This window comes from Equus caballus, chromosome 5 (genome assembly GCF_041296265.1).
Source record: "Equus caballus isolate H_3958 breed thoroughbred chromosome 5, TB-T2T, whole genome shotgun sequence".
In the NCBI taxonomy this organism is placed as follows: Eukaryota; Metazoa; Chordata; class Mammalia; order Perissodactyla; family Equidae; genus Equus; species Equus caballus.
The window spans coordinates 36,845,449-37,112,559 of record NC_091688.1 but is presented as its reverse complement, the minus strand read 5'-3'; the positions used below and the strand labels follow the sequence as shown (position 1 = coordinate 37,112,559).

General features: G+C 38.0%; 6 protein-coding genes and 1 long non-coding RNA gene across 43 annotated transcripts; 5 read left to right on the top strand and 2 right to left on the bottom strand.

Moving 5' to 3' along the window:
* Positions 1-26,725: 26,725 nt before the first annotated feature.
* Positions 26,726-33,423, bottom strand: LOC138924068 (uncharacterized). The gene is made up of 3 exons (XR_011438662.1): positions 33,123-33,423; positions 29,097-29,222; positions 26,726-28,034 (listed from the first exon to the last, which is right to left on the bottom strand). It is a non-coding gene; the product is annotated as an uncharacterized lncRNA (long non-coding RNA).
* A 5,108-nt stretch (positions 33,424-38,531) lies between these two features.
* Positions 38,532-50,368, top strand: MNDA (myeloid cell nuclear differentiation antigen). 2 transcript variants are annotated; one of them, XM_070266958.1, is made up of 8 exons: positions 38,535-39,098; positions 39,428-39,511; positions 43,525-43,808; positions 45,018-45,154; positions 45,694-45,861; positions 46,976-47,398; positions 48,830-49,018; positions 50,068-50,368. In XM_070266958.1, exons 3-8 carry the CDS (start codon positions 43,544-43,546, stop codon positions 50,173-50,175), a joined length of 1,290 nt encoding a protein of 429 aa, XP_070123059.1. In that variant the 5' UTR covers positions 38,535-39,098; positions 39,428-39,511; positions 43,525-43,543; the 3' UTR covers positions 50,176-50,368. The 2 variants fall into 2 exon arrangements, with proteins under 2 accessions (XP_014595284.3, XP_070123059.1); XM_014739798.3 differs by lacking the exon at positions 39,428-39,511 and having other exon boundaries at positions 38,532-39,098.
* Positions 50,369-56,219: 5,851 nt separating this feature from the next.
* Positions 56,220-87,919, top strand: LOC111773501 (myeloid cell nuclear differentiation antigen-like). 16 transcript variants are annotated; one of them, XM_070266972.1, is made up of 8 exons: positions 56,257-56,387; positions 56,890-56,961; positions 60,061-60,158; positions 61,661-61,771; positions 67,931-68,215; positions 69,227-69,372; positions 70,108-70,275; positions 72,957-73,095. In XM_070266972.1, the coding sequence occupies exons 5-7, from the start codon at positions 67,951-67,953 to the stop codon at positions 70,273-70,275; spliced, it is 579 nt and encodes a 192-aa protein (XP_070123073.1). In that variant the 5' UTR covers positions 56,257-56,387; positions 56,890-56,961; positions 60,061-60,158; positions 61,661-61,771; positions 67,931-67,950; the 3' UTR covers positions 72,957-73,095. The 16 variants fall into 16 exon arrangements, with proteins under 16 accessions (XP_070123070.1, XP_070123079.1, XP_070123067.1 ...); XM_070266973.1 differs by having other exon boundaries at positions 56,890-56,970; XM_070266974.1 differs by lacking the exons at positions 56,257-56,387; positions 72,957-73,095 and adding exons at positions 56,646-56,770; positions 87,783-87,919.
* LOC138924070 (gamma-interferon-inducible protein 16-like) lies at positions 87,790-93,907 on the top strand. 2 transcript variants are annotated; one of them, XM_070266965.1, is made up of 4 exons: positions 87,790-87,926; positions 89,369-89,788; positions 91,208-91,396; positions 92,513-93,907. In XM_070266965.1, exons 2-4 carry the CDS (start codon positions 89,441-89,443, stop codon positions 92,588-92,590), a joined length of 615 nt encoding a protein of 204 aa, XP_070123066.1. In that variant the 5' UTR covers positions 87,790-87,926; positions 89,369-89,440; the 3' UTR covers positions 92,591-93,907. The 2 variants fall into 2 exon arrangements, 1 of the variants encoding a protein (XP_070123066.1); XR_011438671.1 differs by lacking the exons at positions 87,790-87,926; positions 89,369-89,788 and having other exon boundaries at positions 91,345-91,483; positions 92,513-92,650.
* Positions 93,908-97,346: 3,439 nt separating this feature from the next.
* Positions 97,347-116,172, top strand: LOC100056988 (gamma-interferon-inducible protein 16). Of its 9 annotated transcripts, none has more exons than XM_014739794.3 (9): positions 97,347-97,813; positions 102,398-102,681; positions 103,855-103,976; positions 104,610-104,774; positions 106,225-106,389; positions 110,409-110,576; positions 112,551-112,970; positions 114,553-114,741; positions 115,862-116,172. In XM_014739794.3, exons 2-9 carry the CDS (start codon positions 102,417-102,419, stop codon positions 115,937-115,939), a joined length of 1,572 nt encoding a protein of 523 aa, XP_014595280.1. In that variant the 5' UTR covers positions 97,347-97,813; positions 102,398-102,416; the 3' UTR covers positions 115,940-116,172. The 9 variants fall into 9 exon arrangements, 6 of the variants coding, with proteins under 6 accessions (XP_014595280.1, XP_014595282.1, XP_014595283.1 ...); XR_002807996.2 differs by having other exon boundaries at positions 97,547-97,813; positions 114,553-114,828; XR_011438666.1 differs by having other exon boundaries at positions 97,559-97,813; positions 102,398-102,488; positions 114,553-114,828.
* Positions 116,173-138,763: 22,591 nt separating this feature from the next.
* On the top strand, positions 138,764-205,120 carry LOC100057107 (gamma-interferon-inducible protein 16). The gene is made up of 18 exons (XM_014739714.3): positions 138,764-139,264; positions 143,114-143,397; positions 144,595-144,719; positions 145,349-145,513; positions 147,018-147,185; positions 151,087-151,254; positions 153,234-153,656; positions 155,037-155,225; positions 156,356-156,369; positions 188,634-188,917; positions 189,835-189,971; positions 190,604-190,768; positions 192,252-192,419; positions 192,835-192,912; positions 196,286-196,453; positions 199,143-199,565; positions 201,210-201,395; positions 202,522-205,120. Coding segments are annotated over exons 1-18 (3,225 nt in total). The 5' UTR covers positions 138,764-139,262; the 3' UTR covers positions 202,600-205,120.
* Positions 203,524-261,426, bottom strand: AIM2 (absent in melanoma 2). Of its 12 annotated transcripts, none has more exons than XM_070266963.1 (8): positions 260,989-261,400; positions 258,274-258,375; positions 257,078-257,181; positions 220,472-220,753; positions 214,937-215,079; positions 212,412-212,834; positions 209,748-209,936; positions 203,524-204,165 (listed from the first exon to the last, which is right to left on the bottom strand). In XM_070266963.1, the coding sequence occupies exons 4-8, from the start codon at positions 220,731-220,733 to the stop codon at positions 204,142-204,144; spliced, it is 1,041 nt and encodes a 346-aa protein (XP_070123064.1). In that variant the 5' UTR covers positions 220,734-220,753; positions 257,078-257,181; positions 258,274-258,375; positions 260,989-261,400; the 3' UTR covers positions 203,524-204,141. The 12 variants fall into 12 exon arrangements, 8 of the variants coding, with proteins under 8 accessions (XP_070123064.1, XP_023496689.2, XP_070123065.1 ...); XM_070266961.1 differs by lacking the exon at positions 203,524-204,165 and adding an exon at positions 206,366-209,004 and having other exon boundaries at positions 257,078-257,267; positions 260,989-261,245; XR_011438667.1 differs by lacking the exon at positions 203,524-204,165 and adding an exon at positions 208,660-209,004 and having other exon boundaries at positions 209,748-209,956.
* Positions 261,427-267,111: the final 5,685 nt, after the last annotated feature.

The window sequence follows — 267,111 nt, the reverse complement described above, 5'->3', positions numbered from 1 at the left end:
ACGAGAAGAGTTAACACAATATTGATGTAGAAGAACAAAGTCAAAGGACTGGTGCTACCTGACTTCAAAACTTACTATAAAGCTTCAGTAATCAAAACAGTGTGGTGCTGGTGAAAGAATATGCAAGTAGATCAATGGAACAGAATAAAGAGCCCAGAAATAGACTCACACTACAGTCAACTAACCTTGACAAAAGAACAAAGGCAATTTAATGGTGAAAGGACCTTCCTTTCAACAAATGGGGCTGGAAACAACTAGACATCCGCATGCAAAGGAATAAATTTAGAAAGTAGATCTTAAACCTTTCACAAAATTAACTCAAAATGCATCATAGACTCAAATGTAAAATACAAAAGTATAAAAGCTTCTAGAACATAACACAGGAGAAAATCTAGATGATCTTGGGTATGGTGATGATTTTTTTGATATAACATGCAAAATATAATCCATAACAGAAAACTTTGATAAGCAGGACTCATTAAAATTAAAAACTTCTGAGAAAAATATTTTTCAGAGAATGAAATAATAACACACAGGCTGAGAGAAAATAGTTGCAAAAGATGTTTCTGATAAAGGACTGTTACCTGAAGATAAAAACTCTTAAAACTCCAGGAACTCTTAAAACTCAACAAGAAAACAGACAATCCAATTTGAAAATGGTCGAAAGATCTGAATACACACCTTACCAAGGAAGATAGACAGATGTAAAACATGCAAAAGGATACTCAACATAATATGCCATTATGATGGAATAGCAAACTAAAGAAGATATCACTACACATCTATAAGAATGGCTAAAATCCAAAAACTGATAACAAACACCAAAAATTGATAAAGATATGGAGCAATAAGAACTCTCAGTCTGTGCTGGTGAGAATGCAAAACGAGACAGTTATTTGGGATTTGGGGATTTGGGAGTTTGATTGTTTCTTACAAAACTAAGCAAACTCTTACTATAGGGTCCAAGGATCACTCATGCTCTTTGGTTTCCCCAGAGTTGAAAGCTTATGTCCAGCAGTGGACGGATTAGTAAAGTCCATGCAAACAGAGGAGCTGACAGCAGGGAGGGTCTGCTCAGGAGGGAACAGAGATAAATTCTCCATAGAAAGAGAGTGTGATAAACTCAGAGCAGGCCAGAGACTGGGTGACTACAGCTCTGGATGCTTGGGAACAGAAAGGAAGGGGTTCGACAGTGAGAGGACCAGAGGTGACAATCTTGGGGAAGCACATCTGCCAGGCCAGGGGGAGACCCTGATGAAGGTAGCTTCCTTTGAAGGCTTCTATTGAAGAGCAAGAATGAAGCAACAGCTAGAAATTAAAGGTCCTGCTGAAAGAAAATGGAATCCCAGAATCAGAAGACACACCACACGTATCCCCCAAACCTTACATCTATTAGAGCAATTGCGTCAAAGAGAGAGATCCAGACCTAGAAATCCACTAAGCTACTCAAAGCACTTATCCATTCCCACATAAAACTTTTATTTCTCATTCAGGTAAACCTAGGCATGCTAACATGAAATCTCCTAGCAGACATGTATTCCAAGGTGACAGAAGAGAACAACAGAAATAGAGAGTCAAAGATTTCAGCTCATGAAACGACACCCCTCAAAATCAATCACAAAACATGGGAAAACTGTAAAATGACATCCCTATCTGAAGTAAATGTTCTTAACAAATCATTTGTAGATGTGACGAAAACAAAACTTCGTGTAAGAAATACACAATTCAAAAGAGAAGTGGACAGGAAACAGAAAGTGAGAGAATTGGCAGAAATTAGGAAAAAAATTGAAGAAAAAGAAAACTCTCTGAAAAAGAGGCTAAATGACAATATTCATAAGGCTAACATATTTGTCTAAAAATACTATAAGGGATATTGAATAAAGAAATGAAAGCATCAAAAAGAACAAAAATGAAGAAAAGATGCTGAGAAAGGATCACAGAGAAAGTCTAGATCCCGGGGAGAAATATAACTGGAATGGTCAACTCTAAGACTATCCTCTTAGAACTGATAGATTTTAAAGAAAAAGAAAAAAGGTTCCTCTGAAGTTCCAGACCTCCCTCTTGCCTCAAAGAAGCCTATTTGCATACAATGGAGAGAAAATTAATTTACCTTGTACAACTCAACAGAACATATAAAGCAGGACAATATTTTATAAAAACTCAATAAAAGTCATTGTGGGCAAGTACTTTATAGTCACCAAGCTGTCCCTGTGTCAAGGAGTCCTGCTTCCATCTTGAGGAGTCTTTTAAGGATGAACTCCACCCAATGAGAGAGGACTGAGGAAATTTGGACTTTTGAACAGCTGGTCATCATTGAATATATAATTGTAGATCTAAAACAAACACCTGGGGAGAGACAAATTGGAAAAAAATAGTATGTAAATGGTATATGTTTGACCAGGTTGAAATAATACTATGCGAAATGGCAGTTACATAAGGAAGAAAAAGAAAAAGAATAAATGTCTTTGATTGTCATAGTTGCAAAACTTTGCAGTTAAAAGATGTCATTTAAAACTTATAAACCAAATATTAGAAATTTGACAAGTTAATAAGGGACTAAGACATCAAAAAATTTTAGTGCGATGTAGAACACTAGCTATACAACTCTCCCTAAATACAAAGAGCACACACATGCATACATAACCACATATATACACAAAGAAACATGGAGAAGGAGACATAGTAAACAAAATCTACTATGTTTAATATAGCCTAAAAGGTATTGGAGAGTGGTGGATATAAATATGAATAAGAGAAAAAAACGATGATTTATAATATTGAATTTAAAAAGTTCACGAGTCCACAGTGACAGTCAAAACAAAAATTTCAATGGTATAGAAGAGGGAGGGAATCTTCTTTTTCATGGCACAATGCCAGCAAATACAAGCATATAGGAATAAATGAATTAGAGAAGTTCCAATGTACAAATACAAATATGATAATTGACACACAGCAAGGATCATTAAGAGATGGTAATACTTTTAGAGGAAGATCCGTAAAGAGGATATTCACACACTCTCAAAGTACCACTCACCAAATTACTTACTAATGATAGAAAAAAAAAACTGTGTCTTTACAATGAACAGATCTCGTAGGCCCCTCCATAACAAAGTGACCCATGCTAGTACGGCAGTCACAGTGATGGACAAACTGGGCATTCTTGGTCTCCAGGTGGGCTGCACTAGGAAGCACCCAGTATAAACTCTGTAGTGTTCTTGGCAAGAGGGTCAGCCTGTGCTTAGTCATGAGGAAGTGGTCAGACAACCACATAAGGCAGACCATTGAGCCTGATAACTGCCCTGACCTCTACAAACAAGGCAACGTCACCATCACCAAAAACAACCACAAGACGTGAGAAGAGATATAGGGACTAATGAGATATAGTATCACAATCTTTTCAGCGCTTTGGAAACCCAAATATCTCTTCTTTTTGTCATCTTATTTGTGGTGAAAAATCCCTTCACTGTTCTGTTTGGGCTTTAAATTGATTTGCTGTTTTAGATTTTTTTCATCAAGTAGAAAAGCTACTTTTTATGATACAGTTTCTTTCAAATCAGTATATCCAGAGTACTTGGTATCTGAGAGAGAGAGAGAAAAAAAATCAAATGTTAGTCTTTGTCAGGCCCTGCTGATAGCTGAGCCTGGAAGGATGGCTATGTGGTGACAGAGGCCAGCAGGAAGCTGAGCTCCTGTTGAGGGGAGGAGCTGAAGGAGAAGCACAGGCCGCTGAAGGGGAAAGTGAGAGCCACGAGGTAGAAGAAACACCTCCCTGCACTTCCATCCAGCTGTGGTGCGGCATCAAGGGACTCCTGTCCTCGCTCCACCAGGGGCCTGGTGACATCCCAGCTCAGAGCGGCTGCAGAGCCTTAGCCAGAGCCCTACCAGCCTTTCCTCAGCAGCCACTTCACTCCTGAAGCCCCTTAGTCTGCAGCAAAGTGATGGCTTTCCCACACCTCCCAGGGAGGGATGTGCCCTAGCATCCATCCCCCACATTCAGAAACAGACTGCTGTCGGAAAGAGAGGACCCTTGGTGGAGAAGCACACCCTGTTTAACTCTACGTCCCAGTCCTCTGAGGAGGAGGGGCAGCCATGGGAGAGCCCTAGAATGTGAGAGCCAACTGGGACCTCAGAATATATCGAAATCCAGTTCTACCTTTTACAGATGAAGAGGTGTGGTACCAAAGGGTTAAGGACTAACTGAAGCCACAAGACCTGTTACTGACAACCCTTGAACTAGAACCCAGGCCTCAGGCCTTTTTATAATTTTGGGGAAGGTGAGAGGAAAGGTTCCAATCTGGAGGTGTCAACAGGCCATAGACACTGTTGGCTCAACAGGAAAAAAGATTTTACAGAGAAATTCTTCTCCAAAGAGACTGAGGAAAGAACCAAAAAAGGAGAAACTCAAAATGGAATTAACAAAAAGAAAGCAAGGACGGTAACCATGGCCCCATGCATTTTCCTTCATTCTTTAGCGTTGATTCCACACCAGGATACACCTTAGGTCATTTCTAGAAATATTCTCAGCATCTAAACCACAAACTCTGAAGGGGAAGCATGAAGCACCTGGTTTGACTATGTTCTCTCCCACTCACCCTTTATTCCCCACAAAGCACTGCATAGGGAAAGATTCTTTTTTAGTCTTTTGTGCCAGTGCAAAGAGTGGCATAAAGAAGCATAAACAAACAATCTTTTTCCTGTTTCAGTTTTTATTTACTATTATATTCTCTTTAGGGGAAGGAACATAATGATTCTCTTTGAGGATTTTACTTAATGACAAAAATTGATCAATACTAAAATTGTCAATCTGTAATGCTGAACCCAGTGGGCTTGAAATCAATTTGACGGAATTTAAACTTCCAGTTTTATATAAAAAATATTAAAGAAAACACTAAATTTTATTATGTGTAATAAGGGAGGTATTGTTTTATGTACAGTGAGTTTCAAAGAAATGCAAATTTCTTATTTTATCTTGTATTCAGAAAAGTTTGAGAAACTTTCCTCCAGCAGAGAATTTAGAAATCTAATCTATTCATCGATCTCTTTTTATTCTCGCCTTTTTTCCATGTTGTACAAATAGTACTGTTGAGAGAGGCATACAAATTCCATCAATGGCTGATGGATATTCAGGCTTTTTGATGAAGTAGCCACACATTTAGCGCATTTCTATGTTGAACCTGAGATCATCATAGACGAATGGTCCTTGTCATGTCTAGCTGCATGTTAGAATCCCTGGGAAGCTTTTTAAATCTACTGAAGCCCAAACCCCACTCCTGACAATTTAAATCAGAATCTCCAGGTGGGAGGTCAAGGCATTGATCTTAATTAAAATTTAACCAGGTGCTTATTACATGGCAGTGTTAATGCCAGCTCCAATGAGGCCGTGAGGTGAGGATGCTGAGTCCCTGGAAGCCCCATGCAAATTAGGACAGGCCTGCACATCTGGGGCCAAGGAGAACCCTCACTCCAGGCCAGTCCAGTACGCCCATCTGTGACCCATGTTCTCATTTAGTTTTTGTAATCAGGGATGTTTCTCCTCAGCTTTGACATTTCTTATTCACATGGAGAAGTCCAAGGTTAAGAGTTGTCCTAGGTCGGGTTCCCTAAAAGATCCAGGAGGAGGATCCATGTGCAAGTGATCCATTAGGACAACAGTCCCAGAAGAAAGAGGCAGTGGAGTTGGAGAAGCTGGGAAGGGAAGGCAAAGAAGCCAAGAAATTGTGTGATTTCAGACAAGTTGCCATGTATTCAGTGGCTTCAATGATGATCTTGTGATGAGAAGGACCTTGTGGCCAGGCTTCCCCGTGGCTAAGATGAAAGTAGAGAGGGAATATCAGCAGCAGGAACACAGCAGAGTTCAGAGAGCAAATGAGATGGAGCTGTAATGGCCTGGCAGGGTGGCAGGCCCCATGGAAAACAGAGGGAAGGCCAGACAGAGGTCGCATCAGCTGTTGGACTGAAAAAATGAGGAAGAGACAAAAACAGCGGTAGATTGAGCTAAAATCTTGGCTAGAGAGCCATAAGGAATAAGTGCATCTAAGAGTCACCAATGTGATTGCCTTTGTACCCTAAGCTGAAGGCCAGGGAAACTGCATGTTAGTCTCCACTTGCTGAACAGCAGCTTTCCTTTGATAATCTTCTGATCTAGGGCACTTGAGGCATTAATGTAGCCAATGACTTGACACCCATGCTTGCTGACAGCCAAGCCCTCAAGAGCATCACCCTCCAGGTTAGGAGGGTTCTTCATTCTGAGGGAAGCATCAAAACCCAGCTCTGAAAATAAAACCACAGCCAACAGGATCCATTGTTATTCATGATCTTACTGTGACTTACTCCTCCACTCAGGAGGGACACTGAATAAGGAAAGTGGCCAGAACGAGAAAGGCCACTGAAAGTCAATGAGTTGAAGTCAATGGAGACACTTTGATATTTTCTTTTTTGTCGATCTTTCTTACACTACCCAATAATGATAAGATTGCCAGGAGGCAAACGTGCTCCCAATTGACAAAAAACATTCAAGAAAAATAGAATTGATAAAAACAAATAGTGCCTTGGTAGAGAAGACAAAGGCAAGGAAATCATGTGGACAGAAGTTGTCCCATTTGGAAGGAAGATGTTGTAGAGATCATGCAAAATCAGAGTTGAAGCAAAACCTTATGAGAGAAAAGCACTGGCAAAAATTAAGCCTGGGGAATTTACAAAAGTTGCATAAATACATATTTCATATATGTACACTATATATAAAGTGTACACCAAATATACATGGTGTATATTACATGTGATATAAATACATATATGTACATGTTTATCTAATTGAACAAATGATTAAACAGGGATTTTGGAGACATTGAAGATATCATTCTAAACACTATTCTGCTCTGTTAAAGTTGGAAAAAATTTAGAAATACAAGGAGAATCAGAAAAGCTGTGGTGAGAAGCAGATGACCTGTTAAATGCTAGGGAAGAATTACAGGAAGAGAAGAATGAGGACAAAACAAAGAGCATTAAACTATTTACCACAGAATGATAGTTCCCCCCCCCCCCAAATTCATATGTGGAAGCTGAATCCCCAGTATGATGGTGTTTGGATGTGGGGCTTTTGGGAGGCAGATCCCTTATGAATGGGATTAGTGCCTTTATAAAAGAGACCCAACAGAGCTCCCTTGCCCTTTCCACCACATAAGGACAGAGCAAGAAGATAGCCATCTCTGAACCAGGAAGGGGCCCTCAGCAGGCATCGAATGTGCCAGCACCTTGATTTTGGTCTTCTCAGCCTCTAGAACTATGAGAAACAAATTTATATTGTGTATAGGCCACCTAGTCTATGGTATTTTTGTTATAGCAGCCAGAATTGACTAGAAACTATCCTGGCTTAAAAATCTAGCATGTAGCCTGATTTCATGCTCAGGCCTTCATGGAAAGTGAGCAAGAGAGAGAGAAACTGAGCCAGTGGGGCTGAGTCTTGGATGGGATTGGGGGAAGGCAAGGAGAAGTAAAAGAGAGGCTAGAGGGAAGAGAAGACAACAAAATACCCCAAGATCTGATGGCACTTGTCAGGGCTACACCTCCCCTGACACTTGCTGAGACCTTTCTGTAAGACTTCTCCATGTGGGAAAGGTGTGCTCCTTGTCATCTTACCTCCACTTGAGAACACAGGTCTTTCCTAGTTTGTCAGCTGAGGTAGTAGCCTGACAGATAAGCACCAGGCAGCCTCAGGCTCCAGGAGGAGATACTGATGGTGATGTAGGGTGAGGATGACCACCACACAGATGGAGTGATCTCAGCGTTTGAAAGTTCAGTTTTAAGAAAATTTGAGCAGAAGTGGATCCTGATGAGACAAAAACTGAGGACATGGCCATGGAGATGAATGGAGATGGTGAATTAAATGGAGTATCATAACAGAGACTGATGTGTGCACTTTATGCATGAAGGTGGCCCTTTATTTTTAAAAAGAGGGGAAAAAACAAAAAATAAGCAGGAAATGGAGTTGTGGTTCATTATTTTTATTGTGACTGAATGTACCTAATACATGGTTACTGTGGGCAGCTAACAGAGGAAAATTAACTTGGTGATGGATGTTGAAAGGAGAGGGAAAAAATTGGCAAATGTGCCTTTCTGAGAAATCAAGGGAAAATGGGGTCCAGAGGAAGTGGAGACCATAAGCCTGCTCTACCTCAGATGAAACAATGCATGTGAAACACCTTTGTAAGTGTTAAAGCACCAGAAAGATACAAGGGTTAAATACGCCATATTCATAGCTGTTATCAGGCAATTTTTATTAAAGCATGTGCTCTGGATATTATGTTGCTTAATACACCCAACAGTCATGGAATGTAGACATAATTTTCAATGGTTTCAAATGGGTGAATTGAGATGTAAATACCTAAGAAGATAAATAACTTGGCAAAGTTAAGCAAGCAGTGAGTCGCAAATACAGGACCTGGGGCAGAGCTGATCCTAAGTCCCAGGCTCTCGCTCACCTCACTCTACTAGAGCATCACGGTTTCAACCTAACCTGAAGTGGGCATGGGAGAGACCCCATTGCCTCCCCCACCCACCATCCTGTGATGACTAACAATGGACCAGAGCTATCCCCTTTTCACTCTTACCTTAGAAGAGTGGCCACTGGTTTCCAGAATCACTGTTGGCTGCAAAGCTCCAGATGGTGGAGGAAAGGCCAAGCCTGGCTTTACTGTCACCACAATCAAACTGGTCCAGCTGCAGTGGCAGATAACTGGTCACCTGAGTGCTTGGCTGCAGCTGTGTTTGTAAAACTTGCAGCTCTGACCTTTGGAAACTCAAGTTTCCTCTCAAAGGCCCTGGGTGACAGGCCTCCAGGGTGGGAGCTGAAAGAAGAAGAGGGCTCAGTGGGACCAATCCGAGTTTTTCATTACTAAGCCCTCTCAGACCACCCATTTCTGATGTCCTGCTTATCAGTGAAATCACCCAGGTATCTAGACAACAAAGGCAGACATTATGTACATGAAGGAGATGTCACCTTTTCACATGTGCCTGGGGATGCTGAGATGGCAGGTTCCAGGCGGCAGTATCCCTGAAATCAAAAATCACCCACTGAGTCCAGAGGACTTTGGATGGGCAGATGAAGTCATGCTTATTAATCTGTTTTTATTAACTTAGTCCTGCAGCCTAGAGAGAAGGTTCTAGAGAGGCCTCAGTAGATGGGGAGAAAGAGTTGTTAATGTGTACCCACAGAATAAGAGAACAAGGAAAGAAGGATGGCCTCAAGGCTTCAGATCCAGTAGAAAAGGGAGTTGGGAAACTGTAGAACAGGGACCAAGTTATGAGAAACTTTGCAAAGTTCTGCAGTCTTTTGACTGTGCTTATCTGTAATTTTTGCCTGGCTTCCACCCACCCACACATGAAAATATCTATTACCACACAGGGTACCAGCAGCTATAGGAAATTTAGTAGATGTCTGAACCCCTTATTGGAAACTTAGGGGCCAGAAGTGCTACAGAGTCAGACTTTGTGTTTCTTCAGGGTGGTAACAGAGAGCACAATCCCGTGTCCCACACTCCTCTGTGGGGGCTGGGCAGTTCTCCCTAAAAAACCCATATATTTCTACTGTGAAATGAACACATACTCTCAGAAAGTGGGCAAAGACTTCAAATAGCCTCAGGCCAGTCCAGGTCAGGCTCAGGCAGGCTCCTGGCCCACAGGGTCTGCTCCATAATGCAGTGCATACTCCATACTCCTGTCTCCTGCCCTCTATACATCTTTATTCAGACCAAGGTTTGCTTAACTGTTTCTTAAAAGTGCCTTTTAGATGTGTGTTGCCATTTAGATTCCTGGTAGCACACTATATGACACTCTCATCATTGATGTCTGGAATCATCAATCTCCTTCTGCTTCTCTGATTCTGTCTTCTCCACACTGTCAAATGACTCTATGAGTACCACAAAGACAATAGACAACCTTGTTCAAAGCGCTATGCCATCACTGCTTGAGTGAATGAAATCAGCACCATCAGCAGTTTTGGTTCACCTTTGCATGTGAAATCTGGGCTTACTTGAACCTCATGGTGTCTCCTTTCAGTTATTCTCGTCCATATTTTACCCTTGCTTATTAGCCCCTGAGCATTCGTTGTTACCTGGGGATCAGTGATTCTTGTCCTTCTTCATTTTCATCATCTTCATGGTTTTCTGAAAATGAATTCAGAAATGTCCAGACAGAAGTTAAATAGTGCCCCTTCACCCATTACAACACAAAGGCCGACCTGGGCATGGAGACATCAATTATCTTTGTGTGAGGTCAGGATACACTGAAAGAATTATATTGAAAGTCCCATGTTTGGCTTTAAAAACTGTCTCGGGGTGGTAAACTGATCCATCAGGCAAAATATCCCTGATTTACTGGATCACCATCATGGCATGCTCTGAGTTTAATTGGGCAAATATCAAATATCTTTTGTGTCCATATCACTGGATACTTGTCCAGTTTCCCTCTGGACTTCTCTAGTTGTATCCTCACTCCTTCCACAAAGTTGCTTCCCCGACTCAGTGGCTCTATGTCTCCTCACAACTCTCACATAGACTCTACTCCATTCTCTAAAGGTGGATTAAAAAACCCTATGCTGTACCCCTTTAAACATCACAGCATTTCACGGGGACCTCCAAGATGGCTTTTACAGTATAAGAGAGGAAAATTTCCTTACGGAAAGTGTTCTAGTATAAATGAACATATCTACCACCAGATTCTACTCTTTTAACTAAATAAACCCCAGAGAGTGAGGAGTTTCATCCTTTTCTGAAGTGCTTTGATGAGTATTCCCTTATTTAATAGCTACAGCTACCACGCAGCACATTTTTTGGACTCATTTTATAGTTGAGGAAACAGAAATCCAAGAAGGATAAATCAATCACTAGCCTTTAGTTATAAAAGTCAATAATCAGGCAAGAAACTGAGAAACTCAGGCTTAGTCCAGGGCTCTTTTCACTCTAACAAGCTGTCTCCTGTCATGGCCTCCTTTCTGTGCTCTAACACTGGGTGGATGCTGAGTCCTGCCCCAAAAGCCACTGTTCATCAGGGAGGAAGAAGATACTTGGAACACCATGACCTCCACCCAGTGCATTTCTCCTCTCTGCTCCTACCCAGCCAATCCTGGTGGCTCCAAGTGCCACATGGAAACCAGGACAGCTGGGAAAAACATTATGCATAGAGGTGTGGAATCTCTTGTGAGCCAGGGACCTTGGAGCAGCTCAGTGAAGTTAGGGCCTGTGGCCACCTTACCTGGGCTGAGCTTGCAGGCAAGGAACTCTGCCAGCCTCTGTCCCTCAGCCAGTTGCTCTTGGAAGCCCTGTCCCCAATAGTTGTTAAGGTCACTGTGGGTGATGAGGTCTCTAAGGTGCTGATTGAGTAGGAAAAACTCATTTCTCCCTTCTTGTAACTTCTAGCACAACCAGGTCAGCTCTTGTGCATAATTGTGAATTAGGAAATCATAATTCCTTAGGTTGGGTAGAAGAAAATATGTCAGAATGGAAAGGGGATAAAGATGAGTGATAGGTACTTCAACAGAGATTTCTTTAAATATATCCCCGAGGAACCCTCCAAGCAGAATTCTGGCACATGTTCAGTGACTGTTCATAATTTTTTAGAATATTTACATACAGAAGCAACTGAATTTCTGAAGCACTGTAAATTTAGATCCTATGCCTTCTTCATATGAAGGTTCTCTTCTTTTTGTCTAGGTACTTTTCTTGCTATGAAATGCCTGCCAATGAACTAAGACCAACAGTGGAGAAAACAGATATGTATCCCTTCCTGATTGTAATGATGTAGAGGAGAATAGATGGTGTGTGTGAGCACAGAAATCCATGAGCACTGGATTAATTTAACAAATTAATAACAAGTCCAACCAATACAGTGACAGCAAAGAAAGCAAGCAACATTAGCAAAAGAAATACTTTGTGGTTGGCTGATTCAATGAAATAGGTATATTCAGTAGTTTCTATTTTTCCCTAGGATGTCCAGATGAAATCTTCAAATATAACCTAAGCATTAACAGTCCATGATTATCAGAGTTACCTGGGGGCCTTCCTTAGTCTTATGATCATTTTGATTTTGTGTAAGTAAATTCAGACAGAGCCAGTCACATTACACAGTTCCTGCTTCACATGTTGCAAACACATGGAGTTGATATAAGCACAGGGATATAAATAATTTCTGGGCAAACCAAGACATTCTGAGAGGAACACTGCAGGAGGCCTCAAGTTGCATCTTGTGAGAAGTAGCTGAGCTTGCTTTCCTGAGTCATCAAGTATAGTTCCTGATCTGGTAGGTCATCAACACATGTCCACTGCTTCAACATTGGACAAACAGTTAAACATTTTTTTTCCCCTAGAGATCATGAAGAACTTGCCACGCTGTTTTCTAGACATGTTGCTGCAACTTGCCCCATCAGGTACCCTAGATTTTGTCTGTTTAGATGAGAATAGACTTTACAACTAGACTGATGGATGCAATCTATAAATTCTCATAAAGGAAAGAATCTTTGGTTCTTCAGAGAGCAGAGATTCTGATTCAAACCAAGATGGTCTCTAAGACATTTCTCTACCTATACAGAGCACAAAGAATGTGGAGGCTACTGGGGAGAGCATTTGGAGATTTATTCTCTTTACAATGAAGTACTCACTGGCTACATCCAGAGCTGAGCAGACTCCATGCTCATCAGATGGGACAGTGGTACTTTTGGGAGGCTAGTGGGAGTCAGACAAATCACGGTGACTGGAAAGAGTCAAACACTGTCCATTTAGTAAGTCCTGATGCACATCATTTATTTCCTTCTTTTCATGCAGCTCTCCACTGAGCCCAGAGGCACAAACAGAACAGAATATTAAACAAGGAAGGATTGGACACCACAACTTCTCAACTAGTCCTGACTGGAAGCCTAAGTGAGAGGTCACAGAAGGCAAAGGTGCTATCCCTTGAAAGAGGAGAAAGAAAACACTCCTCCTCTGACTAGGGCAGAGTTTGGCTGCCATGAGGGCTGGAGGCAAGGAGAGCAGAGGGTGCTCAGTGCACTGCCCAGATAACATGCTGATGAGGAAGGGGGTTCACCTGTCTCTGCATGGAACAGTCATGACACACAACACACAATGAAAACCACAACAATGGCTCAATCCTGTGCATAATTTTGGTGAATTTCATATATACCATCCGAATGAATACAAGTTCCTGAGTTATTGTCAACTCCCAAATATTTTGCTCCTTCCAGGCCCTTTTCTTTCAGTATTCTGACATAATATGATTTTTTTTTTTTTTTTTTGTCTAGTTACATTTCTTGCTGTGAAGTCCCTGCCAAACTTGTGGAAAGAAGATATATACCTCCTCCTGGTTTTCCTCCTACAGGAGAGGACAGATGGTCTCCCTCAATGAGGGATTCCTGAAGTTAGTTCACTATGCACCAGACTGACGCTAGGTTACTCAACTTGAGAAATTAATGAGAAGTAGAAACAGATATATGAACTGCCAAGAAAACAAAAAATCTTCTCAAAAGAGATACTCATATTTTACTGAATGAATAAAATAGGTATGTTCAGCATTTTCTATTTTTCCTTGATCTGACCTATCCAGATGTCACTATTACATTGACAGCCCGTGATTAGGAGTTACCTGGAGACCACTGGGTCATGTCCTTCCTCCTCCTCATGATCCTTTTGATTTCCTACAAATAAATTTAGACAAGGCCAGTCATATCACACAGGTCCAACTTCACACATTATACATACCTATGCAAGCACAAGGATATCAATATTCTCTGGGGGAAAAAGTATCTTCTGGGAGGAACACTGCAAGAGGCCTCAAGTTGGGCCTTGTGAGAAGTGGCTGGGCTTGCCTTCCTGAGCCATCATGCACAAGGAATTTCTCCATGAGGTCTCAGACAACATGCTTGCATTTTGCCAGTTGGGAGCACAATTCCTGGTTGATTTCCTGGGTTCTAATTTCTGCCCTCGGATCAGACAAAGCACTAAGACACACCGTCATGAAGACGTGTGGCAGAAGAGATAGAGCCAGAGACTGGGTAGAGAAATCAAAACATGTAATGGGGTAAAAACAAGTGAAATCAGGGGGCTGGTCCCATGGTTAAGTGGTTAAGGTTCCACACACACTGCTTCGGCAGCCCAGGTTCTTGGGTTTGAATCATGGGCATGGACCTACTCCACTTGTCAGCCATGCCATGGAGGCGTCTCACATACAAAGTAGAAAAAGACTGGCACAAATACTAGATCAGGGCTAATCTTCCTCAAGTAAAAAAAAGAAGAAGAAGAAGAAGAAGAAGAAGGAGAAGAGGGGCCAGCCTGGTGGCGTAGCACTTCATTTTACAAGCTTTGCTTCAGTAGCCTGGGTTTGTGGCTTGTGATCCCAGGTGTGGACCTATGCACCAGTTATCAAGCCATGCTGTGGCATGCATCCCACATATAAAATAGAGGAAGATGGGCATAGATGTTAGCTCAGGCCCAATCTTCCTCAGCAAAAAAAGGGGAGAATTGGCACCAGATGTTATTTCAGGGCTAATCATCCTCACCAAAATAAAAAGAAAATTCAAGTAGGTTCAGGACTGAGAGACGATGGTATAGGTGTTCTTAACTTACTGTTGGGAGCAACTTCATCAACACTCCACAACACTTGAGAGTCTATAACCATAAAAACAACATTCAGGATGCCAGAACTCAGAGCAGAAGGGACTGCCTGTAGCTCAGAGTCAGACAGGAGTGATGGAGAGAGGACCCTGCACGCCGGGTAACGGTCTGGAGTTGCAATAACAGAATTGGAAGGTGGGGGTGTCATGGAATCTTAGGAGCCCCTGCCTTCCAGTTGCCTAGGCCGTGCTCCTACCCCAGGCTGCCTGGTCTCTTCTGAAGGCCACTGCTGATGGGGACCACCCCTCAGCAGCCACTCTCAATAGCTCTCTACTCTTGTGCTGATACCACTGATTTATCTCTTTCCAAAAAATATATAAACATAATTCTCACTGTTCATTCTTATGTGTATGTAAAAACAAGGCAGAAAGTTTCCCAACAAATTTTATTTTCTTAAGCACTGTCACTAAGTCATCTCACCTTCTCTCTAAATTGAAACAGATCTTAAGGCTTTTCCATATGTGAAAGATGTCAAACTTCTAGACTCTCATGATGTTCTTCTCTGGGTCCTCTCCAGTTTTTTCTTCATCCATTAAAAATGTAGGACAAAAAGCACAGTATATTACTAGCTGAATGAACAATTAATTTTTAAAATGCTTTCTGTCTTCACTCTCTCAATACACTTCTTGCTACATCCCTGTGTGATGTCAGCTTCTTACCTCTCACTGGGGCAGCATGTTGGCTTATCATTAAACTTAAGTCAGTGTGACATCCCTACTTCCTAAAATCCTTCTCTGTGTGTGGGCTGCTTTTTTTTGTTTCTTTTCTTGTTTTTTTAATGTCATTAAACACTACATTTCATACTTGTCAGATGGATTTCATTCTCATCCCACAAGAGCTCTTTCTGAGCTGTCAACACTTTATGTATACATCCTTGAATACATGTAGAGAACCTCTATTTTGGAAAGACTTGTAAACTTGATGCTGTCTTTTTATGTTCATTCAATTTGCTCACATATTGAACAGAGCACGATCAAGAACAGGTTTTATGGAACATTGTCTGATAGATTTCTTTGAGTTTTCCTCATGCCGTTGACCTGTGCTTGTAGTCCACTAACAGAACGTGGTAAGTTAAAGGTCATGGGTCAGGGATGCTTGATGATCCACAGTGTACATGTGTAATGAGCTTCAGTGACACAGATGCTGAGGTTTATAAGAGATAGAGAGGCAGGTTGGGAAAGTGATGCCCTGAACACCTTTACTTCTTCAGCATCCATTCCCACCTGGGTCTTGCAGCCTCACAGCTGGCAGACTCCCTGTAGCATTGGTCCCTTCAGTTTAGCTGCTGGACTTCCCTGCATTGAGAGTGCAGTGGATATGAGAGTGCAATGGATATGACCATGAACCACAGAGCATTCACATCAAGGTGAAGGATGGATGACTGCATCAACCACTTTTGAAACTTCTCTTCTCCCCGCCCCAGGCCATCCTCTAACTACACTGCCTAGTGATATTGGTGTGTGAGACCCATCAAAATCTTTAAAGAAATCTATTTTCTGGTATCTGTGGGACCTGAGATTCTGTAGGAGAAAGAAAAATTTGTCAAATTCCTTCACTTTGAAAAATGATGAAACCAAAGTTTCACAAAAGTTACATGACTTACTTGAAGTCATACAGGGATGTGTTTTTTGCAGTGCTAATTAAAATAATCATAATAACAGTAATAGTTCATTGAGTGACATTGTGCCAGGTAGTTTGCTAAGCATTGTACACATATTATGGCATTTTATCTTCATCACAATCATTTGAGGTGATATGATTGTTCATAAAAAAAGTAAAGAAACCTGAGGAAGAGAGACATTAAACAATTTATTTGGTCAACTTAAAATAGAAAACAGTTCTTTTTATTTATAAGAGCAAGTAAGTGATTGCTTTGCATTTTGGAACAATAAGAGAAACTTGTTTTCTTTATCCTGCATTTCTCACATTTAGCGCTTTTTTTTTTTTTCTATGTGACTTGGCTTTGTTTCTAGAGCCCTACTTTGTTCTACTAAACCATCTCCATGCACTGTCCAATAGCAGAAATGATGGCTGGGCTCTTCAAGAGGGTTGCTGAAATGGTGATGGGTGTCAGGACGTCCATTATTGTTTGAAGGCAAGTGAAACTTGTACTTTAGACTGGGTAGTTACTTTTCCGCCTCACTGAAGTTGGCAAGACGTCAAATGATGGAAGGGATAATGTCCCTTTAACTGGGGAATCTTATGTTTCAGTGACTGTGATCTATTGGACTGATCTTGAATGGACTGGCTAGCTTTCTGATTTCTTGTTAAGTGGCTAGAATATTTGTAAGACTTTCTTACTTAAAAATCTCTATCAAAATGTGAATTAATAGAAATAGGATTTGTTTTGTGTAAGGTAAGAAGGTTAGAGAAGACTGGTCCCTCGATGGGCTAAAAAGGGTAAATTTAACTTCCATCCAAAGCAAGCTTGAATTTGAAAGTAGAGCTTTCACAATTTTCAAGGTTGACTGTCAGATGCCTCAGGCGTATGTCCCCAAGGGTTTGTGTCTCTGCTCTAAACTGGATGAAGTTAAAATGGAATTAGATGGGCCAGGTCTCCTTCAATTCTAGAGTCCTCTAACAGTTTCTCCTCTTCTTAAAGACTGGATTGAAATATTTTTGTTGTTCTGCTCTGTCCTACTTTTGTGTTTTTGGAAAAAGTTATACAACTCAGTGTTTCCTACCCCAAGTGGACTATTTTAAGAATCATCTGGGAGAGTTAGTGCAAATCAAGTTCATGGTCCTCATTTGTAGCAATTCTGACTAAGTGGACTTAGGTGGGTCTCGAATCTATTTGTTAAAGTTACTCAGATGCGCAGTCAGCTTCCCCAAGCTTCCCCACTGATATCATCGACTTCCCTCACACTTTTGGGGATGATTATTTCATACATAGTATTACCTCTAATCTTCACAATTGACTTGTGAGGAAAGCGCTACATTTCGCTGGTTTGCAGATGAAGAAACCAAGGCACAGACAGGTTCTGTAACTGATCCAAGGTCCCCTTGCTGTAAGTGCTGGAGCCAGGTTTAAGGTAGAGTCCCCCTCCACCCTAAACCCCCTCCCACATTTTCCAATTCACTCCTATGTTGGGTATTTCCAAGTAGGTGCTCCCTGCACCTATACTTCAATGCTATCAAAATCTTCTGGAATTTAATATTTTCGTCTGGTAAATTTCTTCACAACAGGCTAACAACATCGTATTCTGGCCACTGGCTGTTAATTTGAGACATATTCCTCAATGAAAATACAGGGCATAGAAATATGCAAAGAATCATTTCTTAATTATTATTGTTATTATTGTTATTCTGGCATAATTTCTATGCCATAAGGTTCAACATTTTGTATACAATTCAGTGATTTTTAGTTTATATACAAGATTGTGAAGTCATCACCACTATCTAATTCCCCAATATTTTCATTACCTTGAAAAGAAAATCCTGTCCCTGTTAGCAGTCACTCCATATTCCTTACCTTCTCCTAGCCCTTGGTGATATCCAATCTACTTTCTCTCTGTATGGTATGGCCTATTCTGGACATTTCTCCTAAATGGAATCATACAACACATTGCCTTTGGTATCTGGCTTCTTCACTAAGCATAGTGTTTTCAAGGTTCATCCATATTTTGGCATGTATCAGTATTTTATTCCTTTTAGGTTTGAATAATATTTCATTTTATGACTATATTACATTTTGTTCCTAAGTCAATGGACATTTGCATTGTTTCTACTTTGGGCTACTATGAATAATGCTGCTATGAATATTCTGATACAAGTTTGTTCATGACCATATGTTTTCACTTCTCTTGAGTATATACCTAGGAGTAGAATTGCTATGTCTACATCAACTCTATATATAACTTTGAGGAATTGACAAGCTATTTTCAGAAACAGTTGCACCATTTTACATTCTCAATGTATGAGGATTCCAATTTCTCCACATCCTCCTCAACACTGTTATTGCCTATCTTTTTATTACAGCCTTACCAGTGGGTGTGAAGGGGTATCTCATTGTGGATTTGATTTCCCTTTTCTTGATGACTAATCATGTTGAGCATCTTTTTATGAGTTTCTTGGCAGTTTGTACATCTTCCATGGAGAAATGTCCATTTAAATCCTTTTTCCATTAATATATTAGATCGTCTCTTCACTGTTGACTTGTGAGAGTTCTTCATATATTCTGGATACTAAACCTTTGTCAGCTATGAGTTTCACAAGTATTTTCTTTGATTCTGTGGGTTGTCTTTCCACTTCTTTTTTAGCATCCTTTGAAACACAAAATATTTTGATGAAGTGCAATTATCTATCTATTCATGATTGTTCTTGCTTTAGCTATCATGTCGAATCATTACCTAATCAAAGATGACAAAAATTTACACCTATGTTTTCTTCAACACATTGCTTCAAATAACTTTCCTAGGTTAGGGTAGGGAGACGTTTTTGAATTTTGCTTCCTGAAAATTGATATAAATTGCTCTTGACTGATATTCACAGGTATGCCACCTACTCCAGTGACGCATCCATGTGCTGTTATGGAGATCTCAAAAATGGTATTTATTACTATCCTGACTTTGATTCAGATGAGAGTTCTGATCATGTGGTTTAGCTTCTCATTGACTTCTCCTGGTTTCAAAAGTTGCTGAATATCTTTAGAGTTGAGCAACTGATTAAGTGTCTTTCTGAGCAACACTTGGGGATCCAGGTTGTTCTAAAGTTATGGTGGACTTCATCATTTCATTTCAGACAGGGAAGACTGCAGGGGTTGGATCTAGTCAAGACTTTCATCTCTGGTCTTAGGTGGAAACTAGCCTGCTTCAGGATTGGGGATGGCTGTTCAAAAGACTCTGTTCCTCTCCGATTCTTTTTACATATACAAGACTTCTTTCTAGAAAAAATAGAAAAATATTTATTTTAGAACATCTTACCTGTTCTCTGCCAATTGTTTTCTGTTTACAAGTTTAAAGTGGATAATGGAGGACTCAGAGTCAGATATGTTCTTAGTGTCTATTATTGCTCAGGTGATGATAGTTTATCCTATGAACTATCTTATTAGTCAGGTTTTATCCTTTTCATTATGAGAAAAAAAATTCAGGAAGATCCCAAATTTCCAAAGATCACAATCTAATGAGGAGAGGATTGAACATTAGAGACTATTTCTTGTCTGGCCTTCAAAGTCAAACTAGTACTATTATATCAAATTGAATGATAGTGCTTTTGCTGGAATAAGTCTCAGTATTTGTTGTTCTAGAGTGTCTTTCCCAAGGTAGCAGAGTGTCATTTTAATATTACTTGAACTTTTAAATTTCATTATCTTTTTTTGTTAAATTTTACCTTTTAGTGTCTGTTCTGTTCCATTGCTTTGGATTTCTTCTCAAGGAATTCTTTACTATCTCAAGGGATGCTTTATTATTTACATGTTGAATATTTGTTACCTATTTTCTGTTATTTGTCACTGTTTTTAGTCTTTGCCATCTTTCTGTTTTTTAATGATAACGGTTCTTTATGGAAGTATAATTTACTTAGAGCAAAACACATAAAACTTAAGAGTACCACTCAATGAATTTAATATGTGCATGCATCACCACCTAGATCAAGATATAGAACATTTTCCATCATCCTCAAAAGTTCTGTTGTGCTGCTTGCAGTCAATCCCCATCCCCCAAAGATAAACATATTCCGAATTCTCTCATAATAGATTAATTTTGCTTATTTTTGCACTTCATATAAATAGAATGATGGACTATGTCCTCTTTGTTCTGTCTTCTTTCACTCAACATCTGGTTTTGAGATTCAATATTAATAGGCTGTGTGTTAGTAATTTATTTTTGTTATGGCCAAGAAATATTCTGTTTTATGATTACAGCACAATTAGATTATCCATTTTTCTGATGGACAGAGTTATTTTTGCACAAGATAGCTATGAGTGTTCATGTCCAAATTTTTTGCAGCGATACCACTTGTTTCTCCTGGGTACTTATACTTAGGAACACAATTGCTTAGTGGAAGGCTAGAAACTGACAGACTTCTGAAAAGTAGTTGTAACAGTTTATATTTCCCTCCAAATATAAGCCAGTTCCAATTTTGCTACATTCTCACACACTTATTATTTTCAGCCTTTATAAGTTTGGCCTTTCTGCTAGCTATGTAGTGGTTTCCCATTTTGGTTTTCAAAGCTTACTGATCATATGGATATCTTTTGTGAAGTGCCTTTTCTAATCTGCTGCTCATTTATAAACTAGTTGACTTGCAATTTTCTTTGTGATTTGTCTAAATTCTTTATATATCTTCGATAAGTCCCTTGTCAGATATATATATTGCAAGTAATTATTCCTGATCTATGAATTGCCTTTTCACTTTTTAAATAGTAATTTATGATAAGCTAAAGATTCAATATTTTATAAAATTCAGTTTAATCAATTTTTTATCTATGGTAAGTTCCTTGGTGTTATGAGTAAGAAATCTTTGCCTACGCCTTGGTCATGAAAATATTTCTATTTTTCTTTCAAAAGCTTTGTAATTTTTATTTTCACATCTCCAATTAACTTTAATGTATTGTGGGAATGGTTTTTAATATTAACTTATTTTTAAATAAATATCCACTCATTCCAGCACCTCTTACAGAAAAGTCTTTCATCACCCCAGTTAAGCATATTGGTGACTTTTTATTTTTTTTAAAAATCAAATAATTGTATATGTGTGTGGGTAAATTTTTTACTCTCTTCCACATTGATATATTTATGTTATGTTTACTTCCACCAATACTATAGTATCTTGATTACTGTAACTGTAAAGTGAGTTTTGAAATCTCATAGAGTGTGTCCTCCAACTTAATTCTTCCTCAAAATTGTCTTGGCTATTCTAGGTATTTTAATTTACATATACATTTTAGAATTAGCTTGTAAGTTTCCCCTCAAAAATACTGCTTCAATATTAATTGGAAGAATGTTGATTTGACATTCTCACAATATTGAATCTTTCAATCTATGAATTTGATATATATTTTTCCGTTTGTCTAGGTCTTTACTCTCAGCAATAGTTTTCAGGAGTCTTCATTGTATGCATTCTTAAGCATTTAATGATTGTGGATGTTAATCTCCATTGTGTTTTACTGAATTCCATTTTTTAAATACTCAGCGCTAGTAAGGAGAAATACAATATATAATTATATGAATGCTATTGAGGTATAAATTTGGTACTGTAGACTGCACTTCTTTAAAGTACACAATTAAATGCAGTTTGACAGATGTATACACTAATGAAACTACTGCTACAATCAAGGTACAGAGCATTTTCATTATCTCACGATTTTCCTTGCGCCCCTTTGCAGTGCATCACTCCCTCAATCCTCAGCCCCAGACAACAACTGTCATACAGATGGCTTGCATTTTTAATAACTTTGTATAAATGGAACCATACATGTACTCTTTCGTGTCTGCATTCCGTCCTGCAGCACAATGATTTTAAAACGCACCCACGTTACTACACGCATCAACAGTTCATGCCTTTTTATTGCTAAGTGGTGTGATTTTGTATGCTTGTATTGTGTCTATTTATACATTTCCTGGACATTAATAGATATCTATGAAGTTTCCAGGTTTTGGCTATTATGATTAAAGATATTATGATATTCATGTGCATATTGTTGTGTGGATATAGTATGTGAATACCTGAGAGTGGAATGTCTGTTGATACGACTGGTATATGTTTAACTGTGATTCCACTTTTCAAAGCAGTTGTACCATTTTTCATTTCCACAAGTGTGAGAGACTTTTCGTTGTTTTGCACCCTCACCACATATGGTATTTTCAGTCTTTTTAAGTTTAATCATAGCAATGTATGTGTAATGGTAACTCATTTCAGTATTAGTTAATTTCCCTGACGACTGAGTTGAACATATTTTCATGTGCTTTTTAGCCTTTTATACATCTTCTTTTGTGAAGTATTTCCTCAAGTGTTTTGCCTAATCCTTTCATTGCATTGTCTTATAAGACTTCATGATATATTCTAGAGACAACCTTTTGTTGGAGGTAAATATAATTTCTCCTATTCTGTGACTTCCCTTTATGTTCTCTTAATAGTATCTTTTTTGGATATATATATGTATATAGGTATATAAATATATATGATCATTATTTATAAAAACATTTCATTATTATATATTTATTTACATGTATAAATACATTTGATATCTTCTCTAAAAAATCATTGCCTAACTTAAGTTTGCAAAAATTATTTTCTTCTATTTTCTTTTAAGCAGTTTTATAGTTGTAGCTTTTACATTTATGTGTGTTATCTATTTTTAGCTATATTGGAGTATGATTTGAGATAAGGGTTGATATTTTCTCATATGGATGTACAGTTTTTCTATTACCATTTCTATCAGAAAATTCTGAGGCATTTTCTACACTGTCTCCAAGAGTTCACCAGTTGCCTACAGTGATGTCTGCATGCTAACCAATCCCTTGTAAGCATCCCTTACTTCCCTGTTTCCCATCTCTACTCCCTATCAGCACTTCCTGAAATCAACTCCCAAAAAAACACTTATTCTCAAATTCTTTTCTCAAGATCTGTTCCCTGGGGAACCCAATGTAGAATAATTTCAAGAAACAAATTCAACTGTATATTTGAAATTCTGCTGATTTCACTCATGAAAGTAGAAACTCAGCCTCTCTGCAATTAAATACATAAGATTAGGCCTCAAAGTTTTACTAGGCCCTCAAATTACTGTGTTAGGGGTTTCAGTGATATTCTTGAAGAGAAGACATGGGCCGTTCGGGCTCCTACAGAATTTATATGTCTTCTGCAATGATTTAAGTCCACCACCCAGTTCTCCTTAGCCGTGAGCAATACAGAGGGGTGGAATATCATGAAACCTCATCTTAGGGTTAGTATAATTTGGACAAAAGTATGAACCAGATAATCTACCTATGTCATGCCCAGCTACGTAAATGTTACATAAAAACACGTTGTTCCTGGAATGCATAGCATAAGAATAAATTTATAATAGATCTACTCTTCTACAAGAGGAAATTTTCATTATTATAGTAACAATCCCTATCTCTAAAAATATTTTTTACTTCTTAAAGTCATTTTGTCTGGTATTCTTTGGTTATTACTTGCACACTGTAACTTTTTCTATTTTTTTAACTTTTGTTTTCCCCCTGCTTCAGCTAGATCTCTGCATACAGTATTACAAAGAACATATAGCTGGATTATTTTAGAAAGTCATACAATCTCTGTTTTTTTACTGGAGAGTTTACTTATATATAGCGCACTATTTAATAAATAGGAATGTGTTCTAACATTTCATTTTTTTATTTGAACAAATTTTCTATATTTTCATTTGCACTTATTTTTGCTTTTTAAAAAATGATTTCTATAGCTTTCTTTTAATGAATCAGGAACTTCAACTGCCTCTCATTTCCCTTAGTCTTGCTCTGTTCCTCACCCACTGTGTTAAGATAATCTAAAATTTTGCTTTTGTGGTATTGTCGTTTTCCTTCTCTATTTTCTTTCTTTGGTCTTAATCTTATCTATTATTTTTAACTTTACTAAGTTATTTGATCATGCTTAGCCCTCACAGGACTGTGATTTTGCCTGGATTTGCTTCTCTTCTTACTTGGGTGCTTTCTCTAACAGAAAGTATATTTCAAACCTTCAGAAGCCTTGAATGCTTGAGAATAAATGAACTATACCCTGCAGATGAATGACAATTTATCCTTACACAAAATTTTAGGTTCAAAATTATTTTCCTTCAGTATGCAATACTTTAATTAAAATGCTTGGGACCTAATAGATTCTGAAAATCAGAAATATTCTGATTTTAGAAAGGCAAAATGTGTATATACCTTGCTTATGTAACACTCAGCTAGACCTGCATGAATACTTGGCAATTTAAACACAAAATTGCTGCAACATATAATTTCACACTGAACAGGAAAAATAGTGGCTATAAATAAGCTGATATCAGTTCAGTTGAGGCCTGGCAGCCAAATGAGTTTTGACTGAAGATATTCTTAAAAAGAATAAGTTTTTACAACTTTGGGGATTTTGGAATTACAAGTAATTATTTGCATTCCTATACCTTAAGATATTATTCCACTGTCCAAAATTCTGCTGTCCGTCTGAGTCTGAGTTCTTTCGTATGCGATCTATTCTTTCTCTTTGGAAGCTTTTAGAAAGTTCCCTGGTTTTTGTTATCCCTTTAATTGTATCATAAGGTGTGTAGATGGGGGAGTTTTTTTCTTCACCTCATTTGGCACATTTCCTGACTTTTGATCTGAGGTAATTCTTCTCTCTTTAATTCAGAAAGATTTATTTATATCTTTTATTAAAATATACTTTCCCTACCCCCTTCTATATTTTTCTTTTCTACTAAGATTACCGTTATTTGGATGATGGCAATTTTATACTTATCTCATAAGTTTTCTTTTATATTTCCTTTTTTCTGTTTTGCTGCTTCATTCTGAGAGTTAATCTGATCTTCTTATTAAGTAAGAAATGCATGAATCTTGTGTATTCCATTATTTATCCCATGTCTTGGTTTCTTTATTTTAACTAACATTTTAATTACTGACTATTTCCACTTGATTACATTATGATTTCTTGTCCTTGTTTCAGTTGCTAATTAAGTATATTTGGCTAGCTTATTTTAAAATCATGGTTCATCTATTATAATATTCTAGTTTAAATGGTATATACTGTTGGGTCTGCTGCTATACTTTTGAAGCAGTTTTTGAGGCACTTTTTTGAAAGAGCTTTACTCATCAGATATCTGATTAGTTTTTCTTGTGTCCCACTCACCCTTGGAGGAATCTACTACGTATTGGTAGTCTTATAGCGAGAAAGGCCAAAGTCAATGTTCAAAATTAGGTCAATGCTATACGTTAAAGAAGAGGAGCCCAAGAGTAGAGAGTCTAAAACTCTCAAAACTACACAATACCATAAAACTACAGTTAATCCCTCTGCATCAGACAAATCAATGGTCACAGTTTAAATTTTAAATTCTTTAAGAGAATTATCTTTAGGAGGGGTCAGCCTCCTTTGGAAGTAATGCACCAGCATCAGAATAAGTCACACCTATTCTATCTGCTGCTTCTCCCAACCTGTCCTCTGCTCTGTCCTGATTTGATCCTTGTGGACACCAGCATCTGGCCCTCTGAAGCCTTTATCTGTATATACAGGAAACGGAGAAGCAAGGATTTCCCCAAGGTGACTTGAGGGTAGGCAAGAGCAGAATTTAAATCACTTTTCTTTATTTTCTAAATGAAGCCCCCAGATGTCTTCTGCCTCAGACTGCAGCCTCTACCACCACCCCACACAAAAGAGACCAAACTAAGCTTTGCTGTAGATAGGGGTTTCCCAAATGTTTTTGCCTGTTTGTTAGATCTAAAAATCTAAAATTTCCTCTACAGTTTCTCCAGGATTTATTTGGGGAGCCTGAGGGGCAGAGTTATCAGCCTGTGCTCATTTGCCGTCTTGGTCCAGGTGACCATGGATGGAACCCTTGTGTAGTCATTGGCACCTCAAGCTCATTGTGACTTTGCTACTTCAATGACATATGTTGAATGACATATGTTTGCTACTTCATTGACATATCTCAAGACAGCTCTACTTTTCCAATGCATATGAGCTTGGAAAGACCTATGCAACACCTCCTAAGGCCCTGCCTGCCTAAACATATCACAAGACAATTTTAGGGATATTTATAGTAATGGTATTTTTAACTATTATTTTATTGGTCATTTAAATGGGTAGAGAATGTATTTAAAATTATAATTCTAATCTTTCTTTAAAGTGACTTTATGTGAATACTAGCATCCTCAGGCTTTATGTTGAGCAATGAACCCAGTTTCCCTGAGAAGGCAAACTGAGGAGGCTTCCTGTTTGCCTTATTGTTGAAGAGGAGGTGGGTGATGACTAGATGAGTGCAAAAATAAATTTGGCCAACTGAGGCTCCCACACTGAAAGGTTTTGTGCTGCCCTCTGGGGATAAGGAGATGGAGAAAGTGTTACCAAACCAGGGTCATTTTTGCCCGACGCCAAGAAAGCCAAACACCGACATGATGAGATTGCAGCAAAGAAAGAGTTTACTCACAAGGCAGCCATGTGAGGAAGTGAGAGCGTGAGTCGCAAATTCACTTCCCCCAAAATAGGGACTCAGGGATATTTATGGAATAGGGGGCAAGGTGGTCTGAAATGTGGAGAGAGGTGATTGGAGATGAGGAGAGGTGAGGTAACTGATGATCTGTGCAAGTGTAGTCAGACTTCATGCCTCTTCATAGGACCCATATTCACAAAATGGCAGCATTAGCATCATCTGAGGGTGGAGTTTTTAGCCTCTTGAAGTCAAAAGGTTGCCTCTCGGACATCTGTGCAGGCCCAGTTGATGAGTTGGTGGGCTCAACTGGCCTGAAGTGGACAAGGAATTCTAATTCCTGAAAAACAGCTCACATACCCATTACCATAGTGATCCAGGCTCTGGTGAGTTGTTATCTATAGGAGACCAGCGGGAGTCAGATAGCATATTGCTTAAGCAGCACCATTAACAGTGGGTGGGTTAAATGGCTAAAAGCTGTAATCAGTAATTATAAAAAGGAAAAAACTTTAGTACCTAGATACTTAATCATCAATGGCTGTTTGCCAGGTTCAATCCCCCCTACTCTTTGGTCATTCCTCATTCTTGAGGGATTTGGGGCGACAACCAATCTAGCTACTTCCTGCTGAATTGGGGTGTAGATCAGGGTTAAAGGAATGAAACTGTCTAGCACTCATTTGGAAATATTCTCATGTCCCCAGCTTACCAGAAGGGTAAGAAGTATAAATAACCCAAATTTTAATAGTCCCTGAAAAATAGACCTAATCACAATGGGGCCTCCATCTGATCTCCAGCTGGAGCAGACAACTGGTCTCAGTTCCTGATAGTCTTTTGTTTTACTGGATATGAATCAGAGACCAGAGTAATGGCCTATACCCTGATCTTTCAGATGTCATTGATGATGGCCATCAACACAGACTCTCTGCCTGGGGGTCATCACATTCCTAAGGAACTCAAAAGAACAAAGTTATCAACTTATAGCAGCTGAGAGGGTCCATAAAATCTACAGAGCATGTCTGGGTTAGTTAATCAGAGGTCATTCAAAGTTACAATATGGTTTCTTTTTCACAATATCACTTCCCTTTTGTCAACCTTGTTTTGACCAGGATCAATCCTCCCTTTTGTGTTCATCTTCAATCTTGAGGGATTATCTTGTTGATGAGGGGCATAGGTTGTTCCATCTCATTGAACCAGTCTCTTAGTAAGACGGTGATGCAGGTGGGCTCCCAAAGTTCAGCCTATATTGTGTTAGCAAGTAACCAGGTATTTAATAAGAAATACTTCTAGAGAGACAAAAAGAAAAACAAGATTAATGGTAGAAGGAAATTATAAACCAGCAAATTATAAACCTTTCTGAGCCCAGGCAGCAGCCAGTCAAAAAATTTCTAGGTGTCAGAGTCGAAGCATCCTTTGCAGTTTGAAATGTCTCTCATAACGTCATCATGTGTTCAGGTTACTGAGTGTCTTACACAGCAACAGACATGAATCTTTCTTAAGTTTATATCAAGTTGTTCAGCTTCAGTTTACAAGGCTTCAGGATCAAGGGTAGGTTCAGTTCTCAATGATTCCAAATGAAAATGATGGAAAAAACTTTGAAACATTGATTTGAAGATTTGTAGCCAGATATTTCAAGAGACTAGAAAAATTCAGCATCCAGTCCAGTTAACAGACAGGAAAAAACCTCAAAGATAATTAACAGAACTAGGATCTAATATGTATGAATGTATACTATAGTTTTTATTGAAACATAATTTTTCTCTCTAAAATCACCCTCGTTTTTACCAAAGATAGCCAAATTAAGACTAATCAGTTTGCAAAATGTTTCATTTCAATAAACTTGGCCCAATTATTTACATAGGTAGAGCAAGATTGGCAATTGATTATATAGGTTCTTTCCAATATGCTTTGTTGGAACACTTTCTGAGGAATCTCAGATTGAACTTTAAAGGCCTCTTGAGGCCAGGAAAGCCAAGCCAAAAATTTGTCATCAGATTTTGCCTTTGCATATTTCGGTGGATTCCTCTCTTCTTGAGGTCCCTCAAAATATTTTGAGGTTCCAGACACCTGCCAGATAAGTATCTTCCATACTTACCCAGGATGCAGGAATCCTTGTGACCAAGGTACCAGGCAAATATTTCCAAGTGGCTTTATTCCACAAAGTCCAATCCTTGCCTCTCAAAAGCTGTCTGGTCATATCTGAGTCTATGCCTTTTTCTCTCAAATATGACATTCCAGTCAAAGCTTTAGTAATATAACCAATGTTTACAATTGTGTTCTCTTATAAGGAGAACAGATTCTTACTGAGCTTATGCAAATAACTACATTACCATGAAAACAATACTCACTCATTAAAAGTTTCCAAATCCTGGAGTGATCAGGTGGGGAGAAAAGTCAATGTTTCAAGTCTTCTTACAAAGGTATAATTTATCAAATTGATATAAGTCATAGTTAGCATGAGAGAAAAAGACTTCCTTAAATTTGGAAACAAAAGAGAACCAAAAAATCAGCAATATCACAAATGAAAAGTCACATAAATCATAATCATCATCATCAGTTCATTCAGGCCTGTGTAATTGATTCTTGATCTTATTGTTCGATTGGCAGTTTTATGAGGTCATCACTTTCTCTATTAGAGTTCTGTAACTTCTTACCCAGTTCAGTTTTATGATCTGAAAGTTTATCAGAAACCTGTATTCCAGAGTAAGTGTCAGAGTCCTTTCCATGAATCTCTCTGAAGCTAAGACAAATTTTCAAAAGCAAAAAGCATCAGAGTAAAATAATAACTGTCTGTAAACAACAAAAGACTTGAAAATGGAAATTGACAAAGAAATTTGGTTAATTTTCTGACATAAAATTCTGGTTATTATTTTAAGGTGTTGTATGTCAGAAAATAACACCTTAAAATAATAACCAGAATTTTATTCCTGATAACTAGCACAGATCAGAATTTTAGGAATGTTATATAGTTTCAAAACATTTATATTAATAACATTTATCCACATAATATCACCTAAGAAAGCTTATCATCACTTATTTGACAATGCTTCCCATGTAATTTAATATACCAAATAAGCCTAATTAGCTTTGTGTCTTCCTCCTTATAGGAAGAGAGAGCAAATCTCTTTGAGGAGCCTCAGGGGCCCTCTGAAAATCCTCAGAGAAATTCTCTCCTTTCTTCCAGGCCAAAAGAAAGCCTCTATTCAGCATTTGAATATTTTGGTGTTGTGGGGCGGGGGGGAGCTTGTCAAAAACATAAAAAGGGTTTAAAACACTTTTTCAGGTAGGAAACAACACTCAGTTATCTATTGAAAGTGACAACAGAAACTGTCAAGGTCAAACTGTTAAAAACAGTCAAAAAATCTTAATAGAAAGACCTTAGTATTTCTGAACATAGGAAATTATTTTAACAAAACAGATTTTCTGTATGTTAGGTAGACTTTCTCGAAAATAAAGAAAATATCCTTTTATAACCTCTTTATCAAGAGCAGACCAGAAGTTCAAGAAAATTATACTTTTGAGAGAGAAAATCACATTTTAACTTTTGTACCACCTCATTTTTGTTTTTTTACACTAAAACTCATTTACTTAATTGGACTTACTTCGATCTTAGCCAACTTGACCAGGAATAAAACTCCTTTCAGAATTTCTCAATAACACAGCTTATATAACTTTCTTTTTACATTCAGAATTTCTCCCATGCTTTCCTTCTTCCCTTCTAGTACTTGAAGACAAATTTATCTTCCTTAACCCAACAAGCAAAAATATTTCCATTCTTTATACCTTCTTTACTGAAAACACAAATTTTAATTTCCTTTTATACAGAGCTGTTTGCCTTACTAATTTTTGGTAGCTTTAATTGCATATATTAATGAGAATTTTTAACCCTTATAGGCCTTAGTAAAAGCTGAAAACTAAGAAATTATGAACTGTCCTTTACATTAGCATCCTGTAGCTTGGAAAATTTATAAATGTGTTTTATAATTTCAAGAAATGTACTACTTCATGGTGCAATCTTAATAAAATACAAGACATCTTCACTAATAGACCCAAACACCTTTTAGTTTCTTTGTAATAAGAAGCCAAAAGTAGATAAATCTAGACACATCTAACAATAATGTTTCAGTATTTTATCTTATTTGAAAAATGACCCAGATATTCAGTGAGTTTTTTACCATATAATTTTACCTAGCAACACTTCAAAGTTTCAAGTTACCAGAAAGATTTTGGAAGTTATTTTAAATATGAATGTCATAAGACATAATTATTTTAAAAAGTTCACCCAACACTTTTATCTTTTTCACATCTATTTAGTTTACTCATTCCCAATAATTATTTAGGTTGCCTATAAAAATTCATGAGATGTTAGATAAAATTAGCCATTATTTTAAATTATTTTTGCTTAACAGTTTTGTAATAGAGATAACATCAGCTTATTTGACCAATAAATGTAACATAAAGGCTGCATGTCTGCATCATATCCAGTGCTAACTCTGGAGGACATGCCCATTTTAATTGAACCAACAAATTTAAATAAGTTTTCATTTACCAAAGATTAATTTCATATCATGTTAACCTAAAAGACATTTGGGTTAATTTCTTTTCCTTTTAGAAATATTTTAGGTAAGTGCTTACTTTAAGTCAATTAAACAGAGGTCTTAGTTTTTGGCCACACCATCCCAAGGTAAAAATATCATACACATATAACATACATATAGACACACATACACAGGGACTGCACAGCTATTGTTTTAAAATTACTGCCATGAATCAGGTACAAGGCTTTTTGGTGCGGGCACTCTTCTGGCTATTTTTTGGCTTTTTCCCTTTTTTTTCTTCAGTCTTAGGAATTAGTGATGGACAAGATAATCCCCAGAGGATTTGCAAGCTCTCTGAGACAAAGGAAACAGGTGGAACTGCCTCTAAAGCTGCATTTCCAGTCTTACAAGGATTTTCCTAGGACGCTTGCTCTTGATTTCTCAGAAACTGCATTGTAAATCAAATGACATTATGGGTTGATCAACCTCTCCAACTACATCATAAAGGCACAGACAAACCACTCAAGTTTTCTCCAAGTTGGAGTTTCTGGGGCATAACCCATCCAAAGTTGAAGTGTTTCCAATTAATTAAAATGCACCCAATGGGTGAGTCTCAGGAGAAGCTTGGGGTGTTCCCCATGGTGGTAAAGCACTGTCAGTGTCTGACTGACAGTGGACTGGAGAAGGGTGCAGAGACCGACTGCAGGTGTCAACATAGTTAAAAGATTTAGTCAAGTCCCATTCAGCCCAGGCACTTAGTCCCTGAGCCAGCATAAGGCAAGCCAGGGAGGCAAGGGGCAAAGGCCTGGAGCTGGCCGGAGCGGGATCCCAATGCCAGGGTTGAGAGTTAAGTCCCTAGCAGAAAGTTTTTCAAGTTTTGATTTTACAGAAGGTCTAGGTTCTGCTCACATCCAGCCTGATCTGAACCCAGACTTGATGACAACAGAGGAGGTGATGAATGAGACAGAAAAAGAAAGGAAAGAGGTGATCAGGCCTCTCCCTCTCAGCTTCTTCCCAAGAGTTATCAAGATAAAGGTCACACAACAGTTCCTGGACAAGACAGTTTACGGAATAAATTACTGGTCTCCTGTCCCCACAACTGACTTAGTTGGCACCTAAAATCCTCAACAAGCTCTTGACAGGAGACAAAACAGAGTTCCAGATTGTCAGTCAAAGGATTGACCAAGGGACCAACCTGGAATCACTCCAGGTGCCCAAAAACCAGAGGAGAGCTCCTGGGAGTGGAATGAGGACTTTCTGAAACCAGGCAGAGGATAGCTCCCAGGTTGGAACATGGACTCTTCAAAACCAGGCAGAGGCAGGCTGGGGGTGGGGTGTGGAGCTTTCATTAGCATCTTTAAGATCATGAGTGGAAGCTGAGATTCCAAATTTAATTTCTTAAGACTAGTCATTGTAAGAGCTCTCTGACTATGGCCACGTGGTGCTACAGAAAAATGCCATTTTTTTCTTTTTCATGGACTTGTAACTGAAAGTTGTCTAATTTTGAAGAATGAAGCCTAGGGAGCTGCTGGTGGGAGCCAAATTAGAGTAATTTAGACATGGCCAGTAAAAGTATACTTATGCTACAGCTAGAACCAGATCTCAAAAACAAACCAAGCCAAGACAAGCCAAGAGCATTTCTGTGAGGGGATCCCCTAATTCTTCCTTATTATTAAGCATCCTGGAAACCAAGATGCTCACAATGAAGGCCAGACGAAGGCTTCCTTTGTCAGAAGTCCCAGAGGGCGTCCCCTGCCAAACCAAGGCTTCATTTCAGAAGTCAGACTTAAAGGAAGAAGAAATAAGAATGAGGTCACTTGTACCAAAGTTACTCACCAAAAAGACGTCTTCCAAACCAAGAAACCATCTCTCTACTGCAAAGTGAAAATATGCTCCCAGCAGCTGCTGGACTCATTCACAGGTTCTCCACATTGGCAAGGAGCTGACAAATTTCAGGCAAAAATGTCCATCTGGACTTAGCTCCTGCCTGGCTCATCATTTGTTACCAAACCAGGTTCATTTTTGCCTGCTGCCAAGAAAACCAAACACCAAGACAATGAGATTGCAGCAGAGAGAGAGTTTAATCACAAGGCAGCCATGTGAGGAAGTGAGAGCATGAGCCTCAAATTTGCTTCCCCAAAAAGATGGACTCCGGGATATTTATGGGATAGGGAGCACAATGGTCTGAAATGTGGAGAGAGGTGATTGGAGATGAGGAGAGGTGAGGTAACTGATGATCTGAGCAAGTGTAGTCAGACTTCATGCCTCTTCATAGAAACCATATTCACAAAATGGTGGCGTTAGCGTTATCTGAGGGTGGAATTTTCAGCCTCTTGAAGTCAAAAGGTTGCCTCTCGGACATCTGTGCAGGCCCAGTTGATGAGTTGGTGGGCTCAACTGGCCTGGAGTGGACAAGGAATTCTAATTCCTGAAAAACAGCTCACACACCTATTACCATGCTGACCCAGGCTCCAGGAAGATGTTATCTATAGGAGCTTAGTGGGAGTCAGATATCATATTGCCTAAGCAACACAGTTAACAATGGATGGGTTAAACAACTAAAAGCTATTATCAGTAATTGCGAAAAGGAAAAACCTTTAGTACTTAGATACTTAATCATCAATGGCTGTTTGCCGGTTTCAAAAGGTTTTTAATTTGAGTATACCCCACACACTCCTCCCTTCCATTTTCTTCTCTGATTCTCAGATCTCATCCATATACCTTTATTCCTGGGTCTAACATGGACTTCAAAGGGCCTGACTGTTGTTTCTTGTAATTGCTCTCCTACTTGCTCTTGCCCTTCTTCACAGGAGACTCCTGGCATCCTCTAGACTGATTTGTTAGGGCGTCAACTTGGTGGAGACTCTTCACTGAGGAAGTTCAATGACTTTGTGAATTTGTACTGAGAAGATTGGAGATCATGCAAGTTTATGAACTCTGTTCCCTTTGTTAAGAGTTGTCTCATTTCCCGCTTGAGCTTTCTGTGTAATGGTTCAAATCATCAATTGTTTAGCCACTGCCTAAGGTCAGGAAGAATGCAAATTTTTTTTGTATTTCTTTGGTCCATTTATTAAAATTCTATCTGTACAGTACTTTGAATTATTGAGCACTGTTCTGAACTACCTTTTTTGCTGATAGTAATTTGTGTGTTATCTGCTGGAGTACCAACAAAGGTTATCCCTCCACACAAACGGATTACAAGAAAAGGGCGAAAAATGTCCTGAATCGTGCTCATTCCTGCCCTTTATCTTCTACTGCTTTATCTCTAGATTGGGCCCTCTCTGATCTGCCCTAATGTCCCACTCTCTCCATTAGTTTAATACCAGCCCTATGAGTCCACAGAAGCAGCAACCTAAACCCATGAACACTCATATCCTCCTTGCTTTTTTTTTTTTTTTTTGAGGAAGATTAGCCCTGAGATAACATCTGCCACCAATCCCCCTCTTTTTTTGCTGAAGAAGACTGGCCCTGAGCTAACGTCCATGCCCATCTTCCATATATCAAGTAGAGATCTGCAAGCAAGACCAGCTAGGGGTTACCACTGTAATGTCTGCTGGTTGGTGCCATTTATTTGACATCTCAGCCCTTGTGGCACTCTGGAGTGCATCCACTTTCTTTCACAGAAATGACACTGCAGGGTAAAAGGTTTATCAGTTCTTCTTCGTGATCAGAAGTTCATTGATCTTGCAGAATTTGCTAAGTTTAGATGCTGTCGTGATATAAGCTCACACCCAACTTGTGTTTACCCATGAACAATGCAAAAAATTGTGAGTAATCTTGAATTTAATCATCAAGGTAATATAGCCTAGTCAAGAGGGCAACTAATGCCAAACTTTTTCAATGTATTTGAGGAAGGAGTTACTTATTCATAATGACTTTCTACCTCTGTCAGGCCCCAAGTTTGTCAGTGATTAATAGCTAGGTGAGTGTTTCAGGTATGATTTAAACCAAAAGTGATTTCATAGAAGTAGCTAGATGACTCACCCCTCCCTTTGAACATTTTAGCCTCATTCAAGGGGCATTTAAGTCCCCTGGATGAGTTAAGCTCAGACATTGGCACTCCTTTCAATTACAGACATGTTACAAAAGAACAAGAGAACAACTCGGCTATGTTTTGTTCATTGTGACTAAGATATTTACAGGAGATAAACAGTTCAGTTCCCTGGCTAAGAATATCAAAACCACTGAACGTTGATGGGCAGAGTCTCAGAATTCTTTCATAACTTCTCTCTCCCTGGGGCATAGCACAGTATGGGGAAGTTTTTAAGTAACCCAAACCAGTGTCATTTTTCCTTGTTACTTTTCAAAATACTTCATTTCCTTAGTCTTTAACAAGATTATAACATCCTATGTTCAGTCTCTGGGTAGTTTCACTAATTTATCTTTCCATTAGTACAAAACAAATTGTTATTCCTGCATTTCTGAAAAAAAATCTCAAGGCCTAGACTACCGTGGAAAATATTTCCAGTAGGGTGAGACCTGTGGGGATTTCTATAAGAAAGATTTGGGTACTTGATGGGTAACTGCAAGATCACAGGGGAATTTTCTCTTAACTGGGGCACTTTCTTCCTGTTCCTTTTTTCACCCACTTTCTTTAACATAGGGCCCAAACTTCAAAAGAGCATTTCATCTGATCTATCTAAAAATAACTGCCATAATTACTTACTCAAATGAACATACTGAGAATTTGCTACAAGTAATCTTTTGCTTCCAAAAGGGATACTTTATAAACTTAGCATTATCTCTGACCACTAAAAGTTTTCTGCCTTGTGTCATTCTGGAAGAGGGAGGAAGATATGCAGAAATAAATTTAAGAAGACACAAACAAATGGAAAATTATTCTGTGCTTATGGATCAGAAGAATAAATATGGTTAATATGTCCATACTACCTCAAGTTATCAACAGATTCGATACAATCTCTACCAAAATTCCTATGGTATTTTTCACAGATATAGAAAAACAATCCTAAAATTTACATGGAAGCACAAATGACCCCAAATAGCCAAAGTAATCCTGAGGAAGAAGGACAAAACTGGAGGCATCACATTGCTTGATATCAAACTATACTACAAAGCTATAGTAATCAAAACAGTATTATATTGACATAAAAATAGACATATAGACCAGTGGAACAGAATCAAGAGCCCAGAAATAAACCCCTGCATATAGGGATAACTAGTATTTGACAAGGGAGTCAAGAGTACTCAATGAGGAAAAAGTAGTTTCTTCAATGAACTGTGTTGAGGAAACTGGATCACCACACATAGAAGAATGAAACTGAGCTCCTACATTATACTATTTACAAAAATGAACTTTAAATGAATTGAAGATTTAAACTTAAGACCGAAAAGCACAAATCTCTGAAACACAGGGAAAACTCCTTGACACTGGTCTTGGCAAGCATTGTTTGGATAAGACACCTAAAGCGCAAGCAACAAAAGCAAAAATCAACAAGTAGAACTATATCAAACTAAAGAGCTTCTGCACAACAAAGGAAATAAACTAAACAAACAGTAATCAGTAAGCAAACAGTAAAACCACCAAAAAGCAAAGAAATGAACATGGCCGAATGTTGATTCTTGTAAGAGACTAACTCAGGTCACTGATAGCTTGATAAATGCATGAATCCACTTGGCCAGCTCTGGCTCAAGTTCTAATAGGTTTGCTGGCCCTTAGACATGAGAGGTGGAGAAGAGTTTTGATTTGACGATACCCAAAACATTTGTCCCTTCTATTTTCTTCTCTGCAACTACACATCTTGTACCTTTAGTCTGAGGTCTGATGTGGAATTTTAAGGACCTGACTTATTTATTGATGAAACTTCTCTTCTACTTGCTAACTCCTCTCCTTAGGAGACTGCTGGGGTCAGATGCACATAGGAGACCAACCTGGTGTGGACTCCTCGCTGAGGATTTTGAGTGATCTTCTGGAATAGTACTTGAGATGATAAGAGATCATGTAGATTTTTCCAGACGTTTTTCCCCACATTAAGAGCTCTCTCATTTCCCACCTGACTCATTTCCCAATCGGCTCGTTTCATAATAACTATGAAGCCTTACAAATTCTAGAAGAACACTGTTCCTCAACACTCTTGAGGGCCTCATAAATCCCTCTGTATCTCTGCGATGGCCCAAATCACCAATTGTTTGGCCACTAAGAGTCAGGAAAATCTTCATTTTTTTCTAAGACTTTGCTCTATCTTTTAAAATTCAAACTGCACAATATGGATTTGGGAGCATTGTTCCAACTTCCCTTCATTTGAGCAAGAAATGTATGTGTTTTCTGCTATAGAAACAACAGAGGGTGTCACTCCACATAAGTTAGTTTCTGGTAAAAGGAGAGGAAAATGTCCTGATTCGCAGACATTTCTGTTGTGTGTCTGCTGCCTCCTGGTCTCTGGATTCGGACCCTCTGATCTCCCTAATGTCCCTCTGTACCCTTTACATTAAGACAGCTGAGTGAATCCACATAGCAGCTCTAAAGTCTATAATAAAGAATTTTGAAAATTCCTCAGTTTTTGTGGCACTAATGCTAGATCCTCCTTGCTTTTCCCTGACTTACTCCTGCACATTGAGACATTTTTCAAATCCAGACTTCAACTGTCTCCCCTCCACAAACCTAGTTTGAATTAACTCTATAAGTTTTCTTCTCCCTTCAGATGACCTCAAATCATCTACTAAACGTAACAGGTCTTTGGATCCCTTCTTCATTTCATGGCCTCATCCTTCAGATCAGATAGTGGATTACCACAATACTATATGCTGATAGGTTCCCTTATTTGACTTCTCAGGGTTGCAATTCTTCAAATTGTATCCATTGTACTATATAGAAAAAAAATTTTTAGAAAAAAATATTTATTAGGTCCTCATCCCTTCTAGAAGCTCAATGTTCTTCCAGAATTTGATGGATTCATTGATGTAATTGATGATATGAACTCATTACATACTTGTGTTTATCTGTGAATAATTCTGAGAGTCAAGAGTAAGCATAAAATTGAATCATAGAATCAATAGACCTTAGTCATTGGGCAAAAGGTTAACTAGTGCAAAATTCATTTCCAAATACTCTAGGCAGAACTTACATGTAAATAGCGATTTTATGCCTGTGGTATGTCAACTATTAATAGCTATGTAAATGTATCACATACTATTGAAAACACAAGCAACTTCACAGACAATGTTTCTTCATCCAGGAGGTGTGGTCAGGACTGGTAGCTATATATGTCTCTTCCAAGACCTCTTCCTGCCGCTGCCACTGTGTGAGCAGAAAAGGAGGAAGAAGAGACTGGGTGTCTTGCCTTTCCACTTTGAAATTTGAGCCTCTTTTAAGGGGTTTTGGTGTCTACTTAAGTCTATTGGAAAAGAAAGTTCTAATGGCTCAACTCCTCTCAGACATTTGTAAATAAGTAAATAAATAAGTGCTAACTTGGCTCTGGCTTTTCATTATGACTCAGAGGTTTACATCAAGAAAACTATTCTGTTTCTATGACTAAGGAAATAGAAACCTAAGACCATTTATGGGAGGAGTCTCAAAATTGTTTCATAACTTCTGTGTCTCTCGGGATATAGCTCAGTATGAGACAGTTAGCAGTACCAATCAAGTTATTAAGTGACTCTAACCAGTGCCACTTTTCTCTGTTATCTTTGAAAAATCTTTGCTTTTTTAGCATTTCAGAAGATTGTAACATCCTGCAGTTCTGTTTCTGAGAGGTTTACTGATTTATCTTCCTACTCAAACAAAACAAGTACTGATTGCCACATTTCTGAAGAAGATCTCCGGATCTGGACTACTGTGGAAGAACTCTCAGTGAGGTGAGTCCTGTTAGGATTTTTGTCGAGGAGATCTGGGTACCTCATTGATCTCCGCAATATCACAGGAGGAAAATTAGTTTTTGAGTCTTTTGAGTAGGGGTGAGAGGAGTAAGGCTGCTATTAACATGTTCAGAAAAGTGAAAAATATGGTAGCTTGATTCTAAATCCTCACTCTTCTACGAAGATAATAGGTATCTTTCATCCCATCACAACAGAGGTCTGAACAAAGCCAAATGCATTGTGACTACTGCAGATTTGAAAATTCATTCTCCAGGTGTTTATAGCATGAATTAATATTTAGAAGAGGTCTTTGGTTTTCTTCCCTCTAGGATGTGAAGAAAACTTAGTAGTTGTGGTAGAGGCCTGGGTAAAAGACAAGACAATGACATGAAAAAAAGTATTATACAATAATAGTAAGTAAAAAACACCTCTAGACATAAAACTATATTATATGATGTTATTCCAGTTTTGTAAAACATGAGAACAAGAACACGCAAGAAATAAAAAATTTCTGTTTAACAAATGTGTTTACTCAAATACGTGGCATCTTGATATATTCATAAGTACTTTAGCTTCATTCTACACCGAGGACGAGAGGCAGTATTTCAGTTTTTTGGGGACTAATTCCCTGCTTTCCTCAAAGCCAGAGGTAGACTTTGACAGTGAGAGTTTGTAGGAAGGAGGCAGTTGGACACCATTAAATCTATATCTACCTTTTTGAATGCTTTTGTCTTTCTGTAGAGCCTGGTACATAAACATTTCATGTTTCTAAGAGGAATGTAAAGTTTGAAATATTGGTTTCAGAGTTATCTAAATGTTAGATGAAGCGTTTTATTGAAGCTTAACTGTGTTGGTCAGTTTTTCTAAATAGTCTTCTGATTTTTTTCTTTGCTTCATTCAGCAATAATGCTAAAGTCTCAAGCTATAATGATTCTGTCAACTTTTCCTTATACTTCTTTCAATTTCTAGTATAAATATTACATATGTCTGTAAACATAGTGAGAGAAATATACTGCATAATACTAACTATAATAATATAATGAAATATGAATTAGTTATAATATGTACTTATTACTCTTAGATAAATGCATAATCAAAACTGTTACAGTTGAATTCTTTCTGGAACTTAAATCTTTTGTTATTGTGTAGTGAAATTCCAGTTCTGATGAAAGTCTTTGTCTTAAGGTCTATTTAAAGCTAGGCTAATAAAGATATACTGCTTTCTTTAAATTAATGTTTGCATGATAAAACTTTTTTGCAACTGTTTTTTAAACCTTTAAAAAATCTTTTGTCAACAACATATAGGTAGATTTTTTTAAATCCAGTTTGAAAACTTTTTCTTTTAATGGCTTCAGCATTATGTACATTAGTTGAAATGTTGTATTTTGACTAGTTTGTAAGTACCATTTGTAATACTTATTCTATGTTTTCTTCTTCTTCTTGTCAATAGTTTTAAATTTATATCTCTAACTTCTCTTTAAGAACAAGTAACTTAATGAACACTCATATCCTCTTTTCTCCCTACATTCACCCCATCACGTTGATCAACTTCTTGTTTCGTTTCTCTTCAGTTATTGTTATCTGTGTGTGTATGTGTGAGGAATATTTTCCCTGAGTTAATACCTGTTGCCAATCCTCCTTTTCTTTTTTGCTTGGGGAAGATTGTCCCTGAACTAACATCTGTGCCAGTCTTCCTCCACTTTGTATATGGGATGCCTCCACAGCATGGCTGGAGAGTGGAGGAGGTCTCCAGCCGGGGTCCAAACCCAGCGCACCCAGCCATCGAAGCAGAGTGCGTGGAACTTTAACCACTCGGCCACGGGGCTAGCCCCATCTCTTCAGTTATTCATTTTTAAAACACTAAAAGACTTACATCAAGGTCTTGTTCACTCTTACTTTTTTTGCCTGCAACATTTTATTTACCTGATTTCTTTATTTTCTTGTTGAATACTATTTCCAAAAGAATGCTTGATAGGTCTTTGTGTTGCAAATCTTCTGATTGTTAATTGTGTTGAGAAACATGAGAGATTCATATCTAAGCCATCACATTTAAATGTCATTTTGGTTAGATATAAAATTCCTGTTTCAAAATTATTTTTTCTTCAAATTAGGTTGGCAACATCTCTCTGAAACCCTTGGGATCACATAGGGTTTGGAATTCAGAATTTGAGTGACTTCAGAAAGACTATTTAAGGCACTCGCTGTGTATAGTTTAGCAGCCCATAGATGGCCCATTTGGGTCTAGGTCCTGACTCTCATGTTAAATGTGCTAATATTTCAGGAATAAGACAATATGAGCATTCACACTAAAGTGGAATTTTTAAAAAATTATACATAGACTCCTGCTGCCTCACATCAAGTATTTTTTTCTAATAAATTTTGTTACCAAATTCGTGCACACACACAACTTTTGGTTTCACAATTTTGGGAGGTTTCAAAAGTGCTGGTGTGGATTTGAGGCAAACATTATACAAAATTACTCCAGGGACTGGCCCAGTGGCGCAGCGGTTAAATGTGCACGTTCTGCTTCTCAGCGGTCTGGGGTTCGCCCATTCAGATCTCCGGTGCGGACATGGAACTGCTTGGCATGCCATGCTGTGATAGGCGTCCCTAATATAAAAAAAAAAGTAGAGGAAGATGGGCATGGTTGTTAGCTCAGGGCCAGTCTTCCTCAGCAAAAAGAAGAGGACTGGCAGTAGTTAGCTCAGGCTAATCTTCCTCAAAAAAAAAAAAATTACTCTATGTATTTTCGCTCTTGAGAATCTGATTTTGAACCTTTGTAAGTGAGTTATTCTTTTTCTCTGAAAGTGTCAATTTTTTCTTGTTTTTGCATATTCTTCAGTTTCTCTACATTATGTCTTCATGTGGGTTTTTCCTTCACTGTCTGATCTAGCATTCTATTGGCCTGATGGATCTAAAGATGTTCATGTTACTTTAATTGCAAGAAGTTTATCTCATTGTTTCTTCAAGTATTTTCTCCTTTTCACTTTAGTTTTCACTCCTTTTGCAACTAATAACACGTGTATGCTGATACTTTTTCCTGTATTTTGACATGTCTTACATTTTGTTTTCTGTTTTCTACTTCTTAGTTTAAAGTTGTCTCCTTGTGGGATGTATTTCAACCTAAACTTACAAATCAATAATTTATATTCTAATTATATACATTGAACTCTATAGCCGAATTATTATGTTCCAAGAGCCAAATCTCCTGAACTCAAAGTTGAAGCTTTTAATACTCATATTCTGCTTCCTGAGTCAATGTGTTGATGAAAGACATTGGAGAAACAATGATAGAAGTGTCATTTTCACAAATAGTGATTCTCATAAGCTATATTATATTCAGAACTTAGGACATTATATATAAAAACATGCTATGTAAGAGTTTCCGTATTATTAGATACATGCTGAGTACAACTGCATATTTACATAATTTGGCAGACTTCTAAATTAAATTTGATTAATTTCATGAAGACTGTGTATTCTCTAGATCTACTTTTCAAGAAGAAAGGTAGGAAGTATACTCTATAAAAGAGGCTAACAGGACAAGATTTGCCTAGTTCTGGAACTTAAATATGAAATACAGAAAGTGAGAGAAGAAAGAAAGAGAGATTATTCAAGGCCTTCCAAGTCAGGCTAAAGATCAAGGAATTTTTCCTAAAGAAAATGGGAAACTATTGAATACTTTCGAGCAGTGTAGAAATGTGGTTTATAGGAAGATAACTGGATCTATGAAAATAACTAATTAGAGAAAGTAAGCCTGGAAGGAGGAAATTCAAGCAACTGTTAAGTAATCCCAGACAATGTGATGTGATCCTACACTAGGCAGCAGGTAGAAGGCCAGCAAAGTGATAGTGATATACGCACATAGGACACAAAGAACATGGTCCAACCCCAGGGAGAGATGATGCTAATTAGAGCTGACTAGGGAAGGGCCAAGTGGACTAGGGGAGGTACCCAGCATGAAACTGTAGTGCTGTGGCAGCAGGATATTCACACAAGGTGAGAGGCTGCAGCCCATTTTGCACATAGGCCCCTTCAGGCATATTGGGTGTGGGAAGAGTCAGGAACCACCAACAGACATTCATGGCCAGATTCTAGCCCTAATCAAGGATAGGAGGAGGAACCAGGGAGTTTGACACTATAGAGTCCATATTCTAAGCACTGCAACAATGACTTATATCCAGGCCTTCTTCCACCACACCTACCCCTGAATCAACTCAACTATCACCATTAATGATGTTTTAGATCTTCCTAACGCAGTTTCTCAAAAAATTTTCTAAATGATATTTCTGGTAATTAAGTTCCTTTTTGTCACACGCACCTATGGATAAAATTTTGACATGAACCACTCATTCACATAAACATTGACAGTCTTTGAAATTGTCTACGTAAATGTGTAACACTGTGTGTTATTTTTCTCTTATAGGTCATCCGTAACTTGAGAGATGGTGAATGAATACCAGAAAATTGTTCTTCTGAAAGGATTAGAGCCCATCAGTGCATATCATTTTAGCATGGTTAAATCTCTATTGGCCCATGGTTTACAACTGACTGCCAAACCTCAAGATGAATATAGTAAAATTGAGATTGCTAAGTTAATGGCAGAAAAGTATCGAGGAGCCACCTGTGTTGACAAACTAATAGACTTGTACAAAGATATACCAGAACTTAAAAGCCTTGTTAAAAATCTGAGAAGTGAAAAGTTAAAAGGTAATGAGGAAGAACTCCTCACTCTCGCTCTGTCTGCACTATCCTCGACCTTGACTAGAACCCTCACTTATTCAGTTGAAACATCCCTTTCCCAGTTTAAGATTCAGTAGCCATGACTGTGTTAGTACTGTAGAGGCCAACAAGTTGACAACTTATGATATCCCCTTTCCTATGAAGGGGATTGATGTGTGTTGGAGGGTGTATTTGGGGTGAGGATAAAGAACAAAAGACAGAAGGAGTTGATGAGAGGCTGAGGTTTCCAGTACGTTAGAAATGCTAGAAAATAACAAAATAATAATTTAAGAATTGTAGCTTATGTGGCCGGCCCGGTGGCACAGCTGTTAAGTTTGCACGTTCCGCTTCTCGGCAGCCTGGCATCCGCCGGTTTGGATCCTGGGTGCGGACATGGAACCGCTTGGCAAAAGCCATGCTGTGGTAGGTGTCCCACGTATAAAGTAGAGGAAGATGGACATGGATGTTAGCTCAGGGCCAGTCTTTCTCAGCAAAAAGAGGAAGATGGTTAGTAGTTAGCTCAGGGCTAAACTTCCTCGAAAACGATAAATAAATAAGAATTGTAGCTTATTTAAAAACATTTATATTTAACCAATTAATGTGCCTGTTCTATTAAGACCATTTGCTGCATAATCATTATCCCTTCTAGTAACAAATATGCAGCTGTACTTAACATAAAAACCTACCTCTCACAGATGTGAAGAACTTACCCTCTTGTAAAATCACCGGGTAAAAACAAAATTTTAAAAATTCAAAGGCCAATATCACCATTTTATCACCTTACAAATCCACATCATCAATTGCTTTCTGTAGTTTCTATAATTTTAATAGATCTTTTATAGAACATGATCAACCAGTCAGCATCATGAAAACCTTTTAAAGGTTTTTTAAAGGGCCATGATAAGGAAACAGAGTTGAGAGAGAGTTTGACTGAGGTACATGGGATCCAGAGGACAAGAAAGAGAGCCTTACTGCATAGGGAGTGAGTACGAAAACTACTGAGGAAGCACGAGACAGTCTTCCTGCCTGTGTTGCTGCTTTTGGTCCCCTTGTGCCAGGCTGGCTAATGCAGAAGAGGTGGACAAAAGCATACTTAGACCTACAAGCGGGAGCCGTGAGTAAATAACATTGAAACTGCTTCAGCTGTCGTAGACCAGCTGCTCTGGGTTTATTGTGTCCTCTTTGTTTGTGCATCAGTCGCAGTGAAAAAGAGGAAAAAAGGAGCAACTCAATTGAAAAAGAGAGATCAAAGAGAAGCAGGTCCTGCTGCACCTGCACCCACCACAAGTAGTAATGTGACATCTGAAAGAGCAGAGAAGACTCCTGTGGCTCAGGTAAGCTTGAGGAAGAAGAACAGGATGGAAGTCCCACAGGAAGAACTCTGCTATGGCACTTGGTTCTTTATTAATATTCCAGCAGTTCAAATTTACCTAATTGAGGAATATGGACCATCTACTTTGTGCCAGGCAAAGAACAAGTCACTATAAAGCTGTAGTAAAAATTTCTGTGACATAAATAGAATGACATCATCCTCAATCTAAAGATGAGTTAACAATCTGATTGTAAATTCATTTTGCCTTAGCTTATACAAACCAAGATTTTCTACTTCCAAGTCCAGTGCTCTTCCCATCCCAACACAGAGGTGATTAGACAAGGAATGTGTTTGTTTAAATTAACCGTCGCTTTTTTAAAACGCTACCATCTATGCCCACTCTTACCTACTGGCCACCTCTTTAGGTCACGGGTTGGAACTCCCTGGAATTTCCAAGGACATCACATTCCATATAAATAGAACATAGTACAAAGTAATGAAAATATGTTCTGCTTCTTTTAATACTGAAAACCATTAACAGAAAAATTAAACTACTTTCAGAAAAGAAGAAACACAACCAAAGAAAACACTGGAACTAAAAAGAAAAAGGTGACCCAGGAGCACATTCAGCCTGTCTATCCTTCAGTAGCCAGCACATCTGCGATCATGGGCAATCCTCCACCTCCTCAGATCTCATCATTCGCTCCATCCTCCACTTTCTTGGCTGAGGTACACACCTCCTGTTTCTCTTTTCCAAGTCTTCTTCAACCCAGTAACAGTGCATTCCACAGTTACTATAGTTATTCTCATGTATAACTCTTGTTACTGATTAACTAGCTTTGGCAAAGGCATCTCCCTTGTTATGGTAAATTGGTCACATTGATGATAAACCACATCCAGGTAAAGTCCCATCACTCACAGGTGATCACCATGTGTAACATCTCAGGTCTGAGTCCTCTAAGTATATATGGTCTGTTGAGGTAAATAGCTTGCCTCCATGTTCTCCAGACCCATGACCCATCTTAGCCTTTCATACTTCCTATTACAAATCAGGCAACTTTCTCTTCATGACAGTATTCTACTGCAACTCAAATAAACCAGGCCACTGTGGAGAAAGGAAATTAGAGGTAAGCAAACCTGTCCTCTGTTTTTCTGTTAGCATCCCAGCTATTGGGAAATGTTGTGGATACACAGAGGAGGACATGGTTCTAATCAGATCTCCTTTACCTAAGCCAATTGAGAATAGGGGATTTTGAGCCACAACATGTCTTTCTCACTACTGTTAATAACAGAGCACTAATTGCGGAAGAGGCAATATGAGTCAGACCTTCAAAATGGCCCTGGGTACACCAGCAATAACTGAAAACCTTTAATGTCTGTGGCTTGTGGTGGGCTCCATTCTCCATTTGCAGTGCTATCCAAGTTGCTTTTACACTCTTTTTATTTTCTTTGGTTATTTAAGTGGGTAGAGGATAAATTTGAATTTATTATTATATTTTAATCTATCCTTTAGGTACTTCATAACAATCCCCTCATCATCCACGATTCTATGTTGCTCTTGCTGAGGATCATGCTTTAATTCAGAAAGATTATTCTGTTTAAATGAGTGTGTTCTAACTTCCATGCCATTATCTGCTACCTTATACTTCTGCTGGTTAAGCTATACTGATTTATTAGCCTTTCCTTTCTGCTAAGCAATTCCTTTCTAGCCAGGTCCCAGCTCCAAATAGCTGTGAAGTTTGTTCTGGCCAAAAGTTGAGATTGAGTTTTCACTCATGAGAAAGTACCTTTATATTCCCTGCTCAAACTTGTAAGTTTATTTTCCTATTTCTGTCCAATACAGAACCAGATAATGCAAGTCCAACACCAGAGAGCTGCCGGAAGAGGTTTTCTTCAAAAGGGCCCAATGATAGTGATGGTACTGAAAGCAACAAAGCCATTCGAATATGAGTCCCCAGAAACGGGGAAAAAGAAAATGTTTCATGCTACTGTGGCTACTACAAGTCAATATTTCCAAGTGAAGGTTTTAAACATCAACCTCAAAGAGAAATTTACGAAAAAGAAAATCATTACTATATCAGATTACTTTGAATGTAAAGGAATCCTGGAGGTAAATGAAGCATCATCTGTATCTGAAGCTGGTATTGATCAAAAGATTGAGGTCCCTACCAGAATTATCAAAGGAGCAAATCAAACTCCCAAGATTGATAATCTTCACAAACAAGCATCGGGAACATTTGTTTATGGGTTGTTTGTGTTACATCAGGTAATCCCTTAAAATTATTTTCTTTTTCTCCACAAACATCTGAAAGAAGTAAACCTCTTCCCTTGCCAAGCTCTGCTTACTGACTGAATATTGGAACCCAGGACTTTCTCTTGACTAGAGATATGTGGTCATGTCTCCAAATTACAGGAAATGGGACTAGGTGACCTATTATCATTCTTCTACCCAAGATATCCCCATACAAGTTCTTTGAAAAAGATTCACTAAGAAATCTTGTCATTGTCATGATTATCTATTCTCAGCTATCAGGAACAAGGACAATGCAAGTTATAGATCTATATGCGCGTGCTAATAATTTTATTTCTGATCTCCACCACAACGGTATAAATCATTATTTTCTTTTTACCTTGAAGAATAGATTGCCCTCCCAAGATTGAATTCTGGTTGTGCCATGTATTCAGAGTAATAACAGATTGGCTTGTATTCTCCTGAATGCAAATACATTCAAAAATTAGGCAAATGACATAAACAGTCATTGCTGTCTCCTCTATCTTATTCATTTAATCAATTATTTGTGAACAATTTATTGAAGACTGGGAAATATTGTACTGCCTGATATTTGGAAGACATGGTAATCTAATGCCCCTATTTACCAAAAAAAAGGCATATAAAGTTTTACTGATATATCAATTTTCAAATTCAGGGTACTGGTTAGCATGATGCGTTGATGAATTCAATAGATTCAATTTTACAGCTTTTACAATTTTGTAAAAATTTCAAAATTTACGAACTGCTATAAACTCACCTAATATTTTATATGATTGACTATTTCATAACCCTATGCACCTGTCTTCTAGGATAATCACTTAATTTACCTCTATTACTTTTGTACACTGTCTTTAAGAGATTGTGCTTATAAATGCAATTATAGAATTGATGAGTCTAGCTTAAATGAGTGAAACACTGTAAAGTATGAGCTATAGGATTTGGGTCAGTGGGGTTAAGATATTGGACAGGAGTAATGGGAGAAGGTTGAAAAAGAGAATTAGTGAGTTTCTAGAACCTTACTTGTTATATAGAGTCTTGATAACCTACTGAATGAATAGTGGTAGGCAACATCCATTCCTTTCTGCATAAGGACAGGAGCCCAGGAAGTCTACTCAGGTTTCTGATTCCTCTGATTCCAGTTGTTTTAAGGAATTAAAGCTGCCCTTGAGTTGTGAGCCATTGAAAACAGGAAGAAAACTCATTGTTCTAGAATTGTCAGCTAGAAAACATCTAGAACAAGAAAGGAAAAAATTAAAAAGCAGAATAATAAAAACAAAGTTCCCTGAGAAAATCTTGCCAAAGCTATATGTATATGTATCTGTAATTACTTTTATATATCTTGTATTTACTGTGTCACAAGAGTCTTTCTCATACATCTGGAAGTTACTATGTTTTCAGAAACTGAATATTAAATTTCTGTTGCAGAAAAAAGTGAATAACAAGAACACGATCTATGAAATAGAGGATAAAACAGGAAAGATGGATGTAGTGGGGAATGGAAAATGGCACAATATCAAGTGTGAGGAAGGAGATAAACTTCGACTCTTCTGCTTTCAATTGAGAACACTTGACAAGAGGCTGAAACTGACATGTGGAAATCACAGTTTCATTCAGGTGGGAACTGGGTAGAGTAACATTAGTTTTCCAAAATGGCAAATAATTTTGTTTAGGTTTTGAGAACACCAGATTCCTGGTTTTTTTACACATAGAGTCCAGCAGGGGGGAGGAGAACACAAACAGTTCTCTTGCATTCATTTGCAAGAGAAGGATTTTTAAAAGATACGAGAAAATTGCATTCATATAGACTTCAAAAGGATATGATACTTGTGCTAAACCATAAAATATTTGAAGAGATTAGAAGGAAAGGGAAATAATTTCACACAGTGGTCAAGAGCAGGGCTTTGAATAGGACACATGTGATTTGAATCCTGGGTTCAGAACTCACTAGTTGTCTGCGATTGGGGAAATAGTTCAATTGATCCTCTAAAATGGTCAGTCTCTTTCTCACAGGGTTGATTTTCTTTCTTTACTTTTCTTTTCTTTGATTTTCTTTCTGTCTCATATACATAGGAACACACACACACAAACACAGAGGTCTACTGTGGGATTCTTGACATACAAATCAAAGTTAAATTAAATGCACATACTTAAATTAGAAAGACTGATATGTTCACGCATACAGACACATACATGCACATCAGTTGTTCCACTTCTCAGATCCCCTAACGGAGGAATCTCTGTCTTCGACCTATAATCCAGAGTAATTGCACTGAGAAAAATATTTATCTTCTGCTCCTTCCTTCATTTTTCTGCCCCAATGAGGACGTCCCTCAATGCTTAGCACTGGGTGAACCAGCACTTTCCTTCCTGTTGTGCTTCCTCCTTACCACCCATGTGGAACTCCTACCCTTTTCAAATGTACCCATGCTGAACATCAGGAAATACACATTTTCAGGCTCCAGATGATGGGGAGACAGAAGACTTAAAAGAGAATAATTCCTGAGAGCAGATGGGAGAGAGAGAATAAACAGCTTTCAAGAGCGGACAAGGAGACGTGATTGACTCATGAGTAGGAGATTCAGTGTAGCTGAAGGGAGAAAAATAAGTAGAACTAACTTCATGTCCACTGCTAGGATCTCATTGTGTCTTGTCTCTCCTTCAAGGTCATCAAGGCTAAGAAAGGCAACAAAGAACCATCTGAAGTGAAGAACCCTCCTCCAAATCAATTGGGTGGCTTTAATTGTGATATTAAAGTTGAGACATTCTTTTAAACAATACATTCAGCAGAAACAGCTCAGCACATTAAGAGATTTTTATATGTGAGTTGTGGGTTAGGTAACTTTCTTTTATAAAATTTGCTTATTATATTTCTCTGTATTTTCTAAGAATATCACATTTTGCATCTAAAATGCTCATAATTAAAAAAATAAAATTTCCTTTTTTAAAGCACATCGCTCTCCAAAAGTGCTGGTCATGGTCTCTTTAATCAAGAAATGAGTTTGAGGGTGGTTGAGTTGTGCACAGGAGGCACACAGGGTGGAGCACACAGGCCTTCACCAACATTGGGATCTACATTCTGATTGTGATTTCCAGAAAACAAGGCCCTAACCATGGCCATGTCTAGGGTTATCCAGGTTGGTCCCACAGCCCATGTTCAAATCAAAAAGCACTGTGCCCCAGGGAAAGGTTGGTCCAGAAAAAAATCACTTTCTGTAATTATATCCCCCAGAAGGGAATATGGATAGCTGGTTTCTCTTCAGGAAGCGCCTTTGGTGATTTACACAAATGCACCAATATACGCAAGAAGCTCCCCCATCCCTAGCTAGTTTGGAATATCTAGTCCCATTTATCTGATTTGTAGATACATCTGACTATTAGTTTTCCAACTATATCTTCTTATTCTCATATTTTAAATGTGTGGATTCCAGACAAAGGTTACCCAAGACGGGACATGCAAAGAGCAAAAAGCATTGAATAGTGAATTAAATCTACTCTAATTGACAGTAAATATCACCTAAAGAAATTAAATATCTAAAATCAATATTTAAAATATAACTGTTGACTTCTGTTTCTGGTGATTACAGAGTAGCCTGCCTTTATAAGCAACAACAAAACTCAATAAAATAACATGAGGTGACAGTTTCCAGGCTTTGGACGATAGGCATCATCAGGATATATCCATGATAGAAGACAACTCAGAAGGTGGGCTTCATAATTGCCCCAGATCTCTACCTAGGAGGATTTCCTGACTGCAGGCTAGTAAGCAGGTGTCAAAGCATAGCATGGCAGTCGCACTGGGCCAAGGGGGTAAGCATCAGTTTTCATGGCACTGAATCTAAAGAGAAGGGAGAATACTGAGGGGGCCCCATTCGTTGGTGAGTCCTGGGTTGCAAATATAGGAGGTGAGATAAAATGAGGCCTGCCACAGAGCAGTTGCTATGGGGTTGAGAACAGAACAGAGGTGCAAGAGAACAAACAGCATTGGCAACGTTGAATGTTGCTGGAATAGAGACACATCTCTAGCACCTGGGCATCAAACTAACAAAGTAGAGAGATTGCACATGAGGAGTAAACATCGTACAATAGACTAATGACAGCTCTAGACCCATCCTAACACAGCCTGGAACTAAGCTTCAACCTGATTCAGGAAAAAGATGTAAGTCTGAGAGGTTTTTTCTAGCTTTATTTAGATATAACTGACATATAACATTGTGTAAGTTTAGGTGTACAATGGGATTTGATACAATTGTATATTGGAAAATGATTATCACAATAAGATTAGTTAGCACTTGTATAAGCTCACCTAATCACATCTTTTTCTATGTGGCGAGAACATTTAAGATCCACTCTCTTAACAACTTACGAGTGTATAATACAGTACTGTTAACTATTGTCACCATGCAGTGCATTAGATCCTCAGAATTTATGCATCTTATACCTGGAAGTTGGTACCCTATGACCAACATCTATTTCCTCCAACCCCCAACCCCTGGCAACCACCGGTCTACTCTTCATTTCTGTGAGTTTGTCCTTTTTAGATTCCACGTATAAATGAGGGTATGCAATATTTGTCTTTCTCTGTCTGACTTATTTTACTTAGCATAATCCCCTCAAAGTCGAACTATGTTGTTGCAAATAGCTCTATTTCCTTCTTCCTCATGCCTGAGTAATATTACTTATATATATATATATATATACATATATACACCACATTGTCTTTATCCATTCATCCATGCATGGACACTTACATTTCTTTAACCTTTGGCTACTGTGAATAATACTGCGATGAACACGAGGGAACAGATATCTCTTTGAGATACTGACTTCATTTCCTTCCAAATATACTCATAACTGGGGCTGTTGGATCAAGTTCTATTTTTAAATTTTTGAGGAATCTCCATACTTTTTTTCCACAGTGGCTACACCCATTTAAATTCCCACACACGGTGCCCTTTTCTCCAAATCCTCCCCAGCACTAGTTCTCTCTTATCTTTTTGGCAATGGCCATTCTGACAGGTGTGAGATGATATCTCACTTGGTTTTGATTACATTTCCTAATGATTAGTGATATTGTGTACAGATGTTTCACCTCCTTGGTTAAATTTATTTGTAAGTATTTTATTCTGTTATGATGGTTTTTTAAGTGGAATTGTTTTCTTTATGTCTTTTTCAGACAGTTTGTTGTTAGTGTGTAGAAATGCAACTGATTTTTGTATATTGATTTTTGTGTCCTGCAACTTTACTGAATGTCTTACTAGTTCTAACAGTTTTTTGGTGAAGTCTTTAGGATTTTCTATATGTAAGACCATATCATCTGCAAATAGAGACAATTTTGCTTCTTCCTTTCTAATTAGTATGTGTTTCATTCTTTTTCTTGCCTAATTGCTCTGGTGGGGAATTCCAATACTATATCAAACAGGATTGGTAAGTGCGGACACCCATGTCTTGTTTCTGATCTTAGAGGAAAAACTTTCAAACTTTCACCATTGAGTATGATGCTAGCTGTGAGTTTGTCATATATGACCTTTATTATGTTGAGCTATGTTTCTTCTACATCCAATTTATTGAGTTTTTATCATGTAAAGATGTTAAATTATGTCAAATGCCTTTTCTGCATCTGTAGACATGATCACATGATTTTTATCTTTCATTCTATTAATGTGATGTATAACATTGATACACCTTGCATCCTAGGGACAAGTCCCATTTGATCATGATTTAAGATTCTGTTAATGTGCTGTTGAATTCATTTTGTTAGTATTTTTTTGAGAATTTTTGCATTTATATTTATGTAACTTTCTTTTCTTTCAATGTCCTTCCTTATCTAGCTTTGATATCAGAGCAATATTGACCTTGTAAAATGAGTTTGGGAGTGTTTCTTCCTTTTTAAAAGTTTTGGAAGAGTTCTAGAAGGAGTGGTGTTAATTTTTCTTTAAATATTTTGTAGAACTCACCAGTGAAACCATCTGGTCCTGGGCTTTTTTCTTGTTGTTGGGAAGAAACAAAAATTGATTGGTTACTGATTCTACCTCCTTACTATTTATTGATCTGTTCCTATTTTCTTTTTTCTTCATGATTCAGTCTTGATAAGTGTATGTTTCTAGGAATTTATCTATGTCTCCTGGGTTATCCAATTTGTTGGCATATAATTTCTCATAGTAGTCTCAAGAGCCTTTGTATTTCTGCAGTATAAGTTGCAATGTCTCCTTTTCCATTTATAATTTTATTTGAGTCTTCTCCCTTTTTTTCTAAGTTAGTATAGCTAAAGTTAGTCAATTGCATCTTTTCAAAGAAATCAACTCAATATTTTTTATCTTTTTTATTATTTTTCTATTCACTATTTCATTTATTTCTGCTCTAATCTTTGTTATTTCCTTCCTTCTGCTAACTTTAGGTTTGATTTGTTCTTCTTTTTCTAGTTCATTGAAGTGTAAACGTAGGTTGTTTATTTGAGATCTTTCTTTTTTCTTCATGTAGTCATTTATTGCTGTAAACTTCCCTCTTAGAACCACTTTTGTCATATCACATCAGTTCTGGAATGTTGTGTTTCCCCTTTCATTTGTGTCAAGATATTTTGTGATTTCTTCTTTGAATCCTTGGTTGCTCAGGAATGTGTTTAATTTCCACATATTTGTGAATTTTTCAGTTTTCCTCTTCTTATTGATTTCTATTTTCATACTACTGTGGGTGGAAAAGATGGTTGGTATGATTTCAATCTCCTTATATTTGCTAAGACTTGCTTTGTGACCCATCATATGATCTAGCTTGGAGAAATTTTCATGTGCACTTGAGAAAAATATGTATTCTTCTGCTGTTAGATGGAACGATCTATATATGTCTATTAGGTTCATTTGGTCTAAAGTATAGTTCAAGTCCAATATTTCCTTATTGATTTTATGTCAAAATGATCTATCCGTTGTTTAAAGTCAGATATTGAAGTGCCCTACTATTATTGTTTGTTGTCTATTTCTCCCTTCAGATCTGTAAATATTTGCTTAATATATTTAAGTGCTCTGATTGTGGGTACGTATATACTTACAATCATTGTTTCCTCTTAAAAAATTGACCCCTCTATCATCACACAAAGACCTTTGTCTCTTATAATTTTTTGACTTGAAGTCTATTTTGTCTGATATAAATATAGCTAACTCTGCTCTCTTTTGGTTTCCATTTACATGGAATAACTTTTTCCATTCCTTCAATTTGAACCAGTGTGTATCCTTAAAGCTGAAATGAGTCTGTTTTAGGAAGAGTATAGTTGGGTCTTACTTTCTTTATCCATTCAGCCACTTTATGCTTTTTCATAGAACTTAATCCACTTATTTTTAAAGTAATTATTGAGAGGTAAGGATTTACTAATGCCATCTTATTGTTTTCTGGCAGTTTTGTAGTTCCTTCATTCCTTTCTTCCTCTCTTGCTGTCTTCCTTTGTGAATTCATGATTTTCCATAGCGGTGTGCTTTCATTCTCTTCCCTTAATATTTTGTGTATCTACTGTAGGTTTTAGTTTTGTGGTTACTATGAGGTTTACATAACACTTTCTTATAGTATAACAGTCTATTTTAAGCTGATAACAAGTTAACTTTGCATACAAAAACTCTATCCTTTTACTCTCCCACCTTTTATGTTTTTGATTTCCCAACTTACCACTTTTTATACTGTGCATCTAGTAATAAATCATTGTAACTATAGTTTTTAACTTTTTTCCTTTAACCTTTATACTAGAGTTAAGTGACTAGCACACCATTATATTACAGTATTAGAGTATTAACACACCACTATATAATAGTATTAGAGTATTTTGAAATCGACTATACGATTACCTTTACCAGTGTGTTTGGTTTTCATGTTATTAATTTAGCATCTATTTATTTCACTTGAAGAACTCTTCAGCATTTCCATAATGCAGGTCTGGTGGAGATGAACTCTCTCAGCTTTTTGTTTGTGAAAGTCTTTATCACTCCTTCATTTCTGAAAGACAACTTTGCCAAGTAAAGTATTCTTGGTTCATGGTTTTTTCCTTTAAGCACTTTAAATATATCATCTCACTCTTCCAGCCTGTAAAGTCACTGCTAAGAAATCCACTGGTAGCTTTCTGGGGTTCCCTTGCATGTGACTCTCTCTGACCTCCCCGAAGTCCCTTTCTACCCTTTACCATAAGACCAGCCCAATGCATCCACATAAGCAGTACTAAAGTATGTCACAAAGAATCAGGAAAACCCACAGGTTTTTGTAGCATTCATGTCAGATTCTCCCTGGTTTTCACTCACTCATTCATTCTTTGGTGGAGGTAAACAATTTCCAAATTGATACTTGAAATTCTCCTCTATGTCACTAGTTTGAATTAACCCAATCAGTTTCTTTGTCCCTTCAGATAACCGCTGATCATCCACATATTTAGGAGTTATTTGGGGATCATATTTCCAATCATGGCCTCATCATTCTTGTAGATCAGATAATAGGCTGCCAAATATCTACTCCTGATGGATTCCATTTATTTGACATCTTGGCAGTACTATTCACCAGGCTGTGTTCATTATTTATAACAGAAAAAAATGCAAGGAAAAGTATTTATCAGGCCCTCAACTCTTCTAGAAGCTCAGTTCTTTTTCAGAATTTGAAGGCATCATTGTTGTAGTCAGATGGGCCCATTTATATTTTCTGTGTACAAGTGAGAAAGGCAAGGATAATAACATAATTCAATCATTGAAATAATGGATCTTAGTCATAGGCAAGAAGATAACCAGTGAAAAATTTATTTATAAATACTCTAGGAAGGAGCTAAGCTTTTACTATGATTCTATGCCTCTATTAGATTCCAGGAATGTCAACGAACAATAACTATGTCAATGTGTCACATGTTATTGAAACTACAGGCAACTTCATAGCAGATCTCCCTCCACCCAGAAAGTACACTCGAGTACTGGCAGGGACAGATGCTTCTTCCACGATATCGTCCTGCCACTGCCATTCTGAGAACAAGGTAGAAGGGAGAAGTGGCTGGGTGACTCACCTTTCCATTTGGGTCTCATTGATGGGGCTTTGGTTTCTATTGACTCACATTTAATTTCACTGGATAAGAAACTTCTAATGTTGGAACTTCTTTCAACTATGTATGTGTTACAAAACACCAAAAGAGGGTATCTCTGCTACTATTCTTCATTTTGAATAAAATATTTACAGGAAGGAAACTATGCAGTTCCCCTAACAGTATGAAAATCTATGAACATTGATGGGTGGAGTCTCAAAATCCCCTCATAACTTCACAGCCTCTCTCCCCCTGGGAAGAAAGCAAGTGGGGGAGAAAACTATCTCATAGCACATAACAGAGCCAGCACTTGTCAACTTTTTGGATGATCCAAACTAGTACTGTTCTTCATTGTAATCTTTCAAAATATTTCATTTTCTTAGCTTTTCACAAGATTGCAACATTTTGCAGTTCAGTCTCCGGAGAATTTTGCTAATTTATCTTTCTACTCTTACAGCATAAATACTGATTCCTGCATTTCTGAAGACTATCTCAAGATCTAGACTACTATGGAAGAAGTTCTAGTGAGGTGAGACTTGTGAGTATTTCTGTTGTGAAAGATCTGGATACCTAGTTAGTAATCATATGTTTACAAGGGCATTCTCTCTTAAATAAGATATTTTCTTCTTGTTTCTCTTTTGCTCCATTTTATTTAATACATATCATTGTGCTTAAACCTCAAAATAACATCTCATTTAATCTTCCATAAAAACAACTCCAATTATTATTCAGTCAAATGCATATATTGAAAATTAACTCCCTTTTAATCTTCTGTTTCTACAAAGGATATTTAGTGAATTTGACATTATTTCTGGCCTCAAGAGTCTTCTGTCTTTTGTTTGCCTGGAGGAGGGAGAGAAATATGTAGCATCTGTAAGAATATAAGTGAATATAGTAATGGGTTCATTGTCTACTGGTCGAGTCTTTCACACTTCTTTCCTTTGCTTACCACTCAAAGTTTCTTCAATACACTGTGCTTCTTTCTACTTCAGGATGTTCAGAAACCAAACCTGGTCAAATTTTTTCATCCTCTCAGTCTCAATTTATGTCTCCTTCTCAGGAAATCCTCCCTTATGTTTCCTCAGGCTAGGAGAAGTCTCCTGGTGTTTAATTGTATAGGATCTTTGTTTTTGCTTGAGGAAGATTATCCCCGAGCTAACATCTGTACTAATTTTCCTCTATTTTGTATGTGGAACACCAACACAGGGTGGCTTGATGAGCAGTGTGTAAGTCCACACCTGGGATCCAATGCCACGATCCCTGGGCCGCTGAAGTGGAGCACGGGAACCTAATCACTACACCACAGTGCCAGCCCCTAGATCTTGTTTTTTCTTTTCTACCACTTACAACAACTGTAATTAACATTTGTCATTTTACCCAGACTACAAGTTTCAAGAGTAGGAGTATCCTGTCTGCCTTTTAAACCACTTTATCCAAGTTACTAGTGCAGGATCGGCCTCACGATATACTCTAAACAAATACAATCGCCCAATAAAATAATAAACACCAAATACCAAGAAAAGAATTTCACAGAGTCCGATGAAGCTTAAATAAGGGTAATCTAATCCAGGCAAGAATGCAATATATAAATAAAAATAGAATGTTCAACCACACACACACACACACACATGAAAGTGGTGGAAAAAGGAAGAGAGTTTAAAGGTTTGGGGAAACCCACATAGGAAAACCACACACTAACACCTGGAAATGAAATAGGGGAAGCCATGTTTTATAATTGCATGTTTTCATTAGGTCTGATTGTACTGTTCTGAAATGTGGATTTGCTAGACTTTTATTATATCTCACAAACATAAGAGCCAGTCTAATAACTCATTGAAATATCTACCAATGACCCCTACTGTTAAAAAGGAGAGTATTTTTTTCTTCATACACAATGAAGGGGAAAAGATTATGGTGGGTCAGAGTGGCAACAAACTACATCATTTACAATTTTTTACCTTTCCTTCTCTCACTTTTTCTTTCTTTCCTGATTATTTTAGGAAAAACATGATTCAATACAGGCAACCAATCACTGAAACAAAATACAACTTTAAATTACCTGAAATTCCAGCATCCAGATTATACCACATGTATATCCTTTCAGATTTTCACTGCTTAGGTATATACATAATTTTTCTGAAAATAGTGTCCAACGTTATTTAATATTCCATAATCGATTTTATTTTTTAATGTATTATAACCATCCTACACATCCATAAATAGAGAAAGAAATAATGACTTAAAAATTAAAATGCTCAAATGCATGGATGTCCTTAAATGTATTAAAAAAAATCCCATGTAGTATAAAATTTCTATATCCTCTATTATAATTATCTCTGTAATGAATATACTTCTATTCTCTATTGTCCTAGTATGTCACTCCAAGTAGTTGTATAATTTTTTTCATTTGGGTCCTGTACCTCTCTTGTCAGGTTGCATTCTATGCTACTATTGTTGCTTTCATATATAATTATATTATCACTGATTAACGTGCTTGGGGAAAGTGCTTTCCTGTGTTATGTTAAATTGGTCACATTGATGAGAAGTCAGATACAAGCAAAGATTGCTGTGTGTACTATTCCAGCTCACACCATTCTAAGTATTTTTGGTCTGAGGCAGTAGCCAATGTGGCTCCATGGTCTTGTTTTTATGAAGCCCATGGCCTAACCTTGCCTCTCACACTTCCTCCTATAGATTAGACAACTTTCTCTCCATAAAGTATCCTGAATCAACTCATATGATCTCAAGCCACTGTGGATAGAAGGGAATGGAGACAAACTAATCCATTCCCAGGTTTTCTGTTAGCATGCTGATTCCTAAAGACCTGACATTGAGAAGTGCAGTGTATTCATGTTGAGGGCCATGTTTCCAACAATAGTGCCCTGAGATTCTTTGCATTAAATGACTTAAGGAGGTCGACCAGCACATGTGTTTCTCACTTCTCATAACACAGCATTATTTCTTGGGAATGGGCACTATGAGTTGGGCTCTCAAAATGACCCAGTGTACATCAGTTACAACTGAAAATTGATATCTGTGGCTTATGGTGGACATCAGTCTCCATTTTTAGTGCTATTCAAGATGAGGTTTGGGTTCTTTTTTACTATTTTTATTTTATTTTGTCATTTAAGTGGTTAAAGATATATTTGAATTTACTATTTTATTACATAAAGAGCAAACAAAATTTCCAGGATCAATATTCTTTACAAATACGCTTCAGGAACAGCTGTGAAAGGGTTCTTCAAGTTGCATAAGGCAAGCCTTCAAATTTTTGTTCAACTTTCTCTTCCAATACATAGGATTAAAAGTATTGACTTGACAAAGTGAGCTTTGCGTGGTGATTGAATATGAAAAATCAGGACTATCTTGACTATTGATGGTTAGGTGAAATTTTCCCATAGGATATGGGATTAGGCACCCTATTAATACACATTCTTTCAAGATATCTCCGTGGAAGGGCTGTAGAAAAAGATTCATTAGGCAAGCTTGACATTTAATCATAGGATTATCTATTTTTTGCCACGAGGATCAATGACAAGAGGAAAACAGTCGATATTCATATATATGAGATACAATCTTTTTAAGCCCCAACTGAACTACATCAATAATCATTTTATTTTCATTTGAGTAATGCATTCTCAATCAAGCTTGGATTCTGGTTGTGACATGTCATCAGAGTAAGAATGGATTGGCTACTATTCCCTGGGGTATAAATACATTCAACAGGTAAGCATATGATTTAAACATTCAGGGCTGTCTTCTCTGTCTAACCATAGTTAGAGGGAGCACTTCAATTACATAAAACTATTTATATGCTGCTATCATCTCAGCTAATTCTTATATCACCGACAGCTTCATAACCCCATTATATATGTCTCCTAGGATAGTCCCTTAATTTTACCCTCATTACTTTGCATGCACTCTCTTAAAGAGATCATTCTTATAAACATAATTATTTAATTGACAAGTAATAGCCTCCCTAATGTCCATCTCTACCCTTAACTTAAGACAAGCTCAATGCATCCACACAGACAGTACTAAAGTCTGTGAAAAAGAACTGTGAAAGTCCACAGGTATGTACAGCACATGTGGCAGATACTCCTTGGTTTTCTCTGACTTATTCCTGCTTTTGTGGAATTATACAGATGGTTTCCCAATTCAGACTTCAACTTCTCCTCCATCACCCTAGTTTATATTTACCCAATGAACTTTCTTTTCCCTTGGGGTGACCTCACAGCATGCACAAATTTAGCTGGTCTTTGAGACCCTTCTTCCAGTCATGGCTTCATTCTTCGTGAAGATCAGATAGTGGGTTATAACAATACCGTCTGCTGATTGGTTCTATTTATCTGACATCTGCAGATTCTCCAGATTGTATCCAGTGTCATTAACGGGGGAAAACAAAACACAATGCAGAAGAAAGTATTTATCAGGCCCTCCACCCTTTTAAAGGCTTAGTGTTTTTCAGAATTTGAAGGCTTCAATATTGTAATTATATAAGCCAGTTACACACTTGTGTTTTCTGTGTACAGTTGAGAATGACAAAGGTAATAATGAAATTCAGTCATTGAAGTAATGGATCCTAGGCACAATTCATTTACGAATACTCTACGAAGGATTCACATACTGAGAATGATTTTTCCAAATATGCGTATGTGTTATATACTACTGAAAGCACAAGCATCTTCACAGCAGAACTTTTTCCATGCAGGAAGTATGCTCAAGTACTGGTAATGATAGACGTCTCTACTAAGATCTCCTCCTACTGCCACTCTGAACAGGAAAGGAGAGAGAAGTGGCTGGCTGACTCATCTCTCCTCTTTTGAAATTAGAGCCTCATTTAAGGGGAGTTGGTGTCTACTGATTCACTTTTAAGCCTGCTGGATAAGAAAGTTCTAATGTTTTAACTCCTTTCAGCTATAAACAATTTTTAACAAAAAATTTTAAGAGAAAAAGTTAGCTCTAATTTTTCATTGTGACTGAGATGTTTACAGAAAGGAACTGTTCAGTTTCTGTGGCCAAGGAAATCAAAAGCTATGAACACTAATGGGAGGAGTCTCAAAACTATTTTATAAATACTTAACTTCTTTCCTGAAGGATAGCAAAGTTTGAGAAGCCAGCACTAACCAAGTTAAGTGACTCTAGCCAATACCTTTTTTTCTTGTTATGTTTCAAAATACTTCATTTTCCTCTTCTCTTCATGAGATTTTCAACATCCTCCATTTCAGAGTCTGAGATCTTTAGTGACTTCTCTTCTTACTGGTGTGAACAAACAGTGATTCTTGCATTTCTGGTGAAGATCTCAAGATCTACAGACCAGAGTAGAAGTTTCACATTAGGTGAGTCCTATGAGGTTTTCTGAACAGACAGATCCCAGTACTTATTTTCTAACCACAAGATCATAAGAGGAGAATTAGTCTTGGTTCTTCCAGGTGGGGATGTGGGAAGTGAGTGAAGGGCAGTAGGGCTATATTCAGAAAAGTGAAAACCAAAGTAGCTTGATTCTAATCCTTCATCTACCTAGGAAGATACTATGCATCTGTTATTCTACTACAACTGAACCCTGAACAAAGAGAAATGCATTTTGACGATTGCAGATTCATACTACAGCTGTTTACAACATGAGTTAATATTTAGAAGTAGGCTTTGGTTTTCTTTTTTTTTTTTTTTAAAGATTGGCACCTAGGCTAACAACTGTTGCCAATCTTCTTTTTTTTTTTTTTTTTTAAGGATTGGCACCCGGGCTAACAACTGTTGCCAATCTTTTTTTTTTTTTTTCTGCTTTATTTCCCAAAACCCCCGATCCCCCCGTACATAGTTGTATATCTTAGTTGCAGATCCTTCCAGTTGTGGGATGCGGGACGCCCCCTCAACGTGGCCCGAAGAGCGGTGCCATGTCTGCGCCCAGGATCCGAACCCTTGGGGGCCGCAGGGGAGCGCGCAAACTTAACCACTCGGCCACGGAGCCGGTCCTGGCTTTGGTTTTCTTGCCTGAGGGTGAACAGAAAACTTGGTGGCTGTGGTGAGAGGTTGGGTAAAAGACAAGATGGTGGTTTGAAAAAAAGTATCATGAAATAGTATTAAATAAAAACATGCATCTGGATATAAAGTTGTATTATATGGTGTTATCACAGTTTTACAAAATGAGAACAAACACATACACGTAGCATAAAATTTCTACGTTTCACACAGTCACTTATACATGGTGTCTTAATATTTTTATAAGGATGCTTAGTTTTTACTCCATTCCACACCATGTGTTAGAGGTAGTATTTCAGCTACTTGGGGAATCTCTCTGCTTTCCTCAAAGTTAGAGATAAACACCAGTGGTGAGAATTTGTAGGAAAAGAGTAACTGGAGTCAAATCTATACTTATCTTTTGGAATGCTTTACTCTTTCTGTAAAGCCTAGTCCACAAACCTTTCACACGTGCTTGAGAGGAATGTAAAGATTAAATGTAGGTTTTGGACTTTTCTCAATATTAGATAAAGTTTTTCATTTAACCTTGTTAGCTGTGACGGTCAGTTTTTCTAAATATTTTCTAAATTTTTTCTATATTTTGTGTGTTTGGTTAAGTGAGAAATCCTAAAATCTTGAACCATAAGGATGAATTTGTCAAATTTTCCATCCAGTTTTCCCAATTTCTAATATAAATATTGGAAGGATATATATGTATATGTATGGATTACACACATATACATATGTACTATATATACACGCATATATATAAACACACATATGTATATACAGTCACGTGTCACTTAACAACAAGGATATGTTCTGAGAAATGCATCGTTAGGTGATTCATCATGGTGCAAACATCATAGAGTGTACTTACCCAAACCTAGGTGGTGTAGCTTACTACACACCTAGGCTCTACGGTACTAACCTCATGGGATAAGCCTCATATATGCAGTATGTTGTTGACCAAAATGTCATTATGCAGCACATGACTGTATGTATAAAGGGAAATAGAGAAATATACTACATAATACACAATATTATTTTTAGTAACATGAAGGAATATAAACTACTAACAAATAATATATATTTATTACTATTAGGAAATACATAATTAGAACTGTTGTATATTCTTGGATCTTAGCCTTTTATCATTGTGTAAATGGAGGGGAGGAAAAATAATTTTCCCTTTCTCCGAGGTTCTTGGCTGAGCCCTTCCTGTAATAAAAAGACAGATTAACAGGAAAAAAAAAAGTATAATTTTGTAGTATGGGAGACCCACAAAGAGATGAGACACAAAGGCAGTCAGGCAATTGAGGCATAAATACCATCCTGAGCTAAGGGAAGGGACATGGGTCTGGGCTTCAAAGGAAAGGAAGGCAATTCACAGGAAGATGGGAAGAGCAGACGTTTGGTAAACAAGTGATTGGCCTGCCGTGCAGATAAGTCTCTCAGATGAAAACGTCTCTGGTAATAGCTTTCTTTATGGTATAGATCCCATTTCTAAATTCTTTTAGGCAGTTAAGGGGGTGGTAAAGAGCTTTCTCTGAGTTGACTGGGTCTTGATTGCCTTCAGTTCCTCACGCCAATGTGGCATATTCGGAGTGGTACATTCTGTTACCCTTCAATAAAGAAACTCCAGTTCTTTGTCTTATGGTCTATTTAAAGCTAACTAATTAGGATAAAAGTTCATCATTAAATTACAGTTTGCATGATAAAATTTTTACAACTTGTTTTTTCAACATTTAAATGAACTTTTGTCAGCAAGATATAGGTAGATTAAAAAATAATGTCACTTAAGGGTTTCACCCTTTATGATATTCTGTTGAATACTATATTTTAGCTGATTTCCTCCATCTCTTTTTCAGTTTGTAGCACTTATTCTATGCTTCCTTCTTCTTTGTTGTCAATATTTTTAAATGTGCATTTCTATTGTCCCTTTAAGGGCAAGTACTTAGCAAACTCATATCCTCTTTCTCTCTACATTTCACACATAGCGTTAATCTACTTCCTGTTTTGTTTCTCTTTGGTTGGGGCTTGATTTATTTTTAAAACATTGACAGACCGAATTTAGTTGTTCACTCACCCTTTTTCATGAAGTATTTCTTGACTTTATGTATTGTTTTCTTATTGAACACTATGTCTAAAGAGTGTTTTGGTGGGTGTCTGTGTTTTGCAAGTCTCCTGATTGTTAATCATGTCAGTTAACATCAGAGAATTGTTTTTTAGGTCCTACATTAAAATGCAATCTTGGCTAGATATAGCATTCTAGTTTCAAAATGATTTTTCCTTTTAGATCAGTTGGCAACACCTTTCTGAAACTCTTGAAGTCACATAGGATTCAGAATTTAGAATTTAAGTGACTTAAGAAAGCCTGTGTAATGCACTCACCATATATGACATATTACATAGATGGCCCAGTAGGGTCTAGGTAGTGACTTCCAAATCAAATGTACTGATACTTCTGCAGCAAAGCATACAGCATTCACACTATAGTGAGATTTAAAGATTATACATGAACTCCTCAGATCAGTTTTTATTTTGCTAATAAATTTTGTTACTAAATTCACACACTCACATGCAAACACACACAACCCTTTTGGTTTCAAAAGGATTTTTTGTTTCAAAAGTGCAGATAGGGTATTGAGGGCAAATAATATTGAAAATTACTCCATTGTCCTTCTAGATGCAGTTTTGCTGTTGAGAATCTAATTCTTCAGCCTTTGTAGTTCAGGAAGCTTTCAGAATTTTTGCTTTGTTGCTGTTGTAATATAGAGACACACCCTTCACTGTCTCTGTATTAGGTCTTGGTGTGAGTTTTGTTTTGCTCTCCTATTTGGCACTCTGTTGGCTTTATCAATTTGAGGACATTCGTGTTATTTGAATTCCAAGAAGTTTATCCCGTTATTTCTTCAAGTATGTTTTTTTAAGATTTTATTTTTTTCCTTTTTCCCCTCAAAGCCCCCCAGTACATAGTTGTATTTTCTTTGTTGTGGGTCCTTCTAGTTGTGGCATGTGGGATGCTTCTTCAGCGTGGCTTGATGAGCACTGCCATGTCCGCTCCCAGGATTCAAACCAAGGAAACACTGGGCCGCCTGCAGCGGAGCACGCGAGCTTAACCACTCGGCCACAGGGCCAGCCCTTTCTTCAAGTATTTTTTCCTTTCCGTTCTAGTTTTCTCTCCTTTTGCAACAAATAATACGTGGACATTGATTGGAAATTTAACCAGTACTCTGACATCTCTTACATATTCTTTTATATTTTCTATTTCTGAATTCCAACCTATCTCCTTGTGCGAGAGATAGCAATCTGATTTTACCAACCACTTGTAGGGGAGGAGGAAATATTCATCTACCTTTTAGGTTCTTATGGCTGGTCTAAGAATTAAATTGTCATGAGACAGAATAACAAGAGAAAATCAAACAAGTTTAATAACATGTGCACTGGGAGAAACACAGGAAAACTAAGTAACTCATCAAAATGGCCAAAGCCACCTCCTTAAATATCATCTTCAGCTAAAGACAAAAGAGGATGTTAGGGGTAGTGGTTTGGGACTTCAAAGGAGAGAAAGGCAAGTCACATGGAAATGGAAAAGCAAATGTTTGGTAAACAAATGTTTACCATGCCTTTCAGAGACAATGGGACATGAGAGGACTTTGATCAAATGGACCTTATTGGATTCCTCCCTGTCTACCACACTCATTTGATATTATACTATAATTATCTATGGTGATAGCTCCTTCCTGAAACAAGCTTTCTATATTAAATTCTTTTAGGCAGTTAAGGGGAAGGTCAAAGTTTCTTCCTGAGTCTTTTGTTCTTAAAAGTAATTAAGCCACAGAAACACATTTGAGGTGGCAAATTCTGCTCCCCTACACGCTCGTTTACCTCCTAGGTATATCCATTGCAGCCAAAATATTAAGTTCCAGAACCAGGTCTTCTGAACTCCAAAGCCTAAACTCTTAGGACTCATATTCTGCTTCCTCAGTCAGTGTGTTGGGGGAAGATATTGGGAAGAAAAATGTCATATTGATAAAAAGTCGTTTTTCACAAATAGTGATTCATAATTACCTTTAGTGTTCAGGACACTATGTATAAAAGTATTCAGTGCAAGGCTTTCCCTTTGACTCATATCAGGCTGAATATATCTCCATTATTTGTATAATTTGGCAGAATTTTAAATTAAATTTGATAGGTTTAATGTAGACCATGTATTCACTAATTCTACCTTTCAAGAAAAAAGCTAGGAGGTTCTTTTCAGACAAAGGGCCTGAAAAAGCAAGATATGCTATATATTTCTGGAGCTTAAATATGAGAAATGGAAAGTAATGGAAAGAAGTAAAAAAAAGATAAAATACAAATTATTCAAGGTCTCCAAGACAGTCTAGGAGAAAGGAAATTTTCCTAAATAAAATGGGGAACTATTAAAGGAAAAAGATAACTGACTCTTAAAAAAGAACTGATTAGAGACATTAAGACTAAAAGTGGAAAATCAAGCAATTGTTAAAGTAATTCTCACCAATAAATGCCACGATCTTGCACTAGGGAGCAGCAAAAGGACAAGGGTATGGGGACCTCAGACACAGAGAATGTGGTCAAGCACAAAGTTTATTCATTTGGTAAGGCTGCCATAACAAAGTTCCACAGACTGAGTGACTTAAATATCGGAATATCATCTCACCGTTCTGGAGGCTGGAAATCTAATATCAAGGTGTCAGCAGGATTGGTATCTTTTAAAGCCTCTCCCCTTGGCTTGCAGATGACTGCCATCATTCTACCTCTTCACATTGTCCTTCCTCTGTGTGTGTCTGTGTCCTAATCTCCTCTTTTTTATAAAGACACTAGTCATATTGGATTAGAGTCCACCCTAGTGACCTCATTTAACTTAGTTACTTCTTTAAAGATCCTGTCTCTAAATACAGTCAGTCTGAAGTAGCAGGAGTCAGGACTTCTACATGTGGATTTTGAAGGTACACAATTCAGCCAATAACACCAAGGGAGAGAGGATGCTAGTAAGAGCAAATTAGGAAAGAGGCAAATGGACAAGGGTCAATATCCCAGCATGGATCTGTAGGGCTGTGGCTGAAGATTATTCATATAAGGTGAGAAGCTGCAGCTCATTTTGCACATAGTCTACTTTAGTCATAGTGAGTGGGAAGAGTCACGAACCCACAGGCAGACATTCAGGGATAAACTGTAGCCCCAAGAAGGATGGGAGGAGGAAGCAGGGACTCTGATACTGTATGGCCCATACTCTAAATAGTGCAGTAATTGTCTATTTCCAGACCTCCTTCCATGATATCCAACCCTGACAACTCAAATATCATCATTAATAAGGAAGAATTTCTTAGAAGTTCCTGATGCAGTAGTTTTCAACACATTCTACACAGTGACATATCTAGTGATTATAGTCCCTCTTTGGCACACACACCCATGGACAGCTCTTTCATCTGGAGCACTCACTCACATAGACACAACCAGCATTTTAAATTGTCTATATAAGTGTATAACACTACATGTCATTTTTTTTCTTGTAGGCTCATCCATAACTTGAGACATGGTGAATGAATACATGAAAATTGTTCTGCTGAAAGGATTAGAGCACATCAATGATTATTATTTTAATGTAGTCAAGTCCCTACTGGCCCATGATTTGGGATTGACTACAAAAATGCAAGATGAATATAACAGAATTAAGATTGCTCATCTAATAGAAGAAAAGTTCCAAGGTGCTGCCTGTGTGAACAAACTAATAGAATTGTTAAAAGACATACCAGAATTTAAAGGCCTTTTTAAAAAACCTAGAAAGGAGAAGCAAAAAGGTAATACAGAAGATCCCAAGCATGACTGCCCTGCCCTGACCCTCCCCAATCTTGATTAGAACAAAGTGAGAAGTTAAAAGGAAATAGGGAATCCCCTCTCACTGTCGCTATTCCCATACACTTCCCAACCTTGACTAGAACCCTTCTTGGTCATAGTTGGTGCATCTCTTTCCCTATTTATGACTCAGTAGCCATGATAATGGTAGTACTTCACATGTCAACAAATTGACCGCTTAGCACATCTACTTTCTAATGGGGATTTTTCTATGTTGGAAGGCATATTTGGGATGCAGTGGAAAAAACAAAAGCAAGAGGGAGTTGAGGAGATGCTGAGACTCCCAGTACATTAAAAAGATGAGAAAATGACAAAACAAAAATACAAAAATTGTTTTTTATATTTAAAATATTTATATTTAACCAATAAATGAATTTAGTCTATTTAGACTATTTTCTCCATCATTACTCTTCATAGCAAAAAAGATGAGGCAGTACTTAAATGAAATCCTACCCCTCAGAGATGTGAAGAAGTTCTTTCTCTTATAAAGTCACTGGGTTAAGAAAAAACATTTTGTAAATGCAAAAGCAAATAATATTACTTTGTTACGTAACAAATCCAGATCACATTTCCTTTTACTGGTTTCTCCACTTTGGACAGATCTTTTACAGATGGTGACCCACCAGGCAGCATTAAAAAATCTTGAATTTTTAAAAGGAAATGATAGAACAGGTTAGGAAAAGAGTTTGACTGAGGTACATGGGAATCTAGATGACGAAAGGATGTGTTCACTGTGCACGCAACCAGTATGCAAACCACTGAAGAACGTGAGACAGTGTCCCTGCCTATATTGTTGCCATTGGTCCCCTTGCAGACTGGCTGGCCAATGCAGTCAAGGTAGACAAAAGCATACCTAGACCTACAAGCAGGAGCTGAGTGGAAATAATAGTGAAACTGCTTCAGCTGTCTTAGACCGGCTGCTCTGGGTTTACATGTCCTCCTTTTTTCTGCATCAGTTGAAAAGAATATTAAATCCATTCCAGCAAAAGGAACAACTCCAGTGAAAAAGAGAAAGCAGGAAGCAGTGGGTCTTGCTACACTTACACCCACCACAAGTGGTACTCTGACATCTGAAGGAGCAGAGGAGACTCCTGTGGCTCGGGTATGCTTGAGAGAGAGATGCAGGCTTGAAGCCCCACAGAAGGAACTCTGCTAAGGCATTTCCACTCATTCTCCCCATTAGGCACTTGGTTCTTCATTAAGTTTCCCATCAAGGTCAGATATACCAAATAAATAATAATTGATCATTTTCGTGAAAGGCAATGAGCTTTAATAGACCAATGTGAATATATATGACATAATTCTAATATCTTCATATCTTCTTTAGGGATGTGTTAACTGGAGAAACAGATGATAAAATGTTCTTTCCATGTCAAAACTCAATTTTTCTAATTCTAAGTTAGCCACATCCTACCACAGAGGTTATTAGACGAGTGATGTGTGTAAACACCTCTTTTTTTTCCAAAGATTAAGCCCTGGACTAACATCTGTTGCCAATCTTCCTGTTGTTTTTTTTTTTTTCTTCTTCTCCCCAAAGCTCCCCAGTACCTAGTTGTGTATTCTAGTTGTAGGTCCTTCTAGTTCTATATGTGGGACACCACCTCAGCATGGCTTGATGAGTGGTGCTAGGTCCACGCCCAGGATCCAAACTGGCAAAACCCTGGGCTGCCAATGTGGAGCATGCGAACTTCACCACTTAGCCACAGGGTTAGCCTTTCTCTTTTCTCCTACACCTAAAAACACTTTTAGCTATAAGTAAATCAACCACTCAGCAATGAAAATATGCCCTGCTTCATTTGATACAAAAACATTAACAAGAAAATTAAACTATTTTCAGAAAAAGAAAAAGACAGCCAAAGAAAATACTGCAACCAAAAGGATTAAGGTGTTCCAGGAGCATGTTCATCCTTCCTGTCCTGCAGGAGCCAGCACATCTGAAACCACTGGCTGTCCCTTGCTTCCTCAGATCTCATCATCAGCTCCATCCTCCACTTCCATAACTTAGGTACTTTATTCCTGTTTCCCTTTTCCTTCATTTTATTCAACCGAAAAATATAGTAATCAGACCTTGAAATTGAAATTCTGATCTCATCCTCTACTTAAAACTAACTCCCATGATTAATTAGTTGATAAAATATGTAAATTGAGAATTCACTACATTTTAACCTTTTGCTTCCACAAGGGATACTTGATGACCTTGACATTATCTCTGACCACGGTTAGTTACCTCTCTTGTGTTGTTCTGGGAGACAGAGAAAGAGGTGTAGAGTCCAGAACAGTACAGGTGAATGCAGCAGTGTGTTCACTGTCTACTGCTCAAGTCTCTTTCACAATTCTCCCCTTGGCTCACTAATCTGTGAAAGTTTCTTCAATACACCATGCTCCTTTCTTCTTCATGATTTTCACAAGCCATTTTTCCTCTACCTGGACATCTCCCAACTGACCAAACCTATCTACCCTTTGGATCTCAATATTGCTACCCTATCCTCAGAGAGTCCTCCTTTACACCCCTGCAGCCTATGTGAAATCATCATGAAGTTCTCTTTGGTAGGACCTTATTTCTTCCTTTATACATCACTTAACGACAACTGTACTTAATATGTTTGTCTTCCCCACCTTACTCTGCGTTCCAAAATGACAGCTACTTTGTCAGCTGTGTGGAACTCCTGTAACCCAGAGCCTAGTTCTGTACCTGCCACACAGAAGACTCTCAATAAATACATTTACTCAACGGAAAAGTGAACACTGAGTACTAAGATATGAATCAGCTTAGCAAGTGAAAGACAAATGACGGTCATCTAATCCAGTCAAGGAAGTGATACCTATTGTGAATCTTAAAAGGTATAAAAACAAACAGAAGAAGTAGTGGAATAGGGAGGGGAGTTGAGAAGTTTGGGAAAATCTAGACAGAAGGAAGAATATACACCAAGAGTTGCAGATGAAAGGAAGCGGGCTGCACCTTATAATCAGAACTTTCTTATAATAATTACTAAGTTGTACTCTTCTCAAAATTGGACTGGCTAGGCTTTTGCTATGTCCCTCATTCATTGCAGACAGTCTAATAAACGATTGAAACCACAGCGAGTTTTATTCCAAAAATGAGGGGTTTATATTTCCTTGATAGACAATAAAGAAGATTAAACCATGATGGGACACAAGTGGTGAAATCACAACATCAGCGGTAATTTGGTCATACTTTGTTATTTTTTTCTTATACAAAAATTTTTCTTAATACAAGATTATTTCAGAAAACAAAATGGGAAATGCAGACAACCAGCCAGTCAAACTAAAAATAATTAAATTTGAGTTCCCTGAAATTCCAAATTCCAGATTATACCACATTCTTCTCTCTATTCTTTCACATTTTCTCCTATGTAAGTATATACATAACTTTCTGATAATGGTATCATATAATGATTAATATGTTGTAACCCATTTTTTATTTTGAGTATTATGACCCTTCTTTCAAGCCCATAGAGATAAAAATAATTATTTAATGAGTAAAAAATCTAGTATATCAATTGGATTGATATACTAAAGTTTATTTTAAAAAATAGTTCTGTATATTGACTTTCCAATATCCCCTATCACAAATGTATTTGCAATGAACATATTTGTACTTGTCTCTAATTGTCCTATCATATCTCTCTGAGTAGTTGTATAATTTCTTTCATGGGGGCCTGTATTTGTGTGGTTCCTTGTCAGGGTTCATATCACTGTTACTACTGTTATTCTCATGTATGAGTCTTTTGTTACTGATTAACTTCATTGAGGAAAGGACTTTCTGATATCAGGCTGAATTAGTCACTTTGATGAAAAGTAAGATCCAGGTAAAGTTCAATCACCCACAGATGATCACTGTGTAATATCTTGTGTCAGACTACTCCAGGGTCTGCTGGTTTGTGGATGAGGCTAGTATGGCTCCACCAAATGGTTCCTCTGAAGCCCGTGGCCCACTCATGCCTCTAGCTCTTCTTTTCATTGATTAGGCAGCCTCCACTTCATTTACAGTGTTCTGCTGCAATTCAAGGAAACCAGGACACTACAGAGAAAGAATATTAAAGATAAACCACTCTGATCTCTGGTTTTCTATTAGCATGCAAAGCATAACAGCAACACAAGAGCAATGGATGCTGAAAACATTGTCATGAAGTAAATTTAAGAAAACTTTAGAATAAAATAATAATGAATTTCTAGTCTTTCTCTTATCAAATTAAAGGACCAGCGAGTGTAAACATAGAGAAAGTAAAGTTGACTAGCACTGATATGGAAAATAGAGCCTACCACAAAGTACAGGATATCAAGAGTTTTCAATTATCACAGTGCAGACAGAGCCATTTTGAGGGTACAGCTCAAAATGCCTCTATCTAAGATACAATACTGCCACAACAGGTGAGAAAACACAGAGGTGGAGCCGCTAAAAATCCCCTAATCTAAATAGGTTCAGGCTAGAGACACTCTGGTGAATGCCATTTCCACTACCACAGCACTTCTCAATGTCAAGGCTCTAGGAGACAGCATTTTCCCTTGACTTTAATCACAGAGCATGAGACATCTTAAGGGATCTCCTGTATTCCAGACCTACTCTTCCTTACCTCCATCATGGACTAGTAATTTCCCCTTGGTAGTCAGGATCAATCATCCCATCCAACAATGTAACTCCCTTCTTTGCCTTTTTATTCAAAGGCACGGACAGCCCAAAGTGGCCAGGTGGCTGCCTTAACTTCCAGTTCAATGGAATCATTGTTGTGTCTCCTGGTGAAAGCATTCCTCCTTGTGGAATTAAGACCTCTATGCCAGCAGAGCATCAGTTCATGGGGACAGAAAGCAAAAATTTTGCTAGCAGATCACTAACAGTAATAGTAAATGATACTCCCATTTCCACTCCTTGATTCCTGGACCTGTGATCCTGGCTTCTAAAGAACCTGTAAAGTAAGTTCGTTGATCAGAAGCAATGCTGTTTGGAATACATGATGGTGGTTAAGACATTCTGTAAATCCATAGTTGGTAGTCTAGGCAGAAGCACTGCATGCAGAGAATGCGAATTCATATCCAGAATAAGTGGCTCTTATGGTAAGAACATAATGCTGCCCCTTCCATGATAAAAGTGGCCCAATGTAATCAACCTGCCATCAGGTAGCTGATTGATCACCTTGGGGAATGGTGCCAATACTGAAATCACTCAGTGTTGGTCTCTGCTTCTTGCAGTTTGGGCTGTCAGCAGTGGCCCTACCAAGTCACCTTTAGTGGAAGTCCATGTTGCTGAGCCTATGCATAACCTCCCTCCCTGCCACCATCACCACCTTGTTCCTGAGCCCATTGGGCAATGGCAGAGGTGACTGGGGAAAGAGGCTGGCTGATATCTGCAGAACAGGTCATCCTATCCACTTGATTATGCAAATCCTCCTATGCTAGGGTCATCCTTTGGTAATCATTCACATGGGACACAAGCATTTTTTCCCCCATTTAGAGAGATCTATCCACATACCTCTTCCCCAGATGTCTTTGTCACCAATTTTTCAATCATATTCCTTCCAAGTCCCTGGTAATCAACCAAACCGTTGGTCACAGTCCATGAATCTCTATATAATAATGTTTGACTCACTTCTCCTTCCAAGAAAAGTAAGCAACCAGGTGAACTGCTCAAAGTTCTGCCTACAAGGAGGATTTCCCCTCACCACCATCCTTCAGGGATGTCCCAGAGAGGGCTTGTAGTGCTACAGTGATCCACTTCTAGGTGGTTACTGAATATCATGCAGAACCATCTGTAAACCTGGTCTGAGTTTTCCCTTCTTCTGTCAACCGACCATAAGGAACTTCCCATGAGACCACAGGTGCAGGCAGGGTGAGAGAAGGTAGCGTAGCAGGAGAGGAGACCATGGACATTTAGGCCATTTAATCAGGTAACTTACTTGTATATTCAGGGCTTATTGGAACTTGGGTCTAGTTATAAGTCTAGAAGCAAAGAAGGATGGTGGGGTGAGTCCTAAGGAGAATCAGTACTGTCTTGCAAGGCAACTTTTTTCCAGCAAAGCAGGACTAACTTCCTCAGATGGGGAGGAGTGGCTGTTTTTACTGATAAAGAAGACTCATCAGAATTTAGGGGCTTAGTGTCTCCAGCTTCATCAGGATCTTCCCATATGTCCCCATTCCAATTCTCAGAATCTCATTCTTTACCAATCAATAGCCTCACTAGATATCCTGTAAGGTTGGGAATTCAATTTGCATTGCAATTCAGTCACTCACTGGACGAGATTCTACATTTGCTTATCCGCAGTCTCAGCTCTGCAGCTACAGGAGGTAAGGGTCTATTTCAAGACAGACATAGAAGCTTTCAGGTCATTTATGCAGCACTTGAGCTGGGAATTTAAATTCTTGAGCTCATCATTTTCTTTCCCTACTTTTTCAGGTGAAATCAGGAGCAAGAAGCCAGTCTCACTATACTTGTTAGTTTGACAAAAATGTTCAAAGGTATCATATAAACGATCATCCAGAAATTTGTCTCAGAAGTATTTGATCATGAGTATTCAATGATGATATTTTTCATATTTCTGTTGCCACATCATGCCATGGAATATTCACACTCTTTACTATTGGAAATAGAATTATTAACGCCTTTATTTTTTTTTTTTTTTTTTTTTTTTTTTTTTTTTTTTTTTTTTTTTATTTATTTATTTTTTTTTTATTAATGTTATGATAGATTACAACCTTGTGAGATTTCAGTTGTACATTTTTGTTAGTCATGTTGTGGGTACACCACTTCCCCCTCCGTACCCTCCCCCCACCCCCCCTTTTCCCTGGTAACCACCAATCAGATCTCCTTCTCAATATACTAATTTCCACCTATGAGTGGAGTCATATAGAGTTCGTCTTTCTCTGACTGACTTATTTCGCTTAACATAATACCCTCGAGGTCCATCCACATTGTTGTGAATGGGCCAATTTCGTCTTTTTTTATGGCTGAGTAGTATTCCATTGTGTATATATACCACATCTTCTTTATCCAATCATTAGTTTCTGGGCATGTAGGCTGGTTCCACGTCTTGGCTATTGTAAATAATGCTGCAATGAACATAGGGGTGCAACGGACTCTTGAGATATCTGATATCAGGTTCTTAGGATAGATACCCAGTAATGGGATGGCTGGGTCATAGGGTATTTCTATTTTTAACTTTTTGAGAAATCTCCATACTGTTTTCCATAGTGGCTGTACCAGTTTGCATTCCCACCAACAGTGTATGAGGGTTCCTCTTTCTCCACAACCTCTCCAACATTTGTCATTCTTGGTTTTGGATGTTTTTGCCAATCTAACGGGGGTAAGGTGATATCTTAGTGTAGTTTTGATTTGCATTTCCCTGATGATTAGCGATGATGAACATCTTTTCATGTGTCTATTGGCCATATTCATATCTTCTTTTGAGAAATGTCTGTTCATGTCCTCTGCCCATTTTTTGATCGGGTTGTTTGTTTTTTTGTTGTTAAGTAGTGTGAGTTCTTTGTATATTATGGAGATTAACCCTTTGTCGGATAAGTGGCTTGTAAATATTTTTTCCCAATTAGTGAGCTGTTTTTTTGTTTCAATCCTGTTTTCCCTTGCCTTGAAGAAGCTCTTTAGTCTGATGAAGTCCCATTTGTTTATTCTTTCTATTGTTTCCCTCAACTGAGGAGTTACAGTGTCCGAAAAGATTCTTTTGAAACTGATGTCAAAGAGTGTACTGCCTATATTCTCTTCCAAAAGACTTATTGTCTCAGGCCTAATCTTTAGGTCTTTGATCCATTTTGAGTTTATTTTGGTGTGTGGTGAAAAAGAATGGTCAATTTTCAATCTTTTGCATGTGGCTGTCCAGTTTTCCCAGCACCATTTGTTGAAGAGACTTTCTTTTCTCCATTGTAGGCCCTCTGCTCCTTTGTCGAAGATTAGCTGTCCATAGATGTGTGGTTTTATCTCTGGGCTTTCAATTCTGTTCCATTGATCTGTGGACCTGTTTTTGTACCAGTACCATGCTGTTTTGATCACTGTAGCTTTGTAGTATGTTTTGAAATCGGGGATTGTGATTCCGCCGGCTTTGTTTTTCTTGCTCAGGATTGCTTTAGCAATTCGCGGTCTTTTGTTGCCCCATATGAATTTTAGGATTGTTTGTTCAATTTCTGTGAAGAATGTTCTTGGGATTCTGATTGGGATAGCATTGAATCTGTATATTGCTTTAGGTAGTATGGACATTTTAACTATGTTTATTCTTCCAATCCATGTGCAAGGGATGTCTTTCCATCTCTTTATGTCATCGCCTATTTCTTTCAAGAGAGTCTTGTAGTTTTCATTGTATAGATCCTTCACTTCCTTGGTTAAGTTTATCCCAAGGTATTTTATTCTTTTCGTTGCGATTGTGAATGGGATAGAGTGCTTGAGTTCTTTTTCTGTTAGTTTATTGTTAGTGTATAGAAATGCTACTGATTTATGCACGTTAATTTTATACCCTGCTACTTTGCTGTAGTTGTTGATTATTTCTAATAGTTTTTCTGTGGATTCTTTGGGGTTTTCTATGTATAAGATCATGTCGTCTGCAAACAACGAGAGTTTTACTTCTTCGTTACCTATTTGGATTCCTTTTATTTCTTTTTCCTGCCGAATTGCTCTGGCCAGCACCTCCAGAACTATGTTGAATAGGAGTGGTGAAAGTGGGCACCCTTGTCTTGTTCCTGTCCTCAGAGGGATGGCTTTCAGCTTTTGTCCATTGAGTATGATGTTGGCTGTGGGTCTATCATATATGGCCTTTATTATGTTGAGGTACTTTCCATCTATACCCATTTTACTGAGGGTTTTTATCATAAATGGGTGTTGGATCTTGTCGAATGCTTTCTCTGCATCTATTGAGATGATCATGTGGTTTTTGGTTTTCATTTTGTTAATGTAGTGTATCACGTTGATTGACTTGCGGATGTTGAACCATCCCTGTGTCCCTGGTATAAATCCCACTTGATCATGGTGTATAATCTTTTTGATGTATTGCTGTAATCGGTTTGCCAAAATTTTGTTGAGGATTTTTGCATCTATGTTCATCAGTGATATCGGCCTGTAGTTCTCCTTCTTTGTGTTGTCCTTGTCAGGTTTGGGGATCAGAGTGATGTTGGCTTCATAGAATGTGTTAGGGAGTTCTCCATCTTTCTCAATTTTCTGGAACAGTTTGAGGAGAATAGGTATTAAGTCTTCTTTGAATGTTTGGTAGAATTCTCCAGAGAAGCCGTCTGGTCCTGGACTCTTGTTTTTGGGGAGGTTTTTGATTACCGTTTCTATTTCCTTACTTGTGATTGGTCTATTCAGATTCTCCATTTCTTCCTGATTCAGTTTGGGGAGATTGTAGGAGTCTAGGAATTTGTCCATTTCTTCCAGGTTGTTCAATTTGTTGGCATATAGTTTTTCATAGTATTCTCTTATGATCTCTTGTATTTCATTGGTATCTGTTGTGATTTCTCCTCTGTCATTCCTGATTTTATTAATTTGCGATTTCTCTCTTCTTTTCTTGGTGAGTCTGGCTAGGGGTTTGTCAATTTTGTTAATTCTTTCGAAGAACCAACTCTTTGTTTCATTGATCCTTTCTATTGTCTTTTTTGTTTCAATATCGTTTATTTCTGCTCTTATTTTTATTATTTCCCTCCTTCTACTGACTCTGGGCCTTGTTTGTTCTTCTTTTTCTAGTTCTGTTAGGTGTCGTTTGAGGTTGCTTACGTGAGCTTTTTCTTGTTTAGTGAGGTGAGCCTGTATTGCGATGAATTTCCCTCTTAGGACTGCTTTTGCTGCATCCCAAATGATTTGGTATGTCGTGTTCTCATTTTCATTTGTCTCCAGATAATATTTGATTTCTTCTTTAATTTCTTCAATGATCCATTGTTTGTTGAGAAGCGTGTTGTTTAGTCTCCACATTTTTGCACCTTTCTCTGCTTTTTTCTTGTAGTTGATTTCTAGTTTAATAGCGTTATGATCAGAAAAGATGCTTGATATTATTTCAACTCTCTTGTATTTATTGATGTTTGCTTTGGTTCCCAAAATATGGTCAATCCTTGAGAATGTTCCATGTGCACTTGAGAAGAATGTGTAACCTGCTGTTTTTGGATGAAGTGTTCTATATATATCTATTAAGTCCATCTGGTCTAATTTTTCATTTAATTCTATTATTTCCTTGTTGATTTTCTGTCTGGATGTTCTGTCCATTGGTGTTAACGGTGTGTTGAGGTCCCCTACTATTATTGTATTGTTGTTGATGTCTTCTTTTAGTTCTATTAAGAGTTGCTTTACAAATTTTGGTGCTCCTGTGTTGGGTGCGTATATATTTATAAGTGTTATGTCTTCTTGGTGGAGAGTCCCTTTTATCATTATATACTGTCCCTCTTTGTCTTTCTTTATCTGTTTTGCTTTGAAATCTACCTTGTCTGATATTAGTATAGCGACACCTGCTTTCTTTTGTTCATTATTAGCTTGGAGTATTGTTCTCCATCCCTTCACTCTGAGTCTGTGTTTGTCTTTAGGGCTGAGGTGTGTTTCCTGGAGGCAGCATATTGTTGGATCTTGTTCTTTGATCCATCCTGCCACTCTGTGTCTTTTGATTGGGGAGTTCAATCCGTTTACATTTAGAGTGATTATTGAGACGTGGGGGCCTACCACTACCATTTTGTGTCTTGTTTTCCGGTTTTCTTCAGTTTCCTTTGTTTCTCGTCCCATGGTTTAATCTGTTCTGATGTAGAGCTGCTACTCTCTGTTGTTGTCCTTCTACTTATCTCCTCTGCTCTTGGTTTTGTAGCCCCTTTCCTTTTTTGGATTTTTCAGGAATGAGGGTTTTCCTGAGGATTTCCTGAAGAGGAGGTTTTGTGGCAATGAACTCCCTTAATTTTTGTTTATCTGGGAAAGTTTTTATTTCTCCATCGTATTTGAAGGATATTTTCGCTGGGTAGAGAATTCTCGGCTGTAGGTTTTTGTCCTTCAGATTTTTGAATATATCATTCCACTCTCTTCTAGCCTGTAAAGTTTCTGCTGAGAAATCTGCTGATAGCCTGATGGGGGTTCCTTTGTAGGTTAGTTTCTTTTGCCTGGCTGTCCTTAATATTTTCTCCTTGTCGTTGACTTTTGCTAGCTTCACTACTATATGCCGTGGAGTTGGTCTTCTTGCATTGATAAAGTTTGGAGATCTATTGGCTTCTGTCACCTGAAGATCCATCTCCCTCACCAGATTTGGGAAGTTCTCAGCCATTATTTCTTTGAATAGGTTTTCTGCCCCTTTCTCCTTCTCTTCTCCCTCTGGTATACCTATAATCCTTACGTTGCATCTCCTAATTGTGTCTGATAATTCTCGGAGAGTTTCTTCATTTCTTTTAAGTCTTGCTTCTCTCTCCTCCTCTGCCTGCAACAATTCTATATTGCCATCTTCCAAATTGCTAATTCTTTCCTCCATATTATCGGCCCTACTGTTCAGAGCATCTAGATTTTTCTTAATCTCCTCTATTGTGTTCTTCATTTCCAGTATTTCTGTTTGGTTCTTCTTTATCGTATCAAACTCTTTTGTGACATAGCTCCTGAACTCGTTGAGTTGTCGGTCAGAATTCTCTCTTAACTCAGTGAGTATTTTAATGATGGCTGTTTTGAAGTCATCATCATTTAGGTTATATATCTCATTTTCTTTGGGATTGTTTTCTGTGTATTTGTTACTTTCTTTCTGTTCTGGAGATTTAATGTATTTTTTCATATTGCTTGATGATGTTGATTTGTGCCTCCGCATGGAGATAGAGTTTAGTTGCTCCTTTCACTTGTTTCAGCTGCTGCGGTGGGGGGAGCAGCTGTTTATACTTCACCAACCAGGAACCCTGTCCGTAGTTGCTAACTGGGCCTGGGCCCCTCTTCGTAGCCACAGTGGCCCTTTGGATTCCCTCCTCTGCCGTGGGGGCCGTCACGGGGGGCTTCAGGCTGCAGGTGCCTACTGTTGTTGCCCACCTAGATGCGCTCTCTCCTTGGGGTCTGCAACGGTGTTATGGGCTTTTCCAGCGGCCAGGGGTGGGATCACTTTTATTTGTCGCTCGGTTGCTGTCGGCACCCACCAAATCTCACTTGTCCTCTATGGGTCGCAGGAGAGCTATTGGCATCTTCTACAGTCTGTGGTTAGTACACCTAGCTATGCTGCTTTTGCCCTGGGGTCTTCCAGCCTTGTGGCTGGCGGCTGGGTGCCTTCTACTGGTGCTGTGCAGAGGCTTTCCCTAAGGCTTCTGTGAGCCTGTAGGGTTTCCCCCTAGGCTACTAAGCTGGGTCTCTGGAACTCTCTCCAGCCCCAGTCCTCTCCGAGATCTCCGGCAATCCCTAGCCTCACCGGGTGGGCAACGGCAGCTGGGGGTCGCCCCGCCCTCTGGGCTTCTCTCCGGGCCTCTGCGGGGAGCTCTGAATGCTCAGCGTGGCCCCTCTGCTACCGGCAGACAGAGAGTTTTGTCTGCTGCCTGGCGGAGCTCTGGCGCTTCCCCTCCGGGTCGCCGGATCCGCCTTTGAAAGTTCCCCCGCCCCGGTCCTCTCCGAGATCTCCGGCAATCCCTAGTCCCACGGGGCGGGCAACGGCAGCTGGGGGTCGCCCCGCCCTCTGGGCTTCTGTCCGAGCCTCTGCCGGGAGCCCTGAATGCTGGGCGTGGCCCCTCTGCTACCGGCAGACAGAGAGTTTTGTCTGCTGCCTGGCGGAGCTCCGGCGCTTCCCCTCCAGGTCGCCGGACCCGCCTTTGAAAGTTCCCCCGCCCCGGTCCTCTCCGAGATCTCCGGCAATCCCTAGTCCCACGGGGCGGGCAACGGCAGCTGGGGGACGCCCCGCCCTCTGGGCTTCTGTCCGAGCCTCTGCCGGGAGCCCTGAATGCTGGGCGTGGCCCCTCTGCTAATGGCAGACAGAGAGTTTTGTCTGCTGCCCGGGCGGAGCTCCGGCGCTTCTCCACCGGGTCGCCAGACCCGCCTTTGAAAGTTCCCCGGCCCCGGTCCTCTCCGAGATCTCCGGCAATCCCTAGTCCCACGGGGCGGGCAACGGCAGCTGGGGGTCGCCCCGCCCTCTGGGCTTCTCTCCGGGCCTCTGCCGGGAGCCCTGAGTGCTCAGCGTGGCCCCTCTGCTACCGGCAGACAGAGAGTTTTGTCTGCTGCCTGGCGGAGCTCCGGCGCTTCCCCACCGGGTCGCCGGACCCGCCTTTGAAAGTTCCCCCGCCCCGGTCCTCTCCGAGATCTCCGGCAATCCCTAGTCCCACGGGGCGGGCAACGGCAGCTGGGAGACCTCCGTGCCCTCCGTGTCTCTCTCTGGGACCCTCCGGGCGCCCCGAGCACCAGGCCGGGTCTCCCCGCCAATGGCGGGGAGAGACTCTCCCCGCGGGCTCAGGTGTGCAACTCCAAAGTTTCCCTCTGCGTTTAGGAGTAATTGCGGGGGGTTTAAGTAGGGTTCTGGTCACCTGTTTCCACCGTCGCTCCTCTGTTGTGTTCTCGCTCCTGCCCTAGATGTGTGTGGATCCTCTGGGGGCGTCCGTTGGAAGAAAGCCGCTTGCGGGTACTAGGCTGCCCGTCGGGGTCGGAGAGTTTTCACCTATTTCCACATCCTCCCGGAGGAAAGTCCGTCCGCCTTCCGATGTATAGTCGCGTGGGTGTCTCAGACGTCCTGAGATGCTGTCTGGATATCCTTTGTCAAGCGATAAGTGTCCAAATAATTGTAGACTCGAAGGGGGAGAGACAAAGAGGACTACTCATGGCGCCATCTTGGAATTCCTCCAACATATCTGGAAACTGTGCTTCTAATATACGTGTTTAGTCATGTTGATGTGGGAACCTTGTAAATGTTTTTACCGGCCCTCCGGGCCCGCGCCGTCGCCCGCAGCGGCCTCCGAGTCCCACCTATTAACGCCTTTAAATCAAACCAAATTGAAGAACCAATTTCAGAAACCTCATCTAAAAATAATTCAGAAATCTCATCCTTAGGTATCTGTTCCTCTAGAGTCATTTTGTAGAAAAAAAAAAAAAAAGGTCTGCTTTCCTTCAAACAATGGAAGACACAATCACACAAGCTTGTGACTACAGAAGAATGGAATTCCTCCCAGGAGCAGAGCCAGCCTCCACTAAATGCAGCAATCAATGCATTTTCAATTCAGTCACCATCAACAAACCCCTTTTAGTAGTTCCTTCAACAAAGTACCATGCTTCTGTCCCTATTCCTTCAGCTCCCTAAAATCTAATTATAGGTGCGATTGAATCTTGAAAGAGCTTCTCATCTAATCTCTGACTAAATACAATTTCTTTGGCACATCTCTCATTAATTTATCAAGTACATAATTGGAAATACCACCAGATTCTGTCTTTTGCTATTTCCAAGGTATGCATTCATTAAATTATTCCTGATCTGAAGAGAATTCTTGACTTTTATTGGTCCAAGTACAGAGAGAGAGTGCGGGAAAATAGCCAGACTAGTAGAGAGGGCTACAAACAGGCTATATCTGTTCATCCCTTATATTCCAGTTTCCAGTCACACCTTTGACTTTTCCTCACTAACCATACTTCACCATTTATTGTCAACATTCCATGCTCCTTCCAATATCATGTGTTTTAACATATGCTACTTTCCTTTTGTTTGAAAAACAAGTCTCCTGTCTCTATTGCTCCAATCTTTTCTGATGCTAACCTAATCCTGTCTTTAGGCAAATGCTCCTCCTAGAATAGATAAAATCCTCCTATTGTTTCCTTTCACCAGTCCCTGTATTTTCCTTTACAGAATTTATCACTATAATAAATCTATGTTTTTCTTTCCTACTAGAAATAAATTCAGATTATAGGCACCCTGCTCAAGGGGAACAGAAGACAGGTTGGAATAATGAGTTCATATCTGTGTGCATTAAATTCTGTCCTAGCCTGCCTTCTACTTGGCCTTGATATCACCAGTGCAGTTAGCTCCACCCAGGGCACAGAAGCCTATATCTGCAGTGAATGAGCAAGCAACTTGAAAGAAAGGCAAGAGGATCATTAGGTCACTATTCTCTAATCTAGTTTCTCACCCAAGCCCCAAGCCCCAAGCCACAAGCCACAAGCCACACTCTGACCCAAAATGCAGCCTCTGCCACCACCCCATACATACCAGTTGAACATAGGCTTCCCATATACTCAATGTTTTAGTTTTTATTGTTGATTTTGTTGTTAGTTCCAAGAGTCCATATTTCTTTAGGTAGTTTTAAAGGTTGTATTTGTGGGATAGAGCAAGCATCCGATATCTTTTTGCCATCTTCTCACAAGTGGCCATTGATGGAGCCCATGTCTAGTCATTACCAGTTCAGATGGCACTTCACTGATTTTTGTGAGTATCTTAGGACAACTCAACTTTTCTTATGCATACTGGCTTGGAAGGGTCTATGTGACCCTTGCTAAGATCCCACTGCCTAAATGGGTGACACAGCCGTTTCTTCATCCACAGTAATATTTCTGTTTTACCTGTACCTGTTGAGCACAGGAATCCTAAGAAGAATCATATGCTTCCATGGCCACCTACATGTAAACACACCATATCATCATTTCTTCTTTGATGTCCATCCACCTTCATAAGAGCCCTGCAAAATGATTCTAGCATACTCTTTGTATGATCTACCAGACGAATAGGATATTCTTGCTCTTATTCTTCATGAGTTCTGCCAAACATTTTGTCTATGATATGGACGCTTTAAGCTTTTGGATTCAAAGCCAGAAGGAGACCATTAAAATCTTTTGTTTCTTCTGTCATGTCACCCTTCAAACACAAAGTGTAGAAGTGCATGAATAAACACAGAATGAACAATGGTAGTCTAGAAAGAATTACAGTGATGGGAAAAAAAATCAGTGGCCATTTAAAAATATTATCCAACCAAACATTAGCTTTTAGATATCTAAATTCTACTGTTGTGATGGAAGCATTATTTAATTGACTTTTAAAGGATGATAGTCAAGATGCTTCTGTCAGTGGGATTACATTACTACATGTGGAAGACCTAAGTAGAGAAGCTTCTTTTATAAGCTGCTTCCCATAACTCCTCAGTCTGGGGCTTCCAACAACAGGGTCATCATAAAGCACAAAACATCTGTATGTAGGAGAAGACACACAAACTCAGACTGTGGAATAACATTGACAATAATGTACATTTATTGAGCATTTGCTGGGGGGAAGGACTCTAAAACTTGTGTTCTTCATGTAAATTATCTCATTTCCTCTTTATTACATCTCCCCATGAGCACGCTATTGTTACTGCCATTTCACAGATGAGAATAATGAAGCTCATAAAATTTGAAAGTCTTCCTCAAGACAACAAATCTAGTGAATGTTAGAGCCAGGGTTCAAATCCAGCTTTGGTAAACTCTAAGACGTGAGCATTTAATGGGCATATAATGCTTCCAGCATCAGAGTACGCTTGTTACAATGACTATGATTCATTTTGAGGAATTTAACAATACAGTGATCCTTTTTTGTTTGTCTGTTTTCATTAGCTCAGCTTTTGTAAGTCTTCTAACGAGGAATGAGGTGCTTAGTGTGGTAAAAAGATATTTTAATCACTCCCTAGGCAGGAACTTCAAGGCGCTCTCTTCTCTACCTCTCTATCAACAGGTGACAGTATACAAATTAGATTACTGAATGCTAGAAATGGTAAACTCAGTGGCAAATTAACATCAAAATATGAACGTTAAGAAAGAGTTTTTATTAGTGATATTGAAGGTAGTCAAGACATATGATTTTCCTTACACATGGTATAAAAATTAAGGTATTCATAATGCTTAGGTGTGTTGGGGCCCAGGGCAGGCCACTCCAAAATATCCCAATATCCAAATATCCAAAATATCCCACAATAGCATATTGACCATTTTGAATTAAAATTCCTTGAGAAGTAATAAGGGCATTCTGACCCTCCTGTCTCTGTTCCCCTTGAAAGCAGGAAATCAATCTCCCCTGTGAAACAGGCTCTGCCTGCATCCAGATCACCAGGGAGAGGGGATTCCGGGCTGAGAAGCCTGTGTAAACAAACCTTGCAAATGTACTACCTCAAGCCTAAACTCTGCCCAAATTCCTCACTAATTACATACCCCCAACCTAAGTTTCTTTGTCCTGTCAATTCTTCACAAATTTCTTAGGTTTTTTGTGTAAAAGAACATACATACACTGCCTGCTTTGTTCACTCTCAAACATTGTTTCTCTATGATCTCCAATACATACGTATTCAGCTGGGCTTTTCTCCTATTGATCTGGTTTTGTTTTAATTTTATTATTAGTCCAACGATAAGAACTCAAGAAGGGAAGAAAGGGAATTTTCCCTCGCCCCGACAGGTGAAATTTTGAATTGTTCTCAAACATTGCTGAAGGATTTTGGCTCTCTGATGTACACTACAAGGAGAGCAGAATCCTGCCTCTGGAACTGTGGCTTTAGGAGAATACATCTGACAAGGAGATGATCAGAGCACCCCAAAAAGTGAAGAGCTGTATTTCCTGAAGGCTGAAGAGCAGAGGATAGAACCTAATTTGAGTATTTGGCTGATGTGAAAGGCTTAGTTAATAAACGTCTGGAAGTATAGAAGTTTATGTTCTAACACTTATTTCTTTACTAAAGAATAGCCCCAGGAGCTGTGTTTGACCCTTTGGCTCAGGCTGGATTTCAGCTTAGGTAGAATCAGGATGCCATCAGAGAACAATGAAATTTCAAGCATCCAAGCTTTTAACATCTTAGTAAAGTGTTTAATACTGGTTGGGTTGCGAGCAGTAGAGATGATGAGGGCATCTCAACATATGCTATTATTCCCGGGAAAATCAGTAGAATAAAGATGCTGTTTTTAAAAGTAAGAATGAAATGAAAATATATTGTTTCACCTGATTTTGAAAACAATTAACCAGAAAAAAAGAATAAACATCAATCTTTTCTTCAGAAAAGGAATGATACAACTACCAAAACTGATGACACCATGAGAATGCAGTTATCCCACGAACACAGTCAGCTTTCAGAACCTTTGGGGACCAGCACGTACCCAACTGAGTGTTGTCCCCAGACTCCTCAGATGCCTCCACCAATCCCATCTAGCATTTCCTTAACAAAAGTACGAGGTTCCTATTTCCAATGTTTCCCTCCCTATGATGTAATAACAGGGATCAACAGAACCTTGAAAGAGCTATTCACTAATTCCCAACTACATGCAATTCGATATTTATTTAAATAACTCATTTATTTATCAAGTGTATATTTTGAGATGCAAATTCCAACTCTTCTTATGCCATCGTCTGCATTAGGATATTCTATGACCTAGTGGGCAGCTAATCATCCCTATTCTGTACTGCATATTAGTAATTTGCTTGTTTAATTTGATTTTTGTGTTTCCCTCAATAGGTAGTGAAAGACACAGCTTACAGTGGAACAGGTGGAGAAATACAGAGCCAACCAAAACACTATCACCAATTCTTTCTCTTTTGTTTTTTATTGTGTAAATAATAACATTTTAGAAAATTCAGGAAATGTAGGTGCGTAGACAAAAAATAATTAAATTTTAACTATTTGAAATCTATCCTCTATCAAATGCCACATTTCAGTAAAGTCTTTCTGATTTTACCGTTTTGTTATATGTATACAAAGAATATCGTTTTTTCCAGATTGGATCACATTACACATTTTTTTCTATAACCCAGAGTTTTATTTTCACTTACTAGATTTTGAAGTGCTATTTCACTCAACCAATACACATTTAAATTATCATTTTAATATATAAGAACAATTGCATGGGTGTTTAATACCCCTATAGGTAAATAATCCTGCATTATTTGACTTTAGGTTATTTCCAGTATTCCCGATACCCACACTGAACATGATAAGAACATGAGTCCATCAGGTCTTCTTTCATGACCCTCAGAGTAATACATAATTTCCTCCTTACGTCCTGTGCACTTCTTATGAGGGTGCTGCTATCGCTCCTATTAAGAAATTTCTTGTTACTGACTAACATGCACTGGGAATGAGCTTCCTGATGTTAGGGTGACTTGACTACATTGATGAGGAGTCAATCAGAATTAAGCCTCATGACCCAATGAACTGTAATTTTCCAGGTGAGATCACAAGGAGCACTGCCAGTCTGTGGAGGCAGCCAGTCTGTCTCCATGTACTGGTCTCTAGGAATCCCACGGCCCACCGTTGCCCAAGTAGTTCCTCTTACAGATGAGTAGTCCCCCCTCCAATTCAAAGTGCTCTCCTAAAATTCAGAAATGGTGCCGATCACTGAGTACACAGGAGGTTAGAGGAAAATCCCCTGGCCCCTGGCTTCTCCACTGGCATGCTTCTCCTAAGGGATCACATTCTTGTAAGGGGCTTCTCCTAAGCCTCTATCCAGAACACCTGCCATTATTCCAACAGGAGAAGGTGGAGAAGGAAAAATAATTTCCCCTCTACCCTCTGAGTTCTTGACTGAGACCCCTGTAATAAAAGACAGATTAACAAGGGAAAAACGAGCAGAAGTTTATTAACATGTATACCATGTATACATAGGAAATACCCTGGATAAATGAGTAACTCCCTGAAGTAGCCTAAGCCATCAGCTCAAACATCATCTCCAGCTAAAGTCAAAAAAAAGGAAAGGTGGGAGGAGGCCAGTTATGAAGAGGTTTCCAGTGAAAAGCAAGATAAACAAAGGTAATGTTTGTTGTGCCAATTTCACCCAGTTCCTCTTCCATTGATAAGATTCTCTTGCCATTTATTTAGAGCTATCCTTCTCCTCCTGGTACTCAGGGAGGGAGACACCCTTACAAATGGAGATTGCCTTTATGAGTAAATTTCACTTACAAGGGACAAATTCAGTGCTGTTTTTAGAGCTTCTCTTGTGTCTGCTGCTTTTCAAAATAATCCTATGCTGAGGAAGCATATTTTGGTGTAGCTGATTCTGCTACTCTTCAAAAGCATCCATCCAGGACATCTCTAAATAAGAGAAGTTCCTGGGATCCTTGCAGTGACTTTCTTCCTAACCCCTTTCAACACAGTACTGCTTTCTTGGAAAAGGGCTTTGTGATTTGGGTCATTAAATTGCCACATCTTCCAGGATTAGTTCCAGATGAAATCAATTGTTCCTCACTGGAGCCATTCCCCACTCTCAGTGATATTAAAGGTGACTTATTTTCTTCCATATTTATATCTTACTTTGCTCACTAAAATGAGTTGATGGGATAAATTAATATTATTTTTTCATCTTTACCTCTATTAGAAATCACTACACAATAGCATCACTATTGCCCACTGCCCCTACACTGTACATAGCTCTCCCTAGGAGAAATACTTTTTCTCTTGAGTTAATCCTTCTTAAAGAAAAATATACTTTTTTCAAAACTCATAAAACAGTGAAAAGAAGAAATAATATTGCTGTTTAAATCTTCTCCATTTTTTCCGTTGGCTAAATAATACCATGTCAGCCATATTTGTCTAGTTTTTTTCCAAGTTCACCTGATTATGGTGTTGATAGCGGCTCAACAAAAGGTTGACATAAGGGAAGCCATATTGTAGAAAAGAGACCATATTATAACATTGAATGACCTCTGCCTAGCTAACCCAGCTGGATAAGCACCCACCAGGAGATTTTATGACCCTGCAGATTTTATGACCCTTGCTTGTGCATATACCTCCCAGCTGCAATAAGACAATAACTTCCTTCTTTTGAATTCTTTGGGAATGTTATGACCTCTGAACAGAGAGTCTATGCTGATAGCCATCATAAATGAAAACTGAAAGATCTGGTGTGGCAACTCCCAGTCTGTAACACCAGAAGGTCAACATTCCTAACCTCCTCCCCTATAACCCCCTGGCCTATATAACAGCTTCAAGATTCTGTGCCCCCCTGAAGATGGCTCTTTTGGACATTAGTTTGCCATCTTCCCTCTTGCTAGCAAACTGTAATAAAATGCCCTTTCTCTGCTACCATCTTGCCTCTTCATGATTGGCTTTTGTCTGGCAGCAAGTGGATTGTGCCCTTTGTACGGTAACAGTGTTGGTTGAGGGTCAACATCTAGCCTGAGAAGGTTCTCACTAGAGGGCAACTGTAATTCTTTTCTAAATTGTGCCTGGTTTTGGTGTGTACTTCAATGTAGAAACCAAGATTGAAGGCTGTACCTAAAGAAGCTTCCAGGGAAGAAGGTTTCCAGAGGGGCCCCAAAGAAGTGATGGTACTGAAAGCAACAGAGCCATTTGCATATGCTGTCAGCAAAGGGGAGAGAAAGATGTTTCATGCCACAGTAGCTACTGAGAGCCAATTCTTCCAAGGGAAGGTTTTTGATATCAGCCTAAAGGAGAAGTTCATTCCAAAGAAAGTCATTGCCATATCGGATTATGTTGGATGCAATGGGTACCTGGAGGTGTACAATGCCTTATCTGTGTCTGATGTTAATGCTGACCAAAAGATGGAGGTCTCAAAAAGTCTGATTGCAAATGCAAATGCAACTCCTAAAATCAGTCATCTGTACTTGCAAGCTCCAGGAACATTTGTGAATGGGATGTATGAGGTGCATAAGGTAAGCCCACACCATTGTTTTGTAATATTTCGCCTGCAACCTCATAATTTAAAAGTCTTAACTGACTATTTGGTGTTTGGTTAAAGTCCTAAACACAGGACCTCAAAGCCCCACTGCCCACTTCAGGATATGGGTGAGAAAATCTCTGAACATTCCTCTTCCCAAGGTAACAATATGCAAGTTCTGTGGCAAGAGATTCCCCAGAAGCCTTGGCATTTTATCAGCTATAATGACCCATTGACAGCCACCCAGGTCCAGGACAGTGCAGAGTTTATATCAATATATGTATGCTTATGATTTGGTTTCTTTGAGTTCTGCCTCATCTATTTCAGCTACAGCTTAAATCTGATTGTGAATAAAGAATTACCCTCTCAAGCTTGTATTTCAGTTGTGACAACCAGACTAAGAAATGAATAGAGTACTCTGTCCTAGAACATAACTCTTTCCAACAGATAGCTAAGATTCTGAGCATCTGAAGTCTAAAGTGCTCTTATCTCTTCATATTATTCATCAAAAACTTGTTGAGCAACTGATGACTTTGGCATTAACTAAGCGAAATATGATGTTGAAAAGAATATAGAAATCATGTAGTTTAACACCAATGTATAAATACGGACAAAAAATGCAGAATTTTGGTGAATTCTTAGAGTAGATATTTCAGTCCAAAACATCATAGAAATACTAAGCTTTGCTGACCTAACTTTTTTTTTTTTGAGGAAGATTAGCTCTGAGCTAACATCCATGCCCATCTTCCTCTACTTTATATGTGTGACACCTGCCACAGTGTGGCTTGATAAGCAGTGTGTAGGTCCGCACCTGGGATCCAAACCAGCAAATCACAGGCTGCTGAAGTGGAACACGTGAACTTAGCCACTGTGCCACGAGGCTGGCCCCCTAAATATTTATATGAAGTATTGTTTCATACTCCATTATATGAGTCTTCTAGGGTAGCTCTTTACTTTTACCCCTGTTGTTTTCTGCACACTCTGTTTAAATGACTATGCACATATACGTTTTTCTAGAATTAAAGAGGAAAGTGAGATAGAAACAAGAACAACGGGACTGGCTGATCTAGATTCAAGATTTGGGCAGATTGGAAAAGAGTGAGTAAGTGTATATCCAAGTTCCTTAAGAAATGTCAGCTATTCTGAAATGGAAGTAGGAAATGAGGAAAGTAATCAATTCTTTCAGAAGAACCCAGTAGACAAAGACCTACAGGAAAGAAAGCTAGACAGAAGATTCAAAAGGGAGAATTCTCTGAATAAGATATGTTAAACTATTTGGTACCTGTAATTCTGGACCTACAGCTCATAAATTAACCTGTCACAGATAAAAATTTCACTAACACTCCATATTTCTCATAGATGTGGATATTACCGATTCAGTTCTCAGAGGATGAATGTTGTCTTTCTTTTGCAGAAAACGGTTAGGAATCAATTCATTTATTATGAAATAAAAGATAATACAGGGAAGATAGAAGTTAGGATGTATGGACGACTGACCCAAATCAACTGTGAAGAAGGCAATAAACTTAAACTAATCTGCTTTGAATTGGCATTAAGTGAGAATAAGTGGCAGCTGAGATCTGTAATTCACAGTTTCATCAAGGTGGGAACTTCTGGGGGAACATCATCCTTCTAAACTAGAAGACTTTGTGAAAGCTAGACTGCTGCTATTGCAGAAAGAGTCAAACAGGTGGGAAAAGAACTAATCCTTCTACTTAAGTGTGTGTAAACATTCTTTCCATCAGTATTTCTTTTCTTAAAGAATACTTTTAATCATATTGAACAGAGGAACCAGATATGCACTCAAAGGATGTGATACTTATGATAAATATGCAGAATTGGTTCCATTTATCAAAGCAGGGAGATTATTTAGCAAATTTGGGCTTTATTAAGGCAGATTTGTTTTAAATCCTGCCTCTGTGATTTGCTAGTTGACTAATGAACTTAAACACTAGCAACCTCAGGCTCATCATCTATAAAATGGAGGAAATATCTTCTATCTCAGAGGATACTTAACAGAGCTTATACGAGATTAAGTGATCAAGGATGCCCCTGAGAATCTCAGAACACAAAGTCACCTGCCTTTTGTGAGCTACACATTCTGGTCAACAACAAGCAGAGGTGGTTGATTCTACATGACAAAGTTCATACTCCTTGTCAGACTCATGCACACATGCATGTGGAATTCTTGGAACACTAACAAAGGTTAATAATGAAATGCAAACAGATCAAATACAAAGGTTGATGTTTCTAGACACACATGAATGCGCATGCTCTTGGGTCTTTCCAGTTGTCAGGACCATCAATCAAACATTCCAAATCTTCCCTCACTGCATTGCACCAGGATACCTTTTGCATCCTCCTCCCACCTTTCTTCCCTTCCTTCCCTGTCTTCCCAGGAAGAACATTCCCTTGAGCTCTTAGCATGAGCACCTGCTCCTTCCTCTCTCCTGTTGTTCCCCACACCTCCTGCCTGTCCACAAGTACTCATGCTGGGCATGAGTGAATATCGCATTTCAGGGTCCCAATCAAGAGGAGGGGGTGGTGACTCAATAAACAGGACACCTTTAAAGAAGATAGGTGAAAGTGAGAGAAGAACCTTTTAGAATGGAAGAGAGAAAAGGATACAGCCCATGGAAAGGAGACAGTGTGAGTGAAGGGAGAAATGCATGATGAGCTGCATCTCTACTGATCTATCTTTATCTCTTTCTCCTTCAAGGTCATCAAGGCCAGGAAAAGCAAGATACCACCACTTAGTCCTGATTCATATATGAAAACCTCACTAGAGTTCCTCTAAAAATCTGGATTCCATTAATAACGATGTTTATGGAGATAAGATCTAAACACAGAAAAAATAATACATATGGCTGAAATACAGCAATATATATACTTGCTATTAATTCTTGGAAATAGGATGTTATAGGTGCTTTTCACTTTTAATATTTTTCTGTACCATCTCAATGCCATATTTTACATCTGTAACTTTTCTAACTTGGAAAAAAAATTATAAACATCATGGTTATTTCTAAAGGAGTGTTTCCTCAAACGTCTAATTCATAGGTGAATTGATTAAAAGTAAATGGTCTGTGGCCTGCTCGTCAAGGTGGGGCACACATGCTCCAAGCAATATTTGGATTTATACTTTGGGTGTGATCTTTACAGGATAAGGCTCTGATCAAGAATGGACAGGTTGAACAGATTAAGCTCCGCTCAAAGAAACCCAGTAAGTTGGCAGACGAGCTGAAATCTAGTCTGTGCTTCAATTGCCAAGCCCTCTGTCCTAGGAGGGGTTGCTTTAGCCCAGAACAGTGAACATCTTTTCAGAAGTGGTCTCCTGGAGGAGGCATAATTGGATATTTTGTCTGCCAAATGAGGCAGCTTCTGGTGATTTGCATGAAGACACTACTATATATTGGAAGCAATTCTAGCTCGTTTTGTTGTGAAATAACCAGTTCCATTCCTTACTCAAGTACCAACAGCTCAGTGGCTCTCCAACCGCATTTCCTGGTTCTCATATTTCATGTGTGTGGATTCCATCGGGAAGTTGCCTGGGGCAAAGACCCGCATTAGGCAAAGACTGAAGAATCAGTAATTCACTTTTGAGTACAATGGCAGAGAGTAGATATCTAAAACTGAAATTTATATGTTTAATAATCACATATTTGATACCTGCCATTTTACATTTATTTTGTGTCACTTAATCTTCATACCAGCTCCAGAGGGTTGCTATTGCTTTCATTTTTATTTTCCTTGAGAAAAACAAGTAACAGAGAAGTAAAATCAGTTTCCTAATGATACTTAGATTGTAAATCATAGTTCTTGATTTAGAATCCAGCCTTCTGTTTTGGATTGAGATAAATGTGTTAGAAGGAGGGGAATGTGGATGGGGCCAAAGTTGTGAAGTATAGAATGGGAAATTTCCCACCACAAAGGTCCAAAACTATTTGTGCACAATTAATCTAAGGAAAACTAGCATTAAATTTCTGCCTTTATGGCTGGGGCCAAAGATCCAAGGAATAACGAGTTGTTTTCCCTTACACTGCCTCCTTTCTCAGTGTGTGTCTTTTATTATGGTAGGTTAGATGCCAAGAATAAAACTTGAAAGTTTTTTTTCCTTGTCCAATACCATTCTAATAACATTCATATATATGCATATTTCAAGATAATTTTGGGAAACCCTATTTTGAAGGAACTTTAGATACTACAGGACCTAGAGATTAAGCGAAGTGCTCAAGATCACAACATCACCCAGGTAGTTAGGAAACAGATTTCTTACTGAGACGTCAGGTACAGCTAAAACTTCCTCCAAACAAAATTTGACTTATGGACAGTGAGGAAAAGAACTACTTCATACACAAATGACATTTGTATTCTGAGTTATTCTAAAACTTCATATTCTTATTACTTTAAGTAAACTTCCTGTAATTGGCTATTCTTTAATATGTACATGATGGTGATTAGGAGTTAGAGGAGTCATTTCAGGGATCTGCCCAATCAATGTCTTTGCTACCTCTAATGTCTGGCAGATTCCCCTTTGAACTTGTCATTTCCGAGGACAATGTGTCTCTAAATGAGATAGGCAAGAAATGACCTTCTATCTACCCAAAAGAGTTTGCCTCTTTGATTTTGTTTTCACTTAAATAGCTTCATCTTCAATCTCTAATGCCTTGACCCCACTCTATCTTCTATTTTTACGCCTTGCCACATATTGGAGCTCCTCCTTGGGACCAGCATAAAGCAGGTAAGAAGCTGGAGTGTCCCCCAGATGTGAAATGTTTAGACCAAAGAGAAGGTCATGACAGCTTGTAGAAATGCTTACTTGCCATCGTGGACACCTTAGAGATGTGATTTGTACCAAGTGGCTTTAAGGTGTGCAAGAGGCAGAGAGCTATCTCTGAGAGGATCTCTAGAGCATAGCAGTGTGACTATGATTAGAAGAGGCATACCCAACCCTATTGGCAATGTTCTTTCTCTAAAGTTGCATGATGAGACATGTATCAAGTTTTATACATTTTACGTGTCTTATAATTTTCGTGATTAATTTTAAAAGCCATTTTTAAACTTATGTCTACTGCTCCACAAAATAAACGACTATATTCTTACAATAAAAAAATTCAAGTAATTTAAAATCTTTGTTGAAAATGAGAGCAATCATACTTCAAGAACCAAAGAAAATCACCACCTTTGGCTTACTGTGCATCCTTCCAGACCTTTTATCATTAATTTATAGGTGATTATGTACATAAAGTAATGCGATTTTTATACAATAATTGTGATTAGTATGCTTGAGTTCCCTCATTGGTAAAAAATACAGCTAATAATAGTCCTTATGTAATAGGGCTGTCATGGACATTGTAGGGAGGGAAGAAACATTCCTCTACCATTCTAGGTTCTTCTGACTGGCCTAAGAATTAAGTTGACATGAAATAGAACAATGGGAGAAAAATCAAACAAGTTTAATAACATGCATATGTAGGGGAGGAAGACATTTCCTCTACCCTCTCTGTGTTCTTCTGGCCAGAGAACGAATTAAATTCACATGAGACAGAGTAACAGGAGAAAATTAAACAAAGTTTATAACATGTATACATGGGAGAGCCTCAGGCAAGCTGAGCAACTCACCAAAATGGCTGAAGCCGCCACCTTAAATATCATCTTCAGCTAAAGACAAAGGAGGATGTTAGGGATGTTAGGGGGAAGTCAGTTACAGGAGGTTACCAGAGAAGCACAGTAAATAGGAATAAGATTATTATGCAGATTTAAGTCCTTGCCTTCTGCATTGATAAGACTTTCTAGAGATAAGGTCATATCCCTTCTTCCTGGTACAGAGAGGGAGACACCTTTGCAGATGTAGATTTCCCTTACAATGTAAATGTTTCTTAACAAAGGGTAAGTAAACTCTGCTTTTCAGAGTGCCTTTCCTGTCTGCAGTTTATTAAAAGTAACCAGCCCCAAATAATCTTCATGCCAAAGAGACCTATCTCGGGATGGCCAATTCTAATCCCCCACATATACATATGAGAAACCCTGGAAAACTGAGCAACTCACCAAAAAGACCAAAGCTACCACCTTAAATACCATCTTCAGCTATAGACAAAGGAAGACGTCAAGGGTATTGGTTTGGGACTTCAATAGGGAGAAAGAAAATTCACATGGAGACAGAAAAACAAATATTTGGTGAACAAATATTTGCCATGCCTTACAGAGACAAAGGAGAGGACTTTGATCAAATGTGCCTTGCTAAATTCCTGTCTACCACACCTAGTTTATATTATACTCTAGCTATCTATGGGATAGCTCCTTCCTGGAATAAGCCTTTTATCTTAAATTCTTTTAGGCAGTTAAGGAGAAGGTCGAAGTTTCTTCCTGAGATTTTTGTTCTTAAAAATAATCAAGCCAGCGGCTGGCCCAGTTGTGTAGTGGTTAAGTGTGCACATTCCACTTTGGCTGCTTGGGGTTCGCCAGTTCAGATCCTGGGTGCAGACATGGCACCACTTGGCAAGCCATGCTGTGGTAAGCATTCCACATATAAAGTAGAGGAAGATAGGCATAGATGTTGGCTCAGGGCCAGTCTTCCTCAGCAAAAAAAGAAGAGGATTGGCAGCAGATGTTAGCTCAGGGCTAATCTTCCTCAAAAAAAAATTTGTTTTAAATAATCAAGCCAAAGAGACACATTTGTGAGTGGAAAATTCTACTCCCTTGTTACATTAAGTGAGGCCATCTATATAAAGCACTAAGCAATTAGATAATGTAATCAACAATAAAGAAAGCAATTGTCCTTATTGTTCGTAACTTGCATTTCTTATTTAACAATATGTCATATAAAGCTTTCTGATCAGAATATATAAATCTAATTCATATTGATGTGGGGTTGGTGAGCCAAGGAGTCGAAAGAAAGATTTCTTGGACTCTCAAGATCTGGCAGTAGTGCTCTTTTATTTAGAGAATAGTGTGGAATAGCATGGGGACAGGACCCATGGGCAGGCAAAGCTGGTGCCGGCATGTTGCTGCTGGTATCATTCAAGAGATATACATCTAATGTCCTACCTGTACGTCTGCTAGATACAAAGTTCTAATTTTGGAACTGCTTTCATCTATTGACATTTATAGCAACAGCAGCAAAAATTTAAGTATAAATTTGCTAGAATGTTTCATTTTGATTAAGATGTTGTCAGGGTAGGGGAAAATCCCCTTTCTATTATTCTTGTGTTCTTATGGCTGGACTAATGATAAAATTGACACAGACCAGATTAACAGGAGAAAAAAACACTTTAATGCATGCATGTTGGAGATCATAGAGAAATGATGTTTGGAGAGAACAAAGCAGATGATATATACATCTTTTACACAAAGAAACAAGAAATTCGTGAGGAGTGACAAGACAAAGAAACATAAATTTGAGATATGTAATTAGTGAGAGATTTAAGCAGAGTTTAGGGTTGAGGTTGTAAATGAGCCAGGTTTATTTAGGTAAGAAGCCCTGACTAACCCAGCTCTGGTGATAAGGATGAAGAGAGAGCACCTTGCACGTGAGAGATTCATTTCCTGCCTTCAGGGAGAACAGAGACAGGAGAGTCAGAATGCCCTTTATCCTTCTCAAGGAATTTTAATCCAAAATAATCAATATGCTGTTGTGGAATATTTGGGAGTGGCTTGTCCTGGGCCCCAACAAAATTTACAGGAAGGAAACTGGTGATTTTCTCTGACTAATGAATCGAAAGCTAAGAACATAGGTGGGAGGAGTCTCAACATTGTTTCATAACTTCTGTTTCTCCGGGATAACACAGTATGAGATGGCTAGCACTAGTCAAGGTTTCAAGTGACTCTACCAGTGCCATTTGTTTCTTGTTGCCTTTCAAAATATTTTTTTTCTTTCTGCCCTTGAGGAGATTATAACATCCTGCATTTCAGTCTCTGAGAGTTTATTGAATTATCTTCCTACTCAAACATAGCAAGTGATTTCTGCATCTCTGAAGAAGACCTCAAGATCTGGACTACTGTGGAAGAAATTTCCAGTGAGGTGAGACCTGTGAAGATTTCCTTAGGGAGACATGGGTACCTGGTTGTTAACCAAAAGATGACAAAGGAAGCTTATGTTATGAAGAATTTGTGGGAAAAGGGGTGATTTAAAGTATATTCAGAAAAGACAAAACAGCAGTAGCTTGATTCTAGTCCTTCACAAACTAGGTGAATAATAGATATTTTTATTCCAGCACAATTGAGTGTTATGCATTTTGACTATGAAGATATTAAAATTTGTTCCCCGGGTATCTACTGGCACGAGCTTTGTTTAGAGACAGGCTTTGGGGTTTTTCCCCAGGAAGGTGCGCAGAAGACTTGGTGGCTGTGGTCAGGGCCTGGGTAAAATCAAGTTAGAGGAATGGCAAAAATATCGTAAAATAATATTAAGTAAAACATACATCTGGATATAAAATTGTATTGTATGGTGTTATCTGAATTTTATACACACAGACCCTACACACAGAGTAGAAAAAATTTCGGTTCCATAAACACAGTTAAACTAAAACATGGCTTCTTTACCTCTCTGTAAGACAGTTGAATTTTTATTTTATATTCCTTTTTGCCAGCTGTCAGAGTTGTCAGAAAACTTAAGTTTCTTTTACGATTACTTTCTGCCTTCCTGAAAATTACTGATTTTCTTTTCTGGTGGCAAGGTATAGGAAAGAGACAGGAAAAGTCAATTACAAATAGATTTCTATTACCTACTTTCAGAATTGTTTAAAGACTTTCTGTATGGCCTGGTACAATCGTATTTTAGGTGTGCTTGACTAGAATGTGAAATTTTTAATGCTCAGAATTTTATGTATGTTACATAAACTTTGTTCATTGAGCTTATTGTGTTGGTTAAATTTTCTGCATCTTACTGATTTGTTTTACCTTATTCATTTAGTAATGAGAGATACACTGAAATCTCCTGCTATAAACTTGTGGGGTTTTTCCTTGTAGATCTCTCAAATTTATATAAACATAAGGAGAATATAGAAGTGTCATAAATTGAAATAAAGATAGCAGAAACAAGACAAAACACATTTATTATCAACATAGACATAAAAAACCTAACCAGATAAGCAACAACTTTAGCCAAATTGGATTTAAGAAATTCATGAATATCTTTATTTATATAACACCATATATATAATATATACTTTATATATATGTGTTTATGTTTAGATGCGTACATATATAAAATATATGTGTGAATGAATGTGTACGAAAAGAAATATACTACATAATGCTATAAATACAATTTTGTATTTAACGTGTTATGTTATAAAATATAATACATAAGATATATAGCATTATGAAGGAATACAAAGTAATAAAAATAATACAAATTTACTATTAGTGTGTAAATACGCAATCAAAACAGTTTTATCTCCCTTGGAGTAGAAGCTATTATGATTGTGTCATGCTCTGATACTTTTTGTCTTCAGGTCTATTTAAAGCTGCACTAATATAAATAAACTAGTGTTTTTCTTCTGCTTACTCTTTGCAAGATAAAATATTTTCCTTTTGTATTTCCACATTTAATTGATCTTTTGTTAACAATATATTGACAGATTTCTTAAATCCAATTTAGCTAAGGTTGTTGCTTAACTGCTTAGGTTTTTTATGTATATGCTGATAAGTAATGTGTTTTGTCTTGTTTCTGCTATCTTCATTTCAATTTATGACACTTCTATATTCTCCTTTCTCATACATCTTTTTTTACTTATACTCTATCATACCCTTAGGACAAATACACTAGTGAGTTGTGTAGGGGAGGAGGACATGTCCTCTCCCCAAATGGGGGTTCGTCTGGCCGGAGAACGAATTAAATTCACATGAGACAGAATAGCAAGAGAAAATTAAACAAAGCTTTATGAGGAACCATGGCCCGGGGCCTTTCTTCCCGAAGGAAGAAAGGGCACCGAAGAAGTGGGGTGCACACAGTGGTTATATACCCCCAAACGGGGTGTTTCACATGTGATTGAAATGTACCTCCCACAATAGTCACAAGATTGCCCCATCAGCACAGGGCTTGATGGACACAGCAGGTAGTGGTCTGCTGTCTCGGCGGGCGTAGCAGGAGGCAAGTCGATTGTCTGGAGCTGGGCGGTCACAGGTGAGCTCAGCAATCAGTTCCTAGCCTAAGGAAAGATGCTTAATCCTTAAGAAATGCCAGCGTTGGGAGGGGGAGGGAATTTAGTTACAGGAGGTTACCAGACAAGCACAATAAAATGCAGATTTTAAGTCCTTGCCTTTGATATTGATTAAGAGTTTTTAGAGAGAAGGTCATCGCCTCTCTTCTTCCTGGTACAGAGAGGGAGGCAACTTTACAGATAGAGATTTACCTTACAAATGTAAACGTGTCCTAACAAAGGGCAAGTTCCATTCCTCAGAGCCTCCTTGCCTGTCCCAGTTTATCAAAAGCAATCAACCTCAAATAGTCCTGATACCAAAGAGACATATCTTGGGGTGGCCAATTCCAGGTCCCCACAGTTGACATGTTCTTTTTCCTCCCTCCTTCCGTCAACCACGTTGATGTACTTCCTGGGTCTCTTTTCTTCCATCAGGGCTTTGTTCATTTTTAAAACATGGGCACACCTAATCAAGTTAGGTTCTTTCTTGACCTTGTGGTGTTTTCTTGTTGAATATTACTTCCAATAGATGTTTCCATGTGGGTCTTTGTCTTGCAAAACTGCTGAGGCCTTGAATATCAGAGATAGTGTTTGAGGCCCTCATATTTAAATAGCACTTTGGCCAGATTAAAAATTCTACATTCAAAATTGTTTTTCCCCTCAAGTGCCTTTTGAAAAGGTTGAAAGTACCTTTTCTGATACCCTTGGGCTAGACATGTTTGAAATTCAGAATCAGGGGGCTTTAGAAAGGTTTTTACTACATCTACTTAAAATACTATGTGACTAGAAGCCCTGTAAGATCTGGATACAACTCTAAAATCAAATGCACTAATATTTCAGAAAGAAAGCATGAATGTTCGTATTTAAGTGGAATAAATAAAGATTATGCATAGCTTCTTGTCACCTCACATCTTGTCTTATTTTGCACATAAATTGTGTTGTCACACTCACAAAAAAATCACAAAAGTTTTATTTAAAAAAGTCTTCAGTTTTGAAATAGATATGGAATTTTTGACCAGTACTATATAAAAATTATTTCATTGTCCTGCTAAGGAAGTTTTGCTGTTGAGAATTCGTTTCAATTTGATCCTTGGATCTTTATATGTAATCTGATCTTTATTTTTAGAAGCTTTCAGGGTTTTCACTTCGTTTATAATCTTCTTCTGTCTCACGATAATGTGTCCTTGTGTGGATTCATCCTTCACTCTAAAGGCCTGACCAACCTTAGGACACTCACGTTCTCTCAAGAAGAACAATTCACAGGAATTTGAACATCTCAATTATACAAAAAGTAATCAAACACATGATCCCTACACTAAAAGAATTAATGAATTTAAACAGAAAATTGGGACCCATAATATGCGCTGAGTGTCATGAAGGAAGTGCAGAAGGTGCTAAGAGGCCCAGAGGAGTGAAACTCAGTCCAAAATAGGGTCTCAGCTTTCAGAAGACACAGCCTCAGTTGAGCATTGGAGCCTGTAAGGAAGTAGTCAGAGGAAGAAAGGTGGGAAAGGCTTTCTAGGCAGCAAGAAGAGAATTATCAAAGATATGAAACATAAAAGGCAAGGTATGTTATATATTTTGGAGGATAAAATATAAGAAATACAAAAGTAACAGAAGTAAAAAGGATGCAGATTATTCAAGACCTTCTAAGCCAGGCTAGGGAGCAAGACATTTTTCAAAAAGAAAACAGGGAATTATTAAAGGATTTTAAGTGAGATAGAATTGTGGCTGTATAGAGAGATATCTGGCTCTATGAAAAGAAATCATTAAAACAATTGAGTGGCAAGACAGAAATCAAGCAACTATAGTAATAATTCCAGTCAACAAATGCTACGATCCTGGAGTAGGGAGCAGGCAGAAGTCCAAAAAGGGACAGCGATATAGGCACAGAGGACACAGAGAGCATGGTCCAAGCCCCAGGGAGAAGGGATTCAAATGAGAAGAGCCAAGTGCACTAGGGTAGGTACCCAGTACTGAACTGTAGTGCTGTAGAAGGAGGATATTCACACAAGGTGAGATGAGAGGCTGCAGCCCATTTCCCATTATACGCATAAGTCACATCAGTCACAGTGGATATAGGAAGAGTCACAAACCAACAGGCACACACTCAGGGACAGACTGTAGCCCCGAAAAGATATGGGGAGAGGAACCAGGGACTTTGACACTATACAGTCCATAATGTACACACTGCAACAATTGCCTATTTCCAGACCTTCTGCTACCACACCACCCCCAACCCAACTCAACTGTCATCATTAAAAGGGAAGAATTTCTTAGAAGTTCCAAACTTGGTAGTTCTCAACCCATTTTCCACGAGGACATCTGGTAATTAGGTCCCTCTTGGTCACACACACCTGTGGACAACACTTTCATATGGACCATGCCCTCACATAGACATTCGCAGTCTTTTAAATTGTCTGTATAAATGTGTAACACTGTATGTTGTTTTTCTCTTCTAGGTCATCCATAACTTGAGAGATGCAAAGTGAATTCAAGAAAATCATTCTGCTGAAAGGATTAGAGCCCATCAATGAATATCAGTTTAGCATGGTTAAGTTTTTATTGGCTTCTGATTTAAAACTGACTAGAAAAGCTCAAAACGAATATAATAGAATTCAGATTGCTGATTTGATGACAGAAAATTTTCCAAGGGCTACCTGTGTTGATAAACTAATAGAATTGTACAAAGACATAGCAGAACTTAAGCAGCTTGCTAAAACTCTTAAAAATGAAAAGTTAAAAGGTAATGACTTAGAACTCCTCACTCTCACTCTCTCTGAACCATCCTCAACCTTGATTAGAAAACCCTAACTTGTCATAGTTGACACATCCCGTTCCCAATTTAGGACTCAGTAGCCATGGCAATGATAGTACTGCAGAGGCCAAGTGGACAACTTAGGGCGTCCCCTTTCCTATAAACAGGTCTGATGTATTTTAGAGGGCATATTTTGGGAGTGCGGGTAAGGAAAAAGAAGCAGAAGGAGTCAATGAGGAGGCTTAGTCTTTGAGTACATTAGAAAGGTTAGAAAATGACAAAAGAAAATTTCAAAAAGAGTAAGTTTTAAAAGTATTTGTATCAGGGGTCAGCCCGGTGGTACAGTGGTTAAGTCCACACGTTCCGCTTTGGCGACCTGGGGTTTGAAGGTTCAGATCCCGGATGTGGACCTATGCACCACTAGTCAAACAATGCTGTGGCAGGTATCCACATAGAAAGTAGAGGAAGATGGGCATGGATGTTAGCTCAGGGCCAGTCTTCCTCAGCAAAAAGAGAAGGATTGGCAGCTGATGTTAGCTCAGGGCTAATCTTCCTCAAAAAAAAAAAAAAAGACAAGTATTTGTATCAATTAATGTAGAAGATCTATTACAATATTTACTCCACCATCATTATATTCTCTAGTAAGAAATATGAGGCAGTACTTAAATAAAAACCTTTCTCTCAGAGATGTGAAGAGCTTGTCCTTTAAAAAATCACTGGATTATAAAAACATATTTTAAAAAGTCCAAGTTCAGTATCACCACTTCATCACGTCACTAATTAGAGCATATTTTCTTTGTCTGGTTTCAGTAATTCAAACAGAACTTTTACAGAAGATGACAGACCACCAGAAGCATAAAAACTTTAGATTATTAAAGGGAAAGTATAGGCTATGTGGTTAGAAAAGAGTTTAACTGAGGTACATAGGAAACCAGAGCACAGGAAACATGTGCTCAGTGCACATGGGGTGAGAAAGGAAACCATTGAGGAAGCATGAAACAGTGCTTGTGCCTGTGTTACCTCTACTGGCTAATGCAGTAGAGGCAGACAAGGGCATGCGTAGACCCACACACAGGAGCTGGGAGGAAAAAGTATTGAAAAGGCTTCCACGGTCTTAGACCAGCTCCTTTGGATTTATCATTTTCTTTTTTACTGCATCAGTTATAAGCAGATGGAAAGCAAGAGGAACAACTCCAGTGAAAAAAAGCAAGCAGGATAAATCTACATGCACCATGAATAAAGCTTTGGGACCTGAATTGATCACCTATATGCCTGTGATGAAGGTAGGATAGCTAAGGTCCTGCTGAAGAAGATTCTTCTATGGATCTTCCATTTATTACCTTCTTATAAACACTTCATTCATTATTCATTTATCAACATGCAAAGATAAGAATCAGAGAAAAAGGGGTTCCAGGGCCAGAGTGAAAGTGAGGTTCAGAGTCGGCAAATTAATACTTATGGATCACGCATTAAGTTTCAGAACTACTGTGCACTTTAATTTACATAATATAATTCTCTATGATGGAAATATGAAATCATTACCCCTGTCTTAGATATGAACTAAAATGGCAATCAGATTAGGGAAACAGCTTGCCCAAGGCTACTCAAAGAGGCTAAATTCAAACTTACATTTTCTAAATCCAAGTTCACTTCTCCTGCCATCACCACAACAGTGAGTAAAAGAGTGACATGCATAAAATTTTGTCTACTGTTTGTATGAAGCAATCATATATTTGCACTGCTTACCTTCTGGCCATCTCTCCAGAAGATGGACTGTATGAAGCTCCCTGGAGTTCTCAAAGGCATAAGTTTTAGTATATTAGAACCTAGTAATAAAAAGTTGGTGTGTTCAGTGGTAAAGATATGTTTCAACTAATATTGAAAATTATTAATCAGGAAAAAACAACTACTTTCAGAAAAAGAAGAACAAAAGCATAAAAACTGAAGAATCTAAGATGCAGCTAACCCAGGAACAGAGTCAGCTTCCAGAACCTTCAGGAACCAGCACACTGTCAACTGAGAGCCATCCCCAGACTCCTCAGGTGTCTCCACCAACCCCACCCAGCACTTCCTCAACCAAGGTACCATCTTCTGTTCCCAAATTTGTGCCTCCCTACAACATATTACAGAGATCATCATGACCTTGAAGAGCTTCTCAGTAATCCCCTACTATATATAATTTCTTCATATAGTAAAATCACTCTTTAATTTATCAATGTGGATATTGAGATCTCAGTGTATTGTAAGTCCTTTGCTTCAGCAAGGTATGCATATATGAAATAATTCTTGATCTCAAGAGGATTACTGTCTTGTGTTGGTCCAAAAATATCGGATGGGGGGTAGGCAGACACTTGTACATGAATAATAGTGTATATTTATCCCCTAAGTTCTAGTTTCCTTTCACCCTTTCTCCTTAACCATATTTCTGCATTAATTTTCCGCATTCTATGCACCTTCCCATGTCAGCTGTTTTGGCACATGCTGTTTCCTTGATTTGGAATTCATTATTCAACCTTCAAGTGCTGGCCTGAATCCCTTCCTCAGGCAGTCCTCACTGATACCCCCATTCCCCAAAAAAGATCAGAAGATATTCTCGTTCTTTGCCTCACAGGACCCTTCACTATTCTTTTATAGCTCTTATCACAACTGTAGTAAATTTACATCTTTCTTCCGTACTAGACAATAAACTCAGATTATAGGTACCCTTTCCCAGGGGAAGACAAGACTAGGTTAGGAAATTGAGTACATATCTGCATGCATCAACTCCTTTCTTTTGTTTCATCCTGTGGTTACATGCAACACGGGACAATGAAGCCTGTACCTGAGGTGAACGGGTAAGGAAAGATTACCCCAAGACAGCATAAAGGGTAGGCAAGAGCCGAATTTAAAATGCTATTCTCTAATATAGTTTCTCACCCAAGACCCAAGCTGCCCTCTCACTCAGGGTACATCTCTACCACCACCCCACATACACCAATTGAAGACAGACTTCCTTTATAAAGGTTTCTCAATTTTTGGTTTTGTTTTCTTGTTGTTAGTTCCAAGAATCCATATTTCTACCAATAATCTCTCCCAAAATATCAAAGAGATGCATTTCTAGGAGACTGAAGAGCAGATGTCAGGAAACTATTTGTATATTTGTTTGATGAGAAAGTCACAGTTAATAACCATCCATAAATGCAGCAAACGTTGGGCTGACATTTGCTTCCCTTATAACCTGGGAAGGTTATCTACCAATAAATGTGCATGACCAAGTTGACATAGGCCAGTGTACACCAGATGTAGAATCTGGATTCCATCTCAAACCAATGAAATTTCATCTGAGCTTTTAATATTTGCAGAGTGAAATCTGTAATCCCACTTGAACTGGAAGAGAGTAGGTAATGCACGTATCTGATTATGTGCTGTTATTCCAGAGAAAATTGAGAAGTTAAGATCCCTTTTAAAAAAGAAAGAAAAGAATAAGGTGTGTTCTGTGTAATTTTTAAAATCATTATCCAGAAATAAGTAAAAAAAAATATCTTTCTCCAGAAAAGTAATGGCATGACCATAAAAACTAATAACTCCAAAAAGATGCTATCCCCAAAACAAAGTCAGCTTCGGGAAACTTCAGCAACAAGCTCATGCCCATCGGAGCTCCGTCCCCAGACTCCTCAGATGCTTCTACCAGTCCCATCCAGCACTTCCTCAAACAAGGTACCTGGTCCCATTCCTTGTGCCTCCATGCAACATAAGTACGAGGATCATCATAATCTTGGAAGAGCTTCCCATCTGATCTCCCACAATATACAATTTATTTAATATAATCACTCATTCATTTATCAGAGTATATTTTGAAATCCTACGAGATTCTAACTCCTTTGCTATTTGAAAAGCATGTGTTTATAAAATAGTCTCTTGGATTGAGTACAGAGGGAGGGGGTAGGTGGCCAGACAAGTAGAAATGACTGTGAGTGTGTTCTTCCCCTAATTCCCCTTTTCTCAGTGACCATACTACAGAGTTTATTTTCAAAACTCTATGCTCCTTTCCATGTCAGATGTTTTGACCTCTGCTCCATTTTTTGTTTGGAATCATTTGTCCTGATTCACCACTGGTTCAAGTGTCTACAACTTTTAGGTGCAAACCTGAATCTCTTCCTCAGGCAAGTCTTCATTACTATCCTCCTCCCAGAATACATCGGATATTCCCATGGTTTGCTTTCACTGCTCCCTTTATTTTTACTGTTTATTATTGTCACACCTGTAATAAATGTACATTTTTCTTCCTTACTGCACTTTAACCTCAGATTATAGGTACTATTTCCCTGGGAAAGACAAGACCAAAGTGGAAAAGTGAGTGCACACATGCACGCATCAACTCCTATCCTAGGCTGCCTTTTGTTCTACCTGATATGACCCCTGTGGTTACCTTCACACAGGGGTACAATAGCTATTTCTGAGATGAATAGGCAGGCAACTTGAGGAACAGGCAAAAGTGGAATTTAAATTACTATCGTCTAACATAGTTTGTCACCCTAGCATAGAGATGCCGTCTGACTCGGGCTGAAGCCCCCTACACCACCTCATACATAGCAGTTAAAGACAAATGAGGGAAGATTTCTCAAGTTTTGTTTTCTTGTCATTCTTACTGTTGTTAGTTTCAATAATTCCTAACTCCCTTTGTAGTCTCTCCAGTTTTTGTCTGTGGGATGGAGCTAGCAACCTGTGGCCATTTCCCTCTAGGCCTAGGTGGACATTGTCTAGTCATTGAAAGTTCTGGCCCACTGTCTCTCTGCTAAGTGCAATCACAAACGTGGGCATCTCAAGACAATTCTATTTTTTCTATGCACACAGGCTTGGGAGTGACACTAAGGCCCCATCTGCCTAAACATGTGACACAGTTATTTCTATTCCCGTAAGAATCATTATGCTTCTTTGAAACCTCCTTCAAGCACAGGAATCTCATCTTCATTCTCAAATTCATCACCTAAACACGCCATACAGTCATTTCTTCTTTGGGGTCCAGCCACCTCTATAGCAGGCCTGCCAAAAGGGTGTCTGACCATTCTATGATTCATTAAATGAGCAGGAAAGCCTTGCTCTTGTTCATTGTGGAGTCTCTCAAAAATTGTCTCTATAATATGGGCTCTGTTTGCTTTTGGGATTCAATATCAGAAGCAAACCAATATTATCCTTGACTCCTGCTCCTATGGTCTCCCACAAAGCAAAGAGCACAGAATGGCTTGATTCAAGAATAGGGTGCAATGGTTAAGGAAAAAGTCTGAATGAAAAACAGTCAATTACTATTTTTAAATATTATCCAATAAAATAGTGCATTTTAGCATCTAAGTACTACTTTTTTTAATGGAAGTTTTTGGTTTAACTGATTTTGGAAGATGTTCAAGATGTTCTTGTCAGTGAGATTAAATTACTATATGTGGCAGAAGTGACTAGAAAAGCTTCTTTAATAAAATGCTTCCCGTAACACCTCTGTCTAGGATTTCCATTAAGAAGGTCAACATAATGCATAAAACATCTGTAGGGGAGGAAGAAATATTCCTCTATCCTGTAAGTTCTTTGTTGGTCTAAGAATTAAATTGTCATGAGACAGAATAACAGGAGAAAATAAAAGAAGTTTAATAACATATATACGTGGGAGAAACCCAGGAAAACTGAGTAACTCCCCAAAATGGCCAAAGCCACCACCTTAAATAGCATCTTCAGCTAAAGACAAAAGAGAATGTTTAGGGTAGTAATTTGGGACTTCAAGGGGAGGAAGGCAATTCACAGAAAGATGGAAGACCAAATGTTCGGTAAACAGATGTTTGCCGTTCCTTGCAAAGACTATGAGACAGGGAGAGGACTTTGATCAAATGGGCCTTGCTAGGCTCCTCCCCACTACTATTACAGTTATCTATGCTATTAACTCCTTCTGAAACACACCTTCTATCTTAAATTCGTTTAGGTCTTTGTGGGGAAGGTCAAAGTTTCTTCCTATGTCTTTGTTCTTAAAAATAATCAAGCCAAAGAGAAATAAATTCTGTTCCCCTGCACATCTGTGGATAAGAGGAGGAATACAAACCCATGTGTTGACTATGAAATAATAATTACAATATTGATATTTCTATGTATTGAGCGTTTAGTGTTGCTGGTCTCTAAAACGTGATCTTTGTGTACATTATCTCATTTATTCTCTATAATACCACGTGAGGATACCACTGTTACTCCCATTTCACTTATGAGAAAACTGAAGTTCATAGAGGTTAAATATCTTCCCCAAGATCACAAAGATAGTGGAAGTTAGAGCCAGGATTCAAATCCAACCTAATTGAACTCTACAACTTGAATATTTAATGGCATATAAAGATTCCAGAGTCAGAGTATAGCTGTTACAATACTTGTAATTTATTTTTAAAAATTTATAATTAGACAGTCTTATGGTTCAAGTTCATTTCCATAGCCCAGGCTGTGTAATCCTTCTAATGAGGAATGAGGTGCCGGTGTGGTCAGAGGGTGTCCTGATCAGGAAGCTGCAGGTGAAGTGCAGATATTTCAAGCAGCTCCTTCATCTATAAATTTATCAACAAGTGACACCTCATGAATTAGATACGTGAATGCTAGAAGAGGTAAGAACTGTGGCAAGGGGCTGGCCCTGAGGCAGAGTAGTTAAGTTCCTGCGTTCTGCTTCGTGAGCCCAGGGTTTCGCCAGTTCCCATCCTGGGCATGGACCTAGCACCGCTCATCAGGCTATGCTGAGGTGGTGTCCCACATAGCACAACTAGAGGAAACTGCAAATAGAATACAACTATGTACTGTGGGGCCTTTGAGAAGAATAAGAAGAAGCAAAAACAAAAATATTGGCAACAGATCTTAGCTCAGGTGCCAATCTTTTAAAAAAAAAAAAAAAAAGGAAAAGAACTGCGGCAAATTTATCTTGGATGTAGAACATTAGAAATGGGCTTTCATTAGAGAAATCACAGATAGTCAAGATAAATGATTTTACAGAAACTTCCTGCCCTTGCATAAACAATTATGAAAGTCCAGGTACTGGGAATGCCCTGGGTGATATCTTTTGTTTCTGTTTATTGTTCAGAACTCTGAAGGATTTTGTTGCCTGATGCAGACTACATAGAGAGCAGAATCCTGCCTCTAGAGTTATGAATTTGAGGGAATTTCCCCATATGGGGGTAAACAAAGCATTCAAAAATAGATGGAGACCTAGTTTCCTGGGCCTGAAGAGCAGATGATAGAAACTGATTCGCTTATTTGGCAAATACACAAGATAGTAAAAGACTTCATTAATAAAACATCCCTAAGTGAGTCCGACATTGTTCTGAGACTTGCTTCCATTATAGCCCAGTAGAATTTTCTACCATTGAAAAACTCCAAGTGTTATCTTGATGAAGTTGACATAGGGCTGTTTGCAGCAGAGGTAAAACAAGAATTCCATAACAGACCGATGAAATTTCAATCACCTGAGCTTTTAACATTTGCAGAGTGAGGTTTGTAATCTTGGTTGGGCTCCAAGCTTGGGAGGGGTTGGGGGCATCTGAAGATGTGCTGTTACTCCAGAGAAGATTGTCAGAGTGAAGATCCTCTCTTGTGTGTGTGTGTGTGTGTGCATGTGTGTGTGAGAGAGAGAAGAGAGAAAGACATGAAGACAGAGTATGAAGTTATTCATTTCATATTGAAAATCATTAACTAGGAAAAATACACATATATATTTTTTGCTTAAGAAAAGGAAAGACACCATCACTAAAACTGATGACTCCAAGAGAATGAAACTATTCTGGGAGCAGAGTCAGCTTCCAGAAGCTCCAACAACCAGCACATGCCCAACTGAGGGCTGTCGCCAGATGCCTCAGATGCCACCACCAACCCCATCCAGCAGTTCCTTAATCAAGGTACCAGTTTCCTGTTTCCAATATCTCCCCTCCCTAAAACATAATGACAAGGATCAGTAGAACCATGAAGGACCTTCTCACTAATCCCCTACTATATACAATTCTTTCTTTAAGTCACACATTTTTTATCAAACGTATATTTTGAGATAAGCTGCTACGTAAATGTGAACTCTAACCCTTATTCTGTACCCTTCTTTGCATAAGGATAATCTATGAGTCAGTGAGCACCTAATTATATCTATTCTCTGCTGGGTATAATTAGCCATTTGTTCATTTAATTTTATTTTTGATTTTCCCTCAATATGCAGTGAAAGATGGAGCTTAGGGTGGAATAGGGTGGAGAAATACAGGGTCAAACAAAGCACTGCCACCAATTCTTTTTCTTTCTTTTTTTTTTTTTTCTGAGATTCACCCTTAGCTAACATCTGTGCCAATCTTCCTCTATTTTGTATGTGGATCTCTGCTACAGCATGGCCACTGATGAGTGGTGTAGGTACATGCCTAGGAACCAAACCCGGATCATCTAAGAAGAGTGTGCCAAAATGAATCACTAGGCCATGGGGCCAGCCTCTCTCTTTCATTTTTAATTTTGTAAACAATATCATCTTAGAAAATTTAGGAAATGTAGACACATAGACAAAAATAATTAAATTTTAACTCTTTGATAACTCTCCTCTATAAAATGCTACATTTTGGTAAATAGTCTTTCTAACTTTACCTTTTGGTATGTATAAACAAAGAATATCATTTTGTCCCAGGTTGGATCACATTACACATATTTTTTCTATAATCCAGAGTTTTCTTCTTCACTTACTACATCTGGAACTGTTATTTTAATCTACCAATACAAATTTAAATTATTATTTTAATGTACAAGAATAACGGCAGGGTTCCTTAATAAATTAGAACATTGATCCTATATTATTTAACCTTAGGTTATTGCCAGTATTCCCTACATTCTCAATGTGGCCGATGGGAACATGTGTCCATCAAGTCTTCTTTTGCTACTCTGAAAGTAACTACATAATTTTCTCCTTAAGTCAAGAGCACTTCTTGTCAGGGTGCTGCTGTTGTTACTATCAAGAGATTTCTTGTTACTGACTAACTTGTGCTGGCAATGAGCTTCCTGAACCCAAGGTGAATTGGCCACATTGATGAGAAGTCAATCAAAGTTGAGCCTCATGACCCACAAGTTGTGGACAGTGTAATTTTCCAGGTTAGAACTTCTATCATGTTTATAAATCCTCTCCTGTGTCTGCTGTTTTTCAAAACAATCTTATGCCAGAGAGACATTTTTTGGGATGGTTGATTCTGCTACTATTCAAGAGCCTCTATCCAGAACATTTCCAAATTAGGAAAGGACATGGAGTTCTTCCACTGGCAGTCTTACTAACCCCTTTCAACACAACACTGCTTTTTTGCAAAGGGGCTTTGTGATTTGGGTCTTTAAATTGTCACATCTACCGGGATTGTTTCAGAAAGAATCTGTGGTTTATGATTGGAGTCATTGTCCACTCTCACTGATATTAAGGATGGCTTATTTTCTTCCCTACTTATATCCTACTTTGCTCACTAGAATGAGTTGATAAGATAAATGAATATTATTTTTTCATTTTCATCTCTATTAGGAATTGCTACACAACAGCATTGCTGTTGCTCAAAGCGCTTACACTCTGCATAGCTCTTCCTAGGAGAAAGAATTTTTTTCTTCAGTTAATTCTTTGTAAAGAAAGATATTCTTCCTCCAAAAATTATAAAAAATGAAGAAAACAAATAATATTTCTGTTTAAATCTTCCTCATTTCTTCTATTAGATAAATTATACCATGTCAGCCATATTAGTCTAGGAATTTCCAAGTCACCCGATTACAGTGTTCATTGAAGCTGAACATCCAGCCTGAGAAAGTTCTCACCAGAGAGTGATCTGTATTTCCGTTCTAAATTTTATCTGGTTTTGGTGTGTACTTCAATGTAGAAACCAAGATTGAAGGCTGTACCTAAAGAAGCTTCCAGAGAAGAAGGTTTCCAGAGGGGCCCCAAAGAAGTGATGGTACTGAAAGCAACAGAACCATTTGCATATGCTGTCAGCAAAGGGGAGAGAAAAATGTTTCACGCCACAGTAGCTGCTGACAACCAGTTCTTCCAAGTGAAGGTTTTTGATGTCAACCTGAAGGAGAAGTTCATTCCAAAGAAAGTCATTGCTATATCAGACTATATTGGCCGCAATGGGTTTCTGGAGGTGTACAATGCCTCATCTGTGTCTGATGTTAATGCTGACCGAAAGATGGAGATCTCAAAAAGCTTGATTGCAAATGCAAATGCAACTCCTAAAATCAATCGTCTGTACTTGCAAGCTCCAGGAACATTTGTGAATGGGGTATATCAGGTGCATAAGGTAAGACCACACTCTTGTTTTGTGACATTTCTCCTGTAATATCAGAATTTAAAAGTCTTAACTTGCCATTTGGAGAGTGGTTAAAGTCCTAAACACAGGAACTCAGTGTCCCCCTGACCACTTCAGGATCTAAGAGAGATGATCTCTGAACATTGTTCATCTCAAGGTAACAACATGCAAGTTCTGTGGAGATTCCCCAGAAATCTTGTTTTGTTTTTTTTTTTTTTTTGGCTATGATGATCCATTGACAGCCACCTTTGGACAAGACAGTGCAGAGTTTCGATCAATATATACATCCTTATGATTTAGTTTCTTTGAGTTCTGCCTCATCTGTTTCAGTGACAGCTTAATTGTGCATAAAGAATTACTCTCTTAAGTTTGGTTTCCAGTTGTGACAACCAGACTAAGAAATCAATCGACTACTCTGCCCTAGAATGCAGTTCTTCCAACAGGTAGCTGAGACTCTGGTCATCTGAACTCTAAAGTGCTCTTACCTCTTCATATTATCCATCAAAAAATTGTTGAGCAACTGACTTTGGCATTAGCTAATAAGAGAAATACGGACATTGAAAAGAATAGAGAAATCGTGTAGGTTAACACTTCAATGTATGAATACGGACAACAAAATGCAGAATTTTGGTGAATTGTTAGAATTAGGATAGATATTTCAGTCCAAAACATCATAGAAGTACTAAGTTTAGCTGACCTAACTTTTTATATGAAGTATTGTTTTATACTCCATTGTATGTCTTCTGGGGTGTCTCTTTACTTTTACCCCTGTTGTTTTCCGCACACTCTGTTTAAATGACTGTGCACATATATGCATTTGTAGAATTAAGGAGTAAAGTAAGTAAGATAGAAACAAGAACAGTGGGACTAGATGATTTAGAGTCAAGATTTGGGCAGATTGGTTAAGAACGAATAAATAGAGAAGATAGAAGAAAGAATTACATATTGATATTACAACCTACTTAATGAGGACTTGCTACAATCTTTCTCAAACTTATAAAGAAGCATGAATGGCCTTCCTTCTCTGTTCTCTGGTAGGTGACAAGAAACCTGTAAAGATTATCAGATCCCACTACAGTCATGTGTTGCTGTATGTTGGGGATACATTCTGAGAAAACATCCTCACGCAATTTCGTTGTTGAGGGAACATCATAGAGTATACTGACACAAACCTAGATGGTATAGACTACTACACACCTAGGCTGTGTGGTTAGTCTTTTGGGACCACCTTCTTGGACCAAAACCTCATTATGTGGCATTTGACTATATGTCCAAGTTCCTTAAGAAATGTCAGCAATTCTCAGATGGAAGCAGGAAAAATTAGGAAAGTAATCAATTCTTCTGGAAGAACCTAGGAGACAAAGATCTATAAGAAGGAAAGCTAGATAGAAGATTCAAAAGGGAGAATTCTCTGAAAGAGATATGTTAAGTTATTTGGTACCTGTAATTCTGGACCTACAGCTCATAAATTAACTTATCACAGAAAAAAGTTTCACTAACACTGCGTGTTTCTCATAGATGTGGATATTGCCGATTCAGTTCTCAGAGGATGAATGTTGTCTTTCTTTTGCAGAAAACGGTTAGGAATCAATTCGTTTATTATGAAATAAAAGATAATACAGGGAAGATAGAAGTCAGGATGTATGGACGACTGGCCCAAATCAACTGTGAGAAAGGCGATAAACTTAAACTAACTTGCTTTGAATTGGCATTAAGTGAGAAGAAGTGGCAGCTGAGATCTGTAATTCACAGTTTCGTCAAGGTGGGAACTTCTGGGGGAACATCATCCTTCTAAAGTAGAAGACTTTCAGAAAACTAAACTGCTGCTATTACTCAAAGAATCAAACAGGTGGAAAAAGAACTAATCCTTCTATTTAAGTGGGTGTAAACATTCTTTCTTTCCATCAGTCTTTCTTTTTAAAAGAAGGATATTTTTAATCAAATTGAAGAGAGAAACTCCGGATAGACATCAAAAGGATATTATATCTATGCTAAATATGTAGAATTGGTCCCATTTATCAAAGCAGGGAGATTAGCAAATTTGGGCTTCATTAGAGCATATTTGTTTCAAATACTCCCTCTGTGATTTGCTAGTTGACTAATGAAATTAAACACTAGCAACCTCAGGCTCATCATCTATAAAATGGAGGAAATATCTTCTATCTCAGAGGATACTTAATAGAGCTTATACGAGATTAAGTGATCAAGGATGCCCCTGAGCATCTGAGAACACAAAGTCACCTGCCTTTTGTGAGCTACACATTCTGGTCAACAACAAACAGAGGTGGTTGATTCTACATGACGTAGTTCATATTCCTTGTCAGACTCATGCACACATGCATGCGGAATTCTTGGAATACTAACAAAGGCTAATAATGAAATACAAACAGATCAAATACAAAGGTTGACGTTTCTAGACACACATGAATGCACATGCTCTTGGGTCTTTCTAGTTCTCAGGACCATCAATCAAACATTCCAAATCTTCCCTCACTGCATTGCACCAGGATACCTTTTGCATCCTCCTCCCACCTTTCTTCCCTTCCTTCCCTGTCTTCCCAGGAAGAACATTCCCTTGAGCTCTTAGCATGAGCACCTGCTCCTTCCTCTCTCCTGTTGTTCCCCACACCTCCTGCCTGTCCACAAGTACTCATGCTGGGCATGAGTGAATATCGCATTTCAGGGTCCCAACCAAGAGGAGGGGGTGGTGACTCAATAAACAGGACATCTTTAAAGAAGATAGGTGAGAGTGAGAGAAGAACCTTTTAGAATGGAAGAGAGAAAAGGATACAGCCCATGGAAAGGAGACAGTGTGAGTGAAGGGAGAAATTCATGATGAGCTGTATCTCAACTGGTCTGTCTTAATCTCTTTCTTCTTCAAGGTCATCAAGGCCAGGAAAAGTAAGAGACGACCACGCAATCCTTATTCATATATGAAAACCTCACTAGAGTTCTCCTAAAAACCTGGATGCCATTAATAATGATGTTTATGGAGTTAAGATCTAAGCACAGAAAGAAATATATATGGTTGACATACAGCAATGTATATGCCAGCTATTAATTCTATCAATGGGGTGTTACAGGTGCTTTTTGTTTTCTTTTTTATATTTTTCTGTGCCAATTCAATGCCATATTTTATATCTATATTATTTATAATTCCCCCCAAAATAATAAAAGTTATTTTTTCTCTAAAGGAGTGTTTCCTCAGGAGTCTAATTCATTGATGATGTGGCCTGCACATCAGGGTGGAATACACAGGCCCCAAGCAATATTTGGGCTTATACTTTGGGTGTGATCTTTACAGGATAAGGCTCTGATCAAGAATGGACTGGTTGAACAGACTGTGCTGTGCTCAAAGAAACCCAGCAAGGCAACAAACAGGGACTGAAATCCAGTCTGACCTTCAATTGCCAAACCCTGTGTCAGCGTTGCTTTAGTCCAGAACAATAAATATCTTTTCAGAATTGGTCTCCTGAAGGAGGAATGACTGGTTATTTTCTCTGGTAAATGAGGCAGCTTCTGGTGATTTGCACGAAGACACGAGTATAGGTTGGAAGCAGTTCTAACCCTGTCTGATGAGAAATAACCAGTTCCAATCCTTACTCAAGTACCAACAGCTCAGGAGCTCTCCAACTACATTTCCTGGTTCTCACATTTCTCATATGTGGATTCCATCAGGAAGTTGCCCCAGGCAAAGACCTGCATTAGGCAAATACTGAAGAATAATTAATTCACTTTAGAGTACAATGACAGAAAGTAGATATCTAAAACTGAAATTTGTAATATATTTAGGAATCACGTATTTGATACCTGGCATTTTACATTTATTTTGTGTCACTTAATCTTCTAGTTCCAGAGTGTTGATAGTGCTCTCCTTTTTATTTTTCTAATAAGAAAGACAAGTAACAGGCAAACAAAATCAGTTTCCTAATGATGGTTAGATGGTAAATCATAGTCCTTAATTTAGAATCCAGCCTATTGTTTTGGTTTGGGATAAATGTGTTAGGGGGAGGGGAATGTGAATGTGGCAGAAGTGGTGAAGGATAGAACGTAAAATTTCCCACCATGAAGGTCCAAAGCTATTTATGCACAATTAATCAAAGGAAAACTGGCATTACATTTCTACTTTTATGATTGGGGCCAGAGATTCCAGGAATAATGAGCTGTTTTCCCTTGTGCTGCCTCCTTTCTGATTATGTCTCATTTATCATGGTAGGCTAATATGCCAAGAATAAAATTTAGAACTTTTTTTATTTCCTTGCCCAATATCATTCTAACAACATTCACATACACATATTTTTTCAAGATAATTTTGGGAAACCAGATTTTGAAGGAACTTAGAAGTTATGGGATCTAGTTTTCTCATCTGCAATGACAAAACTAAAGTTCAGAGAGATTGAGTGAAAAGCTCAAGATCACAACATCACTCAGCTCATTAGGAAACAGATTTCATACTAAGATGTCTCAGACTGCTAAGACTTCCTCCAAATAAAATTTGACCCATGGACACTGAGGAAAAGGACTGCTTCATACACAAATGACATTTGTTTTCCGAGTTATTCTAAAACTTCATATACTTATTACTTTAAGTAAACTTCCTGTAATTGACTATTCTTGAATATGTATATGATGGCGATTAGCAGTTAGAGAAGGAGTCATTTCAGGGATCTGCCCAATCAATGTCTTTGCTATCCCTAATGTCATGCTGATTCCCCTTTGAACTTGTCGTTTCCAAGGACAGTGTGTCTCTAAATGAGAAAAGCACCCAAAAGAGTTTGCCTCTTCGATTTTGTTTTCACTTAAATAGCTTCATCTTCAATTTCTCATGCCTCGACCCCATTCTATCTTCTACTTTTGCACATTGCCATGTATTGGAGCTCCTCCTTGGGACCAGCATAATGCAGGTAAGGAGCTGGAGCATCCCTTAGATTTGAAGTGTTTAGACCAAAGAGAAGGTCATGACAGATTGTGGAAATTCTTACCTGCCTTACACCTTAGGGATTTGGGTTGTACCAAGTGGTTTTAAGGTATGCAAGAGGCAGAGAGCTATCTCTGAGAGGATCTCTAGAGCATCAAAATATGACTATGATTAGAAGAGGCATACCCAACTCTATTGGCAATGTTCTTTCTCTGAACTTGCATGATGAGACATGCATTACTTTTTATACCTTTTACATGTCTTATAACTTCTATGATTAATTTTATTTTATTTTTTTGTTGTTGTTGAAACTTTGGAAGATTTTTCAAGCTATTTATAATGATGCATATTAATTTTATAAAGGAAAAATTTTTTAAACTTCCTACCAGTCCCATGAGGCAAATACAAATGTTTTTTTTTTATCTTATGCTAATCAGTGGAATATAGCTTTCTAAAACAATCCATTTTATTTTTTATTTATTTATTTTTTAATTTTTATTTTTTCAGATATACATCATATTTCAAATTCTGTGTACATTACATCATGTTCACCACCCGAACACTAATTACAGTGCATCCCCTCACATGTGACCCTAATCACCCCTTTTGCCCTCCCTCCTCCCCCCTCCCCCAATAGTAACCACCAGTCCAATCTCCAATGCTATGTGTGTTTTTTTTTTGTCATTTTTATCTTCTACTTATGAGTGAGATCATATGGTATTTGACTTTCTCCCTCTGACTTATTTCACTCAGCATAATACCCTCAAGGTCCATCCATGTTGTCACAAATGGCCGGATTTCGTCATTTCCTATGGCTGAGTAGTAGTCCATCATGTATAAATACCACAACTTCTTTATCCATTTGTCCCTTGATGGGCATCTAGGTTGCTTCCAAGTCTTGGCTATTGTGTATAATGCTGCAATGAACATAGGGGTGCAAGTATCTTTATGCCTTTGTGTTTTCAAGTTCTTTAGATAAATACCCAGCAGTGGAATAGCTGGATCATATGGTAGATTTATCCTTAATTTTCTGAGGACACTCCAAACTGCTTTCCATAGTGGCTGCACCAGTTTGCACTGCCACCAGCAGTGTACGAGGGTCCCCTTCTCTCCATATCCTCTCCAACATTTGTTGTTTCCTGTCTTATTAATTATAGCCATTCTGACCGGAGTGAGGTGATACCTCACTGTAGTTTTGATTTGCATTTCCCTGATAGCTAATCATGTTGAGCATTTTTTCATATGCTTGTTGGCCATCTGTATATCTTCTTTGGAAAAAATCTCTGTTCAGATCTTTTGCCCATTTTCTAATTGGATTGTTGGTTTTTTTGTTGTTGATCTGTATTAGTTCTTTGTATATTTTGGATATTAACCCCTTATCTGATATGTGGTTTGAAAATATCTTCTCCCAATTGTTAGGTTGTCTTTTAGTTTTGTTGATGGTTTCCTTTGCTGTGCAGAAGCTTTTTACTTTGATGTAGTCCCATTTGTTCATTTTTTCTTTTGTTTCCCTTGCCCGGTCAGACATGGGACTTGAATCCATGATTAATTTTAGAAGCCATTTCTAAATTTTTGTCTACTCCTCCATAAAATAAATGACTATATTCTTACAATAGAAAAATTCAAGTAATTTAAAATCCTTGTTGAAAACCAGAGCAATTATACTTTAAGAACCAAAGAAAATCACCATCTTTGGTTTACTGTGAATCCTTCCAGACCTTTTATCATTAATTTATAGGTGATTATGTACATAAAGAAATGCACTTTTATATAGAAATTGTGATCAGTATGCTTGAGTTCCCTCATTTGTAAAAATAGGGCTAATAATAGTACTTATATAATAGGGCTGTCATGGACATTGTAAGGGAGGAAGAAATATTCCTCTCCACTTCTAGGATCTTCTGGCTAGTATAAGAATTAAATAGACATAAGATAAAATGACAGGAGAAAAATCAAACAAGTTTAATAGCATGTATACATATGCGAAATCCAGGAAAACTGAGTAACTCACCAAAAAGACCAAAGCCACTACTTTAAATACCATCTTCTGCTAAGAGCAAAGGAAGATGTCGAGGATGGTTGTCTGGGACTTCAAAAGGGAGGAAAGCAATTCACACGGAGATGTTTGGTGAATGAATGTTTGCCATGCCTTACAGAGACAAAAGAGAGGACTTTGATCAAATGGACCTTACTAGGTTCCTCCCTGTCTACCACATCTAGCTCATATTATACTATAGTTATCTTTGATGATAGCTGCTTCCTGGAATAGATCTTCTGTCTTAATTTCTTTTAGGCAGTTAGAGGGAATGTCAAATTTTCTTCCTGAGTTTTTTGTTCTTAAAAATAATTAAGCCAAAGAGACACATTTGCAGTTGCAAATTCTGCTCCCCTGCGACATTATGTGAGGCCATCTATATAAAGCACTTAGCAATTAGATAATGTAATCATTGGATTACTGGATATTATTAATGTAATGGGTGAGAAATATTCACTTTTAAAAATACATGTGGCTTGGAGAGTGATGTCAGCATCATGGCGGAGTGAGATCTTCCCTCAGACTCTCCCTCCTAAAATACAACCCAAAAGATATTCCAACACCAATAGAGGACATACACACAACACAGGAGATGCCTGAAGGTGGTGGTGAGGCTGGATCCTGCGGAAGAAGGTAAAGTTGCTCAGCAGGAGCTCAGCGGAGAGAGAAGAGCCACAGCTAGAGGGGTGGCTCAGCTAGGGAGAGGTGCTAAGGGAGTTCATCGCCACAAGACCCCCACTACAAGAAATCGTTAAGAAGGCTCTCATACCTGAAAGAAAAAAAGGAAAACAGGAAAAGGTCTACAAAGCCCTGAGCAAGGATATGAATAGATATGCAACCATCAGAACTCGGCAACTCTCTATCAGATCAGGTTGGTAAACATTTAACTCTTACATCAAGGATAAAGAAAAAGAAAACACCAAAATAAAAATTATATCATCACCTTAACCACAAACTCACAAGAAAAGATGGAATAAGATATGACAAAAATAACTTAAAAGGGGAAGAGGAAAGGGATGGAATCAGTATAGTGTAAGGAAATAAGAGGCAATCAGAAAATGGACTATCTCATCTTTGAGACTTTTTATACAAACCTAATGGTAACCACTAAACAAATAAGTAGAACAGAGACATATATGATAAACAAGAAGAAAATGAAGAAAACCATAATCAAATAACAAACTAACAGAACAAGAACGCAAAAATACAATGCCATTTACAATCACAACAAAAAGAATAAAATATCTTGGAATAAATTTAACCAAGGAGGTGAAAGACTTATACAAAGAAAACTATAAGACGGTACTGAAAGAAGTTGATAATGACATAAAGAAATGGAAAGATATTCCATGCACATGGATTGGAAGAATAAACATAGTTAAAATGTCTGTATTACCTAAAAGTAATCTACAGATTCAATGCAATCCCAATCAAAATCCCAATGACATTCTTCATAGAAATAGAACAAAGAATCTTAAAACTCATCTAGGGCAACAAAAGACCCCTAATAGCCAAAGTAAGACTACAAAACAGAACAAAGCTGGTGGCATTGCAATCCCTGACTTCAAAATATATTACAAAGCTATAGTAATCAAAACAGCCTGATACTGGTACAAAAACAGACAGACAGATCAATGGAACAGAATGGAAAGCCCAGAAGTAAAACCACACATCTATAGACAGCTAATCTTTGGCAAAGCAGCCAAAAACATACATCGGAGAAAGGAAAGCCTCTTCAATAAATGGTGCTGTGAAAACTGGACAGCCACATGCAAAAGAATGAACGCAGACCATTATCTTTTCCCACTCACAAAAATAGACTCAAAATGGACCAAAGGCTTGAAGGTAAGACCTAAAATCATAAAACTTTGGGAAGAGAATATAGGTGGTACACTATTTGACATCAGACTTAAAAGGATCTTTTTGAATACTATGTCTACTCAGACAAGGGAAACAAAAGAAAAAATAAACAAGTGGGACTTCATCTGACTAAAGAGTTTCCAGAAGGCAAAGGAAACCAAGATCAAAATAAAAAAACAACCCACCAACTGGGAGAAAATATTTTCAAATCATATATCTGATAAGGGGTAAATCTCCATAATATATAAAGAGCTCACACAAATGCACTACAAAAAAAAAACTCAATCAAAAGATGGGCAGAAGATATGAACAGACATTTTTCCAAAGAAGAAACACAGATGGCCAATAGGCACATGAAAAGATGTTCAACATCACTAATCATCAGGGAAATGAAAATCAAAACTACACTTAGACACCATCTTACACCCATTAGAATGGCTATAATCATCAAGACAAAAAACAACAAATGTTGGAGAGGTTGTGGAGAAAAGGGAAGCCTCACCCATTGCTGGTGGGAATGCAAACTGGTGCAGTCACTTTGGAAAACAGTATGGAGATTTCTCAAAAAATTAAAAATATAAATACCATATGACCCAGCTATCCCACTACTGGGCATTTACCCAAAGAAGTTGAAATCAACAATTCAAAGAGACTTTTGCGCCCCTATGTTCATTGCAGCATTATTCACAATAGCCAAGACATGGAAGCAACCCAAGTGCCCATCTCCCTGCATCCTTATCACCGATGCTAGGGAAGTCAGAGCTGAGAATCCTGCATAAACAAACCTTGCTAATTTACTACCTCAAGCCTAAACTCTGTTTAAATTCCTCACTATTATACACCTCAAACCTAAGTTTCTTTGTCTTATCATTCCACACAAATTTCTTGTTCTTTGTGTAAAAGACATATACACTACCTGCTTTGTTCGCTCTCCAAGCATCATTTCTCTATGATCTCCAATATGTATTATTAAATTGGGGTTTCTCCTGTTAATCTGGTCTTGTGTCAATTTTATTATTAGTCCAGCCATTAGAACATAAGAAGAAGAAGGGGGTGGGAGGAATGATGAAAAGGGTAAGAGGACACATATGTATGGTGACGGATGTAAACTAGACTTTTGGTGGTGAACACGATGCAGTCTATGCAGAAGCCGAAGTATACTGACGTGCACCTGAAATTTACAAAATATGATAAACGAACGTGACCTCAATAAAATAGCAAAAAGTAAAAAGAAAGAATTTGATATAAAATAAGGACATACATGTGGGCACACACACACATTAGCAGACTTCTTTCTCTTTATAAATGTGTGCATAGGTTTTAATAAAAACTGAAAGGTTAACGTTCTTTGAATAAAAAGAAATAAATACAATATTGCGTGCTTAAAAAAACACATAGGAAGGGTAGAAAGGGGATTTTCCCCTACCCTGACACCACCTTTTTTTTATTATGAATAATAGCTCTATAAAGACTTGTGTACCAGTTTCTATGTGGACATATGATTTCATTTATCTTGGGTATCTACGTAAAAGTAGAATTGCTGGCTCACGTGGAGACTCTATGTTTAACTGTTTGAGGAACTCTCAGACAGTTTTTCAACGCGAGTATAGCATTTTACATTCCCGCCAGCAATGTAGGAAGGTTTCAGTTTCTCCACATCCTCATCAACACTAGCTATTATGTGTTTGTTTGCTTTCCAGTTTTAGTCATCCTAGTGGGTGCAAACTGGTTTCTCATTGTGGTTTTGATTTGCATTTCCCTGATAACTAATGACATCAAGCATTTTTTAAAGTAGCTTGTTGACTGTATGTCTTCCTTGGAGAAATATCTATTTAAATCCTTTGCCCAATTTTAATTGTGTTATTTGTCTTCATTATTGACTTGTATGAGTTCTTTTTATATTCTGGATACAAGTGCCCTATCAGTTTTATGATTTGCAAATATTTTCCCCCATTCTGCAGATTGTCTTTTCACTCTCTTGAAAATATTCTTTGATGCAGAAAAGATTTTAGTTTTGACGAAGTCCAATTTATTTATCTTTTTTCTTTTGTTGTTCATGCCATTGGTGTCATATCTAAGAATACATTGACAAATACAAGGTCATGAGGATTTACCACAGGTATTCTTCTAAGAGTTTTATAATTTAGCTCTTATATTTAAATATTTTAAATATTTTAAATTAATTTTTGTATAAAGTGTGAGGTAAGGGTGCAACTTCATTCTTTGTATATGATTATACAGGTGTCTCAGCACCATTTGTTGGAAAGACTATTCTTCCCCATTGGATGCTGTTAAGAATTGAATTACATTCCCACAGAAGATGTTGAAATCCTAAGCCCCAGTATCTGTGGATGTGATGTTATTTGAAAGTAGGGTCTTTGGAGACAATCAGCTTAAGATGAGGTCACTAGGGAGAGCCCCAATTTGATATGACTCTGTCCCTATAAAAATTTCAACACAGAGGCAGATATGCACACAGGGAGAACATCATGTGGACATGAAAGCAGAGATAAAGGTGATGCATTTACAAGCAAGCCAAGGAATACCAAAGTCTTCCAGCCAACCACCAGAAGCTGGGGGAAAGACAGAACAGATTCTTCCTCACACCTCTCAGAAACAACCAACCTTGCTGACATCTTGAGCTTGAACTGTAGCTGTTAAAGGAGATTCTAGTAAACCTTGGTAAGAAAAGAGAATAGCCATAAAGAAAGCTTCTATCATCCTAGACAATACATATCTCATCACGAAAAACTGTTGCTAAAAATGTGAATGTTACCTTCTGGTGAGGTCTCAGATGAAAATGAGGAACATGTTATCGGAAACTGGAGTAAAGGTGATCCTAGCAATTAAGTGGCAAAGGACTTGGGTGAATTGTGTTCTATTGGATGAAAAAGAGAGCTTGTAAATGATGAACTTGAATATTTAGCTGAAGAGTATAAGCCTATAAAATTTGGATTTGTTTTTAACTCTATGTTTTATCACCAGAACCTGCAAGTATTCCTGTGACCTATCAGGAACTCAATGGATATTTACTGAATGCCTAAATGGATAGAGGGGTGGATGACATGATGGCTCCTCACAAATGCCCCTATAACACAGCTAAATATTCTGGCCTTGGGTCCCCCAAGCTAATGGCAAAGCTATATTTCATCATGAAAAGCCAACTTCCAGGCCTGATTTTAGAAAGATCATGTATCAAGATGGCCACATTTAATGATTTAAGACACTCTCAGGCAGAAGAGAGGGTGAGAAATTATCAGATGTTGATTCTGATAGAGATGAGCAGTTCTGGGCTAAAGTAACATATGAATCACTTTTAATTTACTAGAAAGAAGAATGATTTAACGATTATAGCTGTTTAAGAGTAGAATGAGCTGTCTTATGAGAAAATAGGTTCTCTGTCACTACTTTTCAAAGAGCACAAAGTGACCCTGTCAGGGATATTAGAGCGATCTCTGTTCTAAAAGACGTGAAACTAACCTTCCAGTGGTCAGTTAGTTCCACAAAACAGGTGTTTCAGAGAGGTATGCAGGTAAAGTCTTCCTTCTATGTTGACAGTGTAGAAGAGAAAACAGACTCAAGAGAGGCCAAGGGAATCACATACTGTTCTCCCGCCTCACATCAGCCATTTTTCATCTTACACTTAGTGGTACCAAGGAAATACTTGTGGAAGAGCATATCCACCCACCAATAGCTCTCATTTTCCTTAATATTTATGTCAGTTTTTTTTTAGGAAGATTAGCCCTGAGCTAACTGTCACCAGTCCTCCTCTTTTTGCTGAGAAAGGCTGGCCCTGAGCTAATATCCATGCCCACCTTCCTCTATATGTGGGACGCCTACCAGAGCATGGCTTGCCAAGCAGTGCCATGTCTGCACCGGGATCCGAACCGGCGAACCCTGGGCCTCCAAAGCGGAACGTGTGCACTTAACCGCTGCGCCACCGGACCAGCCCCTCATGTACAAATTTTTAAGTCATTATTTCATTTACCATTTTCAACCTTCTATTTTAATCTTACAGTACTTTTATGTACATTGAGCACATTCTCTCTCAGCTTCCTTTTTCCAGGCTTACATGTCCTCATATTTTTTCTTTCTCTTTCTATAAAAGCCTGTCCCAACTACTGATTATTGACCTGTCTCCATTCAAGATTTTTCTAGATCTCTACTTCACAGGAGGTGAGGTTGTGAGGAGAACTTCAGATAAGCACTCTGTACGCCGTCATGCAATGCTCATGCAGAAGAACTTTCAACAAAGAATGAAAGATGAAACCCACAGAAAACAAAGAAAAACTAGCTTCCTACTATAATAGTTAAGGGAAGCATGGAGTACAGATAAATTTGGCGATCCAAGGTAGGCCTAAGAATGACCTAGGATAAAATTTTAGAGGTACTATAAAGGAACTTAACTGATTTCTTGTACAGGGCTGTGGGTTACTTCTTGCAATTATGTGTACTTACTACCACCTTGAGGCCATATCTAAGAGCTACACCTTCTAACTTCAGAGAGCTGAGAAAAACGTTAAGCAAGACATAATCAGCCCCTTCTCTACAGTACCTTGAGTACTACATAACAGTTTATATCTGTACAGCACCAGGTGCTTATATCATCACTAACATGGTCTCGTTTAGCTCATAGAAATCATGTGGGAGGAACCATGTTATTCTTGCTGTACACACACATGCTAATATGTAAAAACTATCATAATTTTTGCTCCAATTTAGAGTTGAACTCAGAACCTTAAACTTGTTACATTTTCCATTGGCTGGGGAAAAAGAGAGACCACGCTAGTAGGTATTTCTTCCACTAACTTTCTGCTGTGTTGCATGTCAATAATTCCTTTTTTTTCTTCTAACTCTCATGAAGTGATATCATAAACATTTTGAGAATACAGGAGCCTTTCTTCGGGTGCATAGAAGCTTCTCCTCTTGAACAAAAGATTCTTAAGTTCAAACCTAAAACTAAAAAGGAGGAAATTCTGTATTCAAACGTCACCTCTCCATCACTTGTAAATTATTTCCCTCTTCTCAATATGTTAACATCCCAAACCAAGCCGAAAATAATAAAAAATCAAAGTTCCGATCCATTTTGTCCATATTGCTGAGTGAAACCTGAGTGAATTATAGACTTCAGCAATTTTTAGTAAGAATCTGCAAAACTATTTAGGATTGGTTGAAAGTTCACTATTTGCAATGGTAAACAATCTCATCTCCAATTTTAGTATAAAGCAATATTAGAAAAAGTCTTGAGACCAAAAAGAGGAAGTCCTGAAATAAAGCAGAGTAAAGGCATTCTCATTCTCACAAGGATCATCAGAGAAGCCTTTCTGGAGAATGGCCTATCTTAGATGAAATGATCAAATAGAAGATGGAAATAGCAGAGATAGAGGCAGAGAGCTGGGAAAGTATGTCTCCTCAATTACACTGAAGTTCAGAGAACAGTAGCTTGGATGAACCAGAGATTTCTTTTGTTCAGACACTTTCTCTGTGTCGTGCTATGAAGATGAGATTCATGGTGTCAGTTCTAGGCATGTACACAGGACAGAGCTGATCTACATCACCTCTGATGTTTTCATAGGGATTCACTCTCCTCTCCTGCCACAACAGAGTTTCATCTTTATTCCACTCATGGTGGAGAGACCATCCATTAGAGCTACAGATGCCCTTTCCTCCACCAGAAATGTCTGGATTTTATGGCATTATTTGGGGGCAAAAGGAAAAGTAAAGAAGAGAGAACTGAGACAGATTGGAAAAGCCAGAGAAGAAGAACTAAGTAGAAGAAGCATTCAAGTTGGAGAGGAAAGAATGCCGCCATATAATTTAACTGAATTTTCACTTGGTGCTAATGCTCCAACTTCACCTCATCCCAACGTGTCTATAGAGTTTAATCTTCCTATAACCCTATTATATAGTAGCATAATCACCTATAGATGAATAAGAAGAACACTATCTATAAAATACAAAATAATAAAGCAAACAGAATGGGTGGAGGAGAAGGAAGTTGGCTCAATATCCAGTGTGAGGAAGTAGACAAACACTGACTCTTCTGCTTTCAACTGAGAGTAACAGATGAGAGCTTGAAGCTTGCATCTGAAATTCCGTTTCATAGAGGTGGGAGTTGGATACACAAACATTACTTTTCCAAAGAGGAAAAAATTCTGTTCAGGCTTTGGGAAATCTATGTTCTTGTGGTTTTACCTAAAGTCCAGCTAAGTCACGAGGCATGAGAATGCAAACAATGTACTACGATCTTACATGGAGAATTTTGTTGAGATAGTAAGGAAATGATTCATATTGGCTTCAAAAGATATGAAGCTTCTGCGAAATAGTAAAAGATTTGTAGAAATGAGCAGTGTAGGGAAGTCCTTTTGCTTAGTGGTCAAGAGCAAGGGCTTTGGAGTGAGATAGAGTGGTTTGAGTTTGGCTCCATCATTCACTAGTTGCACATCATTGGGGAAATAGCTTAAAAAGGCTTCTCTAAAATAGAGAAAATCTCTACCTCATAGGTTGATTTGAAAGTTAGGTGAGATAATACATACACATCACTTATCACAGTCCTGGTAGATCAAGAGAAATCAATATGCAGTAGGTAATATTATTAGCAAGGTAAAGAAATTTGGAACACTTATAGGTAGAGGAAATGTCACATGCAAGTATTCAAAAGTGTGAAACAATGTAAATAGTTTTGTACAACTGATACTCTGGTATATGTAACAGGTTACGGGGAGATTAGGCTGGAGAGGTAAAAAGGGGTTTGAGAGTCAGAAACAGAGAAATTGAATCTTCATTGTAAAAAGTAGGTAAATAATTGAAAACTCTTATGTAGACAAATGCTTGAACCTTTTTACATTTTAGTAAAAAAATATTCTGGCAATTATCCTGAGGAATGCATCAGAGTGAGGCCATGTTTGGAGGCAGGGAGATGAACTGGAAGCAGCAGTGTGCTGGAGTCTACTCATTCTGCAGCAATAAAGAACTAATTGTTAAATATTCAGGAATTTTGCACACTGGTGGTTAAACATTGGGCATCATGAAATCAACCTAGGTAGTCACATTTATACCATGGAAATTGGCAAATGCTACTAACGTTAAAGAGTTGGTCTCCCAGCACAGCATAGCAGGCAATGTCAGAAACACAGATAAGAAGGGGAAACACAAGGAGATTTGGAATGATATTTTTAAAAAAGATTTTTAAGGTAGATCCTCAAGTGTTAGTGACAAATTAAGTGATAATGGTGAGAAAGAAAAGAAATTCAAAGAATATTCCTAGGTTGCCAACTTAGGCAACTAGATAAATGATGTTATTGCCCACAGAGACTAAGAATGCAAGAGCAGAACCTATTTCAGGGGATAAAAAAGCATGAACCAAAGTTGCGGATAATACAGTGGGAATGAGAAGAGTTGAACAGAGAATCAAAGGAAAACCAGAAATGATAAATATTAAGCATCAAAAGAAAGAGTTTAATGAGGAGGAGGCTTAACAGTTCACACGGAACACAAATGAACAAAGGGGTCCCTGAGTCTGGAATAACTACATCTTAGAACAAAAAGCACCTGCCTTTATTAAAATACACACCCTTGTACACATGGCAAAGACATGCTTGGATCTTCATGGAATCATACTGTCAGTCTCATGCACTTAGGAGCACACACACACGTGCACACACATACATAAAGGTCCTCCATGGGATTCTAGATAACGCTAATGAAAGCTGAGATTTCAATGCAAATAATTCATGTTGAAATATTGACAAAGTCAGGTACACAGACATGTATGTGCACCTTAGCTGTTCCACTTCTCAGATCCCTTAACTCAAGAATTGCTGTATTCTATTTTTAAGCCATAGTAATTGCATTGAGAAAAACCCTTACCCTATGACCCTGCCTCTCCCCTTTCTGTCCCAGTTAGGACCTCCTTGCAATGCTATGCACTGAGTGAACCAGCCCCTTCCCCTCTCCTGTGGTTCTCCCTTATCTCCTTTGTGGAACTCCTGCCCCAAACAAATATGCCCATAATGGGCATGAATATATCTCTTTTAAGGGTCTAAATCAAAATGGGAAAAGACGTAAAGGAGAGCCATACGTTAAAGAAGATGGGCGAAAGAGAATCAACAGCCTTTAAGGAGGAGAAGGGGAATGATGCGGCCTATGGGAAGGAGAGACAGTGTGGGTGAAGGGAGAAACATAAGCAGAGCTTCAAGTCAGTTGCTGAGATCTCGTGTCTTCTGATCTCTCCTTCAAGTTCATCGAGACTAGAAAGGAAAGAAAGGACCAATCAATTTTAGTTTAAATCTGGGAGTGGAAGTAAAGAAAGCCCCTATCAAACAATTAGGTGGCATTAACAATGATTTTTAAAAGTTGAGACTTTCATTTCAACAATAGATTCAGTGGAAATATCCCTGCATATTAAGAGTTTTATATCTGAGTCACAGATTGCTTTCTTTTTTAAGTTTTCTTCTTTATACTCTGTTTATTGTATTAAAACATTATATTTTGCATCTATAATGAGCATAATATAAAAAAAGTATTTCTTTTTTAAAGGACATCATTCTCCAAAAGTGCCCGATATGAACGCTTTAATCCAGAAGTGAGCGGCTTGAGGGTAGAAGATTTGTGCACTGTGAAGCACACAGGGTGGGGTACACATGGCCTCTTCACAATCGAGTCTACATTCTGAATGTGATTTCCAGAGGACAAGGTCCTAACCAAGATTCTGCCTAAAGTTAGGCAGGTTGGTCCCTTCAACTCAGGGAAGGAGAGGACGGAAATTCAGACTATGCCAGAATCACCAAGCTCTGTGCCCTAGGAAAGGGGTACATTGGTTCAGAGACTATCAATTTATGGCACATTATCCATGTGTTAGAAAAGAAAAAAAGATCTAAAAATAATAATCTAAGCTTCTACCTTAGGAAATTACAGAAAGAAAAGCAAATTAAATCCAAATAAAACAGAAGAAAGGAAATAAAAATAAGAATAGAAATCAATAAACTGAAAACATGAAATCAAAGTATCAAAACTGGCTCTTTGAAAAGGTCAATCAAACTGATAAATCCCTAGGCAGGTTAATCAGGAAAAAAGGAGAAGACACAAACTACTAATACTAGAAGTGACAGAGATCCCAAACTACTGATCTTTGTGACATTAAAAAGCTAATAAAGGAATATTATGAAAACCTCTGTGTGCCCAAATTTGATAACCAAAAGAAATGAACCAATTGGTTAAGACACAACCTACCAAAACTCACACAAGAAGAAATAGATGATCTGAATAGGCTTGTATGGCGTGAAGAAATTGAATTAATAATTAATAACTTTCCAAAACAGAAAGCACCAAGTCTAGATGGTTTCAATGGAGAATTCTACCAAACACTTAAGGAAAAAATTATACCGGTTCTCTACAATCTTCTCAAGAAAATTGAAGCAGAAAGGAATGCTTTCTAACCCAGTTGATTTGATAATCATTACCTTAATATCAAAATTAGACAAAGAGATTACAAGAAAGGAAAACTGCAGACCAATATCTCTCATGTGCATAGATGCAAAAATCTTCAACAAAATTTAGCTGATCAATGTAACAGTGTATAAAATTATTACAAACCTTGACCAAGTAAGATTTATTCCAGTTATGCAAATCTGATTCAACATTCAAAAATCAACAAATGTAATCCATCACATCAACAGGCTAAAGAAGAAAAATCATATGATCATATCAATAGATGCAGAAGCATTTGAAAAATGCAACAGCCATTCATAATAAAAACTCTCAGCAAGTTAGGAATAGAGGGGATCTTCTTCAACTGGATAAACAGCATCTACAAACAACTTACAGTGGACATCATAATTAATGATGAGAAACCAGATGATTTCTTGCTAAGATCAGGAACAAGGCAGAATATCCCCTTTCACCACTTCTAGTCAACATCACACTGGCAAGGATGTGAGCAACAAGAACTCTCATTCATTGCTAGTGGGAATGTAAAAGGGTACAACCACTTTAGAAGACAGTTTGGCCGGTTCTTACAAAACATACTCCTATTATATGATCCAGAAATCACAACTCTTGTTATTTACCCAAATGAATTGAAACATATGTCCACACAAAAACTTGCACATGAATGTTTATAGTAGGTTTATTCATAATTGCCAAAACTTGAAAACATCCAAGATGTCCTTCAATAGGTGAATCTATAAACAAACTGGTACATCCAGACAATGGAATAGTATTCAGTAATCAAAATAAATAAGCTATGAAGGAAAGTTAAATACATATTGCTAAATGAGAGAAGCTAATCTGAAAAGGCTACATGCTGCATAATTCCAACCATGTGACACTCTGGGAAAAGCAAAACTATTGGAGACAGAAAAAGACAAGTGGTTGCCAGGGGGGAGAGGGATGGAGGATGAGTGGAGCATGGGGGATTTTTAGGTCAGTGAAAATATTCTGTATAATACTGTAATGACGGCTCCATATATGCACCTATATATATGCATATATATAGGGAGCCGTGTATATGTATCCACATACATATATACATACATGTATATGCATGTACACATACTTATGTGTGATGGTTGTGCGTGCATGTGTACATATGTGTCTACCTGTGTGCATGCATGCATATCTGTATGCACATGTATGTGTTCGTGTGTGTGCATGTATTTGTGTATACATACATACATGTACATAGATATATAGTCATATACTGCGTAACGATGTTTTGGTCAACAACAGACCACATATACAACAGTGGTCCCATATGATTTGTACCATATAGCATAGGTGTGTAGTAGGCTATACCATCTAAGATCTTTTAAGTACACTTTATGATTTTTGCACATGTGAAATCACCTAATGGCACATTTCTTAGGAGGTATCCCCAACATTAAACGTACACATGCACACACACACGCATATATATATCAGTTTTTGCCTTCTTTATTTAGATATTCTGTAAGGTGCACACAAATTATGATTGCTATGTCTTCATGAAGAATTGATCCCTATATCATTATATAATGGCTCTCTTTGACCTTGATAATTTTTCTTGTTCTGAAGTCCACTTCATTTGAAATTACTATAGTTACTCCTGTTGTTTTGTTTTTAACAGTGTTAACAATGTGTATCTATCTCTATTCCTTTACTTTTAACCTTTCTGAGTCTTTATATTTAAAGTGGATTTCTTGGGGCTGGTCCAATGGCACAGCAGCTAAGTTCACACACTCTGCTTTGCCAGCCCTAAGTTCACAGGTTCAGATTATGAGCACGGATCTATGTACCGCTCATCAAGCCATGCTGTGGCAGCATCCCACATACAAAATAGAGGAAGATTAAAACAGATGTTAGCTCAAAGACAATCTTCCTCAAGCAAAAAGAGGAAGATTGGCAACAGGTGTTAGCTCAGGGCCAATCTTCCTCACCAAAAAAAATTAAAACAATTGAAATAGTAGATTTGGGTCTTACCATGTTTACCCATCTCATTTAGTTGATATATTTATACCATTGACATTTAAAGTGGTTATTGATAATGTTAGATTGATAACTACCATGTTTTTAACTCTTTTCTATTTGTTGCATTTGTTCTTTGTCCCACTTTTTGCTGCCTTCTCTGGTTTTAACTGAACATTTTATATGACTTCATTTTTTCTCTTTTCTTAGCATATCAATTATACTTTTAAAATTTTTAGTAGTTGTTTGAGAGTTTCCAAAATATTTTTAAATAGTCTAAATCCACCTACAAATAACACTATATTGTTTCATGCTTAATGCAGTTACATTGTAACAGAGCATTCCCAATACCTCCTTCTCATCCTTATAATACTTGTGTCACTCGTTTACTTATCTATATGCTATAATCACCAAATACATTGTTACCTTTATTACTATAAACAGTTATCATTTAGATCAATTAAGAATAAGAAAAGCAGAATATTTTATTTTATCTTAATTTATTGCTCTCTGATGGTCTTCCTTTCTTCAAGTAGATCGGAATTACTGACTCATATCAGCTTTCATCTCCCTGGAGAACTGTTAACATTTTTTTCAGGGCAAGTCTGCTCACAAAGAATTCCCTCAGTTTTTGTTTGGCTAAGAATGTCTTTATTTCTCCTTCACTTTTAAAGGACAGTCTTGCCAGATACAGGATTCTAGATTGGAGTGTTTTATTCTTCCACATTTTAAATGTTTTACTTCAACCTCTTCTTGCTTGCAAGATGTCTAACAAGTCCACAGTATTCTTATCTTTGCTCCTCTATAGGTGAGGTGGTTTTTTTTACCTCTGGCTTCTTTTGAGATTTTTCTCTTGGTCTTTTGTTTTCTAGAATTTGAATATGATATGCCTAGGTGTAAATATTTTTGGTAGTTATGATGCTTGATGTTATTTGAGCTTCCTGTATCTGTGATTCTGTGTCTGTCATTAATTTTGGAAATTTCTTGGCTATTATTCATTCAAATATTTTTTCTGCTCCAGTATCTCTTTCTTTACCTTCTGGCTTTGCAATTATGCACATGCTGCATCTAATGATACAATGGCACAGATATTGGATGTTTTGCTTTTTAGTTCTTTTTTTCAGTTTTCATGTCAATTTAGGAAGTTCCCATTGACCCAACTTCAAGCTCTCTTATTCCTTCATTAGTTGTATCCAGCCTACTGAATAGTCATCTTTTCAGTTACAGTATTTTTTATTTGTTGAATTTCCCTTTGATTTTTTCTTAGTATTTCCATCTGTCTGCTTATTTTATCCATTTCTGCTCTATGCTGTTTGCTTTTTCTATTAGAGTCCTGCTGTGGACTAAATTTGTCCTCTCAAAATTCATATGCTGAAGCCCTAACAGGAAGTATTTAGAATGTGCCTGTATTTGATGACAGAGCCTTTAAAGAGATAATTAAGATTAAGTGAGGTCACATAGGTAGGCCCTAATCCAATCTGACTGATTTCCTTATAGGTAGAGGAAATTTGGACACACAGAGAGAGGCATCAGGAGTGATTGTGCACAAAGGGATGACTATGTGAGGAGGCAGCAGGAAGGTGGCCATATGCAAGCCAAGGAGAGAAGCTCAGTAGAAAGCAAACCTGCCAAACTTGATCTTGAACTTCAAGCCTTCAAAACTGAAAGAAAATGAATGTATGCTATTTAAATCATCCAGTGTGTGGAATTTTGTCATGGCTTCCCTAGCAAGCTGATACCAGCCCTTGACATATTAGTCATAGTTATTTTAGATACCCTGTCTGATAATTTCCACATCTGTGTCATATCTGAATCTGGTTCTGATGTCTATTTTGTCTATTTAGACTCTGTTTTTTCCTTATGTTTTGACACTTCTTGTCCCTTTTTGTTAAAAGCTGGACATGTTTTATGAGGTGATAGCAGTTGAAGTAAATACACCTTTAATAGGAGATTGTATGTTAATGTGGCTCAGTGTTGGACTGTGTTTAATATTCGCTCTAGCTGTCAATGCAAGAGGTTCCAATTCCTGTGGTTTCCTCTCTGTCTCCCTTCTTCTCTTTGGGCTTCCCTCAGCAGTCTTCCTCAAAGACAATCTGTCCTGCAAGACTAATTGAGAAGAATAGACACTATAAAATGACCAATATCAGGAATGTAAAGTTGTGACACTATGGCATTTAAAGAATAATACAGACATTTAAAGGATAATAAAAGAATATTATAAACAACTTTATGCCAGTAAGTTTGGTTACTTAGACCCAATGGATAAAATTCCTATAATTGCAACTTACAAAAACTGTCCCCTAAAGAAATAGAACGTCTGTATATCCTTATATGTATGAGAGAAATCAATTCATAACCAAAATCTTTCCACCATAAAAGCTCTGGGAATAGACATGATGAATTCTATCAAACAACTAAGGAGGTGATATTAATAATCTTAAATACATTCTTTTAGAAATGCCAATATTATTGTTATACCAAAATCGGATAAAGATCACTGAAAAAGCAAAATAAATGCCAATGTCTCTTATGAAAATAAATGTAAAAATACTTTTAAAATATTTAAAAATTCGACATATTAATATGTAATAAATGATAGTGCATCATGAAATAGTGTGTTTTATCCCAGGGTACAAGATTGATTCAACATTTAAAACTCAATCACCCTTGCCATCTCCTCTGAAAGAGAAATCTTTTTCTCCGAGAAAGCATATTGTTCAGGTGGCTGATGATTCCGTGAATTCATAAAGCAATTTAGCCAGCTTGTTGAGTCTCCCACACTAGTACCTTTTATTCTGGCCCTTAGGAATAGGCAGTTTGAGAAGGATTTTACCATGCTCCCTGTTTTAGTCTGCTCAGGCTGCCATAACAAAATACCATAGACTAGGTGTCTTAAAAAAAAGAAACTTCTTGTCTCACAGTTCTGGAGGCTGAAAGCTCAAGACCAAAGTTTCAGAAGGTTTGCTTACTCCTGAGGCTCCTCTGCTGAGCTTGAAGATGTCCACTTTCTTGCTGTTCCTTCACATGATTTTCATCTACGTGTGTACGTCCCTGCTATCTCTTTGTGTGCCCAAGTCTCCTCTTTTAAAAGCACACCACTCACATTGGATTACCATGCCACCCTTATGACCTCATTTTAACTTAATTACCTCCTTAAAGATCTGTCTCCAAATATAGTAACAAATGGTTAGGGCTTCAAGATACAACCTTTGAGGAATACAATTCCCTTTCAACTTCTTCCTCCGAGACCACAAACCATATCATTAAGCCTTTTTCCAAGGACCTAATATGGACTTGAATAAGACTAACTGTGGTTCTGTGGTGTGATTGCTCTTTTACTCACTCTTGCTTTCCTCCTTAGATACCCTCTGCTTTCACCTAGACTGACGGCTTAGGGCACAGGTTGACAAACTTGTCTGTAAAGAGCCATATAGTAAAATCTTTAGACCCTCGAGCCTGAAGATCAACTGTCCTATGGCTAATCAGCTCTATGGTTGCATCATGAAGGCAGACGTAGACAATGCGTAAATGAATAAGCATATTTGTGTGCCAAAAAAACTTTTTTTTACAAAAACAGATGGTGTGTTAGTTTTGGCCCACAGGCTATAATTTGCCAACATCTTGGTTAGAACACCAATCTGGCAGGGACTTTTCTTGGGGATTTTTAATGACCATGTGAATTAATACGTCAGATGATAAAAGGTCATGCAACTTTATCCAGACATTTTCCCCTGTATCCAGAGTTCTTGTATGTCCTACCAGTGAGCTTTCTGTGCAATGACGCAAATTGCCAACTGTTTGGCCACTGCCTATGAGTCAGGAAAAATGCGTGTTTTTTAGTGTTCCTTTTCTTCATCTGTTAAAATCTCAGCTGAACAGTATGAATTATGGAACATTGTTCTGAATTGTCTTTTTTGACGACAATGAACTGTGTTGTATGGTGGAGTCTCAACTGAGGTCATTGTTCCACCTGAATTGATTACAAGAAAAGTGACAGAAAAAAATGTACTGAATTATGGTCATTTTTCCCATCTACCTTTTACTCTGTGATCTCTAGAATGGGGCTCTCTCTGACTTTCTTAATGTTCCTCTCTACCCATTACCTTAAGACCAGCTCCAAGCATCCACATAAGCAGCAAACTAAAGCCTGTGAAAGAAAACAATGAGCACCCAAAGGTGTTTGTGGTCATCACTCCAGATACTCCTTGCTTTTTCCTGACTTATTCCTGCTTTGATGGAGTTTTTCAGACAGTTGCAAATCCAGACTTCAATTATCCCCTCCATGACTCTATTGTGGACAAAAATAATCGCCTTTCTTCTCTTTAGATGAAGAGATAACCTACATTAGCTGTTTTGGGGAATCCTTTTCCAGTCATGGCCTCACCCTACTTGCAGATCAGTTGGTGGTTACCACTGTAATGTCTGCTGATTGGTGCCATCTATTTGACATCTCGGGGCTTACGGTACACTGGTGCATCCACTGTCCTTCACATACACACACACTAAAAAAAAACCACTGCAGAAGAAAAGGTTTGTCAGTTACCTCTCATTCCAGAGATTCAGTGTTCTTCCAAAATTTGCAACGCTCAATGCTGTCATGACATGAACACATTACTCACATGTGTTTATCCATGAATAACGCAGGGAGTGTGATTAACCATGAATTTAATCAGTGAGGTAAAGTAGCCTGGTCAAGAGGACTACTAGTGCCATATTCCTTTTATATATTTGAGAAAGGATTTACAAATTTGTAATGACCTTATACTTCTGTCAAGCTCCAGGTGTGTCAATCCATAACAGGTGAATGCTTCAGATACTATTTAAGCTAATAGAAATTTTATAGCTGACTCACTTCCATCCAGGAGGAGCAGTAAAGTACTAGTAGAGATAGATGCCTTTTCTAAGATCTTCTGCCACTGCCACTCTAAGAAGAGGAAAGGAGGGATAAGTGGCCAGATGACTCACCTTACTTCTCCTTTATTTGAGCATCATTCAAGGGATATAAGTCTAATGTCCCACATGTAAGTCTGCTGGATACAAAGTTCTAATGTTGGAACTTCTTTCATCTACTGACATTTATAACAACAGCAACAGAAAATTTAAGTATAACTTTGCCAGAATTTTCATCTTGATTAAGATGTTGTCAGGGTGGGGGAAAATTCCCTTTCTACCATTCTTGTGTTCTTATGGCAGGACTAATGATAAAATTGACACAAAACCAGATTAAAAGGATAGAAAAACACTTCAATTCATATGTATTAGAGATCATAGAGAAATGATGATTGGAGAGAACAAAGCAAACAATATATACATCTTTTTCACAAAGAAACAAGAAATTCGTGAGGAATGACAGGACAAAGAAACATAAATTTGAGACTCATAATTAGTGAGAGATTTAAGCAGAGTTTAGGATTGAGGTTGTCAACTAGCCAGGTTTATTTAGGCAGTTTCTCTGACCTGACTTCCCCAGCTCTGGTGATAAGGATGAAAAGAGAGCACCTTGCACGTGAGAGATTCATTTCCTGCCTTCAGGGAGAACAGAGACAGGAGAGTCAGAATGCCCTTTATCCTTCTCAAGGAATTTTAATCCAAAATAATCAATATGCTGTTGTGGAATATTTGGGAGTGGCTTGCCCTGGGCCCCAACAAAATTTACAGGAAGGAAACTGGTGATTTTCTCTGACTAATGAATCGAAAGCTAAGAACATAGGTGGGAGGAGTCTCAACATTGTTTCATAACTTCTCTTTCTCCGGGATAGCACAGTATGAGATGGCCAGCACTAGTCAAGGTTTCAAGTGACTCTACCAGTGCCATTTGTTTTTGTTGCTTTTCAAAATACTTCTTTTTCTTCTGCCCTTGAGGAGATTATAACATCCTGCAGTTCAGTCTCTGAGAGTTTACTGATTTATCTTCCTGCTCAAACAAAATAAGAAGTGATTTCTGCATCTCTGAAAAAGACCTCAAAATCTGGACTGCTGTGGAAGAAATTTCCAATGAGGTGATATCTGTGGGGATTTCCATAGGAAGATGTGAGTATCTGGTTGGTAACCAAAAGATTACAAGGGGAGCTTACATTATGAAGAATTTGTGGGAAAAGGGCTAATTTAAACTATATTCAGAAAAGTGAAAACAGCAGTAGCTTGATTCTAGTCCTTTCCTAACTAGGCAAATAATAGACATTTTATTCCACCATAACTGAAGGATAAGCATTTTGACTATAAAAGATATTAAAATGAATTTCCTGGGCATCTATTGACATGAGCTATATTTAGAGAAAGGGTTTGGGGTTTTTCTCCTGGAATGTGCCCAGGAAAGTTGGTGGTTGTGGTCAGGGCCTGCGTAAAATCAAGTTAGGAGAATGGCAAATATATCATAAAATAATATTCAGTAAAAAATCCATCTGCATACAAAGTTGTATTGTATGGTATTATCTTAATTTTTTACACCCCCCCCCCACAACACACACACACAGAAAGCAGAAAAATTTTCAGTTCCACAAACACAGTTAAATAAAAACATGGCTGCTTTACGTCTCTGTAAGACAGTTTGCTTTTTATTTAGTACTCCAGTCTCTATCAGCTGTCAGAGTCGTTATTTAAGTTTCTTTAAGGATTTCTTTCTGCCTTCCTGAAAACTATTCTTTTTTTCTTTTTTCCTGTTTGCAAGGTATAGGGGAGAGGCAGGCAAAGTTAATTACAAATAGATTTCTATTACCTACATTTAGAATTGTTTAAAGACTTTCTGCATGGCTTGGTATAATCGTATTTCATGTGTGCTTGACTCTAAAGTGAAATTTTTAATGTTCAGAATTTTATGTATGTTACATAAACCTTGTTCACTAAGTCTATTGTGTTGATTAAATCATCTACATCTTACTGATTTTTTTTTACCTTGTTCATTTAGTAATTGAGAGATACACTGAAATCTCCTTCCATAACCTTGTGGGGTTTTTTCTTGTAGATCTCTCAAATTTATATATATACTTAAGGAGAACATGGAAGGGTCATAAATTGAAATGAAGATAGCAGAAACAAGACAAAAACACATTTATTATCAACAGGTACATAACGAGTATATGCTAACCAGTTAAGCAACAACTTTAGCCAAATTGGATTTAGGATCAATATCCTTATTTATATGCACACACACATATATAATTTATATTTTATATGTATGTGTTTATGTTTAGAGGCATTCATATATAAAATATATTTGTGAATGAGCATGTGTGTATGAAAAGAAATATACTACACACTGTTGCAAATATAATTTTGTATTTAACATATGTTATGTTGTAAAATAGAGTATACACTATTTATAGCATTATGAAGGAATATAAAGTAATAAAAACAAAAGATATTTACGATTAGTAGGTAAATACGCAATCAAAAGAGTTTTATCTCCCTTGAGGTTGAACCTATTATGATTGTGTCATGCTCTGATACTTTTTGTGTTCGCCTCTATTTAAACCTGCACTAATATAAATAAATTGATTTTCTTCTACTTATTCTTTGAATGGTAAAATATTTTTCTTTTGTATTTCCACCCTTAACTGATCTGTTGTTAACAATATATTGACATATTTCTCAAATACAATTTGCCTAACATTGTAGGTTAACTGCTTAGGTTTTTTTTTGTATATGCTGACAATTAATGTGTTTTGTCTTGTTTCTGTTATCTCCATTTCAATTTATGAAACATCTATATTCTCCTTTCTTATATATTTTTTTACTTATACTCTATCGTATCCTTTAGGACAAATACACTGGTGAACTGCCAGGTTCTTTTTCTTCCCTCCCTCCACCATGTTGACGTACTTCCTTGTTCTCTTCTTTTCCATCAGGCTTTGTTTATTTTTAAGACATGGGCTCACCTAACCAAGTTAAGTTTTCACTCTTATTTACCTTTGGCTTGCAGTATTTCTTGATTTTGTATTATTTTCTTATTGAATATTACTTCCAATAGATGTTTCTGTCTGGGTCTCTGTCTTGCAGAACTACTGAGGCCTTGAATATCAGAGAATAGTTTTTGAGGCCCTCATATTTAAATATCATTTTGGCTAGATTAAAAATTCTACTTTCCAAATTATTTTTCCACTCAAGATAGGGTGACAGTATCTATTCTGGTTTCCTTGGGCTAGGTATGTTCTGAGATTCAGAATCAGGGGGCTTCAGAAAGGCTTTTAATACGTCTCCTTAAACTATTACATGACAAGAAGCCCTGGTAGGATCTGGATACTACTCTAAAATCAAATGCACTAATATTTCAGCAAGAAAGCATGAATGATCATATTTAAGTAGAATGAATAAAGATTATGCATAGCTTCTTGGCACCTCACATCTTGTTTTATTTTGCAAATAAATTGTGTCGTCACACTCACAACAAATCCAAAAAAATTTTATGTAAAAGAATTTTCAGTTTTGAAATAGATATGGAATTTTGGACCAGTACTATATAAAAATTATTCCGCTGTCCTGCTTAGAGAGTTTTGCTGTTGAGAATTAGTTTAAATTTGATCCTTGGGTTTTTACATGTAACCTGCTCTTTATTTCTAGAAGCTTTCAGAGTTTTCACTTCGTTTATAATATTCTTATGTCTCACTATAACGTGTCCTTTTGTGGATTCATCCTTCAGTCTATGGGCCGGACCAACCTTAGGACACTCACGTTCTCTCAAGAAGAGCAATTCACAGGAATTTGAAAATCCCAATTATACAAAAAGTAATCAAACACATGGTCCCTAAACTGAAAGAATTCATGAATTTAAACAGAAAATTGGGACCCATAATATGCACTGAGTGCCATGAAGGAAGTGTGGAAAGTGCTAAGAGGCCCAGAGGAGTGAAACTCAGTCCAAAATGGGGACTCAGCATTCAGAAGACAAAGCCTCAGTTGAGCATTGAAGGCTGTAAGGAGGTAGTCAGAGGAAGAAAGGTGGGAAAGGCTTTCTAGGCAGCAAGAAGGGAATTATCAAAGTTATAAAAAATGAGAGGCAAAGTGTGCTATATATTTTGGAGCATAAGACATAAGAAATACAAAAGTAACAGAAATAAAAAGATGCAGATTATTCAAGGCCTTCCAAGGCAGATTATGGAGCAAGACATTTCTCAGTAAGAAAACAGGGAATTATTAAAGAATTTTAAGTGAGATAGAATTGTGGCTGTATAGAGAGATATCTGGCTCTATGAAAAGAACTGATTAAAAAAGTTGAGTGGAAAGACAAAAATCAAGCAACTGTAGTAATCATTCCAGTCAATACATGCTATGATCCTGCACTAGGGAGCAGGTAGAAGTCCAAGAAAGAGGCAGTGATATGGGTACAGAGGACACAGAGAACATGGTCAAGCCCCAGGGAGAGATGATATTAGTTAGAGTTGACCAGGGAAGAGCCAAGTGGACTAGGGCAGGTACCCAGCATGGAACTGTAGTGCTGTGGCAGAAAGATATTCACATAAGGTGAGAATCTGCAGCCCATTTTGCGCACAGGTCACTTCAGGCTTAGTGGGTGTGGGAAGTGTTAGGAACCAACAGGCAGACATTCAGGGATAGACTTCAAAATAGGATGAGAAGAGGAACCAGGGGCTTTGACACTACACAGTCGACAGTCGACACATTGCAACAATGGCCTATTTCAAGACCTTCTTCTACCATACTACTCCAAACAACTCAACTGTCATCATTAAAAGGGAAAAATTTCTTAGAAGTCCTAATTCAGCAGTTCTCAACCCATTTCCATGATGACATCTGGTCATTAACTCCCTCTTGTCGTACACACCCATGGATGACACTTCATATGGACCACTTCCTTGTATAAACATTGATAGTCTTTTAAAATGTCTGTATAAATATATAACACTGTATGTTATTTTTCTCTTGTAGGTCATCTATAACTTCAGAGATGAAGAGGGAATTCAAGAAAATCCTTCTGCTGAAAGGATTAGAGCCCATCAGTGAATATCATTTTAGCATCGTTAAGTCTTTATTCGCCAAAGATTTAAAACTGACTGAAAAAGCTCAAAATGAATATAATAGAATTCAGATTGCTGATTTGATGGAAGAAAGCTTTCCAGAGGGTGCCTGTGTTGACGCACTAATAGATTTGTACAAAGACATAGCAGAACTTAAAGACCTTGCAAAGACTCTTAAACATGAAAAGTTAAAAGGTAATGGGTGAGAATTCTTCACTCTCACTCTCTCCGCACCATCCTCAACCTTGACTAGAAAACCCTGACTTGTCATAGTTGACACATCCCTTTCCCAATTTAGGACTTAGTAGCCATGACAATGTTAGTACTGCAGGGGCCAAAATGATAACTTAGGGTGTCCCCTTTCCTACAAATGGATCTAATGCATTTTAGAGGGTATATTTTGAGGGGTGAGGGTAAAGAAAAAGAAGGAGTTTATGAGAAGACCAAGGCTTTCAGTGCATTAGAAAGGTTACAAAATGACAAAACAAAATTTTTTAAAGTCTGAGTTTTAAAAATATTTATATCAATTACTGTACATGCTCTATTACAATATTTACTCCACCATTGTTATGTTGTCTCGTAACAAACATGAGGCAGTACTTAAATAAAAACCTTTCTCTCAGAGATGTGAAGAACTTGTCTCTTATAAAATCACTGGATTATAACAACACATTTTAAAAAGTCCAAATTTGGGGCGGGCCGCTGGCGCAGCGGTTAAGTGCTCATGTTCCACTTGTCGGCAGCCTGGGGTTCGCCGCTTTGGATCCCGGGTGCAGACATAGCACCGCTTGACACGCCATGCTGTGGTAGGCATCCCACGTATAAAGTAGAGGAGGATGGGCACGGATGTTAGCTGAGGGCCAGGTTTCCTCAGCAAAAACAGGAGGACTGGCAGTAGTTGGCTCAGGGCTAATCTTCCTAATAGGGCTAATAAATAAATTAAATAAATAAATAAAAAGCCCAAGTTCAGTATCACCAATTTGTCACAACACTAATTACATCATATTTTCTTCCTTTGGTTTCAGTAATTCGAACACATCTTTTACAGAAGATGACTGACAACCAGCAGCATGATAACTGATTCTAAAAGGGAAAGTGTAGGATAAGTGATAGGAAAATGGTTTGACTGAGTTATATTGGAGTCCAGAGCACAGGAAGGAAGTGCTCATTGCACATGGGAGAAGAAAATAATCGACTGAGGAAGCAAGAAACAGTGCTTGTGCCTCCCTTACCTCTGCTGGCTACCTGTGGCCAGCCTGGCTAAAGCAGTAGAGGCAGACAAGGGCATACATAGACCCACACACAGGATCTGGGAGGAAATATTATTGAAAGGGCTTCAGCTGTCTTAGACCAGCTCCTTTGGATTTACTATTTTCTCTTTTACCACACCAGTTATGAGGCGATGGAAAGAAAAAGGGACAAAACCAGTGGAACAAAGAAACCAGGATAAACACAGTACAGAGGAATCTACTTCCACCATGAATAAACCTGAAACAATCAAGACGCCTGTGTTGAAGGTAGGATGGCTAAGGTCCCGCTAAAGAAGCTTCTTCTATGGACCTTCCATTTATTACCTTCCTATAAACACCTAGTTCTTTATTCATTTCTCAACATGCAAATAGGAGAATCAGACCAAAGGTATTCCAGGGGCAGAGTAAAAATGAGGTTAAGAATCAGCAAATTAATAGTTACTGATCACCCATTAAGTTTCACAAGTATTGTGCACTTTAATGTGTGTAATGTAATTCCCTATAATGAGAATATGAAATCATTGCTCCTCTTTTAGATATGAACTAAAATGGCAATCAGATTAGGGAAACAGCTTGCCAAAGGCTAATCAAAGAGATTAAATTCAAGCTTGGATTTTCTAAATCCAAGTTCACTGCTCCTGTCATCACCACAACAATGAGTAAAAGAGTGACGTGCATAAAATTTTGTCTACGATTTGTTTGAAGCAATCATAATATTTGCACTGCTTAGCTTCTGGTCATCTCTTCCGAAGATGGACTGTATGAAGCTCCCTGGAGTTCTCAAAGACATAAATTTTAGTATATTAGAACCTAGTAATAAAAAGTTGATGTTTTCAGTGGTGAAGATGTGTTTCATCTAATATTAAAACTATTAATCAGAAAAAAACTACTTTCAGAAAAAGGAAAACAAAACCACAAAAACTGAAGAATCTAAGATGCAGCTAACCCAGGAACAGAGTCAGCTTCCAGAAACTTCAGTAACCAGCACGCTGTCAACTGAGAGCCTTCCCCAGACTCCTCAGATGCCTCCACCAACCCCACCCAGCATTTGCTCAACCAAGGTACCATCTTCCTGTTCCCAATATTTGTGCATCCCTACAACATATTACAGAGATCATCATGACCTTGAAGAGCTTCTCAGTAATTCCCTGCTATTTACAGTTTCTTTAAATAGTAAAATCACTCCTTAATTTATCAATATTGATATCAAGATCTCAGGTGTATTATAAGTCCTTTGCTTCAGCAAGGTGTGCATTTATGAAATAATTCTTGATCTCAAGGGGTTACTGTCTTGTGTTGGTCCAGAAAAAGGGGAGGGGAGTGGCAAGACACTTGTACATGAATAATAGTGTATATTTATCTCCTACATTCTAATTTCCTTTCACCTTTTCTCCTTAACCATACTTCTGGATTAATTTTCAGCATTCTATGCTCCTTCTCATGTCACGTGTTTTGGCATATGCTATTTCTTTCATTTGGAATTCATTATTCCTGTCTCTTCACTGGCCTAAATATATTCAACCTTCAGATGTCAGCCTGAATCTCTTCCTCAGGCAGTCCTCACTGATACTCCCACTCCCAAAAAAGATCAGCTATTCTCATTTTTGGCCTTCACAAGATCCTTTACTATTCTTTCATAGCACTTATCACAACTGTAGTAAATTTACATCTTTCTTCTGTACTAGGCAATAAGCTCAGATTATAGGTACCCTTTCCCAGGGGAAGGAAAGACTGGGGTGGGAAAGTGAGTACATATCTGCATGTATCAACTCCTATCCCAACTTGTCTTTTGTTTTACCCTGTGGTTACATGCAACACAGGACAATGAAGCCTGTATCTGAGGTGCGTGGGTAAGGAAAGATTGCCCCAAGACAGCATAAAGGGTAGCCAGGCAAGAGCGGAATTTAAATCACTGTTCTCTAATATAGTTTCTCACCCAAGATCCAAGGTGCCCCTCACTCAGGCTACATCCCCACCACCACCCCACATACACCACTTGAAGACAGACTTCCTTTATAAAGGTTTCTCAATTTTTGTTTTTATTTTCTTGGTGTACATTCCATGGACCCATATTTCTACCAGTAATCTCTCTGAGAAGATTAGAGAAATGGGTTTCTAGGAGTCTTAAGAGCAGATATCAGGAAACCATTTGTATATTTGCTTGGATAGAAAGTCATAGTTAACAATAACCCATAAGTGCAGCCAAGGTTGTGCTGAGATTTGCTTCCTTTATAACCTGAGAAGGTTATCTACCAAAAGATAACCTGCAAAGTTATGCATGACACAATTTTACAGCCGATGTGAACTCTGCATTTCACCCTAAACCAATGAAATTTCTTCTGAGCTTTTAATAAGAGCTTTTTTGCAGAGTGAAATCTGTAATCCTGCTTGAGGTAGAAAAGGGTAGGTAGTCCAGGTATCTGATTTTGTGCTATCACTCCAGAGAAAATTGAAAAATTGAGATCCTATTCAAAAAAGAAAGAAAGAAAAGAATGAGATGTTATGTTCTGTGTGATTTTGAAGATAATTATCCAGAAATAAGGAAAAAGATCTATTTTTCTCCAGAAAAGGAATAACCTAACCACCAAAACTAACAACTCAAAAAAGAAGATGCTGTTCCCAGAACAGAGTCAGCTTCCAGATACGTCAGCAACAATCTCATGTTCGAGTGAGAGTGGTCCCCAGACTCCACAGATGCCTCCGCCAGCCCCATCCAGCAGTTCCTCAACCAAGGTACCTGTTCCCATTCCTTGTACTTACATACAATGTAAGTATGTATAATCTTGGAAGAGCTTCCCATCTAATCTCCCATGGTGTACAATTTAATTTTTAACATAATCTCTCATTCCTTCATCAATGTATATTTTGAGATCCTACTAGATTCTAACTCCGCTGCTATTTAGGAGGCATGTGTTTATGAAATAATCTCTAATCTTCAGAGGGTTACTCTCTTGGGAAGAGTAGAGAGAGTGGGGGAAAGTGACCAAACAAGCAGGGATGAATGTGAGTGTGTTTATCCCCTACATTCCAGTTTCCTTTTGCCCTCTTCCCCTTTGCTCACTGACCATACTACATCGTTTATTTTCAACATTACATGCTCCTTCCCAAGTCAGATGTTTTGACACATGCTCCTTTTTTAGCTTGGAATCATTTGTCCTGATTCACCACTGGTTCAAGTGTCTACAACCTTTAGGTGCAAATGTGAATTCTTTCCTCAGGCAAGTCTTCATTAATATCTGCCTCCCAGAATATATCAGATATTCCCATTGTTTGCTTTCACTGGTCCCTTTATTTTTCCTGTTAAACATTATCACAACTGTAATAAATGTATGTTTTTCTTCCTTACTAGACAATAACCTCAGATTATAGGCACTCTGTCCCTAGGAAAGACAAGACTGAGGTGGAAAAGTGAGTGCACACACAAGTGCACCAACTCTTACCCTAGTCTGCCTTTTGTTCTGCCCTGATATGACCTATGGGGTAGAATCCCTATTTCCACAATGAATAGGCAGGAAACTTGAGGAATATGCAAAAGCAGCATTTAAATCACTGTTCTCTAATATAGTTTGTCACTCAAGCCCCAAGCTGGCCTCTGATCCAGGCTGAAGACTCTACCACCGCACACATAGCACTTGAAGACATATTTCCTACAGGCAAGATTTATTAAGTTTTGCTTCATTATTGTTGTTATTATTGTAGCTTCAATAATTCATAATTCCCTCTATAATCTCTCCAGTTCTTATTTGTGGAATGCAGTTAGCAATCTGCCTGTTTGCCTCTTGGCCAAGGCAAGTCACTTGGCCATTGTCTAGTCACTGAAACCGCAGGCCCACTGTATCTCTGCTGTGACAATAGCACATGTGGATATCTCAAAACAACTCTATTTTTTCTATGCATACAGGCTTGGAAGTGACACTTTCCAAGGCCCCCTCTGCCTAAATATGTGACACAGTCATTCCTATTCCTGTAATAATCATTATGCTTCTTTGAAATCTCCTTCAAGCACAGGATTCTCAGGGAGGCTCATCTGCATCCTCAATCTCATAGCCTAAACAGATCATAGAGTCATTTCTTCTTAGGGGTCCAGCTGCTTGCATAGGAAGCCTGACAAAAGGGTGTCTGACCATTCTATGATCCATTAAATGAACAGGAAATCTTTGTTCTTATTCATCATGGAGTCTCTCAACTATTTTCTCTATAATATGGACTCTGTTTGCCTTTGGGATTGAAAGCCAGAAGCAAACCAATATTATCTTTGATTCCTGCTGCTATATCTCCCACAAAGCAAAGAGCACAGAATGGCATGATTCAATCAGACTGAAGTGGTGAAGGGAATAATCAGAGGGAAAAGATCAATTACTCTTTTTAAATATTATCCAATCAAATAGAATATTTTAGGCATCTAAATCCTAATCTTATGATGGAAGCTTTTGGTTTAACTGATTTTGAAAGATGCTCAAGGTGTTCTTTTCAATTAGATTAAACTACTATATGTGGCAGAAGTGGATAGAGATGCTTCTTTAATAAGGTACTTCCCATATCATCTCTATCCAGGGTTTCCATTAAGAGGGTCAAAATAATGCATAAAACATCTGTAGAGGAGAAAGAAATATTCCTCTACCCTCTATGTCCTTCTGGTTGATCAAAGAATTAAATTGACATGAGACAGAATAACAGGATAAAATCTAGCAAGTTTAATAACATGTACACATGGGAGAAACCCAGGAAAACTGAGTAACTCACCAAAATGGCCAAAGCCACCACCTTAAATACCATCTTCAGCTAACGACAAAAGAGGATGTAGGGGGATAGCAGTTTGGGACATCAAGGAGAGGAAGGCAATTGACACAGAAATGAAAAGCAAATGTTTGGTGCACAAATATTTGCCATACCCGCAAAGAGAAAGAGACAGGGAGAGGACTTTAATCTAAAGGGCCTTTCTAGGTTCCTCCCTGTCTCCCACACCTAATTCATATTATGCTATAGTTGTCTATGGTATTAGCTCCTTCTCAAACAGGCCATCTATCTTAAATTCTTTTAGGCAGTTAGAGGGAAGGTCAAAGTTTTCTCCTGAATCTTTTGTTCTTAGAAATAATCAAGCCAAGGAGACACATTTTGGCATAGCAAATTTTTTCTCCTACACATCCATAGATCACAGCAGAAAGACGAACCCCAGGGTTGACCATGGAATAATGATAACAACATGAATTTTCTATGAATTGAGTGTTTAGTGGTGCTGGTCTCTAAAACCTGTGATCTTTGTGTACATTATCTCATCCATTCTTTGTAATGCCACAGGAGGATGCTATCATTGGTTCCATTTCTTGTATGAGAAATATGAAGTTCATACAGGTTAAAAATCTTGTCCAATGACTGCTTTGTAGACTCTTTGCTGCAGCATCATTGGTCAAGGGCCTGAGGACAGGGTTCAAGTCTCGGCCTCTGCACTTACTCTTTAAAAAAAATCTTCTCCAAGATCACACAGATAGTGAATGTTAGATCAGCCTTTCAAATCCAGCTTTATTGAACTCTACAACTCGAGCATTCAATGGCATATATTGATTTCAGATTTAGAGTATAGATGTCACGATATCTGTAATTTATTTTTAAAATTTTATAATTAGTGTTATGTCTCAGATTCATTTCCATAGTCCAGGTTCTGTAAACCTTCTAATGAAGAATGAGGTTCTGGGGTGGTCAGAAGGTGTCCTGATCAGGAAGCTGCATGCCAGAGGAAGGCATTTCAAGCAGCTCCCTCATCTGCAGCTTTCTCAACAAGTGACACTTAATGAATTAGATACATGAATGCTAGAAGCGGCAAGAACTGTGGCAAATTTATGTTGGACGTAGAATGTTAGAAATGGGTTTTCATTAGAGAAATCAAAGGTAGTCAAGATAAATGACTTTACAGACACTTCCTGCCTTTACTTAAACAATTATAAAAGTCCAGGTACTAGGAAGTCCCTTGGTGAAACCATGAATGGGTCTGTTTATTGTTGAGAATTCTGAAGGATTTTTTTGCCTGATGCAGACTACATAGAGAACAGAATCCTGCCTCTAGAATTATGAATGTGAGGGAATTTCTCCAGTATGGTGACAAAAAAAAAGCATTCAAAAATAGGTGGAGACCTGATTTCCTGACCAATTTGCTTATTTGGTAAATACACAAGGTAGTAAAAGACTTAGTTAATAAAACGTCCCTAAGTGCAGACGATATTGTTTGGAGACTTGCTTCCATTATAGACTGATAGGATTTTCTACCAATACATAACTCCAAGTGTTATCTTAATCAAGTTGACACAGGGCTGTTTGCAGCAGAGGTAGCGCCAGAATTCCATAACAGACCAAATTTCAATCATCTGAGTTTTTAATATTTGCAGAGTGAAGCTTCTAATCTTGGTTGGAGTCCAAGCTGGGGAGGTGTTGAGGGTATCTGAAGCTGTGATATTACTCCAGAGAAAATTGTCACAGTAAGATGCTCTCGTGTGTGTGTGTGTGTGTGTGTGTGTGTGTATGAGAGAGACAGAGACAGAGACACAGAGAGAGAGAGACAGAGAGGAGGAGAGTGTAGTAGTTCATTTGATATTAAAAATCACTAACCAAGAAAAATACACATATACGATTTTTGATTCAGAAAAGGAAAGACACCACCACTAAAACTGATGACTCCAAGAGAATGAAACTACTCCAGGAGCAGAGTCACCTTCCAGAACCTTCAACAACCAACACGTGCCCAACTGAGGGCTGTGTCCAGATTCCTCAGGTGCCACCACCAACCCCATCCAGCAGTTCCTTAATCAAGGTACCAACTTCCTATTTCCAATATCTCCCCTCCCTAAAACATAATGACAGTGATCACTACAACCATGAAGGATATTCTCACTAATCCCCTACTATATACAATTCTTTCTTTAATTAAATCACATATTTTTTATCAATTGTATATTTTGAGATGAGATTGTACCCAAAATGTGAACTCTAACTCATTATGCATTCTCCTTTGCATAAGGATAATCTATGAGCCAATGAATACCTAATCATCCCTATTCTCTATTGGGTATAATTAGTCATTTGTTCATTTAACTTTATTTTCATATTTCCCTTAAAACCTAGTGAAAGACACAGCTTAGGGCAGAATAGGGTGGAGAAATACAGAGCCAAACAAAGCACTATCGCCAATTCTTTCTCTTTTTCTTTCTTTTTCTTTTTTTTTCTGATATTTGGCCTGAGCTAACATCTGTACCAATCTTCCTCCATTTTGTATGTGGGTCTCCAACACAGCATGGCCACTGATGAGTGGTGTAGGTCGGCACCCAGGAACTGAACTCTGACTCCTGAAGCAGAGTGTGCCGAACTTAACCAATAGGCCATGGGGTCGTCCCCTCTCTTTCATTTTTCGTTTCATAAATAATATCATCTTAGAAAATTTAGGAAATGTAGACACATAGACAAAAATAATTAAATTTTAACTCTGATATCTCTCTTCTATCAAATGCTACAGTTTGGTAAATAGTCTTTCTGAGTTTACCTTTTGTTACGTATAAACAGGTGTCATTTTGTCCCAGGTTGGATCACATTACACAGATTTTTGTGTAACCCAATTTTTTCTTCTTCACTTGCTGTGTTTCAAACTGTTATTTCAATCAACCAATACAGATTTAAATTATTAGTTTAATGTACAAGATTAATTGCATGGTTACTTAATAAATTAAAAAATTAATGTTGTATTATTTAACTTTAGGTTATTTCCAATATTCCCTACACGCACAATGAACTTAATAAGAACATGTGTCCATCAGGTCTTCTTTCCTTTCTCTAAAAGTAATTGCATAATTTCTTCTTTAAGTCCTGTACACTTCAAGTCAGAGTGCTGCTGTTGTTACTATGAATAGATTTCTTGTTATTGACTACCCTGTGCTGGGAATGAGCTTCCTGAACCTAAGGTGAATTGGCCACATTGATGAGAAGTCAATTAAAGTTAAGCCTCATGACCCACAGGTTGTGGATGGTATAATTTTCCAGGTTAGAACTTCTATTATGTTTATAGAGCCTCTCCTGTATCTGAAGTTTTTCAAAATAATCTTAAGCCAGAGAGACATATTTTGGGGTGGCTGATTCTGCTACTCTTCACGAGCCTCTATCAAGGACATTTCCAGATAAAGGAAGGACATGGGCTTTATTTAGTGATTGCATTGCTAACCTATTTTCAACACAGCACTTGCTTTTTGGAAAGGGGCTTTATGATTTTGGTCTTTAAATTGCCACATCTACCGGGATTAGTTCTGGATGAAATCAATTGTTTCTCACTGGAACCATTCTCCCCTCTCAGTGATATTAAGAATAACTTACTTTCTTTCCCCTTTTATATCTTACTTTGCTCACTAGAATGAATTTATGGGATAAATTAAGATTACTTTTTCTTCTTCATCTCTATTAGGAATCACTACACAACAGCATTGCTATGCCACTGCTCCTACACTCTCCATAGCTCTTCCTAGGAGAAATACTATTTTTCTTTCGTTAACTCTTTTGAAATAAAACTATTCTTCCTTCCAAACTTATGAAAAATGAAGAAAAGAAATAATGTTGTTTTCAAATCTTCTCTACTTCTTCGATTAGCTAAATTATACCATATCAGCCATAGTTGTTTAGTTTTTTTCCAAGTTCACCCAATTATGGTGTTCGTTGAGGCTCAAAAACCAGCCTGAGAAGGTCCTTTGCTAGAGAGTAACTCTGTATTTCCTTTCTAAATTGTGCCTGGTTTGGGTATATACTTCTAAGAAGAAACCAAGATTGAAGGCTGTACCTAAAGAAGCTTCCAAAGAAGAGGGTCTACAGACGGACCCCAAAGAAGTGATGGTACTGAAGGCAACAGAACCATTTGCATATGCCTTTCTTGAAGGGGAGAAAAAGATGTTCCATGCCACAGTGGCTACTGAGAGCCAGTTCTTCCGAGTGAAGGTTTTTGATGTCAGTCTGAAGCAGAAGTTCATCCCAAAGAAAATCATTGCCATATCAGATTATATTGGCCGCAATGGGTTCCTGGAGGTGTACAGTGCCTCATCTGTGTCTGATGTTAATGCTGACCGAAAGATGGAGGTCTCAAAAAGACTGATTGCAAATGCAAATGCAACTCCTAAAATCAATCATCTGTGCTCACAAGCTCCAGGAACATTTGTGAATGGGGTGTATGAGGTGCATAAGGTAAGTCCACACCCTTGTTTTGTAATATTTCTTCTGTAGCCCCAGAATTTAAAAATCTTAACTTGCCATTTGGAGTTTGGTTAATTTCCTAAACACAGAGACTCAAGGTCTCCCTAACCAGGGATAGTTAAGTAGAGTCTATCCCTTTCAGGATATGGGAGTGATAATCTCTGAACATTCCTCCTCCCAAGGTAACAGCATGCAAGTTCTTTAGAAAGAGATTCCCCAGAAACCTTGGCATTTTATCAGCTGTGATGACCTATTGACAGCCACCCTGGTCCAGGACAGTGCAGAGTTTATATCAATATACATATTCTTTTGATTTGGTTTTTTTGAGTTCTGCCTCATCGGTTTCAGTGAAAGCTTAAATTAATTGTATATAAAGAATTGCCCTCTCAAGCTTGGATTCCAGTTGTGACAGCCAGACTAAGAAATCAAGACTACTCTTCCATAGAATCCAGCTGTTTCCAACACATAGCTAAATTTTTCTCACCTCTTTGCATTCATTCATCAAAAATTTGTTGAGCAATTGACTTTGGCATTAACTAATAAGAAAGATGGATGTTGAAAAGAATAACCACATAATTTAATACTTTATTTCATAAATACAGACAATAAATTCAGAATTTTGGTGAATTCTTATAATTACAGTAGATATTTCAGTCTAAGACAACATAGAAAAACTAAGCTTAGTTGAAGCAATTTTTTATATGAAGCATTGTTTCATACTCCATTATATATGTCTCCTAGGGTGGTCCTTTACTTTTACCACTGCTGTTTTCTGCACACTCTGTTTAAGTGACTGGGCACACATTTGCATTTGTAGAATTAATGAATAAAGTAAGTGAGATAGAAACTAGAATAATGGGATTAGATATTCTAGGTTCAAGATTTGGGCAGATTGGAAAAGAATGAATAAATAGAGAAGATAGAAAAAAGAATTACATATTGATATAGCTTTCTACTTAATGAAGACTTGCAACAATCTTTCTCAGACTCATTATGAAGTGTGAGTGGCCTTCCTTCTCTGTTCTCAGGTAGGTGCCAAAGAAACCTGTGAAGATTATCAGGTCTGACTGTATTCAAGTTCCTTAAGAACTGTCAGCTGTTCTGAGATGGAAGCAGGAAAAATTAGGAAGTAATCCATCTTTTTAGAAGAACCTGGGAAATAAAGACCTAAAAAAAGGAAAAGTAGAAACAGGATTCAAAAGCAGGAATTTTCTGAACAAGATATGTTAAGCTATTTGGTACCTGTAATTCTGGACCTACAGCTCATATTAGCCTGTCAGAGACAAAAGATTCCACCAACACCCTGTATTTCTGACAGATGTGGAAACCTTATCCACTTCTTAAAAGATAGATGCTAATTTTATTTTGCAGAAAATAGTGTGGAATGATTTCATATATTATGAAATACAAGATGATACAGGGAAGATGGAAGTCATGGTGTATGGACGACTGACCAAAATCAACTGCGAGGAAAGAGATAAACTTCAACTCATCTGCTTTGAATTGGCATCAGGTCAGACTAGGAGCCAGCTGAGATCTGTAATTCACAGTTTCATCAAGGTGAGAACTTCAGGGGAACATCATTCCTCTAAAGCAGGATGAAAAAACTAGACTGACCCTATTATACAGAGAATCCATAAGGGGAAAAAGAAACAACCATTGCCCTTTAGTGAGTGTAAACTTTCTTTCCATCATTCTTTCTATAAATTAGGATATTTTTAATCGTATTGAAGAGAGAAACTTCAGAGAAGCATTCAAAACATATGATAGCTAGGCTAAATATTATAGAACTGGTTGAATTTATCAAAGCAAGGAGATCATGTAGTAAATTTGGGCCTCATTAGGCAGATTTGTTTCAAATGGTGGCCCTGTGATTTGCTAGTTGACTAATGAACTTAAACACTAGGAACCTTAGGTTCATCATCTATTAAATGAGGGACATATCTTCTATCTCAGAAGACGGTTAGCAGAGTTCATACCACATTAAATGATCAAGGATGCCCCCGAGCATCTTGGAGCACAAATTCAGCTGCTGTTAGTGAAATACTTGCTGTTAGTGTTGGTTGCTGTTGGTCGACAACAAACAGTGGTTATTGGTTCTACAATACAAAGTTCATACTCCTTGTCACACTCACACACACACACACACACACATACACACATCCATGTGGGATTCTTGGAATACTAACGAAGGCTACTACTTGAATGCAAACAGATCAAATACAGTGGCTGACACATCCAGGCACTCAGAAATGCACACGCTCTTGAATTTCTCCAGCTCTCAGGACCATCAGTCAAACATTCCAACCCTTCCCTCACAGCATTGCACCAGAAATACCTTTTGCATCCTCCTCCAACCTTTCTTCTCAGTGAGAACTTTCCCCTCAATTCTTGGCATGAGTACCTGCTCCTTCCTCTCTCTTGTTGTTCTCCATACCTCCTGCCTGTCTACAAGTACTCAAGCTGGGTGTGAATGAATATCTTATTTCAGGGTCCCAATCAAGTGGAAGGGGTGCTGACTCAATGAACAGGACATCATGAAAGGAAATAGGTGAGAGTGAGAGAGGAGCGTTTTAGAAAGGAAGAGAGAAAAGGATGCAGCCCATCCCAAGGAGACACAGTGTGAGCAAAGGGAGAAATGTATCAACAGCCAAATCTCAGCTGTTTTCTTTATCCTTTTCTTCTTCAAGGTCATCAAGGCCAGGTAAAGCAAGAAACAACCACTCAATCCTGATACATATATGAAAAGCTCAAAAGAATTCTTCTAAAAATCTGGATGCCATTAATAGTGACGTGAATGGAGATAAGATTTAAGTATTAAATATATATATATATAGTTGAAATACAGCATTTTATATACCAGGTATTAATTCTTAGAAAACAGGTATTACAGGTGTTTCTCATTTTCTTTTTTATGTTTTTCTGTGCCATCTCAATGCCATATTTTACATCTGTAACTTTTATAATTTGGAAATAATTATAAACATCATGTTTTTCTCTAAAGGAGTGTTTCCCCAGGAGTCTAATTCATTCGTGAATTGTTTAAAAGCAAATAGTCTGTGACCTGCACATCAAGGTGGGACACACAGGCCCTAAGGAATGTTTGGATTTATACTTTGGGTGTGATCTTTACAGAGTAAGACTTTGGTCAAAAATGGACAGGTTGAAACAAGCTATGTTCTGTTCAAAAGGAACCCAGTGACGTGGCAGACAGTGGCTGAAATCCAGTCTGGGCTTCAATTGCCAAATTCTGTGTCCTAGGGAGAGGTTGCTTTAGTCCAGAAGGATGAATATCTTTTCAGAATTGGTCTCTTAGAGGGGGCATAATTAGGTAATTTGTCTGCCAAATGAGGCAGCTTCTGGTGATTTGCATGATGACATTAGTCAATTTGGAAGCAATTCTAGCCCTGTCTGATGTGAAATAACAGGTTCCACTCACTCAAGTACCAAGAGCTCAGTAGCTCTCCAACCACATTTCCTGGTTCTCACATTTCTCATATGTGGATTCCGTCAGGAAGTTGCCCCAGGCAAAGACCTGCATTAGGCAAACACTGAAGAACAATTAATTCACTTTAGCGTACAATGGCAGAAAGTAGATATCTATAACTGAAATTTACCGTATATTTAATAATCACATGTTTGACACCTGGTGCTTTGCATTTGTCTTGTGTCACTTTATCTTCATGCTAAGTCTGGAGGGTTGATGGTGTTCTTTTTATTCTCCTAATGAGAAAAATCAGGAGCAGAGCGGCAAAACTACTTTCCTAATGATGTAGAACCACTCCATTGTAACAAGACTTTCCTTCATGCTTCTTGTCCACTCTTCCTCCAGTTCCAAGCTCCTGGCAGCCACAGATATAGTTTCTTAACTTACACTTTGCCTTTTCCAGAGTTTCATAAAGTGAAATAAAAAATGTATATAGAATTTTGAATCTGGCGTCTTTGACTTAGTGTAGTGCATTTAAGATTCACCTAGGTAGTCAAGTGTATCAGTTTATTCCTTTCTAATGCTGTGTAAGATTTAATTGTGTGGATCCACCAAAGTTTGTTTATCCCTTCCCCAGATGAGGAACAATTGGGCTGTTTGCAGTTTTGGAGAATTGCATTAAAACTGCTATAAATATTTGCATGCAGATTTTTGTGTGGTCACACGTTCCGTCTTCAATGGGTTGAAAACTTGTGAGATTGATGGTTCATATAGTATGTGTATGTTTAAATGTATAAGAAATTGCTAAATTGTTTTCTAAAGTGATTGTAACATTTTTCATTCCCGCCAGCAAGGTGTGAGAGTTTCAGTTGCTGTGCATCCTCCTCAGAGTTTAGCATTGTAGATGTGTGTTAAAAGCAAAACCAAAAACAAACAAAACTGCCGAACTCTTTTGCAAAGTGGTTACCATTTGACATTTCTGCCAGCATTTTATCATAGTTCTACATTCTATTCTTCCTCATCAGTACGTGGTATGGTCAATCTTTTTAAATTTTAGCCATTCTAATTAGTATGTAGTGGTATCTCATTGTAGTCTTAATTTGCGTTTCCTCAGAGATGAATTATGTTCTGTCTTTTTATGTGCTTATTTGCCGCCCATGTATCTCTTTCTGCCTATTTTTGAAATTCAGTTGTTTGTTCTCATATTATTGAGTTTTGAGAGTTCTTTGTAAATGCTGAGTACTAGATCTTTAGCAGCTATGTGACTAGCAAGTGTTAAGTCCCAATCTATAGCTTGCCTTTTCATGCTTTCAGGGAATCTTTTGAAGAGAAATTTTCATTTTGATGAAGTTTAAATTATCAAAAAATTTATCCTGTGTAGATTGTACTTTATGTGTCATATCTAAGAAATCTTTGCCTAAACCAACATCATAGAGATTTTCTCTTGTGTTTTCTTCTAGAAGTTTTATAGTTTTAGGTTTTAGATTTAAGTCAATGATCCATTCTGAGATATTTTTTGGATAGAGAGTGAGGTATGGATCAAGTTCATTATTTGATTAATATGAATATCCAATTGTTCCAATACTGTTTGTTAAAAAATTATCTTTTCTTTATTGAATTGTTTGTACTTTTGCAGAAAATCAATAAATTGCATAAATGTGCCCTATTCTTGGACTCTCTGTTGTCTTCCATTGGCTCTTTTTGATGCAAATAATCAATAATTAATGTATAAATAAAAATTGAGGTGAATTTATTATATGAGCCTATCTGAGGACCATATAGCCTGGGAGAATTCTTTCACCAAGGGAAGAAGCACTCTGATGAAGTGAGGTGTACAGTGTGGTTGTATACCATCTTGGAACAAAGATCATACATCGGATATGACAGGAATATCTCTTTTTGCTACAGTCACAAGGTGTTTTGGTAGCACAGCAAATCAATGGCCACAAGATGAGCACAGAGGTGACAAGATGTACACAGTAGGTCAGTTTGACCCTTAGTTTCTGCAAAGGAATGCTTATCTTGAAGCTGATATGGGAGGACGCATACACCCCCATCTTTAAAGACACCATTCTTTGCTTTAAAAATTAAGTTTAAAGCAGATGTACAAAGCATGATTGACAGGCCACGTCAGGCCTTTTTGGAAAAGCAAGATCAGGCCAAATTAGTCTTAAACCAAATGGCTTTCTCATATATCTCAATACATATACTTTTCTTATTGCTTTTCATTTATTCATAAGTCTATATGCCTGCCCTTTCTCTAATATCACAAAATTGTCTTATTATTTATATCCCTTTTAAAAATATTTCATATTATTGCCTTAGAGTTTTGAATATATATCTTTAATTAATCAAAATCTACCTTCAAATACTATCATGCTGCTGGACATGTTGTGTAAGGATTTCCCAACAGTATAATCCTAATTCCTCTTTCTCATAGTTTGTGCTATTATTGTTAAATATTTTACTTTTATTTATTCTATAAACATAAAAGAAAAAAAATTGCTAATATTTTTGCTTCAGACTAGGGATTGACAAACTATGGCCCATGGTGCTAGTCTAGCCCATTGCCTGTTTTTGTATAGCCCACAAGCTAAGAATGGTTTTTACATCTTTTTAATATTTGGGGAAAAAAATCAAAAGACGAATATTGTGTGACACATAAAAAAATATATAAAATTCAAATTTCAGCACTCATAACAGTTTTATTGGAATGCAAACATGTTCATTCATTTATGGATTGTCTATGGCTGCTTTTGTACTCAGTGCAAAGGTCAGCATCTGTAACATGTGGCCCACACAGCTTAAAATATATACTATTTTGTCCTTTAGAGAACAGTTTTGCCTACCCCTCTTTTTGAAGATCAGTTGTCTTGTAGAGCACTTAAAAATAAGAAAAAATAAATGTTATATTACCTTCATTTTACTGTACTTCTTTTCTTTGTATAGATTGAAATTTCTGTATGGTATTATATTCCTTTGCCTAAAACACTTCCTTTAACATTTATTTTAATTCAGTTCCACTATGAATAAATTGTTTGAGTTTTGTTGGTTTGAAAATATCTATTTCTCTTCCATATTTGAATAATTTTACTGGGTTTGGAATTCAGGATTGAAAATTGTCTTTTTTCTCTCAGAACTTTAAAGATGTTAATCCATAGTCTTCTGGCTTAAGTAGGTTCTGACAAGAAGTCTGCTGTAATTCCTATGTCTGTATATGTGTCTTTTTTTCTCTCTGGTTGCCTTCAAGATTCTCACTTTATCTTTTACCTTGTAGAATTTTGAATATGATACACTTAAGTGTTTATCAGCTATTACTATTATTTCATTATTATTATTTATTCTGCTTGGTGTTCTCTGAGATTCTTGGATCTGTGGTAATTCAGAGTCTATTAGCTTTTAGAAATTCATTGCCTTCATCTCTTTTCAAATATTCCCAATGTCTCATTCTCTCCCTGTTCTCTTTCTGGGATTTCAATTACAGTTATTTTAAACTGCTTGATACTGTCCCATGTCTCTTAGATATGCTAATATGTTTTATTTTTTCTCTTTGGGTTTCCATTTGAGTAATTTTTATTAATCTATCTGTAATATCTGTAGTTCATTCATTCTTTCGTGTGCTGTGTCAAGTCTATCAATGATCTGGTTAAAGGCATTCTTCATCTCCATAACCATGGTTTTCATTTCTAGCATTTCCATTTCATTCTTTCTCTTAGTTTCCTTTTTCTACTGAAATTGTCCATCTGAGGATGTATGTTGCCATCTATTTTAAGTACTCTACCTGAGAGTTCCAACACCTATATCATATCTGACTTTGGTTCTTTTGATTGATTTGTCTCTTGACAGATTTTTTTCTTCTTTTTTATGTGCCTTGTAATTTTTATTGCAAGCCATCTGTGACAGCAGAGATTGAGGTAAACAGTATTTATGCCTGGAAATGAACAGGGATTGTTTTTTGCTATGCCTTTACTCTGGTGGTTGAATTCATTTGGTCAGGAGTAGAGCTGGATTTGACATTTGTTGTTTCTACATGCTTAAAATTCCTCTAGTGCTGTACCATCAGCTTTGTATCCCTTTCACATCTGAATCTACCAAATGTTTTTTACATGCTCTTGACCATCTGCCAGCAGTTAAATGTTGAGACTTGCTATTTGGTGTTTGTTTAGCCTGGTGGTAAGAAGCAGGTTGCAGGAAGAGTAATTGTCTCTTGTCCTGGTTCAGCCTCTGTCACTGGCTTGCACTGTGTCCCTGAGTCTTAGGGGTGAGACTTTGACCCCTGATCCTGTGCCTCCCCCCAGTATAAGAGAACCATTTATATTCTACATCCAGAACCATTTTCTTCCCTTTCTCTACAAGTAGAATAACTTTTACTTCCCTCTGCTTCACTTCAATGAGTCTTCATCTGCACCTAAAGATAGCAGAATTTCTTCTCTTCCCCCAGAAATGTTTGTCTTCTGTAGGGAAGGATTCAAGAAGGGCTTCATGTCTTTCCCACTAGCTAATCTTTCCCTCCCCCAGGCCTGTCCCTAATCTTTCTCATGATAATCCAATGATATCCACTGAGAAGTCCCTACAAGTAGTTGCAAATTCTCCTTGCAGCTGAGGCTTCATGGTTCTATATTTTCATTCTAGCCCTAGAACAAACCTGAGAAATTCAGTAAAAAATTTAGCTGAATTCTTCTATCTTGTTGGGTACCTAGTGTCTATCATCTGCCCCCAAATGAACAAGTGCTTGCCCCTTTTCTCTCTTTGGAGGTCTCCCTCCTTAGAATTTTTGATTGGATGCTCACTCTGCAGCCTCAGCTCTCTGACAGGTTCAGAAAAAGTTGTGATTTTGCAGATCATCTGGCTTTCTTTTGTTGTTGCAAGCATGGGAGCAAGACTCTTTCTGGCTTTCTACATTCTAAGTGGAAGCAGAGTGTTATTCACTGTTTAGCTGTTTCAGATTGTTAGTGAGGTTGACAACCTTTTCATGTTACAAGCTTTTCATATTTGTTCTCCTGTGAATTTGGTTATTTATATCCTTAGGGTCTATTGACTTGGGTACCTACATGTAATACATATTTTCCATTAATCATTTTATTCATTCAACAGAGTTTGCACAACTATAATATCTTTGAGCATCTGCATGAGGCAGAGCCCTATCCTTACATCAAGCTAAAACTAACTGCAATGAATGAGGAGAAATAAACCTTTATTGTGATAATATCTTGAAACTTTGGGATTGTTTACCCAGCAATCATCCCATCTTGGCTAATTTGGGGGCTGAGAGTACAGAGCTGCTGTACTGCTGTTCTCAGGTAGTTCACAATTTGGTTGAAAAGACTGTATCAGATATTCTTCAAATAAATGTTGTTAGACCAGTTGATCTCAATCGATCTTTTTAATTTCAATTTATTTTGTCTTAATAATCTGGATGGATAAAAAAGATATATAGCCTGAGATGCAGCTAATCAGTTACTCCTCCTCTGCTCACAGCGACTCTGTCCTTATAAAGTGCGCCATTCTTTTCTTCTCATAAAATTATCTCTTTCTCTCGTGGCACACTTTCTACTCTTGGATCATTCTCCTGAAGATAATATCTGGCCTGAGATGCACACTCCTACTTAACAAGGGCACACAGTCTCCACCCCCATTCTTATAAACGGAGACAGCAGTCAGTGCAAACAATGCTGAGACATGGGAGGAGGACCAAGTAGTGGCAGTAGGATGGGACAGGAGTAGGTGTTTGCACCTGTTAGGTGCAAAGTTGGCTGGATTGACTCTGTGAAATGTGTCCTCAAGATGTACATGGTCTGTGTCTATTGTTTATACATCTATATGTCAGGATAATTTCCCTGACTTTGGCCAAATTGTCTTCATTAGACTTACAGCATTACTAATGAACTCTTTGTGGGACTGTGTGGGTACCAGAGTGTGTATCTCTGTCTTGTGAAGCCCATGTCCTCTTAATTGTGTATATAGGATGTGTATTTCCTAAAAGTGATGTTACTAAGATTTGTGAGATGCAAGTGTACTACATATCAGGGTCTTCCACATCATATCCTGTTCAATAGCACCTTTCCAGCTTTCTGAAAGCAAACATGAAACATCATCCCCTTGCAGACCTGACTTTCCTCCACATAGTTCTCACCTTAATGAAACTGTGCACTCCAGATTGCAGCTGTAGTTTTCCTCTAGTTTTTGATAGCTCAAAGAATGTAAGTTGAAGTCTATCCCCTTCCTCACATTTCATGTTGTTCTGTTTTCCAAGCACCAATACTTCCATTCCCCTTATATTGTCATTAGGTCAAATAATTGATGATTCCTCTGTTTCATTTTCTGAAAAATGAAATCAACATCTAACCTTGATGATTTGATTAAGGAATGCCACAATCCATCAGACATCAGAAGTGCCAGTAACAACCTCCAGAAAGAAATATAAGAAAAAAAATTCCAGCTTTGAAACTGGCAGGTATATATCTAATAGATGTAGCAAATTCAGGTAGAGGAGAGAGTTATATTTTACTTAAAAGATATTTCCTTCTGTGTCCATCTTTCCAGTACAAATCTCCCTTCCTTCCAGAGGCCAGGATAACCCTGAGAGACAGTAACTGGTAGATGGAGAAGATAGGGCTTCTCCAGGGCAAGTAGCCAGAAAAGGCCGGCAGAAGAAGATCATGGAGTTAGCAGTGTTGGGGTTCAGAGTGGACCGCCTCAAGAGATGCCACATGGCATATTGATTATTTTGAATGAAAGATGCTCAAGCCAGTGCAAAAAGGACACTTTGAGCCTCCTGTCTCTGCTCCCCTCTGAAAGCAGGAAACAAATCTCCCATGTGAAAGGTATCCTCCCCACATCAGGACTAGCAGCCTGTATAAATAAATGTTGTTACATTTTCACTAATTTACTACCCCAAATCCAAACTCTGCTTAGATTCTTTTCTAATTAAGCATCCAAACCCAAGTTTCTTTCTCCTGTCAAATCCTCACAAGCTTTTTGTTTCTTTGTGTAAAAAAGATGTAAAGGTGCCTGTATTTTGGTTACTCTCCAAACATCATTTTTTTAATGCTATCCCTTGTCTACAAAATTAAATTGGTTTTTCTCCTGTTAGTCTTTCTTGTGTTAAATTTTATTATTAGTCGAGCCCCAGGAACTCAAGAGTGGTATGGGGGAAATTTCCTCCTCCCTGACAGAGCAGAGTCACTTAAAGCAACCAATCAGGAGAGACATGAGTAAATTATGCAAAACCTAGTAAAGAGTTAGGAATGGGTGTGGGGGGGGAGTGGGAGAGTAAGTCACCTCAAAATTAGCCATTTAGACATCTGGAGATTCCTACTGGGCCACTATCTGTTTCTGCTTAGGCTGAAGACAACAGAAGAAAGACAAGAGTTTGAGTAAGGAAGGTGCTATTGAGGGAAGCTCACTTTGCTTCTTCACAATGCTAAACCTCAGTAAGCCGGCCAGAGATACTGGAATCAAAGGAAAAGATTTGGGGAGTTAGAAAGAGATTTGAGATGTAAAATTATCTAGAAAGGAAGAGAATTCAGGGGGAAGATTTCAAGTCCTATGTTCAGATGAGACAGTATAACATGTTTTGGAGGCAGACTCCCTGATCTGAATCTTTACTTGTCTCCTCTATGTGAAGAGCCCATCAGATCTCTGAAGCATTGCTAACTAAGCCAAACAGGTGAATCTGATTCTGTCTTCTTCTATTGATTCCACTAGGGAACAAGATGTCCTTGTTCCTCCATCTAATACTGTCTTGAATACTCATTTTACCCTGGTATAAAAGTAAGGGAGTTCAATGGCTTGCACAGAGCTCCCCAAATTCCCAGAGATGGTCCTGTGCATAATAAAATTACAGATTAAATTAAATGTGAGTAAAGGGAGTGCCCTAGGTCAGAGATCCTGTAAAGGGAGAATTAAAAAGGAGAATCAATTCTATGTTTATGAGTTTACCCTTAGAAATAACAAACTATGCACTAAGGTTCATGCAAAATAATTATATATTGTTATTTGTAGTCATAAAAATTTTAAATATCCAAAAATAGGAATTTGGTTGAATAAAGTATGGTATAGTCAGATAATGTAATACTATACTATAAAATTAAAAGTACTTTAGAGGAATAATATGATAAACTATTATAATTGACTCAAAAAAGGGAAAGCTTCCAAACAGAATATATGATGTGTTTCTTATTGGATAAATAAACAATTAAATCATACACACAAGCTGACTGGAGAGATATTTACGAATATCAAACATGGCTTTCTCTAGGGGATAGGATTATAGGTAATTCTTTTCTCTGTGCTTTTCCAAAGTAACAGAGATAAGAGATTTGGGGGGGTGTCTGTTTTAGAAGTAAATGTTACTTTTAGAAAGCAACTTGCTGTCCAGATTCAAAGGAGAATACAGAAAAAACAGAGGCATATAAGGCTAAGTGTAAGAATTTTGGAGTGGGATCTCTAATGGGACCTGGAGTGCAGGAAAGTGTCTATCCACAAGGAGGTCTTGGATGGACAACGCCAACAGTCTCTATTTGAACCCATTCAGGAAAACATCAGCTTCACTTAGGTCCACTCCAAGATTTCTTTTCTTTGGTACCATGTATCCAGAGATGGATAACGCACATTTGCACTACTGATCACTGGAAGGCACCACTTATACCTGAATCTGGTCTCCCTGACAACTCCACAAGGTTCTAGAACAAGCCCAGAGAAAGTGGCTGTTCTAGACAAAGAGAAGGCAGGACATATAATCAGTTTTCATAGCTCATACATCTATAAAATGGTATGATATCTGCCTCAAAGGAAATGAAATTGCATGCGTGTGGTGAATCCCATGGTGAGTCTCCAGATGTTTCCTGCTTCTCTGCTTTAGGAACAAAGTAATCATTCTTCAGAGGCTGGGACCCTCTCCAAGCATTACTTTTGTCCGAGGAGGGCTGCCTCATCTTGTCAACACAGGTGTATAAAGGTCTTTCCCCTCGACCCAAATCATGACAACACTGAAAGCCATTCCCAGCTCCTGAGCTCCTTGTGGGATCGGCTGAGGTCTTTGCTGCAACTACACTGGAGTTCAAATTCTCCCTGTTCTCCTACTTCACTCCACCATAGGTATTAATCTTGAGAGCACCCTAAAATATACTTCCTGAAAACAACTCTCTATCCCAAGGTTTCTTCTTATAGAATCCAACCTGCAACAATGTGTTAAAGCGACCAGAGCCTGCCAGAGATTGGGAGCTATCAACAGGTGTTTAATCTGATGAATCTGAAGCAATTTCTCTTTTTGTTACCTAGACATACTTTTCATATTATAGCCCCACTTTCTTTACTTGCACTCTATGAAATAAAGAACAGAGAGCTCCAATGTGGAAAATGGCAAGAATAGTGACTAGAGGATTCTCTTACGAATACCAAGCCACTGTACTTGCCCCGTTATACTTTAACATAAGGAGAGACTTCTGGTGCAATGTGTTGCTCCACGACATTATTTCTGGGAGCTGCAGAGGTGCCAGGACTCATTTCAGTTTGACTTCTCTTTTTCATTCGCTTTGTTCTTTTATTTCCCTTTGTATTTCTTAGCAATTTCTTAAAAATAAATAGATACACGTTAACCCAGAAGAGATGAACATAGGCAACTGAGAACATTTAACTATCATTTTCTCTCAGGAATGAAATGGAATGATCTTGAGTCAAAATTTCTTTTGGAGCTTTACTTACACATACACACACACACACACACACACACACACACAGGTGCACTAGCCTATCATGGCAGCAAAGTAAATACCTTCAGAGATATAGGTACAGATATACAATGATACATGAAGACATTCTGCTTCTCACAATTGTGGGCTTGCTTATTAGGAACAAACCCTTACATTAAAAACAAGTACAAAATGTGGGAAAAGTTTGTTTATGAGAATAGTCTTCAAATGCAGCAGGAAGACAACAGGAAAGGAGAAAAGCCAATGAACTTAGCTCCTAAAGAGAAGAAAAGTGATAAAAAAAAATGTTGGCAATGTAAGCAAACCAATATATGGCAAAATTATGGAATTAGTGGACACGATTTTAAAATAACTATGATTGTCATGCCAAAGAAAGTAAAGGAAATCATGCCCGAAATAGTGAGAAAAATGAATCACTTCAACATAGAATTGCCATCTGTAAAAGAAGAACCAACCATATGTTATAGAAATGAAAATGCAATATCTCATATTAATAATGCATTGCATGAATTGAAGAGAAGAGTGAATATAGCAGAAGACGGGATTATTTAATTAGAATATAGGTCAATAGAAATTATATAAACAGAATCATAAAGAAAAAAGAACAGAATAGAAAAATAGAAGAGAGCATAAGAAATATGTAGGACATGTCCAACATGTCTTGTTTGTGATTGGAATTCCCCAAAGAGAAGAGAGGGAGAATGGTGCAGAAACAATATTTGAGGAGGTAATGATTGAGAGTTTGCCACACTGACAAAAGGCATCAACACACAGATTTCAGAAGCTCAGTAAACCACAAGCAGAAAATTTACAAAGAAAACAACTCAGTATATCACACTGACTCAAACTGCTTTAAAACAACAGTCAAATTGCTGTAAAACAGTAACAAGGAGAAAATCTTAAAAGCAGTGAGGGAAAAAGACACATTACATTAAAAGGAAACACAATAAAACCAATAGCTGACTTTTCAAAAGAAATTATGAAAATCAAAGATATTATAAGGACATATTTAAAGCAAGAAAGAAATGCTATACAGAATCAAGACGTGTATAAAATAATGAGGAACATTAAAGAAAGGCAAATAAGGGTAAATATAAAAGAATATTGACAGTTTAATCTCACAATAATGATGGCAATGATGACAATGATGTTTTATGTAGTTTATAACATATCAAACTAAAATATATAATAATAATAATAGCACAAAGGCTGGAGGGCAGTGCACCAGTTAACTTTTGCAGGATAATAAATCACTCAAAAACTTAGTGGCTTAAAGCAACAAAAATTTATTATTTCTTATAATTCTGTGAATTGAGAAGTTCTTCTGATCCTGGCTGGCTCAGGTGAAGCTGGGTGATCTGATGGCTTCATAAACACGTCTGGGACCTTGGCTGGGATGCCTGGGAAGACTGTCACGACTGGGGCCCCACTCCTTGTGGTGCCTCTTCCTCTAAAGGCGAAGCAAGGTTGGTTCACATGAGGCCAGAAGGGTTCCCAGCAACAAGAGAAGGCAAACTGTAATGTATAAGCACTTTTCAAGCCTCTTCTTTCACCATGTTCACTAGTGTCCCATTGGCTAAAGCAAGTCACATGCTTATGCCCAGATTCAGGGGACTAAGAAATCTACCTTCTGATAAAAAGCTGCACCATCACAATGCAAGGGTGTGATAGCCATTTTTACAGCATATCACAACATTAATTCATAAAAAGATACCATTGAGAGTGTGAAAAGCAAGCAGCAGAGTAAGAGAATACATAAATTTCCATTTATCGACTGGGATAGCAGTATATGCTGGTGGGTCCAGTTTCAGATATGTTATGTAAAAATATAAAACAAAGTGCTGATATCCAGAATATAAATAACTCCCATAAATACATTTTTAAAAGGAAAGCAAACCACCGGATAAGTGAGCAAAAAGTTGAATGGTCACTTTATAAAATAAGCTACCCAAATGGCCAATAACATATAAACACATGAACAGTGTTTATTCTCAAAATTCATCAGAAAAATGCATATTAAAATGATATTGAGGGGGCTGGCCCCGTGGCCGAGTGGTTGAGTCTGTGCGTTCCACTGCAGGCGGCCCAGTGTTTCGTTGGTTTGAATCCTGGGCACGGACAGGGCACTGCTCATCAAACCACGCTGAGGCAGCGTCCCACATGCTACAACTAGAAGGACCCACAACGAAGAATATACAACTATGTTCTGGGGGGCTTTGGGGAGAAAAAGGAAAAAATAAAATCTTTAAAAAAAATAAATAAATAAAATGATATTGAAATACTCTCACAATTGCAAATATTTATTAAAAATGAATCAGATTTTTTAAAACACTGTGTATTAAATAGAATTCTCAAATTGGTACACTACTTTGGAAAATAATTTGTAACTATTTACTAAAATTAAATATATATTTATCTTACCATCCAGTAATTCCATTCATAGGTGTACAGCTATGAGAAAGATTCACACACATAATAATATATATAGATAATGTATATCTATGTATATGTCTATATATATGCATATATAGTATATGGACATGAGTATATATAGTATATGTATATGCATATGTATGGTATATATATAGTATACTATATATATAATATATGTATATAAAAAGACATACATATAATGTACAGAATATTTATAATGGATATAAATGTTCACAGTGGCACTATTCATAATGGCCCCAAATAGCAATCAACAGTTATGTATGATTGATATATACATATGAGCTAAATATTTATATTGCTTATAGTTATAAGCTAAAAAATGAAATATTATACAGCTATTAAAATGAATAAGCTATTGCTACAAATTACAACATGGATAGAATTTTACCAACATCATTTGAAAAAAAGAAGACAGACATGAAATAGTTTGTATTGTATAATTCCTTTTATATTTAAAAATAGGCAAAACTAGGGGCCAGCCCTATGGCATAGTGGTTAAGTTCAAATGCTTTGACAGCCTGGGTTCATGGGTTTGGATCCCAGGAGCACACCTACACCACTCGTCAACCCCACTTGGTGGTGACCCAAATATAGAGGAAGATTGGCCACAGATGTTAGCTTAGGGCTAAACTTCCTTAGCAAAAACAAAACAAAACCAGGCAAAACTAACCTGTGATGTTAGAATTCAGGATAACGGCTCTCAGCAAGCATGAGTCTTGGAGGGGACACAAGAGGGACTTCAGAGATGCTAATAAAATTCAATTTATTGGGGCTGGCCTGGTGGCTGAGTGGTTAAGTTTGTGTGCTCCACTTCAATGTTCAGGGGTTCACTGGTTTGGATCCTGGGCACGGACCTACACACTGCTGATCAAGCCATGCTGTGGCAGTGTCCCACATAGAAGAACAAGAATGACTTACAATTAGGATACACAACTATGCACTGGGTCTTTGCAGACGGAAAAAAAAAAAGAGGAAGATTGACAAGAGATGTTAGCTCAGGGCCAATCTTCTTCAACAAAAAAAGCATACCTAAAAAAAGAAAAACAAACAAACAAACAAATTCCATTTATTGATCAGGATGGTGGTATATTATCTTCCATTTACTTTTTGATAATTTATCTATCTGTGTTACTAAGATTTGTGTACTTTCTGTACTAGTGATATACTACAGTAAAAAGTAATATATACCTATAGGTAAAGATACATTTATTTGGATAATGTGTGTATATATATTTATATATGTATATTTCACCCTCCTAACCTTAATCATTTGAATGAAACCAAAATATCTTCCCCGACGATGCCCACTCATTAACCTTTCACTTGCAGTTTATCACCAACTCAATACTTCTCAAATCTCTCTAAATTCAATATATAACCTTCTATTTCCATTTGACAAACTAATCAAAACTACTATTACCTCTCCCTGACCTATGGCAGTAGTTGTTCTCCCCAAAGTCAAACTAGCCCTAAAATTTGTTTTTCCGCAGAAATCCACAGAGAGCACATCAAAATGCAAATCTGATATCATGCCCCTGCTTAAAACCTTTTGATCACTTCTGATTTCCCTTGAAACAAAGACAGAATTCTAATCATATTCTACAGGCTTTGCATTGTCTTTCTCAAAGGGCATCTCATACCACCCTCTGGTGATTCTTTGTAGTCCAGCCATGCTGGGTTTCTTTCAAATCCTTAAGTAAGTCAACACCTTCCACCACAAGGCTTTTTTCACATGGAGTTCCCTCTAACTGAAGACAACTTTCACTCCTATTCAATTCTCAGAGTTTAGCTCAAGGGTCGCTTCTGGAGAGAAGCTTCGTCTGACCAGCTCCAACTCCAACTCCTGGCTTTTGTTAGGTTCCTGTGACCCTCACTCTTGAAAGACCATCTTCCTTTCTGTCAGAGCACTTAGCTCAGTTCACTACATTGATTAATTTGCTTTTAAGAAAAATATCTACCTCCTGAATCAGAACATAAGCCCTATAAAATTTGGATTTGTTGTTAACTACCTATTTTATCATGAAAACCTGCAAGAGTTCCTGTTACCAATTAGGAACTCAATGGACATTTACTGAATGGATAAATTGATGGATGGGTGGGTGGCATGCCAGCTCCTCACCAATGCCACCATAAAGCAGCTGTATAATCTGGCTTGAGTCCCCCAGGCTAATGGCAAAGTTATATTTCATCACAAAAAGCTAACTTCCAGTCCTCATTTTAGAAGGACCATGTATCAAGATTAAATTATTTGAGGCACTCGCAGGCAGAAGAGTGGGTGAGAAATTATCAGATGATGTTTCTGATAGAAATGAGAAGTTCTGGGCTAAAGTAACATGGCAATCATTTTGAGTTTACTAGAATGAAGAATGATTTAATGATTAAAGCTGTTTAAGAGTAGAATGAACTATCTTACGAGGTAATGGGTTCTCCGTCACTATCTTTCAAAGAACACAAACAAAGTGATTGACTCAATCAGGGATATTAGAGAGATTTCTACTTTAGGAAGAAGTAAAACTAACCTTCCAATGGTCAGTTAGTTCCATGAAACAGGTGTTTCAGTGAGGTATGCGGATAAAGACTTCCCTCTGATGACAGTGTAGAGAGGAAACAGACTCAAGAGAGGCCAAGGGAATCACATATCATTCTATCATGTCATATCAGGCATTTTTCATCTTACGCTTAGCAGTACCAAGGAAATACTCGTGGAAGAGCAGACCTGCCCACCAATAGCTCTCATTTTCCTTAATATGCACATGCAGATTTTTAAGTCATTATTTCATTTATCATTTTCAGTCTTCTATTTTAATGTTACAGGACTTTTATACACATTGGGCACCTTCTCTCTCAGCTTCATTTTTCAAGTTTTAAGTGTGCTCATACTTTTTCTCTCTCTTTCTGTAAAAGCCTATCCCATCTACTGATTATTGACTCTGTCTAAATTCAAGATTTCTCCAGATCTCTACCATACAGGAGGTGAGGTTGTGAGAACCTCAGAAAAGCACTCTGTGTGCAGTCATGCAATTGTTATGCAGAAGAACTTTCAGCATGCAATTTTCAACAAAGAAAGAAAGAGAAAACCTACAGGAAACAAAGCAAGAACTAGCTTCCTACCATAATAGTCTAAGGCAGCATGAAGCATAGATAAATTTGTCCATTCAAAGTAAGCCTAAGAATGACCTAGCATGGAATTTTAGAGCTACTATAAAGGAACTTGACTGACTTGTACAGGGCTGAGTTACTTCTTGCAATTACATGTAATTACTGCCACCTTGAGGCCAACTCTAAGAGCTTTCTAACTTCAGAGATGAGAAAAATAAAATGCAAGACACAATCAGTCCCTTCTCTAAAGCACCTTAGATACTACATAACGGTTTATATCTGGACAGCATTATGTGCTTATGTCATCATTAACATTGTCTCATTTAGCTCATGGAAATCATGTGGGAGAAACCATGTTATTCTTATCAGAAACACAGACACACACACGATAATATACAAAAGCTGCCATAATTTTTGGTCTAATTTAGAGTTGAACTCAGACTTTTAAAATTGTTGCATTTATCATTGACTAGAGAAAAAAGGAGAGACCATGATAGTGTGCATCTATTCCACTAACTTTTTGCTGTGTTGCATGTCAATAATTCCTTTTTTTTCTTTATCTTCTAACTCTCATAAGGTGATATGATAAACACTTTAAGAATACAGGAACACTTATTTGGGTGCATAGAAGCTTCTTCTCTTAGGCCAAAGATTCTTTACCAAACCTAAAACTAAAAGGAAACGGAATTCTTGATTCAAACACCACCTCTCATCACTTTTAAATTATTTCCCTCTTTTCAATATGTCAACATCCAAAACCAAAACAAAAATAGTAAAAAATCAAAGTTCCAATCCATTTTCTTCTTAGTACTTAGAAGATATAGGTAAATTATAGATTTCAGTAATTTATGGTAAGAATCCCCAAAATTAGATATTTAGGATGGTTTGGAAGTTCACTATTTGCAATGGTAGAGAATCTCATCTCCAATTTTAGTATAAAGTAATATCAGACAAAGTCTTGAGAGCAAAAAGAGGAAGCCCTGGAATGAAGCAGAGTAAAGACATTCTTGTTCTCACAAGGATCATCAGAGAAGGCTTTCTGGAGAATGGTCTGTCTTAGATGAAACGATCCAATAGAGGATGGAAATAGCAGAGATAGAGGCATAGAAGTGGGAAAGTATGTCTTTTCCATTACAGAGAAAGTCAGAGAACAGTAGCTTGGATGAACCAGAAATTTCACTTGTTCATACACTTTCCCTGTGCTGTACTATGAAGATGAGATTAATGGCGCCAGTTCCAGGCATGAACATAGGACAGAGCTGATCTACATCACCTCTGATGTTTTGGCAGCGATTCACTCCCTTCTCCTGCCCCAACAGTGAGTCTTATCTTTATCACACTCAGAGTGGAGAGACCATCCATAGAGCTACAGATGCCTTTTCCACCACCAGAATTGTTTGGATTTTATGGTATTATTTGGGGACAAAACAAAAAGTAAAAGAAGAGAAAGCTGACACACAGACTGCAAATGCCAGAGAGAACTAGGTGGGAGAAGCATTCAAGTTTGAGAAGAAAGAATGCCGCTATATAATTTAACTGAATTCTTCCTTGGTGCTAGTGCCCCAACTTCTCCTCATCCCAACATGTCTATAGAAACCAATTTCCCTATAACCCTATTATATAGCAATGTAATCACCTTCTATAGATGAATAAGAAGAACACTCTCTGTGAAATACAGAATAATGTAGAAAAGATACTGGGAGAGGGGAAGGAATTTGGTACAATATCCAGGAAGTAACAAGCACTGACTCTTCTGTTTTCAGCTAGAAATAACAGACCAGAGGTCGAAGACTACATCTGATATTCAGTTTCATAGAGGTGGGAGTTGGACAAAATTATTTTTCCAAAGAGGAAAAATTTTCTGTTCAGGCTTTGGGAAAACTATGTTCCTGTGGTTTTACATAAAGTCCAGCTAAAGCATGAGGGATGAGAATGCAAACAATGTACTACTATTTGAAATGGGGAACTTTGTTAAGAGATAGGAAATAATAGTCATATAGGCTTCAAAAGAATATGAAACTTCTGCTAAATCATGAAAGATTTGTAGAAATGAGCAGCGAAGGGAAGTCCTTTTGCTTAGTGGTCAAGAGCAAGGGCTTTGGAGTGAGAGCTGGTTTGAATCTGGCTCCATGATTCACCAGTTGCACATCATTGGGGAAATAGCTTAAATAGTCTTCTTTAAAATGGAGAAAATCTCTACTTCATAGGTTGATTTGAAAGTTAGGTGAGATGGTACATACACATCACTTGTCACAGTCCTGGTAGGTCAGGAGAAATCAATAGGCAGTAGATAATATTGTTCTTAGCAAGGTAAAGAAATTTGGAATACTTATAGGTAGAGGAAATGTCACATGCAAATACTCAAAAGTGTAAGATGACATAAATAGTTCTGTACAACTGAAAGTTTGGTTTATGTGAAAGGTATGGGGAAATTGGCTGGAGAGGTAAAAAGAGGTTTGAGAGTAAGCTGCCTTTATAAGAAACAGAGAAATCGAATCTTCAATGTAAAAGCTAAGTTAATAATTGAGAGATCTTATGTAGAAGAATGCTTGAATGTTTTTACATTTTAGTAAAAGAATATTCTGGCAATTATCCTGAGGAATGCATCAGAGTGAGGCCATGTTTGGAGGTAGGGAGATAAACTGGAAGCAGCAGTGTGCTGGAGCCTACTCATCCTATGGTAATAAATAAGTAGTGTTAAATATTCAAGAATATTGCACACTGGTGGTTAAACATTGGGAATCATAAAATCAACCTAGGTAGTCATATTTATACCATGAAAGTTGGCAAATGCTCCTAAAATTAAAGAGTTAGTCTACTAGCACAGCAGGAAATTTCAGAGATCTAGATAAGAAGAACAAAGAGAAGACTTGGAATGGTATTTAAAAAAAAAGATTTTTAAAAGTAGATCTTCAAATGTTTGTGACAAATTAAATAATAGTGGTGAGAAAGATGAGAAATTGAAAGAATATTCCCAGATTGCTAACATAGGCAACTAGATAAATGTTGTTAGCATCCACTAAGGCTGAGAATGCAGGAAGATAACATGTTTCAGGAAATAAAAATGTGTGAACCAAAGTTGCGATAATACAGTGAGAATGAGTTGAGTTGAACAGAGAATCAAAGGAAAACTAGAAATGATATATAACAAGCATCAAAAAGAAAGTGTTTAATGATGAGGAGGTATATCAGGGTTCATACCCAACTCAAATGAAGAAGGGGGTACCTGAGTCTGGAATAATTGCATCTTAGAACAAAAGACAACTGTCTTTATTAAAATACACATCCTTGCACCTGTGATAAAGATGTGGTAGATCTTCATGGCATCACACTCTCATTCTCATGCACATAGGAACACACACATGCACACACACACACACACACACACACACACACACACACACACAGGTCCTCCATGGGATTCTGGATAACTCTAATCAAAGGTAAGATTTCAATGCAAATAATTCACATAGAAATATTTAAATAAGTCAGGCAGATTGGTCACTTCAACTGATGGAAGGAGAGGATGGAAATCCAGACCATGCTAAAATCACCAAGCTCTGTGCCCTGGGGAAAGGGTACATTTGTTCAGAGACTATCGATTTATAGCATATTATTGATGTATTGGAAAAGAAAAAAGATCTAAAATTAATAATCTAAGCTTTTACCTTAGGTAACTACAGAAAAGAAAAGAAAAATAAATCCAGAAGAAAGGAAATAAAAATTAGAGTGGAAATCAATAAAATTGAAAACATGAAATCAAAGAATCAAAAGCTGGTTCTTTGAAAAAATCAAACAAACTGACAAATCCCTAGCCAGGTTAACCAAGAAAAGAAGGAGAGAAGACGCAAACTATTAAAACCATAAATGATAAAGGGGCCAAAGTTCTGACCTCAGCAACATTAAAAAGATAACAGAATATTATGAAAAACTCAATGTCCACAAATTTGACAACCTAGGTGAAAAGGACCAATCGATTAAGACATAATCTACCGAAATGCACACAAGAAGAAATAGGTGATCTGAATAGACTTATTTTGCTTAAAAAGATGAATAATTAATAACCTTCCAAAACAGAAAGCACCAAGTCTATATTGTTTCAATGGAGAATTCTACCATACACTTAAGGAAGAAATTATACCAATTCTTTACAGTCTCTTTGAGAAAACTGAAGCAGAAGGAATACTTTCTAACTCAATATGCTAAACATTACCTTAATATCAAAAGCAGACAAAGAGATTACAAGAAAGGAAAACTGAAGACCAATGTCTCTCGCATACGTACATGCAAAAGTCCTCAACAAAATTTAACAGATCAATGTAACAATGTATGAAAATAATTATAGACCATGACCAAGTAGGATTTATTCTAGGTATGCAAAGCTGGTTCAACATTCACAAATCAACTAATGTATAAGTTTGCGTGCTCAGCTTCAGTGGTTGGGGGTTCGTGGGTTCTGATCCCAGGAGTGGACCTACACACCACTCATCAAGCCATACTGAGGCGGTGTTCCACATACAATTAGAGACAGATTGGCAGAGATGTTAGCTCAGAGGCAACCACTGTTAGCTCAGGGCCAATCTTCATCATGAAGAAAAAAAATCAACTAACGCAATCCATCACACCAACAGGCTAAAGAAGAAAAATCATGTTATAATATCAATAGAGGCAGAAGCATTTGAAAAATACAACAGCCATTCATGATAAAAATTCTCGGCAAGCTAGGAATAGAGGAGACCTTCTTCGACTTGATAAACAACATCTACAAACAACTTACCGTTAATGTCGTAATTAATGGTGAGAAACCAGATGATTTCTTGCTAAGATTAGGAACAAGGCAGGATATCCCCTTTCATCATTCCTATTCAACACTGGCAAGGATGTGGAGCAACAAGAACTCTCGTTCATTGCTGGTGGGAATGTAAAAGGGTACAGCCACTTTAGAAGATAGTTTGGCAGGTTCTTACGAAACGTACTCCTACTATATGATCTAGAAATTACAGTTCGTGGCATTTACCCAAATGAGTTGAAAACTTATGTCTGCACAAAAACTTGCATACAAATGTTTATAGTAGATTTATAAATAATTGCCCAAACTTGGAAGCAATCAAGATGTCCTTCAATAAGTGAGGGATAAACAAACTGGTGCATCCAGACGATAGAATAGTATTCAGCATTAAAAATAAATAAGGTATGAAGCCATGAAAATGCATGAAGGAAACTCAAATACAAATTGCTAAGAGAGAGAAGCCAATCTGAAAAGGTAACATAATGTATAATTCCAACTATATGACACTCTGGAAAAAGCAAAACTATTGGAGACAGAAAAAGGTCAGTAGTTGCAAATCAGGGGGAAGGAGACGGGGAGGATGAGTGGAGCATGGGGGATTTTTAGGGCAGTGAAAATATTCTATAAGGTACTGTAATGATGACTCCAAGTGTAAATATATATATATATATATATATATATATATATATATATATATACGTACATGTGTATATAGTCATGTGCTGCATAACAATGTTTTGGTTAACAATGGACCACATATATGATGATGGTCCCATAAGATTGATACCATCTACCCTAGCTGTGTAGTAGACTATATCACCTAGGTTTGCATGAGTACCCTAAATGATGTTTAGACAATGCTAAATTGCCTAACGACACATATCTTCAAAGTAATCTCCATTATTAAGCAACGCATGACTGTACAGATACACACACACAAACACACACATATCAGCTTCTGCCTCGTGTATTTTGATGTTCTGTTAGGTGCACACACATTAGGATTGTTATGTCTTCATGAAGAATTGACCCCTTTATCACTTTCCTTAACCTTGATAATTTTCCTCGTTCTGAAGTCCACTTCATTTGAAAATAATAGCTACTCCAGTTTTTTTTTTTGTTTTTATTAGTGTTAGCAGTGTATATCGATCTTTATTGCTTTACTTTTAACCTATCTGAGCCTTTATGTTTAAAATGGATTCCTTGTAGAAAATATAGAATTGGGTGTTGCTGTTTTTACCCAACTCATTTAATTGATATGTTTACACCATTCACATTTAAAGTAATTATAGCTAATGTTAGATTGATAACCACCATGTTTTTAATTCTTTTCTGTTTGTTGCATTTGTTCTTTGTCCCACTTTTTGCTGCCTTCTCTGATTTTAACTGACTAGTCTATGACTTCATTTTTTCTCCTTTCTTAGCATATCAATTATTCTTCTTTTAAAAATTTTAGTAGTTTTTTGAGAGTTTCTAAAATACATTTTTAAATAGTCTGAATTTACCTTCAAATAACACTATGTTGTTTTATGAATAATGCAGATACCTTGTAACAGATGATTTCCAATTCCTCTATCTCATCCTTTATAATATTTGTGTCACTCATTGACTTATTTATATGCTATAATCACCAAATATGCTGTTACTTCTATTATTACAAGCAGTTATCTCTTAGATCAATTAAGAATAAGGAGAACAAAATATTTTATTTTGTCTTCACTTATTCCTCTCTCACGGTGTTCCTTCCTTCAAGTAGATCTGAATTGCTGAACCACACCATCTTTGTTCTCTCTGGAAAACTTTTAACATTTTTTCTGGGCAGGTCTGGTCACAATGAATTCCCTCAGTTTTTGTTTGGCTAAGAATGTCTTTACTCCTTCTTCACTTTTGAAAGATAATGTTGCTGAATGCAGAATTCTAGACTGAGTGTTCTTTTCTTCCACATTTTAAATGTTTTACTCCAAACTCTTCTTGCTCTCAACATTTCTAACAGGTCCACAGTATTCTTCTCTTTGTTCCTCTATAGGTACAGTGTTTTATTTTCCTCTGGCTTCTTTTGAAATTTTTCTTTGTCTTTTGTTTTCTAGAATTTGAATATGATATGCCTAGATATAAATATTTTTAGTATTTATCATGCCTAATGTTATTTGAGCCTCATGTATCTGTGATTTTGTGTCTGTCATTAATTTTGGAAAATTCTTGCCTATTATTCATTCAAATATTTTTTTCTGCTCCAGTATCTCTTTCGTTACCTTCTGGCCTTGCAATTATGCATATGCTACATCTTATGATATCATGGTACAGATATAGGATATTTTGGTTTTTAGTTCATTTTTCACTTTGCATTTCAATTTAGGAAGTTCCAATTGACCCAACTTCAAGCTGTCTGATTCCTTCATTAGTCGTATCCTGCCTACTGAATACTCATCTTTTCTTTTCAGCATTTTTTATTTGTTGAATTTCCCTTTGATTCTTTCTTAGAGTTTCCATCTCTCTGCTTACTTTATCCATTTCTGCTCGATGCTGTTTACTTTTTCTGTTCAAGTACTGCTGTGGACTGGATTATGTCCTCTCAAAATTCATATGTTGAAGCCCTAACAGGAAGTCTTTAGAATGTGCCTGTATTTGCTGACAGAGCCTTTAAGAGATGATTAAGATTAAATGAGGTCACATAGGTAGGCCCTAATCCAATCTGACTGATTTCCTTATAGGTAGAGGAAATTTGGACACACAGAGAAAGACATCAGGAGTTATTATGCACAGAGGAATGACTGTGTGAAGAGGTAGCAAGAAGGTGGCCATATGCAAGCCAAGGAGAGAGGCTCAGTAGAATGCACACTGGCCGACACCTTGATCTTGAACATCAAGCCTTCAGAAGTGGGAGAAAATAAGTGTCTGTTATTTAAATCACCCAGTGTGTGGAATTTTGTAATGGCTTCCCTAGCAAGCTGATACCAGCCCTTAGCATATTAATCATAGTTATTTTAGATATCCTGTCTGATAATTTCCATATCTGTGTCATATATGAGTCTGGTTATGATGTTTATTTTATCTCTTTAGATTCTGTTTTTCCTCATCTTTTGACATACTTCGTACTTTTTTGTTAAAAGCTGGACTTGCTTTATGAGGCAATAGGAACTGAAGTAAATATACCTTATTAGGAGATTGTGTGCTAATGTGGCTCAGTGTTGGACTGTGTTTAATATTCACTCTAGCTATTGATGCCAGAGGCTCCAATCCCTGTGGTTTCCGCTCTGTCTCTCCTCTTGTCTTTAGGCTTCCCTGAATGCTGTTATTCAGAGACAATTTGTCCAGCAAGACTAATAGAGAAGAATAGAGACAATACAAATGATCAATATTAGGAATGTAAAAGTGTGACACCACAGACCCTACAGATAGTTAAATGATAATAAAAGAATATTATGAACAACTTTATGCCAGTAAGTTTGGTTACTTAGACCCAATAGATAAAATTCCTATAATCACAACTTACCAAAACTGTCTCATAAAGAAATACAATATCTGAATATGCCTATATCTATGAAAGAAATTAATTTATAACCAAAAATCTTTCTACAATAAAAGCTCTGGGAATAGATACTTGATGAATTCTTTCAAACATCTAAGGAGGATATATTAACACTCAAGCACACTCTTTTAGAAATGCTAATATTATTCTCATACTAAAGTCATATAAAGATCACACAAAAATCAAAATAAAAGTCAGTGTGTCTCATGAAAATAAATGTAAAAACACTTTTAAAATATTTAAAAATTAAACTTATTAATATATAATAAGTGAAAATAGATCATGAAACATTGTGTTTTATCCCAGGGTACAAGATTGGTTCCACATTTAAAACTTAATCACCTTTTCCATTTCCTTTGAAAGAGAAATTAGTTTCCCCAAGAAAGCATATTATTCAAGTAGCTGATGATTCCATGAACTCATAAGTCAATTTGGCCAGCCAGTTGCTGGTAGCTTTTATTCTGGCCATTAGGAATACGTAGTTAGACAAGGATTTTACCACTCTCCCTGTATTAGTCTGCTCAGGCCGCCATAACAAAATACCACAAACTGAATGGCTTAATCACAGAAATTTATTTTCTCACAGTTTTGGAGGCTGCAAGTTGAAGATCAAAGAGTCAGAAGGTTTGCTTTTTCCTGAGGTCTCTATACTTGGCTTGTAGACAACCATCTTCTTGCTGTGCCCTTATGTGGTCTTCATCTGTGTGTGCACATCCTTAGTATCTCTTTGTGTACCAAAATTTCCTCTTTTTAAAAGGACACCAGTCACATCGGTTTAATGCCCCCCCATGACCTCATTTTAACTTAATTACCTCCTTAAAGACCCCATCTCTGAATATATACCCTATACCTCTGAATATTGAGGGTTAGGGCTTCAATATATGAATTTTGAGGAACACAATTCCCTTTCCATTTCTTCCTCTGAGACCACAAACTTCATCATTAAGACTTTATGCATACATCTATTAGGGACTTGAATAGGCCTGACTGTTTTCTTGGTGTGATTGTTCTTTTACTTACTCTTGCTTTTCTCCTTAGATGCTCTCTGCTATCGCCAAGAGTGTTGGTTTAGCATACAGCTGACTAACTATTTTTCTGTAAAGAGCCATATAGTAAAATCTTTAGACTCTTCGGCCAGATGGACTCTCCTGAAGCTAGTCAGCTCTACAGTTGCATCATGAAGGCAGATGTAGACAATGCATAAATGAATAAGTATACTTGTGTTCCAATAAAACTTTTTACAAAAGCAGATGGTGTGTTAGTTTTGGCCCACAGGCTATGATTTGCTGACATCTTGATTAGGACGTCTATTTAGTGGGGATTTTCTTGAGGATTTTGAACAACCATGTGAATTAATACTTCAGATGGTAAAAGGTCGCGCAACTTTATCCAGACATTTTCTCCTGTATCCAGAGTTCTTGTGTGTTCTACTAGTGATTTTTCTGTCTAATGGCAAAAATCACCAAGTGTTTGGCCACTGCCAATATGTCGAGAAAAATGCACAATTCTTAGCATTCCTGTGCCTCGTTTATTAAAATCTCAACTGTACCGTATGAATTATGGAGCATGGTTCTGAATTGTCTTTTTTGATGACAGGAATCTGTGTTGCATGTTGGAGACCCAATTGAGGACATTGATCCACATGAATTGACTACAAGAAAGGGGACAGAAAAATGTCCTGAATTATGGTCATTTCTCTCATGTGTCCTCTACCCTGTGATCTCTAGAATGGGGTTCTCTCTGACTTTCCTAATTATCCTCTTTATCCATTACCTTAAGACCAGCTCCAAGCATCCACATAAACAACAACCTAGAGCCTGTAAAAGAAAAGAATGGGCACCCAAAGGTGTTTGTGGTCATCACTCCAGATGCTCCTTGCTTTTTCCTGACTTATTCCTGCTTTGGTGGAATTTTTCAAACAGTTGCAAATCCAGACTGCGGTTATGCCCTCTGTGAGTCTAGTTTGGAGGAAATATTTAGCTCTCTTCTCTTTAGATGACCTCAGATAACCTACTGAAATTAGCTATTTTGGGGGGACCCTTTTCCACTCATGGCTTCACCCTACTTGCAGATCAGTTGACAGGTTACGACTATATTTTCTGCTGGCAGATGTCATTTATTTGACATCTCAGGGCTTATGGTACTCTGGAGTGCCAACACTGTCCTTCACAGAAAAAACACTGCAGAAGAAAAGGTTTGTCAGGCCCTTCTCATTCCAGAGGTTCAGTGTTCTTTCAGAATTTGCAAGCCTTCAATGCTGTTATGATATGCAAAAACTACTCACGTGTGTTTATCCATGATTAATGCGAGATGTTGAGTAATAATGAATTTAATCAGTGAGAAAAAGTAGCCTAGTCATAGTCAAGAGGATAACTAAAGCCAAATTCCCTTTTATCTATTTGAGGAAGGATTTACTAACTTCTAATGGCTTTGTACTTCTGTTAAGCTCCAGGTGTGTCAATAATTAACAGGAGATTGCTTCAGATACTATTTTTTTTTTTGTAAAGATTGGCACCTGAGCCAGCAACTGTTGCCGATCTTGGCTTTTTTTCTGCTTTTTCTCCCCAAATTCTCCCAGTACATAGTTGTATATTTTAGTTTGGGGTCCTTCTTAGTTGTGGAATGTGGGACGCCACTCAACATGGCCTGATGAGCGGTGCCATGTCTGCGCCCAGGATTGAACCAGCAAAACCCTGGGCCGCCAAAGCATAGTGAGTGAACTTAACCACCTGGCCACAAGGCCAGGACCCTCAGATACTACTTAAACCAATATCGATTTTATAGTAGACTCACCTCCATCCAAGAGGTTCATTCAGTCAAGTACTAGTAGAGATAGATGCCTCTTCTAAGATCTCCTCCTGCCACTTCCACTCTAAGAAAAGGAAAGGACTCACTTTAATTCTCCTTTATTTGAGCATAATATAAGGGATATAAGTCCAATGTCCCACATGTAAGTCTACTGGATAAGAAAGTTCTAATGTTGGAACTCCTTTCTTCTTTTTTTTTTTTTTTTGAGGAAGATTAGCCCTGAGCTAACAGATGTCAATCCTCCTCTTTTTGCTGAGGAAGACTGGCCCTGAGATAACATCCATGCCCATCTTCCTATACTTTACATGTGGGACACCTACTAAAGCATGGTGTGCCAAGCGGTGCCATGTCCGCACTTGGGATCCAAATGGGCGAACCCTGGGCTGCCAAAGCGGAACGTGTGCACTTAACCACTGTGCCACCAGGCCGGCCCCAGAACTCCTTTCTTCTAACAACAACAACAAAAATTTAAGTATAACTTTGCTATAATTTTTCATTTTGATTAAGATATTGTCAGGACAGGGGAAAATCCCCTTTCCACCTTTCTTGTGTTCTTATAATAAAATTGACATGAGACCAGATTAACAGGAGGAAAAAACCACTTTAATACATACATATTGGAGATCATAGAGAAATGATGATTGGAGAGTAAACAAAGCAGGCAGTATAGATCTTTTAGACAAGAAACAATAAATTTGTGAAGAAAATGAGAGGAGGAAGAAACGTATGTATAGTGAGAAATTTGGGCAGAGTTTAGGCTTGAGGTAGTACATTTGCAAGGTTCGTTTCTGCAGGCTTCTCAGCCCTGACTTCCCCAGCTCTAGTGATACAGATGCAGGAAGAGTACCTTTCACAGGCAAGATTTATTTCCTGCTTTCAGGGAAGACAGAGACAGGAGGGTCAGAATGTCCTTTTTGCTTCTCAAGTAACTTTAATTCAAAATAATCAAAATGTTATTGTGGGATATTTGGAGGTGGCTTGTCTTGGGCCCCAACAATGTTTACAGGAAGGAAACTGGTCGTTTTCTCTGACTAATGAAATCGAAAGCTAAGAATATTGGTGGGAGGAGTCTCAAAATTCTTTTAAACCTTTTGTCTCTCAGGGATAGCAAAGTATGAGGTAGCCAGCACTAGTCAAGTTTTCAGGTGACTCTAACCACTGCCATTTTTTCCTGTTACCTTTCAAAATACTTCTTTTTCTTCTGCCCTTCAGGAGATTATAACAACCTACAGTTCAGTCTCTGAGAGTTTACTGATTTATCTTCCTACTCAAACAAAATAAGAAGTGATTTCTGTATCTCTGAAGAAGACCTCAAGATCTGGACTACTCTGGAAGAAACTCCCAGTGAGGTGAGACCTGTGGGGATTTCTGTAGAGAGCTATGGGTACCTGGCTGGTAACCAAAAATGACAAAGTGAGCTTAAGTTATACAGAATTTGGGGGTCAAGGGCTGGTTTCAACTATCTTTAGAAAAGTGAAAACAGCAGTAGCTTGATTCTAATTTTACTAACTAGGCAAGTAATAGACATTTTTATTCCACCACAACTGAGGGATGTGCATTTTGACTATAGAAGATGTTAAAATGTATTCCCCAGGCGTCTATTGGCATGAGTTATATTTAGAGAAAGGGTTTATGTTTTTACCCCTGGAAGGTACACAGGAAACTTGGTGGCTGTGGTGGGAACCTGGGTAAAATTTAAGATAAGGGCATGACAAAAATATCAGAAAAATACTATTAAGTAAAAAATACATCTGGATATAAACTTGTATTGTATGGTGTTATCTTAATTTTATACACACACTATACAGAGCAGAAAAAATTTCAGTTCCACAAACAGAGTTAAACAAAAACATGGCTTCTTTTCCTCTCTCTAAGATAGTTTAATTTTTATTTTATACTCCATTCTATACCAGCTGTCAGAGTTGTTATTTAAGTTTCTTTTAGGATTATTTTCTGCCTTCCTGAAAATTACTGATTTTTTTTTTCTGGTGGCAAGGTGTAAGGGAGAGGAAGGGAGCGTCAATTACAAATAAATTTCTGTTGTACCTACTTTTGGAATTGTTTAAACACTTTCTGTGTGGCCTGGTACAATCATATTTCATATGTGCTTGACTAGAACATGAAATGTTTAATGTATGTTAGATAAACCTTGTGCATTAAGCTTATTAATTGTGTTGGTTAAATTTCCTAAATCTTTCCTGATTTTTTTTTTACCTTGTTCATTTAGTAATTGAGAGATATACTGAAATCTCCTACCATAAATGTGGGGTTTTCCTTGTAGCTCAAATTTATATATATATAAGGAGACTATAGCAGTGTCATAAATTGAAATGAAGATAGCAGAAACAAGACAAAACATGTTAATTATCAGTTAATAATATGCCCATATACTTATCTATATACACACATACATAATTTCTATTTTATATATGTGTTTATATATAGTTGCATAGATATATATATACCTGTGTGTATGAAGAGAAATATACTACATACTGCTACAAGTATAATTTTGTATTATAAGATATAAGTTATGCTATAAAATTTATAGCATCATGAAGGACTATCAAGTAATAAAAATAATATATATTTACTATTAGTAGGTAAATACACATTTGAAATGGTTTTATGTCCCTAAGAGTTAAACCTATTGTGTTGTGCTCTATACTTTTTGTCGTCATGTCTGCTTAAAGCTGCCCTAATATAAATAAAATGGTTTCCTTTTACCTACTCTTTGCATGATAAAATATTTTTCTTCTGTATTTCCACCTTTAAGTGATCTTTTGTTAACAATATATTGGCAGATTTCTTAAATCCAATTTGGCTAAATTTGTTGCTTGACTGATTAGGTCTTTTAGGTATATGCTGAAGATTAATGTGTTTTGTCTTGTTTCTGCGATCTTCATTTCAATTTATGACACTTCTATATTCTTTCCTGTATTTATTTTTACTTATATCTCTATCTTACCCTTTAAGACAAACACATTCATAAACTATCAGCTTCCTTTTCCTCCCTCCCTCCACCATGTTGATGTACTTCCTGGTTCTCTTCTCTTCCATCAGGGCTTTATTTGTTTTTAAGACATATGCTCACCTAATCAAGTTAGGTTTTCACTCTTACCTTTGGCTTGCAGTATTTCTTGACTTTGTGTTATTTTCTTGTTAAATATTACTTCCAATAGGTGTTTCTGTGTGGGTGTTTGTCTTGTAGAACTACCGAGGCCTTGAATATCAGAGAATGTTTTTTGAGGCCCTCATATTTAAATAGCATTTTGGCTAGGATAAAAATTCTATTTTCAAAATTATTTTTTTCCTTCAACATACATTGACAGTACCTCTTCTGATACCCCGTCAGTTAGATATGTTTGGAAATTCAGAATCTGGGGGCTTCAGAGAGGCTATTTAATATGCCTACTTAAAATACTATATTACTAGAAGCCTTGGTAAGATCTGGATCATTACTCTAAAATCAAATGTACTATTATTTCAGCAACAAAACATATGAATGTTCACATTTAAGTGGAATGAATAAAGATTATGCATAGCTCCTTGTCACCTCACACCTGGTTTTATTTAGCGAGTAAATTGTGTAGCCATACAAAAAAAATCACAAAAATTTTATTTAAAAAATTTTGAAATAGATGTGGAATTTTGGAGTAGTACTATATAAAAATTGTTTTTTATATATATTACAATTGTTTTATTTTATAAAAATCTTTTGTCCTGCTTAGGCAGTTTTGCTGTTGAGAATTAGTTTCAATTTGATCCTTGAATCTTTATAAGTGATCTGCTCTTTATTTCTGGAAGCTTTCAGAGTTTTCACTTCGTATTTAATATTCTTCAGTCTCAGTATAATGTGTCCTTGTGTGGATTCATCCTTCACTGTATGGGCCTGACCAACCTTAGGACACTCACGTTCTCTCAAGAAGGAACAATTCACAGCCCCAGGAATTTGAACATCCCAATTATACGAAAAGTAATCAAACTCATGGTCCCTAAACTAAAAGAATTCATGAATTTAAACAGAAAATTTGGACCCATAATATGCACTGAGTGCCATGAAGGAAGTGTGGAAAGTGCTAAGAGGCCCAGAGGAGTGAGACTCAGTCCAAAATGGGGACTGAGCTTTCAGAAGACAAAGCCTCAGCTGAGCATTGAAGGCTGAAAGGAGGTAGTCAGAGGAAGAAAGCTGGGAAGGGCTTTCTAGGCAGCAAGAAGGGAATTAGCGAAGTCATGAAACATGAAAAGGCAGGTGTGCTGTATATTTCTTGGGCATAAGAGATAAGAAATACAAAAGTAGCAGAAGTAAAAAAGGTGCCAGGTTACTCAAGGCCTCCCAAGCCAGGCTAAGGAGCCAGACATTTTTCAAAAGGAAAATGGGGAATTATTGAAGGATTTTAAGTGAGATAGAATTGTGGCCCTATAGAGAGATATCTGGCTCTATGAAAAGAATTGATTAAAAAAAAATTAAGCCTGGAGGGAGAAAATCAAGCAATTATAGAAATTTTCCAGTCAATAAACACTATGATCCTGCATTAGGGAGCAGGTAGAAGTCCAAGAAAGGGACAGTGGTGTGGACACTTAGGACACAGAGAACATTGTTCAAGCCCCAGAGAGAGATGACGCTAATTAGAGCTGACTAGGGAAGCACCAAGTGGACTAGGGAAGGTGCCCAGCATAGAACTATAGTGCTGTGGCAGACGGATATTCACATAAGGTGAGAGGCTGCAGCCCATTTTGCACACAGGTCACTTCAGGCATCCTGGGTGTGGAAGGTGTCAGGAACCAACAGGCAGACATTCAGGGATAGACTGTAGCCTCAAAAAGAATGGGAGGAGGGACCAGGGACTTTGACTCTACACAGTCCATAATCTGCACACTGTAACAATTGCCTACTTCCAGACCTTATTCTACCACACCACCCCCAACCCAACTCAACTATGATCATTAAAAGAGAAGAATTTCTTAGAAGTCCTCATTTAGGAGTTCTCAACCCTTTTCCACGATGATATCTGGTAATTAAGTCCCTCTTTGTCACACACACCCATGGACAACAATTTCGTATGGACCACTCCCTCACATAGACATTGATAGTCTTTTAAATTGTCTGTATAAATGTGTAACACTGTGTGTTATTTTTCTCTCATAGGTTATCCATAACTTCAGAGATGGAGAGTGAATACAAAAGAATTGTTCTGCTGAAAGGATTAGAGCCCATCAGTGAATATCATTTTAGCATTGTTAAGTCTTTATTGGCCCATGATTTAAAACTAAGTAGAAAAGCTCAAAATGAATATAATAGAATTCAGATTGCTGATTTGATGGAAGTAAAGTTCCGAGGAGCCGCCTGTGTTGATGCTCTAATAAAACTTTACAAAGACATAGCAGAACTTAAGGAACTTGCTAAAACTCTTAAAAATGAAAAGTTAAAAGGTAATGAGTTAGAACTCCTCACTCTCACTGTCTCTGAACCATCCTCAACCTTGACTAGAAAACCCTGACTTGTCATAGTTGACACATCCCTTTCCCAATTTAAGACTCAGTAGCCATGACAATGTTAGTACTGCAGAGGCCAAGTGGACAACTTAGGGCGTCCCCTTTCCTACAAACAGGTCTGATGTATTTTAGAGGGTATATTTTAGAGATGAAGGTAAAGAAAAAAAGCAGAAAGAGTTTATAAGAAAGGCTGAGGCTTTCAGTACATTAGAAAAGTTAGAAAATGCCAAAATTTAAAATATGTGAGTTTTGAAGATATTTATATCAATTAATATGCATGCTCTGTTACAATATTTACTACACCATTATTATATTCTCTACTAACAAATATGAGGCAGTACTTAAATAATAACCTCAGAGATCTAAAGAAATTGTCTCTTATAAAATCACTGGATTATAAAAACGTATTTTAAAAAGTCCAAGTTCAGTATCATCTATTTGTCACAACACTAATCAGATCATTTTTACTTTGTCTGGTTTCAGTAATTCAAACAGATCTTTAACAGAAGATGACTGAGCACCAGCAGCATGCAAACTTTAGATTTTAAAAGGGAAAGCATAGGATAAGTGGTTGGAAAAGGGTTTGACTGAGGTGCGTAGGAGTCCAGAGCACAGGAAGTTTGTGCTCATTGCACGTGGGATGAGAAAGGAAATCACTGAGGAAGCATGAGACCGTGCTTTGTGCCTGTGTTGCTTCTGCTGGCCACTTGTTGCCCACCTGGCTAATGCAGTAGAGGCAGACACAAACATACCTAGACCCACAAGCAGGAGCTGAGAAGAAATAGTATTGAAAGGGCTTGAGCTGTGTTAGACCAGTTTCTTTGGATTTATCATTTTCTCTTTTACTGCATTAGTTGCAAAGGGATGCAAAACAAAAGGAATAACTATAGTGAAAAAAATCAAGCAGGATAAATCCAGTACTGAGAAGTCTACATCCACCCCAAATAAAACTTTGGAACCTGAATCAATCAACGATACACCTGTGTTGAAGGTAGGATGGCTAAGATTCCACTGAAGAAGCTTCTTCTATGACTCTTCCATTTATTACCTTCCTATGAACATTTAGTTTTTAGTCATTTCTCAGCATGCAAATAGAAGAATCAGATGAAAAGGGATTCTAGGGGCAGAGTGAAAATGAAGTTCAGAGTCAGCAAATCAATAGATACTGATCACCCATTAAGTTTCAGAACTACTGTGCAATTTAATTTGTGTAATATGATTCCCTATGATGGGAATATGAAATAGTTACCTCTCTTTGAGATATGAACTAAAATGGCAATCAGATTAGCGGAAGAGCTTGCCAAAGGCTACTCAAAGAGGCTAACTTTAAATGTTTATTTTCTAAATCCAAGTTCCCTGCTCCTGCCATCACCACAGAGGTGAGTAAAGGAACAACATGTATAAAATTTTCCCCACTACTTGTATGAAGCAATCATAAATTTGCACTGCTTACCTTCTGGCCATCTCTCCAGAAGATGCACTGTATGAAGCTCCCTGAAGTTCTCAAAGACATAAATTTTAGTATATTAGAACCTAGTAATAAAAAGTTGGTGTGTTCAGCGGTAAAGATAAGTTTCAGCTAATATTGAAAACTATTGATCAGGAAAAAACAACTACTTTCAGAAAAAGAAAAACAAAAGCATAAAAACTGAAGAATCTAAGATGCAGCTAACCCAGGAACAGAGTCAGCTTCCAGAACCTTCAAGAACAAGCACACTGTCAACTGAGAGCCATCCCCAGACTTCTCAGATGCCTCCACCAACCCCACCCAGCATTTCCTCAACCAAGGTACCATCTTCTGTTCCCAAATTTGTGCCTCCTTACAACATATAACAGAGATCATCATGACCTTGAAAGAGCTTCTCAATAATCCCCTACTATATACAATTTCTTTATATAGTAAAATCACTCCTTAATTTATCAATATCGATATTGAGATCACAATGTATTGTAAGCCCTTTACCTCCGCAAGGTATGCATTTATGAAATAATTCTTGATCTCAAGAGGGTTACTATCTTGTGTTGGTCCAGAAATAGGGGATGAGTGGTGATCAGACAATTATAGATGAATCATAGAGTATATTTATCCCCTACATTCTAGTTTTCTTTCCACTTTCTACTTACCCATACTTCTGGATTAATTATCAGCATTCTATGCTCCTTCCCAAATCAAGTGTCTTGGCACATGCTATTTCCTTATTTGGAATTCATTATTCCTATCTCTTCACTGGCCTAATTATATTCAACCTTCAGGTGCTGGCCTGAATCCCTTCCTCAGGGAAGTCCTCAGTGATAGTCTCGCTCCAAAAAAAGGACCAGATATTTCATTTTTTTCCTTCACAGGACACTTTACTACTCTTTTATAGCAGTTATCACAACTGTAATAAATCTACATCTTTCTTCTCTGCTAGACAATAAGCTCAGATTATAGGTACCTTTTCCCAGGGGAAGTCAAGACAGGGGTGGGAAAGTGAGTACATATCGGTATGCATCAACTCCTATCCCAACCGGCCTTTTGTTTCATCCTGTGGCTACATGCAACACGGGACAATGAAGCCTGTATCTGAGGTGAATGGCCAAGGAAAGATTGCCCCAAGACAGCATAAAGGGTAGGCAAGAGCGGAATTTAAATCGCTATTCTGTAATATAGTTTCTTACCCAAGATCCAAGCTACCTCCTCACTCAGGCTAGATCCCTACCACCATCCCAGAGATACCACTTGAAGACAGACTTCCTGTATAAAGGGACTCTCAATTTTCATTTTTGCTTTCTTGTTGCTGTTATTAGTTCCAAGAATCTGTATTTCTACCAATAATCTCTCCCAAAAGATCAGAGAGATGGGTTTCTAGGAGCCTGAAGAGCATATATCAGTGTATTTGTGGAAGGGAAAGTGATAGTTAATAACCATCCATAATAAGCAGCCAACGTTGTGCTGGGATTTGCTTCCCTTATAACCTGTGAAGGTTATCTACCATAAGATAACCCTAAGAGTTGTGCATGACCAAGTAGGCCAGGTACAGCAGATGTCGAATCTGGATTCCATCCCAGACCAATGAAATTTCATCTGAGCTTTTAATATTTGCAGAGTAAAATCTATAATCCTGGTTGAGGAGGAAGAGAGTAGGTAGTACAGGTATCTGAATATGTGCTATCATCCCAGAGAAAATTGAAAAGTTGAGATCCAATATAAAAAGGAAAGAATAAGACATTGTGTTCTGTGTGATTTTGAAAATTATTATCCAGAAATAAGGAAAAAAATCTATTTCTCTAGAAAAGGAATGCTGTAACCACAAAAACTACTAACTTGAAAAAGGAAATGCTATACCCAGAACAGACTCAGCTTCTAGAAACTTCAGCAACAAGTTCATGCCCAACTGACAGCTGTCCCCGAGGTCCTCAGATGCCTCCACCAGCCCCATCGATCAGTTCCAAAACCAAGGTACCTATCTGCCTTCCTTGTACCTCCATACAACCTAAGTATAGGATCACCATAATCTTGGAAGAGCTTCCCGTTGAATCTCCCACAATATACAGTTTAATCATTTAATATAATCACTCATTCATTTGTCAGCGTAGGTTTTGAGATCCTACTGGATTCTAACTCTGCTGCTAGTTATGAGGTATATGTTTATGAGATAATCTCCAATAGTCAGAAGATTACTTTCTTGGGTAGAGTAGGGAGAGTGGGGGGAAGTGACCAGACAAGTAGAGATGAATGGGAGTGTGTTCATCCCCTACATTCCAGTTTCCTTCCACCCTCTTCCCCTTTGCTCACTGGCCATACTACATGGTTTATTTTCAAAATGTCATGCTGCCTCCCATGTCAGATGTTTTGACACGTGCTCCTTTTTTAGCTTGGAATCATTTGTCCTGGTTCACCACTGCTGCAAGTGTCTTCAATCTGCAGCTGCAAACCTGAATCCTTTCCTCAGGCAAGTCTTCATTACTACCCTCCTTCCAGAATACAGCAGATATTCCCACTGTTTGCTTTCACTGGTCCCTTTATTTTTACCATTTAGCATTATCACAACTGTAATAAAGATACGTTTTTCTTCCTTAGTAGAAAACAACCTCAGATTATAGGTACTTTTTCCTTGGGAAAGACAACACCAAGGTGGAAAAGTGAGTACATACATGTAGGCATCAACTGCTATCCTAGCCTGCCTTCTGTTCCACCTGATATGAGCCCTGTGGTTACCTGCCTACAGGGGTACAATAACTATTTCTGCGATGAATAGGCAGGCAACTTGAGGAATAGGCAAGAGCAGCAATTAAATCACTATTCTCTAACATAGTTTGTCACTCAAGCCCCAAGCTGCCCTCTGATCCAGACTGAAGCCCCCAACACCATCCCACACATAGCAGTGGAAGACAGACTTCCTATAGGCAGGAGTTCTCAAGTTTTATTTTGTTATTTTTAGCCTCGTAATTCATAATACCCTCTATAATCTCTCGGGTTTTTATTTGTGGGATGGAGCCAGCAATCTCTGACTGTTTGCCTCTAGGCCTATGTGGCCATTGTCCGGTCACTGAAACCTCAGGCCCACTGTCTCTCTGCTATGACAATGACATATGTGGATATCTCAAGACAACTCTATTTTTTCTATGCATACAGGCTTGGAAGTGACATTTTCTAAGGCCCCTCTGTCTAACTATGCGACACAGTCATTTCTATTCCCACGGGAATTATTACACTTCTTTAAAATTTCCTTCAAGCACAGGAATCTCAGGAAGGGTCATCTACATCCTTGGCCTCATACACCTAAACACACCATACAGTCATTTTGTCTTTGGGGTTCAGTCATCTCCACAGGAGTCCTGTAGAAAGAATGCTTGGCCATTCTATGATTCATTAAATGGGCAGGAAAGCTTTGCTCTTATTCATCAGGGAGTATCCCAGCTATTTTCTCTATAATATGGGCTCTGTTTGCTTTTGGAATTCAAAACCAGAAGCAGACCAATATAATCTTTGATTCCTGCTGCTATGTCTCCCACAAAGCAAATAGCACAGAATGGCATGATTCGAGGACAGAGTGGGGTGGTGAAGGAAATAAACTAAGGGAAAAAATCAATTACTATTTTTAAATATTATCCAACCAATAGGCATCTAAATCCTACTCTTATGATGGAAGCTTTTGGCTTAACTGATTTTGAAAGTTGCTCAAGATGCACTTGTCAATGAGATTAAATTACTACGTGGCAGAAATGAATAGAGAAACTTGTCTAATAAAGTGCTTTCCATATCAACTCTAACTAATGTTTCCATTAAGAGGGTCAACATAATGCACAAAAGATCTGTAGGGGAAGAAGAAATACTCCTCTACCCTCCTAGGTTCTTCTGGCTGGTCTAAGAATGAAGTTGACATGAGACAGAATAACAGGACAAAATCAAACAAGTTTAATAATATGTATACATGGGAGAAACCCAGAAAAACTGAGTAACTCACCAAAATGGCCAAAGCCACCACCTTAAATACCATCTTCAACTAAAGACAAAAGAGGATGTTGGGGGTGGTAGTTTGGGACTTTAAAGGGGAGGAAGGCAATTCACATGAAGATGGAAGCAAATACTTGGTAAACAAATGTTTGTCATGCCTTGCAAAGGCAATGAGACAGGGCGAAGACGTTGATCAAATGGGCCTTTCTAGGTTCCTCTCTGTCCACCACATCTAGTTTATATTATATTGCAGCTATCTATTGTATTAGCTCCTTCTGAAACAGGCCTTCTATCATAAATTCTTCTAGGCAGTTGGGGCAAAATCAGAGTTTCTTCCTGAGTCTTTTGTTCTCGAAAATAATCAAGTCAAAGAGACACACATTAGGATAGCAAACTCTGGTCCCCTATACATCTTCGGATCAGAGCAGAAATACAAACCCCTGTCTTGAACATGAAATAATAATAACAATATTGATATTTCTATGTATTGAGCATTTAGTGGTGCTGAACTCTAAATCCTATGATCTTTGTGTATGTGATCTCATTCATTCTTTATAATACCACATGCCAATGCTATTGTTAGTCCCATTACACATATGAGAAAACTGAAGTTCATAGATGTTAAAAATCTTCTCCAAGATCTCACAGATAGTGAATGTTAAGCCAGGATTGGAATCCAACCTTACTGAACTCTACAGCTTTAGCATTTAATGGCATATATTGATTCCAGAGTCAGAGTATAGATGTTACAGTATCTGTAATTTATTTTTAAAAATTTATAATTACACAGTATTATGTCTCAGATTCATTTCCATAGGCCAGGCTCTGTAAGACTTCTAATGAGGAATGGGGTTCTGGGGTGGTCAGAGGGTGTCCTGATCAGGAAGCTGCATGCCAGAGGAAGGTATTTCAAGCAACTCCCTTATCCACAGCTTTCTCAACAAGTGACACTTAATGAATTAGATACATGAATGCTAGAAGAGGTAAGAACTGTGGCAAATTTATATTGGATGTAGAACGTTAGGAATGGTCTTTCTTAAGTAAATCAAAGTTAGTCAAGATAAATGATTTAACAGACACTCCTGACCTTGCTTAAACAATTATAAAAATCCAGGTACTGGGAATGCCCTGGGTGAAATCTTAATGGGTCTGTCTACTGTTGAGAACCCTGAAGGATTTTGTTACCTGATGCAGAATACATAGAGAGCAGAATCTTGCCTCTAGAATTATGAATGTGAGGAAATTTCTCCAGTATGGTGATAAAGCATTCAAATAGGTGGAGACTTGATTTCCTGGGCCTGAAGAGCAGATGATAAAAACCAATTTGCTTATTTGGTAAATACACAAGGTGGTAAAAGACTTAGTTAATAAAACGTCCCTCAGTGCAGGCAATATTGTTTGGAGACTTGCTTCCATTACAGCCTGGTATTATTTTCTACCAATAAATAACTCCAAGTGTTGTCTTGAGGAAGTTGACATAGGGCTGTTTGCAGCAGAAGGAAAGCCAGAATTCCATAACAGACCAGTGAAAATTCACTCCTGAGTTTTTGACATGTGCAGAGCGAAGTTTGTAATCCTCATTGGGGTCCAATCTGGGGAGGTATTGTGGGTATCTGAAGATGTGCTATTATTCCAGAGAAAGTTATTAGAGTGACAATCCTCTCATGTGTGTGTGTGTGTGTGGCTGGGTGGGTGCGTGTAGGTGTGTGGAGTGGGATGGGGGTGTGGGTGTTGGTGTGTGTGAGAGACAGAGAGAGAGAGACAGAGAGAGAGACAGAGAGTGGGAGAGAAATGCTGTGGTTCATTTGCTAATGAAAATCATTAATCATAAAAGAAAAATATATATATAGTTTTTTATTTTGCTTCAGAAAAGGAAAGACATAACCATTAAAACTGAGGAGTCCAAGAGGATGAAACTCTTCCAACAGCTGAGTCACCTTCCAGAACCTTCAACAACCAGCACATGCCCAACTGAGGGCTGTCCTCATGTTCCTCAGATGCCGCCACCAACCCCATCCAGCAGTTCCTTAACCAAGGTACCAGCTTCCTGTTTCCAATATCTCCCCTCCCTAAGATATAATGACGGGGATCAGTAGAACCATGAAGGAGCTTCTCACTAATCCTCTACTATATACAATTCTTTCTTTAACTAAGTCACACATTTTTTATCAAATGTATATTTTGAGATGAGCTGCTACCTAAATGTGAACTCCAAATCTTATTATGTACCCCACTTGCATTAGGATAATCTGTGACACAGTGGGTACCTCATCATCCCTATTCTCTACTGGGTACAGTCATTTGTTCACTTAATTTTATTTTCATATTTCCCTCAATACGTGGTGAAAGATACAGTTTAGGGTGGAGAAATACAGAGCCAAACAAAGCACTATCACCAATTCTTTCTCTTTCATTTTTTATTATGTAAGTAATATCTCTTAGATAATTGAGGAAATGTAGATTTCATAGACAAAAATAATTCAATTTTAACTATTTGAAATCTCTCCTCTATCAAATGTTATATTTTGGCAAATGGTCTTTCTGGTTTTACCTTTTGTTATGTATACACAAAGGACATCATTTTGGCCCAGGTTGGATCACATTACACATATTTTTCTATAACTCGGGGGTTTTTTTCACGTACTGTATCTGGAAATTATTATTTCAATTAACCAAAACAGATTTAAATTATTTTTTTAATTTTTTTTTTTTTGGAGAAGAAGATTGGCCCTGAGCTAACATCTGTTGCCAATCTTCCTCTTTTTGCTTGAAGAAGATTGTCCCTGAGCTAACATCTGTGCCAATCTTCCTCCTTTTTATACGTGGGATGCTGCCTCAGCATGGCTTCATGTGTGGTATGTAGGTCTGTGCCCTGGATCTGAACCCGTGAACCCTGGGCCGCCAAAGTGGAGCATGCAAAATTAACCTCTACATCACCAGACCAGCCCCTAAATTTTTACTTTAATGTACAAGGTTAATTGCATGGTTATTTAATAAATTAGGAAAATAATCCTGTATTATTTGACTTCAAGTTATTTCCAGTATTCCCTCTGCCCACATTGAACACAATAACAGCATTAACCCATCAGGTCTACTTTCATGCCTCTCAAAATAAATACATAATTTCCTCCTTAAGTCCTGCGCATTTCTTGTCTGGGTGCTGCTGTTGTTACTATTATGAGATTTCTTGTTATCGACTAACTTGCACTGGGAATGAGCTTCCTGATGTTAGGATGACTTGGCCACATTCAATCAGAGTTAATCGTCATGACCGACAGGTTGTGGACTGTATAATTTTCCAGGTTAGACCACAAGAAGCACCACTGGTCTGTGGAGGTAGCTAGTCTGTCTCCATATACGGGTCCCTAGGACCTCCATGGCCACCGTTGCCTTCATACTTCCTCTTACTGATCAGCAGTCTCCCCTCCAATTCAAAGTGCTCTCTTGAAACTCAGAAATGGTGCAGGCCACTGAGGAGACAGGAGACCTGGCTTCTCCGTTGGCATACTTCTCCTAATGATCCTACCATTATCCTAACAAGAGAAGGTAGAGGAGGAAAAATAATTGCCCCTCTACCCTTCTGAGTTCTTGGATGAGAGCCCTGTAATAAAAGACAGATTGACAAAGAAAAATAAACTGTAGTTTATTAACATTTATACCATGTATACATGGAAGATACCCAGGATAAATGAGTAACTCCCTGAGGTGGCCTAAACCATCAGCTCAAATATCATCTTCAGCTAAAGACAAAAAAAAGAAAGGTGGAGGGAAGCCAGTTATGGGGAGCGTACTAAGAAAATCAGACTAAACAAATGTAATGTTTGCTGTGCAGATGTAAGTCAGTTCCTCCTCCCATTGATAAGATTCTCTTGTGATTTAGAATCATCTTTGTTTTCCTGATACAGAGAAGGAGATACCCTTAAAAATGGAGAGTTCCTTTATAAACGCAAATTTTTCTTACAAAGGGGCAACTACTATTCTGTATTTAGAGCCTCTCCAGTATCTGCTGTTTTTCGAAACAATTTTATGTCAAAAAGGCAAATTTTGAGGTGGCCGATTCTGTTGCTCTTCAAAAGTCTCTATCCAGGACATTTCCAAATTAGGGAAGGTCATAGGATTCTTCCAGTGACTATCTTACTAACCTATTTTCAACACAGTACTGCTTTCTTGGAAATGGGCTTTGTGGTCTTGGTCTTTAAATTGCCACAGCTACTGGGATTAATTCCACATGAAAGCAATGGTTTCTGACTGGAGCCATTCCCCACTCTCAGTGATATTAAGGATAACTTATTTTCTCCCCCGTTTATATCTTACTTTGCTCCCTCAAATGAGTTGATGGGATAAATTAGGATTATCTTTCATCTTCATCTCTATTAGGAATCACTACACAACAGCATTGCTATTGCCACTGTCGCTACACTCTACATAGCTCTTCCTAGGAGAAATACTTTTTTTCTTGGGTTAATTCTTTTTAAAGAAAAATATTCTCCTTTCCAAACTTATAAAAAGTGAAGAAAATAAATAATATTGCTATTTAAACCTTCTCCATTTCTTCCATTAGCTAAATTATACCACGTCAGCCATATTTGTTTAGTTTTTTCCCAAGTTCACTCCATTATGGTGTTCGTTGAGGCTCAACAACCAGCCTGAGAAGGTTATCACTAGAGAGTGACTCTGTATTTCCTTTCTTAATTGTGCCTGGTTTTTGTGTGTACTTCTAAGTAGAAACCAAGACTGAAGTCTGTACCTAAAGAAGCTTCCAAAGAACAGGGTCTACAGACGGGCCCCAAAGAAGTGACGGTACTGAAAGTAACAGAGCCATTTGCATATGCCTTTAGTGAAGGTGAGAAAAAGATGTTTCATGCCACAGTGGCTACTGAGAGCCAGTTCTTCCAAGTGAAGGTTTTTGATGTCAGCCTGAAGCAGAAGTTCATCCCAAAGAAAGTCATTGCCATATCAGATTATGTTGGCCGCAATGGGTTCCTGGAGGTGTACAATGCCTCATCTGTGTCTGATGTTAATGCTGACCGAAAGATGGAGGTCTCAAAAAGTCTGATTGCAAATGCAAATGCAACTCCTAAAATCAGTCATCTGTGCTCACAAGTTGCTCCAGGAACATTTGTGAATGGGGTATATCAGGTGCATAAGGTAAGTCCACACCCTTGTTTTGTAATGTTTCTCCTGCAACCTCAGAATTTAAATGTCTTAACTTGCCATTTGGAGTTTGGCTAATGTCCTATGGGAACTCAGTGGCCCCATGACCACTTCAGGATATGGGAGAGAGAATCTAGGAACAGTCCTCCTCTCAAGGTAACAGCATGCAAGTTCTTTGGAAAGAGATTCCCCAGAAACCTTGGCATTTTATCAGCTATGATGACCCATTGACAGCTACCCTGGTCCAGGACAGTGCAGAGTTTATATCAATAAACACATCCTTTTGATTTGGTTTCTTTGAGTTCTGCCTCATCTGTTTCAGTGACAGTTTAACCTAATTGTGTATAAAGAATTACCCTCTCAAGCTTGTATTCCAGTTGAGACAACCAGACTAAGAAATCAACAGACTGCTCTGCCCTAGAATGCATCTCTTTCCAAGAGATAGCTAAGATGCTGAGCATCTGAACTCTAAGGTGCGCTTATCTCTTCATATTATTCATCAAAAAATTGTTGAGCAACTGACAGTGTCATTAAGTAATAAGAAATATGGATGTTTAAAAGAATAATCATGTAGTTTAATACTTCAATTTACAAATATGGGCAATAAAATCAAAATTTTGGTGAATTCTTAGATTAGTGTAAAACAACATAAGAATACAAAGCTTAGCTGACGTAACTTTTTTTTTTTAATGAAGTATTGCTTCATATTCCATTATATATGTCCTCTAGGGTTGCTGTCTACTTTTACCCCTATTGTTTTATGCAAACTCTGTTTAAATGACTGTGCACATATATGCATTTGTAGAATTGATGAGCAAAGTAAGTGAGATAGAAACTAGAACAATGGGACTAGATAATTTAGATTCAAGATTTAGGCAGATTGGAAAAGAATGAATAATAGAGAAGATAGAAGAAAGAATTACATATTGATATAGCAGTCTACTTAATGAAGACTTGCAACCATCTTCCTCAGACTCACAATGAAGCAGGAAAGGCCTTCCTTCTCTGTTCCCAGGTAGGTGCCAAAGAAATCTGTAAAGATTATCAGATCTGATTGTATTTAAGTTCTCTAAGAAATATCAGCTGTGGGAGCCGGGCCGGTGGCGCAGCGGTTAAGTTCACACATTCCGCTTCTCGGTGGCCTGGAGTTCGCGGGTTTGGATCCCGGGTGCGGACATGGGGCTGCTTGGCAAAAGCCATGCTGTGGTAGGCATCCCATGTATAAAGTAGAGGAAAATGGGCATGGATGTTAGCTCAGGGCCAGACTTCCTCAGCAAAAAGAGGAGGATTGGCAGTAGTTAGCTCAGGGCTAATCTTCCTCAAAAAAAAAAAAAAAAAAAAAGACAAATAAAAAGGAGATGTCAGCTATTATGAGATGGAAGCAGGAAAAATTAGGAAGTAATCAATACTTTTAGAAGAACCTGGCAAATAAAGACCTAAAAGAAGGAAAAGTTGAAACAGGATGCAAAAGGGAATTTTCTCAACTAGATATATTAAGCTATTTAGTACCTGTAATTCTGGACCTACAGCTTAAATTAACCTGTCAGAGACAAAAGATTCCACCAACACCTTGTGTTTCTAACAGATGCGGAAGTCTGATGCAGTTCTCAAAAGATGGATGCTAATTTTCTTTTGCAGAAAGAAGTGCGGAATGAAGTCATATCTTATGGAATACAAGATAGTACAGGGCAGATGGAAGTTATAGTGTATGGACGACTGACCAAAATCAACTGCGAGGAAGGAGATAAACTTCAACTCATCTGCTTTGAATTGGCATTAGGTCAGGAAAAGCAGCTGAGATCCGTAATTCACAGTTTCATCAAGGTGAGAGCTTCTGAGGAACATCATTCTTCTAAAGAAGAATTTTAAAAAACTAGACTGCTGCTATTATACAGAGTCCAATAGAGGGAAAAATAACTAATCCTCCTGCTTTAGTGGGTATAATCATTCTTTCTTTCCATCAGTTTTTATTTTTAAAGAAGAACATTTTTAATGATGTTGAAGAGAGAAACTTCAGAGAGGCATTCAAAAGATATGATACCTAAGCTAATTATCATAAAATTGGTTGAATTTATTAAAGCAGGGAGATTATTTAGTAAATTTGGGCTTCATTAAGCCAGATTTTTTTCAAATCCTGGCTCTGTAATTTGCTAGTTGACTAAGATCTTAAAAACTAGTAACTTCAGGTTCATCATCTATAAAATGGATGGAATATCATCTATCTCAGAGGATGGTTAGCACAGCTCATACCAGATTAAATGATCAAGGATGCCGCTGAGCATCTCAGAACACAAAGTCACCTGCTGTTAGTGAGATACCTGCCTTTACTGTTTGTTGCTGTTGGTCAATAAGAAATAGAAGTGTTTGGTACTACAATACAAAGTCCACACTCCTTGTCACACTCACACACACACACGCATCCATGTGGGATTCTTGGAACACTAACAAAGGCTAATACTGAATGCAAACAGATCAAATACAAAGGCTGACACATCCAGGTGATCAGAAATGCACATACTCTTGAATCTTTCCAGTTCTCAGGACCATCAATCAAATGTTCCAAAGCTTCCCTCAGAGCATTGCACCAGGAATACCTTTGACACCCTCTTCCCACGTTTCTTCACAGTAAGAAAATTCTCTTCAACTTTTAGCATGAGTACCTGCTCCTTCCTCTCTCCTGTTGTTCCCAATACCTTCTGCCTGTCCACATGTATTCATGCTGGGTGTGAGTGAATATCTCATTTCAGGGTCTCAACCAAGAGTAAGGGGTGGGTGGGTAACTCAATAAACAGGATCTCATGAAAGGAGATAGGTGAGACTGAGAAAAGAACCTTTTAGAAAGGAAGACAGAAAGGGATGCAGCCCATGGCAAGGGGACATGTGAGCGAAGAGAGAAATGTATAATGGGCTGAATCTCAACTGGTCTATCTTAATCTCTTTCTTCTTCAAGGTCATCAAGGCCAGGAAAAGCAGGAAACAACCACTCAATCCTGATTCATCTATGCAAACCTCACTAGAGTTCTCCTGAAACCTGGATGCCATTAAAAATGATGTTCATGTAGATAAGATCTAAGTACAGAAAAAATATATATATATATAGTTGAAATACAGCAACATACATACCAGCTATAAATTCTTGGAAATGGGGTATTACAAGTGCTTTTCTCTTTCATTTTTATATGTCTCTGTACCATCTCAATGTCATATTTTACATCTGTAACATTTATAATTTGGAAATAACTATAAACATCATGTTTTTCTCTAAAGGAGTGATTCCCCAGGAGTCTAATTCATTGGTGAATTGTTTAAAAGAAAATAATCTGTAGCCTATAAATCAGGGTGGGGCACGCAGGCCCCAAGGAATGTTTGGATTTATACTTTGGGGAGGATCCTTATATGATGAGTCTCTGGTCAAGAATGGACAGGTTGAAACAAGCTATGTTCTGTTCAAAAGGAACCCAGTGAGGTGGCAGACAGTGGCTGAAATGGTTTGGGCTTCAATTGCCAAACCCTGTGTCCTACGGAGAGGTTGCTTTGGTCCAGAAGGATGAATATCTTTTCAGAATTGGTCTCTTAGATGGGGTATAATTAGGTAATTTGTCTGCCAAATGAGGCAGCTTCTGGTGATTTGCACGAAGACATTAGTAAATTTGGAAGCAATTCTAGCCCTGTCTGATGTGAAATAACAGGTTCCACTCACTCAAGTACCAAGAGCTCAGTAGCTCTCCAATCACATTTCCTGGTTCTCACATTTCTCATATGTGGATTCCATCAGGAAGTTGCCCCAGGCAAAGACCTGCATTAGGCAAACACTGAAGAACAATTAATTCACTTTAGCGTACAATGGCAGAAAGTAGATATCTATAACTGAAATTTACCGTATATTTAATAACCACATATTTGATACCCAGTGTTTTGCAATTATTTTGTGTCATTTAATCTTCACACTAACTTTTGAGGGTTGATAATGTTCTCCTTTTTATTCTTCTAATGAGAAAAACTGGAATACAGAGGAAAAATCACTTTCCTGATAATTTAGAACAGTTCCATCATAACAAGAATTTCCTTCATGATACTTGTCCACTCTTCCCCCAGTTCCAAGCTCCTGGCAACCACTGATAAAGCTTCTTAACCCATACTTTTTCCTTTTTCATAAAATAAAATTAAAAGTGTATATAGAATTTTAACTCTGGCTGATTTCAGTGTAGTGCATTTAAGATTCATCTATGCAATTGCGTATACCAGTTTATTCCTTTTTATTGCTGTGTAAAATTCAATTGTGTGGACCCAACAAAGTTTGTTTACCCATTCGCCAGGAGAGGAACAATGGGGTTCTTTACAGTTTTGCAGAATTACATTAAAACTGCTATAAAAATTCGCATGCAGATTTTTGTGTGATCACGTTATCGTCTCAGTGGATAAAAAATTTGGAGGGAGATTGATGGTTCGTATGATAGGTATATGTTTAAACATATAAGACATTGCCAAATTGTTTTCTAAAGAGACTAACGTTTTTCATTCCCACCAGCAATGTGTGAGAGTTTCAGTTCCTCTGCATCCTCCTCAGAGTTTACCATTGTAGGTGTGTGTTAACCTGAAAAAAAAAAAAAGAAAAACTGCCAAACTCTTTTGCAAAGTGGTGTACCATTTGACATTTCTGCCAGCATTTTGTGACAGTTCTGCTTCCTCTACCTCCTCATCAGCAATGGTTATGGTCAATCTTTTTAAATTTTAGCCATCTAATTGGTACATAGTGGTATTTCATTGTAGTTTTAATGTGCATTTCTCTAAAGATAAATTATGTTGAGCATCTTTTCATGTGCTTAGTTGCCACCCATGTATCGTTTTCTGACTATTTTTGAAATTCAGTTATTTGTTCTCATATTATTGAGTTTTGAGAGTTCTTTGTAAATTCTGGATATGAGGTCTTTAGCAACTATGTGACTAGCAAGTATTAAGTCCCAATCTATGACTTGCCTTTTCATGACTTTAAGATATCTTTTGAAAAGACATTTTCATTTTGATGAAGTTTAAATTATCAAAAATTTATCCTATGTAAGGTTGTGCTTTTTGTGTCATATCTAAGAAATCTTTGCCTAAAACAACATCTCAGAGATTTTCTCTTGTTTTCTTTTTTTTTTTCTTTTTTGGTGAGGAAGACTCACTCTGAGCTAACATCTGTACCAATCTTCCTCTATTTTGTATGTGGGCTGCTGCCACAGCATGGCTTGACAAGTGGTGTAGGTCTGTGCCAAGGATCTGAACCCAGGCCACCAAAGTAGAGCGCATCGGATGTAACTACTATGCCATGGGACCAGCCACCTCTCTTGTGTTTTCTTCTAGAAGTTTTATAGTTTTAGGTTTCACATTTACTTAATGATCCATTTTGAATTAAGTTTGTAGAGATGGTGAGGTATGGACCAAGTTCATTATTTTATTAATACAAATATCCAATTGTTCCAATACTATTTGTTGAAAAATTATCCTTTCTTTATTGAATTGTGTTTGTACTTTTGTAGAAAATCAATAAATTGTATGTATGTGGCTTATTCTTGGACTCTCTGCTGTCTTCTGTTGCATTTTGTTGACACAAATAATCAATAATCAATCTATAAATAAAAATTGGGGTAAGTTCATTATATGAGCCTATCTGGAGACCATATAGCCCAGGAGAACACCTTCACCAAAGGAGGAAGCACTCCAAAGATGTGAGATGTACAGCGTGGTTATATACCATCTTGGAACAAGGAACATACATCAAATATGACAGGAATATCTCTTTTTGCTACAGTCAAAAGATGTTTTGCTAGCACAGCAGGTCATGGTCACAAGATGAGCACAGCAGGTCACAAGATGTAAACAGCAGGTAGGTTTGACCCTTCGTTTCTGGGGAGGAATGCTTGTCTTGAAACAAATGCTCATATGGGGGGAGGCATACATTCCTACCTTTAAAGGCATCATTCTTTGCTAGTAAATATTTAAAGCAGATGTACAATGCATGATTGACAGGCCACATCAGGCCTTTCTGGAAAAACAAGGTCAGGCCAAATTAGTTTTAAACCAAATGACTTTCTCATATACTTCAATATGTATACTTTTCTTATTGTTTTTTATTTATTTGTCAGTCTAGATGGCTGTCTTTTCTCCAATATCACAAAATTGTGTCATTATTTATATCCCTGTTAAAAGTATTTTGTAGTCATCGCCTTAGAGTTTAGAATATACATCTTTAATTAATCAGAATCTAGGGGCTGGCCCTGTGGCTGAGTGGTTAAGTTCTTGCACTCTGCTGCAGGTGGCCCAGTGTTTTGTTGGTTCGAATCCTGAGTGCTGACATGGCACTGCTCATCAAACCACACTGAGGCAGCGTCCCATATGCCACAACTAGAAGGACCCACAACGAAGAATATACAACTACGTACTGGGGGGCTTTGGGAGAAAAAGGAAAAAAAATTTTTAAAAATCTTCAATCAGAATCTACCTTCAAATAGTATCATGCTGCTTGACACGTTGTATAAGGACTCTCCAAGAGTATAATCCTAATTCCTTCCTCCTGTATTTTGTGCTATTATTGTCAAATGCTTTACTTTTATTTACTCTATAAACATACAATACATTGTTAATATTTTTGCTTCAGACTAGGGATTGGAAACTATGGCCCATGGGGCAAGTCCAGCCCATTGCCTGTTTTTGTACAGCCCAGAAGCTAAGAACGATTTTTACATCTTTTTAATGTTTGAGAAAAAAATCAGAAGAATATTGTGTGACATAAAAAAATATATATAAAATTGAAATTTAAGTGCCCATAATACAGTTTTATTGGAATGCAAACACACTCATTCATTTGCGGATTGTCTATGGCTGTTTTTCTAGCCAGTGCAAAGGTCAGCATCTGTAACGTGGCCCACACAGCTTAAAATACATACTATTTGGTCCTTTACAGAACAATTTTGCCTACCCCTCTTTTTGAAGATCAGTTGTCTTCTAGAACACTTAAAAATAAGAAAACATAAATGTTATATTACCTTTATTTTACTGTACTTCTTTTCTTTGTATAGTTTTAAATTTCTGTATGTTATTATATTGCTTTGCCTAAAACATTTCCTTTAACATTTATTTTAATTCAAGTTCCACTATGAACAAATTATTTCAGTTTTTGTTGGTCTGAAAAATGTCTACTTCTCTTCCATGTTTGACTATTTTCTGGGTTTAGAATTCTGGTTTGAAAATTGTCTTCTTCTTTCGGAACTTTAAAGATGTTAATCCATAGTCTTCTGGCTTAAGTAGTTTCTGACAAGAAGTCTGCTGTAAATCTGCTGTCTGTACATGTGTATATGTGTCTTTTTTCTCTCTGGCTGCCTTCAAGTTTCCAACTTCATCTTTTGCCTTTTAGAAGTTTGAATATGACATACCTAAGTGTGTGTGTGGCTTATTATCATTATTTCATTATTATTATTCTCTTGTGTTCTCTGTGATTCTTGGATCTGTGGTAATTCAGACTCTGCTATTAGTTTTGAGAAATTCTTTGCCTTCATCTCTTTTCAAATATTCATAATGCCTCATTCTCTGTATCTTCTCTTTCTGGGATTCCGATTAGAGATACTTTAAACTGCTTCATATTGTCCCATGTCTCTTAGATATGCTATGTTTTTTTTTTTTCATTTTTTTGGTTTCCATTTGAATAATTTCTATTATTACTATCTGTAGTATCTGTAGTTCATTCACTCTTTCATGTGCTGTGTCAAGTCTACCAATGATCTGGTTAAAGGCATTCTTCATCTGTGTAACCATGGTTTTCATTTCTAGCATTTCCATTTCATTCATTCTCTTAGTTTCCTTTTCCTACTGAAATTGTCCATCTGAGGATGCATGTTGTCCATCTATTGTAAATATCCCATCTGAAAGTTCCATCACCTATACCATAACTGACTTTGGTTCTTTTGATTGATTTGTCTCTTGACAGAATTTCTCTGTATGTCTTGCAATTTTTATTGAAAGCCATCTGTGAAAGTAGAGATTGAGGTAAATAGTATTTATGCCTGGAAATGAACAGGGATTGTTTTTTGCTATGACTTTACTCTGGTGGTTGAATTCATTTCCACAGGAGTAGATCTGGGTTTGACATTTGTTGTTTTTATTTACTCTCAGTGCACCACATGCTTAAAATTCCTCTAGTGCTACACCATCAACTTTGTATTCCTTTTACATCTGAACCTAATAAAATGCTTTTTTACATGCTCTTGACCATCTGCCAGCAGTTAAATGTTGGGACTTGCTATTTGGTGCTTGTTTAGCCTGGTGGTAAGAGCAGGTTGCAGGAAGAGTAATGGGCGAGTTCTCTGTTTTCCTGGTTCAGCCTGTCTTTGGCAGGCACTGTGTCCCTGAGTCTTAGGGGTGAGATTTTTACCTCTGATCTTGTCCCTCTCTGCTGATATAGGAAAATGGCAGAATTTGCTTCTCTTCCCCCAGAAATCTTTTTTTTTTTTTCTGCAGGGAAGGATTCAGGAAGGGCTTCACGTCTTTCCCATAGTGGCTAATCTTTCCCTCTTCCATGCCTGTCCCTAATCTTTATCATGATCATCCAATGAGATCCAATGAGAAGTGCCTTCAAGCAGTTGCAAATTCTCCTTGTCGTTGAGGCTTCCTATTGTTCTACACTTTCAAGGTCAACCTTGAGCAATTCATTAAAAATTTTAGCTGAATTCTTCTATCTTGTGGGGTATCTAGTATCTATCATCTGCCCCCAAATGAACAAGTGCTTTCATCTTTTCTCTCTTTGGAGGTTTCCCTTCTTAGATATTTTAATTAGATACTCACTGCAGCCTCAGCCCTCAGATGGCTTCAGAAAAAGTTGTGATTTTGCAGATCATCTGGCTATCTTTTGTTGTTGTAAGCATGGGAACAAGACTCTTTCTCATTTTCTGCATTCTCGGTAGAAGTAGAGTCCTACTCATTGTTTAACTGTGTCTCATATTATTAGTGAAGTTGACAATCTTTTCATGTTACAAGCTTTTCATATTTTTTCTCCTGTGAATTTGGTTATTTATACCCTTAGTGTATTGACTTGTGTAACTACATATATTACATATTTTCCATTAACCATTTTATTCATTCAACAGAGGTTGAACATCTATAACATCCTTGAACATCTACATGAAGCAGAACCCTATCCTTACCCCAAACTAAACATGACTGCAATGAATGAGAAATAAACCTATATGGCGACAATATGTTAACACCTTGGAATTGTTTATCCAGCAATCATCCCATCTTGACTAATTTAGGGGATGAGAGGACAGAGTCCGTATACTGCTGCTCTCAGGTTGCTTACAATCTGGTTGAAGATACTGTCTCAGATATTCTTCAATTAAATGTTCTTTAAACTGCTTGATCTCAATTGATCCTTTCATTTCAGTTTTTTTGCCTTAATAACCTGGATGGAGAAAAAAGATATATAGCCTGAGATGCAGCTAATCAGTTATTCCTCCTCTGCTCATAGTGACTCTGTCCTTCTAAAGTGCACCTTTCTTTTATTCTCATAGAATTATCTCCTTCCCTCACAGTATAGTTTTTACTCTTGATCATTGTCCTGAAGATAATGTCTGCCTTGAGATATACACTCCTACTTAAAAAGGGCACATAGTCTCTACCTCCATTCTTACAAAGGGAGCAGCAGTCAGTGCAAACAATGCTGAGACATAGGAAGGGGGACCAAGTAGTGGTAGTAGGATGGGTATGAATCAGTGATGAAAGGGCAGGAGTAGGGTTTTCCCCTGGGCTATGGTGGGTGCTAGGATGGCTGGATTGACTCTGTGAAATGTGTCTTCAAGGTGTACATGGTCTATGTCTACTTTTATATATGTCTGTCAGAATAATTTGCCCAACTTTGGCCAAACTGTCTGCATTAGACTTACAGTGTTACCAATGATCTCTTTGAGGGGTCGTGTGGATAACACAGTGTGTTTCTCTGTCTTGTGAAGCCCATGTCCTCTTAATTGTGTATCTAGGATCTGTATTTCCTAAAAGTGATGTTCCTAAGTTTTGTGAGATGCAGGTGTACTACCTATCAGGGTCTTTCACACCATATCCTGTTCAAAGGCCCCTGTCCAGCTTTCTGAAAGCAAACACAAAATATCATCCCCTTGGACACTTCGATTTCCTCCTTGTAGTTCCCACCTTAACTAAACTGTGAATTCCAGATTTCAGCTGTAGTTTTTCTCCAGTTCTTGATAGCTCAAAGAACGTAAGTCGAAGTTTATCCCCTTCTTCGCATTCAATTTTGTTCTGTTTTCCAAGCACCAACACTTCCATCCTCCCTGTACTGTCACTTAGGTCAAATAACTGATGATTCCTCCGTTCTGTTTTCTGCAAAACAAAACCAACATCTAACCTTTGATAATTTGACTGAGGAACACCACCACCCATCAGACATCAGAAGTGCCAGCAACAGCCTCAAGAAAGAAATATAAATGGAAAAAATCAAGCTTTGAAACTGGCAGGTATATATCTAATAGATGTTAGAAAATTCAAGTAGAGGAGACAGCTATGTTTTACTTAGAATATATTGCTTCCTGTGTCCATCTTTCCAGTCCCAATCTCTCTTCCTTCAGGAGGACAGGATAATGGTGAGAGCCAACAACTGGTAGATGGAGAAGATGGGGCTTCTTCAGGGCCAGTAGCCCTAAGAGGCAGGGGAAAGAAGACTCGGGAGTTGGAAGTGTTGGGGATCAGAGCAGGCCACTCCAAGATGTGCCACAGTGGGATATTGATTATTTTGAATTAAAGTTACTTGAGCAAGTACAAAAACGGCACTCTGACTTTCCTGTCTCTGTCCCCCCCCAAAAGGGGAAATAAATCTCCCATACGAAAGGCATCCTCTTCATACTAGGACGAGGAGCCTGTATAAATAAATCTTGTTACTCTTTTACTAATTTACTACCCTAAATCCAAACTCTGCTTAAATTCCTTTCTAAGTAAGCATCCAAACCTAAGTTTCTTTCTCCTGTAAAATCCTCACAAACTTATTGTTTCTTTGTGTAAAAATATATAAAGGTGCCCGCTTTTTGGTCACTCTCTTAGCATCATTTTTATGGTCTCCTGTGTGCACAAAATTAAATAGGTTTTTCTCTCGTTAATCTGTCTTATGTTAAATTTTGTTATTAATCCAGCACAAGAACTCAAGAGATTTAAGGGGGAAATTTCCTCTTCCCTGACAGAGGAGAGTCACTTAAAGCAACAAATCCAGGAGAGATATGAGCAAATGATTCAAAACCTAGAAAAGAGTCTAAATAAGAGTTAGGAATGAGGGGGAGCAGAATAAGCCACCCCAAATTGTGCCACTTAGATATGCGTATTGTTTTCAGCTGAAAGCAATTAAGACCCAGCCGAGTCACGAAAAGCTTTTTACCTCTCTGTTAAGGGCCTAAAAGAATTTAGATAGGGCACCTGTACCAGGAAGAAAGATATTCCCAGAGACACCTTTTTATATAAGAAAAACTTTGTCTGCATGGTAGGGTAAATATCTATTTACCAAATGTGTTCTCCTCATTTTTCTGTGAATTGTTTTCCTCCCCTTTGAAGCCCCAGACTCCCTCCCCTTTCTTCATAGCTCAGGATTCTATATAAGCCTTAATTGCCTGGCTCTTTTTGAGTCTAATATTTTTTATGGGACTCTCATACATACAAAATTAAATTTGTTTTTCTCCTGCTAATCTGTCTTATGTCAATTTAATTATTAGACCAGCCAAAGAACCTAGAGGGGAAGAAGGGAAAAGTTTTTCTCCCCTACAAGAATTGAGGACAAGAAATAACTCACACTCAAGTCCAAGTCAAAAGGGAGTGGGGTATTGATCAGTTATCTAGAAGGTTGATAGTATTTTAGGTTTAATGTAATGGGCTAAATGAATATATATTTGTGCATCCACAATTGGATGGCCAGATTAAAGGTTCATGACTAGGGTAAAGAATATGACTTTCTTACACAAGGTCATTTTTGGCTTGAAATTTCAAGAAGGATAGATTCTCCTTATCAGTGCCCCTCCAACTAATTCCAAGATAGTAGAGCTTATGGTAAGACACCTGGAGGAAATGTCAGCAAGTTCCCTCTTTGTGGTTCCCCAGGTCCCATCCTAGACAAGAAGAAGTAGTCACACAAGGCTAGTTCCCCTGAGGCTCAGAGTCAAAATACTTTATCATTTCTCATTTCTTTTTTGTTTGTTCTAGAAAATAATGTTTAATATTTCAAACTGAAAGAAGTGCATTTTAGAAAAACTGAATACATTTTGCATGATTTTCAAGATTAATTTCTCTTAAAGTTTTAAAAACACAATCGTCTATCAATTTGACTTTAAACAAAAATTAAGCTCTCTATCTCACTTCTAATAAGTTTCCTCAAACTAACTCTTTCCTCTGTTTTCTTCTTTTAATCACAATTCTTTAATCCTTCTCTATTTATTGGTCTTCCAGGGAAATTAATCTGATTTACCACTCAATTATAGCAATTTTGTATTCACAAAAATAGTCACTTAAATATCATATATATAAAGTACAAAAATAACCCAGAGGACAAACATCATTTGTGTATGAAGTAATCTCTTTTTCAGAAGCTACAAGGATAAAACGAAATTGAAATAGGAATGTGACAGCTTCTTGAGAATGAAAATACTTTCAATGTATTTCAGTTTTGGCACATTCTGTGGCTCTTTAGTTATTTGGAGTTTGTTTCAGTTTTTTTCTATATAAACAGACTTTGAAATGGATAATTTTGAAAGTTTCTTCAAGCTGATAGTGGAGAATAAGCTATTTTTGCTAATAACTATAAAATTATATATAGAAACTTACCTTCTGGATTACAAACACCCCATTCACAATTGTTCCATGGGGCTGAGTTTGAAGCTTATTGATCTTTGGGGTTTCACCAGCTTTTCTGATAATGTGCTTTGGGACACTGATTTGTTGGTCAGATTTGGCATCAGATACACGTGAGACACTATTCACTTCCAGGAAATGACTGTGCCAATAATATTTGGATATTATAATTATATTCTTTGGAGTGAATTTATCCTTTAGCTTTTTGTTGAAAACTTTTACAAAAAAGAATTCACTCTCAGTAGCCACTGTAGCGTGAAACATCTCTTGCTTCCCTTCTTTGGTCTCAAATTCGAATGGCTTCGTTGCTTTCAGCACCATGACTGTCATAGAGCCTTTCTGCAACCCTTCTTTCCTGATAGGTTCCTGCTTGGCCACCATCTGTTTCTGCTTAGGCTGAAGACAACAGAAGAAAGACAAGAGCTTGAGTAAAGTAGGTACTATTGAGGGAACTTCACTTCACTTACAACGTTAAACCTCAGAAAGTCAGCCAAAGATAGTGGAATCAAAGGAAAAGATATAGAGGAGTTAGGAAGATTTTGAGATGTAGAATTATCTAGATAGAAAGAGAATGCATGGGGAAGAATTCAAGTCCTGTGTTCAGATGAGACAGCAAAATGGGTTTTGGAGGCAGACTCCCTGATCTGAACCTTTGCTTTTATCCTCTATGTGAAGAGCCCATCAGATCTCCAAAGCATTGCTAACTAAGCCAAACAGGTGACTTTGATTCTGTCTTCTTCTATCCACTACATTAGGGCATAAGATGTCCTTGTTCCTCCATCTAATACTGTCTTGAATACTCACTTTATTCTGGTATAAAAGTAAGGGAGCTCAATAGCCTGCACAGAGCTCCCCAAATTCCCAGAGATGGACATGTGCATAATAAAATTACAGATTAAGTTAAATGTGAGAAAAAGGAGTGACCTATGTCAGAGATCCTACAAGTGAGTTAAAGGGAGAATTAAAAAGGAGAATCAATTCTATGTTTATGAATTTACCCTTAGAAATAATGAACTATGCACTAAGGTTTATACAAAACAATTGCATCTTCTTATTTGTAATTATAAAAAATTGAAATAATTTAATATCCAAAAATAGGAATTTGGTTAAATAAAATATGGTATAGTCAGATAAATAATACTATAAATATTAAAACCGCTTTAGAGAAATAATATGATAAACTGTTATAATTGACTCAAAAAAGGGAAAGGTCCTCAATGGAATATATAATGTGTTTCTTATTGGATAAATAAACAATTAAATCACACACACAAGCTGACTGGAGAGATATTTACCAAGATCAAACATGGCTTTCTCTAGGGGATAGGATTATAGGTAATTCTTTTCTCTGTGCTTTTCCAAAGTAACAGAGATAAGAGATTTTGGGTGGTCCATTTTAGAAGCAAATGTTACTTTTAGAAAGCAACTTGCCATCCAGATTCAAAGGGGAATACAGAAAAAACAGAGGCATATAAGGTAAGTGTAAGAATTTTGGAGTGGGATCTCTAATGGGACCTGGAGTGCAGGAAAGTGTCTATTCACAAGGAGGTCTTGGATGGACAATGCCAACAGTCTCTATTTGAACCCATTCAGGAAAACGTCAGCTTCACTTAGGTCCACTCCAAGATTTCTTTTCTTTGGTACCATGTATCCATAGATGGATAATAGACATTTGCATTACTGATCACTGGAAGGCACCACTTATACCTGAATCTGGTCTCCCTGACAACTCCACAAGGTTCTAGAACAAGCCAGAGAAAGTGATTGTTCTAGACAAAGACAAGGCAGGACATATAATCAGTTTTCATAGCTCATACATCTATAAAATGGTACAATATCTGCTTCATAGGAAATGAAATTGCATGTGTGTGGTGAATCCTCTGGTGAGCCTCCAGATGTTTCCTGCTTCTCTGCTTTAGGAACAAAGTAATCATTCTTCAGAGGCTAGGACCCTCTCCAGGAATTGCTTTTGTCCGAGGAGGGCTGCCTCATCTTGTCAACACAGGTGTATACAGATCCTCCCCCTCAATCCAAATCATAACAACACTGAAAGCCCTTCCAGCTCCTGAGCTCCTTTTGGGATCTTTGCTGTAACCCCTAAGCTGAAGTCTTTGCCGCAACTACACTGGAGTTAAAATTCTCCCTCTTCTCCTACTTCACTCTCCCACAGGTATTAATCTTGAGAGCACCCTAAAATATACCTCCTGAAAACAACTCTCTATCCCAGAGTTTTCCTCTTATAGAATCCAACCTGCAACAATGTGTTAAAGTGACCAGGGCCTGGCAGAGACTGGGAGCTATCAATAAGTATTTAATCTGATGAATCTGAAGCAATTTCTCTTTTCGTTACCTAGACATACTTTTCATATCATAGCCTCACTTTCTTTACTTGCACTCTATGAGATAAAGAACAGAGAGCTCCAATGTGGAAAATGGCAAGAATAGTGACTAGAGGATGCTCTTACAAAGACCAAGCCACTGTACTTGCCCCATTGTACCTTAACATGAGGAGAGACTTCTGGTGCAATGTGTTGCTCCACGACACTATTTCTGGGAGCTGCAGAGGCACCAGGACTCATTTCAGTTTGACTTCTCTTTTTCACTTGCTGTGTTCCTTTTTTCCCTTTGTATTTCTTATCAACTGATTAAAAATAAATAAATACATGTTAACTCAGAAGAGATGAACATAAGTGGCTGAGAACATTTAACTAGCATTTTCTCTCAGGAATTAAATGAAATGATCTCGAATCAAAACCTCTTTTGGAGCTTTACTTACATACACACGCACACACACATATGCAGGTGCACTAGACTATCATGGCAGTAGAGTAAATACCTTCAGAGATATAGGTACAGGAATACAATGGTACATGAAGACATTCTGCTTCTGACAATTGTGGGCTTGCTTTTTAGGAACAAATCCTGCCATGAAAAACAATTACAAAAAGTGGAAAAACTATTCATAAGCAGTGGGAAAACACCAGGAAAGGAGAAAAATCAATGAGCTTAGCTCCTAAAGAGAAGAGAAATGATCAAAAACAAAAGTAGGTAATATAAGCAAACTCACAAATGACAAGATTATGGAATTAGTGAACACAGATTTTAAAATAGCTATGACTGTCATGCTAAAGAAAGTAAAGGAAATGATGCTTGAAACAGTGAGAAAAATGAACCATTTCAACATAGCTTTGCCATCTGTGAAAGAAGAACCAACCATATGTTATAGAGATGAAAATGAAATAGTTCATATTAATAATACATTGCATGGATTGAAGAGAAGAGTGAATATAGCAGAAGACAGGATTAGTTAATGGGAAAATAGGTCAATGGAAATTTTATAAACAGAAGCACAAAGGAAAAAGAAAACAGAAGAGAGGATAAGAAATATGTAGGACATATACAATATGTCTTGTTTGTGAGTGGAATTCCCTAAGGAGAAGAGAGGGAGAATGGTGCAGAAACAATATTTGAGGAGATAGAGACTGAGAGTTTGCCACACTGACGAAAGGCATCAACACACAGATGTCAGAAGTTTAAAAGACCACAAGCAGAAAATTTACCAAGAAAACAACTCAGTACGTCACAGTCAAATTGCTGTAAAACAAAAAGAAAGAGAAAATCTTAAAAGTAGTAAGGGAAAAAGACACATTACATTAAAAGTAAATGCAATAAGACCAATAGCTGATTTTTCAATAGAAACTATGAAAGCCAGAAGATACTATAAGGACATCTTTAAAACACTGAAAGAACAATACTGCAAATCTCAAATTTTATACCAAATGAAAATATCTTCAAACTGAAGGACAAATGTCGATATTTTCAGACAAGCTCTAGGAGAATACATGATAATCAGAAATCTACTGCAAGAAATAATAAAGTGAATTCTTCAGGCTGGAAGCAAGAAATGATATACAGAAGCAAGAACTTCAAGAAAGAATGAAGAACATTAAAGAAAGGCAAATATATAGGTAAATATAAAAGAATATTGATAGTTTAATACCACAATAATGATGATGATATGTCTTATGTAGTTTATAACATATCGAAGTAAAATATATAATAATAATAATAGCGTAAAGGCTGGAGGGAGGTGTACCAGTTAACCTTTGCTGCATAATTATTCACTCAAAAACTTAGTGGCTTAAAACAACAAAAATTTATTATTTCTAATAGTTCTGTAGCTTGAGACGTTTGTCTGATCCTGGCTGGCTCAGGTGAAACTGGGTGATCTGATAGCTTCACACATACGTCTGGGACCTTGGCTGGGATGCCTGGGAAGACTGTCACGACTGGGGCCTCACTCCTTGTGGTGCCTCTTCCTCTAAAGGCTAAGCAAGGTTGGTTCACATGAGGCCAGAAGGGTTCCCAGCAACAAGAGAAGGCAAACTGCAATGTATAAGCACTTTTCAAGCCTCTTCTTTCACCATGTTTACTAGTGTCCCATTGGCTAAAGCAAGTCACACGCTTATGCCCAGATTCAGGGGGTTAAGAAATCTACCTCCTTGTATTTACTTTTTTTTCTTCTTCTTCTCCCCAAAGCCCCCAGTACATAGTTGTGTAGTCTATTTGCAGGTCCTTCTACTTGAGCTGTATTTACTTTTTGATAATTTATTGATCTGTGTTATTAAGATTTGTGTACTTTCTGTACAGGTGATATACTACAATAAAAAGTAATATATACATGTACAAAAAGATACACTTATTTGTGTAATGTGTGTATATATGTTTATATATGTATATTTCACCCTCCTAACCTTAATTATTTGAATGAAACCAAAGCATCTTCCCTGATGATCCCCACTCATTAACCTTTCACTTCCAGTCTATCATCAACCCTTAATACTTCTCAAATCTCTCTCAATTCAATATACTTCCCTCTATTTTCATTTGAGGAACTAATCAAAACTACTATTCCCTCTTCCTGACCTATAGCAATATTTGTTCTCCCCAAAGTCAAACTGGCCCCTAAATTTTTTTCCACACAAATCCATAGTGAGCACATCAAACTGCAAATCTGGTCTCACGCCCCTGCTTAAAACCTTTTGATCACTTCTGATTTCTCTTGAAACAAAGACAGAATTCTAATCACATTCTACAAGACTCTGCATTGTCTCTCTCAAAGGGCATCTCATACCACCCTTTGGCGATTCTTTGTACTCCAGCCATGCTGGCTTTCTTTCAAGTCCTTAAGTAAGTCAACACCTTCTGCCACAAGGCCTTTTTCACATGGAGTTCCCTCAGACTGAAGACACCTTTCACTTCTACTCATTTCTCAGAGCTTAGCTCAAGGATCATTTCTCCAGAGAAGCCTCATCTGACCAGCACTAACTCCAATTTCTGGCTTTTGTTAGGATTTCTTGGCATGCACTGTTGATGGATCATCTTCCTTTCTGTCAGAGCACTTACCTCAGTTTATTATATCCATTAATTTGCTTTTAAGAAAAATATCTACCTCCTGAATTAGAGTATAAGCTCTATATTTTATAAATTTTATAAATATATATATATTTTATTATATTTATATTATATAATATATTTTATAAATTTGGATTTAACTCCCTGTTGTATTACCAGAACATAAACCTATTAGGAACTCAAAGGATATTTACTGAATGGATGAATGGATGGATGGGTAGATGGCATGCTGGCCCCTCACCAATGCCACCATAATGCAGCTGTATAATCTGGCTTGAGTCCCCCAGGTCAAAGGTAAAATTACTTTTCATCACAAAAAGCTAACTTCCAGTCCTGATTTTTAAAAAGACCATGTATCAAGATGGCCACCTTCAATTATTTAAGGCACTCAGGTAGAAGAGAGGCTGAGAAATTATTGGATGTTGTTTCTGATGGAACTTCAGAAGTTCTGGGTGAAAGTAACACAACAATCACTTTGAATTTACTAGAAATAAGAATGATTTAATGATCAAAGCCATTTAAGTGCAGAATGAGCTGTCTTATGGGGTAGTGAGTTATCTATCACTATCATTCAAAGAACACAAAGTGACTGACTGTCAGTCAGGGATATTACAGAGAGCTCTGCTTTAGGAATAAGTGAAATTTAACCTTCCAAAAGTCAGTTAGTTCCACGAAATAGATGTTTCAGAGAGGTACGCAGATTAAGTCTCCTTTCTATGTTGACAGTCAAGGAGAGGAAACAGATTCAAGAATGGCCAAGGGAATCACATACCATTCTACCACGTCACATCAGTCATTTCTCATCTCCTACAGAGTGGTACTAAGGAAATACTTGTGAAAGAGCATATCTGCCCACTGTATAGCTCTCATTTTCCTTAATACTCATGTGCAAATTTTAATTTATTATTTCATTTATCTTTTCAGCCTTCTATTTTAATCTTACAGGACTTTTATAGGCATTGAGCACATTCTCTCTCAGCTGCCTTTTTTCAGCCTTAAGTGTCCTCATATTTTTTCTCTCTCCTTCTATAAAATCCTGTCCCGTCTACTGATTATTGACTGCCTCCATTTAAGATTTTGCCAGATCTCTTCTACCTCCCATGAGATGCAGTCACGAGTAGATAGAGCATGTTGTGTGCTGATAAACAATGGTTATACAGAAAGAACATTCAATAAGAGTGAAAGATGAAACCTAGAGAAAAGAAAACAAAAACTGGTTTAAAGACAGGAATTTAATTGACTTCCTGCACAGGGTACAGAGCCACCAGTTATTCTTAAGTTTCCAACCTGGTCCCAAACTGGATTATTTTCACTTAGTGGGGATAATAAAATCCTAGGATCATTACAACAACAAAATAGAGGAAAGATTGCAATAGGGGAAATTTGGTGCTCTCCTGGACAGAAAGAAGAATGAATTCTTGATTTGGGGGCAAAAATAAAAGATATTCCTAAATATCTTCAGCCTATGTTCGTCAACACTTTTAGACTCCTGCCTCTTGTCCCGAATCAGAAAAACACAGGCTGTTGGTTACTTGGAGCAATTACGTGTAGTCACTGCCACCTTGAGGTCATCTCTAAGAGATACATTCTAACTTCAGCAGAGGAAGATGAAATGCATAACCTAATCAGTCCCTTCTGTAAAGTGCCTTAAATACTACTTATACCTGTGTAGCACTATGTGCTTATGTCAGCACTTACATGTCATCATTTATCCATCATAGAAATCACGTGTGAGAAGCCATGTTATCCATGCTGCACACACACAGATACTATATAAAAGCTGCTGTAATTTTTGCTGTTAGAGTGGTTCATAGAATCCTAAAATTGTCGTATTTGGAGACACTCATGTGGAAAAGTCTTCGGGTGAGATACTCCTTTGTTGGCTCTTATTAGTCATTTAGCTAGAAAGCCAGGCTATATCAATTGCTCTTAGGGAACAAAATCAGGAATATAAACCAAATGCAGATATTTCAGATGGAGATGTTCAGTGATTTATTGAATAATATTTAGAAAACAGTCTTTGTTGTGGGAAATTTATATTGTCATCAGTGGTAGGAGCTAGAGAGAAGAGAGGATCCCTCACTTAAAAGAGAGGATCTGTGAATAGAAGATTCCGCCTGAAGAAAAGAGGAATAACTCAGACCCTAACAGGCTGGGGACAAGGAGAGGAATGGACAGACTACATGGAGGAGGAAATATGTCTAATGTCCCAGTTTATGATTTTCCAGTGCTATAATTTCTTTATGTTGCCTTCAAGCCTTCGGAAAAATTGGAGAACATTACATACTTGGGTAAACGGTACTTTAAAAACTTAACATTGAAGTCCTATGTCCATGTCCATTGCAAAGTAAATTGCAGGCAAAGACAGGCAAAGTGAAAAGATTATGAAATGGTAAATTGGACAAGGGATGACAAACAAATACATGAATAATTTGTGGGATTTGCAACAAACACTTCCTAGCAATTCTCAGTAAAAGGGAGCAAAGGAGCAGTGTACTAAGTTAGCAAAAACATTCCAACAACATGCACTAGGGGCCTTATACCACTGACATCATGAAAGGAAAGGCCCAGACTAGACGGAGACAGGGACCAGGAAGGCGAGCATACTCCCACATTACCTTTCTCCTTCTCTTCCTGAAGACTTTTTGCCACATGCATATAATTCAGCTTCTGGAAAACATGTATGGTCTTCGTCACTGCAGACACTGCACCAACATTTTGAATCATCAAGTTTGCTACCTCTGTCCTATTTGCATTTTCTAGTTTTGCTGTGGAGACTTTTAACTCATCTGGAAGGAAGAATTTAAATCGATCCAGTTCCTCATCAGTGATGTTATCCAGGCCAGTTAATAAGAGGATTTCCTTATATTTACTCTCCATCTCACAACTTTGGGATCAGCCTATAAGACATTCAAAACATTTAACATTACATCACCAAAAGTGAATTCTGCATTCAAAATAAAGCATGATGAGTTATTAACATATTTTTAAAGGGAAAATAACCAAAATATTTACTGTATAGCAAAGGAGATTTAGCTGAAATATGAGTAAGAACTTCTTAAGCAAGAAGGTCACTTCGTCATGAAAGAAAATCTTCCAAGGTTATGCAGTGCGTCTGGGATTCTTAGAGAATGGGACACATTCCACTTTTATTTCTTAAACAGATTTATTGAAGCATAACTGACATACAACAAAGTGTGTATATTTGAAGTACACAATTTGGTGAAATTTGGTACCCTTCATCAAATCCAATTTATCAGTTTGTCGTTTCATGGATGGTGTTTTTGGTATCATATCAAAGAAATCTTTGCCTAACTAACAGTCAGAAGATTTTCACCTATGTTTTCCCATAGTAATTTTATAGTTCAGGGTTTTTACACCTAGGTCTATTAACTATTTTGAGTTATTTTATATATGGTGCGAAGTATGATTCAAGGGTAGTTGTTTTGCACATGGATATGAGTTTTCTCAGAATCACGTGTAGAAAAGACTATCCTTTCCCTACTGACTTGCTTTTGCACTTTTGTTGAGAATCAGTTGTGCACATATAAGTGGGTTAACTTCTGGATTCTTTATTCTGTTCTATCGATTTCTCTACCTGGTTGCCAACACCACATTGTAGTAATTTTACTGTCTATGTGCAATAGCCAAAATTACACACAAAATTTTAGAAACAATAAGTCTGCAACGTTGCTAGATATAAGATTAATATAGAAAAACTGCATTCTTTTATTTCAGCAACACTTCAATAGAAAAAATCTTGAATAAAAAAGCACAATTTCTAATAACAACAAAATGAAAAAGGACTTAAGAACATCTAACAAAAGATATGTAAGACTGTTAAAGAGAAAATTAAAAAATTGTATTGAAAGATTTATAAAAAGATCTAAATAAATGAAGATATATGCAATATTCTGAATGGGAAGATTCAATAAAATGAAAACGACAACTCTTGCCAAATTAACCTATAAACTTCATGCAAAATCTCACAGGCCTTGCTGTAAAGCTTGTCAGGATGATCCTAAAGCCTGTATGAAACAGTAAAGACAAAAATACCCCAAACAAGTTTAAGATGTTTATTAGGAAGCAATACCCCTACTAGATATCAACATTTACTATAAATATGTAATAATTAAAGCAATATGATAGTGGAACAGAGAAAAATCAACTAAGAAGTAGAGAATTTGGAAATAGAATCACACATACACAAAAACGTGGTATATAATCAAAGTGACATTATAAATCACAAGGAAAGGATGAGTGACTATAAAAAGTATTGGGACAGAGATCTCATCAAGATGGTGGTGTGAGCAGATGTTGAATTCACCTCCTCCCGTGAACACAACCAGGTTACAACAACTTTTGGAAGAATTATCCCAGATTGAAAACCGAAAACTGGATGAAAAGAACCCTCACAACAAGGGACAGTCCTGATGAAGGCAGAAGAGGCAGTAATTACTGCTGGAGAGGAAAAAAGCCACCTTTGGGAACAGCAGAGCTTCTCAGCTGGCCATGCAGGAGACACCCTAAGGTACGCAGCCATCCTTGGAGGAGTGAGGTCCGGAGCGGGGCCGATACTGCTACAAGCATCCTTCAGATTCAGCCCAACTGAGACAGGGGTCTTACTGTCTGGCTTTGCTGGCTATTAACTGCAGCAAGGATAGCCCCAGAAAAGCTATTGGCTGAAAGCTAAAAAGACCCAGGTCTTAAAGGGCCCACACACAAACTCACTCATTGCAGCAACCTACAATCACCAGAGAGAAGGCTGACAATCCTTTGGTGAAACAAGACTCACCTGGTGGGCTCTGGGGGCATCTTGGTAAGAGGAGGGACCTCTCTGGAGACTGAGACATTGGTGGGGGCCGTTGTTCTGAGCTGGTCCTGGCGTGCTGATACGGACCCCAGTGGGGGCCATTGAGGTTCATCCCTTGGCCTGTTAGCCAAGGGGTCTGCCACGCCCACTAGAGCACAGATGTAATACAATTCAGCCAGGGCAGGCAACCCGCCCTAAGGTCCCGCCCCACCTAACAGCATGCCCTCAGGCTACTTTTCAGCCTGCATTGACTGGGTGCCTTGATCCTCTACAGGCAGGCAAGGGTGTCTGCCTCTGTGAGGCAGGGCTTGTGTGAGGACCAGGTGAACTGTGGGGAGCATTGGGGCAGAGGTGGGGCCTCTGCAGTGTGGCGGTGGGGTACGCTCCAGGGGGTTGAGAAGTGTGCACAGACCAGGACTGTGTTGACAGTGTATGTGGTCCAGAGGGGGATGAGGCTTATCAGAGGCAGAAGACTTGTGCTTCACAAATAGCCATAAAAAGGATCAACCCCACCTTCCAAAGCCTGAAACAACTGAGTGCCTCCATGCCAAGGGCTAGCCCTCCTCAGCTGCACTCCCAGGAGAACTGACATCAGCCTTGTTGGCCTCAGGCCTATGACAACTGTATGCCCCTGAGCCTAGCAACCAGCTACACTGGGTACCAACCCAATTAAGAGGACACTTGCAATAAGAGTGTGCTAATAGACTTTGTAGCCAACAGTGCTGAGGCCCCTCCAAACCGGATTTACAAACAGCTGGCCAGGGAAGGAAAGATCAGACTCCCTGGGTACCTGCAGTGGGAGCAACCCTGCCACAGCAGAAGAACACAAGTAGCCTACAAAGGGGTCACTCCTGGTTCTTATGGTCTGGTGACGAGAGGGAAGCACACTGTTGGGCCTCATAAGGCATCTCATACATAAGGCCACTTCTCCAAGATCAGGAGACATAGCCGACTCACCTAGTACAAAGAAAATAGCACAGAGAAAGAGGCATAATGAGGAGGCAAAGGAATACTTTCCAAGCAAGGGAACACTACAAAACACCAGAAAAAGAACTAAGTGAAACAGAAACTAGCGACCTCCTTGACAAGGAATTCAAACAAAATATGATGAGGATGCTCACAGATATGCAGAGAAGAATGGATGAACACAGTGAGCACATCAGCAAAGAATTGGAAGATATAAAAAAGAACCAATCAGAAATGAAGAATACAACACTTGAAATGAGAAATTCACTAGAGAACTCAACAGCAGAGTAGAGGAAGCAGAAGAACGGATCAGCGAGCTAGACGAAAGATTAGAGGAAATCACCCAAGCAGAACAGAAAAGAGAAAAAAGAATTAGACAGAATGAGAACAGTGTAAGGGAACTCTGGAACAATATCAAGCGTGCTAACATTCAGATTATAGGGGTCCCAGAAGGAGAAGAAAGAGACAAAGGGGCAGAAAATTTATTTGTCAAAATAATAGAGGAAAATTTTCCTCACCTGAGGAAGGAAACAGACATCCAAGTTCAGGAAGCACAGAGAGCTCCAAACAAGAGAAGCCCAAAGAGGCCCACACCAAGACATATTATAATCAAAATGTCTAAAATTAAAGACAAAGAGAGAATCCTAAAAGCAGCAAGAGAAAGGCTACAAGTGACATATAAAGGGAAGCCCATCAGGCTGTCAGCAGACTTCTCAGCCAAGACCCCACAGGCAAGAAGAGAATGGCACGACATATTTGAAATGCTAAAAGGAAAAAACCTACAGCCAAGAATACTCTATCCATCAAGGCTGTCATTCAGAATGGAAGGAGAGATAAAGAGCTTCCCAGACAAGCAAAGATTAAAGGAGTTTATCACCAAGAAACCAGTTCTACAAGAAATGCTGAAGGTACTTATTTAAGTGGGAAAGTAATGACCACAAATAGAGATAAAAGAAAAAAAATTATCAAAAAAACCCAAAACAACAAGAAGAAAAAACAAGCAATAAAATCTCTTGTAAGGTAAAAGCATAGTAAAGCCAGCAGATCAACTACCTGTGAAGGTAATATGAAGGTTAAAAGACAAATGTACTAAAATTACCTATTTCAATGATAAGAGGGTAATGGATATACACACACTAAACAAAAGACTATATATGATGTGAAAAACATATAATGTGGGAGGAGGAAAGTGAAAAAGTAGAGCTTTTAGAAAGAGGTCAAGCTAAAGAGTCTATCTACTCAATATAGCCTGTTATATGCATAGTATATTAAATAGGATCCTCATGGTAACCACAAACCAGAAACCTATAACAAGCAGGAAAAAAGTAAGACAGAAGAAATCAAACATATTACTAAAGATAGCCATCAAACCACAAGGGAAGAGAGCAAGAGAAAAAGAAAGGAACTGAGAAGAACTACTAAAACACCCCAAAAAAAAGAAAAAGTGACAAAATGGCAATAAATACATATTTATCAATAGTTACTTTAAATGTCAATGGATTAAATGCTCCAACCAAATGCCATAGGGTGGCCAACTGGATAAATAAACAAGATCCATGTATATGCTGCATACAGGAGACACACTTCAGACCTACAGACGCTCACAAACTGAAAGTGAAAGGATGGACAAAGATATTTCCACGCAAATGGCAAAGAAAAGAAAGCAGGGGTAGCAATACTTATATCAGACAAAATAGACTTTAAATCAAAAGCTGTAATAAGAGACAAAGATGGGCACTACATAATGATAAAGGGAACAATCCAACAAGAAAATATAACACTTGTAAATATCTACACACCCAACACAGGAGCACCTAAATATATAAAGCAATTATTAACAGACATAAGAGGAGAAATATACAGTAACACAATAATAGTAGGGGACTTTAACTCTCCACTTACACCAATGGATAGATCATCCAAACAGATGATCAATAAGGAAACGCTCACCTTAAAGGACACATTAGACCAGATGGACTTAGTAGATATATACAGAACATTCCATCCAAAAACCACAGAATATACATTCTTTTCACATGCCCACGGAACATTCTCCAGGATTGATCACATATTAGGCCACAAAACAAGTCTCAATAAATTTAAGAAGATCGAAATAATACCATGCATCTTTTCTGACCACAAAGGTATGAAACTGGAAATCAACTACAGAAAGAAAACCAGAAAAGCCACAAAAACGTGGAGATTGAACAAAATGCTACTCAACAATGATTGGGTCAATGAATAAATCAAAGAAGAAATAAAAAAATTCCTAGAGACAAATGAAAATGAAAACACAACATGCCAAAATCTGTGGGATACAGCAAAAGCAGTTCTACGAGGGAAGTTTATAGCAATTCAGGCCTACCTCAACAAAGAAGAAAAATCCCACATAGACAATCTAAAAGTGCACCTAAAGGTACTGGAAAAAGAACAACAAACAAAGCCCAAAATCAACAGAAGGAAGGAAATAATAAAAATCAGAGCAGAAATAAATGAAATAGAGACTAAAACAACAATAGAAAAAAATTAATGAAACCTAGATCTGTTTCTTCGAAAAGATAAACAAAACTGCCAAAGCCTTAGCTAGACTCACCAAGAAAAAAAGAGAGAAGGCTCAAATAAATAAAATCAGAAACGAAAGAGGAGAGATTACAACGGACACCTCAGAAATACAAAAGATAATAAGAGAATACTATGAAAAGCTATACGCCAACAAATTGGATAATCTAGAAGAAATGGATAAATTCTTAGAAACATACAACCTTCCAAAACTGGACCAAGAAGATGTAGAAAATTTGAATAGACCAATCACCAGTAAGGAGATCAAAACAGCAATTAAAAGTCTCCCAAAAAAATAAAAGTCCAGGACTAGACGGCTTCCCTGGTGAATTCTACCAAACATTCAAAGAAGACTTAATACCTATCCTTCTCAAACTCTTCCAAACAATTGAAGAGGAGGGGAGGCTTCCTAACTCTTTCTACGAAGCAAACATTATCCTGATACCAAAACCAGACAAGGACAACACAAAAAAAGAAAATAACAGGCCAATATCACTGATGAACATTGATGCAAAAATCCTCAACCAAATACTAGCAAATCAAATACAACAATACATTAAAAAGATCATACATCATGATCAAGTGGGCTCCATTCCAGGGATGAGCTGAATAACTGATTGTGTCTTTTAGAGGCATTTGAATACTCTCATCAGTAGAGTCAATGTTAATACACTCTAAATTCTTACTGTCAGTATGCCCTTATTATTTTTCTCCTATAGGCTGATAATGACTGGAAAAACTCTGCTTACACATGTAGAGTTCATAAGTGAAAACTAAAACTATTAACAAAATAAGGAATACATTTCAATCACTTGGAATGATAAAGCTACCCAAATGTCCCAGGCCTACTGATGAAAGGAAGAAAGGAAATTGACATGTGTTGAGTATCTATGATACGTTAACGAATCAATTCAGCATGTTTCCTACTTCTCCATAAGAATTTCATCTTTTTATAACTTTCTTGTATAAGAAGATCATCACACTTTAATGCATTTCACATGTGAGAAAATTAAGGCTCAGCTATTTCTCTGAAGTTTTGTTTTTATCTTATGAATGTAAAATTTGCATTTTATTCAATAATATCTGCTAACTTAAAAAATGTTTTTAAGTATTTGTCATAGGGTAAAATTTTTACCAAAGAAAATGAATTCAGATCTACTTGGTAGCCTCATGACCCCAAGAGTCCATACACACTGTTGTATGAGAAGCGTGATACTGGACCATGCATAATAGCTCATCACTGGACAGCATCTTACAAACAAACTCTTTCACATAGAGCCTGGAAGATGGAAAGGAAAGGAAACATCCAGAGAGCACCCGCTTACCTCTGAAATGAGGATGTTAATTCCTACCTTTCACAATCGCTTGGAGAACAGAGGGTGTAAATACTCAGCAGGTGTGCCTGACATGCATCAGTTTTCATTTATGATGACCTCCCAATTATTACAGATTAAATCAGGTATCTGAAGTGAAATAACTTACCTGAGGCCACACAGATAATGAAAGCACATAAAAAGGCCTGAACCCAAGTCTTCTGAATCCAGGCTCTCTGCTCTTTCTATTGCCAACTGCCTTCTTATTGTGCAGAGTGTGAAATGATTCCATTTTTTTTTTTTTTAAAAAAAGGCTGGTGTTATTGGCTATGATTTGGAAGGTACCTGTCTCCCATATATCTAGCTCTCTTATAATTCCAATATTAGCAATTATTTTCTTTGTCTAAATCACTTACCTCTCTTCACCTAGAATACCTTCACAGTGTGCTCCCTCACTCTATTTAGATTTCTGCTCGATTGTCCTCTTCTAAGCTCAACCTTCCCTGGGCACATTTTGTAACCCATGACTCTTACTCTCTATTACCTGACACTGGGTTTTGTTTTGTTCATAGCACTTATCTACTTGACGTTATAGTTTATACTCTGTCGCTGTTTGTTTAATTCTTAGTCATCAGTCTCCACTGGGATGGAGGTGCTGTGTGGGCAGATGCTTCTGCTGTTCATGGCTGCACTCCTACCTCCTAGAATAGTATCTGGTACACAATTAGATATTCAATAGCTATTTATTGAATTAACTCTCTAGAAATTCCCTGTCTAAAAATTCAGCTTATCACTTTCTGTCTACTATTTATTCTATATATTTTACTCATTTTCTTTATTTGTCTCCACTCACTAGATTGTAAGCTCTGTAAGGGTAAAGATCTTTGTCTGTTTTGTTTCCTATTGTATTCCCAGCATCTAGAACATGACTGACACATAGCATGTGATTAGTGATTACTTTAGTATAAATTAATTAACTAATCTACTCAATAATGCCTTGATGCAGATATTATTATCCCTATTTTCAAACCAGGAAATTGCAAATCAGAGAAACTACATAACTTGTCCAAGAATACATAGACAGTAAGCAGCAAAGGATCTACTAACACCCAGAAAACAATTAATTAAGTGACAATGGTAAGCCCTTCTCTATCAGTAATCACATTAAATGTAAATGAATTAAATCCTCTAATCAAAAAAAACTTAGAGTGTCTGAATGTATAAAACAAGAAAAGAATCAACTGCCTCCAACAGACTCACTTCAGTTTAAGCACACATAAAGACTGAAAGCAAAGAAATGAAAAAAGATATTCTGTGCAAATAGAAATCAAACACAAGAGTTGCTATATTTTTACTAGAAAAAATGTACTTTAAGTGAAAAATGGTAAAAAGAGACAAATAAGTTCATATGTAATGTTAAAGGACTCAAGTTATCAACAGTATATAACAATTGTAAATATTTATATACCCAACATCAGAGCATCTAAATATATAAAGCAAATATTAACAGATCTGAAGGGGGAAATAGATGGTGACACAGTAATAGTAGGGGACTTCAATACTCCACTTTCAACAATGGATAGATGATCCAGGCAGAAATTCAATAAGGAAACATTGTACTTGAACAACACATTCGACCAAATGGACCTAACAGAAATATACAGAACATTTCCATCCAATGGCAGCAGAATACACACTTTTCTCAAATGCATATGGAACATTTTTCAGGAAAGTTTATATGTTAGGCCACAAAACAAGTCTTAACAAATTTAAGAAGACTGAAGTTATATCAAACATCTTTTCCAACCACAATGGTATAAAACTAGAAATCAGTAACAGGAAAAAACTGGAAAATTCACAAATATGTGGAGATTAAACAACATGCTTCCATACTACTAATGGGTCAAAGATGAAATCAAAAGGGGAAATCAAAAAAGATCCTGAAACAAATGAAAATAGAAACACAACATACCAAAACCTACGGGATGCAGCAAAAGCAGTTCTAAGAGGGAAATTTATAGTGGTAAACATCTACATTAAGAAAAAAGAAAGATCTCAAATAAACAATCTAAATTTATACATCAAGGAAGAAGAAAAACAGAATAAACTAAGCCCAAAGTTAGTAGAAGGAAGAAAATAGCAAAGATCAGAGCAGAAATAACTGAAATAGAGACTAGAAAGACAATAGAAAAGATCAATGAACTGAGTTGGTTTTTTGAAAAATAAACAAAATTGACATACCATTAGCTATACTAACTGAGAAAACAAGAGAGAAGACTCAAATAAATAAAATTATAAGTGGAAAAGGAGATGTTATAACTAATACCATGGAAATACAAAGGATCCAAAGAGACTACTATGAGTGATTATATGCCAACAAAACGGATCACCTAGAAGAAATGCATAAATCACTAGAAACATAAAATCCACCAAGACTAAATCATGAAGAAATAGAAAATCTGAACAGACCAAAAATGGATAAGGAGATTGAATCACTAACCAAAAATCTCTCAACAAAGAAAAGGCCAGGACTAGACGGCTTCACTGGTGAATTTTACCAAATATTTAAAGGATTAATTCGAGTCCTTCTCAAAAATTCCCAAAAAACTGAAGAGGAGGGAACACTTCCAAACCTTTTATGAGGCCAGCATAACCCTGATACCAAAGCCAGATAAAGATGTTACTAGAAAAGAAAATTACAGGCCAATATCCCTGATAAACATAGATGCAAAAAGCCTTAAGAAAATATTAGCAAACTGAATTCAACAGTACATTAACAGGATCATACGCCATGACCAGGTGGGATTTATCCTTGAGATGCAAGGATGGTTTAAGATATATAAATCAATAAATATGATACAACACATTAATAAAATTAAGGATAAAAATCATACAAACATCTCCACAGATAGTCAAAAGGCATTTGACAATTCTTAGTAAAGTGAGTCTAGAAAGAACTTACCTCAACATAATAAAGGCCATATATGACAAGCTCACAATTAACATCATACTCAACGTGAAAAGCTAAAAGTCTTCCCTCTAAGATCAGGAACAAAATAAGAGTATCCACTCTCTCCACTCCTATTCAACATAGTGCTGGAAGTCCTAACCAGAGTAATTAGGCAAGAAGGAAATTTAAAAGGCACCCAAATCATAAAGGAAGAAGTAAAACTGTCTCTGTCTGCAGAAGACATAATCTTCTAGATAGAACCCCCTAAAGATTCTACAAAAAAAACTATTAGAACTAATAAACAAATTCAGTAAAATTTCAGAATACTAAATCAACACACAAATATCAGTTGATTTCTACACAATGACAATGAATTCTCCAAAAAAATAATAAGAAAACAATCCCATTTACAATGGCATCAAAAAGTGTAAGATACTTAGGAATAAATTTAACCAAGGAGGTTAGAGATCTGTACACTTAAAAACCATTACTTTGATGAAAGAAACTGAAGAAGACGCAAATAAATGAAAAGATATTCTGTGTTCATGGGTTGGGAGAATTAATATTGCTAAAATGTCCATACTACCCAAAGCAATCTACAGATTCAAATGCAATCCTTTTCAAAATTCCAATGGCATTTTTCTAAGAAATAGAACAAAAGACCCTAAAACTTATATGGAATTACAAAAGACTTTGAATAGCTAAAGCAATCTTGAGCAAGAAGAGTAAAGCTGGAGGCATCACAGTTCCTGATTTCAAACTATATTACAAAGCTATGGCAATAAAAACAGTATGGTACTGGCCCAAAAACAGACACATAGATCAATGGAACAGAATAGAAAGCCCAGAAATAAGCCTATGCATAATTAGTCAACTAATTTTTGACAAAGATGCCAAGAATACACACGGGAGAAAGGATAGTCTCTTTAATAAATGGTATTGGGAAAACTGGATGTCCATATGCAAAAGAATGAAATTGGATCCTTATGTTACACTATACACAGAAAACAACGCAAAATGGATTAAAGACTTAAACATAAAACCTGAAAAATAAAACTCCCAGAAGAAAACATAGAGAAAGCTCCTTGACACTGGTCTTGGCAATGAACTTTTGGATCTAATGCCAAAAGTACAGGCAACAAAAGCAAAAAATAAGTAAGTGGGACTACATCAAACTAGAAAGCTTCTGCAAAGCAAAAGAAAAAAAGTCAACAAAATTAAAAGACAACCTACAGAATGGGAGAAAATATTTGCAAACTGTATATCCAATAAAGAGTTGACATTCAAAAGCATATAAGGAGCTCTTATAATTCAATAGCAAAAACAAAATGAAACAAACCCAAATAATCCAATTTAAAAACTGGATAAAGGGGGTCAGCCCAGTGACATAGCAGTTAAGTTTGCACGCTCTGCTTTGGCAGCTCAGGGTTCACCGGTTTGGATTCCAGTCACGGACCTGTGCACAGCTTATCATGCCATGCTCTGGCACGTGTCCCACATATAAAATAGAGGAAAATGGGCACAGATGTTAGTTCAGGGTCAATCTCCTCAGCAACAAGAGGAGGATTGAATGCAGATGTTAGCTCAGGGCTAATCTTCCTCAAAAAAAAATGGGTAAAGGACCTGAATAAACATTTTTCCAAAAAACACATATGAATGGCCAATAAGTATATGAAAAGATGCTCACTATCACTAATCTCAGGGAAATGCAAATCAAAGTCACAATGACATATCACTTCATACCTGTTAGGATATCTACAGTCAAAAAAACAAGCAATAACAAAGATTGGCAAGGATTTGGAGAAAACAGAACGCTTGTAAACTGTTGGTGGGAATGTAAATTGGTATAGCCATTATGGAGAACAGTATGGAGGTTCCTCAAAAAGTCAAAAAAAGAATCACCGTGTGATCCAGCAATGCCACTTCTGGATATTTATCCAAAGGAAATGAAATCATTATCTCAACAAGATATCTTTTTGATAACTTTCATTCCTAGGTGCATTATTCACGACAGCCAAGACATGGAAACAATCTAAATGTCTGTCAACAGGTGATTGGATAAAGAACATGTGGTATACATACATATCATGGAATATTATTCAAACATAAAAAAGGGAAATCTTGCCATTTGCAACAGCATAGATAAACCTGGAGGGCACTATGCTAAGTGAAATAAGCCAGACAGAGAAAGACAAATACTGTATGGTGTCACTTATATGTGCAATCTAAAAGAAATTATTAAAAGCCAAACTCTTAGAAATACAGAGTAGAATGGTGGTTGCCAGGGGCAAGGGGGTGCGGGAAATGGGGCGACGGTGCTCAAAGGGTACAAATTTTCATTTTTAAAATGAATAAGTTCTGAGGATCTAATGTACATCACAGCGACTATAGCTAATATTGTACAGACATGTATCACTTAACAACAGGGATATATTCTGAGGAATGCCTTGTTAGGTGATTTCATTGTTGTGCAAACATTATAGAATATATGTACATAAACATAGACAGAATAGCCTGCTGCACACCTAGGCTATATGGTACTAATTTTATGGTACCACCTTCATATCTATGGTCCGTTTTTTATCAAGACATCATTACGAGGTGCATGACTATATTGTAATACTCGAAATTTGCTAAGAGAATATAGTTGAAGCATTCTCACACACACAAAAAAACACAACCTCGTAAGCTGATAGATGTGTGAGTTAACTTCATTGTAGTAATCATTTCACAATGTATATGTACATCAAATCATCATGTTGTATACTTTAAATATATTGCAATTTTCTTTGTCAATTATACCTCAATACAGCTGGAAGAAAGCATTTACTGAATAGCTAATAGGATGTATTAGACTCTGGGAATACAAAAATTAATAAGACAAAGTCCCAGATGTTGAGTGGCTCTGCCAAGTCCTAGAAACAGACATGTAATTTAATAATTACAACACTGCATGATGATAAGTGCTATAATTAAAGTATGCTCAAGGTGCTATGGGAGCATCTATGGAGGAAGAGCACTAACCAATCTCGGGTAATCAGCCAAGAGCTGCAGAACCTCCTTCAACTTCTGCTGCACAGCTCATTCTCACACTCCCTCCAGATGTCGGCTCAAATAACACCTTATCAGTGAGACTTTCTCTTATCAGCAAGACTTTCTCTTATCAGCATGTTCTCTATCCTTTCCTTATATAGTATTTTTCCTCACATATAGTACTGACCATCATCTGACACACTATACATTTCATTTGTTTGTTTATTCTCTGACTTCCACTCCTAAAGTGTAACCCCTGTGAGGGCAGGGATTTCTGTCTATCTGCTGCTGTATCCACTGCACATGAAACAGTGCCAGTCATATAGAAGCTACTCAAAAAATGTCTGTCCATTGAATGAATGAGCGAAACCCACAAAGGCTAAAGAGTACCAAAGAGAAGACAATAACATATCAGAATTCGTATCACATTTTTCGAAAGTGGAAAGTGGATGGAGGAGGGATAACTGAAAATGGGAGAAAGCTCTCTATTGAGGGAGACCCCAGTAAGAACCAATTATGTTCACTCCACACAACCCCACAGAAGCTTAGTGATTTGAGCCTTCAGGTTCCACGAAAAGTGGGTTAAGGGGTGAAGGTGGGAACAAGTGCTTTTCTGGAAGGTCACGTGTGGAACAGGCACACTCCTGCACCCTAGGCAGCCAGATGAGTACTCATCCTCCAGCTTTATTTTCCAAAGAAATGTAATTAGAGCATTATCAGACTGCAGAACACCAGGCAGAGAGGATGGAGTGGAGGCAACGTGCTGAAAAAGAAAGTTTAAGTAGAAGTCTGCAAAGATGGAAGCGGGGTCTCCAAGCCCTTTCCTCCCTGATTTTTGGAGTACTCACAGACACATTTATGTGACAAGCAGAAGACTGGAGCATCCTACCAAGCTCACTGGTCCAAGAAGAGAAAAATCACTATAGTTACTGACATTTGGGGTCTCACAACACAAAGATCTAGGCCCTTTCCTGTCAATCCTATAATGAAACCAATCTATAAATAAACCTGGTCCACACACAAAGAATTCCAATCAGTTTGTGTGTGTGCGTGTGTGCTCTTTTCACTCTTAAATATGAGTAAATAGACCTGAATCACATCCAGAAAAACTTCTGACCTAAAAGAAAACAACACACAGAAAAAGGAACTTAAAAGAAACAGAGACAAAGCAGGAGGCAGAAGAAAAAAATACATATACATAGTCATCAGGGAGATGAAACAATAAAACAAAAACATAATGGTAATAAATATGAAAAATGAACAAATTAATGGAAGACGTTTTAGAGATGTATTTCCTAAATGTGATAGCAGAAAAAATTTAAAGTTAATAGAGTGGTGGAGGATAAAGTTGAAGAGTCCTTTTTATAAGTGTACCTAAAAAATAATGAGATGGAAAAAAAGTAGAGAAAAGATAAGAAATTTAGAGGTCTATGCCAGGATGAATAATAACCAGCTGGTAGGTGCTCAAGCAAGAGTGAACCAAGAAAATAGAGGAAAGAAGGTTATCAAAGAAATAATATCTAGTTTGACGAACGGGGGAAAACATATACAAAAGCACACAGCATTTTTAAATTACAAAATACCAAGGAAAGAGGAGATCTTAAATGCTGCCAGAGAAAAAATAGATCACATCCAAAGATTAGGAGTAAGACTGGCACTGGCCTTCTTGACAGCAGCACTGGAAGCTAGAAGACAGGGGAGCAATTCCTTTAACATTTAAAGGAAAACGAGTTTCAGCCTGATGTTCTATACCCAGCTGGTAATTAATTACATGTACGTGTAAGGAAGGAAGAATATTAAGCAGGGAATCCCCAGGATGAGGGTGAAGAGAAGTCCCTGAACCTTGACCTGTGCGGGACCAGAGAGCAGTTTGTCCAGACTGAAGCCAGAGGACAGAAAATTCAGGGAGGATTAGTCCCAAACGAAAGAGTGTGTGTGGTATGTGTGTGTGTACTGCAGGTGGTGAATGGTTCTTGATAAAGCATATAATTTATTTTGACAGGTATTTTATAATTTGGGCAGTTTAGAAAGAACTAGTGAAAAGGACATAAATATTGAACAAATTATTGAAGTATCATTGACTTAAGAAAAAAAAATTTAAAGATGCATCAGGAAGTCAATGAACAAATAATACACTACATGGCTTACCTGTGAGTTTTATTTAGATAGTTACAGTAATATCAAACACCAAACTTTGATTTAGCCAAAAATTGTGAAATGACTGTATTGGGAAAATGGGGAAAGGGAATCACATGTATTTGTGAGATGCAGGGCTCTCATGATGTATGAAAAGAGTGTGAGAAAACTAAATTTTCATCTTCTATCACAGAAAATCAACAGATAATGGAATGGCTAAAACTGAAAACTAGGAATAAAACAAATTATTAGAAGAGGCTAACAGTAGTTGCCTCTGGTAAGGGAGATGGGAGTGTGCAGGTGTGGCTCAGGGAGCTGCTCTTTATCATCCTTGCAATACCATTTGAATCTTGACCTATAGTAATATATTAATTTGATAACAATAAAGATTCAATATAAACATATGGGGCTGTATTAGATGTTCATTAAAGTACCTTCCCACTGGTTCATCCAAGGATCTACATTTTATACAAAATTCCAAATATGACCTGCAATAAAATATAATCGTATTTCAGAAGTAGAATTAATTACTTCCAGCTAAGAGAATTGAGGAAGGATCCATTAGGGAAGAAAAGCACTTGGGCTGGTCCTCTCAGAAAGAATCAGATTTCAATAAGTGGGAATCCAAAAGTGGAATCCCAGGTCAACAGAATGGAATAGTCAATACTTCATGGACCACCCACTTAGAATCAATACTCCATACATTCACTCGGGTTCCCAACTGCCCCTGGTGCAGAGGACTAACCTTTACCACTCAGCCACTAGGTGGTAGATCCTTTTCACAGATTATCCCATGTAACCTCATAACAAACTCTGTGTGGTAAATATTTTAGCCACACCTCATAAATAAGGGAACTGAAATTAAGAGAGTTAAGTTACTTGCTCAAGGATACCCAGCTAATAAGTAGTGGAGACAGAATTTAAACTCAGTTGTTTTCTGCTAAAATATCTATTCTCTTTCCATCATTCTGCTCTGCCTTCTTGAAATATTTGGACATAATTTATATATTTGATATACCAATACAAAGCAACCCTTTTTAAGAGTCCTGACAGATCAAATAAACAAACACTAGAAGGGTAGGCCTTGCACACCCCAAACTCCACCCATTTCTAGTTCTTTCTCACCACATCCTTCCCTATACCTCTTACATAGATCAACACACAGCTAAATTTTCTACCAGAGAAGAAACAACAGTATCGAATTCTCAAACAGTCTCGAGATTCTTACTATAAACCACAGAATTGACCGGCTATTCTTTTATTCTACTTTTTTTTAAAAAATTTGTACAATGTGATTTTTTTAAGTATGGTTTAACAACATGATTTAGTAAATATATATAAAGGGGCTTTAAAAAATATCAACCCCTCTGATTATTGTGAAGGCTGAAGGAGTAAAGTCGAGTCTAGTCTCACAGAAAAGAACACCACCATGCTTCTGACACCTCCTCCCCCCACCCACATGCACACACTCCAAATCAGGCAGCAAAACTGTTCCAAATAAGTAAGTTCAGTGCTTCTGCCATGGCACACAGGATGTTGAGACCTTACTTCACTTTAATCGCAAAATCTATAGTACTAATGCCACTTCCGTATCAGGAATTCAACCTTGTAATTACTGCTGTCACCTAAAACCCACACACCTCTGAAGCTGGCATTATCAGCAAGTTGGAAGCCCCATGTAGAGCTTGGTTCTCGTATTGCTGATTTCCAAATCAAGCCTCACTCAGAAGCATGTGGCAGGTAAGCCTACGCCACACGTATCTATGTGGACTGCAAGAGAAACTGAGAGTTTGACATCTGATTTGCGGAGGTGGGCATCATTACATGTGAATTATTTAAAAGACCTTGGGCAGCCATGAATATGACATATGTCTACCATAAACCCATTCAAAAGAGATAAGTCAAGAATTACTCCAAGATTCTGGCTTAGGAAAGTAGGTAAATGATGAGGTCATTAAAGAGAAAGGGAGCACTGGAGAAGGAGTAGGTGAGCGTAGGTGAAGGGAGGGTGGCTTTAGGGCATAAAGTAATGAGTTTGAGGTGCCTGCAAGGTATGTAAATGAAAATGTTCAGTTCAATATGTGAGCCTGAAGCACAGACGAAAGGCCAAAAATCCAGATAATAATGTAGACCACATCAGAACCGATGCTGTGGAACAGGATGAGATTGTCAGGATAGGCATATTGAGTGAGAAGAGGGAAGGTCTTGAAGCCACATGGAGTTCAGACAGAAAGTGGTCGGGCAGAAGAGGAAGAGTCAGCGAAGGAGACTCGCCAAGAAAGCCGAGCAGAAGGGAAAAGCAGCAACAGCTGTGGGGGCCTGGAAGGCAAGACAGAGAGTTTCAAGAAGGATGCAGTCAGACCTAGCAAATCCTGCTAGGTAATTATTCATTTCCATTAGGTAATTACTCATTTCCTCCAAATTTTACCCCTCCTTCCATGATTGTTAGGCTAGTTTACTCTGCTTATGTTGAGTCACAATGTATGAAACAGAGAATAGGTAAAAAGGCAACACGGACAAGGCAATAACAAAAGCCTAAGAGTATATTCTAAAGCTTTCACAGCTTCTGAATCATATACGGTTGCCTCATTCTCAGAGTCTCTTCCTCTTTCCACCGCATGAACATGGGCCCTTTGTTTGTGGTGTGTGGCTGTCTTTCTGTTCTCCTTCTGGCCATCTTATCTAGAGTGCCCTGTGGTCAGGCCTTTCCTCACATCCTTCTGACTCTGTCCCGGCATCCTTCTGACCCTATACACTCAGTTCCAGGCTATGTTGACCATCCCTGGCCCTCCAATTCATCATCCTCCCTTTATTTGGTTAATTCCTATTCACCTCCAGGTCTCTCTTTTTCTTTCACTTTTTCCAAAATTACCTCCCCAACCCAAGTCCTGGTTACATGCTCGTACTGCTCATTCCCATCGTACCCAGGACTTCCCACTCAGCAATATTGTGCAAAGAAGTGCATGGGCTCTCATGCCACACACAAGTTAAAATCCTGGCTCCACCAACTTGTGTGACCTTGGGCGAGTCTCTTAACCTCCTGAAGGCCGACAGTACCTAATCCATGTGGGTGGTATGAAAATAAAGAGTTTATGCATTTAAAGTACTAAGCAAAGTAACTGAAAGATCAACTGCACTCAGCCAACATGCATGGTCCATTTTTACTGATATCATCTGCATTATTACTATAATATTGTTTTATGAGGCCTAATGCCTTATCTGCCTTATTCACTGAAATGTAAACTGTAGGGGCAGACAGATCTAACTTGTTTAAAAACAAAAGAAAAAACTCACTGCAGGGAGTGGAATGTAGTAAGACTTCAATGCACATTTGTTAAATATGTGATTCTCACGTACCACATGTAAAAAATAATTCCAAACCCAAATCACCACAACCCCACCACCACTCTGCCACCCTAAAAATCTGATGTGCATACATGCAAACATTTCTATATAGATGTATAATCAAAAATTCAAACTCAACATATCCTAAATCAGTGATTATCTTAGGCCTTTAAGTACCTTTTCATCCTTGCTCCAATTTTACTGTTAATTGAACCACAATTCTCGCAAGGACCTAGGCTCCAAACCTCCTAGTCTTCTCCAGTTCTTCCCTCTTCCTTGACCTCTACATCTAGTCGATGTCAGTCATATTGACAACACAAGTAACAAAGCTGAGTCAGGGGTGATGGCAGGGATGATGGTAGTCAGGTGAGTTTGTGATAAAAAAAATTAAAATGGTTACCAAAAGAAAAAAAAGATCAGCGTACACGACACTAAATTAACCTTTAAACATCAAGGAGAAGCCTGTCTGAAGGAATCGTCCTTGTGAGAAATTGCAGAAGGGTATCTGAAGACAAGAACAGAGGGATCAGAATGGTGATTTTGGTATTTATATCCCAACATTTATATTAATCATTTATTAATTAATTTTTAACGATAATAATCTATCATACCATTTGTCGGTTATGAAAAGCAACCCCAGGCTTATCCTTCATTCTGGAGAGTCTATTTTTGAATTTAATAGGAACAAGTAGCACAGTTGGGTAGATTTCTGCAGTGCCAAATGGTCCTTTGATCCCTCAGGTTTTCTGCATAATCAGAAACATTCCAATTTACTCTTGTTCCTTTCCTATTTCTCATTTACCAATGTATATGAAGGAAAATTACAAAATGACGGAAAGAGTTACGGCAACTAGTAGTAAGCTGAGAGAGTGGCCCGGCTTGGGACATCAGGTGGGCAAGAAGAGGGGGAGGATGGATAGAAAAGACATAGATCACTTTGACATTATCAGGCTTAGCTGAGGTTTGGTGGTGATTGAACTGGCTCTGGAAAATGGAGTGATGTGTGCGTATGTGAGACATAAAAGTTGTGTCTCTGACACCTGGATCCTATGTCGTTCTTACCATGTGGCCAGGATGTTTTTTCAGGAAAGGAACATGCTCTCTAACCATGGGATGAAGGTGCTCCAAGCACCAGGAGCCTCATGAGTCAGCTGGGTCTGTTGGTTCATAACGTCAAGGGAACGACCTACAGCTTTGTCCTGGTTTTCCCAATTAAATCCCAAAACATATGTTTCCAGGGAGGCAAATGATGTCCCCCCACCAAGCCTCAGCTTCAATGAAACTGTACTATCCAAATATCAGCTGCAGCTTTTTTTCCTATGTATTGATGGCTAAGAACAGCTGTATTTAAGTTTATCTCCATTCTCACACTTGATTTTAGTCCATCATCACACCTACTACATTTATCTTCCTTCCTTTGTCCTTTATTCAAAGAAAACACAACATCCTTCTTAAGAAAACCTGGCTAAGGATTGTCATACATATGAGATGGTCAAGGTTTTCACAGCAGCTTCTGGCCTGGGTGACCAGCTATCTCTGAGCCACTGACTTAGGCACTTACAAGTATTATTTCAATTAATAGTCCTGACAACCAGGGAAAGTAATTACTATTATTATCCTCATTTCATGGATGAGGAAATACAGGCTTAGAGGTATTATGTGAATGGCCCAAAATCACACAGCTTGTGAATGGTAGAAATAGGGTTTGAACTCAGCTTCGTGAAATCAGAGCACAAGCTCTTAAAGATTACAAAACACTGCTCCCTGGTGGCAAAGTGAAGAAGTACAACCCAGTACTCAAGAGGATAAAAACCAAGACGGATCAGAAAGGAGAAGCACCGCAGATAAACATAGAGCTGGGGTCATGTTAAAGAGGGCCCTATTTTGGGTTGTTTATCCAACTCTGCTACATCCAGGCTCCCATACTCAGTCTCGCTATCTGGCTCTCCTTTAAGAAGTTCTTTCCCTAGCTTCCTTCTTTTATTTTGAGAATAGCTGAATGCAAAACAAAACACAGGGCCACTCTGCTTAGTTCATTAAACTATGTGCCAACCCAAGCAAAAATGGCCCCTAAGGACATTTCCCCTGAGCCGCATGATCACAAGGTCACAACTGTAACTGGACTAGAGGTTGTAGAGCACCACCCGCATCCCCCGACCCCACAACCAAAGCCCTCATTCCCCCAGCTCATTCCTCCCGAATCCCAGTTTGTCTCCTGGGATTGCTCAGTGCTGAAGGATGCTGCCTCACCTTGGGAGAGGTTGAAGTACCAGTCCCCTCACCTCAGTTAGGGACAATTAGAGCCCACCCCAAGTCTAGAGTACTCAGGGGGACTGGCTGTGGCCCCATTACAATTGCACTGCAGGTCAATTTCTCCCTCTGCCCAACCTGCTTCCCTCTCTCCTCTCAACTGCTCCCAAGAGCGCCCTCCAGCAAAACTCCCAGGCAAAGCACAGAGTCTGTTTCTTGGGAAACCAACCTAAGAAAATACTCAACTCTTCATTTCAGTCCTATTCATAAACATTGCCTCTTTAAATAAAGAGCTGGAGTACAATGTAAAGACATATACCAGAAAAGCACATGGATATTAAGTTCAGAAACATCCCAGAAGGTAAAAATAACACGTGAATTGTAAGTCTAAGAAGCAGTCCTCCTTATATACTGCTAGAAGTATGTGATTGCCTCACATTTCATAACTTTGTAATTGCCGTCATGCCACTTAAACTCCCTGCCCTCCACTTTTTTCAATCTCTAAATAAAAAAGTTTAATTAGATGTTTTCTGTGGCCACTTTAGACCGAGTCCAAAACTTCACCTTAAATACTCAGTGAAAATTCTTACTATCTTTCCTAGAAGATTGTTTTTGAAGGTTATTTGTTTGTTTTTACTTTGAGCTGTTCATCTAGTGCTCTGATATGGTGATTAGGGACACAGGTCTTTTTGTCAGTGTCGGCATCAGACGTGTGTGTAAGGCACAGTTCAACTCTAAGAAACCACTAGGACAATAATCTTTGATCCTTCTTTGGGGTAAAATTCTCTTGTAAATTGATGCTTTAAAAACTCCCTCTAATTAACCACATTAGCTTGAAGTGTCTTGGTCTCAAAGACTAAACTCAAATCGCTCCCAGGATCCCTCTTCTTGAGTAACTTCCTAGTGACTTTTCCCTTTTAGTTTCTTCTTCTAATAGAAACATGAGAATAAAGACACAGGCTGGAAGCTGGAAAGAGAAATCCTTGTTAAATGAGAAACCTCAATCCCAGAACTTGGCTTTGTGCTCCTAAAGAGAGGCTAAACTTAGGAAGATGGCAAGAAATAATCAGTAAATGATAAAGTAACTTATACAATACAGCTAGCAAAAAGAATGATGGGATAAAACTTAAATTTTCTATATTTAGCCATTCTTGATCTCATAAGTATGGAGGGCAGAAAAGCTTTTCTTCTGTCAAAATAATACTGTGTGTGGCTTTAGGACCCCTGAAAGAAGCAGGGCAGAGTCAGTCCACAGTGATACACTGGTCATGGTATACCTTGGTGGGCTCTGTCTTTCCTTTTTCGTATTATAGGCTAGGTCCCTTTCCACTACTCCCATAGGGGAAGGTGAGGAGGAACGCCTGTGATCACTAAAGATTCACAAGTTATCAGACCATCCTATATGCTTGAGGGTAGACAGCATGTCACTGATGATGATGATTCAATTATACTCAAAAAATGCAATCATTACATGTATCCTTTGTATTTTGAGCAATCTGTAAGATAGCATGAATCAAGGAAACCAGCTGGTTATTTGGTTATTTGGAAAGTAACTGAGGGGGTTGAAGTGTAAAGGAGGTACTAGCAAATGGTGTGTGTGTGTGTGTGTGTGTGTGTTTGTGTGTGTTCATTAAAATGCCAATGATTGCCAAAGCAAAAGATGTGACTTTGTCTCCCTCCATTGTAAAGGTCCTTTTTAGGAGGTAGACATTTTCACTGATGTCACCTATATAAAAATGCTCTATCATTAAGGGGCTTCGAGGGCACATGGGATATATGGAATAGAAAGTGAATAGTGTCCCTGAAGTTATGTAACATAACAGAGGCAGAGAAAGCAAAAGACACACATACACCCTCAAGATAGCCCTATTTCTAGTGTTCAAATTAAGCAAGGAAATGATTAAAGTGAAATTCTTTGGTCAGTCTGGATGTCATAGTGAATTAAAGATTCTTGAAAAAGGAGAGCAAATAATTATAACCCAGCAATTCACTTCCTGACACTTACCTTAGGAAATAAAGACGTGAACTCAGATTTAAATGGATGGCTATTCATCCTAACACAATTTTAACAGTAAAATATGAAAATATTATCTGAACAAACGAAACTAAGAGACTAGCCACCAAAGTGGTATTCAAGAAGAATATGACATAAGAAATGGTTCACCATGTTGCATTATCTGAAAACACTAAGTTCCCACATAATATACACAAGAAGCCCTAAATTTCATAAATATTTATGCAGCAAGAGTTTGTAACAGCAGATTAGTTTTAGCCCTAACTAGGCATAGGTTAAACCCCAGAAAACATGCCTCACAATTACACAGATTAGAGACTCACTCCCATTCTCTGCCCAGCTCATATTATCAGACTGAAGCAGGCTGAAGTTCCAGTCTTCTAGAGAAGGGGGAGAACATGGTGAAAGATGAGGAGGGATGGGGAACACTCATCAGGAAGCTGAGAGGAAGAGGATGAATCCTCATATCCCAGTATTCTCCAGGCCCAACCACAATCCTACAGATAGGATCAATTATGGAATCCATGTTCAGACTGAGAAACTAAGGTGTGAAGAGGATAGGTAACTTGCCCGAGGTTACAAAGATATAGTGAAGAGTCAGAATTTGATCCCAGGTAATTTTTCTCCAGAGCAAATACCAATCTGCTTCTGCATAAATAAAATACTAGAAAGGCATTCACACAGACACACACACACACACACACACACAAACTCCTCCATGACATTTACAAATGGAAAAAGATATCAGTGATGGCATATATAATCCCACAAAGTCCAGCATGTTATTTCAATTCCTCTGCCTCACTATATAATAGCAAAAGGCATCTTAAATCCCTGAGCAACAGTGGGATGACACACCCAGACACATTAGATTCTGGGGGAAAAAACTGAATTTAATATTTGCTGCAGATTACTTTGAAAAATATAAGTTGATAATATTGATGAGTGGATTTGTAGCTGCTTTAAAAGGTATACCTCTGAGCTTTGATTTGTCAATAGAATTCATCTTGGAAGAACAGTCTGGAGAGGTGTGTCACAAGATTCTGTTCTTATCCAGTTTTTTATCATTCACTCAGACAGAGGCATAGATAACACCAGATTGGTTGAAAATACAAAGATGGAAGAGAAAGCTTACATATATTGATTAACACAGTAGACATCTCAAAACTCAAAGGACCAGAAATAATATGCACAAAAAAATCACAAAGTTAATTTTCATAAATTTAAGTTATAGAACATAGAAAGAAAACATCAAATGTGTAAGTGCATGTTTGAGAGGCAACAATTATATTATCAGTAATTCTCCTACTTCCATATGAAATAAAAAAGAAACAATAAATCCATTTTAAGTAGACTGAAAACTTAAACCAGAAAGACAAAACCATAAAGCTTTTAGAAGAAAACATAGATTTTCCAAATCCAAATATTGGTTTCATGATGGTGGAGTCGTGAAGGACACAGAATGAAAACTGTGAAAGAAAAGATTGATAAAATATATTATATTAAAGTTGAGAGCTTCTGTTGATTAAAAGCTATCAGAGAAAGTAGAAAGAACAAGCCAAAAATTGGGAGAAGATATGTGCAGGCCCATACAACTGACAAAGGATTAGTATCCACAATATTCAGAGAAGTCCTATAAATCTATAAGAAAAAGACAAATGACCCAATAGATAAATGAGCAAAAGACTTGAGCAGTACTTTACAGATGAAGAAATACAAACGGCAACTAATATATGAAAAGTTGCTTAAATTCATCAGTGGTAACCAAGGAATGAAATTTTAAACCACAGTTAGATATCATTTCACAACCACTAGAGAAACAAATATTAAAGTATGACAAATCCAAATATTTGTGAGGATGTGGATAAATAGAAAATCTTATTCACTGCTGGTAGAAGTATAAGGGGGTACAACTTGTTTGGAACATAATGTGGCATTATCTATTAATTTTGAAAATACACATACCCCGTGACACAGTATTCCCCATCCCAGAGAAACTTTTTAGCAGTATTGTTTGTTCAAGAAAAAAAAGTGATCAATTGTATAATGGACAAATAAATTGTGGTATATTCATGCAGTGGAATATTATACAACTGTGAAAATGAACTGCAGTTATAACAATAACATGAACAAATCTCAGCAAGTTGTAGAATAATATACATAAAATGATTCCATTTATTTAAAGTATAAAATGTACAAATTAAATAATATGTTATTTGTTGATACAAAACTTAAAAAGAAAGCAGAGGGATAAAAACCCACAAAATTCAAGACAGTAGTTACTATAGTGGAGTGGGAATTGGATGGGACTAGAGGGGCATATAGGGAGCTTCAGAAATAATGATAATATTCTATTTCATAACTTTCGTGTTATACATACAGGTATTTGTTGTGCTATTACACCTCTGCATCTTGAATATTTGCTTATAAATATTATTTTGTGTATCTATCCAGTATTTAACAATTTTAAGAAATCAAATATTCTCAGTGAGTTGTTTTTATGTATGGGTAACATGGCATACTATGAAGTTTTTTGCAACTATTTAAGATTTACAATTTTAAAATAATTTTTCCAAAATTGAAGATTCTGTTCTACCTTTTTGTTTCGTGTGTCTAATTTATTTTCAGCCAGTTATTCTTGTTCTAGGCTACTTATGCTAGCAAAAGAGGTAAAGCAACCTGAATATCAAAAATATATATTTTTTATTATTTCTTTCATTAAGCTCAGTTCTTTTTCTTTTGGTGGTTGTTGTTACAAAAGCAATTTAAATCACTACTGAAAAATCAGAAAATTTAGACAAACAAAAGTAGAAAAAAAGCAACACTCATAACCCCACCATCCAGACAATTATTCTGACACTTTCAGATCATTTTCTTTGTTGGCTCCGCAGTAATATAATTATGGAAAAAGTGATATCTTGTTATATGTTTTATAATGTATCATAATTTATTTAGTCAATCTAAATCAAAGAGCAGAAAACTCTGAATCTGCCCTCTTTCTCTTTTCCTCTGGGTCTGAAGGGATTGGTAAAATAATTCAATAGTTTCTCCAAGGCAGGAAAAAAAGTAGAGCTTGGGTGGAGAAGAGTTTTATTATGTCAACTTCAGGCACTTGGCGGTGGTTGCGTGAGCTCTGTGTTGAGACACTTTATGAGGATTCAGCTGAGCTATAAATTCTGCCTGTGCCCAAGCTCAGGATTAGGGAGGCAGAGGAAGAGCCCTCGTGTCCAGTGTCTGCCCCTCCAACCTACGGGGTCTCTGCTCACATGAGAATGCCCTCTGTTGTCTTTATTTTCCCAGCCAAGTGCCCTAGAACGGTCTCTACTATAATCTGCACCTGTTTTTGGCTTCCTCCTTTATGGCCTATGTTGAAAGCAACCTCGTTTACTCTGTCTATCAAAAGTGTATGTAACTTGAGATCATTAAGCTACCACACTTGCCTTGAAGTGGAAAGACCCACCCTGAACATAGCATAACAGATCTCTGGAAATCTGTAATGGCTAGAACCATTTAAAATTTTAATAACTTAATTGGCAATATCGTACATCGTATACCATCAAGAAGTCCCTAAGAAGGAGGTAAGAACGTTGAAAAGAAAAACATCGCAGCTTCGATTCATGTCTTATGATGACTATACATCTTCATTTTCAAATCAGGGCTGTAATGGTGATAGGAGGGGACCAAATTTAGAAGAAATTGCAGAGAGTATAGAATTGCACCAAGGTCTTATATATTAAATTTCAATAACATTTCAGACATCACAGCTGTCTGTTTTTATAAAATCTCCCATTACCATAACTCAGATTGTAATTTGTCTCGGCAGAGTAGGTCTGGACTCTAAGAATGCTCTGCTACCAAAGGGAACAGTGCTGGTTCCTGATACAACATAAGCTTTCTTTTGATTCAAATGTATAACTCTGATGCTATTCATCCACACTGTTACTCCACGCTGAAAAGATCCTCCCTTATCCAGTTGCCCACACTTTCTCATCTGAGCTTCAAGAGAGGAAACCCCATGTACTGGAAAGGGCAAAGACTAAAATTTTTACACATCTTCAAATCCTGGTTCTTCCATTCACAAGCTATTGGCCTTGGGCATGTTACTTGCTTCTTGAGTCTCATCTGTAAAATAAAGATACAAGGTCTACCTTGCAGGAATGCTGTGAAGAGAAATACGATAATACGTGAATATCGCCTAGCACAACGGCTAGCTCACGGTATGAGCTTAATAAATGCTGGTTGTCCTACGTATACCAGGGGAATAATAATCCAGGATTTAATAAATTAATTGTCATTTATTTTCACTTCAAATTTTTTTATGGATTTTGATACTGCTTATCTACATTCTCCTTTTCCAGCATTAGGAGACATTTGAAAATTATTGCTTCATAATGCAGCGATAACTTCATAAGGCTCCAAACTTTCCATAATTCCTGTGGCCTACTAGGTCTGCCATGAAGTATGATCACAGCCAGAACAGCAAGTGGTACTCTCAGGCAGACCCAGCACGGTGAGAGAGTGCTGCTAGCTAGAGTCAGAGCTGGAACGAGCCAGGAAGACAGGTGTCACTATTTGCAGGCATTAGCAGCTGTCAGAGCAGAGATATATGTAAATGGGCTGCTTCAAGGTTTACAAGTGACTTTCATCTCCTGGAGGGGCTATGAGGGACTGCATGTGCCTTTAGTGACCAAAAAAATGTACTCCCTTCATCCTTAAATCTCTTTTCTGCTTGTAATCTGGGTGATTTCCCAGACATTGGGTTGCTCTGGGGTTGAGGCAACTCCAAGACACAGAAAATCTGAAATTGCAGGAAAGTCCTTAGGCATCTCTTTCACCCTACAAGAGAATGAATCTTTGAACTGCAGGACATAGAAAAGTCAGAATTCTCCCCAAATCTTAGGCCAACCCTAAGTCCTATAACTATGTAATCTCTGAGACCTGGAATTTCTTAATGGCCACTGTGACAACATTTTAGATTCTCAGGCACCCATCCTAATGAAGCCCCTTTATACTTTATAAACCTTTTCACATACATATTTTATGTAATTTTAATAATCAACTGAGGTAAGTGATATTTCCCAAAACTCCATAAGTGTGAAAAGAGGCTTCTAATTCCAAGGTGAATTCTTTTCCACTGGACCGCAGTTGCATCATCTCACTCTTTATTCATTCCAGTCCCCTCACCTTCCAGGCTGCAACACAGAACCACCATTGTAAGGAAACTCTCACCACACATACGCATACACAACGTTAGAGCCACAGCAAACCTGTTTAGAGTTATGGTAAGTAAAGAGAGATAGCTCAAGTGATTACACAAGAGGCAATACAAAGGAGAGTGCACTTTGGAACCAGAATGCCTGGGTTCAAATCCTCGTTTCCCCACTTAGCTGAGTAACATCGGGCAAGTCACTTATCTGTAAAATTGGGATGATAACAGTACTAAAGGATCACAGAAATTAATGCATATAAAACACTTAGATTAGTGTTTGTTATACGGCGTGAACTCTAAGTCTTAGCTCACATCACTAAATTGGAAAATCAATTTTCTAACTCAAGAATTGCAGGCACTACAAACACTCTGCCACAAAAGAAAAATAAAAGAGATGCTTGCTCCATTCTGAGGTAATGTTTCATTCCCAGGAAGAACCTCCTTCGTTTTTCTTATTTTGTAGATCTTCCGACAGCTTATGAAAATACACTTAAAAATTTTTCTATGGTATAATTCAGAGCTGAGGCATTTTCTAGCACAACATCAGCTACCTTAAGCCTAGCAGCTATTGTTGGCTCACATTTGAAGATCTTTCACATACACAGTACTAATTTAAATCTCTTAAACTCATCGGCACAGATAGCCATGTCCTTTTGCAATAGAATTTTCTCACATTCAATCTCCATCTCACTATAGAAGGGATCAACCCCTATGAGACACCCAATCTACAGATTATAAGCCCAACTTTCTTTTTACTGGATGCCTACTGTATGCCAGGCACTGTGCTGGCCCTGAGAAATACAACAGAAAACTAAACAGACGGCCCCTTACCTCACAGAGCTCAAAATCTAGAGTTATGTGTGCCCTCCAGTACGGTTGCCACTAACTATATGTGGCCATTTAAATTTAAACTTAAATTAAAGTAAAAACATCTTTCCACAGTCACACTAGCCACATTTCAAGTGTTTGGCAGTCACATGTGCCTGGTGGCTACTGTATTGGACAGCACAGATATAGAATATTTCCCAGCTTTGTGAAAAGTTATGACAATGCTGGTCTAGAAAAAGGCAATAGTAAGTAAATATGTCATGAGAATATGGTGTGAAAAATGCTATGATGGGGGGCCAGCCTGGTGGCGCAGTGGTTAAGTTCACACGTTCCACTTCTCAGCGGCCCGGGGTTCGCTGGTTCGGATCCCGGGTGTGGACATGGCACCACTTGGCAAAAGTCATGCTGTGGTAGGCGTCCCACATATAAAGTAGAGGAAGATGAGCACAGACGTTAGCTCAGGGCCAGGCTTCCTCAGCAAAAAGAGGAGGACTGGCAGTAGTTAGCTCAGGGCTAATCGTCCTCAAAAGAAAAAAAGAAAAAAGAAAAATGCTATGATGGATAAACCCAGGATGCTAAGAAAAATATCCCTAACTCAGACTTGATAAGAGAAAGGGATTCCAGCACACTTCCTAGAGATAGTGACATCTAACTGAGACTTGTTTATTTGATTAACAAACATCTACTATGTACCATGTGCTGGTGATGGAGGAGAGAGTACCATAAACAAAGGCCCTTCCTCACAGAACCTCAATGGAGGAAGGTGATCAATAAACAAACACACTCCCAGGATCATTTCTGTTTGTGATGAATGTTATGCAGGGGGAAAAAAGGGGGATGGTAAGGAGAGGCTACTTTAGTTTGCTGAGAAGTGAGGACTCAGCTGAGTTTGAGAATCGTAAATATATAGTGACACGAGCTTCATGGTTCTGTAATTTTTTCCATCAGTGCTCAGTAACCCCAGAGAAAGTTCAAACAAGGCAGACAGTTGGGGTCTTGCAACAGAAGGATGGTTGAAAAATAAAATTAAGGATATGAGGAAGAGTTATTGAAGTTCTGGACCGTGGAATCCAACTTTAATAGAAAAAGCAGTGAAGACAGGTGGGGCTAATGTGCACTGAGAAAACAGGTCAAAAACCGCAGATCTGGATGAGGCAGAAGGAGACAAAGGGCAGAATAGGAAGGATAGTCAGAGAGACAGATAAGATATGGTAACAGAGGAAAATGTTCAAATTTTATTGTCCTGAGAAAAAAGTTCCTGAGAGTGGCCATAGGACCAGGTGGACACCGTGGAACAGAGGTGAAAGGAGATGTAGGTGAAATACCTAGGATCTGAGAGTCTGACCCATCTCTATAATGTGCAACTCAGAACCACATTCCACAAGGTTGTCCTAGACCTGCTGTATTTCTTTTCCTCTCAAAGGCCACGAGACCTATCATGTCACTCTCTGTGTGATTCTGTGAATCACTTATCTTATTTCAAATCACCTACGTGATTCGAGAGCAGGAGCACAACCATGCCTGCCTTGTGTGCTGCTGCCTGCTCAGATGAGCAACCAAACACCCACATTTCCATGCTGAGAGGTGCTACATTGACTTTCCTTGGCAAAGGACTTCCTACAGCTCTGGGCTCCTCCCACATTCCCCACAAAAGCCAGAGGATCACTTAATCTTAGCCTTCAGGCCTCACTACGCCTAAAGAAGAATTCTAATCCAGCAGTAGGGAAGCCAGATCCTAGCAACAAGATCAGGCTGGACCAAGGGAGACTGATTGAAGGAGTGGCAAGGAAGTACCATGGCCTCAAAAATTATCTCCCCATCAGTGTTTACATTTGCACATTGGCCTTAATAATGCCTTCTTTGGGCTTAAAAAAAAATGAAAGTAGAAGGTAATTCTTACTGCTAGTCCTGACCTTTCATTTTGGCTTCTACCATGGAAATTGCTTATGCTTCAGCTAGGGCCCCATGGTCTGCAATCAAGTTAGGAACCCTTAGAGCGAATTCGTAGGTAAAACCTAGCAAAAGTCAGCAAGCATCATTATAAGTAGAATCTTTGCAGAACAATGGACTGTCCTTTCTCTATCTCACAATGCCTAAGATACTCCTACTCACCACTCTAGACCCCACTCATTTGACTCTCCATGTTACTGAAGCCTTCCCCAAGCTCCCTCTACCTTCTCCCATAAAACACTCTCTCCTCTGTGCCACCACATCTCTCTCTACTGCAACCTGCTTTTTAATCTATCTCCCTTGTAAGCCATGCATTTCTTAAAATGAAGACAATATTTTATTCATCTTTGTTTTCCTGATGTTCATGGCAAAGCCTAACACATAGAATACATTTAATTAATGTTTGAGGAAGGAAAAAAGAAAAAGGAAAGAGAGAGGAAGGAAAGAAGGAATACATGAATTAGGAAGGAGAGTGACAACAGATCAGGCTGGAGAGAACTGGATGAAGTCCTAGATTTTCCTATTACAAAAGGTAGAAGCAGGGATAAGTAGAAATGTGACTATAACACCGTTCCTGAAATTTCCTCTTTGTGTTTATCTCTAAGCCCTAGGGAGTATAAACTGTTTCTCAACAGCAATGAGTCAGGATACACACACGTTTTGTCATACATTTTACCTATAGAGCCTGCAGTGGGGCTTTAGTGGAGAAGAGGCTGAAGTCGAAGACCTGGTTCTTGGCTTTGTGCCCTTGAATGTGCTCCCTAACCCCTTTAATCTCAGAGTCCTCATCTGTAACACCAGCTAATAATAATATCTGTTCTATGACGTTTTGGGGAGGCTCAAGGGAGAGAACTGAAGTGAAAATCTTTGTAAAATCTAAAGGATGCCTCATGAGGATGAGATCATTGGCAGTGGATCTATCTCCACTTGGTTTCCAGATCTACCTTCCCCCAGGCTGAGGTGTAATCTAGCTGTGGTAGACTCTCCCGCCTACAGGCAGAACAGGTAATACATTTGCTTTCATCCCACATTAGTTGGATGATATTGCATATACTCAGAGTTTTCACAATTACCATGTTCTATTTTCCTAGTCTACTATGTCGGCCTGGGCTTACAATAGTCCTCAGCTTAGTGTCCATCTCAGGGAGACCATGAGTCACGGCAGCCAAGCTTGCCCTAGGTGAGTCTGCAGAGAGAGTCATCTCCTCTGTCTACCTCAGCAAGGGAGCAGTTGGAGAGGAGAAGATGGAGGCAGCTTTTCTTAGTCCTCAATTCATTACTTTGTGGTTCTGGACCTAGCATGTATGCATAAGGTGACTGAACTAATCATTTTCTAGGATTTTAAATTACTGCTTACCACTGACTGAAACACAAGTGAAGCTGAACTCGCTCCTAAACCCTGCCCCCTTCAGCTGCCTCACAGATCTCTCCTTTCTTCTTGTTTTCACTTCAATGTCCTCTTTGCTGCAGAGGGGCAAGAACTTCCTCCCTGAAGACAGAATCTGAAACATGAAAGAAAATTCTAGAGGTAGCTTTCTTTCACTTTTCACTTTCTTACAAACCATCTCCCTCTCCCAAATTTGCCCACATTTACACAAAGAGGATGTGAGGGTGGTTTCCACCACAATTTAAGGAGTTATTTTGGAACCTCTTTAAGCAATGGATCTGACATGAAATCTATTCTGGCTATTATTTTCCCCCAGGATTGGTACTCTATAGCCCTGCCTCATCCTGGATTTTCTTATATATTAAAGAGAACTAACAGGGAAAACCTACATGTTCTTTTTGTTGTATAGTTTTTCACCTTCCCCAAGTAGAATGTCAGATCTATGTAATTCAGGGCATTTGAACATTAGTGCTGAATATGAAGATGAAGATTATGGGCTGAATGTCAGAAGATCTAAAATGCTCATGAGAAGAAGATGGAAAGAGGTTACTCAGGGATGGGGCAATTGGGGCAGAGCGACAATTAAGTGACAGGAGGCTTCTCCCCTGGCAATGTGATGTTGTTATGGATGTGGACTCTAGAGTCACTCTGCCCAAAACAGCAGCCACAAGCCACAGGTGACTATGGAGCACTCAAAATGTGCAACAGAGGAACTGAATTGTACATTGTATTTAATTTTCATTTAAAGATTCATATTCAAGTCAGTTATTGGAAAACTTAAGTATGATTGAAATAACTTGGATATGTAAATCTACTTTTTCAACCACAAATTTTATGAAATCTAAACACAGATTAAGTATTTCTGATGAAAATGTAGCACCCAAGTTGAGATGTGCTATAAGAGTAAATTACACATCATATTTAGAAGACTTAGCACCAAAAATGTAAAATATCATCTTAATAATTTTTACAGTGAAAGTATGCTGAAGTATTACTATTTTTAATATATTAGGTTAAACCAAGTACATTATTAAAATTTACTTCATTTGTCTCTTTTTACGTTTTTTATGTAACTGCTACAAAATTTAAACTCATACATGTGGCTCATATTTCTACTGCAAAGCCCTTTTCTGCAACATGGACTACTTGGGTTCAAATTCCATTTCTATGCCGTGAAATGTGCTCATATGTGCTTTCTGGACCTTTTATGAAAAATGGGCTAATAATAGATCTACTACACAAAGTCAATGTGAGATATAAGTGAACACATGTAATGCAATTAAAATAGTTCATGACACACAGTGTGCTTAATATATGGTTATTATTATTATTATTATGCTTATAGTTGTCATGGTTGTGAGAGCAGAAAGAAACTGGGAGCAGACTGTGAATGTCTTAAAGACTTTTTTTCTTTCTTATCAAAACCTTGTATAAAATGTCCATTTGGATCTGAATTAAAAATGTCCGTGGCCTTGCTCCCATGGTGTCCAGTTGCATATTAGACCCTGATGACATCCTCTTGCATGCTGTGGGTCAGAACATTCTCTGTCTCTTATATGTTATCCCACAAGACCCCAAAAGGCACAGCTAATGAAAGAGTACTGTGATATAATTTAGAAAGGAATATTAGAAAAACTGTGTCGCTGACCCAGGAGTGGGAAGGCACCATGGCACTTAACCATTCTGCCACTTAACTAAACATACATCCTTCAGAAAGTCATTAGTTTCTCTGGGCTCTGTTTCCTCATAAATTAAATAGGGATAACAGAAGGTGTTGTTGTGAAGACTAAATAAGACAGTGGAATTGAAAGAGCTCTATAACCTACATAGTATTGTGCCAACGTCAATACCTTTTTACTTTTAGAACCATTACTGCAGGATTGGTCTTTCTCTTAGATTAAACAGACAGTTGCTTCTGTGGGATTATTCCTAGGGATCTTGAAGACCTACCTGTCTTCCAAATTTCCCCTAAACTAGTCTGTTATAAAACGGTCAAATCCTATGCTATAAAAAATGTTCCGATACTCCTCTGGGAAATAAAAATGCAAAAAATATCCAATTTATGGATAAACTAGTAAGTCACTGATGGCTATTAACACCATGGCTCTTTATAGCCAGCTAGTCATTGGGCAAGTCTTTGAGGAAATGGGCCACAGATCACATAAGTTTTCACTCATTCTTCCACTCATTCATTCAACAAATATATACTGAGTGCCTGCTTTGTGTGAAGCATCTGAGCTCTTCCACTACATTGAGGAAAAACAAAAGACAAGGTCCCTGCCCTCAAGAAGCTTATATTCTAGCTGAGGGAGAGGAACAATAAACATGACATATATGTAAGTAATATAGTATATTACTGAAATACGAAACACTGGAAGAGGATAATGCAGATCAGCAATGTGGAGAGTTTGAGTGATGCCATTTTAAATCGGTTGGTCTGTCTGCATCTCATTAGGAAGGTAAAATTTAAGCGAAGACTTGGCAGAGTTGATTATGCAGATATCTGGGGAAGAGCATTCTAGAAAGAGAAAACAACTCATGTGAAGGCAGTAGGGCAGGAGTACACCCATGGGTTCAAGGAACAGTGGGGAGCCCAGTGTAGTCACAGCAGAGCAAGGAGAGGGAACTGATAGGAGACGAGGTCAGAGAAGTACATTGGGAGCAGGGTGGACAGATCATGTAGGGCCTTAGAGGTAGAAGGGCCATATAATTTATTCCAAACTGGAACCCATTTGAGAGTAAAAGAAGTGTTACTAATAATTACACTGGGGCAATAGTCATAAACCAAGCAAACCAGGATGTTTCCTGCGCCTACAGATAAGCCATTGTCCGACCTCTGGCTTTACTTTGAAGCAAATGGGAAGTCATATCTAGAGCAATTTCAACCTGTATTTAGAAACTGTACCAAGTGGTCAGACAAAACAAGTCCTCAAGAAAGTGGTATATGCAAGAAAGCAGTGTGCCCTACAGTTGAAACTGGGTAGAATTTAGATTTTTCCTTAAAGTCTTTAAAAACTTAATGCTTCAGCCAATCTCAACTCCAACAGCCTCTACTCTTCCTACCAACACAAGTCGTGTGTCAGATTTCCTCAAGACGTGAGGGGGAAGACTCTGCATGATACATTTAGCAAGATGGATCATCAGGGCAGGAGGGGTGAGCCCACAGGCAACGGTCAGCATCTAAGAAGATACTCTTCAATCTTTTGGAAGAGGAACAGGAGGGGAACCAAGGATGGACATGGGGAATCTTTGTTTACTCTCCCTCAAAGGGTTTTATCACTGCTGCCACAGTTAATCTACCTCAAAGAACCATCATATTACGTTTTTGGTCCTCCACTTCTGTTCTATCCAGAGAAGTTTAGAACTCTCCCCCAAACTAATGCTCATCACTTCTGTTGCTTTCTTTTTTTATTGTGGCAAAATATATGTAACATAATATTTATCATTTTAATTATTTCTAAGTCTACAATTCAGCAGCATTAAATACATTCACAACGAAATCTACTTAAAACTTCTTAATCATCCTGAACTCTTGTTGCTTTTTAATGTTCATTTTTTTTCTCTTCTTCTCCCCAAAGCCTCCCAGCACATAGTTGTATATTCTAGCTGTAGGTCCTTCTGGTTGTGTTACGTGGGACGCCTCCTCAGCATGGCTTGATGAGCAGTGCCATGTCTGAATCCAGGATCCAAACCAGCAAAACCCTGGGCCACCAAAGCAGAGTGTGTGAACTTAACCACTGGCCACCAGGCCAGCCCTTACTGTTTATTCTAAACCTTGCCTTACCTCATGGTGATGGAGGCCACGTGACTGACAAACTCACTCTTCTGTGGCAGCTCAATGTTACTGAATACTACTCAATGTTAAATCTTTACTCCTTCTTTCTAAAAGCATCCTATATGGTCTCAGTGTCCCCAGTTTACAAGCAAGGAAAGAGAGAAAAACCCAAAAAAACAGCTCCTACCTTCCCCAGCCTGCTTGATATATAGGGAGAGCCATGTGATACGGTGCTAACCAAGCAAAAGCTGTGGGAGAGCCTTGCAGAGGAGCTCGTGAAGCGGTGGGAGTGGAGACACAGACAAGCCTTGTGCCCTTTGCCCTTTACCCTTTGCCCACCCACTTCTACTGCCTCGAATAGGACACTAAGATGGAACTGGGAGCATCATGTTCTGGCCATGAGGTGACAAGCACACCCTAAGTATGACTGAGTGGAAAGAAGTCTCCTGGGTCCCAGGTGGCTTTCAAAGCTCCTATACCAGCCCTGAGTGGTTTATATCAGATATAACAAAAATAAAACATTTCATTAAATGTCTGTTTAAGCCAATGTTTTTTGTTTTTGTTCATTCGAGTCTCTGTTACTTTAAGTTGAATACAAATCATAACTGCCACAGGTTCCCTTCAGCCTAGCTTCTCTCAGCATCCCTCACCTTCACTCTTACACACATACACACACAGCAAGCATAAGTGCTTTACCTCTGAACCTCCAGTCCTCCGTCAGGTGCCTCTATCTTCTCTGGAAAGCTCCCTAGCCCTTTTCTTTCTGGAAAAATTTAAGTCTGCTAGTACCAGTTAGGAACCTAAAGAGAGGCACAATTTTTATGGCAAAAGGAAAAATCAGCAAAATTTTCTTCACACTCAGACATGAGTGGTGATCTCACTCAGGCTTCAGAAAAAAGATGATATACATGTAAGATAACAGAGAAAAATGAGAAGTGGCATAAATTAGTTCCCATTTTATTTTTTCCCATTAACCAGATGCCCTTAAATAGTTCTTCTTTAACAGCCAAATATCTTCCAGATATAAAGGCTTATAATACTTAATGCTTCTTAAGTAATTAAGTCTAGAGAAATGGAAGTAATGCTATTCCTCCTCTTCTATGATGGATTAAGGGTATACAGAGGAAGTGTAAAAATATCTAAGAAGAAATTGAAATTGAATTACTGCTATCACTTTATGCCTATTAAATTAGCAAAGTTAAAAACTACAAATATATTTATGGAGACTCACAACTCGCAGGACATCCTGGAAAGCAATTTGCTAACACATATCAGCAGTCAAAAAATACTTACACCTTTGACTTAACAATTGCACTCAAGTGATGTATCTTATGAAATAATTCAAAAGAAGATGTCCACATCAGAGTTATGTATAGCGAAAATGTGAAGATGTTCACTTCAGTGTTACTTAGAATAACAAAGGAAAAAATAAAAAGGAAACAAACCTAATACAATAAATACTAATGACAACACGACAGGAGACATACTAGGCAATGGATATACAGTTCAAAAAGGCAAAAGTGGCTGGCCCTGTGGCTTAGTGGTTGAGTTCATGTGCTCCACTTTGGTGGCCTGGGTTTGCAAGTTTGGGTCCTGGGTGCAGACCTGCGCCACTCATCAGCCATGCTGTGGCAGTGACCCACATATAAAGTAGAGGAAGACTGGCACAGATGTTAGCTCAGGGCCAGTCTTCCTCAGGTAAAAGAAAGAGGCAAATAAATCTCACGCTTAAATTGGGCTTATATTCAAGTGGGAGAAACAAAAATATGTGTTAGGTGGTGATCAGATCAATGAAAAAATAAATGAGGTAAAGTAAGATGATTGGGCTTCTGAATGATAGAGACAAAAATTAAACTCAGAGTATGTGACACAATGCTTTTCTCAATACTTACTGACTTGCCTCAAGTAGACCTCCAAAGATGCAGGAAATTCACTGAGATCTGATGCTCTAACTTCCCTCATGGAGAAAGAGGAAAGAAATCGCATTGCAAAAGCTGTGAAGAAGAGAAAATTTCAGGACTCCAAGTCGTTTGTACCTCCAAAGAGGCCAAGTCACTTTGCTAAGACATGGGAGAGAGCTGTTCAGTGACTAGACCACAGGACAGAGGCTGTGGCAGCAAGTGGGGTTCTCCCTTCAGCCTCTTCCCTGATCTCTGGGCAGGTGGCTGAGACCAAGACCATGGCCCTCCTTCCATATAAGACCTGCCTCAGGAGTCATCCTACCAGATCTTATTCGATGGAAGCTCTGAGAACAAGAATCTAAGCTATTACCAAATTTTGGGGTACCACTTATGCACTAAGGGCCTAAATTCTATGCTCCTTCAGATCCTCTTGCTGTGTGCATGGTGTACCAGGGTCAATGGACCTCAAAATCTCATTTAAAGAAAAATATGCAAATTTCAAAGATTTGCAAAAAAAAAAAAAAAAATCTGACACCATCAGTCAATCTATTGCCAGAGTGTGAGAAGCCGATGGAAATGACTTGAAAAGAGCAATCATTAGCCTTAATATACTTTGCTACCCAAAATCTGTCCACCTAAAAATCAAAAAGTTTGGAAGACATTTTGTCCCTCCCCAATTCCCACCCCTCCAGATTAGAGAAATGTGGTCTGTGCCAAGCAGAAAACTGAGATCAAACCCTTCACCACATGCATAAGGCCTAATAAAATACATTACAGAACAAAGGAAAAGAGGTCTTGTTACAGTTTGGAACTAGGGAGAGGTGGTGCTCGCACAACATTATGAATGTACTAAACACCACAGAATTGTTCACTTTAAAATGATTAATTTTATGTTATGTGAATGTCGCATCAGTTAAAAAAAGAGATAGAGAAATTGCTGCTAAATATTTAGACAAAAAGCAACATCTGGAAGCAATTTACTTGGACTTTAAGAAAATGACTTGTCCCACAGAATTCATGACACAGGACTAATGAAACAAGGATCAAGGGAGAGATATAAATACTGATCCTAGACAAAGATTTTTAAAAAGGAGAAAGCAAACATAGAAAAAGAAGTACAATATGAAAATAAGATAATAACACCAATCCAAATCTATCAGTTATCTCAATACATATAAATTAAATCTGCCAGTTAAAAGAGAATGTCAGGGGCCAGCCGGGTGGCTTAGTGGTTAAGTTGACACAGTCCTCTTCAGTGGCCTGGGGTTCACAGGTTTGGATCCTGGGTGCATACCTACACACCACTCATCACGCCACGCTGTGGAGGCATCCCACACACAAAATAGAGGAGGACTGTCATGGATGTTAGCTCAGGGACAGTCTTCCTCAAGCAAAAAGAAGAAGATTGGCAACAGATGTTAGATCAAGGCCAATCTTCCTGATCAAAAAAAAAACAGGAGAGCGAGAGAGAGAGAATGTCAGATTGGATTACAACACGATCCAGCTCACATGCTATTTACAACATGCCTACCTAACGCATGAAAATACTAGAAGGTTCAAAAGGGAAGAAAGGGAAGAGAGATATCAGGCAAATACTAACTAAAATACAGCCAGTATAGCTATATTAACATCACTCAAAGAAGACTTTAAGATAAATAGCACCATTAAGAACAGAGTTTCTATACAATGACTAAAGGTTAAAGTCACCAAAGCAATATAACAATTCTAAACATGTATGCACATTTTTAATAGACTCAACAGATATAAAAAAATGATAGACCTGCAGGAATAAGTTGGCAAATTACCATGATAGTGGGAGATTACAGCACACTCCTTTCAATACGTTATATTTTAAGCAGCCAAAAAAATTCAGCAAAAATACAGAAGAATTGAAAAACACAATTAGCAGCTTTCATTTGATAGAACATTTAGAAATATTTATTATATATTTAATAGGGCTATAAAAGCTATCTCAACAAATTTTAAAGAATAGTTATTACACAAATCTAACTGGTTCCTCAAACTCTAGAATTTAGCTGTGACTGTGGGAAAAATGGCGTCCAATCTTAGAGGAACTGAAATAAATTTTCTACCATCTAATAGACTATAAGAAATAGAAATTAAAATGTGTAACAGAAAAATTTTAAAAAGCCATACTTCTTGCCTGACTTTGTGGAGTGAGAGTTTATGCGCTAAGTACTTTTTTAATTATAAGAATAATGTATAACGCAGTTTTAGACTGCAATGTTTTTAACCTAATATTACTTCACAGACATTTTACATGCCATTGTTCTCATCTTTTTCTTAGGAACTGCTGCCCAGCCCTTAAATTTCTCCCTCCTTCAGCCAGAAATCAAAAGCCTCTAAATATAAACTCGTGTCAATAAGACACCTGCAGACTATTACACCCAGAAAATCAGAATTCCTTTTAGACTCAGTCTAGGTCAACCCCCAGCACAATCTATTCGAATTCCTGCCTCAGCCAAATGCATTTCCTTTTGTTAAGGTCTCAGCTGTGGTGAAATAAAAAGTGAGTTCTACTCCCTCAGTCAACTGAACGTTTAGAATCAGATAATCTATGGCTTTTCCTTTTCCGGAATCTAGTCAATACTAGCCCTTTTTCTCACCACAGAAGCCCATAACTAATTTTCTGATTAGCAACTGGTGCCCCAGAGCTATTTCTATAAAACTTCCCATAGGCCTTACCTCAGTGCAATCTTTCCACAACAGACCAGTCCTTGAGTCAAAGCTTCAGAGATGGCTATTTGTCTTGTTATGGTAGAAAGATCTATCAGGTAAAACTCTTCATTTATTAACAACGGGACATGATAAGAAGAGGTTTTGAAAGATAACAAAAAAGTGTCACTCGCTGGTTTCACTTGGATACTTTACTAGCTCTTGCTGTTTAAGTGGGTGCTAAGCGCTGGGAAAGAAGGGACATGAGTAATACAGGATTTTAAGGCTCCTCCCATCAAAGTTCTTAGCTTTCTATTTCCTTTTTCAGTCAAGCCTGAAGCGTTTTCCTCCTTTTAATTTCAGATTTAAGCCAAAGATATTTTAGATATAGGGAAATGAAAGCAAAGAACTCTTCCTTTATTCTGCTTGCCAAGGGTTAAGGGACTCAACACATAGAGCAGTGGTTTCAAAATGTGGCTCCCAGACCAACAACATCAACATCGCTGGGGAACTTGTTGGAAATGCAAATTCTCAGACCCCACCTTAGACCAAATATAGCTGAAACTGGCTGGGGTGGGGGTGGGGTACAGGACCAGCAAGCTGTGTTTTAATAAGCTCTCCAGGATCATTCCGATGTGCAGTGAGGTTTGAAAACTACGGTTCAGAGCATTTCTGTTTAACTGTCTGCCATGTGGGTCAATAAATTCTTGTAGGCTTGAGTGAGGTTTAGATGAGTGAGCTGGTAAATCTTGCTATGAAAACAGGGCAGTGGAAGTGGCTGGAAGAGATACTGGTAAAAAGCATGATCACTTTAGGATCACAAGGAGGTCCTTAGAGGAGGCATGGGCAGGCCTACTAGGAAATCTAAATAATCTCCCAGCTCCAGGGCTGGGAGCAAATAAAATAATACCTTGGTTCTCCTAGGACCTCCCCCTACACCAACGGTGGGACCCAGAATAGGCTAAGATCTGGTCAAGAGAAAACTTCCTGAAAAAAAAAAGTTGATGCTGTAGCTAAGTTTCAGGTAAAGTTGATCTTTCTTAAGGAAATTAGTCAATGGACAGTGAGGTGGTTAATTGGGGATGATCTTCCAATAGTGCCCTCGAACCCAAAAATGGGTTATTTTTTTTGAGTCTTGGGGCTTACCATCAAATACAGAGGATATCATGTCTTATATCATGGAGATAACCCTGTTTGGAGAATATATCATCCAGAAATTAGACCTGTGGGATCTCACACATGTATTCACCAGGATTTGTGTTGACTTCAGACAGACCAAGGACTGTGTGAAGTGAGGTGCAGGGTGATGAGTTTTTGATAGATCTTCTGGATAGCAGTCACTCCCAGCCCACCGGACTATGAAGAATCACATCTATTAACTGCTGACATACTAAAGTTATATTCTGAAAAGAAATGCATTACTTAATATTTCAGTTCCCCTAAGAGTGTCTGGAAGACTTTGCTTGTTCACTACACTCCTGCTTTTTATTGGTTGTTTTTCTGTACAAGGTTGAGTTTCATGAATACTCCAGCCTCACAGCTGTATAAAATTTAATGAAGAGTGAGAATGGATATTAGGCACATGTTGTCATAACGTAAGGCTCTATAAATACCATCACAGTTTAAATTTCCATCCTTCTTCATGAGGAGACCAAAGATCCAAACAGGATAGTGTGAGGCACACAAACTTTTATTAAGATGGAAAATTTTATCCATATAGTCCTAGAGGAGCTATTCTTCTGTTTCCAAGAGTAAGCAGTGTACATAATGAAAGGATAGCCACATTCCACAGTGAGGGCAACTCTACATCCTGTCGTGAGAGGACCTTTCCCTAATGAACTATCTGATTTGTTAACACCCAGATACAAGTGAAACAAGTAGGCGGTGCTGGTGAGAGTATAATTAGGTGAAGTGCAGGATCATGGTATGCTAGGGGATTACTGCAGCATATAATTCGAGCCAGAATGTCTCAGTGCAGTAGGAATCCATATGGGAGGCAAAAGACCAGCCCCACAGTGTTATGGGTGAGATCTCACAGACGTGATCCCTGTAGTGTGTGCATGGGCTCAGTAGATGTCCGGGTCCACTGGACAGGCCAGATATACGAAGTGGTTCCAATGGTTTGAAATCCAACTTTACAGGGATCTATAGTCAAGAACCAGTATCCAAAACCCATAGTCTTAGGAAGGTTGGGAAGGAGGGGTAGGTAGGCCTGAATTTGACCATTATCTCATTACTTCTCAAGGGAATTTCTTACTTGGGATGTGTTTTATGGAACCACCAGGCTCTTCAGAGGCACAGATTCTAGGACTGAGGCTACCAATGTCCAAGGGAAATTCCTTCTCCACTTTTCCACAACTGGCATTGATTCCGTAATCCCTTCCTCTAGAGTTGCCCCTGGTAGGGGCCCAGGTGAAGCTGTCTGGGACACGAAAGGTGTGGTCTTGAGGATTATCATGAACCCAGGTTGTTGGGACAAAGACGATCTTCATCAGTTTACAATATTAGCCCATTGGATCTTCATGGCTCCTGAGATTATTTTTTCAGCTTTCTTTGGAGAGGAAATATAATTTCATGTCAAATCTTAGAACAGACAAATCAATGTTATAGTAGATGCCTGATCATTCTCTTCCAGTGGTCCCTGAGAAGGGTCGTGCTCACCATGTCTGACTGGGAAAGTGGTTTCATAAAGTTCACATGAGGCAGCCAGGATTCTGCATAGTTTGACATTTCTATCCAGCTTCTTGTGCAGGAGTATAATATACTTTTCAGTCTCCTCTTTCAGGCAGGACAAAAGAAACGCCATCTTTAAACTTCTCCTCAAAATGTCAGTGCCTGTACCTTCACTGACATTCAAAGGTGACGTAGGAGTCATACCCTCTCCCTAGAATTGCAGAAGTGGGTCTGCAGGCACAAGATAAGCAATTCTAGGCTTGACTCTGTATTGGCCATGGAGGCCACCGGCGAGGCACCAGAAGCCATAAGAACTACATTTATGAGGTAAAACCACAGTTGTGTATGATTCCCTTTTATCAGAAAGGTGGGTGTCCATTACACTTGGCCCTGTCTAAAGTGCAGTGTTCCAGGAACCTGAATACAACACAAGGGTGAAACACCAGTGGACCTCAGGATGTTACACATGAATCTGAGATAGAGAGACCCAAGAGACAGTACGATGGGAGGAACTCCAGTCAAAGCTAAGAGAACATCCCAAACAGAGAGTCAGAATGAAAGACCATGCTGAGAAAGAGTCCAGGTATAAGACAACAGAATGAGGACAAGAGAAAAACACACAGGAGCACAAAGGGTTTAAAGTGGAGAGAGGGAAATTGAGGCTGGAAGAAGACAGCAGTCTGATTTAAGAGAATCCCTGTGGCCTTGGGTTTGCTAGGAAAGAGTCCAATAAAGTTACCGGTCCTGCTCAGAAAAGGTCTGTGCACCTCAGGTCTTCTGCAGTCACCTGGCATTAACTGCTCTTCTGAAACTGTAGTAAGGTCCCCTGGACACTACAGAAAAAAATTTAACATAGAAGAGGTGCTGAATACTTTTTTAGAAAGTTGCAGAAAGAGAAATATAGATGAGTACAGAAATAGAAAATTGGATTTGAATATCAAGTTGCTTTTTTTGTGACTTTAGCAAGAGTTGCTTCAGAAATAAATAAGAATAATGTATAAGTGCCTAGAAAATGGTAATGGCTTACACAGATTGTCGTTAGAAATTTTGCAGTCAAAGAAGAACAGAGATAGGTCAATACATCTTGAGAGGCTTCATAGGTGGCAGAAAAATGAATTATTTTTAAAAATGGAGGTGACAGACATATGCATGTGTGAGGGTGTATATGTGTATGTGTTAGGCTGAAGGCCAAGAGTCAAAAGAAATTATGTGAAAAGTGAGGGTAACAGAAGGTCATATTGGGATCTTGAAGGCATCATGAAAGGATGTGCTCTGGAGCAAAGATGAAACTTACCTTAAGGAAGAATAGAAATGCCTCATCCTATGAGGCAGGAGAGGTGGCAATATAGGAAAAATAAGAACACAGCAAGGCCAAGCACATGCATTTTGTATCTACAATGTTTCTTCTAAAACTGAGAAACATCAGGCTCACCAGTAAGATATGGTTTCTCCAGGTTGGCTGTAAGTCAAGTAAAGTGTAATTATTGATCTCCTTCCCTAAATCAATAGATGCTTCTTTGTACAAGGAAAAAAGAAGGAGAATGCAGAAGGTCAAGAGCAACCATTCAGGCTCAGAATCCTCGAAATAAAATGGCTCGGAAGCAAGGAAAAGAAAAGAAATTGAAGCCACATTTACCTTGCTCGACCTCTGGATCAGGATGACAGAAGTAGAAATTTTGAGTACAAATCTGAATTTCACCCAGAATGTCTTGCTTTGTTTTGTTTCCAGCTTTTCTATTATGAAAAAATTCAAATGTAAATTTGAATTAATAAGATAATGAACACATGTATAACCATCGCTTAGATTCAAAAAATATTAACATTTGCCTGAATTACAAATATGATATGGGTTTGTGTTTATCTGTACAATTTATTGCTGACCCATTTGAAAGTACATTAAATATCATGATATTTAGCCACTAAATATTTCAGCATACGTCTCCTATAATAAGAAAAAAATCTCCAAATAGCTGTGATACCATTATCACACCTAGGAATATTATCAAAAGTACCATTATCATCCACTATCCAAGCCACAGTCAAATTTCCCAAACTGAGCAACAGATGCTTTCACAGTTAAGTTAGTTTTTTCAAACTAGAATCCAATCAAGGCTTATGCACTACCTTCGTTTTATATCTTGTGCTGCTTTTAAATCAGAACAGGCACACAAACACACACACACACACAATGCTTTTTTATCCCCATGACGTGCATTTTTGAAGAGTCTCGAACAATCGTCTTATAAAATTACCAACTCCTGATGAGTTGTTTCTCACAGTGGTGTTTAACATGTTTCTATGTGTCCTCTGTTCCCTATATACTGGGAGTCTAGAGTAAAGTCTTGATTGAATACAGATGAAACGTTTTAGACAAGGGTATTTCAAAGGCAGTGCAGTTACCGCATATTGCATTACACCAGGAGGCACACAATAGCAAGTTGTCCACTATCAGTGAGGCAGAGTTTGATAAGAACAGCTCTGTTTTAAAGGTACATTTAACTTTTTGAAAGAACAAGAAATCCGTAGGGTGATACTTAGACCTCATCCAAATATTCTATTTCCTAACAAACTTTCATCTAATGGCTCCAAAATTCATTGATAATTTTTACGTGAATCAATTATTTCAGGATAACAAAATGAGATTTCTAGCGGTATCATTCCTTCTATATTTATTAGCTTGTAGTCTTCTGCAATACTCACAACACTTCCTTCTTTAAAAGGCAAGACTAGTCACCAATATTCTGGTCTTTTCTTCCTTCTGAGAACATGATGGAGTGTATTAGCTTTTGCTTCAGTTACAAACAATCTGAAATCTTAGTGGCTTATAACAACAAGCACTTCTTACTCAGAGGTCTGTGATTTGTCTTGGCTCAGCAGGGGCTCCACTGGATTTTGCTCCAGGCTCTAGATCAGTATCACATGTCTCTCAAACACAGAGTCTGAATGAAGAAGTAATGGATGCTGAGGGCCTGCTCTTCAATTGCTGGATGGTATGAGGGCAAAAGAGAGAGTGAAAGCAGGAGATTCCTCTTAAAGCCTCTGCCTTGGACCAGGATGCTGTCACTTCCACCCACATTGCATCAGCTTAAGCAAGTCACAAAATCAGGGGTGGGAGAGGTTTACTCTGTTCCTGGGGTAGAGGACAGGAGCAAATTATTTCCTAAAATAATAATACAATCTGCCATAGCCAGATTGAACTTTCCACTCTCCTAAATTTGGACATGGCCACATCACTTGCTTGGGCCAGTGAAATATAAACAGACACGTGATGTACATTCCAGAACCTCCTTTCCACTGCCACAGAGACCAGCGATATTCTAAATTATCCAGTCTCTATCACTTTGCATCCCTAGGTGAGGATGATGAGGATCAGAACACCTGCTAACGCACGACAGACATATAGTGAAAGTGAAAAACAAACTCTCTTGTTTTAAGCCACTAAGATTTTGAAGTTGTTACTATAGTATAACCTACCCATCC

Coding starts and splice junctions, on each gene's coding strand:
- LOC100056988 (XM_014739794.3), top strand. CDS start 102,417: ATGCAAAGTGAATTCAAGAAAATCATTCTGCTGAAAGGATTAGAGCCC. Junction 102,682..103,854: donor TAAAAATGAAAAGTTAAAAG/GTAATGACTTAG, acceptor TTACTGCATCAG/TTATAAGCAGATGGAAAGCA. Junction 110,577..112,550: donor CCAGCAGTTCCTTAATCAAG/GTACCAGTTTCC, acceptor ACTTCAATGTAG/AAACCAAGATTGAAGGCTGT.
- LOC138924070 (XM_070266965.1), top strand. CDS start 89,441: ATGGTACTGAAAGCAACAGAGCCATTTGCATATGCTGTCAGCAAAGGG. Junction 89,789..91,207: donor GGATGTATGAGGTGCATAAG/GTAAGCCCACAC, acceptor TTTCTTTTGCAG/AAAACGGTTAGGAATCAATT. Junction 91,397..92,512: donor TAATTCACAGTTTCATCAAG/GTGGGAACTTCT, acceptor TTCTCCTTCAAG/GTCATCAAGGCCAGGAAAAG.
- LOC111773501 (XM_070266969.1), top strand. CDS start 67,951: ATGGTGAATGAATACATGAAAATTGTTCTGCTGAAAGGATTAGAGCAC. Junction 68,216..69,226: donor TAGAAAGGAGAAGCAAAAAG/GTAATACAGAAG, acceptor TTTCTGCATCAG/TTGAAAAGAATATTAAATCC. Junction 69,373..70,107: donor AGGAGACTCCTGTGGCTCGG/GTATGCTTGAGA, acceptor AACTATTTTCAG/AAAAAGAAAAAGACAGCCAA.
- AIM2 (XM_070266960.1), bottom strand. CDS start 220,733: ATGGAGAGTAAATATAAGGAAATCCTCTTATTAACTGGCCTGGATAAC. Junction 215,080..220,471: donor TCAGGAAGAGAAGGAGAAAG/GTAATGTGGGAG, acceptor ATTTTTAATCAG/TTGATAAGAAATACAAAGGG. Junction 209,937..212,411: donor GGGTGTTTGTAATCCAGAAG/GTAAGTTTCTAT, acceptor TTTGTTTTGCAG/AAAACAGAACGGAGGAATCA.
- LOC100057107 (XM_014739714.3), top strand. Junction 151,255..153,233: donor CCAGCAGTTCCTTAATCAAG/GTACCAACTTCC, acceptor TATACTTCTAAG/AAGAAACCAAGATTGAAGGC. Junction 196,454..199,142: donor CCAGCAGTTCCTTAACCAAG/GTACCAGCTTCC, acceptor ACTTCTAAGTAG/AAACCAAGACTGAAGTCTGT.
- MNDA (XM_014739798.3), top strand. CDS start 43,544: ATGGTGAATGAATACCAGAAAATTGTTCTTCTGAAAGGATTAGAGCCC. Junction 47,399..48,829: donor GGTTGTTTGTGTTACATCAG/GTAATCCCTTAA, acceptor TTTCTGTTGCAG/AAAAAAGTGAATAACAAGAA. Junction 49,019..50,067: donor GAAATCACAGTTTCATTCAG/GTGGGAACTGGG, acceptor CTCTCCTTCAAG/GTCATCAAGGCTAAGAAAGG.